This window comes from Molothrus aeneus, chromosome 5 (genome assembly GCF_037042795.1).
Source record: "Molothrus aeneus isolate 106 chromosome 5, BPBGC_Maene_1.0, whole genome shotgun sequence".
NCBI classification, from domain to species: Eukaryota; Metazoa; Chordata; class Aves; order Passeriformes; family Icteridae; genus Molothrus; species Molothrus aeneus.
Genome location: NC_089650.1, coordinates 20278205 through 20531703, shown reverse-complemented (window position 1 = coordinate 20531703; position 253499 = coordinate 20278205). Strand labels below are relative to the sequence as shown.

At 40.3% G+C, this 253499-nt stretch overlaps 3 protein-coding genes across 4 annotated transcripts; all 3 read right to left on the bottom strand.

Annotated features, from left to right (window-relative positions):
* Positions 1-12685: 12685 nt before the first annotated feature.
* TNRC6B (trinucleotide repeat containing adaptor 6B) lies at positions 12686-132154 on the bottom strand. 2 transcript variants are annotated; one of them, XM_066550235.1, is made up of 25 exons: positions 132053-132154; positions 114864-114962; positions 97134-97201; positions 53081-53168; positions 49158-49179; positions 47336-47680; positions 41708-44035; positions 40252-40410; positions 37755-37933; positions 36484-36558; positions 35105-35150; positions 31535-31683; positions 30193-30363; positions 27842-27967; positions 26654-26785; positions 26012-26107; positions 25605-25785; positions 25091-25225; positions 24738-24914; positions 20110-20256; positions 19771-19866; positions 16524-16748; positions 15971-16041; positions 13980-14119; positions 12686-13493 (listed from the first exon to the last, which is right to left on the bottom strand). In XM_066550235.1, exons 2-25 carry the CDS (start codon positions 114915-114917, stop codon positions 13103-13105), a joined length of 5601 nt encoding a protein of 1866 aa, XP_066406332.1. In that variant the 5' UTR covers positions 114918-114962; positions 132053-132154; the 3' UTR covers positions 12686-13102. The 2 variants fall into 2 exon arrangements, with proteins under 2 accessions (XP_066406332.1, XP_066406333.1); XM_066550236.1 differs by lacking the exons at positions 97134-97201; positions 114864-114962; positions 132053-132154 and adding an exon at positions 81262-81514.
* Positions 132155-147507: 15353 nt separating this feature from the next.
* FAM83F (family with sequence similarity 83 member F) lies at positions 147508-164255 on the bottom strand. Its single transcript, XM_066550793.1, has 5 exons — positions 163800-164255; positions 159954-160121; positions 153582-153703; positions 152311-153023; positions 147508-147572 (listed from the first exon to the last, which is right to left on the bottom strand). The coding sequence occupies exons 1-5, from the start codon at positions 164253-164255 to the stop codon at positions 147508-147510; spliced, it is 1524 nt and encodes a 507-aa protein (XP_066406890.1).
* Positions 164256-185010: 20755 nt separating this feature from the next.
* On the bottom strand, positions 185011-198149 carry GRAP2 (GRB2 related adaptor protein 2). Its single transcript, XM_066550298.1, has 7 exons — positions 198054-198149; positions 194884-194975; positions 192542-192661; positions 190659-190827; positions 188895-189026; positions 187427-187546; positions 185011-185190 (listed from the first exon to the last, which is right to left on the bottom strand). The coding sequence occupies exons 1-7, from the start codon at positions 198129-198131 to the stop codon at positions 185011-185013; spliced, it is 891 nt and encodes a 296-aa protein (XP_066406395.1). The 5' UTR covers positions 198132-198149.
* Between the last annotated feature and the right edge of the window lie 55350 nt (positions 198150-253499).

The window sequence follows — 253499 nt, the reverse complement described above, 5'->3', positions numbered from 1 at the left end:
TAGTTTGTAGTTATAATGTAAGCAACTGAGTTGCACATAATACAATCATATCTTTCAAAAAAACAAACAAACAAAAAAAAAAACAAACAAAAAAAAAAACCAAAACGAAGAAAACAAAAAACCAAAAAAGCTGTTTAAAAGCCCAAAAAAAAAACCTTCAGAAAACTTATATATAAGTATTACACCATCTCTCAGTTTCAATGAAATGACGACGACTTAATTCTTTATTACTCTTAACTTGTCACACTCCAATAAAACGTCACCCTTTTGTTTGTTTTTTTTCTTTTTTTTTCCTTTTTTTTTTTCTAAATCCAGCATGAGAAATACAGTACCTGCTATGGCAAAAATACACATAAAATGCAACATTTCAGCTTATTTGTACATTAGTAGAGTTTAAACATTTTATTGGTTTTTTTTTTCTTTTTAAGTGAACCAGTGATCTTAAGTACCACTATACTAAAAGTAAAATAAAAATATAGAAAAGGAGGAAAAGGGGGCAGCCAGCCTTACAAGAGCACCTTCTAAAGTGCTGAGTTTCTGTGTCCATGGAAAACCCTTAGGAAGTTCAAACATTTCTGAGAACATGGGATGGAAATTAAGATGAAACCTGGATATGCAAGACATTGCGTCATCTCCTCTACATTCTCCCCATTTGTCCTGTAATTTTCCTTACTGCACACTATAGAAAGGGGGGAGAAACCAGAACTAGGTAAGAGTTTAGTAAAGGAAGCCATTTCAAGTATAAGAAAAAAAATAAACACTTACAGGTAACTTGCAAATAGCATCAATATACACACAGCCACTATTTTTATTATTACAATGTCTGCTTCTGGGGGACAGTGTTTCAGGCAAGAGGACTTTAGCTGTACCTTCCTGTTACCTATTTATGTGCAAAGTAGAAAAGCTGCCTTTTCTAATCCAGCCATATTGGACATCAATGATTTTCTATTCAGCCACCTCATCCCTCCATTCCATAAGGAGGGAAAAAGGGGGCATTGTTTTACCAAGACTAGATGAAATGAATCTGTTTCTCCATTCCTCTTCCAGACACACCCTTCTCCTATTACTTGTTTGCAATGAAGAGAAACTTGCCCAACTCCCGATGCCCACCAGTAGCCAGTTTCCTGAACAGGTAGAAGGCATTTACCTTTGTAAACATAATCCCTTATGTTTGTGGAACTCAAAGCAGCATTTCACACCTCCAGCCGAGCAGTGGAGATGAAAATAGATCAGAACGCTTCCCTGTCACTGCTTTTCCTCCTCCCCTTTCCTCTTCCGCACCCAGGAAGATTACATTTGGTTATTTTTGTTAGAAGGTGGGTGTTTTTTGGTTGAGGACAATAACTAGCATTTAGTTCAAAGTAAACATTACAGAATTACCATAATCAGATTTATACTGCTGTTTGTTCTGCTTTCTAGATGAGAAAGAAAAAGCACTATGCATCAGACGTTCTGCAGGCTTTAGAGCAGATGTGGCAGAAAACCAAGATACCTCTGCGTGTAAATGCCACAGGTGCACTTGCATCACTTCAGCTTCTTTCTCTGCAGAATCACTGTACACACTTCACCTTGATTACTGGCAGAGATGGAGAGGGTGGCGTAGGGCAACAGTGGAGAGATGTTCCTAAGGCCACGGGGAGCAAGGCAGGACAGAGAGGACCAGGGAGTGTCAGACAGAAGGGTTTCAGGTACAGAAACCATGTTCTTGATATTTCAAACGCCAAATTCCAAGAGGCATGGGCTCATATGCACATCCCTGAGACGCACATCCAGAAAGAAGAAACAGGGACCAAGTGATTGAGAGAGGAGAAAGTAGCAGAGGTTCCCTGACAGCTGTGGGATTTACCCAATGAAGACCTTATCCCCCACCACCCTCCCAGAGACATTTTGGGAGAGTTGTAAGGCATATACACAAGCAGCATCTACTATCATTCTCTCTGTTCCTACGTTCTATTGGCAGGTGATGGCTTCTGTATGTTGTGGACAAGAAGAGACACTGCATTTGAAGTGTGACTGGTAACACACTGAAATTAACTCAGGGAAGGACATAGGAAGCTACTCTGCCCTTCATCCCTGGAGCAGCAGCATAAGTGGCCAGGTTCTTCATCTTACAGTCCCCTCTCTGGAACTACACACCACCACCTCCCATTCCTGATGGCAGGAAAAGATGTGTCGACTTCAAAGATGACACTACCAAAACTGCCATTTAATGGCAGGGAGAAGTACACAAACTTTTTCTGATTTGGTGGTCTGGTGAAAGAAGCAGCAAGCTCAAAGTACTTCAATGTTGAAGCTTATCTAAAAGTACTGGAGACATGTGACCTGTAGCAACACTGGCATAACTATATAAAGAAGAGAAGATGGAAACAGGTATAAAGACTGAAGAGTATGAGTAACTGAATCTCTATCAACTTCTATCATTTAGGATCTGAGTGTCTAATGGATTGAAATATTAAAAAAATCAAAAAGGTTATCTCCCTCCACACAAGCAAACAACGTAAAAAGAACTAGTGATCTTGCTGTGAAAACCTCATAATACTTCTATCAAGCTTTTTTCTTTAAAGCACTTGACAAACATTACTAGTTGATCCTCACAAAACCCCTGTGAGGTAGGTAAGTATTATTAACAACCCCGCTTTACAGATGAAAAAACAAAGGCAAAGTAGTTAAATGACTTGCCCAAGGCAAGGGAAGAGTAATGGCCAATGTTAAAATTCAGGAGTTTCAGGCTTCCCAAACCTGTGCTCAAAACCACTAGTTCAAATATCTTTTTACAAAGGAGATAACAGATGGAAATAAAAGCCCATCAAGTTTAGAAGAAAAACTGAGATTTAAAAGGTTACATCAGAAGGGAAAATGTACCACGAGGTATTTTTGTGAATGAGTTTAAGCTTCTGATTTTTTTTTGTTTTCTTTTTTTTTAAAGGCATTCTGACAGAGTGGAACCCTGATAAGATCACATCTGCAAGGCAGGTACAGATGCGAGAGTGATCATCAAGTCTATTACTTATTACAGTACTGTGAATGTCAACAAAAATAAAATTGCTGCATGAAAACACTGAATACAGGCAGGATAATATCTCAGTTTATGATATTACACCTAAGATAATGCCAGTACCATGGTTCACCATGGACAAAGGAAAAAGTCAAGTCAAAAGGTCCCTATTATAATGATGGAGAGAGCAGTGAGATCTGTATTTTTTTCTGAGGAGACTCTTCCTGGAAGCTCAGCAAGCTTCAAGGAATGCACATAATTCACAATGATTACATTTTGGAGATGTGAGGAAGTAAATCCTTTTTAATGACCATTATGATACCACCTTATAATAAAAACAGGATAGTTCCTTTCAAATAGAGGGAATATATCAGTCTACTTTCCCTAAAATTTCACATACTGTCACCATTAGCGCTAAGTCACTGGCAGCAACGCCAGACAACAAAACACCAGTAGCTGCTGACATTGAAAAACAGTCCTCATAGCTGGGCTTTGATCAGCACTAGAAAGAAAGTACTGTCTCCACCATCCTGCCCACAGCTGCTCTGTCACTGTATGAAGAGTACCAGAAACAGCAGCAAAGAAAATGTTAGGGATAAGGAAGTGTGGATATCAAGGACTAGCCATATTCCAATTCTCCTGGAAGAGCACAAGGACTGCTGAAATGGAAAACGAGTAGTAAATCAAAAAAAAACCCAATGCCTGTGGCAGTGGGTTTCCTGAGCTTAACAAGGGCCAGAGCACAGGAGGTGGTAGATATTCCCCAGGTAGACCTGGTGTCCCATTCACCCTTTAGGCCCTGGGTTAACACTGTGTGGCTGAATTCACCCTGTGCAAGGCTGAGAGCTGATTTTGTTTTGCAGCCAACATTGGTTATTCAAATCTCTGCCCAGTTAGCAATTGGCCAGCTTCTGACAAAAGAAAGGTTCTTATAAATTCCTTCTTAATTCAAAGGTATCACTTCCCCACTTCCCCAAACTATAATGGATATGCCATGGACACAGAAACTCCTGAACAGTTTAGCAAAGTATCTTTGTCCCTTGCACCCCCTTTGCAGAATGCATAGTTTACAATTCACTTACAAAATAAAGAAGCAATGCTGACCACATATGGGACCTTTTTTTTTTGAAAAAAGAACAAACAACCTCTTCTTAAGTTCAGTATCAAAATTCACATTTGCATAATAATACATTTCAAGGCCATTAGAGAGGAATGAGAGCGAAGCAAAGAAAACTGCAGAGTCTCTCCTCTCTTTGTCTTCCTGAATAGAGCTGAGGGATCCCACTGGAGTTTCTTTTCAGGGTGGGAATTACAAAGCGCTACAACAACAGCTCTTGATCTTGTACACCTCATGTTTTGGGTGGGACGAAGAGGTGAATTATTAGGAAAAAAAAAAAAAACAAATGGAAGGAGACACTGCAGATTCCCATGTTTAGCTACAAACAGCTTTGAAGAAACAAAAAATTACTTCAGAATTTTTTCCTTTTAAGCACTTCTACCTTACCATTTCAAAAACTTTTTTTTTTCTTCTTGTGTAATACCCTGTTCATTTAAATGGCAACGTTAAGTGTGCTGGAAGTTGAAGGGTTGAAATAAAATTCCTGTTTCACTTATCAGGACACGGGCAGAGAGGGTAAAAGTGTGCCTGCACCCACTATTTAACAGAAGCTACAAAACATCATCTTCTCTACATGTATAAATTTGTCTCAAACATCACTGTGTTCAAATTCTCCAGTGCTTACAAAAAAACAAAGCCACACACATTCACACTCATGCACACAAACATAAAGAGAAGCCACATAATACATATACAAACTCAACCTGCAACGCAGACTAGCCTAAAACTATCAACAGCTTCTGTGTGCATTACATGACATCCCTTCACACTCCCCCAATCTCTACCACATATGAATACGTATTGTGCAGTGTAGAGACCAGCCAATGATGCTGCTTGTCAAAAGGGACCAGTGGGCTGCAATCTCAATGTCTGACCTCTTGAAAGAAAAAATTGACCCTTGTCTCCCCTCCAGCCCAAGTGGTCTCCTCAATTAGACAGTCACTATACTCACAAAGGCACATTCATAAATACCACATTTAACTTACTGCTTGTAAAAACATAGGAGGAAACGTTAAGCGCTTATACCCCGACCCATTCCTACTGACCCAGCAAGAAGTATCACAATAACATATCACTTGGTGAGACCTTACTCCACCTTTAGAAGGTACATATTAAAGAAGTCTTCGAACACCTCTTTTAAATTTTTTTTGCATAAATGAATGCTTTTTTTGTTTGTTTTTGGCTTACATATTTTGGAATACAGCACACTCACTATAAAGCTCTGTTGTAAGGCTACCCCCTAAAGTAAGGCTGTTCTACCTTGGCTTGCATTTTCACTTCATTTTGCTTCTTTTCCACATGTCCCCAAAACAAAACAAAAAAACCCACACAGCGCCTTATATAGAAAGGGTAAGCCAGATCTGGCAGGGAGAGGGAGGGGAAAGAAAGCACATAATATCATAACCATGTCACTAAAATAGCTATCCTAACAAGCTGTGCAACCTCAACAAAAATTGATGAAGAAAATGATCACTTATGGTTGGTTGTGTTTCATCTGAAACAGGAGGAGCTTCCACCTTGTCTCAATTAGTAAAAAAAACATTAAAAAATGAGGAAGTTAGTTCTGTGAAGGTAACAACACACACTAACAGCCAAGAAGAGGCATTTAGCGCTCAAGGAAACATTGCTCGCCAAACACGGCCTCTTTGTATTGCGCACTCCAGTCTCTTCCCTCAGCCCACCACAGTCAAGAATGTTTGCTGCTAAAATACTTCAATACTTAACGTTGGCTGGCACAATGCATTCTTCCCTTTTTTTTGTTCTTCTTTTTCCCTGGAGTGCTCTGTATTACTTTACAGAAAGGCTGTCTGAATCAAGTCAAAAAACTCCCTTTCTCATTACAAAGTTTACAGGAACCCTAACACTGCTGAATGTCACCAGTCCCAACTAACACACAAACAGGCTCTTTTGCAGAGGGCACTTGATTTGCTAGAAGCTTGCTAGGACTCTGGGAGACTTCTAGAGAAAAGCTTTCCTGCATAGCTCGATGAAAAGCAACGCGCGGGCAAACTTGATGCAAACAGACGTTGTCTGCTGCGTGCTACAGATGAAACTGCATCTATTGTGGCCTGACAAGTTTTAAAAGTAGGCTCCAACCCACCAGGAGCTGTGGCGCTTTTTGTAGCACAGATGAAACCTTAAATCACTTTTCATACAAGGATCAGAAGCTACAGTTACTACACCACAAAGTTTAAGGTCACGTAACACCACAAAATAGAGCACTATAATTTTAAATAGGACCCTGACTCCATTTTGACAGCAATGTAGACAGACCCTTAAAGTCTACTGTAGGCAAAGCTCTGCTTGGTGAGTCACTACAAAATGGACCTGTTTCCTATTATCTACTGCAAGGGAACTTTGGTAAAATTCAGCAACACTGGTATTTACAGTGATGGGACAATTATGCAGAACGTTGTGAAGGACATGGACTAGGCACGGCTGCTAAAAATCTCCAATTTGGCTCCTGTCACTTAGTCCAACCAACAGGTCTACTACAGCCTAACAGTTGCTTTGTGGTTTAGGTCTGGATGTGAATTCAGGACAACAGGGAGCACCAACTCTGTCTACATTGGGAAACTTCACATATTTCTCCCCATTACTATTACCATCCTTCTGCCACAGGTGGAAGCCTAGTACTGGAGATAAAGGGGAAGAAAGTTTGGGTTTTAGATATCTGTATTTTGATCACAGTGGGAATGACCATATGATCTAACAGTATCAGTTCCTAAAACTGCAAAGCAGTGGCAAATAAACAGAACTGAAATGACATTGTGTGCAAAATCAATTTAGACAAACCAACGGATTCTGTGTATGTTGCTTCAGCTTCAAGACCAAAGTTGCACACCAACTGCATTTGTTTATTTGGGGTTTCTTTAATTAATTTCAATGTAGTTGTCTTGGTATTACTTTCCTGCCCATAAAGCATGCATGCATATTTACAATTAAGAAAGCTGCTTCTGTTAAGGGAACTTTACATCTTTAGGAAAAAAACCCTACGTTCTACTCAATCAGGACTATTACCCTGAGATGTTAACCAGCCTCCACAAAACCTGCATTTCAATCTATTTGAGAACCTAGATACTAAGGTCACATGATTTACAGTGAAGGCATTATATGCAACACACACTGGAAACAAAACAGGTCCTCATCTGCTATGTTAACCCTGATCCAGCTCATTTCATTGACCAGGCTTTTCAAATTTGGGTACCTCAGATATACAAACAGTGCTCCTCTTAAAAGTCAATAGGAAAACAATATGCACAAAGTAAGAAACTTAAGAGCTACATCTTAATAATGAAGCAAAAAACCCAAACTAACCAAAATTTCCTCCCAAAAAACTACAGTACTATTTGGATGCACTATTAGGACACAGTGGAAGATGTGGCAGCATTTTTAAGAAGAAAAAAATAGGGCAAAAGTTCTAAGGAATAAATGCTTAGAAATTTCATGGTAAAAAAGAAAAAGAGGCCAACTTAATATAAAATTTTAATTGTTATTTAATCTTTGAGGTGGTTATCCCACCCAGTTTTTTGAAAACAACCTGTTTATATTGCAGAGGTAAAAACATACTTGGCTTAACATTCTTACTCATTACAAAAGCCACTTAATGTGAAGCACAATTAAAAAAAAAATATAAGAAAAACCTGACACCTTGTGATTGTAAAAAAAACCCCAAACCAACAAAAACCCCACTCTCAAGACTGCTAGGCAAATGTCCAGGTAGAAACATAAAAACACTGGGAAAAGATGGCAAGTATTCCAAAGCAAATGTCAGAAGTCTAAACAAAGGTTTCTGAGCTCTACCACACTTTGTTTTGCTTACTAGACTCTGTTGTCACTGCTAAGACAAAATCCTCAATTAGAGCAAAGAATTTCCAAACCGATTAAAAGCTCTCGGCTTGATAGACACTGCAAGGCAGGGTAAGCAAAGTGGCTGGATTTTTATCTTAATCTATTCCAAGCTGTGCTTTCCCCAGCCTCTTCTCCCTACCTTGCCAACATGTTTAAACAAGATGCTGCCAATGACTCCCTCCTGGGAACAGTTTTGTAAAAGCCCAGAAATACCCTAACATCAATTCCTGCTGACTTTTCACTATTAGGAGCTCAAATGGTAGCAGAATTTTTACATTAAGCAACACGTGTCCCCACCAGTTGAGTCTGGTTAGCACAATTCTCAGACACCACCTGCAATGGCTGGGAGCACCGTGACTAAGCCACACAGATCTGTCAACTGTAGCTGGAATACACATTAATGTTACTTTGACAATGTAGGGAAACTGTGACTGAGGAGACAGTCACTAACACTTACAGGATGCACATTCAGGAAATGAGGAGCAGACTGTTGTACTACAATAGGTTTGGACCCAGCAGACTGCTGAAACTTATTGACTGTCAACCCTTCAGCAGTCAGTCACAACACACTTCCAAGTGAATCTCAAGTCTATCAGCTTTTTTGACTAAATGCTATGGTTTCCTCTCTTTTAGGACACTGCTGATTTGATAAAACACAGCTTCTGGCAAAGCACTCAAATTCTCTCATTAAAAAAACCAATAAAATAAAATAAAATAAAATAGAATCCTAAACTTTCTAAGTAAACCCTCCTTCTACTGGCCCACGACAGGATTTTTGAAGCACATTATTATTACTACTGATGCATTATTTTCAATAGACTCACATGCACACGCAGCACAACATGAAAACACTGGGCAGCTGCTATGAGAAAGACAGAATTTGGCATCTGATTTTTTTTATTAACAATAATAACAACAACTTAACTACTATTAAGTAACTCATTGCACGACTTGCTCACACGGGCATGCTCTTCTTCCCTTAAGAATGGGCACATCTATTTCCATGAAGTGGCTACACTGCCTCACCTTGCCTCGTCTTCCCTCCCCTCCCCTACTGTAGGGCATGTGGGTGCATGTAACAAGGCACTAGCGCGGTTTTTGTGGTTTGAGCCGAGCCATTTCAGGCCGAGTAAGCCCCTGACCCCTAGAGCTGGGAGGCAGAAGTTGGCCATCCCAACACCAAACTTTTAAGTTCAAGACTGTAAGCCCTGACAGCCAGCAGCAACAGGGTGAACAGAGGAGTTTAACAGCTATTTCCCTCGTATAAAATGAAACAGAAAGACTGGGAGGTGGGTGGATGAAGAAAAGCAAGCAGCAAATCTCCAAGTGGGGAATTAAACTGACTGAGTAGCTGAAAACAGGGAAGTTGATTTCCAATGTACATTTTTGTGGAGTTTTTCCATATTCTTTTTTTCTGTACTGAAAAAGGCAGGTTAATAGAACTACTTCATTACTGAGTATTCCATCAGCACTGGTTTACTTTAGCACTGCTCAGAAGTGGTTCAAAGAAGCACCATCGTGTATTTCCTGCTAGTCGTCCTAACTGAGGATTCTTTCAGTTAAACTCTACTGCATTTTAATAAGGTTTATACTTTCACTCTGCTTCAAAAAGGTGCTTGGAAGAATATTTTTATTTAGTTTCAATCGAGAGGGAATAGTAGGTTTCCATTCACACACTTCTCTTCTCCATGCAACTGCACACGTCTGCATGAGTAACAAAGCACAATAAATGATAACCCTTCTCCCACAAATTGTTTAAGATTGCAATGAATTCCTGTTGCTGATATTGAGAAGTTTTCTTAATGTATCTTAATTTAGAAAGTCTTTAAAATTGTTGATCCCTCGCTTGACAGTAACATTTGGAGATTTTTTCTTTTTTTCTTTTTCTTTTTATTTTTTTTTTAGCATTTTTATTTTAAAGTAAAAACTTTTAAACATTTTGAAGATTCAGGAACTTGTAAAAGTTTATCAACAAGAAACAGCCATCTATCTAGGATAAGGTTAAATAAACCATCTTCAAAAAACTGGCTTCCTACCCTAGAATTCCTGAGAATGCTTGCAAATTTAAAGCAGGAAAATAAAATGTTAAAATAAAAACAAAAACACTGTTAAATGCTCCCAGAGTTAGTCTTCATCTAAAATATATATATGCACTTTTTGGTCTTTTTTTTTTTTTGTACGTTTTAATTTTTTTTCCCTTTAAGCTTACAATGGAAGAACAATTTAGCTTTTCTTTTTAAATATTTCAAATCCCTCATTATGTCTTGTAAACAAGAGGGGCTCTAGCACCCGGCTTTCACCGTAGTATCGCAATGAAGTCAACTAGCCCAAAGTGCAGGAAAAGGGACCTTAGGGCAGGTTGGGAGAGAGAAGTGAGGGTGGAACACAGCAATGAACCAGCATGTATAGCAGATCATGTGAGAACAGATACTGGCTTGCTAAGGCCAAAGGTGCTTCACTAGGAAGTACTGCTGGCATGGGACTTTTAAGAACCTGCTCTGCGTGTCCGAGCGTGCTTGGTCTTTGAGCGGAAACAAAGCTGTACAGATGCCTGAACACAAGGGTTACTAGCCAGCTAGCAGGAGCTGAAAGAGAGCATTTTGTTTCTTTGTGCATGGTGAAGATGGAGGAGACATGATAGGAAAGTATTTTCCAAAGGGGCCAGAGTATGCTGCATACTCCAGTTTACTAAACAAATACAAACCTACTCATACTTTTTTATCACATAACGCTTTGCATACAAATCTACAGGCATGTGTATATGCAGCATTTCCCTCAGTCAGTCTTCCTTGTGACATTGGGGCTTACATAGAAAGGGCAAATTAAATTATACAGCCATGTAGTTCCCTAGCCCTTCCCTCCCACCCCCAGCACACAGGCATACACACACACACACACACACACACACGCACCAACCTCCCCCCCATGAGTTGCATCTGTTTTTGCTTCTGCCCACCAAACCCATGAGTTAAATGCATTAGACATGGTCACATCCTTCAATGAAAAGGCTGAAGAAACAGACTCCCCTATCTGCCCCCCTCAGCCAGGTGATAAAGCACTGCTCCCTCTGAGGGCTGGAATGGACAGGTATGTGCTGGTACAGAAGGTCGGCACTTTGTCAGACAGTGTAACAGCTGGACAATGCTGCATGGAAGTCCTAGCACTTATGGAAAAGGTACCGGCATCCCTCTTCCCTCTTCCCCCGGCCCCACCCCCACAAAAAGCTTCCTGCTTTGTGTCAAGGGATGTTCCTTCAAGTCTGCTACAACTCTTTTCACAACAACAGGTCTTAAAAGTTTTGTTCCCAGCGCACACATGCACGCACACACTGGCTATCACTGTGGATTATAGGTCACCCCTATCCTGCCCAGAGTATTACTACACTGATGCTAAAAAAACCCCAAACCTTTCCTTAAATACAGAAATTAAAAAGCAACAGTACAGAAAAAAGTAAAAACAAAAAACAAAAAGGTGCAATACTTCTTTTAAAAAAAAGTCTTTGCTAGTTATATACCTCCCTAAGCAAAACCACGTACACAGGAAAAAACACAACACAGAGAAACAAAAGGAAACCTTTGAAGTACACACTGGTTTAAGAACATTCGTAAGTAAACGTTTCTGTCAGTGATGGTCTGGCGCTGTAATGACACCAAGGCCTGGCACAGGTAACGCTCACCATGAAGGACGCAGGAAGGAGTTGGCTGCATGTGCTTTCAGGAGATGAGGCAGGCTGGCCGGCACTTTGCTGACACCATTTAGCTTTTTGTCAGTTTTAATAGAAGCAGTAAATCAACTAAAAGGCTAATTTGGTTGGGCTGGATTTTCAAGCTTTGGATGGATTCCTCCAGAATGAGTACAGGTGCTTATTTAAGTTTGGGGGAGAAAAGAAACACTCTTTTTTAAAAGGTACTGAAGCTTGCAAGAGACTGAAAAAGAACATTTGTCTATATGCACAAAAAATGGCAATGTCTTTTTTCCTCCTCTTTTCCCCTTGCTGGAAGAAATTAATGGCTTGCATTATATAACAAACACTCTAGGGTTCATTCAGTACAAAAACCCCACATGCAGACATAAATAAAGATACTGTTACTCAAAAGACAACATTGTTTCCCCCTCTCACCAAATCCTCTGGATATGGCAGTGTTCTGCTCTACCACAGGGTTAGAACAAGGGCTAGGAAGCAACTATCCACTCTGTATGATCGGCAGATTTGAGATAGCACCCTGCTAAAACGAATTTAAAAAAACCTACTGACAAATTTTAATCCAGCCCAACTGGATTCCGCTTCAGCCACAGGGACTCCACCATGCCTGTCTTGCTTTCACAATCAAGACATGCAGATGGCCAGCCAGCCCGTAGACCATCAGCAATGCAGCGTTTCAAGATTATATATATAGAGAAAAAAATGCACACACACAAACATGTGCACACGCACTCACACAGAAACAAGCACACGTGGGCAGTTACATGTGCCAGAACACACTGGTACTTATCAACCAGCCAATCACAAAGTGTTGGTTTTTTTGTTTTGTTTGTTTTTTCTGTTTTGTATTTTTTTGTGGGTTTTTAATTTTTAAATTTTTTTTCTAGTTTTTTTTTTTGTTTTTATTTTTGTTTTTAAAGTGAGGCTCCGTCAAGTCTTTCCCTCCCCCCCTTATTCTTTTGAACCCCTCCCCAACCCCAACCCAACATGGTAGACCTAAGGACGGAAACACACCCAGTGCAAACAAAGTTAAAAAGCTATTTTTTCAGTATATATGTTTCTTAGCAACAACTTCCGTATAACATGAAAAAGTGAAAAACTAGAAACTAATTTTTTTAATTTTTTCTGTTTAAATTTAAATGGTATGTGTACTTGCTTCACATTGTCTTTCTAAGTTGGCGTTCACGATTCAAGTATTTCAAGAGTGATATGTTCTCTTTTTGGATTCATATTCCAAACGAAAAAACTGAAGTTATATAAGGGAGGCAACTATGTGCTCAGACAGTCTGTCAATGACCCACCTTTTTTTCTTTCTCCGTTTTCTTTTTTCCTTTTATAAATGTATTTATTGCAAGTTGAAAAAAACGAAAAAGGTCAAGTTAGTGCTGCTGCTGTTCCAAAAAAGGTCACGAGGTCAGAGTTGAAAGTTCTAAGTTCAGATTGAATCCGACCCTCCTCCCAGAAGGTCTCCAGGTAGTAAGGGAGCAGGGCTGCCCATTCGGTGTGGATCCTCTACGCTGGGGACCCCCCACAAGCTTGAAGAATAGTTTGGGGGCCCCCACAATGAAGCGCCAGTGAGATCACCCCCACTGCTGCCGCCGCCGCCACCACTGCTCCACTGCCCAAGCCCTGTTGACCCACCAAAGAGATTCAAAGCAGGTCCAACTGGATCTGTCTGGTTCTGTCCTGTCTCCAGGGATTGCCAGCCCGCTGCGGGTGCACTCGGGGTTGCTGCAGGTGTAGGGGGCTGAGCTTGTGCCAAAAAGCGACTAACCTCTTCATCTGTGGCAAACTCAGCCAGGATGGTAGTGTTTCCCAACACACACCTACAGGGCAAGGGACACATAAGAAAAAAAATAGTTAGAGCCAAAGGGCAAGGGATTCAGACAGCACAGGGACAACACTAATAGGTGTCCAAACCAAAGGAGGTATCAGCTATATTGCTACAATGGAGCGGAGATAGAAAACTTTAGCTGTTTTTGACTGTGAAATTCACTCAAAACAAAAGAACTTCCATTTTATATGGGGAAAAAACAAAAACCAAAAACATCCCAACCCCCTTGCCCCCACATTCAGTTGCCCCTGAACAAAATCTTAATAAATTTAAACTAAGGTTCTGAATGTTAACACCAAGAGCAATAAAAGTGCCTATACCATGAAGGTAAATGCACATATGCCACCTTTTAAACAAAACTGATGAAGAACAGGTTAAAAGCCTTTGGAATTCAGGAGGTTAGTAAAATTCAAAAATTTTCACTGAGTTTAGGGGCTTACACCACCCTCAAAGATTTTTGTCTCAAAACCTTGCTTACATGTGCAGTGCAGTCTGGGCCTTGGCCGCCTCCTGTTTGGTGTTATATCGGATGAGGGCAGTGCCCTGGGTCAGGTTCAGATGGAATGTCAGCAGTGGGCCATGCTGCATGCAGATCGTCCTCAAGGTTGACCCATCAATCTGAGGAAGAACAGCCAGGATGAAACAGATGTTTGTAATTATTTCTCCAAACATACTTTAATCCTGACTTTGTCACAGTAATTGAAAAAAATGCTGCTCTCAGAAAGAAAAACAGATGAAAGCAGTGGGAAGAAAGCAAAGGTGACAGAAGTTGATTTTCAAACAGGAACTGGTATGTCTTGACTTCTCACAGTTACATGGTGTTTGCTTTAGTACGGAATAATCTAAATTATCTTTCCTGTTCATTTACAGCTTGAGTCCAGTCTTCCCTTTTTCACTGAGTTTCTTACACTGTCACTATCCTTACGTTGACAGCCTTTCCAGTAATTATACACAACTTGTACTTCTCACCATCTTCAGTCATCAGAATTTCTACTAAAGGAACCAGAATGCCTTAGTCTTCAGCCCTCTGATTTCAATAGAATGTATATAAACTACTTGTTAAAACATTTTTGCAAAACTGGAAATATCTCTACAATTAAATTTTTTAAAATTTAGTTTGGTTCTTCTTTGTCTCTGTGGTTTATGAAACAGAGACAGAAAAGGTCAGTGATTTTGCTGCCAAACCCACCAATGTTCATTCCATCTGAACTAATGTTTTCATGGCAGTTGCTGCCTACATTCCTTCTGCAGCAGTAACAGCTTGTTACTTACCTCCAGTAACAGCTGTTCTCCCAGGTGTTCTGTACAGACGGATTCCATTCCTGGTGTCCCACAGGGACACGGGCATACGAATGGGATCCGTATGTGCAACTACTTAAGGAAGTGCTACTTTCTTCCTTCTTTCCCTCCTATTTTATAATACAGCTTCAAATGAGGGAAAAGGAAGTTGTGTGGTGGTATGGTCAAGGTTAAAACAGAGAATCTTGAAATGAACATCTTGTTCTTTCCAAGCCTAACCATTCTATGAGTCTATGAATCCATCTAAACCTTTACACTTCTCTCTCTACTGTACTGATCCACAATAAAGAGAGAATGCATAATGAGACAGTTATGATCTATTTCTCTTTCCTACTAACTTAAAACGCCTCCAAAATATATTCTTCCACTAAATAATTCCTAAAGTGTCATTGAAGTATTTTACACAAGCCACACTTAGAACTGTGCTTTTTCTTCACACCACTTCTTCTTTCACATCAAGGTAAACAGTCTTTTTTACAGAAGGAGCATGGCTCGCCATTTTGGGTGATCTGCTGGAGACGTCAGCTTTTCCTTTCACATCAACCTTTTTTTTGCAGACTGTAGAAACAAGGTAAATTATCTGGCTGAAGAAGGGACTCTCTGTCTAGACCTCAGGATACTGCTGATAATCATATAAGCTGTTTCTAGGCCTTGAATACTAATTGTGAATGCTGAAACCAAGATGTCCACAGAATTCATTCAGAATGGCAGCAAGCTCTGAGAATACTTGCAGAAATAACCTAACTAGACTGGTTTTGGCAGGAGCGCTGGAAAAATTCTGTGGTTTCACTATGGAAACACTAAAGTGAAAACTGGCAGTTACATTAAATTCCTTATTGACAACATCCCAAAGAACAGCTATACACCATTTCACATTATAGTAATGAAATTCACCCTCACTTCTTAGAAAAATCTTTCTGTTCAATTATTCTTTCTAACTCTTAAGTAAAGAAATGTTTTAACAGTCACATAGCAAAACCTGAACATCATAAAATTAGCTGAAGAGATTACAATAGAAAAACCAGTCAGACTGCAGCTAGGTTTAGTAGAAATATGTTACATATGTTGACAAATCTGATTTTGTCAGATTTTATTCAAAAAGAAACGACTGAATAATTCACAAATCCTTGCTAAAGCAAACAAGTCCCCAGAAACAACCACAGAAAATACCTGTGGAGTGAGATTGTGAAGAACCAGCCAGTAGCTAGGACGAACTGAGCCACCATCACTCCAAGTAGATGCTGCAAATTATAAGACAGAGCAATCAAGACAGATTTGATACAAAGAAAAACCATCTTTCTTTACAGTTAGGTCTTTCAGAAAAAATCAGCATTATCAGCCTTGTTAAAACATGAAAGTCTAATCTTTAGTCCTGAAAACAAAATCACATCTTTGCTTGCAGTTCACATCAAGATTAATTTTACCAGAGTTTATCTTTGAGGAGTTTCTCACACACAGCAAGGATCTAGTCTTGAAAGGCCCTAATTAGCAGGTATTCTCTACTGGCAGCTCTCAGCCCATCCTCACTCATTCCCTGCAGCAGGACCTGGGATTCCACCCCCCACCACCCCAATTACTGACTGCAAATTTCCATTTCAAGAAGAAACCCTCTTTTTTCCTATTACCAGACAACTGCAACTTTCTTTCCTCCACACCACCGGTGCTCATGTGAAACATACACTGCTCAGGTCTGATCAATGGTGCTACGTTGATTTGTTCTCACCAGAGCCAAGCCTTGAGTCCTGTGCCCCCCAGCCCCTGACCGATCGGGGTGCTGTGCTGTTCCATGGAGATGATGGTTTGGGGTTGGTCAGGCCAGGAGGTGGGCGGGGCAGCCCTGTAGTGTTCCTTGAGGAAATATGGTTTTTCCACATCTTGTTGGAGAGATGAGTGGGATTGTGTCCTATGGGATCTGGGGACCACGTTGATTTGTAATCACTGAATTTTGCTAGAAGATTGAAGAAATTGTATATATTAGAGAAACTTGTGAGATTAAGTACCTGTCCTATCACATTAAGTCTTTTGACTGCATTTTTATTGGAGACAAGCGTGAAACACAGGATCATACAACAGTTAACTTATCATATCAAAAAACCCCCATGCTAGGTGTAAGTAAATATTTGCTTATTTTACATATGCTGATTAAAAAAAAGTAATATACCAGGATCATTTATGATAATGTAGCTGACTGCAGAATTTTACATCATTAATTAGATGAACTGCATTTTTTTATGTCCACACTACATTTAATCTGAGAATTTCTTAAAATTTTGGCACTACCGACCTTTAATGAAATTGAACCTTCTCCATGTAAAAAAAAAAACCTGCAGAGCACTGAAAGGTGTATTCACCATTCTTGGTCTACTAAGCTAATGTTGCCTCCTAAAGATGTCCTCCCTACAAGATCAAAGCTTTCTTGAGAGTCACAAAGCTCCCACAATGTTGACACAGCAGTAATGCATAAAGAAGGCTGCTTAGCTGTGCAACGGCTGGACTTCTCAACAATCTTGATAGTGTTTTTTTTTTTACTAGAACGCAGATGCCTGGTAGAAGACTTATAGTGGATATCCTGAACACATTTCAAGAACTCTTTATAAAGAAACACAATAAAAGAGAAAAATAAAAGCACTCCCCAAAACACCACTATTGGTCATGAATATTTCTGAGCTCTGCCTAAACCAGTTTTTAAAATACGGCAGACTGCAAATTCTCCCACAACTTCTGACACCAAGGGACATTTCAAAAGTCATAATTCCTTGAAAATTCCTCATTGTTCTACACTGAGAACCAGCCTACACAGACATGGGGGGGGAAGGCTGTGTCAAACATTATCTTAATCATAACTCCCATGTACACATGTGCAAATTACGTGCATTTTACTTCAGTCACCAGCAGACAGTGGTGAATGCAATTTGAAATTAAGTGAAAAAACACAATTTATGATATGCCAGGGCAGCATGAAATAACACATCTGGAAACCAAGATCATAAAGCTTTCAGCATGTATAAGCATGCTTCAATTTACAGCTAGATCTCTGTATTTCCATGACACAGTGATGGTCAGTACCAAGCAGGTTTCAAGCACTAACCTTTGAAAGTGCTTAAAAACCTGCTTTCATTGGACTCTGCTTTACAGATAGGTGAATTCTAAATTCTCAGTTCAGATGATTGGCTCTCTGACTGTAAAACACTTGTGTCCAGCAGACAGAAAGAAATTGGTATGTGGCAGTGGTCTCATTTCCTCAATTTGACTATGACTTCAATATTTTTACCTCTTCAGTCTTTCTTATGTGCTAGACAAAAATTAAGCAAAGGCAAGAAGTTGCTACATGCCACTCCTTTCCACAAGCTATAACAGAGGAACCTTCTGTGTCACTAGAATGCTGCATAGAGTGCTTCAAACCAAAGTCAGCTCACAAATCGGTGGCAGGAACTCAGTTTTTCTTAAGGACTAAAGAGCACTTTCAACACATTTGGTGAAAATGCTGAGGTAATGCCTGAACACAGCTTTCATTCAGTATGATGAAAAAAACCTGAAGTTTGAGCCAGATGTAGCTCTCAGCTCTGTTCATCACCCCTGTTATTTATACACAATTCTTCATTTTTGAGTAATTGTCACGACAATGATGTCTTCAAGAAAAAACTGACATTTGCAAGAAGCTTAAAATTCAAATGGTTCATCTGGAGCAAGTATTTCCAGCACTTTACTGCGAAGTGTGTGCAGAAACAGTTTTCTACCAGAAAGCTGTAGAGACCTTCTTATGAAGCATCTGAGACATATATTAAAGTTTATATATACAGGCCAACCATTAAAAGCAAGAGGACCAAATGTCTTCTCTGTCCAGATTTCAGGGAATGATGAGTGCTATAAAAGACAAGGCAAAAACATTCCCTTCACAGCACTCTCATGTCCTAAACTTAAAGTAAATAAAATCACTCACCTTTACTAATACATACATAAGCAGGTAATATTTTAAAAGTTTGACTTGTCAAGAGATTGTACATGTACTGTTTTTATCTTTCCTTTTGCATCTGCTGTTTCCTACTACTCATCCTTTAACTTGCATAATATGCTGGTTTTGACTAGGGTAGAGTCAATTATCTTCATAGTACTTAGTATGGGCTGTGTTTTGGATTTGTGCTGGGAATGATGCCTTAGGTTTTAGCTTTTAAATTTTTCAGATTCTGTACTGCTTTAATGTGTAGTTCTGAGCTTCATATTAAGGGATGGTAAGCTCTCTTCACAGAGTAACTAGAAAAAAACAATTCCTTTCCTAGCTTGAGACCAAAGACAATTGACCCAAATTTCAGGCCAAGAGCATAAACAATGTGGACTGAAGAGAGAAAAACAAGAAGGATGGGACTTCACAACCTAAAGCTATAATTGGACAATTAACTCCAACATGCAAATGGACCAAAACTCATAAAAGTGTGAGACCTCGTGACCAGTCATCCATTTTTGTGACCATTTTTTGGGTTCATCTTGGGTGTAACCCTGCCTGGGCTCTTGTACTGCCCAAGGTGTATCCACTGAGGCCTTTTAATAAATACCTACTTTATTCTTTAACTCTGCCTAGCCTCTGTTTTAGGTCAGCCTTCACAAGGTATCATGAACAGCATGGATAAATACAGATGATTTAATTATGTTGCTGAGGAGTGCTTACACAGCATCAAGGCTTTTTCTGTTTCTCACATCCTCCCACCAGCAGGAGGGATGAAGATGCACAAGAAGTTGCGAGGAAACGCAGCCAGGACAGCTGACGCCAGCTGTGCAAAGGGATATTCCATACTATATGGAGTAATGCTCAGCATATAAAGGGTGGGGGGAAGAGGAAGGAGAGGGTTATATTCAGTGTTTGTCTTCCCAAGTCACTGTTACACATGATGGACTAAATACTCCCAGTGGGAACAACAATGAACTAGTGCTAAATGAAAAATGCTTTGTCTGGTTAAGTTTCAAAGCCTGCATACCTGAAGTGCTATGAACGTTGGTGAAGGAATTGTCAGAGGCACTGTAGGGCCAGGCACCAGGTGAAGGCAGCGAGGTGTTGAGGGAAGAATTAGACCCTATCAAAGAGAAAAGGAGAGAGAAAGAGGAGACGAAGTTCAGAGAGTTTCTGTAACACCATTAAACCTCCAGAGAGCCATGACTGTAGCAATGCCAAGCTTTCAGGTGCTCCCAGCCACAGTGCAAAGGCAGGCAGCTTCCTTCTCAGACAAATGCAACAGACTGTTTGCCTGCAATGACCACACCATCCTGAGTTATCAGAGTGACTTTGATCATCACAGACCAGATGTGGACTGTTTTACCTGTGGTGTTGTCCCGCAGAAGTTGGTGGTCAGTATCTACAATGGGAGATGTGGCTGTCCCCCCCAGCACACTTCCAGGGGTCACATAGGGGTCAGATTCAGGGTCAATGTTTTGTATACCTTTCCATGGCACTCCTGGTTGGAATTCTGAGACAGGAGAGAAAAATGAATTAGATGCAATCAGGGAAATGTTATTTACTAGAAGTAATTGCTGACAGTATTTCAGGATGGTAAACAACTGTCTTCTACACCATTCCTTAGGAGCAAAAAAAAAAAAAGACTGCATGTTAGAATCGTAATCTATTTCACAGTTCCTCCTACAGCACTAGCTCTGGTTTCATATGAATACAAGTCTACACTACAAAAAAAGTGGTACAAGGGCATCCAGTATCCCTTTAAGTGCTTCTGCTTTGCTACATTCAGATGAGGTTTCAACAGTTTTAATAAATTCCATATGAGATGCATAAGATTAGATTCTGTACACATACTTGGTGTGTGTGCAGCAGCCTTTCTCCAGGAAAGGCTACCTACCTTAGGAGTTTGGAAATACATTTGACACATCCCACTGTATGTACAGACACACTTTATACATTACCTATCAATACTGAGATGAGATGTCTTGTGGTAAAAGTAATGTATATACTCATTGTCATTCTTCATGCTTCACAATGAGATGGGATATACTTATCATGCTTTAGTTGGAACTATAGCTCCAGGCATGCCAGAATTTTAAGACAAGAGGATGAATTATATTAAATATGAACACACAAATACTCCAATTACTCTAAGATAGATCAGTAACTTGGCTCCTTCAATGAATAAAGTGCTGTGGTCAGTTTTGGAAGCAGTGGTGCAAAAGTAAAACTGACAAACACAAGAACAATTTAAGAATCTTCATATACTATGTGACAATTTGTGTAAGTGTGAGAAGAGTGCAAAGGTGGCAGATTCATCCCTTGCAGATACAAGTTCAGGCTACAGAATTCCCGAATTTCGGAAATAATTAATAATAGAATATTTGAGTGTAATTAAAGATTCATTATTAAAAGTGGGATCCAAGATGCACTCTCTAGAATGAAGCAACGTAGGATGAATCTGACATGGAAGGGTTCATTTCAGTCACCTTTGTAATGAAGAATTATAGTCAAGACTATGACTTTCACAGACAAATGCAGAAGAAAATATGATACTACTGGTTCAGATTATTGCCACAGCAAGGGCAGTATTAGACTGTGATAATGTAAAGGAGAATCTGAAAGAAGACAAAAGAAATACCCCACTGGGTCAGAACTATGGTCCATCTAGTCCAGTGTTTTTTAACAGCAGTAGGAGAAATACCATTAAGGGACAGAACACAAACCTGGCCACTCTCTGTGGACTATTGGCCTCACACTCTCCCAATATCCACAGCTGTCCTAACTTAGATGGCAGAAATACCCTCTCTCTGCTAGCACCAGCTTGTGAAACTATTTTTCAATCATTTTATCCAATCACTGTTTCAACTGGCCAGTATCATCTGTCTCAAGAAGCTGTGAAAGCAACATAACCTGCAAGTTCACCACTCCTGATGGAAAAAAAGCTCCCATCTCTTTAAAATTTATATCCTGTTAATTCCAGCATTTGCACTCATTGCAGGAGTCATGAATTACAATTCTGCATTTATCTTGTTCACTGCCTTCATGATTTTATAAACATCAGTTACATCTCCCAGTCTACTAACTCAACAAAATAATCCAGGTATCAACACTTTATCAGCAATCAGCACTGCATCATGGAAGGACTCTGCTCAGCTACTACCAAAATACTGCCATACCCTGACAAGCAGGATCTCCCTTTTGTTAAGGAAGAAGCAATACAGCTCTTGGGTCTACTCAAAATATCTTCTCTGTTCTGAGACAAAGAATCCATGACCATAGGTTAGAACCTGGAAATGAGAACTTGCTTAGGAAAAAAAAAAAAAAAAAAAAGGTCTTCTATTTGCAAAGATTCTGAGAATTTTTGAGACTGAAAATTAAGTGCACAGAAAGCTCTAATCAAAAGGTTAATGACTACACAAACAAGGCTCCAAGGATCGGGGTATTATTCTTTATGAACACATGCACTCATCAATGTAACCCTGGTCTGGAAAAGCATTTCCTTGAACTACAGCATACTGACAAATTTCCAAACTCTCCTTTGGGGCTGATAGTTGTTATCATGCACATTCACCAACTCTTGTCTACAAACATGCTCTTTTATTTCTAGGCAGTAAAGACAACATAAAATGCATTTCTCCACTGATATTGGAAAGGTCTTTTCAAAAAGTTCAAACGTAAGATTACTGTGGAAACCATGACAGACACATCCAGGCCAGTTTGCTTGAAGTATGACTGATCTTGAATGGGAAATTTACAGTCTAAGTAGGATCCAAGTATGCAAGTCTGTGCAGCATAACCAAACGACATAGCTCTCACCAATGCAGCAAAACTTGCTCTCACCTCCAGCTGTGATATCAGTTTGACTGGGCATCACTTCATTTATCTTTGTGCTGAACAATACTGCTCTCTTGAATGGCAGAATTTCTGCAGCAGATGGCATTTAGGAGGAAAATGTGAAAGGTGTAGTCAGGGTGAATGCTGAGCTCCCACTGTTTTCATTCAAAGGAAAAATGCATCTATTTCAAGAGGTTTTCTCTTCTAAACTCATTTTTGTTAACAACTTTTTTTCCAGCACTGGGAGGAAGAATTCTATCTCCATGCCAGGAACTGACAGTGGACCTCATCTACAAGCTTGTAGAGAAGAACCTAGAGTAAAAGCCATTTTAGGTCTTCATTCTTCATCAGGGTGTTGTATTGACAAGGTAGATCTTGATTTCAGTTTTCCTTGACAATGAAGTCCAGAAGTTAGACTATGAGACAGCTCAAGCGGCTGATGGTCATGGAACAGTAACTTGTCCCAGCAGCCAATGGATCTCGTAAGAGTGGAACAGCAATAACTGAGTAAATGCCACCTGCCAAAACTGGGGATCTGTGACATGAGGGCTGCAATCATAGTCTTGGGCTACTCTCACAAGAAACGAGGGATGGTACTGAGGATCTCAGTGAAATTTTATGTTCAGAATTTGTGAACTTCACTTATCCTCTCACCGTGGTGAGGCAGTGAGCAACAAAAAAATTTACTTATGACTGACAATGGGACTACAGATATCACTAGGGAAGTCTACGATATCAACAAGGGGCAAAGAGTAGCTATCAAGCTTTTAAACTTTTTTTAGCTTTTTATTGTAACAGTTTTGGCCTTGAACCAAGAACCTTGCCAAAGCCACTGGCTGCTCCAAACTTGGAAACATGGCAGAGCTGACCCTCGTGTGTCTCTTGCAACACTCCGAGCAGTACTGTCTTAGTATAATACAGGGGAATGGTGGCTGAGTTCAGTAACAATGAGTCTGTGAGTGAAGCCTGATAAAAGATTAAATTTTGGGAGTTTCTGGCATTATGAACAGCAACTTCAGTCCAAAAAGCTCCATACCTAACAACCAGGCTGACAGAGGTGTAACACAAACATACCTGTACAGAATGCAGTGTGCAGTATGAAAGTTTGTGGATGTGCAGATTTTTTTGAGAGAACTAATTCTTTAGCTCTGTTAGCTCATCAGAAGATGTTTCCTTGCTGGCGTTAGACACTGAGGGCTTCCCTCAAAAATTTTCAACTACATTTTCTAGATTTCTTGCAGTTGTGTCTGTCACATAGATTCCTAGGCTTTCTGATGCAAGGTCTGTGCTACTGCTTTACTTAAGAGATGTACCTGGATTTTTACTTTTTTGTACTTGAGTTAGTAATGTTCTCCTGGAATGCAACTGTCTTCCAGACAAGAGAAAAATCACAGCAACCACTATTTGCTGAACAGCATCAGTGATTAATCTGTGCAACTTCAAGGACACCACTCTATTTAAATGAATGTTTTATATAGAAAATGATATGTATTTTCAAATATACACGTACTTTTCCTAGAGAGTTTTCTAGCACAAACATAAAATTTTGCCAGTGAAACTACAAAACTTAAAAAATGTGCACCAGCATGCCATCCCAAAAGCAAGAGACTTCTACCTAAGCCACAAGATTCCTGAGCATAACTGAAGTGTTGCAAGTCTTTATGTGACATGAACAAAGGTGAACCACAAGAGTGTGGTGTTCCCACCACCACAAAAAAAGCCCTACAAAAAGCCCTACTTCACATATTTTTCTTTGATTCCATCCTATCAATAATTTTTACACTGTGTCAGTCTACCACAGCACAAATAAGGAATCAGTACAAAAGAAGGGAGATATTGGTGTGTATTCTATGAACATATGTTTTCATTAAATTTTCTGTAAATGTAAAGTCACACAATCACAGAAGACAGGAGTTCACTGAACAAAAACCAAACACTACTCAGGCAATTCAGCAGTTAGTTCATATTTAGCCCAACATTTTTTACTGGAAATTCAACACTTATGTTCTACTTTAATGTGGAAGAAATTCCAAAAGTAAGATAAGGCCAAGCCACCCAAGTATTTTCGTTGCAATGGTTACTTAAGTAAGTATGCTGAGGAAAGGTCCAGCACATCTATCCCAAAGCAAGGACACAACCCCTTCCCTTATGTAATACCTGGAGGCCAACTGGCATTGCTGGATTTACTTCCGATCTTGTTTGTTGGTGGAGATTTGGCAGGTAACCAACTATCACCAGCAGGGCCTGCGTGGCTGCTGAGCGGGTCGCCCTGGATTATGTCAAACTGGTTGTAGGGCGATCCTCCACGAGCCTTTCCAGGGGGCACTATTGCACCTGCAGCATTAAAAAAATACATTTACACCTGGGAAAGGCTGGGATCTTCAGGAGCATGATGTATTAATACAAAAATATTTAAGATGCATGCTGGCGAGGCAAAACAGTTTCATCTAAACTATTTCACCTCTGGAGAGATGATACTACAAGGACATTCCCAAAATTCCCCCTCTCACCATTTTTGTGCATATTGGCATCTTGTGAAGCCACAGAGGGCAGCCCTTCCATCATAGTCCACTGCTTAAAGCGGGATTCTGTTCCAGCCTCTTTCCCTCCCACCATGCCATAATCCATGCCACTTGAGCCAAAGCCTGTGAAACAAACAAAACTCAATTGTCATCTTCTGTTTTGTTTTTAAGCATCTTTAAATGGGGAGTAATTGCAATCATAACAAAAAGGTGGGAAAAAGAAATCAACAACAGCAAAAGGTATGTTCAAGGGGCAACTTCCAAATAAGTGTGTTATGTCAATATGCCACGATATGCTTTCTTCTTCTTCTTTGTCTTCTTCCCACGCAATGAAAAATAATGCAATTTGATTCAAAGGTGACACTTGTCATAACCTTTGCTCTAATGCTTATACATAAATTACTCATTTCTGGACCCAGACATAAGTGACTAATACAATTACCATATTAATAATAGGGAAGCTACAGGCAACGCACCAAACCTACTTCCACAGAGCACTTACCACCTGAACCGTATCCAGGTATCTGCCCTTTGGTCTGTAAATCTGAGAGACCCACATTCAAAGGATTGGGTACCATGCTGTCTAAATGTGGCTTAGGCCCAACAGGGTGGGATGGCGAATGCTTCATGCCAGGCTGCCTCTGCTGCTGCTGCTGCTGGAGGGCACTCACCATACGAGCAATCTGCAAATGGGAGAAAAACTGCTTCATCTATGCTATACTGCAATGCAAATTCCAGTAAACATAAAGAAACAGTGAATTAGAGGAGATACAAAAGACCTTGCTCTCCAAAAAGTGCACTGTGAAGAGGGCAGGTGATGTTACTGAAGCCAGCACCATCTCTACTGCAGACTGCATTTCCCCAGCAAACCTCATACTTCATATGACTGACAAAACCAGTGCCACACACCTGCTGCTCCTGCTGTTGTCGCACAGCTTGAGATAACTTTCTCTGGCTCTGTAACAGCTGTTGCTGCTGCTGCTGCTGAAGGAGGAGCTGACAAGCCTATAAGATAAGGGGGGGGTGGGAAGAATGAAAATACAGAGCTCATCAAGCGAAATGTAATTGCCAGGAGCTATTCACTAGCAAATGCTTGGCTCAGAAGTTAGGTAAACTGTTTCTCATTCCACTCACTCAAATAAAATGACAATGAATGGATTAGAAGAATACCACATCCTTCACTTAAATGTTAAATGTTTCTCATTTAACACTGTGCAGCAGAATTACTTGTACCTGCTTTATTACCATCACTATGACTGGAAGTCTGAAGTTTTTTCTGAAGAAAACTTGATGAAAAATCAACAAACAACTGCTTTCTGTACAAAAACATGGCTTAGCCATTACTAACCCACTGTAATCCACAATAATTACACGGGCCTATTTGGTTTATCTGCTGCCTTCTAGCAGGACTTTACTACCCCAAATAGCAAAGAGGGAATACTTGCACAAAATAACATCAGTAGAACAAAACAGAATTAGAATAAGCATAAAAAGAAAACTCAGCAGACAATTTGCAAACTGTCTTGTCTCACAAGATTACTAGCTACTTACTAATTGAAACTGGGGAATCTGTGGAAGCTGGCTCAGCATGGCAATCTGTTGTGGAGAAAGCTGGGGGCCCATATTGAAAAGACCAGGATTCAAGCCACTGTTGGGAAACTGTTTGAGCATGGAGGCCGAAACCTGCATGGAAAGCAGTTACATATCCTGAACACACTGCTACGAGGAGATGATGATGAAGTACAAGTATTTCTATACAGGAACAAGCATGACACCAATCTTCAATGGTGTTCTGGGAAAGACATTACAGATTTATTAACACATCACATTTAAACATGCACAATCTATAACTTGGGCAGAGTAAATACCTCACTTGATTGACAGTATACGGTATTACATGTACAGATGCAGACACACACACAAAGGTTATTCCCCCAACCAATCAGGTGCCAGAGACTGTACTAAATTTAAATGCTGATATATATGCAGCTAACCAGTAATCACAGTACTGCATTTTCACATTAAAAACGTACTGCTTGACAAGGGAAAAGAAAGGCAGTCAGGCAGTCACTGGAGCAAAGAAACAGCGCCTCGCAGAAAGAGTTAATCTCTTTGTACATTTAATAGGATACAGTAAAAGACAGGAGTAGGTGGAGAAGAATCCCCCCATTTCTCCCTGCATTACTGCAGAGTTACACAAGTACAATTCAAGAGAATCTCAAGAACTGTTCACCAAGTCCAAAGCAAAAGGTAAACTTGTACATTTGGAGACCCTGAGGTCTTAAGATTAAGCTCTTCAATGTAAATGTAACATGTAGCCCCTTCATCAAACCTCTCTTCCAGGGGGGGCGGGACAGGAAGCACAGGACAAGACTACTTAAAAAAATTAAGCAACCTGCCACACTTCAGAAGCTTTAAGCTTTCACGTTTATTTGTTCTTTTTACAATACTTTGCAAAAGCCTATATAAGACACAGGATTCCCAAATTCACTTTTGAGGTTTAAAAATACTGGTAGCGAGCATTTATGATCAACTGCCTTGGAATAATATAGAATGCTAATGCTTCTGCATTGCGTTTTAAGTACTTTTACTACGAATTTTAATGTTTTTATCTTATCCAATTTTTCAATTTTTTAACATCAAATTGAGACCAAGACAGATGTATAAGTAACCTCAATGATGTGCTCTGAAGGCTGTAGCTCTACTTTTACAAGTAATCAGTTGCTATAAATTCCTTACCTGGGGAGAAAGGAATTGGGGAGGCACTTGCGCCCGGATATTGGGGGAAGGATTTAGTGGCTGCACTGGTGTGTGCATGCCCCTCGATTGTGCTGTGCTGTTTCCAAACAAACCATGATTGCCACCCTACAAAATTAAAGCAGTAGTGAGAAGATGAATCTTGCAGGCTATGCTAATAACTACATCTCAGTAACAATGAGCCAAGCTACTGACTTAAACAGAGTTCCCTTAGAATTACAGACATTTGGCTAAAATCAGTAACAGTCTACCTGGGTTAAAGCCACTGTACTACATTTTTGAGATGCAGGTTGTTTCTCCTTGAACACTGAAGGGTCATGCTTATCTACTAACTTCAAGACATGACAAATCTAATGTTTTAATATTTTGCACTTTATGCATTGGGAAATGGAAACTTGGAGTACAAACAACAAACTAAAAACTTCATTCCAACTGGCTTAAAAGCATGGCAAGACTCTACCAACAAGAATTCTAGTCCCCCATTTCAGAGAAGACAGGTATTTTTCCTGAGCAGGTTGCTGAGATATCACTCACAAGGCTATTTTTTTTTCCCTCTGTAGGCCTTTCATTAACTAATACTATTTTAGAATTCAAATTTCAGAAATTTCCTTTCTGCCATGAAAACTTCAACATTCTGGATTTGGATATTTTCCTTCCCCTTTTCTCCCACTAAATTTGAAGAAAATCTTCAAGTGAGAAAAATAGTCATGGGGTTTTCTTTAGTGGTTTATTTTCTAATACAAGAATACTTGCTGTTTGAGTTTTTAATGAGAAGCATTTACTGATTTATAAGCCACTTCTGTAATAAACCCTAATGCATGAATGAGACCCAGGAAAACTTATGATTATGTTTCATGATTTCAGACTCTTCAGCAAACTTTTTTTGTACCATTTTAAAAAAAAAGAAATGTTATCAACAGTCTCATATGCTAACTAAGCTACACTCTCTTGCTTCTAAAAGCTGAAGCTCATACTCCAAAGCATCCTTATGGGCCATGAATTTGTCTTTTCAGTTTCAAGACCCTCAGAATTTCCCATCTCCTGCTATCAGGGTGTCTGTGACCCTCAGATACCTGGGGTTCTGAAGAGTGTATTTTCCACTCTTCAGCCATCATTCCCTATTCTGCCTGTCCATGCCAGCATTGTTGCACTCAACATAAATCCATAATTCCAAACTGTGATTGTGCAAGCCTTCACTAAAAGCTTTCCTTCCCTTATATACCACGATTTCATAAATCCTGTCATAACACTGTGCATAATACTCCTACCATTAATATTGTGTATCCTCTGCTATCCTTTTGCTCAAACACAAGTCTCTCCTCCTGCTTCTACACTGGCAGCACTATGGATTGCTTCATTCACCTGCATCCCCCTCCACCTAAAGTATCTTCTCATTCAGAAGCAACTCCTAAGCATGTAGGAAGACAAACAAAAACCCCCAAAAGACAAGAGGTTTTACCCTGGAAAGAGCTAGATGGAGTCAACTACACTAAAATTTTTGAGAGGCCTTGAAGCTGCAGTTACACTTTCAGCTCTCTCTATAACTCCTCTCTATAACAAGAGTTCTGCACACTGAGATCAACAACATGTCTGCAAATTTTGGACTCAATCTGATGTTCAACACTGTGTCACATAGAAACAGAAAGACAACACAAAGAAACACCATCATGTTAGGCATGTGACTACATAAGCTAGACCAGCTGCAATAATTAGGTACTATTCTTTCATTTCCTAGTATTCCTAAAGTATTTTCTTCTAGAATAAGGCAGAACATAAAAGCCAGAAATTCTTCCCAACTGCTGTTAATCACTTAACTAGTTCCCCACCATTTCCCTGTACATAAAAATAACGCTACTTCAAGAATTTTTAAAGGCTACTAAATCAATCCTTACTTTGAGAACTGTGAGGAAGGGGGAAGGGAACAGGCACAATGCTAAATCACTGCAACTTTTTACAGGCTCATTTCTACATACAAAGCCTTTGAGTGGAGTTTGAAAAACTTCAGTGTTGGGTTTGATGAGGCAAATCAACAGTCTCTAACCAGGTTTTAAGCCAGCAATTAAAGTAAAGGATACCACTAACTCCACAACTTCTGAAAAGCACATCCACCTGCTGCTGCACTGCGACTTAGGAAGAGGCCAACAAAACCAGACCAAGTATGTTCTGATGCTAGGAACCAAAGTGGACTGATTCTCAATGGCCTGAGACAGCTGAAATTTCCATTAACAATTTTAACCTATTCAGCAGAAAAACAAATGCAAGCAACCAACTAACCAGGATTAAGCCCAGGTTGCAGCCTTATAACAATGCATCTGATAAGGTGGCCTGCTTACTTGTCTAGCAGCGAAGTTTTGGGGACTGAGCCCTGAGCCGATTGCCCCAAGGCCGACGTTGGATAGTGTGGAACCAGAGGGAGACAGCTTGTAGCTGGGAGAAGGGGAGAAGGGAGAGCAGGGAGCCTCATCCCCAAGGCACCCATCTTGATTGGAGAAAGGCAAAGTCAGCTGAAGCAGCAGTTAGCCAACAGCAGGAGTTGGTTAGTGAAGCAACAGAACGCAAGAGGAGAGAAAGAGGGACGGTGAGTGACTAGGAAGAAGCAAAGTTAATTGGTAACAGCAGTTACAAGGACAAAACTTCTGATTCAAACGACCACTCGACAATTAAGATTTTGGTCCAAGGAGATACTCTTAGGTTTTCTTTTTAAAAATACATTTTGAACTCTCATGAAATTAGTTTCTGATAGTGGCTATTACCACTACAGAAGCAAACAAATATTGAATGAATTCCTAATGTTAGCACACACCTACCAGCATAATTTGTTAGGAAACGCATTAGCTTTGCTCATAGTATTTATTAATTATGCCACCAGAGGGAGTTGACAAAACTGCTTTTTGGCTCGTTATACCAAAATGGAGGAGTTAAAAAATTCCTAGACAGTTAACACGCCTTCAGAATTTTTAAACCAAATTTGTTTTCCATTTTACATGTGATAAACTGTATCCAAAAAAACCCAAAACAGCCCTAGAGCATTCTGCATCTATTGGACACTCTCCAATTCATAATGGGAAGCAATTAATATTTGATAATAACAGTGAAAGCTTCTGTTTAAAATAGGCAAGAATATGAAAGAAACACTATCATAACATACAGCAGATGTCACAGAGAAACAGATGTCGTACAGAAGCCTACAGTACATGGACATACAGCATAAGGGGTTGTGGAATTTAGAAAGGGTGTTTCCAATAAATGCCAGACATGAAAGAAGAAAAATATTTGGAAGACTGTGATTACTTATATTTACTTAGATCTCAACCAATTTTCTTTAAAGCAGATGACAGTAGTTAGTAGCCGAAAGAATCATCATGATGAAACCTATAACAAATTTTATTGCTACCAGTAGTTTACCCTTCCAAGAAGAAAGAAAGGCATCTGTCTACATCAAAACCAGTCTATTCTGGAATAAAAAGCCTCACTTTCTCCAATTTCATTTCTCTATGCACACCCTGACACCTGTTTTATACACACATTCATTCTACCAATAAAACTACTCCACACCTTTTACTACTGAGCTCAATCAGGGTTATTCAATATCTAGCACCTGCTGAGAACTAGGGTAAAAACTGGGATCTTGAACAAAGAGGTTGCTATTAATTTATCTAAAGATATTTCTCTCACCTTCTCAAAATAAGGCCCACTATCTGTGGTTCCCATGTCTTTGGAATTAGGTGGACGGAACCCAGATCGATCCTTTCTCATCATGTCATTAAAATCCCCGAGATTCACAGCTCGTTTATCTACCTCAAACTTCTTATCTGGGAGACCACCTGTAACAAAAAAATGAAATTAGTGCAAATAATCTCATGACAGCAGGTTCACAGCCAAAGAAATACTCTTTAAGATCTGTCTTATAATTTAGCACATCTACAGTTGGTATTAAAAGTGTTGAAAAATAAATGTAGGAAGTTTCATTTAACACCGAACATGTCAATTTACTTTATAGAGTTTAAGGTGAAGTATTTATCAAAATTTATGTAGAGATATAAACACAAACATTTCAAGTAATTATATTAATTAATACCTAGTTCTCTGTGTCTCCCAAAACCTGCACAGTAATTTTTTGGGATTCAGTATGTAAAAAGACTACTATTTAAGTTCTCCATGTATTCTGCTTAGCTTCTGCTGGGTTTGATATTGAGAAATTATTTGAGATCATTTTGAAAAATTTGGTCACATGCACATTATTTGGTCAAGGTTGTCCTACAGTCACATGAGCTTAATTCTTAAACACAAGACATCAACAGGTATACTGCAACTTCAGACAGACAACCAAGCTCTTTCAGCCTGCACACAATAACACAACCAGTAACACAGACACTTCTCAAACACCCTCTAAAGTCTCCTGCCATTGTTTAGTCAGTAACCTGGTGAAGTATGAGATGTCAGTAACAGATGACCAAACTGAAACATAGACGGTGAACAAGACATCGATTTTCTCTAAAAGCTTTATCAACAGCCGAAGAGCTGACCAGAAGAAGTTTGCCACCTTACACGCTGAACTGTTGCCAAAGAACAACCTTTTTGGTCAGATGTGGCACCTGTAAGCTATTAGATGCATATTGCTACGTTGGAGTAGATGGAAAACATCTTCGTTTTAAAATACGGATGTGATAGAAATGAGCTTTACTGGTATTTTTAGTTTTAAAGAATACTGTTTAGTTAGTAGCACAGATGGTCTTTCCAAGAATCATTTTAAAAGCATGTCAGCACAATTAACAAGAAAATCTGTGACTTTTCCAAAGGAAGTTGGTGATGGATAACCTACCCTACCACTGACAAAACACTGACCCTCTATCAGAGCAGAGAGCTAATCGCTTTAACACCTTCAAGACAACTTTTTTTGAGAAAGCTTCTCAAATCCAGCATCTCTTCTTAATGTCCAATCCCAATCTATTAACATTCACAGCGATGCCACTGCCAAGAAGCTATGAAACTGACCACTAATTGCATGGGTTTTTCTTACCCACACAGCTTTCAAAGCTGATCCAGCTTCATCCTCTCAGATGCCTTCAACATCATTTATCACAAGACAGTTGACAAATCACCTACATATCTTAGCTTGTAACTGGAGTCATACTGACCTGGATGAGCTTGTGTTTCTCTGATCCCTTTCTAACACATCCTGAAAGCTACAACTGGCTCTGCAAGAGCACTCACAAAGTGTCACAAACAGCTCAGTGCTGTCAATACCTACATCAAACCACTGCACACAATGCCAGCAACGTGCACTAAAAGGCTCATGTGCTTTAATTCTACACAGGAAGCCCTGGCCATTAGCTGCTTGAAAAGAAACTGAAAGCGAGGCACAGTTGCATCAGTGTCTGAAATGAAACTGGGTCAATGCCAACACAAGATGACTAAGCCACAGAAACACCCTTCCGTCCCTCTGGTTATCCTCATGATCCAATCAGCTCCTCAAACATTACTGAATGATGCCTTGTAAAATACACAAAACATTAAAAGAGTACCTCTGAAGGCTTGAAGCACAGATTTGAATGTCACTTAGTGCTGAGGCAGCTGCTTAAACTCCAGTATAAACAAAGCCTCACTGAGAGAAATGATTGCATTCCTTTATCCCATTCACAAAAAATTCTAATGCAACTTTGAAATGCATCATGTGAGTCTTGTCCTTTGAACCCATCAACTAAAGCTATAAATAATGGAGGGGGATAAAGAATAGCTTTACCTTATGTAGTACATGACAACTGACAAAATGCAAAAAGTTTGAATTACCCACTACAGTAGGCAAAACCACTTGTGTATGAATAAATATGAAGCGCCAAATTCTCTACACGCAGAAACATAGAACAGGTTAAATGTTACACCATCTTCATAAAAAAGGACCCTCCAAGCCTACTCATAAATAAGTCCATCTTTTAAAATTTAGAAGTAGACCTGGGCTGAGCAACACAGCTTATGGCTTTCCACAAACAAATGCCATCAGCAACAAGAGCAAAACTGCTAAATGCAAAAGTAACCAAAAAACCTACGAAGATCTGTTACATTCTCTGCCTTTGAAACAGAATGCAAGCCATAAGTAATGGATCTACCTAAGATCAAAGGATGCCACCATTAATGGGCACACTAAACTTAAAGAGCAACATATCAAGGTAAAAGATGCAGCCTTTCTTCACCCTTTCACAGGATATTCTGAGCAGCAGTCACCTCCTCAGAAGCTCTGATAGCCTGAGGGTCCTTGAAAGCTCCAAAGGATCCTTAATTTGGAGATAAGAAACTAAGAGAGCTATAATCAACATAATCCAGGCTACCATCCTCTTCATTTGTACATGCTTAGATCTGTTTTTTACCAGCAGCATCTGAAGTCAGGTGAGAACTGAACACCCATGATGGTGACTGACCTCCACCTAGACATGCTTTAGAGAAGCACGATACAATCAGAGCCTGAGTTCTAGGGAGGATGCATGAGGCCAAACTGGAGATCAAAAAATTGTTACCTTTAACAAAACTGTATCATACCATATAAATAAGGATCCTTATAATCTCTGACTGAGATCCTTCACTACTTCAGAAAAGATAGCAATTTTAGGAAACATGAACAACTGAATCCCCTATGAAGTGTGACAGAAATTTAAGAATGTAATGGATTCTAAGCTGAAAGACACTGCATCTGTCTGGATTCTATTACAATACCAAATCTAGACCAGGTATTAGATGCAAGTAAGTCTTGACTACCACAGCTCTACCTTCGCTACCACACAGCCCACGATGCTTAAGCTGTGTAGCAATGGTGGTGTAGCTATCCAGAACATAAAATCTACTTCTACTGAAAAGTAATCTGTAATAGCCTGAGGCACGCAACTGAAGAAGTCAATGAGAAAAGATAATTTTTTTCCCCTCACATCACCTCCACGAAGCTGTAGTAAAAGGGATGTCCTACTGGCAGGAGGGAAAACAGTAACAATGAATATAAACTTAGAAAGATTAAAACAGTCTTAAAGATGTCTCTGCCCCAAGTTACAGCTCTGCTCTGTACAGGTATGCATCCTGATCTTGCACACCAGAGTCAAAGCTTACAGACAAAACAGAAGATGCTTTTTACTCTACCCTTACATTATGAGGAGTGCTAAAACTAAGAATCAAACCCTTCCAGAGTACAGCAGATCATCCTCATAAAAACAGTACAGGTGATCTCACATTTCAAATGTATTGCAATTAAAATATACTCACCTACAGACAAGTCCATCTTACTGCCTGGAATGTCGTCAGTTTGACTCTGGGGGGAAAAAAAACCCAAAACAATTCAGTTCTGACTTCTATTCAATGCTGAGAAATATTTCAGAAAAGTAGAACGCAGGAAGAACACGCTTGTGCTAATGAAAGTTTCACTTTAAACTGAAACGGAACACGAGGGTTTCTGGTATCACCCTGGACACACCTTGCCTCAAACGCCTAAGGCTGTGCATGGCAAGATCACCCATGTAAAAGCAGACTCACAGACACAGCAACAGAGGAAGATGCACAGACAGCTGCTCCATAAATGAACCTCTGGCCTTGTGTTCCAGAGGTTGAATGACAAAACACTGAAAATAGCGGCCAAAACGATAGCTCATCCTCATGGCCCATCATGCCATCAAATCTTGAAGTGTACTGCCATGGGATTCTTCAGTTGGTAGTGTGGGACAGGGTGCTCCCATAGCTTTCAGAAGCATCTACTGTCTAGCAAATGGAACTAGAGCTTGAGAGCCAAAAGACATTGCAAACTAATCCTAAGCATGTCAGTGTCAGCTTGTGCAGCCCTAGACTTCTCACACAAACTCTGTATAGTCATCTTCTGCTAGCGAGTATTACAGAGTATTCCTGCTTCACAGGATGACAACTAGCACAATATTCTGCAAAATATTTTGCAAATTAGCTTGTCAGAAGTTCCTTTATATAAAAAATTATATAGAATTATTTTTTAAATACTTCCCTAAGGCTCTGTCCTTTTCCGAGTGATGTGATATTTATTCACTTTACCATACAATCTTTACTTACGGATTTAGAATGAGCCCTTTTTTTGCTAAAAAGACCCTGCTGTACCTCAAATATAAATTCAGCCAAGACAGACACAGAGCTGTAAATCTCCTTTTCTGATAGATGGCTGAGATCCAGAACGAATACTTTGGACTTATCACAGATGTCTGACACTACAGGCAGGAGCCTCTATCTTAAGTGCTCTAAACAGCATGTTATGAAAATAAAATCAAAAAACCAAACCCAGAAACAAAGCAACAAAAAAAACCACCCCACACTAAAAAGCAACAATCCTCCCACCCCAAAACCAAACAAACAAAATGAGAAAACACACATCTCCCCTCCCAAATCTATTACTTGCAAGGAAACTGCAACCTCAGAGAAGGAACTATCATAAAGTAACTTTAGGAATCACAGTAGATTTAGGGTTTTTCTGAGAAGCCATTCTGAGCCAGCTACTACAGGTATTACAATCAACACCCCAGCATAGCAGATGCAGATAAATAACTCTGAAACAGTTGATATTTTGACTTATTTAAAGCTTACAGCTCTTTAACAAAGTTGCACTTTCTTTTAAAAAAAAATTTACTTACTAGCAAGCCCATATTTGAAAACTGTTTGGATAAAGGGTTCATCCACGAATCACTATTTCCTCCTTTTAATGCACACTGAAAAAAAAGGAGAAAAATATTTTTAAGAAACTTCTTGATTCCTTAAATTCTTCTTTATCCTTGAGATGCACATGTTTAAAATGAAAATTCTAGTACCAGAGAAATTAATCTCCTGAAAAAAATAACTTTAAGTATTTACATGTTTGAAAACATTTACCAAATACTGTGTCTTGTACAATTGCCCACTGTTAAATATTCCAAACTGACTGAACATTGTCATGTAGAATGTTTATCACACCTTCAGTTTCATTCTGCAATCTGGAAAGCTTTGTGAACATTGTTTATTTTTTCTTCTGTTACAGTTTAATCCTTTCTTTAATCTAGTGCAATTCAGAGGCAGATTTCTTCCCTTTAGCATGGTGTCTCTTGCACAGGCACTGAGCTGACCAGCATCTCTCTTTGGTCTTAGTGTAATTTAGAGATCACCAAAACCAATACTAACACAGTTCAACAGTGAAAAATTTCAGTTGTTTTGGTGATTGAAATAAAGCTTTAAGTGAGGAAAAAAGTCCCTGAGAATAATTTCTGTGAAACATGAATTGTGAAACTCCCCACCATATCACAGTAGTACTTCCATGTCTCAGGAAACTGCTGTGCCTTGCCTTTGGAGTCTGCCCTACCTACTTCATGAGAAGCAGACACAGCACAGTCCTTCTAACATGAATATAGTAACAAGTGTTACTGTACTAAAGAACATCAATGCAAACAAACCTTAAAAAGAAATTTACTCAGGACTACAGCCAAGCTCCTGCTCCTGTCTGAGGCCAAATGTCAACAACAACAAACATAAGTCAGACATAAATCCAACAGTTGTTAGAAATCGGAAGTTCATGTGCCAAAGGGACTGTGGAATGCAAACTTCAGCAAGCTATGCAAGAACAACAGCAGCAGCCTAACAAAGATGTGTCAGCAAGAGAAGAGAAATAGCCTTGGGATACCTATTTTCATTTAGTAATGGTTGTACAGCTTACAAACCAAAAGAATTTAACACCTACTGGAAGATTTATTAGTCATAACAGGTGTAACATATTAAAGTAAATCCAAAAACCTCCCTTTTTTTACACTAGTTTAAGAGGCACCTTGCTGTAACTCTGCAAAACCTTCCTAAAAAATAACTGCATAGTGCTCTAACATATCAGTCAGACTGTTTTCAGACAACACAGTAGTAATAATGAGTCATTCAAGCATTTTACCTTCATTTGTGTTTTCTTTCCTCCTTGTCCCCAGCTTGTTGAGTTGTGGGAGGAACTGCTTCCCTGAGAGCCTGCTGTGTTCCAGACTCCTCCCTCCTCCTCCTCTTCCCAGCTGGAATGACGTGTTCCTGTCACTGGCCCATCACTCTCTCCCCAGCCATCTTGCATAGATTTAGAACCTTTAGAAACACAAGCAAAAAGCTCAAAAGCAGTCTACAATACCATGCAGCTGGTGATATGACACTGCAACATTGGCTGAGATCATCAGAATCGCAAAGGAATTAAAAAAAAAATTCAAAAATGTGTCTTCACTCTAACAGCTGCAAAAACTTGTGCACGAATTCCAAAACCCGAGAGATTTGGTGGCACGTTCACATGTCATGTTGTGCAACTATTTTAAAGAAATGTCAAACTTTTAAAGATATAACAGCAATAGGGACCTCTTATACAGATCCAGCTGATTTAAAAGGCAACCTACTATTTTTGAGTGCAAATGAAAGCCTTCAAAGCACACACATAAACCAGGGGTGCTGAAGGTTCTGGTTCAAGTGGTTTATTAATTAATTCCTCTTTCACTTCAAAACCTTAATACGCCCCTCGCCCTACACTCTTCCATAAAATTACAAAAACAACTTTTAGGAATAACAACTAATTACAATCTGAAGGCAAACACATGACATGTTTGAATATAAAAAAAGTCAGGAATTGCAATTAGTCTACCATGGGGATATCTATCCTGACCATAATGAAAATAAGTACAGCAGCATTTTATGGTGGTTTAAGAGATACCTTAAAATGCATCATAAATAAACACTCAGATACTTCAGAGGAAACAGCTTTTTAAAGTCTGTTCAATTGGGTACTAAAACTGAAGGCTGCTTATGAAACATACTGGTCCAAGTGCAAAAAAAAAAAAAAAAAAAAATCTATCTCTTGGCCCTTTAACTGCTACTTACACAGAAAAGGCTACAATAAAGTATTATGTCTGCAGAGTCAAGAACACAATCTGGAAATGTTATACTGGGAAGTCCCTGCAGCTTGAATTGATTTCAGGTGACAGTGCTTAAATATATACTATGCTACTACATGATCAGAGATTATTTTTCTGCACTGATAGCTCTCTAGGACTCTTGAACGTGAAACTTCCACCAGAATATTCTTATGCAACGCTGGCAGAACTACGTAAATGTACTTTTTTAAACAGGCTTCCTTCTTTTGGCTCCAAACTGATTTTTTCCCTTTTCTGATCCCAGCTGGCCTGTATCCTCTCCCTAGATTTTGCTCTAGAGCTGGGGACAGCTCACATACAAAACAGCATGTGTAGGTTGCAGTTCTTTGGTTATGGCACACATACAGACCACTCATGGTAAGCAAGTGACCAGGTATAGTCTTAAAGGACTGTGTTAAACATTAATCAATCAACAGAATTTTCAATGGATCAGTTTCAGAAGTTCTTATTTTGGTCATATTTAGGTATCTTTTTATAGAAAAAGGAAGACAGCCATCTAAAATCAACTTAGCATCCTCAAAATGCCAAGTCTGTGGGGCAGGCATGGGAAGCCGGTGATCCACGAAAGCCTGCTGTAACAGTAACACTAAGGAAGCAAAGCTTTTTTGTTTCAGAAATGGCCAAATTATTTAATTGGTATGGGAGGAAGGGAGAACAATCCAACAGCAAGCTATCTACACAGCACTTCATTTCAAACAATTACATGTTGCAAAAGCAACTTCTGGGCTGGAAACAGTTTTACAGTGGGTATCATCACGGCAAGTTCAGTAACACCTGTGCATCATCAATAGTCCCTACAGGAAACCTCACATCCAAATGTTACTGACTTTGGCAATAACATTGCTTTTGTTTGTTGTTTTTTCCTTAAAAAGAAGGAAATAAAAATTATACAAACAACTTACATCATCAAGAATAATACCCACAAAAACTCTTAATATAGTAAAATTTTAACTTTGAAGTAAATTTTCAAAATATTTCAACATCTCATTCACAGAACGTGGTAGGCATTTAGGTTCTACTACAAGTGCACTTCTTAAGAGTTACAATTTTTTTCACTTATACAATTAAAAAAAATCCATTCAAAGACAAGTTGCATTATCAAAGCATGGATAAAGATGTAACGGCCTCCACAGTGAAATTTGTCAGTACTGCGCATGCCTTTTCCTGATATGGTCAGAAAAGGTGACTTATCATGTAACAAATAGGCAGCCAGAGAAAAAAAGAAAAATACACATTTCCTTACTGTGTTTCAGCACTTCCAGAATCAGAGTTGCTCATTTAACTCTTAAGTTAGGAAAATTTTACTGCCTTAAAAGACAAAGTTTCAGTCATTTACAAACACTTAATACTCATCCATCAAAATCCTATAAAAACATTCAACGCTGCTTTTAGGCCTCAGACAACAGTTCCTCTACAGGTGACCTATGTCAAAAACCACAAACATCTCCAAGGCAATTGCAAAGAAACTGGTGTCTGGCCCATACTCACTAGATTTCATGGCATTCGGGGCGGTGGAAGGTGCATTCCCCCAGCCTGTAGTCGATGCTCCTGGATCATCTACTTCACCCCACCCGGGACTGGTTTCATTTGGCTCACCCCAGGCGGACGTACCATTATCTGGAGCAGGTGGAGTGCTTTTGCTCCAGACTGCACAAGGAGAAAGAGGTTTCATTACAGACCATTCAGATAATGAACTGTTTACTGCAGTGCAGCACCACATCTTTAATTTACTGCTTCATTCTTCTTGCTGAGAACTTTGGGTTCTCAGAAGCATGTGTGCAACAGAATTGACAATCATTCACAACTAATTTAGAGTGGGCACTGACCTCCAGGGATGAAAAGGAAGAGAATGCTATGATGAGTAATACTCTTCTCCCAGATTAAACACGAACCCCACATGTAATACTATCCTCCTATCTGTGAACTTTTGTGACTAATTACAAGCATCTAACTTAGGGTTTTATATACTGACTATAGGACATATTTGCAGTACATATTAAATCAAGACAGAATTCTTTTAAAGCGTCTTTGAGTCAGAGGAAAAGATTACATAACAATAATTTCTTAATACATTTCCAGGCTATGTAACTTTTTCTTGTCCTTATTCCAAAGAATAAAATATTTCTCCAAGTATTCTTTATCACACAGCAAAGCCGAACTTGACTAAAAAAACCTGTCACAGACATACTACATTTCAAGTGTTATCTGAGTGTTTCAGAGCAAAATGTTTGACTAAAAATAAGTAAAGATTTTCTCCTCATTTCTCTAATAATTAAATGTAAAAATGCTACTTAGTCCAGAAAAAGGGAAGCTCAGGGGAGACCTTACTGCTCCCTACAAATATGTGAAAGCAGGCTGTAGCCACGTTGAGGGCAGTCTCTTTTCCCAAGTAGCAAGAAATAGGACAAGAGGAAATGGCCTCAAGTTGCACCAGGGCAGGCTTCAAATGGATATTAGGAAAAACTTTTCACCAAAAGGATTGTCCAGCACTGGAACAGGCTGCCCAGGGAAGTGGTTGAGTCACCATCCCTGAAGATATTCCTAAGACCAGCAGATTTTTGCACTGATGGACACTGTTTAGTCATGGACTGAGCAGTGCTGGGCTTATTAAGTTTATGGCTGGACTCAGTCCTTAAAGGTTTTTGATTCTGTAATTTAACCTGTTCTTCAGAGGTCAAATTGAATATGCAGATTTGCCAGCTAACAAACATTTCCTGGCAAGGTGACCAGTATTCAGATCACAGCTACTGAAGCATAACAAGCAGAGGACTGATGGATTCAAATTTTAAAGACACTTTAAATACAGAACCAAATATTCAAATCAGAATTTGGTTTTCTTTATAGAATAAAACTATCAAGAACTGGTGGCTACAAGCACCTCTCTTATGCATTAAGGCCACAATCAAATACAGGAGCTTGCTGAAGAAAGGAACAAGACTAGTACCTGATGCTTGTGATTTGCTAGTCATCGGAGTAGGCAGGCTCTGCTCCCGTGGGGCCTGTCCTCCTTGTGAGTTCTTGTCCCACAGATTCACATTCTTGTAGTTGTAACTGCTGGGATCTCCCCACGCTGAAGTGCCATCATCAATATCCATTTTTCGACTGATTGACTGTGGAGAAGGTTCTTCCCAGCCACTAGGCTCCTCCTCTTTGGGGGCAGCTGGCTGTGGTCCATTGTTCCAGTTTGGGTTTGGAGGCCGCCCGTTACTGGGAGTTTGGGGCGGTGGACCCCAGGAACCAGAAGACTCCTGCTGTTGCTGCTGGTGCTGTTGCTGCTGCTTGTTCCAGGAGTTGGGCTGTCGACCCGTCTCGTTCCATGTTGAAGTTCTTTTACAATCGTCCCATCCACCCTTTGAAGCAGAGCTTGTATTTGCACCATTACCCCAAGTTCCAATCTCATTTTGCCCACCTTCACCCCAGCCAGACACTGGCTTGTTTCCTGCACTTTCCCAGTTACTGTTTTTTGTTTGGTCAACTTCCTCTCCCCAACCGTTCTTTCCAGAAGACCATCCTTGATTACTTTGCCGTCCACCCCACCCCTGATCCTTACTAGAGCTGTCATTCCAAGAGGAAGATGATTTTTCTTCTTGCCTTCCTCCTCCCCAATTAGAAGAATTGGAGTTCTTATAGTCATTCCATCCTCCAGTATTTTTGGGGTCCTTCCACTCCGTTGGGGTTGAGAGCTCACCCCATCCAGACTTGTTTTGATTGCTTTGGCTGGGTACATCGCCCCAGCCCCCTGAGTTCTTTGTCTGTGTGGCAGAGCTCTCCCACCCCTCAGTTCCTTTATCAGACTTCCCCTCGGGTCGTGGCATCTCTTCAATATCCCACACGGTATCTTGCTTAATTTGAGTCTGGCCCCAGCCGGTGTTGGAAAGCACTCGGGGGTCCAAGTCAGTCCTGCTCAGCAATGTCTGCAGGACTGCCTGGCAATCAGGATGCGTGGGCCTGTATGATCGGCGTCCAGAATTGTGACTGTCACTACTTCCTGCTTTGTGGTTGCTTCCAGTGCTTTGACCTCCAACCTCACTTCCTGCAGAGCTGGAAGATCTTCCCCAACAGGGAGCCTGGGAATTGCCTTGGTTTTCAGGAAGAGGGTGGCCTTTTTGATTGTCCCATGCTCCAGTGCTAGAATTTGGTTGGTTTGGACCACTCCACTCTCCAATCTTCAGTTCATCAGACCCAGACAGCTGTTTCCATTCTCCCTGAGAGACCCCAGATGTTAATTTGTTCCCTTCACCCCATTTGCTTTCGTTTGCATGCTGAGGGCCAAAGTTCCAAGACCCACCACCCGTAGACCGGTTATTGTTATCCCAAGAATCACTTCTTGACCCATTAGGTTTTTGAACAGAAGCTCCTTTCCAGGAGTCCTCTCTATCCTTTCCATTGTTCCCATGGTTTCCAGAATTGCTCTGCCCAGAGACTGTTTCAGTTCCAGAAGACCCCCTAGCTGTACCCCAAGATCCAACACTCCCAGTCTTTCTTTCTCCAGTGCTTTGAGAAGGGGTGTCAGTGCTCCTGGAAGGGTTCCCCAAGCCCATTTCAAAGGGCATTCCCTTATTCTCCATAGGGTTTGGTGAACTTAAGTTCAAGGAGTTAGTGTTTCCATTTTTTGGTCCATCAGTGTTATGAATTTGAGCCTGTTCTCTGCCAGAGACAAAGTTAACACCCGCATTTTCCATCTTTGACTGCTGTTCCCTAGAGGTCTGACCTACTGTGCTAATCTGTGCATTGGAGCTACCACTATCAGATTCCAGAGTTCCTTTCCTAGAATTGCCCTCTTGAACCAGTGCTGGCCAAGCAGATGGGTTGCTATTTGGGTTAAAGTTGCTGAAACCAGAACCGGGACTGATTCTGTCTTGTCCACTCAAGTTCCTCCAATTACCTAGTCCATTGTTACTCTCGGCAGCAGGGTTGGAAGATTGAACAGATTTAGCCTTGGGATCAGATTTCCAGGCCCCAAGATTACATTCGTTTCCAGCGCTTCCAGACTGGCACTGGCTTCCTTTTCCTTTGTTACTAGTGGTGCTTCCTGGCAGAGCGTTCTTCTCCAAGCCAGGGTTCGAGGCACTGTTGTTTTCGGTGGTGTTTTCGGAAGAAGACTCAGCATCTTTGCTGGCAATACAAGGCCACTCTTCCATGTCAGACCCGTCTACAATCACCTTGTCCCAGATGTGAGTTGGGTTGGCGTTGGTGCCGCTGTTGGAGGAGGCTCCAGGACCCCAAGTGGAATTTGCATAATTTGAAGCAGCAGCACCTCCAATTGCTGAATCTAAAAGAAAATAAACCAAGAAAACACCGAAAAAAGGTGTAATTAGTAATCTGAATTATTTACAAGCATAGAACATCAGATTTTTTACATCAGTTATCCCACTTGTTTTGCAGAGCATAAACTCCATAGTAACAGCTGCAGCAGTCTTCATAAGTGAATATATACTAATACTACCAGTACTGGCTCATATGACAGCTTCCATGAAAATAAGGCAAACAGCTTAAAAAACTCCCCTCCCAGACTCAATTCCTATGTTATATATTCCAAAGTAAAGATCACAATTTCTGGTTGCTAATACTTTCAATAGAAGATAAGATCAGCTTTCAGTGCCTGTCTGAGGATTCCAGTTCTTAGCTTAAACAATGAACATCCAATGAATGCCTTCCAGATCCCCCTTCACCGAGGGCCACCAATGAGGATCCAGACTTTACAGCAAAAGTTGAAACTCCCTTGTAAGCTTTGAATATTGAACAGTAGTTTGTCTTCAACCACTAAGTCCCACCCACCAAGATCCAAAAGATCAAGCAGTTTCCAAGTACATTCTGTTCCTTCTGTTGCTTTAACCTCAATGCAAAGTGAACAATAGCAAGGAAGTATGACTCTACTGATATTTTTATCTGTCTATCTTTTTAGCACAGAGTAACCTTTTTTTTCCTTCCAATTAAAAAACTTTCTGATTACACAGATCACAGGAAGAACTTAAAGAGGACAGACAAAGACAACCTCAAAAGACTGCAAGGTTGCAAGGTTTTGAACTTAGAAATGGTTCAGACAATGAATGATGCATAGGCAGCTCTGAACTTAGCAAGATCTTCAAATCAGTGGCTTTAACAGAACATTTAATTTCTGTGAAGATGTTCTAAAAGTACTAAGACTGGGGTGCTTGCTCACATATAGCATGCTAAGACACAATTTAACGGATTGTTTTATGAAACCAGCCTTCCTTTGCTGCTTTTGACAGTGGCAATAATCATAACTATGAAAGACTTTTCACCAATAAAATTTAAACCTTTTTGTCCAAAACTGTCTTGTATGCCCTGAATTACCATTGGTATTGGAAGAATTACATAGAATACCCATCATCTCAGTCTCCTGCATTGGTATGAGACAATAGTATACTTGGTGACATCTTTCAGGACACTAGTTTTGCCAGAAGGATGTCAATCCTGGTAGAAAAAAGTCGATATGAAGAAGGATTATGTGTTTACTTCTGATATTATCCTCAGCAACGCCACCCATGACCATCTAGTGAATATAAAAATGTGAGCAAGTAAGTAAGCTGCATGGTCTTCCCCATTGGGAACCTGCTTTTGTTTTCTTTCATGTGGCATGAATTTAACCACAGTATTAGTGCATACATGCTCGACCAAATTGGGCCAAAACTGAAGTTCAATTTGTCAACAGCCAGATGTGAGGTGGGATCAGTGATGTATGAGGCAGATAACACTGCATTTCCATAAGCATTTTGATGAAGCACCTAAGGCTGTGTCTAATAAGAGAGACACAGCCCCAGTGTCTCTCTTGTTCACCTGCTCATTCCCACTCCTCTGGCACACCTACACTCTCATATGCTACCATCTATGCTCTCACTGATATTCAGTTGGGTGAATAGGTAAAAGTCATCCAGACTGAAATCAGTTTTAAAAACAAACCTGATGTAATTTTAATATAAGTCAGATCCCTAGCCCAGTTAATTCGTTATGGAGCAGAAAAATGGATGGGGTGAGGCAGGTCTCAAGGCCTCATATCTTTCCTGGCACTCCTGACTTCCATCAGGATAATGCAACTAACCACTGGCTAATACAGCCATGTACCCTCTTAGTTGTTAATGCACCATTAAATGAAGTGTAAAAATGTGAAAATGTGTAATACCAAATAAATGCATACAACTTAAGGAGCCGCTCAAAATACTTCAAAATGGTCCACATATAGTACACCCAACAGCAAAAAGTGTTGCTCATGAGAAGTTTTGAAAACTTTTAGAATGCTTCACTAACACAAATTTTTCTTAGTCAGTCTACTATAATAACTGTGAAGGCATACAGTACCAGGATTAGATATAAGAATCATAGACTTCAGTGCATGTTTTGTTTCAGGTGTTTTAACAAAAAAAGTTATCTCCAACACATCTGTTTTTAAGCTGATAAGTAAAAATTCTGCCATTGTAGTTTGACATTCACCTTCTCCTTTATTAAACAGCAATTATCAAATACAAGATAAATACTCTGTCATACAGGGATTCACTACAAATGAATTGAAGTAGTGAAGCCACAAAACAAATGGAATTATTATTTTTCCTAGAATCCTATTTAATAAGGACAGCCATTGCACCTAGCTGACTTCATTCTGTACAAGTCACCTGTTTTTAATTCCAAACCACAGAGAACTAAAAAAAGTTTGATTTCCACGATGGTAAAAAAATCATGATCCCATTGATCTGGCATGATATCCAAAGAAAACTCAGACATACTGGTATTGTTATTTTCTTCTTCTTGACTTGCAAGTATTTAATATTTCTTTTTATAAAATTCTTATTGTTAGAATTGAAGCTGTCCTTGACTTCACAGGTGACCTAAGTCTTTCTTTAAAAGGCAGATATTTTGAGAGGAATTCTGTTTGTTCTGCTATTATGATTAAAGAAGAAATATTACAGCTACTGCAATTCACCAAGGGTCTAAAAAATTCAAGAGCAGCTTTAACTTCCCCATGCTCACCAAACAACCCTAAAATCAATTTATCTTCTGGAATACAAAATGAATGGAAAAGTAAAAACAGAACAGTCACCACTTGTACAAAAAGGCTTATCTGAGTACAAAAAATTACTACCAAAAAACAGAAGTGAGGAGCAATAGGTCGCCTTTGTGATTCCTCCAGACAAGATGTGACAGACACCTGCCCTTTGCAGACCTGGCATCTACATGCCTGTTTTACGAGATGATACAAAAATGTGACAAGACAGGAAATTCATGTCAAAGAAACCTGAAGAGCCATTAGGAACTACTCAGTGACAACCATAAAATGCTGTTTATTTATGCCTCGCATTTACCTTGCTGCAGAACATTTCAGCAACCAATTAAAACCACTCAAAACATACTTGAAAAAATTAAACCTCTTGTTCCATCTAGTAGTAAAAATTATATCCATTGCTGCCAACAGAAGCCTGTACACTGAAACAGCAGAAGCTCCCCAAAAGCAACCTGATTTCTGTTATATAATGACAAGCTTATGTACAATTTCAGCCATCCCTTTCCTGCCGCGCACCAACGCCTTCTTTTACTATCACTTATTATCATCACTTGCCTGTTGCAGTCCCACTGTCGCTCTGCAGCAGTGCTCCTGTCACTGGTTGTGCGTTGTTTGGGTTTGCTCCTGGTGCTGCTGGGGAGGGAGGCCCTGCTCCACCCCCAAGGAGCATGCAGGATGGCGGAGGGGGCTGCCCACGTTTCAGTAACACTTTGTGGTCCTGCTGGCAACGGAATCGCGGCGGCACCTCCCGAGGCATGTAGCGGGCGGCGCTTGGCGGTTGTCCGTTCGGCACTGCCACCCTCTTGGCATTGTTGCCACCATTGACTGGTGGCGATGGAGAGTTGCCAATTGGGCTGGCAGCCACTGGTTGGCTTAAACTTGGTTTCGTCACTTCGGGCACTGAAAAACAGGAAGGATGAAAATCAGAAGTTTTTCCACTTAAACCTGTGCTAGCTGCAAGAACTCACTGTGACTCTTCATTTTCATTATTTAATCTCTGAAATACTGTGCAGCTTCCACCTTCTCAACAACCAAAAACAATTTAAAGAAGCAGGAATAAGCAGTAGCAGCAGACATTTTGCTCCCATGTGCAACTCTGTAGTCTAGGATGAAACTCTACGTTCATCAATTTTGCTCTAAGCCGAAAATTTCTTGCAAATGTAAAGTTGGCAACAAATATACCCTAGACAGCGACTAATTTTAAAATATGAGCAGTCAAATGTAACTGGCTCCACCATCCTGATCTTCAATTGGCTTTTGGATTGTTATGCATCACCATCTTAATGGGAAATCTGAAATAAGAACCCAAGTTTTCACCTGTTTACTAGGCTGCACAGCCGCTGCCTAAACAAACAGAAGATGGGAAATAATCTGCCTCCTTTTGGATTCAGAGGTAACAAATCTGAGTTGCTGCTGTTTGTGCTGCTCTTCAGAAAGGCAGTAATACCTGACTCTCACCCAAAAGACAGTCCTACACAGAGCAACTGTATTTGGCTCACTAAAGGTTGCCCTGCTGGTCACCATGTGCCCCTATAACCAAAGACAAGCTGCTCCTGAGGACTATTATGTACTGGAGAAGAAAATCATAAATCCTTGAGACACTAACACCACCACAAAATTTGCTCAAGAGCCTCTAGACAAACTAAGCACAATTAGTAAAACTTTTACTCTTACAAATGTGAGATCAACACAAGTGGGTCTCTCTTTGGCAACATGAATGCACTATTCACCACATTTTATTTCTTAAGGGTTTTCCGATTTCTCTAGATAGGTTTCATTGCCCAAACCCCAAAAAGCTCTTGTTAGCCATAAAATCAAGTTACTATTTTAGTGCTTTTCTTTCACTAAGGCAATTTCCCCACAAAATTTATCAAAAACTGATATACAAAGCAAGATTAAATATATTTTTACAACATCTAAATTATTTCGTTCAAATTTCAAGATCCTCATTCATCAGTCCTGTCTTCTCTATTGGACTTTTATGTGCCTGAATTTAAGTTTCCAAACCCAAGAAATTTCCATTCATTTTGGTACCTCTCTATAAGCAGTACTTTTGCCGTCTTTCATTCCCTTTATAAAGGTGGTTTCAGTCTTGGTTATTTGTCTAAAACCATTGTGAAACAGAGAACTGAGTATTTCAGCTAACCTATCTCATCCACAATCCTCATTTTTTCTTCAAGTATTTAGATGCTGACAACACATCTGCAGAATAGTTGTAGCTTCTCCATTTTAATCACCTCAACTTATTTCTTCTGAATACTCATATTCAGTGTTTCATCTTTGCTCATATGTCCCCTTCCTTTTCTAACAGTTTTGGTAAAGATCTGAATCTTGGCTCAAGTCAATAAAAGTACTCCTTAGGATCAAAGATTCTTACCTTTGGTTTTTTGATCTGTGACCTGCAAATTAAGAGCAAGAATGTAAATAGAGTTTTAAGCAGTGCAAAACAAACATTGAACATGTTGTCCTAAATCACAGTCTTAATAAATTAGCAAAATAACAGAGTTTGTTGTTGAATGAAAACAACCAACTGATCAACTACAAAAGTTTAAACGGTACTCCTAGTTTTATATATATATATATATATATATATATACACACACATATATATCAGAGGTTTTCAGAAGTGTTACAACTGCTATAATAACTCTACCTGATGCAGAAGTCCCTGGCAGAAACAATCATACTTCACTCATTATTTTAAGTACTCAATCCTCCTCCTCATCCCAAACATGGCTTCCAAATCACAAATAAACACATCCCATAGCATTACAGTTCTCTCAGATTTTGGAGATGAAGTATTTCAGGTAAAGTGTAACAAAACTGTCCTTCTGTTGAGAGTATCCTTACAGTAGACTGTTGGGGCCTGAAGTAACCACAGCAGTCTGCCTCTCTGCCATCTTCCCATTTCACCTTTCCTAGAACATCTCTTCCAAGGAGAAATAACTCTAAACCTTGCTGGATTCATTTCCACACTTACAAAGAGTACCAGCAACACCTATAAAGTAAATGTACTGAAAGCAACAAGAATTTAATGACTGAAATGAGTATTCATGCTGGTCAACAAACTCAATATGGGTTTGTATTTGTACCTGTACCCTACATTGTTTCAGCATAGCAGATTTCAAGCTACTGCAGTGACAAACACATCGCTGGTATATTCTCCGGAATTGTGTGTATTGTAGCATTTTTTGAACCTGTCCATCATGAGTTCCACTACACAATAATGAAAAAACCCTAAAGATCATCATGTGTCAGGTTCTATGACACCTATTCTTAAAAGAAATTGCTGAACTAGTCCATATTTCTGGAAAGCACACAGCAACAGTATAGAATAATGAAAGCACAAGTAAAAAGCAGTTTATTGTTGAAACTAACCAAGCCAGAACTCCTTTGTATGGTAAAGAATAAAAAGACGAACTGCACTAAATTGCTATGGCATCGTTTACTTTGGAAAGATGAAAACTGCAATATGCAAAGTGGAACATTCACAAAAATACAAAATCTTAAGCATTGTAACCTCACAGACATACACTATCCCAAAGCCTCAAGGACAATAAAAATGTATATGGGCCAAAACCATGTCTGTGCCAAGCCACACATCAATTTTCAACTTCACTTATGAAAAATCCTGTATGCATCAAATTCCATCATCTTCTGTGACAGTTAAAGATTCTGTTACACGCTTAATTGACCCTGATGCTTGGCTACTAAAGGAAAAGAGGAAAAAATATTAATTAGCACAATCTGGTAATGCAGATATGTTTACTATAGTCAACAGTAGACACATTTAGTAAATTAGTAACTTGTCTACTTGGATAAAAAACATTTTACTGAATCCTTGAAAAACTCTACACGATAAACACAAATGACTTTAGACATAAAAAAAAAAAAAACACCAAAAAAACCCAAAAAACCCTTCTGCCTATATTGTCTCTCTCTCCTAGTCAAAATGATCTGGTTTTGTGATTGCTTTCATCTAAAATTCAAAAGCTGAAAAAAATATGACAGTGTCTCATATTTACAGCTGTCATCTCTCTGTGGGCAACCTTTGAGCATCAGCAGGGCGGGAGCAGCCACAGTAAATGGGAAGCTGGAATAAATCTCAGCCGACTGAGGAGCTACCAAATAGCTCCCTGGACACCAACCACAGGTATATTTAAGCTGTGAACTTGTTTGTGTAACTTCCCTTAATTTGATTTTTTTTTTAATTTTACTTTTTAAGTTTTAGATGATCCAGACAGAACAACTGTTTCATGTTAAACAAACTTAGTTTGAAAATGGCACCCTGAAATCATTGCTGCTTATTTGGTGAACACCTCCACAGCCAGTAAGAACGAACACGCACATTTATATTTTGTCCATCTGGCTGCCCACTTTGCTATTCTTACCTATCTCCAGCTATTACTGTCAAGTTTGGCTTCTAGGAGATTAAATTACTTATCTTTACCCTTCCTGAGAGAGTGGCAGAATATGTACTGAACAACTTACTAGGTGAGAGACCACACAGGAAAGCTGGCAAATCTCTTTTGTATTCAAAGCACCAATTCCTCAATAAACACAGCATTGTTATCAAGATGATCAGTACAGCCTTTTCAAGTTTCCCTTTTATCACTGAATATCAGCACATAATCTTCAAGTCTTTACTCTTTATTCATAAGGGTCTGCTCTTTCTTGGTTGCACATACCTTTTTTGTACTTGAACATTAAACAGCACCAACACTGAGGCAAAAAGACACTGGAGAGACCTTTTCGGTAGCAACTGCTCTTTTGCACTGTTATTTGGAGATGAATCAACTGGATGAAGACAACTGACACACCTTTATCCACACCCAGTTTAAACTGATAGACTCAAATTGGTGAAAAAGCCCTGGATAAGCCAAGATTTAACTGAGGTTGGTGCTGTCTGCTCTCAGCAGAAACCCACAGAATGTAAGAGTGAACATTGTGATCTTTCATCACCTGATCTGTTACTGAAGCAACTGAAAAACAGAGTACTGAAAGAAAGTAAAGTCTTTTGCTCTCAGTTTCACATCATTGACGATGGAAGGAACAGCCTCTGGAAATCTAATCCATAGTTCCCTGTCCTCTAATCCACACCTGTCCTCCAGCTGGCCCCAAGAGGCTTCTCAATTAGAAAAAAAATCATCAAAACTGGATTGCACAGGACCATGTGAAACTCAGCTTTGAGCATCTAAAGACAGGGGCACCATAACCTCTCTGGGAAACCTGTTTGAATGGTTGCCCAGCCACATACACACTCAAAAAAGGAGTCCTTTTATGATTAGGCAGACTTTGAATATGTACATAACACATTATGCTTTGCCACTGGGCACGGTGGAGAAGAGTCTGCCTCCATCTTTTTACTCCCTTCCACAAAATATTAACGTACGCTGATGAGATCTCCTGAGCCTCCTCTCCTCCAGGAGGAAGAGTCATAACACTCCCAGCCTCACCTCATTTGTCAGATCCTCCAGTCCCTTAATCATCTTAAAGGCATTTTGCTGGACTTGCTCCAGGGTGGTTGCACCTATCCTATGCTGGGAAGCCCAAAAAAGATTTTACTGGTAAAAAGTCTGGATAATACCCTAAGAGACTCAAGCTCCTGTGTCAAGTTAATTCCTAGGACAACCTGCCAGACATTTTGTGCAAAATACAGACCTTCTACTACACCAAGTTTCAAACTTGTTTTCTTAGCAGAACCAATTTTTTGGTGACTTACAAATTCTCCACAACTCAGACTTGAACTGGCAGACTTCAGCAGAAGTGCTATTTGCTACAGAAAATGTAAAATGCAAGTAATACTTAGCACAAAACATAAACAGAATCTTCAGTAGTAAATATTTCATATAAACTTGTTAATGATATTTTTAAAAAAGGATCTTCCTGCTGTAATATATGTTTACTCAGTTTTACTGCAAGAATTGCAAAAGCCCATCAGTATTTCATCAGTCCATCAGTCCACAAACACCTCAAACAAGTAGCAGTTGTGTAGAGAGAGATCCAAAGAAGCCATATTAAGTAACTTAAACACTTTATATCAAAAAAATTCTTTCATTTTACATAGCACTCCAAGGAGAAGAAATATCCAAGTCAAACATTTCAGTTCCAGGAAAATGATGCAAAAAAGATTCTTTAAAGAAGCATCACTCTAAGAGTGGTGTCTTTAAAGTGTTTTTAAAGAGCACCACTCTTCAACAATCCGTTTTTAAGTTCAAATACAAAAAAATTTAACATCTTATTACCACCAACACTATTTATGTTTCAGCTGGATAAAAGAATTCAAATATCAAAACCCACCTTCTGAGCAGAGTCCTTCTTTTTCTTATCCTCCTTCTTCCTTTTCTTGTCTTCCATTAACTGTTCTTCCCTTTCTTGCTCCTTCTCTCTGCCAAAACATGAGAAACAACGGTCTGAGTACAATCAAGTTGTGTAAGAGCCACACAGACCATAAACCTCTTCACTGCAAGAGAGACAGTCAAGTTATCACACTCCTGTTATCATACTTCATTTCTATCTGAGGGTTTCTGTCCAATTGTGATAAGAAAAGCACCTTTCTAGCTCAGTATGGCCACAATCATGCCACATGCTGCATAAAGGAAAATTCCTTTTTTCAGATCAGGTCTGTTACGGCAGTTTCCCACATAAATTAATCACATAGCTGATAATAGAAAATATCTTCAAGGCATTTTGGCCAAAGTACTCTTATAATTGGGTCATGCTATTATTTAACGAAGAGTCTCGTGAATCTTTTCATATGGTAAAAAAATAAAAAGGGAAGTTGTAATTTAATATAAGATAGTTTGGTCTGATACAACATTTATCTTCACAAGGGGAAGAGATTATTCTATTGCCTGTAGTTATGTCACTTGTAAGAGACTAGAAGTGTCACATCAAATCAAACCTATCATTTATTATACAAATCTCTAATTTAATTTCTAGGCTATTGTATCCACCCACAGAATTTTTGTGATGAAACTTGTAATATAAATTACTTTCCAGGGAATCTATTTTTTTCTCACAAGAACATTCTTTCAAAAAAATGAAAAAAAAAACAAAAAAACCCCCAAAAAAACCAACCATGCAGCTGCTATTGTTGTCAAGCCATCATCTTGTTGCTATGTTCTGTATTAAATATGAAAGTACCATGGAATAGTTAATTTACTGCATACATACTATTGGCTGAGCTGTTTCTATGGTGAATCACATTTTTGTTAACCAGTTCTCTTCACCTCCTTATAAAGAAATTTAAGGCCAAATTACCAGCTTACTTGGAGTAATTTCTTTTTATAGGGAAAGATTAAGACAAAGATCATTAATGTAAAAAGATGATTCGACAGATGAGGAGTAGGATCAGAGACTCTACAAATGGGAACCAACTAACAACTATATCCCACAATCTTTAAGAAGAAAATTTTATAAAAATCAGAACAGTATTAAAAACAAAACCCGAGTTTATAATAGTACTGAACAATTTTTTGTTTTTACATCTAAATCAAAGGACTTTTTTGACCACAGTTTAAAAAAAGAGTTGAGTTAGCTTTCCTGTCATGTTGTACAGACTTTTCCTTGAATTGCATCTATACAGTAAAGGTAAAAGAAATGTCCTTCTTTTCATTTTCACTCATTACTCCAAAGCCAGAGTGCAAAGACATTTACACAACTGATTCCTACAAAAGTATTTTGAGATGCTATGTATTAACAGGTTCCTGATTGAGGACTTCCAAGAACTCTCTAAATGACCAAGGTCCTATAAAGAGTAATAAATTACTTAGTGCTTTCCTAAAGCTGGGCTCCCTTTCTTCATGGATGGATAAAATTGATAAGGGCAAGATGAGTCCTTAGTAACAACATCCTGAAGTTACCACCAAATGCAATTACTACACTTTTTCAGTGAAACACTGGGGAGCTTAGTGTACTTTGCACTGTCTGTCATAGCATTGAGACAGACATATATAAAAATAAGTTTTTATTTCCTTGCACTGTCTGTCATAGCATTGAGACAGACATAAATAAAAATAAGTTTTTATTTTCTTTGAGCCATAGATTGTGAGCAAGATGAAAAAGTTCTCCTGTGACACCCTCATCATTCTAAGTTGCTACTTTTATTATGTTTACATAGCTTGACAAGATAAAAGTTGTATGTCTTTTGGGCTGCAGTGCATGTTACAACTATACACTATTTCCAAAACACTTTCTTGCAGGAGGCAAATGTTTAAAAAGAAGTTTTAAAGGAGATGTCTCAAAAGAGCTGCTGAAAAATGGTAGGATCAAAATACAAAATGACTTCCATTAAACTGCTTGGCACACAGGCGGCTTTCTACTTAAAAGCACTTTCCTTACTTTTGTGAGCAGATGAGAAGGGAATAGAAAAGAAAGAGAAAAGAACCACATTCACAATCACAGCTGAAACTATGGCTTACAGTGACACGCAGCCTTAAAAGGATTCCAGGACAAAAGATCCATAGCCTGAAAGTAATCACCTAGTTATGGTCTGCCTTTGTGATAAATTTAGGACATGGAGATTGCAATTGCTGCTGCCTTGTTTTTTGATCTATGTGGACTAAGGCTGCAGAGAAACCCTTTTGCTTTGCAGGACAACCTCCCCTTCTGCTTTTTAGTAGAGATTTAATATTCCATTGGGTGCATCCTCAACAGCGACAACACAGCAGCAACCAACACTTGGTTTACTTCATTTACCAAAACTTTATTTAGGCTTCAATTCACGTAAGCTCTACTAAGGTGGAAGGGACCTATGTGAACACCACATGTAGGAGACCCCAAAGCTCCTGACAAAGTGCTGAGCGAAACCCCACAAACACGTCAGAGGTACAAAGTTACACTTTCCAAATGACAGAGCAAGAATAGATGCTACAGACACACTAACGACGTACAACCACGGTGAAAGTTCACTGAACTAGAAGGATAAGCATCTTATTGTTATTCTGGGGAACACGAGTGCTACTCTTCGATGCATTTCACTAACATTTGTTTTATAATCGATGATTTTCCTCTTCAGCTGATTGCAAGATGCTTGTTGAATACAAGTTTAACTTGCAGTGTTAAATGTTCTGAGAAATTCAACATCAACAAAGCTTTCAATCACCTCCTCGATTTATTCCAGAGATAATGCTGCCCATTAGCATCTCATTAGCCAAAAGACAGTTCTTCCTGGCCTGCTGAAAACTCAGGGTCCATCAGGTGCTTTCCAGTAAACAGCTGCTCACACTGAGGAGATCAATAGGGGGATAAAACCCATCAACTCCAAGCAGAGTGAATTTAGAGTAATACAATGGGGTGTGGTTCCGGGTTTTGTTATGAGCACACTGTAATGGGAACACGGACACACCACAACCCTGAAGAGGAAGTCTGCTAAATAGCAATCAGCAGCCAGCTTTTTAATCTGCTTTTTTTTTTTCAAGAAAACATGTGTTGATCTAAAAATATGACCTAATTGCACTTTAAGATCTCCCACAAAATCTTAAAATCAACATAACTAAGAAGTATTTTAAAAGCATATTACAGATTTTAATTCCAAGTATTTAAAGTAAGGCATATTAACAGTTTACAGATTATGAGAAACTGTAAATTGTAATCCAAAATGTTATCTTCAGTCTAGAAAAAAGCAAAGGCAAATAAACCCAGTATCTATGATGCATTATACCTTATCTATGTTCTTAAAACAACCTCTTCTGGCTAAGTCAAAAGAAATTATTTTAGAGAAAAGAGTTTTTTTTCCACTAGTTAACTAGAGACCTAATAGAAACCAGCTGTGAAGCCCATGTTATCAAAACATCCATTTTAGGGGGGAAAAAAAAAAAAGCAAAACCAGACATTCAAGAAACATGTTCTCCCTCAAAACAATTTACCTGTTTTGGAAATTGTTTATTTCCTGTAAAATTCTAATACTAATTTTTCCAGAAAATTCTATTTTAGAGAGTTGTTCTGACAACATGATGGGCTTAAGGCACAGGTAGAGGACAGAAGTTGCCTTCAAAGGCAGCTCTTGGTGTCACAAACTGAACTGTGAGACAAGATGACATAAACATATTGCACACTATCTGCTGCCAACACACTTTGATAGGCACAGATAAAGCGTCACACAGTATTAGTCTACACAAACCCCATAATCCTCTAAGGTCACCCTCAAACTAAAACTGCACAAAAAAGGTAAAAGTGAAATATAAGAAATGAAAACTCCTAGAATGGCACTTTAGTGCATGGCAGCTCCCAGTTCCTTTCGCAACACCACAGGCCAATGGTGTGAGAGTTTCGAAGTTCCTCACATGTGAAGATGCGCACTACCAGTACTGTGAGTGCTCCTCCCTCCTCCTGACCTCACACTTTACCTCATTTCAGTACAGTCAACTTGAGTTAGCTACACTATGACACAGGAGTGGCAATAAACTTCTACAGGTGCACGCTGTTCTTTGTGTTGTGATAAGCATAGGGCAATTTACAAACCTGCTTCCAAATTGTGAGCCAACTTGTGCATCCTCTTTCAGAACACTGGGATTCTGAAACCACACTTGCAGGACCAGAAGCACTTTTATATCTATATAGCTACCACGTCACCTGAACTGCTAAGTCTTCCCTCAAGCCATCAGCCACAACTAGCCAGAACTAAAGGCCTTCACCATAAGCAGAAAATGATTTGCATGCACAGACCACTGTCACTTAGAAGCAAAACCTGAGCTATTAATAACTCTTCCTTACAGATAAGCCTCTAGTGATCCAAAATATCAGACCACAAATATATTTCAAGTCTTTTGGAAACAGATGGAAAGACTCAAAACTCGATTAAACCAGAAATTTATCCAACAATAGGGTATCCAATATTGGTCAAGATTTGAAGCAAAAGGATTTCAAGTGAACTACAAGCACCTAACTTCTCAACATTGCTGAAAGTTTTCTCAGTATTAAGTTATACAGCCTGGATATCAGCAGAATTAGGCATCACACACTGGTGTCTCAGATGTGCTGCAAAACACCTTTTAACAAGCTCAAGTCCAGGTGCAACTTCCACAACAGAAGCTCCCTTCACTCCATACAGGGACAAAACCTCTTACAGCAAAGTGAAATGTCTTCAACTGTGCTATCTCATGAACATCTTGCTGCTGGCCACTGGCAAGTGGTTTTCATTTACTTCCATTTTATTTCTCTTCATCAAGCTCTGTCCTTGACCTTCACTTGTTTGGACTTTCTCTGGAACTTAGATGAGTATATGGGAAGCAAATTCAACTCACATTAATGCATTAAAAAGCATAAAATTATTACAACTAAGGGTCATAAGCAATGAAGAAAAGGCATACTACCAACTCCCAAGTGAGTTCCTTGAGGTGCAAGCCCTTCTTGCTGCAGCAATGAACACTGGCGGTCTACAGCTTGAAAAAGGGATGAAAGCTTTTAAATCATATCAGGAAGCTGGATGTCAGAGACCAAAAATGAAGCAAAATTAAATGCAACACAACTTGAGCATAGAAATCCTTACAATTTTACTTCACTTTCATTTAATATATCCCACTCAACAGGCATGCTTCATTATTTCAGCAGCATGAGAAGAGTGTGGCATGTACAAACATGCAAGTGTGCTCCAGTGCATTTAAAGAGAACATCAAACAGAAGCAAGATGTAACACAGCATGGAATAAATTCCAGGGCTGACAGACCCTACATTCCTAAAAGGTAAAATTACTTCCACTAGACTAAGCCATGTAAATAAAGAGTTATGATCTTGCTGATCAAAAGAGTCAAAATGGGATTAATACATTTTATTTTAACAGAAGTTAAAATACTCAACATCACAGTCTTCTTTCTTATTAGGCAATGCTTGCATGCATAGATTAGACAGCCATACAAAATATGCTTACATGGGAGATAGCCATTTTAAAAGTCAGTCTTTAGGCTGAACTGACAAAAATGGAATATGAAATTACTTTAGGCCAAGTGATTTCTGATGTTTATAAGGAAAAACAACTGATACTTCAGAATAGCATTCCTGAAGACCTAGAGTATAAAATCTTTAAAGAGGGGAAAAAAATTATTTGTTTGCTTGAAGTGAGACAGAAATTCAAAGCATCACTGAAAAACTGCAATACCGATGCAAGGGATAAACTGTGCAGTTCAAAACTGGCCATCTAGGAAAAGGATTATTGTCCCACACTTTCTGAATCTAAGTGAAATCTCGATAGCAGAACTCAGTCCTTCAGAGTATGAAATTTAGACTTTCATATTTGCAACATGTGTAAATAGTATATACACCTTATGTAAGATAAAAAGCCTGTCCTCTCTCTCTCCCAGGGAAAGCTGTGGATTTTATACAAACACAACACATACTCACCATGTATTAAATAAAAGACAGAAAGGGTGTTTTTAGAAGTGCTCTAAAGCAGCGTTTTCAAAAGATTATTCCTTTTCAAGAGTAAGCTGCTTTTTCTTCTCTTTGGCTGAAAGCCAGAACAGCGTCAGAGCAAGAACGCTGTGCACTTTACCAGCGTGGCTGGCCCAAGCGATAGGCCTTTATCGCAGCACAGCATCAGCAGCTGGCCACTGCTGCGGATAACAACCAACTCCACACATCAGCAAACTCACTCAGCTCAAAGGACATGTTCTAAGGAATGCTCCTTACCAACTGTTATTACACTTGTTAACAGAGGAAAATTAATTATTTGTCGTGTAGTCTATATATAGAATTTTGTGATGTATCTATATACACCGTTATCTACCTGTATCTTTGTGGTGTGTTTTAGATATATTCTATACACGAGCATAAAGGGCTCTTTAGAGAGCTGGATGATATAAGCCCTACAGTACAACAACAAATGCTCACAGAAATTGAGGTTTTTTTCTCAGCTCTTCAGCAACTAAAGGGGGCAATTTCAGTTTTAAGAGTCACCGCTTCATGAGAAAACCTTGAAATATGTTAAAAAGATAAAGATTTTTAAAAATTCTGTATTTCTTGCTTGCACTCCTTTAAGCAGAATTACTCTTTCCAGCTGTACAATTTCTATCTATTGATATATTAAAAAACTGGCTTCCAGATAAAATTTGAAGTTCCTACATGTTAGCCAACTGATAAAAAAGAAAGCATTAAGAAAATGGAGAGCTACAGCCAAAATTCTAAAACGTAAGAACTGAGCAAGTTTTCTCCTCTACTTCAGGCTTTAAACACTTTGGAGCTCTTGCAGAACTATAATTATTATTTCATAGCATGCACAACCATGCACACCAAAGACACAGGTAAAGTATGTTTAGACAACTGTGAAAAGTGGTAAAATTAGCCCAAGAGTGGCAAAACATGAGGTCAGAAATTTGCCTGTAATTAAGATGTCCTGTAATGTATCCTATCAGGACATCCCTTTGGCAAGACATAGTTCCTTTCAGGATTTTAAGATTTTATGTGATCATCAAAAAGCTTTCTTTTCCTCTACAAACTACTCACACATGTAGAAAGCTGCTTTATCTGTAAGTGTTTGCCAATAAAAATACCTGTGTCATTCTGACAGCCCCAAGACACAGCACAGACCAGTAAAAGGGTAACAGCTACCAGAATAAAATCAAGGAAGAACCTGTGCCTGCTACAGGGACACAAGTCAGTTATTTCACTGGGAAGAGAGAGCTGGCAATCCTCAAGATCAGTGTCTTCCCTCTATGAGAACCAAACCTGGACACAGTATGTTAAAGATGGACTTCAAAGCATTGAATGCCTTCTCTTGACCCACTGGCTATATCCTTGCTAATACAGCACAGCACATGGCTGGTTTCTTAACAGCAAGGACATCCTGCTGATTCACATTCTACTTTTTCTTTCACAGGACCTTCAGGTGTTGTTTCTGCAGAGCTACAGTCTAATCAGTGGATGTCTAGCCTAGGCTATAGCAGGGGGTTCTTTTGACACAGATGTAGTACTTTCCATCTACAATTGTTAAATTTCAAGAGGCTTGTCAGGCCCTTTTCTCCAGCCTACTGTGTTTCCCCTGAATGGCAACCTTAATCTCCAGAGGAGTCAACCATTCAGCCTCATTTGATATCACCTGCAAAGGTGCTGAGGGTTTGTTCCATCCCAACAGAGCACGTCATTAATACAGATGTTGAACGTGAGCAGCACCAGACTGTCCTGCTGCCAGTGCACTTGGCACTGCACAGTACCAGCTCTGTGTCACCAGCTGGAAATGCAGCTCTGGAATACTTCCTCTAAAAAATGTATTAGCATAGAACAAAAACATAGCTCTGTACTTAGTGGTCCAGTGAGCAGGAAACTAATTACTGACACATCCTCTGCAGAAGGACTGCAGCAGGTAGCTAAATGAGCTACCCTCCATTCCAGGTCTGTACCAGGACACCACTGCATTCAGCAGCCCAGATCATTTCCACAAGTGAGGCTCAAGCCTCTCCTGGCAGCTTTGCCAATGTCTTACTGGGGCTTTGAACGTGTTACAAACTGGGACACCAGTATTACTGCCACCTTAATAGTGCATTCTTGTAGATATGTATGAGAAGTGCTATTAAAATAATACTATTAATACAACTGCAGTTAAAAATGAAATGCTAACTCCTGCCTACAGCATAAATTTGATTTTAACAAAAGAGCTCTGTACTTTCTTAGAGTACAAAGTTCTATTCTTAAATGCCAAGAAAAGAATTATTTTTCAACACTAAAAGAGTCACAGGAAATTTATTTATTTCCCATAGTAAGGTAACTATGCCACAGTGCACACAACAATTATGACACTTGTTTTAATGTCAGAATGTGACATTTCAGAAAAGAATACTGAATAAGTATAATACAGTTTAATCAAATGAAACGCTTTCTGCCAGAACATCATTTGTGGCACCAGCAGCGGCTGCACAGACAGTAAAAAACTGGATTATACAGAATCTTTAACAAGTAGTTACATTTATTTCAAACTTTGACATTTATATATATTTGTGCTTCTCAGTCAATAAAACCCTAGGACCTAAAAGCCATCCTGGTAAAGATCCAGACTATCTACAGATAAAGAACAGACTTGTAGGGGAAGGGGAAAATAAAGAAAACATCAGACAACATTATTACAGTGTTACTTGCTGCACTTTTTAACACACTTGAAAATACTGGAGGCTTTCTTAACATTCATGACATGGCACTTCAGATCAAGAAAAAAATTAAAATATAAGTATCAGTGAAGTAGTTTCTATTTAGTGACTATTGAATTACTGGGAAAAAATCCCTCACCAAACCAAGCCAAGACACAGTCATACTGCTTACAGGCAGCTTCTACTGAACGGCAAGATGCTTGAATTCTACCTGCATGGGGATATTATAAGGATACCCTCGCAGTTGCATAGTGGTGTAATTTACATTTCATTTTGGAAGGGATCTGACTGCTTACTTTTATTCAGTTTCCAAAGAAACACTCTAAATTTCTATGCTACAAAAACCAAAACACTTTATGCAAGTTAATAGTCTGACAAGCACATTACATACCTCCAGATCTGTGTAATATTATAAAATTTTCCACATGCAGTGCTTCAGGGCACTGTAGTAATGAAAATAACATTTATCAAACCGTAAGTCATTATTTTAATTATACTAAATCAGAATACTAAAGGTAGAATGTATTTAGTTTTATCAGTGTGAAGTTAAGAACAAGGCTTTCCACACTAAGTTATTATTCTTTGGTTGTAGGTCAAAGTGGAAGAACCAGCAAGTTAAGGTTGTTTTTTAAATGTATTAGAAGTTCAAACAACTCTGTACAGCTTGCTCAGATTTTCTTGGCAAAGGTATTAAGGTTTGTATTTTCCACTCCATTTATTACCTGAGGCAATATTTATTTTTAACAGGTAAGAAAATTCATTCAGTTACTTGCTGCAAATATTCAGTTACAAACTTCCAGGCCTGTCATGATCCATATCAGGAAGTCTAAGTTAAAGGCAGAAGCAAGTAACACATTTTCCAGCTCTGGAAAATGCTGTAGAAATCTCAACAAATTACTCTATCATGGAACAAATCTACCTAAATATATGTTCAGCATATTCAGCTGAAGCCAGGCAGGTAAATTCTTGATATTCCATTACTACAAGGCACGCTCCATAAATGAAGACTTATAACTAGGGTCATGTAAAGCATGGGGGTTTAAATAACTGCTGTTCTTCAAGACTACAAACCATTGTTTATTCTCAGTAGGGACAAACACTGTTCCTCTTCATCCTTAGGCCAGCTGAGCTGAGAGCTGAAGCAGGACTAAAGACAAGTAAAAAGCCCCCAGGAACAAGCTGTCCAGCCAAACTGCAATAAAGCAGGACAAAGATCCAGGTGCTTTCAATTTGAATTCACTGTACTGCACTGGCATAAACTGGCACTTACATTCAGCTATGCCTCACACTTCACTGGGTAAGCTGCTCACCTTGCTCAAGTACTTCAAATAAAAGTTGTGATGCCCCTTGTTGTAAACCACACCTACGTGTTTTGTGCAATGAATAAAATGCAGATATAGCACTGTGTAGGAAATAAAAAAATAAAGGAAATAAAAAACCCTGTATTTGCATGCGTGAAGCATGGCAAATAACTATTTAATGTTATTGTGCCTTATATAATTAGGTAAATGTCTAGCTGGCTCAGTCTTGAAACAGATGTATACTTTTCAAAAGTTCCTCACTATCTTGTAATTTTAATGACAGCATGTAATCATAACCTTCCTCTGTCAGTTGAGGAAAAAACCTCACAAGTGACTGAGATTTATATTATTATGCAATAGTCAAATACAAGATGCTATAAGAGCTGACTATCAATCTTGACAATCACAAAGCTCAAAATACAGACAATATTCAGTCAGAAGAAAGAACTTGTTTACCAGCTGAGTATCATGGATTAGTGAGCTCTTAGAATGCAATAAAGATTATATACAGTGAAGTTGCAGTTAAGCACGGTGCATACTCAACTCAAATGAGAGAGATCTGTAACAGGCAAAATCCAGTCTGGTCTGTGACCAGATAACACACGCTCAAGTTCTCATGTTGACTCTGAAATGCAACTGTCACATCCACTCCCTTCTCCACCCTCTGTCCCCGTTAATGATCTGTTTCCTTAAGAAATACCTGCTATGTTTAGCAGCTAAGTAAAGTTGTGTGTGTTTGTTCACTTTTTACCTTTTTTTCCTCAGAATGGACTTGGGGGAGGAAAGGATGGCATTTAATAACACATGCTGCAAAACAGAGCTTTCCCAGGATATGTAACAAAACAAGAGACTGCACGACCTGCTCAAGGTTACAGAATGACTCCATTGCTCACTCTGAATTCAAAACTGGTATCCTTCTGACTCCTCCTGCATTTTCACTAATAAAATAATACCACTACTGAACACTTGCAGAGTTCCTTTCATCACAGGATGTCAAAGGCCTCTATAAATATTAATTAAGCATTGCAACAACACTAAGACGTATGTAAAACTTAATTCTGCCCATGAGTAAACCCAAGCAAAGAATAAATAACTATGTTCAAAGCCACAGGACAAGTCAGCAGTATGGAGAGAAACGGCTCTTGCCATTAAGGAACACTCCATTAGAAACAAGGACATAATTAATACCTCAAATGTGATGTGAAGAGCCCTTGATCACCAATACATTACTATAAAACCTGGTCATGTGCAATCCTGCAAAGACCACACTAAATTTCTGGCAGCATTCTTAGACACTAACTCTCTCTTCCTCCAAACACAGCAAACAGTTCTTATGAGACTTTTTAAAAAATCTGTGTTTTTTGTTTGGCAACTTTCCTTAGTGAAGATAAGTACGAGTATGATATTCTTTGGCAAATTAAAATTACTCAGTGATATTGAGCTCAGATACAATTCAAATATGAATTCAGAGGTCACAACTGCAAGTAAGCTACTTCTTAACATTCAATCATGAACTCCAGTAATTAAAGAAGCAAAATACCAGGGTTTTTTTTTGAGAACTCAATGTCCATTCTCTAAAGAAATAACCATAAGTCCAATAAAGTATACTGCTTTTACAAACTATAATGGAGTCATCACTTGAGTGAGTACTCAGTGATCTTATAACTTGAGATAACATGTCCACATCTGACCTGCGACAAACATGACTCTTTTGCAATTGTTTTCTCGTTGCAATAACTGAACTACAAGAAATCAATCCAAAACACTGATAGTTTTACTGTGAAAGCCGACCATAATAAAACATATGCGAGTTAATTGCTTCTATGTACTGCCACATTTGCAGACTTTAATGACAGAAGTGAAATTAATTTTTGTATTTCTTAAAATTGTTGTTAACCTACTGAAAAACCCCAAGATGACCAGCTCTAAACTCCTGTTAAAAACTCACTTTAAATTCAGTTTAATTTTCATTACTCATTTTTTCCCCTGAAAGAAAAGAGAATCTGACATTAATGTCAGCAAAAAATACTTCTGCTTTGGAGAAAGACAAAACAAGTAGTGCTAAAAATATTTGCAGATTCACTTTGCAGTGAACTCTGTATGAGAAAAGGAGACTGTTGTTGCAATGTTAACAAAGAAGTTAAATGAAAAATTATGTAATTCAGATGTCACCCCAACAGACCTTCAGGTTTTTCATGGGTTATTATTTTTTAAAATAGTCTTAATAGTTCAACAACCAAGTTTCCTTTGCATCAAAATAACAAGATTCAGTGAAGGCTGACAAAGAATTAGTTGGCCGAATGGAAAAGAGGTTTGTGTTTTGTGTTTTACTTAACAAAGTATGTTTTTTATTTGGCTACCGAATGAATGCCTGGACATGGTGTTTTGGATTTTTTCACCCTTTCAAAAGGACAATCTGGCAGCAGAAACTCAAGTCTCTGGGCAATAAAGGTGTGTATCACACTTAAAACTTTATCTCAAGTTCTCCTATAGCACAAAACCAGAGAGCAATTCAGCATTATATCTGGTACACAGCTTTCATCACACAAAGCATTTTTTCCTACTCATTACATGGGACAACAGCTCCTTAACATGGTTTATGTTATCATTCAAGCATTATGCCTTCAACAGAGGACTGATGAAATTTAACAGCTTGGCTTCAATAAATGGCCTTCCACCCCCACTAATTCTTGAAAAACCAACAGCCCAAAGTGCTGAGTTTTCCTGAGTTAAACTAATCACCCAATCCTCAACAAAAAAGTCTTGAAGAGTCTAATCAACTCACTGCCACTTAGAAGTAAGACCAAGTTCAAGATCAAATACTGCTGAGATGTATCCCAACATATCTGGAAACCAAGAGGGAGCAGCCTCTCAGTCTGCAGCTACAGAAGCTTACTGACAGTGATGGTATCATGTGCCCTCCAAACAAACAGACCTACTACAGACAACCATTACACATGTAGCTCTCCATGTCTGGAAAAGCACAGATATGTGATTTTAGTCAGTACTCAGTGGAGTTTCATTACCTTCACAAAGCTGCTGATCCCCAGCTTTTATCTAGTAAGGGATGTCCTGTGCAAAATGTCTAATTATGTTGCAGCATTTTCTCACACTTTTTTGAGTCAGTCTAAGTCATGGAGGACTGCACGTATACAAAGAAAGGACTTACAACTATACTGTTACAGACCATGGTTGTAGTAGGGTCATCGAGATTCCACTGCAGACTAAATAAGGTCAGGATTCCCTGTGCCAGTAGTAAAGAGATACAGTATTTACTGTATCAATAAATCACTCTATTTTATAAAGCTACTATTCAATATTTGTTGTCTATAGATAACCACAGGTGATAAAAACCTAAAATCTGGTGAAACAGCAATGTAAACTGCAAGCCAGGTGTTTCAGAGTGAAAACCAAAAAGCTTAAATACATTTAACACTCTAGGTGTATAATTAAAATACCGTTCTGTCATACATCAACTCTGGCATGCATTTCAAGGTTTCTTTACAATATGAAAACAGATATAAACTTCCTCCTTCCCCACTTCTGTATGAAGATTTCAACACTGATAAAAATTACCTTGATAAATTCAATCCCATAAACCATGTCCTTCAAATGGCTTTTAGAATCAGATGCACTGCACCATTCACAGGATGGAGCAATATTTGTAAGAGGCACACGACACTGATGAAGTGAGTCATTTTGCTAATACACCATGCCCTCTGCTTGTTTGGGAGCTTGCACCTGCTGTTAAAAGGCTGCCAGGCAGGGATCAGATCTCATTAGATCCTCAATGAGGATGACAGACTGCACACCCTGCTCAAGAAACTAGGTAAATCACAAGGGAATTAAAGTCTTCTCTTTGCTGCACTGCTACAGACTTTCTAAAGGCCAAAGCATGAGACTTACTCCTGAAATGTAAGTGAATAAATGGAAGGTGTGGCTCTTACTAAGAAATTTGATACACTCTCAAACACTGAAGAAAAGTGAACTTCATTCTGCTGAGTTAGCTCAAAATAAAGAGATATGCTAGACTTGACATCTACTTCTAAAGCACCAAGATCTCGGGGGCACTGAAAAATGACTGTGTTTGATGCTTAGGTTATATGGTAAGCACAGAGATTCTTTGCAGAGCCTGATGTGGAAGCATTTAATCCCCAGAGGCTGCTTCTCACCCTTCTTACTGCAACCAGCTGGCCCATCCTCTTCACTAGTCATTTTTCATTCAAAAATGAGATCAATAAATTATTCAAAACATCACAACTCCATACTCCATGCCATGACTCGTGCCTTATTAAGATGTAATCTGAAATTATTCATTGGCATGCTGAATGAAAACGAGAGAATTATAAAGACTCTGTGCAGGAAATGGGAAAAATGAAAACAACACAGAAGTGCAAGATGTGACTTGTTTTGAACTGTAAGAAACAAAAAATCCTTCCTTGTGAAACTACTTAGCAGCCAAAAAATTCAAAGCCTTTCCAAACTCATTATATGTCCTCATATAATCACTTGAGTTTTGAGGACAAAGATTTGATTCTGGCATTCTAAGAAAATGATTACCTGAGATCTCAGAATAGCATAAAGAACCAAATACTCTCACCAAGGCATGCAGCATCTACAAGCACCACTTGCACTCTCAATATCTATAACCTTATTTTTGTCTCTCCTCAACTACAAATTCAGCACTCATATGCAATGCTGATCACTCTTCCCAGTTAACAGCATCACATCAAAACTCTGTAATCTACTGGTCTGCTGTTTGCACAGGATACTGTAAAAACAGTGGAAAAGATACAGACCACCAAAAATAATGGTAAGTATAAGTGGCATTACTATACATATCCTTAAATTTCAAAGACTCAAAATTGCTGCAGTGCTTTTGAAGAACACCAGATTTGACATTAGCTATGCACCCTTCTCCCCCTGTGATGAACAAATTTTCTAACAATAATTCTAAAGGCCAACATTAAATTCCTAAGCATATTGTATCGTACATCTACATGTTAAGATATGACTGAGTATGCAGCAAGGAAAATTCCTTCTGTTTTAGCAACCTCCTAGGAAAACTTTCACAGTGGAATTCAGAAAGCAAATAAATATCAGTAAAGAAAAAAATCCCACCTCTTTCTCACATGCATACAAGTACACCTTATGTGTACATAATGTACAGCAATGTAGAAATGCCTCACTCTTTGAAGGTTTTTAAGCTATAATTTCTCCTCATGTTCTTGGCAAGCTATGTTTGGAAAGGTAAGACAGCTGTCAGTATGCCACAGAAAGCATTATCAGGAAGGATATTACACATTCACTCAAGAGCTTTGTAAGGCCACAGAAAACTGTGACTACCTGATGATAAACACATTTCTAAAGAGACCACTCCAAGGATAAATCAAGTTAACACCACAGTTACCACTAGAAATACCACTGCTTAGTCAAATGTTTTTTCTGAAAGAATTAAAGCAGGAAGTTACTAGAATCCAAGGAACAAAACCATCACAAGTAGCAGGCAGTGCATTACATTAAAGTTCTGCCACCCTAAATCACACATCTTCCTGACTGAGATAGGAAAACACAGGCCTGTGCTTAACACTGTAGTGCCCACCTTCCCCATTACCTGTGCAGACAGCCTGAGACACCTATACAGGGTACCTTAGAGAACTGTAGAAATGTCTCTTCTTCACTTCAAAAAGACTGTAAGAGGGAGGAGAACAGCATTCTGCAGGCCACATAATCCTACCTGTTTAACAGTTTATTTTAAATTAAGTAGCCACAACAGTTATGAGGCAGAAGCAAAATAAGTTCTAGAAAATAGTCCATTAATAAGCAGAGATGATTGCCACCTCTCACAGTCACTAATCTGGTAGGCTATTTTTGATTCATCTATTTTTATAGTCCTGATACTGTGCACCAATCTCTAGCTGCATTTTTTTTTGTTTAAAAAGTTAACTTTATTTCATGCCTTCTAGAAATAAAGCACAGATTAAACCACCTAGTCTAGACATGCAACTCTTATTAATTGCTAAATAAACAATCATTTCCTTATTTCTTAAGCAATGACATTAGGAAGTTTAAGTGAAAAGTGTTCACTGTATCCTCAGGCATTTGTCTAAACTAAGGGTAGTCTCCCACCAGGAAAGAGTTTCTTTTAACTATGGCTGCAATTTTTATGGAATTGGTGCCTGCCCAATCTCAGCAGTCAGTCATCTGAGAGCTTTTCCTATTTGCATTGAGTGCAGTAGACAAGATTTCTGAAATCTTGATTGAGGGTTCTCATTCCTTGTCTCTTTCCAGGAATTATAATTTACAGCTTAAGTGATGAATTTTACTTGCTGCTTAAGCCATTCACAGATAGAGTACCAGATCCATTTCTAACTTCAAGCCCATGTAAGTATCTCCTGCTTTTGAATACAGTAGTTTAAGATAACTTACAAAATTTTTCAAAATATTAAATAATCAATGAGGACTGAATACACATCTTGCTTACAAAAATCAGTGTCCATTCACACTCAAAAAGATGGAAACATTTTATAACTAACTACACATTACTATTAAAGAAGAAATTTCTCTTGTAAACCAAGCCAGCTCTAGAATATCTCTATTCCAGAAAGGTTGCATTCCTTCACAAGATGGAAATTCTCGTCAAAAAATTGTTTCAACATACAAAAATTCTAAGATGACAGGAACTTGCAGACCACGTACAACATGGCTATGGATAATCATCCAGGCATGGCCACTCTCTTTGTCTGTTACAGAAGAGGGAAATTCTAAAGTAAGATGTAATCCAGAAAAGAATCCAGAATGAGGAAACTACTGAACTGACACCTCAGAGATTACAGAAGAACATGACCATAACGGTACACAGAAAATAAAAATGTTAAGTTACAAGAGAAAAAGTGAGGTAAAAATTATAGTAATATAAATGAAATTCTAGTATTTAGCATATTTTTGAAGTACCAAGATTAAGCTGATTTGTCTTGTTAAACTCTCCATCCAAGTAGTGTTTGCTACTTTTAGGTTACTTTTTGCCTTGTTGCACTAGACAAGATTATTTTTAATCAAAACCAGACATTTCTCATGTTCAGTGATGTCAAAGAAATAAATGCATAAAACTCACAGACTATAATCTTCAAAGAGTAACAGAAATTCTTTACTTCTGAGTGGTTAGAAGTGTACACCCTTTTTCAGCATCAGTCCTAACAGAAACAGCTAAACCAGAAAAGCATTCAGCACACAGATCCACCTAAGTTCGGCATCTTTCCAGTAATGAATATAATTCTGACTCTGCTGACAGAAGATCTGAAGACTCCTATCTTTAATTAACAACTACCCCTTCCTATCTAAATGTCACAAGTGTGCAACACAGCAGTTTCCTTTTTTTAGGCACTAGACAAAAGCAGTATATGATCATGACACAGATGTCAGATATTCACTGTTCCACAAAACACTGCACTTCTAATCTAGTCACTTAAACCCTCTCTCGATCCTCTTTAAGAAAGGTAACTCTGCATAAAGATAGGTCAATTCTTTGCTGCTATATAAAGTTGAAGGTCAAAATACGTAAGCTGATGTGGGAGACTACTTCCTGCTGAAAGAAAAGCCCTTTAAACACTAGAACCTCAAATCTAATTTGTCAGCCTATTGATGCTTCCATGCGTACCACTAGTGCAAAGCATGTGTCTTTCTGTGAAACCACTGTTTTGGATAAATGGTTAATGCTACCTAGCAGAAAATTAGCATGACCTTATAGTAGAAGTAATACAGAATTCAGTCACTTATGTAAGCATTTAAAATTCCAAATTTTAGGTGAAAGACCAGACCTTCAGCTTTAATCAAATCTATCTGCTAAGCTGGAGGTGCCAACTGGACTTATGGTTATCAGTAAATGTGACCTACACTTGACTGACCTAAATGGGGAAGTGCACCAAGTAAGAGTCACCCAACTTTTTCTTATGCCCTTTCTAAAGAGTATAAAAGAGAAAAAAATACATTTGGCTTCACTGGAAACATTTTTAGTTAAACCAGCCCTTTATATGCTTACACTTAACTAACATCTTTTAACGAGAGAGTGGGGTAAACTTTATTCAGCCACTGAAGCTATGCTACTTAAATTAAGGGGCAACACAACTCATAATGAAACAAGCTCATCTGGGTGTCCCACTCACCACTGCAGAATCTAGCCCATAACACTGTTACTGGTGATGACTGGGTAGCAACCCCGAACTCAGCAACTCATCACTAGATGGCTACAGTATTTCTGGAAGACCGGCTGGGAAGAACTATGCAGTTAACTTACAGTATATTACCAGCTGTAATAGGTGAATAAAGCAAGACCTGCCACAACAAAATCTACCTCTGAAGTGGTCCAGGCTTATGCAACAAACCTGACAAACCCAGTTTAAATGTCTTCTGAAGCCACAGCCGAAGGCAAGTGGGACTTGTAAATATTGAAACAGCTGAAACCAAAAGGGAAACTCAAAGGATTTTCCACAGGGCTTGTTTTGGAGCAAGTGGTTGTGTGGCACTTGGCTGCTCATTGGGTTTAAACCACGACAGTGCATAAAAAAGAGGGTGAGAAAAAAGCAGACCACTGTAATACTCAAATTAATTATTCTGATTTTCATTAATTATCAATGAAATTTTTAGATGCATCCTCAAATTGCACACCACTCAGAGTTAATTCTTTCCAAAGAATGAGGCATAGTCACATTGCATACACCCGGAGACATCAGTGCTTCAACTCCTCAGGAGTGAGGTATTTCCCTGTTAAGCTTTTGATAGACTGTTTTGATGGACTTTTACTGCTAAGCTTTTGACTTGGACTTCTTTTTAAAACTATTTAGTGTTTTTGTTACTTTCAACAAACAAAATTAAACTTACTTCCGGGTAAGCAAACAAAAAACACCCCCGTGTTTTGTTTGGTTCTGGGTTTTTTTTTTTTTTTATTGCTTGTATTCTCTGGCTGAGTTCCACATTCCTAATTTAGGAAAATAACCTTACTATAGATATGCATAAATCCTCAGTTAGCAAAACACAGCACACAGATTAATAAAAGTACCCCACATAAAAAGAAAAAAGAAAAATTCTACTTTGCTACGAGAGCTTGCCATTAATGACATTTTGCCTGGAAAAGAAGTCCCTTTTACTGTGAAATGGACTTTAAAATCGCTGTCAAGACTTTTAATAGCAAAGAAAAAGAATTCATAATGGTGATGTTCATTCTATAATAATATTTTAGATCAAAGCCTTCTTCCTAAAGGGAGCTCCTGAAATAACCAGAGCTGCCCATACATTCAATAGAAGCTACTCCAAGCTTTTACTTCAGGAAGGAAGAAAATACCAGGCGGCAAACCTTCAGCAGGTTCTCACTTCTTTCATACTGCACTGAAAGATAACAATGTTTAAAGCCTCATTAAAAACTCCACAGTGTTAAATACAGAATGTGAATTTCAGTTTAATAAACAGTCAACTTCAGGCAGACCGTCTCTGAACTAGGTTTTCACTTCTATTTTAAAACATCAAAGAAAATCAAATTTCAGGGTATTTTCTTTATGTCATTAGTATTTCTCAAGGTAGCATGCAGAGTAGTAGCTTTTAAGCCTGAATTCCTCTACACTCAGAAAAACCCCTTAGTCTGACCTCAAGGCACTGCACTAGGGCTTGTCACAATTTGTGACCCAGCTATGTTAATCATGCTCCTTGGCAAGTGGAAACCCACAAGTGCTGAACCAACTTTTAACACCAAAGTTTCAGCTCTTGAATTTTGAGAAAGGCGAATTACACAATTCCATCTCTTTACCCACATTATGATTTCGGTTAAATCAGCTTTGTTCCCTTAAATCCACGAAGGAAAAAAAAAAGCATCATTCTATTCACAATTCAATACAGCTGTGTATGACTGGCTTCAGCCCCAGGCCACAAGCCAGGAACTTCTGAGTTCAAGTCTGGCTCTGCCTCTGACTTTCTGTGTGGCCTCTGGATTTCTCTGCGGCTCCTCTAACGTCTGTACACTTACCTTACAGAAAGGCACTTGCTTCGTTTGTGCAGGCTTTTCCCAAACACAAAACTCGAACTGACTTTGAGAGCCATTTTTATTGTGTACTGAACACAAATGCCCTGCCAAGAAGTCTCTGCCTGTCAGTTGATACCTGGTGGTTTTTAACTGTAGTAACTGCCAACATGCTCTTATTACATAGACACATACACACACCCGTATCAGACACACGCAAATAGAAAAATATGCAGTAAGCGGGAAAATAGACAATTATTTCAAAGTTTCTTAACAAACAAGATGAAAAAATGAAATTGAGTTACATGCTATAGAGCTATCTGCAACCTTGATCTTTTTAATACATTGATCCAGTGATGAAGCCTGTTTTTAACAGCTTAGTATGAAACAAATAGAGTAAGCAATGCTCAAGCTAAAATGATCACAGCAACTAATATTTAGAATATTACCTAAACAATAGAAGAATAGCCTAAGAATGCAAAGGAGAAGAAGCATTTAAGCTTAACCAATTTATCTAACACTAGCTGAAGCATCATTTAAAAGGTAAGTTTTTTCAAGAAAAAGATCAAGAGAAGTTACATAAATTTAAGCTGACCCTATACTTGGCAAGTCCATGGTAGGAGAGTTTCACTTCACATCACCTGGACTGAAGCAAAACGTTACAGCCTTTTCTGAGTGTGAAACACGCAAATATAGCTCATCATCTTTAAAACAGACACCTTTAAATCCACATCTGAGAAACAATCTTGTCCCCAAAACTTTATCAAGACAGGCTGAATTTCCAAAAATTAACCTGTTTGGTTTTCAATGGCCCAACTAGAGTAAGCTAGCTTAAAGAACTCTGCATCCGAGGCTTTAGGGTACATAAGCTGCAAAAGTAAATTTTAGACTCTCAACGTTGAGCTTTTGTCTGCTTTTGCCTTTTTCATCTTGTTATACCTAAAATCTGGTAAAACCACACTTCCTACAGTTTTGTATGTCAGGATATCTATTTTATTTATAGTAACCGGCAAATGTAGAGCAAAACTATCTCCTAATACATAACATAGCAGAGTTAATTGGATGCAGAATAATGTGTTATTTTGTGATAAAAACAGTCACTCAAGGACTTAACAAGAAGTCACCATTCCAGAACAGCTGCCATGTAAGATGAGGTGGTTAAATGCAAATTCAGATAGCTTTTGCACAAGAAGACTAAACTGGTTCCAGCAGCTAAAAAATTATCTGCATGTAAGGCTTAGGATTCTGCCATATCTATCTTCCTCTCTCTCAACATTGCTTGGTCTGGTTGATATATATCAAGCAGATAATGTGAACATTACCTGCAAAAGAACAGAAATCTGGACTCTGTAACACAAGGCTATTTAATTTTAAATTCCCATTAATATTGTACAACTGACTTCTGTAGCACCAGCTGGAACCTCTTTTATACTAGGCTGAAAAAAGCTTTTGGGGTTTTACTTCAGGTTAACCAAGCATTTTAGAGGCAATTTGAACGTAGCCCACATTTAGATTCCCACCAGTGCACATGAACTTGTAATGACACCCACAAAGAAAAACAGACTAGATATAAAATGACATATATATATAAAACCTCAACAGGACATCCTCTATTTCCATGTGCCATATTTTTAACCATTTTTATGTGCATTATTTTGTATTTTTCTAATATTTATCATAGAAGACCCCTTGACAAAAACAGTGAAGTAATAACACTAATAATACCCAAGTAAAATCTAACAAAATAGGAAAGGTTTATTTATATAGTCTTAACTAGGATATAGAAGAAGTAATTTTTAAAAATTCAGATGGGAATGAAACAATCTACTATTTTCTACTTCACAGGACAACTGGTGTTCAGTGTACATAGGAATAAGCTAGGAAAAAAACACATGCTAAGTTTTGGTACCCTCTGACCTCTCTTCCCCTGCATATAGAAGGTAGTCATTTTCACTTTTATTGTCCTCAAATTCTCTCCAAGTAAGAAGCAGAACAGCCTGAAAAAAATCCAGCAAGAGCTACCTGATTAGGATTTCCAAGCATTATAATACCAAAATTCACTTGTATGTTGTGATCAAATCATCCTCCCTATGAACTGCTCAGCAAAAGGCTGAGCACAAACATGCTGTATATTTCGCGGGCTAAGTGATGTATCAGAATATTTCAGTTTCACTTTAGTTGATGAAGTTCCAGGGGTAGCCAACCTCTTGCCAAAGAAAGCTGTTTTGTAGTCAAGTATATCTAGAGTACCAATACAGAATTAGAGTAATATGTTTTAAATCAGACCCTGAATCTGGCATGATTGCTTAAGCAAAATTATATACAATTAAAAATATAAATACTAATACAGAAGCTGCAACAAGAGCGTGAACGCTACATTAGCACCCTAATATTAAGTTGCAATGTCTTCTACTAACAATACTAAAATTCAAACCAGGGGAGGAAAAGTGGAAGAAAACACTGAAGACTTATTTTAAGGAAGGTTTAAGTGACCCAGGACACTGTGTCCTGGAAAACTGGATAGCTCAGGCTCGACCAAGTTCACAAACATACAATGAACCAGAATGACAACACAACACATTTGCCACAGAGCACATGTAAAATGGGACAATTAAGCTCTACTCTAATTAATGGTTAAATGGCATTAACAGATTATACATTTAACCTTTTTTATTTTCATATAGGTCAACTAGCTCAAAAAACTCAGAATCTACAAAAGCTTTTTTAAAAACCCCAATTCCAGCAGTTTCACTGCAGCTTAAGTTTTGCCATTTTCCTATGTACACAGGCTGTGCCCAACAGCCACTGAGATTACAAGTGGACAGCAGATTTATTACTATGTTATTCAGCAAATGCTGTGCTTAATAAGGGGAAAAGAACCCCACTGAGAATACCAGAAGTAATTTTCCTGCTGTTTTATTTTTTAAAGAAGTACTTCTTCTCCGATTCAGAAATTAAGGCAATATTCTGCTTTCGTTCAAATCAATTCAGCTGCTATACTCAGACCTGCATTTCAGGAGAGCCTTAACTCTCCATCTGTAAGCACACTGGGAAAGTTGAGCATGCTTCCCTTATAATTTTAACATGCACAGTGCGGTTTAATGTAGTTTTAAGGAACTAAAAAAGAATGGTCACCTTGATTTAAAAAATTCATGTCTTTCTGCTTTTTAGTTGCTGAAGCAACTATGCTGTTCAAAGCACACCGAACTACAATGGAGCTCTACATCAAAATGATGCTCTTCTGACACAAATTAGACAACTACTTCTTTGTTTGCAGAGAATGTATCTATAAAAATAAGCATTAAAAAGCTGAGGCGTTTTTTCGCTGGACTACCTCCCTGTATTATTTCTTGCTGCTCTTATTGAAGCTACCTCAAAATCTGTTGATCTCCCCCACTGCTAAAATGTGGCCCCACACATCCCATCCTAACAGAAGAACTCCCCTGATGGCATGAAATCAAACACAATTGTATCTTGATGCCTTGTTTCAGTTCTGCTGTAGTAAATTCCAGTGTCACATTTCATTTCTAAAAGTCTCAATTTAACACATGTCTTTATTAATATAAATATGTTTTATGCTTTTAAGCATTTTTCCACCTATCAGTGTCAAGGTATTTTTAGATTATTTTCTCTGCCTAAAATATACAAACATCCATTTGATTGAGTTCAGACACAAATGGTAGCACTGTAAGGAGAAGTAGTCAACTTTCACTCTTACTAACTATGGTTTTTTAAAAGAACTGCCCTCACTATCTCCAGATGTATTAGCACACATTTTTCCATGATGTTTAACCTGTTTGGGTTTGTTCTGCCTTTAAAGTACATCTTGTGTTTTATTAATCTATCTTCTCTTAGGTATCTGAAAAAACTCCAAGGGTTGTATCTTGTGTTATGTTTTCCCACGTGACTAAGCAGGCTAATTAAAAGTAGTCTTTAAAGTACAATATTTTGAATGAGAAGTCCTTAAATTTACTCAGGCTATAACACCCAAATATCACATGAACCAGTTCTTCAGATACAACTTCCAAGAAATTATTAGAAAATATACAATTGTAGTAACAGCAGAGCATTTCATCCCTAAACTATAATGACAGCATACTGTACACAGACAGGAAAACAGCCTTTAAAATTACAATATCCATTAATATTAGGAATTCCCTTCAGAAGTCTGTTGATGGCACAAAAAAAACCCCCAAAAAACAGGGTTTCCATATATTCATGCTGCTCCCAGAATATACGTTCTGTCTCAGCAAGAAAAAAACCCCAAACCCACCAAAACAAAACAAAAGCCCAACCAAACAAAAACAAAACACAAACCCTCCTGTTGTGTTCTTCAGTAGGAAGTCTATGTGAAAAGGAGAACTTAAGCAGTGACAAGTGCTGAATGTACAGCTCTGGAGTTGGAATTCACCACCAATACAGAAAAGCACCACCAATAGAAAAAGGCACCATTCCTCCTGTCTTCTAAAGAGCAATTATGGCACCATCACAACAACAAAACAGAAATATTCTCAATACATAGTATTTACCTCCATGATAGCTCCATATTTGCCTTCAATGCTGGAATGGCCAAAACCTGTTACCTTGGCACCCAACTTCAAGCAACTTGTTTGTCCAATATTTGAAAAATGGCACAGGAAATCATACCATGTAAGACTGCTCATGCTAGCATTACATTAGCAACTAAAGATTTCAGAAGAAATACATCTTTGTATTAATCTGACCTGAATTTTACATCATTAATTCTGGAGCAATAATGTTAGCCCAATATTTAAAGTTTAGCTACTTGAAATCTAAGGTAACAAAACTCGAACCCTGATACTCACATCTGCTTCCCTTGACAGGACATGAAATACAGGTCCTTGGAGCTAAACATCCTATGTATCTTATTTTCTTGCCTCAAATCTCGAGCTGTTTAAAGAGGAAACCAATACTTAACAAAGTGAAACAGCTCTTAGGAAGGCAATAGACGGTTTCCTTGTCAATTAAAGCAAAAAACCACTGAAACTTTTCAGTGATGAACTACTACCACCAGCTGAAGAGAGTACCAAGGGTGCAGCTTCCAAGAAATATTGTTCAAAACAAACTGCAAGTTAAACTTCTCACCTTCCACCCTGGTCCAAAAGGAATGTAGATCCATAATGACCAGAATTAAAGAACTCTGTTTCAAGATGCAAGACAAGTTTCTAAAGGGGTACTAAGAAACGTGTGGACAAAAATTCTCTTCCAGAAATACTGTATTTCTATGGATTTTTTTCCTCATATATTTGACACTTTCTCCTCTACTAAGCCACCTATTAATAAGTAAGAAACAAAAATCTTAAAAAGGTTAAGTTCAGCTGAAATCAGCTGGCAATGACTGCATGATCTAACAAAGTTTCTTTTTCTTCCTTCTCAGCAGGAGAGAGAGAGGCTAAAAGAAAAGCAACTGAAACTAAGCATACTGATCTTTCAGTCACTTGTTTTCCCTGAATTTTTTCCCATTAGAACTGCAGACTCCTGTATATTGAAACTCAATGGTAATAAGGCTTTTCTTGTCAATTATTTCTCAAGAATCTCTTAGATGTAGTGCAAAAATCTCCAGGGGTTCTGCTGACTACAGACTTCACTGCAGCTTTCAACCTACTAAAACAGTCTGCTTTGGAAAGGGAGTGATTCCTGTAGATACCAACAACAATTGACGTGCAAATGCAAACAGAAAAATTTAATAAAGCTTCTGAACTCAGCATCGTCACTGCAAACTGAACGAAGCAAAAAAACTTCCCCCGCCCCCATGCCTCTGTAAGCTTCAAACTGATCTAGAAATTGCAACTCAAGCCAGGTCTCTCAAATTTAAGTGTTTTGTTCCCGCTGTACTGCAGGAATGCACCGAATACAAACAGCGTTTTGAATTGCCCAGATTCACACTTAAAATCCTACAGTTGCACAGACTGCACAGCACTCAACACAGCCCACAGTGAGATCTGATGGGTCAAAAGCATATTTGTAACAGGAATTATTTTAATTGATCTTTCCTATTCACAATTACAGTCTCACAAAGCTGCTCAAATGTTTGACAGACTCCTTATTGGAATGATTTCTATTATTCTCGATAGCTGCCTTTTGTCGGACCCACAACAGCTTCTGTAGCTAGAAGCAGTAGCAGTTATTGGGAACCACCCTGTATTCCACCACCTTAACCATCAAGCTATATGTGCAAATACCTACACATTCTGCAAGCATGCAATGTAGGCAGTAAGGCATGAAGGCAAAAAATACACAGAAAAGGCAAGTACTGTTCTGAAGTGCAGATTCTGAGAAGACTACATCCTACAATACTGCCACCTCAGGACACAACTTGGGTTTTCTTTACTTCCTCAGTTCAGCCATCCCATTCTACAGCAATTATCAAATAAATTGCAGTAATTGATATTTCTTTCCAGTAAGCACCAAATCTGAGAATACTTCTACTTTAGACTGCATTTGAACACGGTTCTAATGTCTAATTATTGTTTGTCCATCAACAGGTAGATTCAACATATTTTAGCTACATCCAGATCTCCACAGAGCCCAAGAAGGTCTTGAATAACAAAAGCCATCAGGGTACATCATGTCAAAGACACTGAACGTTTTTAGAGCATTTCCTCAGATACCTGCCAGTAACATAAGGGTGGAATCTAGTAAGTTCATTAACCCTAAGCAAAGGGCATGTGTTACTTCATGTATTAACTGAAGTAACACATGTATTAACTATTAAGTGCTTAATGACCGAAATTACCAGCAAGAAACACTACGTAAAATTTGAGCAGAGTTCTCTTTTATTAGCTTCCTCTAATTTAAAATTAAAAAAAGAAAACTCCAAAGATACCATCTCCTAATTTCCATGAGAAACAACACACTGCAGAATAATTTTGAATATTTGCTAGCCAGTGCAGAAAACAAAAGTCCCAAGATATACAAGTCTATAATGACAACAACCAGATACATTTTCAATAAGCTTATTGAAACCTGTCTCCTCCATTTGTGTTTAACTGTATGCATGTAAGGCCACAAAGAAATATAAAATACGAGCCATCTTGTTGGTTTACAAAGTTGATCTGCTAACCACAATCATTACACTAATACGCTGCAATGTGGAGTACATTCACACGATTATTTGCAGAATTATCTGCTGCTTACATGTTCAGCTACAAAAAAATATCACAATGCAATGCCTGTGAGGAAGGGGTGAAATATAATGTACACCACCACAGAAATTTTTTCATTTAACCCCACAGAAAGGAGCATTACATCACACTCTTACAATGCAGGAGGAGGGGCCTGTTCTCAAAAAGCAAGCTCCAGCTATTTCCCTTTAATTTTCTGCTTGGTTCTGGAGGGAGTTGCAAAAATAACTCGGATTTAAATTTTTAGCAACACAGAAGGCTGGGGGGGGGGGAAGCGAGAAAGTAAGTGTAGGCAAAGGGCTGCGCTAAGGTGGAGATGAACGCTTGCTTCCCGTAGAACACAGAAGCCCGGCAGTGGCAGCATCCCGCACATTCCTGAGTACCTGGCGCACGGCGGACGGGCCGCCAGCCCGGCCGAGCCCGCGCGGAGCCCCGCGGCGGCAGTGCCGGGCCCGGCCGAGCCCCGGCCCCGCCGGGAGCCTCCGTCCCTGCGCCCGCGGAAGGCACGGCCCCGGCCGGCCCCGCTCCGACCCAGCAGCAGAAAGAATGCGAGCTCGGTTTTATACATGCAAATTTTTGCAGCAGATTTAAGAGCTCCGGGTGCTGTGGGGAAGAAATGTCTCTTTAAAAAGCCTCTATTTAAATAAAACAAGATTTTCAGCACTATCTTGTACTTCGCCAGCTCGAAAAATACAAACGATCTTCTGTAATTTGCCTAGGTGTTTTAAATTACAAATATCTTCCAAATCCACACCGCACTTGTACGGAGAGCTCCTTCTAAAAAACCCAAAAAATCCACTAAAAGTGCCGTACACGTACAAGCAGACAAGATCTGAAGCAAGTCTTTGTGCTAGAAAAGACACCTCTGCCAAGCCACGGATGGAAACGGTCAGCTCAGGCTCTTAAAGAAATCAACTGATAGGTAAAAACAATAAAACATAAACGTACCACTAACCTCATAAAGTGCAGCAGTGCTTAAATCCAGCGAGTTGAGGCATACAAGGTAGAAATGGAAATGAAAAAAAAAATCCAAAAATGGTTTTGCGTTTTTGCTTTTTTTGTTTAGGTTTTTTTTTTCCTTTTTTTGTTAATTTTCTTTCTCTCTCTCTTTTTTTTTTTTTTTTTAATTTCAAACGTTCAGAACCCAGCAGACGCTCCGTCGGCCATTTTGGCTGCGCTCCCTCGCTCTCTCCTCTCGCTCCCTCCCTCTCGCTCCCTCTTGCTCTCTCTAAAGGAAGCAGCTTTTTTGTGACCTTCAAATACGGGCGGCTCACGTGACGCCGCGCGCGCTGTCACTCACCGCCCGGGCCCGCCCCGCCCTCCGCCTTAAAGGGACAGCGCCCTGCCCGCACCGGGCCGGCCTCCCCCGCCGAGCCCCGCACCAGGGGGGTATAGTGAGGAGCCCCGAGAGTACGGAGGGCGGCCCAGATGGAGCTGCGCTCTTTAAAACCGGCTAAAAAAACAGCAGCCGGCTAAAAAAACCCAGGAATTATGCTAATTCCACATTAGGGCTGCGGAGCCGACAAGCGGCGGATGGTGAATGTTAAGTCCCTCCAGCCACACGCGCTGCTCTGCGGTGCACCGGGAACACCGACCCCAGCGCTCGCCTGCAGGAACCCCCATTTTAAGCACAACGCCCTCCTGACACAAGGACCGGAGGTTCATGCTCAGACCAAAGTTAATCCAGGCTGTAAGCGGACTGCCCACACCACACGCACGAATAAACCCAAGATCAAGGTCCAGACACAGGAACACCCGCAGGACAGCAGAGCAAACTCGGTCTCTGCCGGCTTGAAGTCTCAGGCTGCAACTCAGCCATTAGGCAGACACTCCACAGCCTCTTCCCAAAAATTTCCATAGATAACTGCTCTAACAGCGGCTGAAACAGAGAAGCCCAGCATCTTGTAACATAAAAAAAATATCTGCGGGATGTTTCCAGATGTTACCCTGAATGTGCAGAAACAGTAAAGAATACCGCTCAGCAAAAGGATATGGTGACATTGGTACGATCCTACTGTGAGGAGACCTGCTCCTGAGTCAGCCCAACACAGGTAGGAGATGCTGGAGCTGACTTTGTAATGGAACCATGCCTGGGGAGGGAGCTGACAGCTCGCTCGGGAAGCTCTTAGGAGCACCCTCAGCATCAAACCCTTAAAATATACAAGTTTTTAATTCTGTAGTTATGCACCGCAACGATGTAGAACGTAAAAAAGCCAAAACACACCTGAACACCAGGAGAACCTGTAACATGTACACCTTGGTACAGACTTTGTGTCTGGGTGTGTGCAAATTGCTTTAAATACGCTACAGCAAGTAAAGTATGAATGCTGCCATCTCAGACCTACAGTTACACTGCTGCTGTGCTTACACTACCTTCTACTTAATCGTTCTGTTCTATATAGCCAAAGATTAAGTGCTGCTAAATCCTTTAGACATAAAACTACTGATAAGTGTGAGGCTAAGTCAGGCAAGCGGGTCCACCCTGAACCTCGTGATTTAATGGGTCTCCCTTACCCTTTGCACTCTTACTTTTTTTTGTTTGTGTTCCCAGTCCCTGCAGGAATTTCTTCAAATTGATTGTGATCTGATTTTCTTTGCTATGCTTCATCCAGGTAGGAAGCAATATTCTGAGCTGGAGGGAAAAAAATCCAATTCCTGACCCTGCACAAGCCACCCTAAGAATCACACCATGTGCCTGACAGCTTTATCCAAACACATCTTGAACTCTGTCACAGACATGGTGCTTTTGCCAATACCTTTGACAGGAATTCTTTAAGCATCTAAATCACCCATTCATGACAATACCATGGAATGAAACTAACTTGTAGATCCATGTGAGGGCACTCCAAAGGAATTAATTTGAGGGGGGGGCAGAAGCTGCACATCTTATGAATGAGAACAAAAATTATTAGTATGTATTATTATTGAACATAAGTCACTGGCCTCTGCAGGAGGCCATGGAAAGCTACTGTGGCTCTGGTTCTGACGTGTTTTGCTCCAACCCTCATAATAAGAAATACAGAAACTCAGACGGGGATTCTGCCACTGACAGGATTCCTTCAACAGGACTACAGGCTGCACTGTGACCATCTGTCTCTGCAGGCTCAACAAACTCTGGCAGTACCTAATGTCAGTTGCATTCTGGGGTACTTAATGAAACAGAAGCAGCTGGATATAACTGCTCAGGTTGCTCTGCCTAAACCAGAGCAGAGAATTGCCCTGCTGGATGTAGCAAACTGGAGTGTTTTGTGGCTGCTCTAATCCAAACATAGCAATTTAGGAAATGTGGTGAAAACTCAGGGAACATCTTATTTGTGGCAAAACCCAAAGAGAACACCACAGTCACTCTAAATTCCTAATGACAAAATTCAAACCAACTGCTAGGCATCCCATTCACACAGTTTCATAAAAGCAAATGTAAATTCACATCTATGAAACAGCTATCCCCTCCTGAAAAAATACATCAAGTACTGCAGCTACATGTTCTATGCATGTTCACACTGAGTAAGACAGTATGCATTAAGCTACAGACAATTTTATTTCTTCTCAAAAGCCAAATTGTTTTACTGAGACCTATAAATCCTCTTAACTTCACTAGGGTTTGCCAACTCTCCATTCTGAAGTCCTGGAAGCCTTTACTTTAAGGAGATGATAATACTGTGGTGACTTTCAGAAGCAAGAACTCACTTGAGTTGCTATGTATCCAAGTTGAAGTAATTGCCATAAAATTTCACCTTGCCAATGTTCTATTGACAAAGCTTTTTTAATCAGAAAGTAAGCAAATTATTAGTGAACCAAAAATATTTAGAGAAGCTAGCATGGGTAAATCTTGAATAACTGTATCTTTAAGTAAAATTTTTTCCACTAAACTACCATTTCAAAGGCATCAATTCTTTACCTATTCTTGTTGGCATATTGATTAAGATGGCTAACAAAAAGGTTTTAGGTTTTTGTTTGATTTGGGAAGCTTGTTGAGTTTTATTTGTTTGTTATGCATCAGAGTAGTTCAGAAAACAGTGGAGTAGAGCATAAATGTACACACAGCATATCCAAAACCTGCACCTTCCTTTTCAGAGGGCAATTGCATTTCAAAAACCTAACCATTAATTATTCTGATGCCAACAGGCTGTTAATGGCCAATGTTAATAGGTTATAGCCTTGTTATGTGCTACTAACTTATCTGATTACAAATAGTTCATTTCTAAGCTCCTTCCACCTGAGGATCATAAAGCACTTTAAAATCTTTAATGAAGCCTCACAGTGCTCCTTTGAGGACAGTATCCAGTATGAGCAGACATATACATGCACGTTAAGAGAGATGCTTACAATCATGGATTCCCTGCACTAGTATCTCAACTGAGACAGGAGAGGAATAGGTTTTTCAATTCATATTAAGCTGTATTGTGGTTCTAGTAAGAACTCATTCTTTTTGATGACCTATCAATAAGAATCAAGCAATTAGGCTTCAATATTATGTACACAGACATGCTCCAGTGTCCACTGGAACTGAGGCATCCACACCCTCCAGCTGTCGAAAAGGAGACCTAGTCTGTCTGACCTGTAGCTCTTTACTCAGATTTAAAAGGATCTGAGTTCATCCCAGTCCATATGCAAAGCTCCCTCTTTCATGAGCTGGCATTTTGTTTGGGCTCAAAGTCCTACTTTGAAGGCTGCACCCTCATCCTCCCAACACTGGACCTCACCCACTCAGCTTTTTATACTGCCTATACACCCATGGCAATAAATATGAGACTTATTTTTTTCCGCAGAAAGTTCTTCATAGCTGATACTATGACAGTGGAAAAGTCAATTAATCTCCTCCTAACACAGCTCCTCTGCAGAAACCTCAAATATTAACAAGTTTCTCATAGCATGAATGCCTTGTCACCAGCTGTCCGTTCTACTGCTGTTGAAGTTTGACTCCTCAAATATTAGGGAAAAAAGGCAGATTTTCTTGCCAAAGTGAACTGAAGCCTATGTGCCCTCTACCCTACTGCAGCTCATCAGTTTGATTTCTCCAGATCTCCCTCTCCCAACCCCAGAAGCGGGGTGCAGCAAGAGATGCAAGATAATTGGAGGCAGATTACAGATTACTCACCAGCTCCCCAGCCAGTCCCCAGCAGTCCAGCTGCTTGGGATTACAATCCCACCAAGCATAACTCTTCAAGCTAAAAGGGATCAGAAAAGTGCCTGCCTTTCCTGAGATCAGGCTAAAAGCATAACTCAGGGTAGGGACATGTATGCAAGGACTATGTGTCATAGCTAATAATAAAAAGCAAGGAGAGAACCCTATAAATTAAGAAATAGAATTAAAAGTCTTAACTTTTCATTGTGTGCTCTTAAAACTACCATATGGTTTATTTCAAGGGAAACAATATTTTTTCTATTAAAAACAGTCTCAGTCCTGGATATTGGATGGTTCAGATCACTTTTAAATTAATTTCTCTAATTAGAGATGCTGAGGCCCAACACTTCTGAAAATTGAAGATGATAGCTAATTCTAGCTGTACCAAGATACTTTTTTTCAGTCTTCACAGCAATTTCACCTAAGCCATTGTGCAAGAGTGATGACCTTGCCTTCAGGAGTGCAAAACTTTCAAGTGTTCAAACAATTTTCAAGGACAAAACACTCACCGTAAGGAAAACTAGGGGTGTTTTTGGGGTCCTACCTTTCCACACTTAGTAAATAGTGAGATATTTTATGCTGCAAATTTGTAAAAACCAAACTGGCAATGGTTTTTAATGATAGTAATCAAAAGTATAACGTAAATAGTTTCTTCAGAGAAAAATACCATTACTAAAAGCATCCAACAAAGGAAAAGCTTGTTTGGTTTCTGAAAAGGTTACAGAAGCTTTTGCATCCCTTACACAAAGGCACTTATCAACACATTTTAGGGATTATTATTACTATTATTATTCAAAACTTGTATTGCAACACTGCTTTGGAGTCATACTAAGCTCAGACCTCATTCATATTTTGCCAGGAACAAAAGAAAGAATACAAGGTCTGAAAACTTCAGTTTAAGAATGACACATGACTTTAAGCCCAAGCCAAGTTCTGATCCTATACATTAATGAAGTACTCAGGAAAAGATAATGAGTCAGAAGGAAAACTTTATTCACCAAATTTTGCAAACACTCGTTTTTCCACCTAATTTTTCCTCAATCTGCTGCAATACTTTCTCTCACTGTTCAGCCTATAAATAATCTACCACTAAGCCTCCACTTCTTCAATTCCCCAAATGCCCTTTCCAGACTGCAGAAAGAGAAAGCTTTCAATCTGCCTTTTAACAAAGTTGTTGGGTGAACAACAGAACTGAAAGCTCATTTCCTACGAATCTCTGTCACACATCACTGCACCTCTACTTTCCACACTAATCCCAGCTTCCTGCACAGCCAGTTCTCCTTTGATGCCAAGGTTCTAACAGCATATTGAGCTCTATGCAGAGCTCTTCCCATAAATTGTTTTCGCCTCTTTCAGTGTCTGGGCAAAAACTAGCATATACTGCAGCTAATCCCAAAACACACACATGATTAGCTGTTAGAAGACATAAGCAGAACAGATAATTATTTGTCTTGTCCTGAAACCCTTCTGTTAGTGGAGAAATCAATTTTGGTCTCTTCTCTAGGAAGCTACAGAAGTTTAATATATGGATAATTGTATTATAGTTTCTTGCTTCTGTGCCTCACTTGACCAGAACTGGACAACAGACTCCAAACTTATTTGGAAAAGATAAAAACATGAAAAGCCATTGCATGAGACTTAACTACTCTAGGAACTGAAAGAATTGACCCCCAAGATCATCTCCTGCCCATGATTATCTACAGCTAAATGCTGATCAAGTCTTTATATCCATATCCTCGGACATAAAATAAGTACTTTCCAGTAACATTACATGCAACAAAATTTGTGTAGATTAATATTCTTAGAATTTCTTTAACCTGCTAATTATCAACCCAGAAGCATTGTGATTTTGAAGGCTACAGTCCTATCCTAACAGGTTCCTAAAATCTTATAAACTGCCAAAATATCAATGAAATGGGAGACAGTTATCTGTTTAATGCAATTATATGAATGAGAGTGAAAAGAGAATCACAGAATGTTCATATTGGTTCATATCCCAAATATGGTTTTGCTCAGAAGGGTCCTTTAAAGATCATCTGGCTCCAACCCCTCTGCTGTGGGCAGGGACACCTTCCACCAGAGCAGACTGCTCAAAGCCCTATCCAGCCTGGCCTCAAACACTTCCACGCATCTTTCAAATAAACAGATGTTCACAGAAATGGTATAATATGCCATCCTAGCCACAGACACAGCAAATGTTGCTTTCTAATTGTTATTTACAGCATGCAAATTGCCATGCCAGTTACATGACTGATCCAACTGACGTTCCATCAACCATTGCTGTTACTACAAATTTCAAAAGGAATAGTAATTTCATTCATTAAAGCCTTCCTTCACCCTGTTTAAGCCTTGGAGCTTTACAAATTTTAAAAAAAACAGCAAGTTTTTCATCTGACCAGGATAGAATATTTAAGAAAAAACTTCTTTCATGTCTACAAGAACTTTACCACAACAGGACCCCTTCTTTATACGGTGCCTTTAGACACCTAAACTCCACTAAACTCCACTAAAACCAGATTTCTTACAAATACTTTTAGGATATATCAGAGAAGACAAGGAAGATTTTTGGACTGGAAGTCTTATTCTAGTTCAGTCTTTTTTTTTTCCTAGCTAAAAAGAGGCTGTGCTGTGCTTAGTGGTTTTTATTGTTTTGAGTTTTTTTAAAATTTATTTTTGGTGAGATAGCCCACTATCTTGCTACACATTTTTCTAACTTGTCTTTAGTTTTAGCATGGGGAGTTCAATCACTGGGCCGGAAACCTTGTGAGCAAAGGAATTTCTGGCATCTTGGTTGAAGCTGGCACCGACCCATTTTCCTTTGTTCTCATTAAAGGAACCATAATATGCTAAGTTAAATAATAATAATAAAAGCAAGCCAGACCAAAACAAAACACCAAAAGTAAAAGCAGAATATGAAAAGAATGTATTTTGAGTGGATTACTGTAAGAGAGGATTTCCCTAATTTGACTTTTTTTTTAATAAAGCACTATTTAGTGCTGCAAAAATCTGTAAATGGATCTTTCCAAGAGACTTGAACATCTTCCCTGAGTAATTTGCCTTCATGTATAGTCCTCCAGTTTGAAATGTCAGGAAAGGAACAGCTGGCTATCCAGGCAGAAAATTCTACAAGCTGTAACTGTCACAAATATTCAAATGCATGCAGTAACCCAAAAACCAGTATGACTCCCAAATATTAACAACTTTGACTTAGGGCAAAGAGTCCAGCAAATTCAATCTATTTAGGTAGGAGAAAAAGAAATCATAGCAGCTCTCCAGATCACAGCATGCCAGAGGAGCAATGCAGCTTAAGACCTGCAAAATATCTCTGTAAACAAGTTTTTAATTCATACCATGTTTACCACACAATACAATATTTTTAGTCATACAAAGTAAGTAATATCTTTTCCATGGAAATAAAGAGCTTGTTTTTTTTCCTTACCTCCTTTTCTTTAACCAATAATGGTCACTTCATCAAGGCATCTGCATCTTAGAACTGTGACCATTTACCTGTCTCTACTTTAACCTCTGGTATACCTAAGTCACAGTACATAGTCATCAAAATTCCTATTTTTTCCACACAAACAAAAAGACATCACAAACTCATTTACATAACATAAAAGCAGTAGTGCTTTTTTCCCCTTTCCTTCCTTCATCTCCTTGAAAGGAAGAGTCAACCATTTAACCATTGTGGGTATACACACAAAAAATACCAAAAATTGATGATTTTTTTTTTGAGAGAATGAAGCAGAGAAAAAAGCAGTGAGCATCTTAAATTTGATGCAAAAAGGGGAAAAAATTTTAGGACTGTAATTCATACACATTTATGATGCCACTGACTTGTGCTAGCAGTCCAAAAACTAAATCCTTAGCAAATCAAAATTAGTGGCACTAACTTGGCGTAGGTACTACAGAAATTCATCTAAACTGTATTTTTACATTAAGAATATAGACAAAATGCTAATTTAGACAGGACTCAAAATTATTAAAAGCCCATTTTAGAATCGTATTTAGGTTGGAAAAGACCTTCAAGACCATCAAGTCCAACCATCAACCAGCATTGCCAAGTCTACCACTACACCTTAGATGATTTTGCTTGCTATTCTTTAAGTCTGTCAACTGACTCCCATGGTAGGTGTCATCCAAGAGCTGCCATCTAAATAGCAACAAAATGCTGAAAAGAGAGCAATGTTCAGCCACCCATATAAATGATATATTGGAGGGCAGTTATCCCAGCACCTCCTGAGGAAGTTGGCAACTTTGGGAGAGCGAACAAAGGAACAGCCACTAATCAAACAGACCTAAAAGCCCCCAACTCCTTGGACAAGGAACTCCGGATGTCAATAGAGTGTCCAGCAGATAGTTTTTCCTGGAATTCCTAGAAAGGGACTAGAGGACAGGAGTAGGTGGAGAAGTGGGTGGTGGTGTCTGGAATACAGAGGCTTTGGGATTTTAGGAATTTGATCAGTATGCAAATACTCTCCCCTTTAAAGTACAGTAAGCTCTGTAAGACAGTAGCAAAATCAGGATATCCTCCATTCCACTAGCAATCACAATTACTACTAACTGGAATAACTAGAGATAACAATCAAAGTATCAAGGATACATGACCCTATGGGTATTTTGCAGTATATCATACTCACAAAATCAGGCAATCTAGAAGGGAAATATATTTTCACTAAGGCAAGTGTGAAGCAGTCTCTTGATCAGATCAGACTGCAAATTCAGAAGCAGGCTCTGTGCACTTCCTAACAGGACAAATGCAGATCTTGGGGTGTGGGGAGAGCCCAAACAAACTAGCCTGTTTCTCACCACAAGACATCTGGAAGAGAGCATCATAAAATCCTCAGCAAAGAAGTGCCAAAGCATTCACGCTTAGAATGTACACTGCCCAAAATATTTTCCTCTCTCAATATTCCAGCAGCGGTGTAGACTAAACACATTGTGATAACAAGTGGGAACTTCACTTCCAAAGTTGACATTTTCTGTGTGACTTCCTTTTTTTTCCTTAACGGTTGCTCATCTGGCTTCCGTTTCTTTCCACATATTAAGAAAATACTTGCAAAACAGCAGTACATGAAGCTGTAGGCTAGCTGAGGTGTATGAAAGGACTGTATTTGTTCATGATTTTAAAGGAAAAAAAGAAAAGATAAAATCACTGAGGACATGAAATGTGGAGTCTTAAAAATCATGAAATGACAACTGAAAGCCTTTTCAAGTCTAACTTTCAGAAGCAAATGCCTAATTTTAAAATAGCTTTGCTTAGAATACTCAGACAAGTGTCTTCCTGTGGGTAATACTTATAATTTTAAGTACAAAAACTTCAAAACATTTAATTATAATACTGAACTAGTAAAATCTGGAAGACAATGAGGCTTTTGCCATTTTAAAGTGCTTGTGTATAAATTCCGCATTTTGTTCAGAAGTACTACATTGTAAGGGTGCAAGTCAGCTTTTGTAACTTTTTTGACTTACAAGTCAAGCTAAAACACAGCTGCTTCTACAGATACAGATTTCGCTCCTGTCTTGTTCATTTCTACCTACTCAATTGCAAAACAAAGGACAATTCTTTTCTCTATGCCTCAGGGCCCATTAAACACACAGGTAAACTTGCCTTCAAATGCAAACTGTCCTGTCACTCACTCCACTGTATGGACTAAAAACATCTGTATAGTAGGAAGGTGATGAAAATACTCCTTAATCCTTAGCTGGACCAGTTTTCATTTGGTTTTAGTTTAATGATCTCACACCCTTAAATACCCTATCAAATCTCTAAGGGTATAAAAGAAAGAAGTTAGAACTCTCCTACTGACATGCCAGTATCAGAGCAAGCCTGAGTTACCACTGGCTCTGAAGCCCAGTCTGACACACAAACAGAACTGCAGCAGCCTGTGGCAGAGAGGTCTGCCATGGCCAACACAGACATCCCACATCTCACTGTGGGGACTTGTTAGGATCCCAGTCAGAGGACTTAAATGTTTGGGGACATTTCTTTGATGGGCTAGTTATTCTACACACAGAGAACAATCAGCAATATAAAGACAGCTATGCCTTTACATAATTCTTGAATGTAATTCAAGAAATAATGAATTGCCATTCATTTCACAGAATTTGGGTTGATATGCAAATTTAGGTACCTCAAAACTAAGTAGATAATCTGAATTAGGATCTGGATACTACTTTGAAAATCAGAGCATGAATCTTCTGACAAAAACCAGCCTCTGCTGAGGTCAGTACTGCCAGTAAATTTAAAAAGTGTAATGGCACTCAAGGCAAGCCTCAATATCTTCTGTAATATTGAATGTCCTTAAAACATCAAACAAATCCCCTGTTACACAAGCTTTTAGCTAACTGCTTACATTTGGTAAGAACAATGTTTTATCCCAAAGGAACAGAAGCTATGCTAGGGACCACGTGGAATTTCAACCGTTCAAAAGAACTCTGCAGCAGTTCATAACAATGTCTATCATTGTCACCAGCCAAACCAGACAACTTCAGGATATACCACTGCGGCCATTTTATAGTTTTCAGCAACACCATAGAAGAGTAAGATTGGTTCTTTTGTGCCATTGAAGCGGTGATGTTTACATGTGCCCCGGACATAGCAGGCTGCTGAAAACAAAGACTGGCCTGTAAACTGGCTTCTTGATTTCACTTAGTTTGCCCACAGCAAAACTAAGCCAGGGGGAGGGGGGAGCTAGTCTGCTGTAAAGGTGAACACAGGGGTAAGTTTTAATGAAGACTGGGCCACGTTCAGATACACACATTCAAAGATGAAAGGCAATGATCATAAATTCTTACTGAATATTAGGAAATTTTCTTCACTGTGAGGGTGATTATTATTGCAACAGACTGTCCAGAAAAGCTCTCGAATAAACCTGAGAAGCTTGATACAACTCAGAAGTTAAATCTAACCTTCAAACTGGCCCCTCCATCCCATCCCCCCTCTTTGGACACAGTACTGGACAAGATGGCTTTTGGAGTCTGTAATTCCTGTTTCCAGGTTAGGCCAATTTAGCTACTATTTTTTTTTAACTGTAGTGTCACACAAATCTGTGAAGACATTGAACCTTCCTGCTGAAATGTCAAAGAAAAATAAGATACTATTACCAAATGTTAAACAATTTTGTGATGCTCAGTGGTTCCAATCTCATCCTGGTATTACTGCAATTTTGGAGGGCTTCATTAAAAACCCTTGCCTCAGAATCAGTATATTAAACTATCAAGCCAGAGAAAAGCCCATTCAGTAGGTCTAACCAATGACACTTTCTAAATTACAGAAATTATCTTATTTTGATACCTTTCTTAAAATGTGAATCACTTCCAGATGTACAAATTGCCAAGACAGTTGAAGAATTTTCTCTCCCATTACTACAAAACAGCAGGTAAGGAATAGCCAGCTGAGGCACTTCAAACAGCAGTAGCAGCTTGGCTTACCGTCCTACTAAATGTGAGTATGAACTTGGCTCACTTTTTGTCTGAACAGCTACTGTCAAACAGACCTCTCCATGTGCCAGTTAGGAAGAGTAAAACACTTACATTTATCTTATAAAGAGGAGTAGTTTTTCATTACCCAGTCCCTTTCACTCATTAGGGTGCATACATTTCTGGTTGTGACAGCAGGTGGTAATTTATTAGCACAAGCAGAGTTGCTAATTAATGCTGCTAGAGCTAGGAGCAGAACCTCAATTTAAGGACTTCAGCAGAATTCTTCTTCCTGCCCCATGCTCATCAACAGAAGTTTGACTGTTTTGGAAAGATGTTTCTGGATCCCATTTGCCTCTTAATCTTTGCTCCAGCAGTAGCAAAGTAAAAGCCCTATTACAACTGATAAGGGCACTACAGGCTTCTGCCATCTAAAATGTAAGTATTTTGTGGGGTTAGATAATATTTACTACCTAAGCATGCCAGCTCAGGTCAACCTCTTTGTAATGGATGAAAATATGAGAGAATACCTCTAACAAAATGTTCACCTGTAATTAAACATAATGACATCTTTCTTCATTGGGAAGGAAGGAAGGAAAAGGGTTTCTTACCAAACATATTAGCCACATAAGAAAATTATATGACTAAGCATAACATACAGTTATATCCCATGCCAGACAGCTAAGAAGGGAGAAGGTTACAGAGTACATAAAAACTGGGAAGTAACAATTTATCAAGGAGTCACTGGCCCTCAGCCAGAGCAGGAGCACGGTGTGAGATGGCCAGGATCCGCTCCAGCAGCCCCAGCAGGCTCACTTCTTCTGAAGTTCAGCTTTTAGCATAAATCACTTGGCTGTTGCACAACCATGACACATGCACTGCACATAAACTGCAAATCTTTCACAGGACTGAGATGACTGTGGCCATTCTATTTCTCACTTGTACTAAGGATGTTAAATAGGTAACTTCCTCATAATTAGTTTAAATTGAAATAAATTTTATCCATATTGTAAAAGATCAGTTGAAGATTTCTGAAGCCCTTGTATACAGTTTAACCAGCTAATTCCTTCCCATAAAGGTGACTGGTATCAGAAGACAGCACTTCTCAGGTATCACCTACAGCTCAATTAAAAATCTTAAAATGCTGTAACTTCAGTATCTGTCCAAAAGAACTGTCCAGTACAGCAGAAAAAAGGCTCACAACATTGCAGCAGGGTTGTTTGTTGTTGCTGGGTTTGTTTGCATTTTTTGTGTGTGTGTTTGTTTAATACTAGAAGGCAAAAATGCCAAGTTTTTATCCCTGAGTCAAACTGGGGAAATAATCTGTTTCATAAAGTGCCAGAAATCATCCATGGATGCTGGTTCCTTATATTCAGTTTTGAAGCTATACTTTAGCAAAGGAAATTTCACATGAAATTAGGTAGGAACTATTGCATCCACTGAAAGTGCATGCTAGGTAAGAACTATTGCATCCACTGAAAGTCTCTCAGAAGCATCTTTTTATTTCTGTTCTTTCATTGTCCAGTAAAGCTTTGAGCACATAGAAATGCAGATAAATAGTAAGAAATTTGCAGGGCTTTCCTAGGAGGTCACAGTGGCAGACTACTCTGGAACTCTGGTGCAAGTTCACTCCCATGCTAAAACCATACCTTCTGAACACTTCCTCAGTAATGTCAGTGCAGAGCTACCCAGATCAGGCTGCCTAATGAAAGGCAATTAAATTACAATGGCCAACTTGCCTGAAAAGTAAATTAGAAGCAGTCAAAGGAAAACCATTCCATCTGCATAGCTGTAGAGGCAGTAAGTTCTACTAAGTCTAAGGACAGCTGGAAAGGGAAGGAAGCATCTTCAGTGGATCAGCTATTTCTGTAGAGAACATTTGAATTAGAGACTCTACATTCAAACTTAGAATGTACCTTTCACTAACAAACTCCAATTTTATTTCAAGCCAACTAGGAGGACAACAGTAGACATGGGTACACCAAATCACAGAATCACTGCAGATGGATGGGATCTCTGGGATAATCAGAGATAACCATGCCTTTGCTCAAAGCATGGTTAACTACAGCAGGCTGAAGTAGAATTAGGGTTGTGCTTGGCTGAGTTTTCAGTCACTTAAAGGGCTATGAAGGCACAACTTTTCTGGGTAACCTCTTCTAAAGGTCTGATCATGTTTAACATTAAAAAAAGAAAATTTTTTTCCCTTGTGTTTGAGTGGAGTTTCCTGTATTTCAGTTCCTGCCAATGGCTTCTGGCCTCTCCACATGGCCCCACTGTGAAGAATTTGGTTCCATCTTCCTTAGTCTCCTCATCAGATACCTATACACATGATAATAATATCCTCCCCAAGTTTTCTTATCTCAAGGCTAAACAGACACAGCTTTCTCTGCTTCTCCTCTGTCAGATGCTCCAGAGTTCCTCTCTGTCCTCTTTCAAAAACCCAGTCCAGTATGTTGATGTCCAGCTAATCCCCACTGCAAGTAAGTAATAATACAAAGAAGTAACTTCAGATTTTTTTCTTCCTTCTCTTACGACAAGAGGTAAACTCTGTCAAGGCAGACAATTTTGTTAGTTAGCTGAAAATTTGATACTGTGGGTTGAGAAATATTCGAGTGATTGATTTAAATTTAAGAGCAATACCCACAATTGAATTTTGCTGGCATTATGCTACTATTAGTTGCATAAAACAACTACCTTCAACTCTTTGTTGCATTACTAAAATTGCACCTTTAGACTTGAATCAAAATATTATTAAGAATGATACTCCTACAGCAGAATCTGTATGACAAGGTTCCAGATGCCACCTGAGCACAATTTTACTAGTTAAAAATTAAAAATACCGCCTATCACTAATCTCACATTCTTTAATAACCAGAGATTTCAAGAAGAGAGATAATGTTTCAAGCCACTTGAAAAGCTCCAGTTAAAAATCAGATCAACTCCAAAGTAATTCTAGTTTCCACTTGCACTTAAAATAAGACACCTAACAAACACAAGGCTATATCAAATCCAACACAACATCCCTCATATTATTCACTATGATAATGTATTTCATTAAACTACTAGATAGATAAAGAAACAATTCAGAAGAGCAGAAATCTAACTCCTACTTTTTATTTCTGCTCAAATTTTTCTTCTGGAACTTTCTGAAGTTTCTACTTCAACAACTTTGGTATCTCTTGGTACCACAGTAAGTTGCTCAATCTGAACAGATAGAAATAATAACAATTACTTTGAGAAGTTTGGCTCATGTCCATGATGGAAAGAATGTGCACATTCAGCATTAGAACTCTGCTGACCTCAACTTGCCTACCTCAGAAATGGTTTCTCACTGTCACAGATGCAGTGCACTTACAGTTGCCAGCTTATCTAGGAGGCAAAGTAGACCTTCACCCCAAGCCACATCCCAGCCTTTCTGCAACAAGTGTAGTGAAGATCAACAAGAAATTCTCATGAGGAGATATCCAATTAGGCTTAGGAAAAAAAGAGTTCTGTGATCTAGATTTTCCAAAGACCACCTTCCTGTTTGCTCCAAATGACAGGAAAAGAAAAAAAAATTAATTATGGTATCAAAACTGAATTACCATTGCATTAACTAGTGAAAAGAATATGGAATACAGCCATCATTGAAGTACTTCTAGGATAAGGCTCTGTTCTTCCTATCTGAACAAAAACCCAGGGAAAAAGTCAAACCAGTTGGATTTCAGTTTGAAATCATATGAAAAAGCCTTTTCCTAACAGAAATCAGTGATTTTCTTCTCTGATCAAGCTGCTTTCCCTAAAGCTCTGTGTACCAGCATCTTATATTGTTCATCCTCAAAGGAGCATTTTGTTTGTAATTTTTGATCTTTTATTAAAATGCATTCTAAAGAAATAAGGCTCAAAGAGGACCAATCTGCCACATGCACACCAAAAGGAAGGCCCTGGTTCTTTAATATTTCACATTATTTCAGTGAAGAGCAGCTGTATAAAAACTTCATGTACACACTTACTACGTCAGTGCCAAGCTTCCAGAATGATTATCCCTTTTACAACTATTTCTGATTCATGTGTTGAAATTGCAATGCATATTTCTATGCTTTAAATTTAAGGCAAATCAACATCCTGCCTCTTTTTTTTTTTCCCAGCCACCATCTACTATTATATTTATATATGTGGATATTTGAGGAACCGAAAGGGTGAGCACTAAGCAACCAACCAATGCTCCCAGCACGCTTAAACGAGAGTGCTTCACACCATTTACTACGGTAAGGCCCTTTTTAAATAAACGTGTGACTCACTGTTTGTTTTCTTCACCAGGAGGTGGAGTCTTGCCATGCCCCTCCATTACAAAATCCTCATGTTCCATCTGCAAAGGCAAGCATTGCAGGTCAGAAATCGGTGGAGCAAAACGCACATCACCTAAAGTGGCCCTTTTCATATGCAACAACTCCAAACAGCCACTTTACCACAGTGGCTGGTCCAGAACAGATCATGTAGTTTCTTAGCAACATATGTACATCTCCAACCTCATTGCTATGGTATCATTTCATAGCACAAATTTCAGAGAAATCTTGCAAGGGAAAAAGAATGGTTTAATGGCTATAGCAGAATACTATCAGTCAAGGTACATACACTTTATGTTCTGGCCTGTTAAGGGCTTCCCTTGTCATTCTAAGTATTATTTCTACCACTTCTTCCCTATGTATAAAGCAGGAATTTAAAAAAAAAGGTTTATCAACAAGTATAGAAAAGAATTAAAATTTTAGAAGAAACTTAAGCACAGAAAGAAATTGCTGCAAAAGCAGAGTACTTCTTGTGAAAAATAACTTTTCTTTGAAAAAAGACTAACTGCACACGAAGCTTAGTTAGCAGGGTAAAAAAGAGGCCTAAGGAAACCTCAAATAAATGCTGTTCCAATGACAACATAAGGTAGGCATTTCCTTTGGCTCTCTTGTTCGAAGATTCCAAGGGCAGTAAGGAAGTCTTATGTTTAATTGTTTGCTTTTAAAATATCAATTTTAGCATAGATTTTTCTTTTGGAGAGAAAGAAGAATTACATTATATTTGCTCATTCATTAATTATGCACTCTTCTTTTAATCACTTAATTCAGCCAGAAGTTCTTGCACAAGTAGCAAAAATATTCTTCTCTTTATATAAAAATTCAACACATGCAATTAGTATTTTATATAAATATCCAGATACAATTAGCAATGTTCTACTTCATGTGAAGCCAGCAAACAGGTCCCACTGCAATAGTCAGTAAGGCACACAACAAAGAACTGAATCATAATCACACAAATCCATGCCACTACATTGAACTGGAAAGAGGAGAGAAGCACTATTCAGTCAGTTAAGATAACACAGCTTAGTCAGTCTTTGAAAGGGCAAAAACCCCCCAAACCAACTCAAAATCCATCAGCCACTTCCCCTTGTGCCCCTGCCCTCCCCCAAAAGAGTCAAGTTTACTCATTTGTACATTAATACTTTTGTCAGGTCAAAAATACTTTCAAAACCCCAAAATCTGCATATGGACATCTAACAAGGATACAAGAAATTATGTTATTTGACTGCCCAGGCAGAGCCCTAAGCAAAACCATGAACAAAATGACAAAGTGTGGAACTGTAAGGTGCCAATGACATCCATAAGACAGACAGTCAATCAAATATGTATAAATTCACATTTGTAAACATGTACCCCCATGTGTCCCAGTCCAAATAGTATTTTAATGTAAAAACAATGTTTGAAAACAAGAAAATTTTTATTTACAGTTATTTAATAACTTGGACTTTTATCCATGTATTCCCACCATATTAGATGCACAAATCTACTTGTACTTCAGTCCATACCTGATTCACAAGAGCTCTAACAGCTGGACTCACACCTGTCTAGCTAAAGACATCCATTCCACTTAATTCTGTTGTTCAAAATGCTGAAACACCAAGTGGGTCAATGGGTAAACTAGTTACAGATTTGTGGCCACATTGCAAAACAGCATGGTTCTGTAAGTGAGAGTAAATGTTTAAGAATTACTCTTACACAGGAGGTGTTTTAGCCTGTTGCTGGTATGAGACAAGTACAATTCACAGGAATGGTAAGCAAGGGAACAGTTTGTGGCCAGTACTGGGAAGATGAAATGCAGCCTTTGGGAGTAAAGAGGCACTACAAACAGCATATTTAGTGCTAAACTAACAAGATTCCCATATAAAACATAAATTCAATATAATGAAGCTGTAGAAAAGGAGGTATCATAAAAAAACCACACACACACATACACAAAAATAATGACAAATAATAAAGGACCTGAGCTAAGAACAAGGTTGTTGGTCCAGGCACAATCTCTTTTAAAACAACTAGAGAACCCTATCTACTTTAAGAAATGTTAAATCAGTTTGCTGTACTTCAGATAGTAGACAGAAGTACCTGAAATTACTAAAATATGCATCATTAAAAACTGTAGAAGATATGGTACAATGGCAGAGACACTCACAAGAAGTTCACAAAAAAAATTAATAACTGAATGAGGAAGTACTCAGGAAGACAGAAACTATACAATATACAAAATAAAGATTAATTGGTAGTGTTTCATTGATAAATAAAGCCAATGATAAAATTCATCAACACACTAAAAAAAGTCATGGGAAGGTCAAGGAATTGACTATTAGTCAAGTAGAAAATATCTCTTTGAGAATGGATAAACAGCTAGACTTGTAGGAAACATTTGGCTGGTGAGGCTCAGAGGACAAAGTGCTGTATGCTGCCTGAGGATGGTATCAAGTGAAGTGCTGCAGGAGTCTAGGATAAGTCCATTAAATATTTTTGCCAATGCCTTGCAGGGCCAGTAAGGCATAATCTAGCCAGAATTTTAAAATAAAGTTTAACAGGGGTGAAGAGGATCAATCAACAAGTCTAAAGACAGGGCTGCCATTCAGATGGACCTAGACAGCCTGGAGGAGTGGTCCCTTCAGGATTTGTATGAATTCAGACAGGACAAACACAAAACACTTGCACCTGAGAGGCCCTGGCAACAATCCAGGCCGATGAGCGGCTGGGGAGCAGTTCCATGGAAAAGGTCTTGGCACAAAGCAAGCTGATCGTGTGCCAGCAGTGAGCCTTGTCAGGAAAGGTCACCAGCATCCCAGGCTTTATTAAGAAGTACTTTGCCAGTAGATGAGGGAACTGATTGCCACCTCTACTCAGAGCTTATTATTCCAGACATGGTCTAATGCCCTTCCTTTTGGGCCCCCACAACACAAGAAGTACACCCAGAACGTGGACACAGGAGCCACCAAGATGCTCAAGGAGCCAGAGCACTTGTCCTGTGAGTAAAGGCAGAGGGAGCTGGGCTGATTCAGCCCGGAGAAGAGATGGCTTTGTGCAGACCTTCAAGTGTCTGTACCTACAAGGAGGTCAGCAAGCAGTCAGGCTCACCACAGGGGTACCTGTGACAGGACAAGAAGCAGTGAGACCATGCTCAAACTAGGGAAGTCCAGAATGGACACACGGTAACTTATTTTCACCATGAGGACAGTCAAGGACTGGAACAGATAGCCTAGAGTAGTTTTGCAGTCTCCTTGCTTCGGGTTTTTCATGGACTGACTAGGTAAAATCCCTCACAACAGGGTCTGACCTCACAGGTGACCCTGCTTTGAGCAGGAGTCAGACTGAAGACCTTGAAATGTCTCTTCGAACCTGAATTTCCCAGCAATCCTATGAACCCAAGAACAGATTCAGTTTAATATTGAGAGATAACACCCATGAGAAAAACCTTACTGAATTCCCAACCCAGCAAGAACTTGTACTTCATCTGGAAAAGTCTAAGAAAAATATCTTAAAAAGTTGCATAATCAAAAAAATGCCAACAGAATAGAACAACCACCAAGAAAAAATAAGTTATGCTGAAGGAAGAAACACTGAAAAGTCTGCAGCAGATCTATAGTATGCCCTCTTTTAGAATAGTGTCTATGAGTAGAGACAATGAAGACTCAAACCCCTTCCATAACACTCCAAAAACATGAGAGCTCAGAGTAGAGAACAGTGCAGGCAATGGGGAGACTTCATATAAATAAAATCCAAAATTTGGCTGGCAAATCTCCCTCAATGCAAGATAACAGCACTGAGGCATACACAAAAAAAAAAAAAAGCAGCATGACAGTATTGTAAGAAACATCACCCCTTTGCTATTACAATGTAAATAAAACCCTACTCACTCTCAAAAGAGCACCTGTAAGAGGATACACAGAGAAAATGTATTACTAAGCAGATAAAAAATTAGTTCTTGAACAAATTGCAACACTGAATTTCACAAGTCTTTGCAGGTTTTATGGTTTATGTACCTATATGTGCAAAGATTTATCTGTGTATTAGAGGATTAGAAACAATAGCAGTATAAGCTTTTCTGTTTCTAGCAATGTCATTGCTTTTGCAAAGTGAAAGGAGAAGTTATTTATAAAGATCATTCAACAGGCCTGATCCAGTGCAGCAATTTCTGCCTTCCTCTATTTGCAGAACCTTGATTCTAACTTTCTTTTGTTTGCCTGCATATGTTAAACAATTTGATGATCAGTGATCTCTGTTTTGCACTTGGAATTCTGCAAGTTTTAAAATTTTTGCTAGAAAGTGATACACAGCTTATTTAATGGCCTAAAATATCTAGAATAAGCTCATAAAGTCATACCCATTTACATTCTTCCTGCAACATTTAAAAGTCACTTTATTGGGTAGTTAATCTTAATTCAAAGATATATATCTGACAAAGAGCCTTCTGAAAACAATTTATGAGCAAGTAAAATTCCAATAAAATTCAAAAAGCATTGCTTACATATTCATAAAGTTTGTTCTTAGGCCCAGCTATCTATTAATTAAAGATTAAAAAAATACTTCAAAATTAAAATGCTTAGGCCTTATTTTCCCGCTGACAGTAATGACATCATACAGCAGAAAGAACGAGAACGAGAATGTGGTACTTCAAGTTTTTGACTAAGTGGCTATCTGAGGATGAACTGAAGAGAGGAACAGCACATAAGAGCCACAGTTAGCTGAGAATACTCTTCTTTTTCTCCTCCACCCACAGTTCTTATACAATTCCTATGCACATTTCTTCCCCACAAGTCTCTCAGTTTCCCTTTATTCTGTCACCACCCCATCCTCTTCAGCACACTTTGAGTCTTTTTTTAAAGAAAACTGGAGCCCAGAACTCTTGTTAAGTTCCAGCCATCCACAGCATCCAGCAGCCTCACCAGCTCTGGCTCATTGCAATATTTGGAAAAGGTGCTGCTCTCTAAGCCTTGAGTCTCTCTTGACTCACTTCCATTATTGAGGAAACGCAGTTGTCCTCAATATGTAGAAAAAGAATGGAAGGTGGAGCTAAGACAGAGCTCCTGGATCTCTTGTATTGCTCCCAAGGAAAGGAGAAAAGGTGGAATGGCAGAGGATCTGAAACGCTTTAGCTTCTCTTAAGAGGACTGCAGAGGGAGCCATTGATTCCAAGAGGAGGGATCAAAGGAAGCACACTCCACACCTGTTTCTCCTGGCAAGCAATGGAGAAAGATTCAAGATTCTGGCAGCTGGAAGCAGGAACCAGAAATAGACCCTGAAACAGCAGGGGAGGAATTCAATAGCAAACTTTTTTTTTAAAGGATCTGCCAGTTGTTGAACTCTGTATTTTATTATTCCTAAGCCTTTTTCTCTAAACATCCAGGTACTTGTGAATATCCAAATTTCAACACAAATTAATACATTGAGTGTTCTAAATAATGAAAGACAACCTATTTTATTTAAGAAAATCTATTCAGTATTAGATACTCAATACCTAACTTTTAGAAAATGAAATTTATCATGAGCTTCAATGTAATAAACTATTATATTTTCCTGTCCAGAAGTGCAACACCTGTTACTACAGTTTCATACTACTCTTTCTAAAAATATCTTCAATGAGACCCTAATGGATTTGATTAATGAGTAAACCTTATCTCCTAGATAAAGTCAGCAACACTCTGAAGGGTCAGAAAGTTTCAAGGGCAAAAGCCTCATCTTTCCTGAATCCCCATTCCTAAGATTTTCCTAACAAGATTCAACTCTTGCATTAGCTATCCTAGTCCACCAAAGATGAACTGAGCTTAAGAGAAACCAAGCATTTTCTCAGGGAAAAAAAAATAGGTATTTGTGAGAAATCCTTTACTTACTATGAAAAGCTATTCATTTTAAACAGTCTTCTTGTCTTCATCAGTACAAAGAAATGTACTAATGCAACTTCAGAGAGCTGCTATCACCACCTTTTCCTACTCATTCCATAGTTCCTTTTCAAAGCTGGTTTATTTCCTATTTAAAAACCAAAACAAGCACCCCCACCCCCAACAAACATAAAACCCCCAACCAACCAACTAACCAAACCAACAATTAAAAAACCCCAAACAAACAATCAAAACCCCAAAAGGACTTGAGCCAGCCAGGAGATGAAGACTCCGAACTTTTCACTGACTAGCATCCCAAGCAGACACAACACCAAAGATTTATCTGGCACATGACCAGACTCTGGTGGGCACCAGCCAAGGTCAAATGCTGCTTTCTGCAGGTTGTGGCCATCTCCTTCCCGTGCTTTAAGTGAAAGTGATTTTCACACAGTCTACCCCAGGCCCAGCTTAAGAGTGACAAATCTGATGTTTTGTCACAACTTCTGCTTTAACACCAACGTCCCTCCCAATCATCAGCAGCACCCGCACTACTGTAAACAGGCTATCAGCACTTATTTTGTCTCACTAATAGTTGTTTTAAGGAGAGTTGCACAACCCAGTCCTCGAAATCCAAGCAATTAGTCACTAGTCACTACTGCTAACAGCGGTGGAAGCTGTGATATAAAAAAAGAAATCTCAGGGACCATTTGAGGTCTGACAGAAATGTAATCACTACTAGAAATGAAAGGAAAGCTGAGTCACCTCTCTGCCTGGTTTCATTATAAGCACTTTGGACAAACTGCATTGGGGAAAATTTTACTCACTAGGAACAGATTAATTAAATTTTTAATTTAACTTCTTTTAATAAAAATGCAATTTAGCTGCTAACACTTTAATAATTTTTAGGAATAAATTAGTGTTGAGCTAGCATTTCAAAATACACATAGAATAGTGCAAATTGTTTAGCAAAATTAGCCTCAAAATGTACTTCTTAGATTAAATTTTAAATTCAGTACACAAATGAAAGCATTAAATTTGTGATTTAAACTTAAAAAAAAACAAACCCAGCTCCTAAAATGAGAAAGCACCAAGTATTTTTCTAAATCACACAGAGGAAAGTCTTAAAGACAAGATATGCGTGAAATAGTGGCTGAATTTTTGGTCTCGTTCAGAACTTTGTTGTATTGTGCACCATTGAGTAACTAAATTTTCACTTGAGCCTACTTCTACCTTTTTTTTCCCCTCCATTTTGCCAAAGCATAGTCTTGATATATAAAAATCACCACCAAAATTTGTGAACCTAGCCTAATCAGTATTTCTTTGAAGCTTTTCAGCAGCACCTAGATGGAGCATTTCAGTGTTAATACCACCACACAGTCCTGACTGGTTTTCTGTTAGTTACAGCAGAAGTAAAACTTACTAACATAATCCCTCTACTAAATCACACTTCACATTCAGAACTCCCTGCTAATCATTTTGAATGCTAACACGCTTAGACTGCAGTAATTCAAAAGTTAATAATCTGCTACCGGTGTTTGTTATATGCAGCTTAATGGTACTTTAACACCTGGCTCACTGAAACATGACATTAACTAGAAGAAATGCCAACATGTTAACAGACACAATCATTAAAACATGCATCATCCACACAGAACAGCAGGACAGGTTGTCAGAGGGAACTCAGTTCATCATTAATCTATGGAGCTCAGAATATGTAATTTATGCTGCAGCTAAACAAGCACAAAAGCTGCAGCAGTGGTTAAAGACCAGAAGTTTTGCTTTTAGTTTCAACTGTCACCAAATAGTCACAAAGTAATTGCAGAAATAACCTATGGCTCACTTTCTATGTAATATTTAAGATGTTTGTTAACTAATATTCTGTGAAATACCCAGCAGCTTAGCATAAGTTCCCTGCTAAGCTTAAGCAGTTTTATAAATACCATGAAAACAAGAGTCACACTTTGGAAATGCTAAACAGGTTGGGATCCCAGCTACATTTCACATTGTACAAATACAAAAGTTTACTTAATAAAAAATGTATTATTTTTTAATGTATCACTAAGCTGTTTAGTATTTAAAATACAATAGCTAAGTATTTAAAATACAATGTTAAAATACAATGTGTGTGTGCATTTATATATATATATATATATATAATAAATATATATCTTGCTCTGAAAGCAATTTAAACCACCTAGCTGATTGCAGCAAGATACAGTTCTACCTTATGTCAACCACGGAAGATGTTAAAGTCACTCAAGTCATGGTATGACCGGATATCCAGTGAAAACTCCAACTCTGAAGCTGCCAAGGCAGCTTTGAATAATAATTCGACCATCTCAGACACAAAAAATGAATAAAGCGTTCTGAATTTAAGCAAAAGTGCTTTTCTTTTCCTGCTCCACTCTTGATGATCCATATTTTAGTGTGTTCCATCCATACACTCCATCCATTTTGTAGTGTATTCTATATATACATAGCATGGATGGAGCCCAGGAAAATATGACTTTAGTAAGACAAAATAATTCTCCGACTTTATTTAATTAACCTTTTATATTATTCTTCAGCTAAAGAGCAAAAGCATTTCACAAACCATGAATTCTTGCTAACTTCAGCTACCTTTTATGCTTTCATAACGAAATTTTTACACTTTCCATTTAGGGGACACATCTGACCCAAAAGCCCTTGAACAGTTCACCCCCACCAGAACTTTCAGAAGCCACTCTCACCCAGCGCAACCCAGTGACTCCATTTAGCCAACTCATTTTACAGTCAATTTCCTATTTATGGTGCAGACACAGATGAACAAGTTATAGTAGTTTAAGCTGACATCTGTAAGTGGCTGATATTCTAATACACACATTGTTAACCACCCTGACACAGAAGAGAGAAAAAATTAACTTTCTCCCACTTGGAGTAGGAAATCTAAATGATGCATTGCCACAAAAGGACAACAGGCATGAACTGCCAAAAGAATTTTCAAAGGCTTAAGAAAGCAGGTGATAATCAGAATCACAGAAAATTAAATTACACTTTCGCACTGCACATTTAATCACCTTCACTGATACAAATACTGTTTGCAGCTGTTTGTTAGGAATGACTGAAAGTGACATAAGCCAGGCACACACAAATTGGTGATGAAGTTATTCTGCCTTAAGACCAGACAGGGAAGCAATAGAAAGAAGAACTTTCTTTTCTGTGTTCACAGAAATCTGTTGCGTGGATTCTAAACACATAGAAACTAACAGTGCCCAAAAAGTTCCTCAACAGCTGGAGGCTGAGAACAATTCTGTTATATGTATATATTAACCCTGCCTTAGGTCTGTATTAGGCATCCACTTTTGATCACTGTCAAAAAGGAGAAGGAATACAGGCTATCCACACCCACAGCTGCTTTCCAGTTTCTCCAGTTACCAGAATGCAAATCAAAACTCATTTTAGTCACAGGGGAGCCACTGACACTGCTGCTTGCTTTTACAATTTTTCTAAATTTATCAAGATTATTAAAAAGATTAGCTATCTGACAGACCACCAAGCCATTAATATAGCCACTCATCTCTGGAAGCAGAGCCTGGGCTTTTCAACAACTTCCCCTCGAAAAATCCCCAACAAACCTTTAGATGCCATGGGAATATGTTATTTCTCTGGGAATTACATGTGTTAATTCTATCTGTTGAAACCAACCAATATGATTTCAAAGTACCTCTAAATATTTCTTAACTTTATTCCACACTACTGTGTCTACACTCTCCCCTCATGATACACCCTCTTGCCTACTGCTCAAATGCTTCAGTGACTTCAAACAAGTGCAGGAAATGCTGACGTGTTTTCAATGTTGCTTTTACCCTTCAGGGGAACTGATATCACACAATATGTTTTTGCAGAATTCCAGTGTCCTTAGTTGTCTGATCATCCTCTTATGTACTCAAATGCTGAAAACCATCACTACTATTTTTTACTACTACCATCACAAGAATAACAACCTACACTCTTCCCATCAAACTCACATGCACTGCTTCCACACCTAATGAATGAAAAAAAATTTTGAGGAAGTGAAAAAAATTCATACCCATCTAGTTCACAAAATGAAAAGGAAATAGTCCCTTTAGGGTCATGCAAATGTACAGTCTTGCAAATGCACAAAGACCAATGAATTTTACACCTTTCAATGATCCAGCCAAACTAACATTCTACAAATTATTTCTAAAGTAAATTTAGGGTTTTTAAAGTAGGGTAGAGTAAGCTTTAATGTCCCTGGCTCAAATTTCTCCCCAAATACCTCTCCCCCCTCAAGTCTGCCATAAGACAGAAAAATTGAAAACACTCATCAATTCTTCCACATCTGTAAGACTTCATATAAAGTTACCAATTATAAAGAACTCTGTCACAATTCACATGGACTACACCCACTGCCAACAATTCTCTAAAGCCAATACCAAATGGAAAGAGATCAAAAGGCAATATTCTGAAAAGCCAGAAAGCCCTCCAATTGTGTGCCAATGGCACACCTGCATGAGAAGAGATGCTTTGTAAGCAAAGCCACAAATCAATGTCCATGACTGTCATTCACATCATAGCGGGACTGTGGGACTGTACCACATAAGCTCTCAAATGCAGAACCATGTTTTCAATCTTTAAGCAAATATCTGCTTTTTTGTCTGCTTTGCAAAGTATTATAAGCTGCTGTAATCAACTGAAGAAGAGATGCTATTGGTTGAGAAAAAACTAATGAGAAAATATTTATGAAAAAGAAAGAACCTTTAAAAGAATGGAAAAGATGAGTTTTTAAAACGGAATGTTTTCTTAAGACTGAAGGGTTTTTTCCTTCAGAAATGAGACACACACCTGCTCGCTGCAGTGACATGCCATGCCAGTACACTTCCTCCACATGAACTGTACGTGTGAAAAGACTGGATCAAAGAACACATGGTGACAGTTCTTACAGATCTCCAAGTCATCTTGGCACATGATGGCATTTTCCAAGAGAAAGAAAATACATCATTGTGTTAACCTTCTCTTTTGTGATTCAAAAGCACTTCAGGGTATTTTGAGATTAGAAAACAGAGAGTCATCTTTCAGTTCAGCATCTATATTTTAGCAGTCTTCACTATGGATAAGTAGGTTTCAAATGAGCAATCCATCTTGCCTCTGTAGAAAACATTACACCCAACTGGAAGAATCCTGAACTTGATCCTGAATTTCTTTTAAAATGTCCAAGCACCTAGGCTATCAATAGCATTCCTTCACAAGAGTTCAAGTAGTACTGTCTTATTCCATGTTCTTTTTTGCAGTCCTCAACAATTTTACCTTATTTATAACTGCTTTTTTTTATAGTGAACCCTGATAACATACTGTACACTGGTTTTGGCTGGGATTGAGCTACATTTCTAGATAGTAGCTGGTAGAGGACTGTGTTTTGGATTCATGCTGGAAGCAGTGCTGATAACACAGGAATGTTTTCTGTTACTGTGGAGCAGGGCTCACACAGCATCAAGGTCTCTTCTGTTTCTCACAGTACCCCACCAGTGAGCAGGCCAGGGGTGCACAAGAAGCCAGAGGGGACACAGCCAGGACAACTTACCACAACTGTCCCAAGGGATACTCCACACTACATAGCACCATGCTCAGCATGAGAACTGAGTGAGTGAGGGCATGTGTGGATGTTGGCTGGGGCTAACATTGCTCAGAGACTGGCTGAGCATCCACTGTTTGGCAGCAAGCAATTCTTTTCCTTTTGCATCATTTGTTCTTTCACAGGCTTTATTTTCCTCTCCTCTTAGTTACTGGTTTGGGTTTTTTCCTCCCCAAATTATTACACCACTGTTATCTCAATCCACATATTTTCTGACTTTTACCCTTGCAATTCTACCCCTCCATCTCACTGCAGGGACAGGAGTGGATGAGCAGCAGTGTGGTGCTTAGTTGCCAGGTAGGGTTAGACCCCATACCATAATTATAGCTCTTTGTTACAATGCCTTGAAATTTTGAAATTTGAAGTTATAAACTCACAAGCAGGTTTGCTTGGGCTTTCTTCCCCATGTAGAGAGGTCCAAGCATGCAGTGTTTTGTAGGAAAGTATTTTAGGTTCTTTTTCTGGCCACATTGTTGAAGTTCCAGAGAGAAACTAACCCAAGATTTCCACTTCCCTTAATGGACTATGCTAATTTATACTTAAAACAAGAGGACTATGCCATAACACTTCTACAAGCTTTTATAACATGTAACTAAAAGGAATTTTAAGTAAATTAATTCTTTACTGAGAGGTTAATGGACTGTTATTTCAATACATGATATGCAAATATTTTGGGTTTGAGATATTCTCCTCAATAGCTGTAGCTTTTTCAGGTTAACTAAATGAAGCTAGCAGAGCATGGAGATGACATCAGTTTCTGTTGTGAAAAATTCTTTGTCCTCCTGGTTCTTAAGCTGCTACATTTTGGGAGAAGCATAAATTATCTTGTTATATAGAATACCTCTCTGCTTTTCAAAGACTATACAAGATACTTTACGCAAAGACTCCAGGAAATTAGTATAGTTGTAAGCCAGCTTTACAAAGACTAGCTGCTCCTACAACTCTTGTTCCAGAAAAATAACGGAAATATACCCTGTGTATCTGGGCAGAAAAATGCTGGAAGCTCCACAGGTAACTCACCAGCAGATATGAAAAATGAAATAACTAAATAAAAAACCCCAAAGCCTACTGTCATGAATCCAATGGAGAAGCAACAGCCACATGAGTAAACTATAAACTACTCAGAACTGTCAGGTACTCACAAGAAAGTACACTGAGGTTGAAAGCTCACCTCTCATAACAAGCCAAAATTTTCCAAGAGCACAGGGATTCATTCTGCAGGGAACCATCATCTGAAAGCACCCTGTACCAGGCCAGTACTAGACTGGAAAACATATTTTTTATAATTACACTCACAAAGTGTAATTGTAATGTTTATTTCATTACTGTATGGGCCTGAATGTTTTAAATCATTTAGTGTTATCTGAATTGAAACCCAGTTCTGTATCATTGAGTAGGATTGTAAGCCCCAGAGACACAGGCATCAAGGTTTTGGATGCTTTAAGTTTAATTACTTAACTAAGGGGTTTTTTCATTATATTAATTCTAAATCCCACAAAATGAAAGCATCAGCCTAACTTTTGTATTATTGTCATCATTATGCAACATCCACATCAGGAACTCAGCATACCTTACCCATAAATGCATTTAGTGGAACATTCCTGCTTTTAGGAAAGAGAACTCCAAACAACACTGCCTTGTGAATTTTAAGATTCTGTTTATAAATTTAAAAACACCTAACTTAACATAGGCTTGTGTTCCTTTATTCTCAACATGTATGAAGTGAAGGCAGGTGTTTAGATACTTGAGTCACATACTTTTTAAACTTCTTATCATCTCTGTGTGAATGCTTCAGGATAGAAAAATAAAAAAAACCAAAAAACCAAACACCACAACAAAACACAGCCAGTGCCAACGGAGTTCTGAAGAGTGATTTAAAGAGAAGGCAAGTGCTAGCTCACAATTAGACACCAAGAGGCAAGAAAAGCAAGAATTAACCAGGTTGAGAGCAGGCAGTTTTCAATAATGTAAGGGGAAGAGTCACACTGACAGATATGAACAGTGTAGCAACTTGAAATAAAATAAGGATTAACAGGTGGCCTCAAGACATCTTGTAAGTGGCATCGGACAGCGAGACTGAAAAACAGGACAAGCCTCAGTGTCTGTGCCACTGGTTTTGAAAGAGCCAAAGTATGAAAAAGTAGTCTAATTCCTGGCCTATCAATTCAGTTCAATAATTATTTCTATAAATATGATGAAAACTTTGAATAAAATTACATTTACATAACACCGTACAATACAGAATCTTTCCCCTTTTCCTGTTCTTATTAGGAATTAAGTGTTATTAAACATCCTGTGCAGGCACATTTCTAATCAAAATTTTGTATACCTAGATTTTTAGTATACAAAACATTAAAATGGGGGACCTATATATTTTTCCTCTTTTCCCTTCTACAACACTGAAGCAAAACCATGATTCATCAATACCTTTCTATAAATTACTTTAGTCAAAGTCCCTCACTCCCTTCTGAATTCATAGGCTTGAAGGAACAGCTATGAGGAGAGCGAGAAAATCTCCATTTAACATGAGCATTTTAATTGCATTTTTTGATAAAGAAGTTCTCTGCATAAGCTCAAAACTCCTGCCAACATTGAAAGAAATCTAAAAGTACTTCAAATCAGGCATAAAATTTTAGCTTCCTCCTGCAATATTTTACAGCAAAGGAACAACTAAGAAACCAAGTTTAAGTATTGCCTGTGCAGTAATCCTTAACTGATGGATCAACCAGTTGAAATCAGTCACAAACAAGAAGTTCAGCACTTGTTGATATTGTCAGGGTCCAAGGTTGTTAATGGAAAAAGCCTAGCAACTGTAAGTAGCTAATTAGCTACCACAAAATATAATTAAAAATAAAAATCATGATCCAAATAATATTAAAGGGTATAGAGTTCCAAGGAGAAACACTGGTTTTCTTTTCCTCTTGTTGCAATGGAGAGGTAGCAGAAGATTTCACTTTGGTATCAGAAGTTTGGAACCAGAATGACCCAGTGCTTCCTGCCTCCCACTAGGCAGCTCCAGCAACCATGACTGGGGAGAACACCATGAGGCTCTTGCTTGGATTCCCAGTTCTGAAGAGATCAGTCCTGCAAAATTCCCTTGATTGTACCCCCCTGATGAGCCTTTGCCACCTCATGGTGGTACTCAAAGATTGGACTCAATGATCTTGGAGGTCTCTTCCAACTTAAACAATTCTATGATTCTTTTCTTTTCTTATTTTTTAAAAGGAAGAAAAGTGACCCTGAAGAGCCAGAAACCAGACAGCCCACCCCAAATTATTCTAAAAAGTGAAAGGATACTTCACTGTATGATACTCACTAGCAGGTCATTGGGATAAAATAGACTGGATATTATTATCAATGAAGACTTCCACATCTGCCGAAACTAAATTAATTTTTAAACCCATATGCTCATTTGAAATAACTGACTTCTGCACAAGTTGCTTCCTCTCTGTATAGCACTAACATTAGGCAATTATTGGAATCAAGAGCATGCTATTGACAGGTGCCAGCTGTCAATATAAAAAATAGCATCTTTACCATGTTGATGCCATTTTAAAGAAAGTGTATGCAAAATTGAGAACATGAGCACAACTCAACAACCATAATATTAAAAAATTAAATTACTAATTAAATAAAAATGTATACATGAACAACAGTGGTAGAAATAAACACTAAAGTGGGAACTGAGTCCATTGATAACTGTCCTTAAACTTAATTTCCAATGAGTTGCCACTGAGTTTGCCCCTCATTTCAAGAGCTGACTTTACAACTGTCTCACCAGGTTGTTAGGAATCAAGCAAGAAGATCATTATTCATGATGTCTCACTGCAGGGCTTAAATTTTCTGATCATACCTTACACAGTGTTAATTAGTTTGAAGGCCATAAATATTTAGGCTTTAAAGTGACTTGCTCAGCTCTACATAAGGCATAATATAATTTTTTCTTCAAAACCAGAGGAAATCTCCTTTTATCTTCAAGTCTTGACCAGGATGTCTCAAAATGTCTAGGATGCCAGAAAATCTGAGACAGTTATAGACCCAAACCAGTTTACAAGCATACAGCATGATATATCATTTGTTTTCCCCTCTATGATAGAATCTTCATGTAAAATTTAGGTTATTTTCAGGCTGGTAGGACAAAAAAAAAAAAAATTCCTGCAGTATCCAAATCTTTATATCCTGATATTCATGGTACCTCCACAGAAGATTATTTTGCTCTCATTTCTTTCAGAATACTTCATTTAAGTATACCTCAGGTCTCCTGCCTGAAAATGTTGGGAGTGGGTGAGGAGGGATGGGCAAACAACCTCACAAAAGGAAAAAACTGAACTACATTACTGAATATCTAAAATGGTATTTCATAGGAAAATGTATCTTTATGAAAAAAGGTTACTAGATCATTTAAACATTTGTAAATTAAGGGAATAATTTCAATGATACTAGACAATATAGTGAAATATAATTTGCCTAAAATTTTCTAGGGCAAACTTTCAACTGTTATAGATACAAAACTCTCCTGAGACAAGGAAAGAGAATAATCATTTACAGACTGAAGAAACACTGAAAAACAGACTTCAGTGAGTAGTCCTGTACATCACAGAATGCAGAGAAGAACTAGATGCAGTCATGACTTTTTTGCTTAATATTCACTGATCCTATATAGTCATTTATTAATAACACTAAATACCAGATGCACAGTTCCTGATCTCCCACAATGACAATTGTTTCAAAGCAATACTTCATACACATTTAGGTATATGAAGTCAGTATAAAGAATCTGATTTTAAATTTAAGCTCATTCAATTTTTGGAGCAGATATACAATATTCACCATTATATTCAGAATTAAGTATGCCAAAGAAAAGCACACCCCTCATTGGAGGAAAAGACAGTCACTTCCATCTACTTCCTGCCACACAGGCAAAAAAAAAAAAAGAAAGCTGTGTATCCATAAATATACACACAGGCACCTGTTTGTATACACATAAATGCCTGTTCACACACACAGCAAAGATCCTCTCTGTGTGGTGAAAAGAAGGCACCAATAGCTGTGCTATAATCAGTAATTAATTGCACCATGATGTCTCCTCTCTCATGTCTATTCCCCACTGAAACCTGTAATCACATCCTTGTCAAAAGATGTGTTCAATAGCCTGGATTGCTGCAAGTACATCCACTGATATGTTCTCATTTTTCAGCCCCTAATCTAGAGCCAACCTTCCTTCAAAGCTATTTAAAATGAACACAACTCCTAAAGTACATGCAGCACAATTGCCAAGTCCTTTCTCTAGTAATTACTTACTAACTTACTTCCTAACTTGGTGCTTACAGCTAAAAAAAAGTTTTTTTCTTATACCCTAAAACAGTGAAAGCATCTCTCCAAAGGTCTACCTAGAAAACAGATTTTAACTTTAGTCTTTTAGTTTTTAATTTCTCAGTCTCACTCTTACACAAAGCTACAAGCAAACTAGCAATGATTCAGATTTTTGTGAAATGTAGGGAGCACGTTTTAAACACAGATCAGTTGCAATGTTGACACTAACTCATTGAGCAGTCAGGACTATAAACTGTATTTATAAACCTTCAGAAGAGTATGCCAATGACCATGTTATTATGAAAACCAAAGTAATTCACACCTTAACATCTGCATCTTCAGGAAGAAGGCAAAAAGCTGGACACAGCATTGTGTTCAACAGAACACTTCACACTCTCCTGTCCCAACAAGGTATGCTGAGAACCAGAGGTGCCTTCAAAAGCAACACAATCCAGTCTCACAGCACATGCTGGCAAGAACAAGGAAACAAGCAGCAGCACACCTTCAATATAGGTCAGTCAGTAATCCACAGACACCAGCGCCTGCACCTAAGGGCCACCATGTCTAATTCCTTAAGTTAGTTCAGAGAGTAGGTGGGTAGGAAAGAAAGTCCTTCCAGTTATCACAAATTAAATACTATCAGGGTTAGTATCTTTTCACAAGTTTTCTTTTTCCTTCCTGGAAGTGCTTGAAAACACATGTTCCAATCCTTAGTGGGTAGCAAAACACCTGTCTTTCTAAAGATTTTTCAAAGTTTAATTTTTTAAGCATCTCCATGACAATAAATAATAAACATCTACATGAAGTTTCTTATTAAAAATACCAGCACCAGTCAAGGTTCACTCCATGTACGCCACCCCACCCCTTTCAGCCAAACAAGCTTTTCTTCTTCCAAAACACAGTGGCATTTACCTCACTGACCTTGGGACTGCCTTCCTCCAGTATTTCTCCCTCATCAGTTTGCATGGGAACAGGATCTGTGCAAAGCTCTGCAGAAATGCAAAATACTGCCTAAAAGATAAACAAAAAAGATATATTTTAAAAACAATTCTTTTTCTGCCTTTAACAAAGTTTTGTGAGATTGCAGCATACATAAACTACTAAATTCTAGGCTATGACCTTTAATGCTGCCATTCTGCATAAATTTGCTGAAATTACATTTTACACAAATGAACTGCTATTCAGAATAAGACAAAACTACTTAATTAAAAGAAAAAACCCACTTAATAGTAATATCCTCCTTTCTTTTTAACTTTAAAGTGTCATTGCTGAGTACTTAATGTAGTCACTGATTTTACTCATTAAAGCCACAGTCAGCAAGGAATGATCACAGAGACCAGAGCTGAGCAATTCTTTCTTAATAGGAAATAGCTTTTGTGCAAATACAAGCTTTAAAGACACAGCTTAAAGACAATCTAAAGGTTATTGGTTTGAAAAATTGTTAAGACTTCCAGTGATCTCACAGCACCTCTAAAGTCTTACTTTCAGGATTTTTTCCTTGACTGAATCTAAATGGTTCAGGGAACAGATAAAGTCATTCACCTTCAGGTTGGCATTTACAATTAACCCAGGTCAACAGATCCCAGTGTTTCAAACATTCAACACTACTAGGTAACCTATTTTCAAATTTGTTTGACAGTGTCAGTGCGGCTCCAACTGAACAAAATCTGCACCCCAAACTCCATTTTTCAAATTGTAAAGTAACTTATGGAAGGATGCAATACAACTAGAGAGACTTTGGTGTTTAAGATTAGAACAGCTTCTACTCCAGAGGATGAGGCATCTTTCTGGGATAATGGATCAAATTAATCAATTTAAGAGATCAAATGCACCAGCATAAATTCAGCAGGAATCTCTAACACTTAAAATGCAAGACATAAGCCATGACCAGATCTCTAATATTCCAGGTATAAGGAAAGTAAGGGCTCACATTGAATACACCGAGTTAAGAATTCTCTTAAAACCAAGAGTTGTTAGCTTTTAAGAGTTGTCCCTCACAAGATTATGTAACTCTTCAACTGCACCAGCATTAACATCCATTTCAAGTCTCTCTACTTCTGCACCTCAGCTACAGAACTGCTGTCACCTTCACAGCAGCAATTCCAAGCCATTATTTAGAAAGCTTCTAAATGATGCACCTCCTTCACTTCATTGTTAATGTCTGTTCAGAGTGTAAGGCTGTCTGCACTCCAACCTCCTCTGTTATGTTGCACATAGGTAAAACAACATCTGCCATGGTTGACTCAAGGAGTGAAGAACAAGTTCTATAAACATTAAGGGCCTGGAGCTACAAAATGTTACATACAATTTAATAAATCTTACAATCAACAAGCTGTTACATTCAGTAATATCATACACTCTAGTGCAAGGCACAAGAGTTGTAAAGACTTAGAGCATAGTAATTTCCTTTCCTGGAAAAGAAGGAATGAGGAGAAAATCAAACTCTTACCCAAATCCTCACTTAAACATTCTGCCTTCAGCACATTATCAAAAATCAGAGGTATCAAATGCTAAGCATTTGACATCTATGCCAAGATCCTCCTGCCTAGAACAAATGTTTCTAGCTTTTTGTTCTGCACCAAGAGCAGAGGAGGCCAGGCTGGGCAGTCCCTGTCCATGGTACTTCTTTGCCATGCTCAGTTTCTGAAACCCACTCCAGAACTTTCAGCGCTGGGAGTTTTGGAGCATGATTTTGCAGTATCAGAGTCAAGTAATTGGGAAGCTCCTCAGATTTTTGTTAGACAGACAGTCTGCTGCCTAACACCCAAAACAGCTTTGGCCAGAACAATTCCTGTGGCTGTTACCTGGCCTCGAAGTCAGAGAAACAAGCAAGAATGAACTTGAGCTACAGAAGCATTAAAAAACCCCTTACATAGAAAACAAGACCAGAAAGGTCAGACCAAGAGCACTGCAAGGGGAAGTCACTTTTCATTCAGAGTGCTGGAAGAACTCAAACATAAGCCTTTGAAAAACTGACATGTTTTATCTTCTGAGATCCCTCACTACCAGAGGAATTGGCAGTATTTGACTCCAGTTTTTATATACTACTCCTGGAAGAAGACAAAAAAACTACCAACCAGTGCATCTCAAAGGAAGAAAGAAAAGGTCAGTAGAACTAGGAAATTTTAAAAAATGGAAAGGCTACACGAACAAAGAAAAGCAAGCTCTTCCACAGACAACAGATTAAATACACTGGAACTATCCAGAACTCAGAGATTAGAGTAGGAAATCAAATGAATAAACTCTTTTCCTTCTCCATTGTATTTTCTTTTTTATAATTTCTATTTTCTCTCTTAATTTATCCCATAATTAATGTTTTATTTGCTTTAACATTTAAAAAAACCATACAATATTATGTCATACAGTACTTACTTAGAGTAAACTCACTCACATGGGATGGTAAAAAGCTAGAAGTTCTAAAAGGCTCAGTAATTTACCAGAAAACTTCACAAGGTAAAAAGAAAATCCACCAACAAAAATTTTTAGCTGGTGCAGGAAGAGCCTAAGCTACAGACTATGAAAGGTGTTGCAAGAGGAAGTTTTGCTGAACACTGTCCTTTTGTTGTTTAGTTTGGGTTTTTTTAATGCTTCATTGCATTTGCTTCTGGGTTCTTTCAGGAGACCAAACATCCTCCAACAAACCATGAGCCCAATTCAATAATTTTTATGTTCTTTTGCATACATGAATCATTGATTCCTTTAGCCACTGGCACAAGAATGCTGTATTGCAAGTTTATTTATTGTTAAAAGGAGGCATTTCAAGATTTCTGAATCCATGGGACACTACCTCTGTGGCAGACTTTTGCAGCAGTCATTTACACCTGAGGGTGACTTCTTAGCCCACAGAGACAGCTTTTTGCCAGCACATGAAGAAATAACATAATTATTCCATGTTACAGACATCCCCTCTGCAGCTCACCAGCTTCTGAGCAGAGTCCTGAAGGTGACACACAGGGTCATTTATTTTGTACATGGAGGAAGGATGGGAAGAAAGAATTTGTACTAGCATCCTGTAGGATCAGGAAAATGCCAAAAGCCTAAAGGCATTTGTTTACTTATATTCAATACTTAATGTGATATGTCAAGTTGCCAGGTGATAAAAAGAAAGTTTAGAGACAGCCCATTTAGATTTTCAGATCCAACACCTATCAAGAAAGTCACTCCTGGAAAAGGTCAAAAGTAAGATAATCCTTTTCTACCCTTGCATATATCCACCCAAACTACTTGAAATGGGACTGAAATCCCTCAATTTTTTATTCACTTGATATCCTTCAGAAAAATTAACTAACTTCAACTGGAATAAGGTAACACCAAGGAAGGCCTGACAAATAGCAATGCACTGGTATGCCTACATATGATGTAGCAAATGCACAACCAAACTTAGGAACAACTTTTATTTAACTCTTTAAATGTAATACAGTGATGAGAATCTATTCTCAAAGGTTAAAACATTCATTAATATGAACCAGCAGGATTTCTTACCTACTTTAATGTCTACTGCAATACTGTCCTGCCATTAAACAGTATGGTTTTGGGATAATCCAATTAGATTTTAGTCCTATTTTTGCTCCATGACTTTCTTCAGCAAAGATGTACTCATTTTGTTCACTGGGATCAGCATGAGAGATGCAGTTATCAGCCACTCAGTGTAAGCAGAACAGAGCAGTGTCCTTATGGATACCACTGCTGCACTACTGCATTCTAACACACTCTGGCAAGCAAAACCTGAACAAAATTTCCATATACTTATAAATCCTTGAAAACCAATACCAGTGAATAAGGTACTTCCTCTAGGCCTAATTTTCTCTCCATGTAGAAAGGTCCAGCATAGAAAAAGACAAAGTTCTCAATAGTAAGAGAGAGCTGGAATTCCAATGATTTCAAATTTGGTTTCATCAAACAGGCATCACTGAGACTAAGTACCTTGTGTAATTCAAGGGTCTTTCATGCAGCAACACTTTTTTTTTAATAGATTGGCAGCAGGAATCAAATATGGATTAAAGAGAAAAATCCATTCTTCATCAGATAATGAAGAAAAAACGTACTTCAAGTTTCTAAAGAGTGCAGCTGTGAGAGAAGCACTTATTAATGTACAGCCAATCGTGATTCCTGTGAATTCCCAAGTCTAAATTGGATATGGCCCACTAGAAACCCCCTGAAGGACAGTAAGGCTGCACCAAATGTCACCACTAAAGACATTTAGCAGAAATTGAAGGCAGGTCCCAAACTCTGTCACAAAGCAAAGCAGGCACACCAGTGCTCTTCCAAGGCAGTGATCTCGTGTACATGGCACACTTGAAACAAGAGCAGCTAGAACAAGGCACTACTTGACTGAACAGTGTCTTAAAATGAGACTGTGCTTGTCTGACACAATTGTATTGACACACCAGCCTCTAGGTACAGACAAAATGTTCATTTTTAACACATGATCTAACCATATTGGATTTAATTGCTAAAGCAGTGTATTACATTGAGTCTGTTAAGAATGTACAAAAGCAACATAAAATTTAACATACAGAAGAAGAAGAGAGTACTTTTTGTCACTTTAAATGCAAGTTGTTCTGCAAGCAAGAGCATTCAGAAGATAGAAAACCTTTGAATATAACTTTATTGCTTATAGGAAATAATCACTTACCAATTCCAGTGAGTTAAAAAAATCTCAACATAAATTAACTAATTTTTAAAGAAAGTGATACATCACACATATCAACTTCAGTTTACAAAAACAAATCACATCAGGCAGTAACAAACTTCACACACAAACCCAGAGGAAATAACGCACTAGAAAGCACATGAATACAGATCTACATCCTACAGTATCTTAAGAACTAGCATAGGCTATTGCTCTTCTCACCTCCAACTTTCAAGATCACAATACTGAGCTTTGGTTGATTTTTACCTTTGACAGTTTCCAAGGGCTGCCAAAGCCCACAAGGATCCGTCCTGGCTACATTCAGTGCAAAAACAAAACCCTAAAAGGAGACAAAAAAAAAAAAAAAAAATTGAAACGTCAATCAACTGTGGTCATTAGTAAATTTAAAACAAATATAAAAACAAAAGTCAGCTGTCTCCAAAGCTCAGCAAACCTACGTGCACAGAAATGAAAGGAATAGGCTGCCATCAGGAAAATATTTTCTTAAAATTCTCCCCACAACCTCACATCCAAATCTGGAAAAACAGTAAACACTGGTAGCATGTGTAAGAGAATCTCCTACTGACGTTGTGATACAACAGAACAGTAGGAGGCTCTAGAAACATAATTTCTATTCACAACTGGGAAAAACATGCAGTGAAACTGGTTTCTTGTACAGGAACTGAGAGAACACACATAAGCGTGTTTCCTTGCAGGCAAGGGAAGAGATTACATAATCCTACATCAACTCCTGAATATTAAATATTATGTGTAAAAATGAGTCCCATACCTCCCAACTGTCAGGTATTTAATCCTATTTTGAAAGAGTAACATAGCAGCACTACACTGGCTTACAATCATGCCCATTTCAAATCATACACAGCTAGTATTAAATACTTCAGTTTTGGTTTTGCAAAACATAACCAAGCTCCAGGAATTAAAAGAAGTCCAGAACCATCAGTTTACCATTATACATCCAAGTTAATATCACTAAAATCTAAATTATTCCAGTTGCTTTGTTGTAGGAGATATAAACAAATGTCACTTTTCTAAATTCACTGCATCATACTACTCCTTAATGTGCAACATTATTTAGGAACAAAGCATTCCTGTCATTGGACTAACTGCCATAAACTGAGTTAATTTTTTTTTCCTGATCTTCTAGCATTAACTAAGAGCTTTCTGGGAATGATTTCCATTCCAACAATTTCTGACTAGAAAATACATTTGGTGATAAAAGAGAGTCTTACCTGCCACAGTGGTTTACCTGTCCCTTTGCTAGTGAGTAAAGGTTTTACAGATACAAACTTTAATTTTGAACTTGATTCTGATTTATGCTGTGGGGTGATTCTGATAAAGCAACCAAGAGCACACTCTGCTCAAAAGGCCTCAAGATGTCTTAAAACATCATCTCACAAAAATCAGCTACTGATGTAAATAAACAAAAACACCCCATACTCAATGAGGATATGGGAAGTTGGCTTCAAGTCATTCACAACTTCAAAACAACACATATATATTTCATGGTTTTTCATCCACAGCACAGCAGCAGTGCAAGTCATGATTTACTATAAAAACTACCCAGGACAACCCAGGTCTCACTGTGATGGTAATTCTCCATTTCACTTTTCAAGGCTGAAGATGGAAACACAACTTGTAACCAAGTAATTTGGTAGAAGGAAAGATATTACTGCTGTTTGAGAAGAGGATTTGCAACCTCTTTATTTCACATGGTTCAGAACAATCTCTTTGCATTACTTAGGTGGAAGGAAATCCAGGAAGGATTAGTACTTCAAGGAAAAATGAACTAAAGATATCACTCTAAACAAAGCAGCTGGGAGGAATGGGAAAAGGCAGAAATCCTCAATCTCTCATGGAAAAAAAAAATCCAGAGGAATATTCAGGAAGGGCAGTCACATATCCCACAAAATCACTATGGTGTTCTACAGCAAAACATGACATGAAAAAGGGTGTCCATTATGTTTAATTTAGCATTGGCTGCACAACATCATTTTTTGTTCTGTATTTAATTCTTTGCACAGATGATTTTGGTAACATATGGAAAATGTTTCAGCTGTTCATGTAGATATGACACAAGTACTTTTAACAAGATAAATAGCTGTAACTTGGAATAGATACATTACTCTGTACTGCTCTTCTAAAGTAACATGAGAACAGAAGGACCAAAAAGAAGTTAAAAACCTATACAAACAAAACACAAGTCTCGTTTCACAGCACTTAAGTCCTTTTACATGAACAATTCAAATACAAACCCTTTCATAAAACAGAGTCCTCCTGAAGATGTCACGGGGTTTAAAAAGGACAACTACAGAACATGATCTACTCAAGAAAATCCAATCATTAATGAATTTGTGTTTTTTTCTCATTAAGCAATATCACCCTTTTTGATTCATCATTAAGGGAGACATGTGAAACATGCAAAGGGATACTTCTCAAATGGTCCTAAATCAGACTTTCAGTTTAGAAAATCCTGGCTCTAACCTTTGAGTCTAAAGACAGTCTTGAAACATAAGGACAGAATACTTCATCATCACCTTCCCAGTGTTCCAAATCTTTTACATAAACAACATTTAAGGTGCTAAATGTTTCTCCTCCCACTTAAGGAAAAGCAAACTGAAAAACTTATTTAGAAAAATGTTTTGCTTACACATTTTGCCACTTTCTACTGTACAAAGCAGCACAAACCTCACTTCTTTTCTGCTCATACTGGTTAGGCTAAAGAATCCATTAAAGATTACAGTGAACATAAAAGGTATTTGTCCTCACTTTGCTACAGCAACCTATTGTACACTACATACGCTACACATCACTTCTAAACTGTAATCAAGATTACATCCCAACTATAATCAGCCAAAGGCTGCCAAGTGGTTAAGTTTTCCAAAGTCCTTTGTGCTTTGTTCCACCCTGTATTTTCACTGTGACTGAAGCATATACACACACATTTATGTACATATACGTGTGTAGATACAATATACGTATGTAACAAAACATCCTCAAAATTATTTCTACTTTTTCTCTTCAAGACTGTCAATACTCTACACCACATCATTTATGGAAACTACCAAACTGAGGTTGTTGGGAGTACTGTGTTTTGACTGACTGATGGCATCTTCTGGACAGCCAGCATCACAGTAAGAGTTATGGTGATACCTGGAGCAGCAAGGAATTAAAACATAGTGAGTTGAGAATACCAGCTGCTTTTTACACTCCACATCAAAGTTTAACCACTCAAGAGATTAGTTTTGCAAAGTTGGAAATAAATTACGACTTAAAAAAAACCACAAACAAACAAGCATTTATTTCAGGGCATTTGCAAAGTGACAAAGTCTTCAGAATACAGAGGACCAGAGTTTTCTAAGGACAGGTGAAGAGTGGATGTTATATTAGACCAAAGACATGAAGCATTTTTCTCCATCTTAAGCAAAACGTTGTGATGAGTGAGAAGCCTGCTTCTCAACAGCTCAACTTTAAACCTGAAAGCTATAAATAACTCCTTTACTGCTGATAATCCCAAGAGAATCCTCCTGTCAGATTATTCATACCACTAAAGTCAACTCAAGATCGAAGGTTTCCTTTTGAACCCCCAGTAACACTCCTCAAGTTCCATACTGCAGTATGTTTATCAAACCCAGCAGCAGTAACTAAATTAAAACTGATAAGGTGGTAAGCAGCCTTGTGCAGAGGAAAGGGGGAACGGTGCTTATTCACTGACAGCAGCAATTACAAGAGCTAAAGACAACATTACTGAAAATCATTCACATGCAGGACAGGATTGGAAGATACTGTACCTTTTAAACTACCTAGTTCTCAATCTTCCTGGATTTAATTAGAAGAGTATGGAAGTTGCCTAGGTTAAAACTATCCTTTTGCTTTGTTTGCTTTTCCAAGAAGAGCTGTGTTGTTAAGGAATTCACACCAGAATGGCAATACCAGTGCTAAGTCCTCTAGCAGCCATGGAGGCAGACAGGCATCTCCAGCTGCAGAGAGAGGCTCTGGGTCCCGGCACTGCATCCTGTAACACAGCCTCGGGCAGAAGATTATGGCCAGGCTGAGCCAGGACACGGCCAGGAGGAAGGCCAGAGGATTGTGATGGAGAATGAAGCTTAAGTCACAATCTGCTTTTTCTGCTTTTTAAACTTCACTCTTTTATAGCTTACACCCTGAAATTTTCCAAAATAATGTTCCATATTTATCTCACTTCTAATGATTAATAACAGAGAGGTTCTCTTATACAAGGACATTTTGACTTCTCACTAACATGATTATACATGCAGAGAAGTCCAAGATCTCAGCACTATTATTGTCAAAGAAAACAAATGCTGAGCTGTTAAGCAAATAATTCTAAACTATAATTGCAAACACCAACTTTGAACATAACCAGCTGCCAAATAGAACTTCATCAATATTTATAGCGTGACATCAGTCTGAATTGTACTGTTCAGCTATTTCGGCACCTAAGAAAGGAACAGGAAGCTAATTTTCAAAAATCTGTTTTATATTCAACAAAGCTTTTTCTTCAAAGAAATGAGGCAACACACTCATTCTTATGGCTAATTTATAAATTTAAAAACACAATACAAATTAATACCTATACAATGCTAGTCCTCAACACTGCAATCTTTGCTGAACGTGTTTAGTTAGTACTACTGAATTTGGAACTACTAGCAAGAAGAGCTTCAGACTCGCTCAACTATGTGTGAGGTCAGGGCCCTAAATGTTCAGTCTTTTGGCACAAAAAGAGTTCTTCAACTTTCGCATCTTATTTCCTCTGAAACTGCCATTTAAAAAAAAAAAGTAACCCAGTTTACTCTTGCAACCAAAACCATAAAAGTCTGCCTTTAGGCTACCTACTTGAACTACATGACAACTGATTTTCACTGTCAAGCTCTCACACCACATTTAAAAACCCATCTCTTGAAAGTTGCTCCTAGTTTGGAATGTTCTTCACTTACATGTTACTTTTTGTTCATCCTTTATTAAATTTGAAATGCAGTAACACAAAACCTCAATTATTTTTTGTCCAAACTTCCAAAGACTAAAGTTACTTTCAGTTTATTTACATACCCAGCTGTGGCAGGGGTGAGATAAGCTGATATGCAGTATCCATACACAAGGCAGCACCAGTTTATCTAGTTACCTTCAAATGGTGAAAGCAACATGATCCAGCATTGGTTAAGTACAGGGTTAGGGCTGGAGAGGGAAGGGACTAGTTATGTCACTGTATTTTTGCCCTCAGGCCACCACAATGTAACACTGTCGGGAGCATTTTCCTTTGCTTATTAGACAATGTTAAAAAGTATTTGATACAATGGGACTTCTGTTTTCTCCACAGTCTAATTCAGTTTACAATCAACAGGAAGCTTCTCTCAATATGAAGCTCTTTTCCACAATACATAAATTGCCAGGGACAGGGAAGAGAAAGCTGGACTTTGAATATGAAAGAACGAGAGCAGTTAACTTCCAACAAATGAAAGTATTATCAGCCAGTTTTGGTTGTGCGTCTGAGTACTCTAAAAATTAAAAGGGCCAAGCAAAGAAAATTATGGGCAGCTAATCTACAACAACTATGGAGTTTAAAAAATGTGAGAAAAAGCCTAGCTTTGCAATAAAATACATCTTCCCCCTTTCAAGTACCATTTATCAAAGTGAGTGCCATCAGAAACATAGGCAACTTCCCCTAAGCATTTATTAAATATAACAGAAACACCGAACACCAACTAAAATCTACGCCTGTTCTTCAGGCTGCCACCACACCAGCTGCAGAAAGTAGACGAGCAGATCCTGAAGCACCCAAACATTTATCTAAGCAAAACGCACAGCTATAATAATAAAATCTCCATTTTGGCTTTACTATTGCACCTTGCCTTGAAGGGATAAGAACAACATGAGCTGAGCCTGTAGGAAATCATTAAAAAAAAGACACTTATTATGAGGGGCAGGGAAATACTATAGTATTATAGGGAATAGTAAAGACAAGATCCATTTTAAATGTGAGAATCCATTTCAAATGTGAGAAAATGTTAAGTATTGATTTGTTTTTGCAGTGTCAATGAAAAATGGTATGAATCTTAATGAACAGTCACAAATAAGCACTGTGGCTTGACTCTCATTTTTGTTCTCTTCAAAAGAAGACTCATCTGCATTTTAATTTGTCAGAATAGGCATCTGATACAACACAACTCAAACCTGATAATGCAGAATCTTGGCCATTTGACAAACAAAAAATACCAAAAATTTAATTTTAAATAAATTTTTCTCAGAATCCAAATACATATGGAAGGATAAGAATTTAAATTACAATGGTTGTAACAGTAAAATATCCTGCATAGACACACACTGGTGCCAAAGCACTCTTTTTTTAGCTCCTTACTTGAAGCAGTTAAGTGGAACTTAAAAAAACAAACAAAACCTCCAAAATAAAACCCCCAAACATCCTTATCAGAATAAACACATTCCCAACACAGAGTGAAACTGCTATATTTACAGCAATATAAGAATGCTATTATAATAACACTATTACATCTAGGAAAAATCTCAATACATAAAAATCCCAGAGAGGGTCACAAGGAAAGATACTAAACCCCATAAAAGTAGATGAAAATGCTTAAAAGCAACTATTTAGAGCAATATGTATTATGGCCTTTTCTCTTAAAGGAATTTTGGGCTGCTTTAGATCAAGGATGGATCATAATTCGTTCTGAAGTATATTTTGATCTTTGTAAGAAGCTGGTGTGAGGGGACACATTCTCTTCCTCTATCTCAGAGGCAAATTTTTAAATCAAAATATTATCCTAACAGTTTTCCCCAAGTTCCTCATCATTCCTCATGCTAGCTGCACCCTCTAATACTATTAACTTACTGTTTCTCAAGTCCCAGTGTGCAAGCAACAGAAACCTCAGAGGTTTGAAATAATGTTTCACTATAACAGTCAAGTAAGTGAGTGTATAGGCGATTTAATCTTCTACAAAATCTAACTTCTGGAAAAGCTTTTAAATCACAAAGTTACTGTACTGTTGTAGAAAAAGCAGAATATACTGTCAGCTGTAATAAGAAAATGTACTCTGTGTACATCTTCTCCAGAAAGAGACATCAGATTATTTCTAAGGATCCCCAAATGTGCCAGGAGAGAGCTAAAAGGTCCTCAAATGTCCAGGAAAGAACCTTTAAACATGGGTTAAAACCCAGCTCTCTTCAGCTCCTAAAACACAGAAGTTCCTAACTCAAAGTCACCAGGGCTGAGTAATTTGTATCTCTTGGCTGTAAGAAGCAGTGAGATGAGAGGACCTACTCCCATTATCATTGGTGGATCACCCTAAGGCCAAAATAGATTTATCCATAGTAGACTGGCAAGTCCTTGAAGAGTTCCTTCTCTTTCCCAGAGGTGGGTTTCCTATCTTTCCTACCACTCATGTGGTACTGTTGTGAGACTTGTGCAGAGAAGTCACAGGGCCAGGGAATTTGGTAATGAGATTGCCACAGAGCAGCCCAGCAGTTCCTTAGCTCTGACCATGTGGAGACCTATCAGACCAGTCCTAAAACAAGAAGGGTAGCAAAAACCTTTCCAAACATTCAGCTTCTGGATTTAAAATCATACATTTAATTTAATTAGTGAAATTCTCTCACAAAGTCTGCTTTTGCCACATGAAGAACACATAAGAGAACTGCAGGTACAACCAGTGCTTGTGGTAAGAAAACAGGAGGGACTCAAGTAGGAAAAAAACCCCTGCAACCCTAGGATACAAGAGGATCAGAGGAACAGGAAGAAGCATTTCCAACAAGCAAAACAGAGGCTAGAATCTGAAAAATCTTCAAACTTACCAGAAGAAAGCCAACGCTATTTGTAAAAACTACCTTCTTTGTAGACTACCACCAAATCAAAGGGCATAAATTTCTCCTGTTACGGAACAGACTTTACTAACGAAAAACCCAACACACTACTGAAAAATTCTGCCAGGTTGTTTTTCTTTATAGCACTTTTTATGACACTGTCAAGAGTCATGATAAAAGTATAGAAATTAAATGCAAGTAAAAACATCAATGACTTTTACTTCATTACTCATTTAGATGGATTAGAGGACTTCCCCTCATACAAGCAACATGATATCGTTGTATCGTCTTTTGACTAATCCTCTGTCAGGCTATCTAAAATTATCAACTCTTTGTTTTGCAACTTTGCTTCTTATCCTTTCATCTGCTAATTAGCTTTCCAGCCTCCCAAATTCTCTCTAACATGGTCAAAATATACCAACTTCCAGGTTATTTTTTACACATTTATTATGACCTGTATCCTGTAGTACGCAGCACAAGTGCTGCCTTATGATACCTCCCATTTCTCCTGACGAGGAGGATGTTACTCCACAGACTTAAAAGCTAAACTGGCTAAGAGCTGCTTTCAGGTCCATTTTACTTTTTTAAGTAGATATTTTAAAAAATTTAAACAGTGTTAAGTCTCAGACAGAACATTAACTTGCTTCCCAGATTTTCTCACAGAGGAACTATTGAGTTTTTTCTGATCCACAGACATTAAATCAGGAAATACATGCACCATATCCAATTTCAGAACTACTAAAGCTGGCAGGGCCCAGAAACGCAATCCGTACTGACTAGCTGAAACTGGAAAAGGTCATCTCCATAGCTCACTACATGGTAAACATGGAGAACATCCAAACTCCAACCACAACCCTCACGCTGATGAAAACTTAAAAACCTCAGAACATTCCCCTACAACATGATGCAAACCATAATAAGTGTAAAAACACCCTCTCCCTCTAACCGCTATAAGAAGGCAAAGGGAAAAAACAAATTTAACATACTCACTGCCTACTGCTCTAAAGGAGAAAAAATAAGTGACACCAACGCCTTCCAGCAAAGCATATTTACTTCCCTGAAGAAATAAAAAATAATGAGTAGAAGTGCAACACAAAGAAGGCATGAGCAGAAGAGAAATGTAAGGAAGCATAAGAGTTTTATTATCCGCTGAAAGGGCCAGGGAACAGCAGTCAGAATATCCTGATTACTCTCACCCCGGTCACCTCGGTCACCTCGCAAGCTGAAATACCAGCAGGCAACTACTTGTCTGACAGTGACAGCTGGCCCAAGTACCAAAAAGTGCCCCTATTTTTATTAGCAGAGAGTAGCCAAAAGTTTTGTTTGGATTCACAAGAAATTAACATGAATTCTTCAGTCCATATTCCACACTCTGTTTGCTATCAAGAACAAGCAACCTTACTATATATGTTTTATCTGAAAATGGAGGAAGACAGTAAATGCTAAGCTGAGGAAGATTGTTAGCAAGAATACATGTATTTTTCTACCACAACTGGTCAAACCATTAGAAATGCATGTTACTGTCTGCTCAACATCTCTGTGCTAGGTTCTTGCAATTAGAACTGACGACTGACATTCCCTTGCTATTCTTTCCCTAAGACAGTGAAACATTTCATTATTAAACTTTCTGAAAATGGAAGAAACAGACCATTAAAAGCAAATCCATTTTATAAGCAGAGGTGACAGAAAACTCTTCGTTTTAAAGAAAACCAGTGGTACATATGCGCTAGTATCAGGTACTTCCCTCCTTTATCTATGTGTTAAACACGCTTAATTTATCGTGTGAAAATAAACAACACCAGTTCTTCACAAAAACTCATCTACTGACCCAAACTACACACAGGTTAAAGCTTGAGTGAAGAAGAACAACTAAAGATAAAGAACTGAATAACTGTAAAATGCTAGGTATGCTGTAAGTAGAAGTATTGCAGAATTTGTGAATCTGACAGCAGCACTATGAGCAATGACTGAGGAAAGCCATTGCAAAGAAACTGGAAAATGACTGTTAGTTTTTATTACTGCACAAGGCAGACAATATTTATGTATAAAGATTTCCAAGAAAATAAACACAATAATGGCAGTAAGTGACTAGAACAGACTGCATCCAAGCATTTTGCAGAAAATGGAAATAGAGTAACCAAACCATTAAGGAGACTATTAATAAACTCATTCAAGTCAATAACTAAGCTTCTTAGACTTATTCTATGATCTCCAGTCCTACTGCTTAATTGTAAATCCAATCTCTTCTGTGAGCAGAAGTACACCAGCTTCACTTGAGGGGAAAAAAAAAACCTCAAAAACCCCAGAGAACAAACCCCATTTGAACATATTTTCAAATTACTATTTTAATAGCAGTTCTTCAATTCTTTCCAGCATTCTGGCTGCAGCTATTCTGTTCTAGATGCAGCTATCTCTACATATGATTTTTATTATGCATTATTCTGCAAAAAATTAATTTCTAATCTCTTAGTTACTATGATAGGAGGCAGATCTAAGGTAAAATACACTACCTCAGAGCTACACAAAATTCTCTCCTCCTCTGAAGTCATCCTCCAACATCAAGTTTTAATGATGAAATAAGCATCACCAAGCAAAGCTACGACATACACTCAAACTAAATGCTTTATTGGACTATTCTATCATGCAAACACTGGCAGATTAAGCTTTGTCAAGACTTCTATGTCCAAATGTTTGAACTTATTATTGAAATGAAAGTGTAGATCTCTAGCTAAATTTGCAGACATACAGAAACTGGAATAATGCATTAATTCAAAAGTCTGCCTAATCAAGAGACACTGACTGGATTATCATTGCATTTTTACCAGGACTTCCATATTACAGGATTCAGGTGATTCCCTGTAAGCATCCCAATAACATTTTGCCCATCAGCACACACGCAGTATAGCAAAACAAGATAAATGTCTAGTGATGACCTCACCTACCCTCTACTAAGACACACGTGCCTGTACCTTACTGCCCCAAAACCTCACAGCAGAAAATCTAATACACAGCTAACACCTCTCTGGGCTTCCTTCCCCCATGTCCAGCCTCAACTTTTTGCAGGGTGATTTCTTCACTGGGGAATTGTCTAGTTACATCTGCAACTCAGTAAAACTCAGGTGAAAAGTCACCCCTGCAAAGCACTCCCCCGAGATACATCTACCCAGCAGACCCTGCATGATCCAGAGCTCATGTAGAAAAACTGGAGCTTATCTTTTAGCTCGGGGCCTTGGGTAATGCAGCAGATGAGAGCATTCACTCACATCTCAACAGAGCTCAAATGCTCAGCGCATTCCAAGGAATCTGCACCCTTAGAGAGTCACCGCAGGAAAGGAGGGCATTGCTGAGCAACTTTACTGTGGACAAGCTAACTACAAAGCTGCTTGAACTTGTGCACATATTTAATAACCCTATGAATCAAAGTTATCACCTCTGCAACACTTGTAGCAGGAACTCATTTCCAAAATCCATTCATATGGATGGCGATATTACTGGAAAACACTAGGTAAAACAGACCTTTCAAATACAACCCCCAAAGACCTACCTACCTACCTATCTTGCAGAAAAAGTCACAGTTTTGGTAGAGGTTGTAAACTTGACAACGTTTGTAGATGTCAACGACAACATCATACCTTTTGTAGAGGTTGTAAACTGAACGCCAGCAAGTCATGATTTAAAAATAGTAATTAATGGATTGTAAAAACGTTAACTTTACAAAGAGGTATTTTAACAAATGTTCATAAGGTTAGTGAAACGTTACCATGGAAAAACAAGCACTGTTTACATCAGTAAGCATCTCTACTTTAGCTAGGAAAACACTTTGTTGAGTCTTCGGTTTATTCAACAAGCCTCAGCTGTATGCTGTAGTAGATCCTCCTACATGCACTTTCACGAAGCAGATCTGAGCTTGCAAGATACCACGCTGCAAGCAGCGCTTATCCACAGCCAGCGAAGCGTCTCCAGAAACAAACATTCCCTCATCTTGCTACAAACAGCTGGGGAAACTTTTTTCCCCCCCTAGGACACACCTGTGAACACGGTCACTCTTCCCACCCACCCATCGTATATACACACACATTTTCACCAGCATCACGTACCGCGGTTTGCAGCGGTACCAACGCAACCTCGGCTCTGTCCCCACACTACAGCACTTTTTTTCCCCATCCACACAAGGACTCCTCGGAGTGTTTCCGCCGCCGTACCTCCTGCCCGGCCTGGGTGATCCGGCGGGCGGGCGGCCGGCTCTCCCCCGGGGCCCTGTGTGGAGCGGGAGGGGGCGGTGGGGGGCACCGGGGCGCAGCCGCGGCGCACGGCGACCGCACGTGAGGCGAGGAGGGGGCAGCGCTCGCTCGGCTGTGCCCCGGGACAGGCGCTCGGCGGGATCGGGGCGGGCGCAGCGGCCGCTCCGCCGCCGCCGGGGCAGCGCCCTTGAGCCGCCGCCGCTCGGGGCCCCTCCCGCCGGCCCGGCCCCCCCGTCCCTCCCCCGCCCCGCGGCACCGCGGCCCGGCGCCAGAGGCCCCTCAGAGGCGGCGCGAGGGTCCGCAGGGCGGGAAGGGCTGCCAGGGAGTCCCGCGGCGGGAGCCGGGATGGGGAATAAGTGGGGGGCCCGTCCCGCACTCACCGCCGAGGCGCCGCCGCGGTGCGCTGAGCCCCCGTTCTTCTCAGTGCCGGGGGCGGCTCCGCCCGCCCGGGAAACACGAACCCCAGGAAGCAAAAGGCGAAGAAGCTGCGAAAAGCGTACCCCCCCCCCGCTCCGCCGGCGCCGCCAAAAAAACACCACCGGGGGGGGGAAAAAAAAAAACCAAAACCAAACTTTCCTCGCCGCCGTCTCTCCCTCCCCCGAGGAGCACGAACCCAAACACACCGGGACACGCCCCCGCACCGCCCCTCGCACCGCCCATTGGACGGCGCCCCGCCGACCCCCACGCTGATTGGTCATCCTGCCTGCTCGTCTTCTCCTTCCGCTCCCCTTTCCGCCCCTTCACGCTGCCCATTGGGAAGAGTCTCGGGGATCTCTCCGTCCATTAGCCAGAACGCACGTCAATCACGGAGGAGCACCGCCTCTTGGCGCTTTTGATTGGGTTCTCCCGTCACTACACGCCCGCCGATTGGCTGCATTTGCTGGCTGTCACCGGTTAGCGTTGCCCCCCCTTCACATCCCTCACTGGCTCCCGCCCCTTCTTCCTCTGCCAGTTAGGTGCGAGATTTGCCCCTTAAATGGGGTACTCTCGCGCCCGCTTCTACTTGTCCCGCCCTTCCGCCCTACGGATTGGGCTGTGGGTCGCACCCTCCGACTCCATTAGAGAACGAATGTGCCTGTTACACCGTAACAACGCGGAGACCCGCCCACCGAGCCGCGCTCCTCGGCGCCCCCTGGGACCCTCTTCAGCCGAGGCGAGGTTACGTCGGTTTGTGCACTCATGTGCCGGCCGCATGGGCGGGGCGCCGTGACGGGCACAGGCGATAGGGATTATGGCCGCGGCTGTAGCCGCTCAGCGGCGCCGCGACACGGCACCAACGCCACACTGCCCGCCGCCCCCAGCGACATCTCCGCTTCGCCCCTCCCCTCCGCGTGCACGCACGACAGCTATTGGGCAGGAGAGGTGTCAGTCATGCAGCTCGCGAAGCTCATTGGTCGTTGTCTGACGCCTGCGCAGCCAACCGGCGACCGCCCCCTGATGTCACCCTCCGGATGACACAGCAACCGTGGGCTGGGGGGGTGGGGAAAGGCAGGGCCGTGCCTTTGATTGGTTGGTTCACTGTCAATCTCCCTGGAGGGAGGACGGTGGGCGGGGTGATGGCCCGTGCCCGCCGCTCCCCACGTGGCTCGGGCAGCTGCGCATGTGACAGGGGCCCGCGACCGGGAAAACTTGTGGAAAAGGAATTTGCCGTGACCGCGGCGTCATTGCTCAATGCAATCGTTACAAATACACGCTAATCTTCATTATTCTTGCAGTGGGCCCAGCCAGAAACTGCGGGGTGGGGGTGGTGGGTGCGAGGCTGAGGCAGGAGCGGGCGCGGAGACGCTTCCCTGGGAGGTGGCGTGAAGGCCGCGATGAGCAGCCATGTTAGCCCCGGGCTGCAGAGCGGGCGGGCGGCAGCGCTGCGGGAGCGCAGGACGGCAAAGACAAAACGGGAGGTGCATCAGCAGGAAGTAGCGGGTGCATGGCGCCAGGGATTAGCAGGGCGCAAGAGCAGGGCCAGAGGAGCATTGAGACAGCACTCAGGGGAGTGCATGGATAACAGAAGCCTGTGGAGGATAAACTGGGGCCAGAGGTTCTCCTTGTACCGAATTTCTGTGCTCGATCTCATTCTCCAGCATATTTGAGGACTGCTGTTCCATTGATTAGTGTCGCTTCCTGACCTCGCCCAGAGCTGCCAGCCAGTGCAATGTTTCCATTTGATCTCCTCGGGAGAATCCTGTTACAGCCTGACCAGCAGAGCCCTGGAGCAGCTGAACACAGAACTCGAGGGATGCGATGTGCCTGTCACGTTAGTAAACGGGTCTGGGGGGGTTTGGTGAAAACGTGCTCTTCTTCTGCCCTTCACAGGTTAGTCACCAGCAGGAGGGACAGCTGCCAGCACAGCAAAGCCACCTGTGCTAGTGGCACAGACAGCAGACAAGATCCCTGCAAACTCAGGCTACACAAGTCAGTAAAGAGCATTGAATCCTTTGATGGCTTCTCCATTCAGTAATGGTAATTGATTTTTACATTGATTGGTGGGGAAAGAGCCCCATTAATATAAATAAGATTTCATACTGGATATGCACATACTTGTTACTGTGGTGCTGTAAGGAATACAAAAGGCTCTGTATAAATCAATATGAATTAGTAATATAACTTTTGGATGCACTTTGCCTCTCCTCCTCATTGTTTATTCAATGTGTGGGAACGGTCTGTATCCTGTCTATCCACATGAAATTTGCATGTTGTAAGCAGAAATCACTAATACACCAAGAGTACAGGTTGCACACTTTGGGAGAGAAAGATCTGTCCAAGATGCTGACCTTATCTTTGCCATAAGTGAAAAACCAATAAAATAATTTCCCTCTTTAAATTCTCTTTCCCCTTATTGGTCTTCTTTTGTGAGTGTTTCTTCCCACATTTTGCTCAAGGTTTTGGTGTGCATATAGGAGCAAAAGATACCACTCTCCATTGTCCCTGTTTCACACTGCAAAACAAATTTGAGCTGTAGAAACCAAGCAGATTTTGTTGGTTTGTCTGAAGTTATAATGGATGACTCAGGAGTTCCCACCCAGGTTCACCTGTGGATTTGGAAGGAATCACAGCTCCCAGACAGGTTCTGGCTGTCATAAAGCCCAAATGCTTAGGAACAAAATAGTTCTTCCTGTTTTTTCATACCTCCCCACTACCAATCCTATCCAAAAACGGGACCAAGTTGGACAGTGACAGTGCATTTTTTCATCCACTGGGTGTCAGTATTACACTACCACTGTGCTGCCTTCCCAGGTGCTGGGAAAGGTTGGATATCTTTGGGGTGAAATTCTTTCCTTTTTGGTAGAGAAGCGATGAGAAAAACCATTATAGCTTCGGGGAGTGGTCTCACTGCAATATGAGTGTCCACTTTTGCTACTGCAGAAACAGGCTGGGACCCTGCCTGTAGACATCCCAAATATCAAACTTCACACAGACTGCAGCCAGACAGACTTCAGAGTTGGGGTCAATCCACAGCCTTTTCACTCTTAGGTTATGAAAATACATAATCTCTTCTTTTTTAAAATTAAGTTTATTTATTATAAATACTGCATCTGACAGGGAGACAATCTAGAAAAAGCCTGCATGAAGGTACTTCTCTAAACAAACAAAGAGTGCTGCCAGCTTAGGACAGTTCTAGATGCAGGAATGAGAGAGGACAAGAATTTAGAAACAGCTTTGATATTTGGAATTTGTAATCAGGGTTTTTGACACTGGTTTATTATTTCCAAAAGTTCCATGACATGATTTTTTATAGGCTTGCTAGGTTTTTAAATCAATGTACCCAAATGAACTCTGGATAGTCAGTCACCAAAAACTACTGATATTATTAGAAAACACCTTTGCTAACCCTGCCCTTTTTTCTGCTTTGGATGCCCTAAGCAGCAGCTGTCTTGTGGGAAAGGACCCAACTACTTACCTGCATGGTGATTAAGAGAAAGGTTACTTTTTGGAAAGCCATAGTCAGCTATGTGCTGATGCTCTTTATGGTGTTCTATGTTTAAATGTTTTCATGTGAAATGTAACATTTAACATGTGATGTAATGCTGTACTTTATCTGTGTCTAAAATGCAGGCAGCACTGAAAAAGAAGATTGCCATTGTTTAAAAGATGATTCATAGAAAAAGTAATAAAAGAATTGATGTTCTTTTGTTTTATATAAACACAGGCTGATTAGATTATTTTCTTACTTACATCTTTCCCCTGGAAGCTGCTTTTTAATCCATCCTTTTCTTAGAAGACTTCAGGGAAGTTTCAGCAGGCATATGGCATCAATCTACGAGGGGAATAAAACATAAATATTTACAAATATTTTGATCCTGTTTAAATACCTATTATCCTTATTTAAAAATATTTATCCTAATAATTGCTTTCAGCAGAGATACCTGCTAAAGATTCAGCATTTCCTATTTCCTTCAATTGAGTGGTGAGAAGTTTTCTCAGCCATTCTTGTGCATTCTTCATGGAACTTTTCAGGGAACAAGCAAGAGAGAGGAAGTAATACTTCATATGCCTGGGAGCTGTAAAGATCAGGATAGAAAAAAGGAATTTGTGTTTAAAATAGAGAAGAGCAGATTTCTACGCGATTATTTTTTCCTTTCTAAGCCACCCATAACAGCAAAGAAGAAACAGAAAAGAGCAATTTAAGTAAAAAGAAAGTAATGAATACTAGAATTAAGTTAAACAGCAAGAGGAAATTAGGGAGATGTCAGATGTAATTTTCAAATTTGTATGTTAGTCACGTGATTAGTGCTAACGTTCCTGCTTTACAAAAAAACTGTAAAAATATCTTTAATGACTGTAAGTGCTCAGGACCTGAGCTTTAAGTCCCAGTCAGACACCTCCACATCTCCAACTGTTCTTAATATAGTAGGCTTATTTTGACATTACCTATTTTTATGTGTCATACCCAGGAAAGACATGCAGCTGCAGTAGAAACAAGAGCAGTTTATGCATGATGTGGGCAAAGTGCTTAGCAGAAGTTTCAATTTGTTTTGCTGTCATGCTTGCATTATATTGTCGGAAGGAAAAGGGAGAAAGAATTTTGTCAGCCCACAGCTAAAGGGGAAAAATTGTTAATATGATGGCAGTGGTTTTAAATAGAGAATAATTCATGATACAACTTAGTTTTGTTTTTCCTGGAGGCAAAATTAAAACAATGCTTCATTAACATTATTTGAAGCTATTTTAAATACAGCTATTTTCAGCAAAACAATGCTAACATGTGGAGGTTTTTTAATGAAAAAAACAGACAATTAGGAAAATGTTTTGAAAAATATTGTAATCTTTTATGCAGTCTCTTTTTGCCTTTTGTTTCCCCCACTATTTTCAGTCCTGACAGTGAACCAGCATGTGTATAGGAGTTATCAGCTAGTAGTTATGCTGAGGCTAGAAGTAGTGCAGCTCTTCAGACAAGATTTTAATTAACTTTTAACATTCCCATTCCACCAACTTGGTTTGAGCTATGATACTCAACATCAGTAGCAGCCTGTGCAAAACTGTTTTGAGCAGGCTTTAAATTCGGCCCCCTTTAGCTGAATTTAAAAGGAAAATGAAGTATTGATAGGTAAAAGCAATTATAACATCAGCTGTGTACCCATTTATGTCACCCAGCTCCATCCCAACAGAAAAATCAGGTTTTGAAGAAAAAAGAGGGCTGGGGGGCACATTCCTGCTAGTTTCTTCCCTATGCTACAGGACATATATATATGCCCTTGCTCTTGCAAAAGGAAAATACCACACAGGTATGATCAATACTGATGCTGGGGAAAGCTCCCGCCTGTCCTTCTATACCAAACTCTTATTAGCACAGCAAGACCACAGGATTATTTTTTGTTTCTTAGATTATTATAATTATTATTTTCTGGGAGTTGTATCTGTGTAATGATTTAAGATGGCAGCTTTCCAAGGCTTTGCTGTGGTTCTAAATTAATTGAGTATGCTGTTTAATTTTTTAACTCGAGCTTTTTCCTCATATTCAAAAGGGCTCCCGTTGTCCTTTATTATTAATGAGATCAAAGCAAGCAGAATGGCTGCCATTTCTCCTTAGTCTGGGAGTGAAACCATCCCTAGCAGAAAAGCACAGTGCTGTCTGCACTTGTCAGCAGCACTGAAAGCAACACCAACAGCAAAGCGTCTGCCTTCCTTTGGTCTGCTGAGCTGGACACAGACAGTGAGCCGCAATAATGCTCTACCAGAAAAGCAGATGAGGAAACAAGGATGGCACCTGCAGAGCAGGGGACAGACTGAAAAGTTACTGTGGGGTGGGGCAATGGACTGTGCAGAATGCAGGGTAGAAAACCTGAGGAGGAAAAGTAAAGTTTCCTTTTCTAATATGTGGAAAATTGTGCCTCCTCCAGGCAGCCCAGGCAAAAACCAAACAACAACAACAAACCCCCCCCCCAAAAAAAACAAACAAACAATCCCCCACCAAAAAACCCCCTTCCAAACCACAAAAGTTACTATCAGTTTCAATTAGGAATTCAAAGATACAGTATAACTATTTGTACTGTCACACACTTTGGAACGTGGTTATATTATTCCCGCTTCATGGCTTCCTTCCCAAAGTTTCCAAAACTGGTGTTTCATGGGGAAGCATCCAGTTAGATTTTTATAAAAACCAAAACAGCAAAAAACTCACCAGAAATTCCATGCATGTCTGAGTTTTAACTGGACAGCTCACTGACTCTTGCAAAGGAGCCAGAGTCCAGGGCGGCAGGACCTGAGGACAGAAAGCGAGAAAAATTCTGGAAGGGAGCATCATCAGTAAGACAGAGGAAAAAATCTGCTGAAAGACATCATAAAATTGAGATTGCTAGAAAAATGTGGTTACAGAATGAAGGTGATGGTGGAAAAAAATGTGGGGATCTTATGTGGCAGGGAGTGGGAAGCTCTTTGGGAGGTTTCTTGGATCGTGGACCAGCATTGCGTGCAGAAGGGCGTGTTCTGTCCTCTCCAGAGCTGCGCTCTCTCCTCGCCCCATCAGCTGCAGGGTGACCCTGGCCAAGACCCTGCAGAGAGAGGTGTGTGGGGAGGCAGAAGGGAGATGATGACAGCAGCAGGCTGTGAGTGCCAGGAGGAAGAGCTGTGAAGCCAAATGGCCCAGGGTCACCCTGTGTGAGGTGGTGTGAACCCTAAGGAAGGCGGCAGGAGCTGTTCCCATGATTTTGCCTCCAGCAGCTTGGGAACAAAGAGCAGCCACGCTGGGTGAGCCAAGCTCTTTTTTCTTTACTACTCAAAGCTGATTACCTGCAAACCCCATGACTCACTCACCATCCCAGCTCTGCTTCTGCAACAGTTAGCAGCAAAGTCAACTCAGGTTTGTGAGTATGGCTTTCTGTGTCACCTCCTTAAGGGAAATCTGCCAGCAGCTTCCTTGTGGCTGTTATGGGATCAGTTCCTGGGAGTTCAAGGTGGGGCTGTGTGGGCAAAGCCCTCAGGACCACGCCTGGGAACAATTACTGGACCTCCTGGTACTGGGAGATGATATTTTTGGACACACTGATAAATTGTGTGCAGGCACCACTGGACAAAAAAGACGCGTTTGCTCAGGAGCTACAACACTATTTGGTCTGCAGTCCTATTTTCTTTTTGCATGAGGAAGGAAAGGTGATCAAAATTGCAGTGGATTTCATCAAGCACAAATGGCCCTTCTAAAAACACCAGGTTCTCTCTTCCTCACTTCAGATAAACCCAGGGCTTTTCTCCTAGTCTTGCCCTAAAGAGACTTTTGGATTGGTAGAAGAAAGTCAACATTATATTGAGGCTAGTTTTCTTTTTTTTCCTGAAAGAGAGTAAAATGTTCTTTTATGACTGCAGTTCTGGATTCAAAGACCTTGCTAAAAAGAAAGTGTGTTCCCTCTCAAGGGCCCTCAGCAGCTCAGTTCTAGTCTGTTTTCTTCCTCTGCTTAGACCACACCTAATTTCTGCTGTTGGATTGCTTATTGTCACTGAGGATCTCACAGAGCCTAATCCAGGCCTGGTATCTGTGGTAACCTGTGGTCCCTCTTCCACGGGGTAGTGCTAATGCTCAAAGAGCAAGGTAAATATGCATTTAAGCTTCTTTTCCAAGATATTCCAGACCAGAGAGGTGTTCAAGAAGACAGGGAGACTATGTTTATTGAGGGAGCCCAACTCCTCCAGAAGACTTTCTGTTGCAGCAATTGCTTTTGCAGTAATATTCAATGCAAACACCCTACAGCATTTCCAAGAGTGTCCTCATGTTAACAACATTGCTGTGCATGGGTGAATTCCCAATTACTTATACCAAGCACTACTTATGTGGAAGATTTTGAAACAAGATGGAACCTGCCTGGAACAACACCCTCATTTTGGCTCCAGGGTGCAGCATCTGTAGCTGGCGCCTGTGCTTGTCTGTCTCCCTCTTTGTTCTTGTGAGTCTGTCTCCTTGGATGCAAAGAGGAAGCTGGGTTGTCAGTAACTCCAGTTTAAATCCAGAGTAACCCCACTGGGTGCAGGGAAATTAATTTGCAGAAGCATAACTTTAGCTCTGTGGCTGAATCAACATCTTTAAAAGTGGTGTAGAAATTGGTGAGAAACCAGTAGAGGTAGTCCCAACTTTTCCTTCCAGAAAACTTTGATTTGTTGAAATGCTGCAGTCATAAATACAGAACAAAGGAAGTGAATATATTACAGTGTCCTCATTGTAAAAGGGCAATGGCAGGTGCTTTGACAAACTAGGAGACAGGTCATTATTTCAGTGCAATGTCCGTCAGAACACCCGACTACTGTAGCTCTCCAAAAAGTTATTTTTTAACTTCCTTCCTATGAGATTTGTTAGACTTTGAAGGAGAACATAAAATGAGTGGTAGCACAATTTACCAAGTCCTAGAAAAGTTATATTGGTGAATTGCCTTGCATTGTACTGAGGCAATGGACTAGATGACCTAGTGACCTTTCCCATTTCTAATGTCTATGATTATTGCTGTTATACCTCAGGACACTAAACAGAGACATTTTCTTCCTTTCAGTGGCAAAATGTCACTAATGGCCGTGCTAAATCAGAGCAATTGATCCTTCTGCAGATGTGTTGTGCACTTAGCAAGGCAGCTATAGATGATCACTCTTTGTTTAGATTTGCTGTTTTCTGTTTCTGTAGTGCAAGTGCTCAGTACAAGGGGACTGTCAGCCAAGGGAAAGATTTTCTGGTAGGAGATTAAGGATAACGAAGGAAATGGTTGCATGACCTATAAAGAGAGGATCATAAATATTGCAACAATAAAACCAATAGCTCCTTCAAAGTTTAAATAGCTTTTCTTTTCAAACACTTGAAATAAGTGCCCTTTTCCTAAGGTTGTCTAGCACCTACATGTTAAGGTTTCACACAGTTTCACCAAATATATTGTAACTTCTCAGGGAACTAGCTTTTTCTTTTAAATAATCTTTCTTTGTGGAAGCACCCCTTCAAAAAAAGTTTCATCCCAGGTACCTTTCCACTATTAGTGAAATTTCAGAAAAGCCAGAGCATAAAATAATAAAATAGCCCCTGCTGTGTTTCTTAACCACAACACCCACCAAGCAATGCAAGCAGGGACAAATAGGGTTCTGCCCTTTATAACCTAGCAGCAGCACTTACCTTTTTATGCATTCTTGGGGGAACCTCAGACACAAGGGTCTGCCTCTATAAACCCTCAGCTAGAACATTTATACTCCTCACAATCCCAAATGTGTAAAAACCCCAGACCTGTGCTGCTGCAACCCTGCTGTCATAGACAACTGACATTCCTATTCCACACATGCTGGTGGTGTGAAAGACATAGCCTTTGTTTCTAATGCTTGGTGTAGGATCCAGCTCTGGAGTAAGCAGACTGCTCTCCTGTGTGCTCAGTCTTTTTTCCCCCCATTCTCCATGCTGCCATGGGTCTGTTGCCAGCTCAGGAGAAACAGAACCCAAAGCGTTCCAGCAGCTAGATCTCACAGACATGTTCCTGTTCCTTTGTTACCCCATGTTCTCACGTACCTTTAGCTCATATATCTTACCCCTTGGGCACTTTTAAACGTAAGTATCACAGTAGCATCTTGATATTAGTGCTGCATCCTGCAATCAATTGGCTGTTGGTCTCATTGCAGAGAGCTAGAAAAAGCTCCATTGCATCCTTGCTGGAAAAGCCACTCCAGTCTGGGAAATCAAATAGCTGAAGAAACATGGGTGTTCATTCAACACACAGCAGGCATGGGCCAAATCCATCCCCAAGCCCATGCAAAATGCTCATCAGTCCACAGCCCACTGGTGTAACATACTTTTCTTTCTTACACATTGGAAATTTGCAACTCGGAAGCTCTTTTGCTTTAAATAAAGCAAAAAGACAAAGGCCCCCCCTGAATAGAGTCAATACTCACAAATAGAAATATCCTTAACCTGACCTCCCTGATTCTTCCCTGTGCTACTGGATGTAAATGCACTGAAATCAGCTCTCATTTTTTATGTTCTAGGTTTCAAGCTCTCTGTAATAGCCACAATCATCATTACGCAAATGTTGTATTTTGCCTCTGTGCTTTCTGCACAAATTCTTTTGGTTGTGTTTTCCTGGTTATGTGCAATTTCACATGTCCAGTGAAATTTCAGCCTCTATAAAAAAATTGTCCAGTGTTTATAAAATGATTCCTTTCAGCACTCTCTGTCATCTAGAAGTTGTTGCTTTCTACCCAAGGCAGGCAGGAGGGCTGTTTTATGCCTACAGTTCTCCTACCAGTGACATTTCTAATGTTTTAGAAAAAGAAAATAAAACCTGACAAGTCAGATGAAAGGCTAAAGTTGATATTACAGACAGATAGGCTGGAAAGGTAGAAAGGAGTAGAATTAGAAACATCTCTAAAACTCAAGACATGAACACATTATGTGATGAGTTTAGGATAGAGCAGCTATTGTGCCCCTAAGTTCTTGTGCAGACACTTCCACCTACTCTCTTACTTCCTTATCTTGCTGAAATTTGCCCACATTTGGATGCTGAGTGCTGTATGTCATGCTGTGGTTTTCTGTAACCAAAACTCCCCAAGCACACGTGCCCAGACTTGCAAGAAGGATGAGAAATACGTGTTGTGCAAAGAATTAGGAAAACCTGTCCCAGCCTTGCTAGCGGCATAAAGGCTTTACCATTTCATCTACATCCATAGGTTTCTCTTCCATGTTGGTCCTACAGTCACTGACTCTACTTTTCCTAAGCCTTGCTCATTAATGAGGATTACCAAATTTACATTTCTTCAGCAGGCTAAGGACAGGGGACATAAGTTCTAGAGACACAAAGGGGTCATTCAATCCTGGAGTGCTCCCTGGTTTTGCCAGAGAACAGACAAAAGTGTCAAGAAACAAGAGTGTAAAAGTAGCAGAGAAATGAGGGGAAGGCCAGTCTTATCTTTCTTCCTTGGAGAACCTCCCTAAAACAGAAAAAGAAAAGGCAGAAAGTCATGGTGGTTCTATTGCTATAAAGAAAGAAGCCAGGATCTGCACAGCTCTGAGATACCCTGGTAAACAAGCTTGGATTTGACAGACTCCTCTTAAACAGTACAAATTCAATTGCTACATGGATTTAAAACACTGAAAGATGAAGATTTTGTTTACTGCAAATACTTTTTTATGTACCCTAATGCCCAAAAGTAAAATAGAGGCTGGATTTATTCTGAGACATGGTCAGGAATTTTAAAATGGGTGTTTGTACACACAAACAAAAGGAGCATGGGAAACAAGAGATTGTGAGTTACTTAAATGTCAAGGATTACATTGTACCAGGTAAAACTGAAATGTAGCACAGGGACTCAGTTTCATAAATTAAATGTCATTGCTGATGGGTACAAATTATATAAAAAAGATGGAAAGGAAAACCGAGGTGGCACTTTGTCAGATGCATTTACAGCTGCAGCAAGACACATTTCAGCTGCAAAGTAATTTAAAACAAAACAAAACAAAACCTAACAAAACAATAACAACAAAAAACCTCAAACAACTAAAGTGGACATCTGCTGCAGCCTACTCCAGCAGCAAGAAAGCAGGAATGAATTAGTCTCTCTTAAGGTACTCAAAGCCACAAAACACTGAACTCATGAGGAATTTAGCTGCCCACATTTCTTTTAACAAATACCACCAAACACTCACCAAAGAAGTTCACGAGTTACACAGAAACCTACTCTAATCCAGACAGTACAGGTTCTTGACAAATAAACAACGAAAATGCCCCCAATCCAGGAACTGTAGCAGAGAAATTAAAAGGACACCATGAACACAGTATCTAAATGTAACACAGTATAGAGTTTATTTGTTTGACTTAGAAAAGGTCTCCCACATAATTAACTGGACACATATACATTAAATATACAAACTTATACCAAAAGAAACACAGAAGGCACACATTCAGCCAAGTGGCTCTTTCTGAACCACTCACCATTGCAGGCCAGAATGACAGAGCCATGAGCCCCAGCTTCGTTACTTTCTGTCCAAAACCAGGACCACAGCTGTAGGCCCCATGGTGCTCCACACAGACCAGCCAAAGAGGGAAAGAGATCCAGAGGACAGGCGTCCTCTTGGGATTGTGCATGGTCAGGGTAGAGATGCCAAAGAGAGCTAATCTGGCTCTTTTGAGTAGCAACAGAACCATTCCCATCTTTCCCACCCCCTTGGGAGGTTGGTGACTTGATTACAAGAGGGGACATCTTGGGCAAGCACCAAATGACAGCTTATCTGAATACTGCTGTACCTTCAACCTCTGCTGGCAGACTTCCAACACAATTCCTAAGCACTGCTCTTTGCCCCTGTGACCCCCAGCACCACCAACCACATTTTATCTGGAGAGCAAGAGAGGTTCATTTTACAGGTCACAGCCCCAGGTTTCCAGCACTCATCAAGAACCACGATCAGCAAAAACTAGTCAAAATAAATGTGGTCACCTCACACAGACTCACTTCTGTTGCCATAGGAGCAGGTAAATAGCTCAACTTCAGCAGATTTTATCTTCAGGGAAAAACTAGTTCCACCAGAGCCTGAAACCTCCACTCTGGATCAACAAGGCTGTGTGCATCCTCAGTCATGCTGAGTTTAAGGAGCAGATTTATATAATGCAAAAAAGCAAGTCTGTTCTCTCAAATTAAGTAATTAAGCAGTGTGTGATAAGCCTAAGGAATTCTACTAGACCCTGGAGTCAACGCATGAGACTGATTTCCATGGAAAGAATCTGAAAACAAGTGAACTTTACCTTTCAGGAACTGGTGTGGCAACCAAGAAGACAAGCAGATGAGAGACTTTCTTTGGAAAGGATATCCTGTTAGTTGACAGGTTAAAAAAAAGAGCTCTGACATCCACCATAGGGAAGAGAAAGTAAAGCACACTAATGCGTAAGCGCAGAAGGAAAGGAAGGACAAGTGAAATCAGCCTCCTGGACTATTTGTGAAGTCACCCAGGATGAAGCAACAAGGAGATAAAGGACTTCCTGGAAAACCTGACCATATATATCAACATGGTGCTAATTAGTTAATTAACCTATTGCACAATTAAAAAAATAAATATTTTAAAAGCCTGGGAGGAAAAGGAAGCACCAGATGACACTGCTCTTTTCAGAACAAAAAGCCTAATAAACATCAGCCTAATAAATTTATGTCTGATCTTTGCTAACAAGTGAAATAAATACAAGGAGAGAAAAAAAGTCTCCCAAACATCTTCAGAGTGGTAACCAAAGTATGGCAAAATCATGCCACTTTCAAGAATCCTGCAAACACAGTGAGTAGCTTTAGGCACATGAGCTACACACATGAAGCCAACAGGATAACTCAGCTATCACATCACTTCTACATGCAAGTGGTGGTGTCATTTCTAACACCTCTTTTTTTTCCCATTACCAGGAACAATTTTATGAAACACTGCTCATAATATGAGCTGACAGACCTAGCTGTAAAGCTACAGCTCATTCCCAGAAGGCTATATAGAATATATTATATAGACTAGCAAGCATTTAACCCATGGAGGATGAGTGTGTTTAACAGAGGGCACAATACCTTTGGTACTTTACCATCTCAAGACATTCTGCAGGGTAAATAGAGTAAAATGGCCCTGTTCGCCATTCAAATTAAATATACTTCAAGGAAAGGTAATTAATCAATCAGTGAATCAATCAATTGCATTTTACCATCAGCTACAGACAGCTGTTGGAGTGTAACAACCTCTACTGCATCCCAGCACCTGAAAGAGTCTTTCAATCAGCTGCTTCTGGGCTGGGAGTGCATCAATTGCCTTTGCTGTGAATTTGTTGTGCAGCTAAAAACCCAGATGGTTTCTCTAAACAAAAAGCAAGAAAACTAAACCTGTGTTTTTCTGATGTTTAAATATTTTTTGGCAAGTAGGCATGTTAGTTTTCGGGTCTCTTCTAATAGCTAGGATGTAATTTTTTTAGGTATCACAAGAGGATTTACTTATGACAGCAGGATATGTAATTTAAATAGCAAGAAAGCAGAGTGAAATGTCAATCTGCCCACTGTAGAGACAAAAACAATCTGTTTATCCACTCTGTTAGTGAGCAGAAGTGGAAAAATGATAGTGAACAAGAGGACAGAAATGCCAGTCAGATCCCATAGTAGCTAGGAGGTAGTCATCAAGGAAACCATTAAAACAGCCTGACAACAGTTCTTTTTTTGTACATGCATTGAATCTAGGGCTTGGTACCACAGAACACTTTAGAGGCCAAAAGTAAAAAAGGACTTTTAGAAAAGGACAAGTACATTCATTAAGACCAGGTCCACAAGGAACTGCCAGAAAGCTGAGGAAGTCCACAGACTGCTAGAATGGTGTCAGATATATATAAGCCTTGTATTTTATGCTTCTGTGATCACCTGTTACAGGCTATTCTCAAAGGCAGAACAGCAGATCAGATGGCCTTTGGTCTGATTGCACACAATACTTCTTATGGATCAAAGCTCTCAATTTTAGAATGATTTAAATTCTGGAAAGGTCAACTTAAAAAAAAAAGGGTATTTGAAAAGCTTGAAAAGCTTGCATGCCTCCTCTGCTTCCTCTTTCAACCCTCAAAGATGTGCTCCTTAATCATTCAGTTTCCATGAAAGGTAGAAGTATTGCTGCATTAGCAATAACGAGGATTTGACCACAGCCCCTAAAGTCTGTGTTATTGCTTCCTGCCCAGGCCCCTTATCAGGCATTTCTCCTGACCCAGTCCCAAGTGTATGTTAAACATTGCCCTATATTCCATTTTTCCTCTTTGCCACATTCTTGCTAAATCACTTTGTTCAACTGCTACATCTATGAGGTGAAACAGTTCTGATACTGCTCTGTAGGCTACTGTTGGCTAAACCCTTCTCCTGCCTGGGCCAGTGACAACAGGAATCTACAGGAAGACTCCTTATGGACAAAGGATTGCTCCACTGTCTGTAAACATCCTTATTTCACCCAGAATTTGCCACTTTAATTGGATTCAGCCTTACAGCTAGTCAGATCAATACATTTTTGCAGTGTAGTAGAGTAAACAATGGAACACAGTGATTCCAAGTCTGCAGCCAGACAGACTGAAGTAGCAGCACAAGTAAGTCAGAAAATCTCCTGCATTTCTCTGAGCACAGAGCAAGCTCTGAGACCAGTCATCACAGTTGTTTTTATATACAAAGTATGTGTGCACATAGACATATGGACTAATACATTCATCACTAACCCTCATTTAAGGGACCAACTATCCAAAGTCTGCTCATCACCCAGTAAATGTGCTTTAGTCAGGGGTGCCAGATGCATCCAGGACCTGCAGTGGCTTTACAGATCACTGCATGAGGATATGGCTGTAGGTTCAAAATCAATCACGAAGTTACTGTTGCAGCTTGTGATTCAGTCTTTAGTTCTCCAGACAATCCTTCCCAATCAAGATAATACACAGGTAGATTGTTTGTTTTTATCGCTCATAGTGGAGTTTGGATTCAGGTTACCTGGAAGGAAAAGAAGTTAAAGTAGTGTTAATGTCAAGTAAATAAGCCCTGGATAAAGTTTGGACTCATGCTTCACTCTCACTTTTTACTATGCACTTTGTGTTAGACCTACATTATTCTGCACTCTCTCATGGCTTTTTTTCTGCTACAGTGAAATGAAGAAACATTAAAATAAGATCAAATGCAGAGTATATTGTAGAGAAAACCACTGGAGAAGTATTTCTAGGCTTTGGCTTGTACCCAGTCCAGCTTCATTAGGTCCCAGCTGGCACTGATAAATAGTCTGGTCATGCCTTGGGTGAGAAGTTTTCCAAAGAGTGAGGTATGGAAAAAAACCCTGAAAACCCAAGGTCATCTCATTCATTTGATACCCACATACATTCTCAGTAGAGGTTTTTTTTCACATTTTGTTTCAAACATCTCTAGTGCCAGTGTTTCCACCACTGCCTTTGCAAGACAAATCCCAAGGCCTCAAGGTCTTTCACTGAAGTGGCAGAGTATGCTGCCTCCAGTTTTTTATAATCCTAGGTTTTTTCACTGCTTACTCTATGAATTTCTTCTGCTCCCAGTATCTGTACCTTTCAACGCTTGCACTTCTGTCTGGTGTCCATCATTACAGCCAGATGTTGATCTGGATGCCCCAGCATATCTGTTTCAAGCACTGTACAGAAGTGTGTTCAGAGGCTTTTGCAAGTAAGGGAGCTCATCTGAGCTAAGTAAAGCTTGCATGACTCTGGCCCAGGACAGCAGGGACTGACAGGGGCTGCCACGTGGCTTGGAATCACTCTGAACACAGGCAGGCCCCACTCATGTATTTGTACAGAAGGAAGGTACATGTGCATCTCCCAAGCACTTGGAGCCAGATGCCAGTTCAGAGTGAAAACAGAGAGTGAAAACTGCCACAGGTCATGGTGACATGCTACTGAGAAGTCTCAGTCTTGCTAAGTTTAGGGAGCATTAAACTCAAGCACTGCCTCTGCACTGGGCTTCAAGTGAATAATTTTTAATGTCACTCTCTTGCCGGAAGGGTATCTGATCAATGCTGCCCTTACCTGTAGGTGATGGGGAAGAGAAGAGCTCTCTTTTCTCCCCCTCCTTCTCTCCACTTTTTTCCACACTGCATCTTCTTGATGTTCACCTGGGAGGTTGCACTGCACCCTGCCCTCACTTCCGTGGCTGCTCTGTGTGCTACTGCCTCCTCCCCACAGCTCCCTGTAGCATTTCATTCTACCTGTCCCCCTCTGACATATCCTGCATGTTAGTGTTATCATTACTCCTATCTCCTCCCCACCCCTCTTTCCTTCCCTGTCTGTATCACATTCAAGACCCTCATGCTTTTTTGAAATATCTGTGCTTCTCTGCTTAATTTCAACTCCCAGCCCTTTTCTTCTTGTCACTTTCTACTCTTGTCTTCTGACCTTTTTCTACATATCCCACTACAGTTAGAGCAAACATGCTCCTTTTATGTACCAAACAATGTTTCCCTCTTTCTCTCTTTAGAAAAGAAGCTGAAAATTCCAGTTACCACCCTTCCATGGTCTCACTTTGGCTGAAAAACGCTGGTGATAACCAAGCAGCTATTTTAATGCTTTTGCAATGCCCAGCATAAATTGCATTTCTTGTTGCAAGAAGCACACAAAACTGAAACACAAAATCCTTCTACTAAGGATTTTGTGCTCATGAGGAATGAAGTGGATGCATGGAGCACCTCAGGGCAGCAGACCCTTCTGAACAAGCCCACTTTGCTTCTTCCAAAGGAGAACACTAACTAAAAAGTCTGCACCTTCTGAAGGCACACAGCTTTCAGACTTTTGCAGTGTTTCCCAGAAACTGTACACAAAAGTCACTGTCTCTGCTGACCACAGTCTGCCCAGCACCAGCTTAAAATTAACAATATTCTGGTCAGGTTCAGAGCTGCTCTTATGTTCCTCAGCAGGCAACAGTGAAATCCAGTGAAATTCTGATAATTTCATGATGTGGTTTGAGAAAACCTTTTAAGACAATGTACAACTTGCCATGTGCTAGGACAACACCTCAGGGTGTTAATTCAGATACTTAGTTTGGGACATTACTTTCTATCTGGAGCCCTTGTATTTTCCAGACTCCCAATTCTGACTCATAGGAATCCTTTTCTAGCCTGTAAAAGCTGCATCAGATTTTCAGACTCCAGCACACACTTCCATCATTTCCCTTCCCAGCTCAGATTCTCTTCATCACCATTTGCTCCTACAAGACTGAATCTGACTTTTAGCCTGCTTGAATAGTGTCAACTACTCCATGAGCTACTTGGGTGTGGATCTGGTCTCTCCATGCATTTGCAAGGTGGGATGTGTCTCTGTGGTGCTAAAGAATTAATAATGACTTTGGAGGATGTGTGCACAGGCAGGCCCATGGGGCTTAAGTGTGCTGTTTCATCTTTACAAAAGCTAAGGGCAGCTATTTCAAACCGTGAAGCTCTGAATAATTGCATCCTAACCTGCCCGCATACCAAGTACCCTCTCTTTCATTTCCACTTCTTACCTCCCTTCTGTCACCCAGAATATCACAGCACCAGTTTTTACTAGTTTTGCTCAAAGTTTTGCTTAAACTTTTAAACCTAAGTCAGCCCTAAAGTTACCCAAGAACAAAGTGTCTTCTATCTTTATACTGAGGCTGGGACTCTATTCCATGGCTGTGTTTAAGAATTTTTTATTAAATCCTTTTCTGCTCCTCATGAGTCTCCATCTATCTAATGTGCCCTCTACCATCTCTGTTCACATGCCACTTTGGGACTATTAGACTAGAGAAGTGTTCTCTCACAAGAAGGTAATTTATTTAAAAAGCAACTCACAATCCATGATCTTCCTTCAGCCTTTGATGACACCAGATGGACAAAGTCTACTTACACCCTACTTCAAAAGCTATGGAGTCTCCCAGTGTCACCATGAACAGGCATTCTCAATTTGCATAAACCAAAAATACTAGCAAGGACTCGCTGGAAAGATTTATCAGGTCAGAAAAAGTACAGGGGGAAGGCTGGTGTGCTGGACCTCAGCATCTTCCCTGGACCTGTTCTCAATTCTTCCTTTCCCCTTACTGAAAGAGTTGGCAGTCTGCAGGAAGTAACAGTGGCAATAAATAAAACCTGAACATAATAGCATGGTAATGTATTTGTGGAAATGGTCTAGACCAAGCATCAGACTGTCTGGCACAGATCCACTGTTTTAGGAGGAACAGGGACATCCCTGCTGCCTGGATGGTGCAATGGCCCAGCAGGGTGCAGTGCCCCACTGTCCAGCCAAAGACATCAACCTCTCGTGCCTTAAGCTGGGCCTGATTTCATCAGGACATTGTGGGAAGGCCAGGCTGGCTGCTTTGAAACAGGTGACAGTGACTATCTCTGATATGCAAAGTGCTGATGAATCAGACATTCTCTCCCTCTGTCACTAGAGGGTAGTGCAAGCACTCAGCTCCATTCCTGGAAGTGGAAATGCCCATACATCTCCCCACAGGTCTTCACCGATTTTGCTTTTCCTGGCTCTGAGGAATGGGGCCCACCAGCACATAATGTCTGGGCTCAAGACTTACTTGGAGAGAGGATCTCTTTAGACCAGGGTTTACTTCTACCTCCCCAAATGCAGATTCTAAAATGGATCTACTACAGTCTTAAATATATTAACCATTCCTTCTTATAATTCCTCTTGTGTTCATTTGGTATTTTTGAGTCTGTCCTTCATTTAGCCAGAAATATTTCCAGGAACCTAATTATTCATTGTTGTTGACCATCTCAATTCCTTGCTTTTCTTCTTGGTCCCAAAAGAACATCTTTCCATTTCACATCATGGTAACTGCAAAGCAATTCAGTCTCTCTACATCTGCATTTTGCATTCATCAGAGCACTGGCCAGACAAGTGGAGGATAAATTTTCTCCTTGCAATTAGTTTATTTTCCTAATGGCGCAGGAGGTATTGACACCCAAAACAGCTCACTGAGAGGAAGACAACCAGGATGACAACCAAAGATTTACTTCAATCTCACAAAACATGTAAAATGTTGGGGAATTAGCTATGAACCCATAACCCATTAGAAATCTTTATCATTTGTGTCCTCAACTGACTGAAGCCTTTGAAGGACCTAATGAAAATATCAATCATGCATTAGCAAAGAAAGAAAAGTTGAGATCTAGTGACCTACTTCTTTGTAGCTTCTATTTTCATGACTTTCTCCTCCATTTCAGAAGGTGGCAAAGGAGCAAATTAAAAAGACTTGCACCCTTTCCTTCAATCCTTGTGCCCTCACCTCAACATAAACACATTTTCCTCTTTTCTCCACCAGGAATTTGTCACAGGAAATATACCTGCCTAAACTCTAATGAGGAAAGGAATTACACTGAAAATCTGTCTGTGGCCTGCTAGTCACTACCATAGAGAACACAGTGCTGCTGTTTATTAGGCAAATGCACTTCATGGACTGAGCACTGTTTTACACAAGGCAATGTTCACCTTTCTCTCCCTTTGCTGCTCAAAAGTATGAGAAACATCCACATGAGAAGTACCAACCTTACAGTAAGACTGCCATTAAATTGCTTCCAATTTATATTGCCTGTATCTTTTGATACAACTTCTACCCTTTGTTTTTGCTCATTTTGATTCAGAATGACAGGATCTACTCACAGGTGCCTATAGTGGGTATGCTTGTATCAATCAGCCAAGCTCAGAGCAAGGGACACAGAAAGCAGAGTATGCTGTAAAAGTTTTACCTGAGTTGCCTCCAGTGCTCCGAACACTAGCATGGCCAATGCTGAGCCTCTCATATTCCAGTTTCATGTTCCCAAGGTCTTCTCCTGAATGTCCTTCACTGGCAAAAGAATTGGCCTCGATGCTTGAGCCTGGAGAGCGCTTAGCCTTGCGACTGAAAAGCCCACTGGCAAACCGCTTCCCTTGCTTTGCATTGCTCTGTGCATCTTCCTTCTTTATGTCACGAATGGACTCTCTGGATTTGGATTTATTTTTCAGGTCCATGTGGAGCCGGGACAACAGTTTCTGGGGGCTCCGATTCAGCTTGTTCAAGTTCTCCAGAGGTGGATCTATTTCTGGGAACACTTGCTCCAATGTGACTAAGTCATTCAGGAACTGATTTAACCGTTTCTTTGACTCACTTGTTTCCTCCTTTTCCATGTTTCCCTGATGGTCTTGCCTGTGCCGTGAAGCCCAGAGCATCATATCACCACGGGTTGCCCCTGCTACTAAACCATACTTTGGGTTAATGAACTTCCGAGCCACGGTGGAGGAATGAAAGCCTGGCTTCCCAATTCCATGGAGGAATGGGTTAGAAATGCCCAGTTCCTTGTATAAATTAACTTCCTCTGAGATGGCATAGAGCTCACGAAACTCAATGTCAAACATCTCCACGTGCTGTCCTGTCAAGACTAGCAGGATGTTTCTGTCAATGTGAGATGAAGTCCATGTGAAGCTAAGAGGAGGGAACAGAACCGACATTAAATTTTGGGGTGCATACTTGACCCAGCCCACCTAAAAAAACCTAAGACACTACAGGGGAATATGTAGCATTATGCCATTTGCCCTTATATCCTTGGCCAGATTGGCCCCAATAGGTACATGACACAACATTATTGTTCTTCTTTAGACATGTAGACCAGATTTGGGAGAAAAGGTCCTGAAACTCTAAAGGACCCTTTTAAAAAGCAGCACTGAATCAACAGGAAGAGTCTCCAGACTGAAAACCTCACTGAAGAGAACTGAGTACAGGGACTGGTGGGGAGTTCTTGTAGACCCCTTCCTGGTGCAGGGTGGAACTGTCTCTAGCCCTCTGAAAAGATCTGCCAGCATGGGTATGTTCCATTCTCTGAAGAAGGGCTCTATGCCACCTTCTCTGTTGTCCCACTCCAGTTTCTACAGATGCCACACAGATTACAGAAGCTGGGATAGAAGGGGGGTGACAAGTGAAGAAGACTCTCAAGCAAAGTAATGACCATTCTTTAGATTAATACCTTAAACAAGAGTAACCCACCTGTACGATCCAGTGGCCACCTTTTCACCATCCACCATCAGGAATCGGGATGCCAGTGTGCCTTTGATCTTCCCTGATGGCATGTAGAACCCAACTCCTGTCACAGAGCGTATGCGGACATTCTAACAGGGAGGTGAAAAGACAAAATGTCACAATAAATAGGGCAGAAAATTACATAATTTCCAGCTCCAAGTGTTAAGATGTCACTCACATTGTCTCACTACTTCTGAGACTACAGCTCATTTTGTATCAGCCACCAGAAGGGCTGCAAAGGAAAGCATAGTGCTGTAAGCCCCGTTGTCATCTCCTGTCTACACAGGTCACTCCTCTCCATCTTGGACAGTTTATAGCTGTCCAAGGGGTCAGCATCATCAGAACCCTGCCTGCTGTCTTCAGCTATTCACTTGAGCCACTGGCAAGACAATGCTTTCAGATAAGGGTCTCTACTAATGTCCTGAATAGATCAGCAAAGAAAAATTTCTGAAGATGAGGAAGGAGAATCTTTTCATAAAATGAATGGAAGTAATTAGAAAGAGAATACTTCTCCCCAAACCTCACATCTCACACCCTTTTGTCAGCAAACCTACAAGTAATGAAACAAAGCACTACCAGACACAGAAAAAACACAAAGTTAGGGTTACATGATTTTCAACAATAGATGAGTGCCTGTGCATACTATAAGGATATATTTGCACACTGGACTGAGTGTTACTCTGCTCATGGGTCCTGGCTGCACAAGGCTGAACTCCCAAAGTGTCTAACATGAAACATTCCCCCTCTCCTCCCCCCAAATCCAAAAACATTGAATGTCAGTATAAGTTTGGAGCAAATTATCTTGTCACTCTGACACACAAATCTAGACAATTTTCCTTATTCCACCATATTTTTATGTAAGGATTCCTTAAGAATGAAAAGCTAAAAGCACTGTGAACTGGAGTCATAAATCCAGGGTTGGGAGTCAGATAGTCCCAGGCATAATTGCAGTTCTGATACTGCTCCCTGTGATGTTCTGGGAAAGTCAATTCACCTTTGTTTCATTCTTCCCCCTCTGCAGAGCAGAAAAATCAGGAGGATTTGGCTAATGCTAGCACAGCCTCAGATCCCACAAAGAGCTAAGTCCTATTACTATAAACCTCACCGACAGCTTAAATACTGATAGGCTACAGAAATCAGCATGCAGGAATGAGCGATTATAAGAATGCAGATTTCTTTCAAAAGCTGTTTTTTCTGAATACAACTCCTGCCTTTTGAAACTGCTGCTATTTCCCCAACTAGAATACAGCAGTGGAAATACAAATTCTGACTAACAGTAACTGATGATAGCTCTGTTTTGCATTCAGCTGTTGCTTGATCTGTCTGGAGTCCTGTGTGGGCATTAGCTAATTAATGCTCCCAACACTGCTGAAAGTGTTATTACCCCATTTTAAAGATGAGTAGCCTAAGACAGAAAAAGATGAAGTGGCTTGCCCAATGCCTAGCAATGAGTCATATGTATGGGATGCTGAAGACAGGTTGGGTAGAGCACAGGAGAAATGGTGCCCTTTCTAGTAATTAAAATAACATTTGAATTTGGCTGAATTATTTTTTTCCTTGCTGATTAATGTTGGATGTGGGATTTGCCAAATCATGCTTTGCTGACTGCACAAGACAAGAAGTCAGTCAACAGCTCTGACGTGATATGTACTCCTTTGAATCAAGAAGTATCAGCCTGTGTGAGCAGAAAGTTTCCCAGCATATAACAGTGTGGATCTTATTGTGCTTGTATGTTCTATCACCTTCTTTGGGTGGAAAAAAAGCACACTTGAATTTCTGCAGTAAGTGAGCTGTATGTAACACTTAGAAAGGCACAGAAGGGATAGAACTGAACAGCTGAGCACATAAACCTCCTTGAATAAAATAGGTACAGGAGTGCATTAATACATCTTGAAATGCAGAAAACAAGCAGAAAGTCATATAAACATCAAGTCACTTAACAGGTTATTTGTATACAATTTTCTGCCTTGAAGGATCTTGGAACATTTGTAGGCTTCTAAGTCAAGCTACAGAGGAAGAACAAGACTGGGTTCATGTACCAAAGACTGCACAATAACAAAAGAGGAGAGACAAATATAAATGAAGTGAGATTGCAGGCATTTTCAGACGGCACTAGAGTTACAGTAGTAACAAATATTTTGACTAGAGGACCAGTTAGCTCACCAGAGAGAAGTGACACCTCCAGATCTGTATTGTTGCAGAAGCCTGCTTAAGGTTTGTTCTGTAATATCCTGGCTTATGGGAGATGCAGTCTGCATTAAATTTCTATATTTCCTTTCCACAGACTTGCACCACTCCTCACCACAAGCAATGACTAACATCTCCCTGGCTACAACTCAATATGACTGGTAACAGTCAAGCCTGACAGAGCATCCTAATACAAATAGTAAGGAACTGGTCTTCCTTGCTTTATTGTGACACTTTTAAACCTCACTCTGAATCCACAGAAAGCTAAATAAGACCCAATTTAGAAAGTCAGTAATGCTGTGACTGACTTGACAGACCTAGGCCGTAGTGCTTACAAACTGGGGCTGAGAAGGGGAATACACAAGACAGACCCTAAAGGGAGGTGTTGTAACTGCTTCCACCAGAGAATCCTATGTGCACCTTCCCTCTTAGAACTGGGAAATCCTCTCTTTGCCCTGGACAGTTTTGGAAAGGGCATGGTTACTGACAAAATAGTGTAACTTGCAAGTATTCAGGTAGAACAGGATGGAATGCAGCTAGCTGGGACATGGTCTGCCAAGATAGTTACTGAGTATTATCTGTATCTTTACAAAAAGAGAGCCTTGCAAGCTCCCATCTCAGAAGGTCACAAGTAGTCTAGGAGAATACTCCAGCAGACCATTAAAAAACCAACAGCACTGCTTCACATCACATTCCGCCCCTCCCTCATCTCAGGTAGGAGTCAATGACAAAACCCATAAATTATTGAAATGAAATTACATAAGTTTCTTAGGCAGAAGCTTTTTAGACTTTCTGAAGTGAAAGGAAAAACTTCTTCCATGTTAGGAAAATTAATGTAAAAATTAATGTGAAGGTGAACTTCCTGCAGATAAATCATTCCCTGGGCTTGCTTGGAACTCTAGGAGAATTCTCTGTCTTTGGGCAGGAGTGTCTGTTACTGTGGTTGGAGTTAACAGAAACATGAAGACAAAAACCACCTATCTAAAATCAGGTGAGAACATTCACCCTCAGGTCCTGCAAAAAGAGGAATTTCTGAGGGGCTATGAATTTAGTATCTATGAGAACTCTGATTCACTGTGATCTCTGTAGAACACTTTTGTGTCAACATAACAGAAGTCTGACAAACCATGTCCTGTAGGCTCAGGAAGCCATATGACTCACACACACAAGACATGCTCTTATGAACAACCCATGAATGTTCTGATGATTGAATTTAAATACATTTCTGGTGAACTCTGGCCTTCAGACAAAAATAGAGGTTTTCTCATTTCATGCTTGGAGTTGGTTAAGAACTTTTACTCTTTGTAGGGTGAGGTATGGTCTTCCTACAGCAGTTTCCCTCCCATGAGACTGTCAGCAGATCATGATACCTTGCCATCTCTACAAAAAGAATACAATAGCCAGGAATTTTGTGAAAATGTCTATCGCTGTACATAGACAAAGGGCAAAACCCAGTGTTAACTGTAAACCTCCCTGTATTAGGACTGTTGAAGTATTCACTTTGCATTGGATGAACAGGGCAACGGGACCAAAAGGGCGGAAAACACAGAACAAAATGAGTATCTGGTGGTGACAGAAAACAGAATAAACATTGTGACACTGCAGTTCACAGTAGTGCATCATCTCTCTCCCCCTGGGATCAGAACTTGTCTCTAAACCTTAGAGTTATATCTCATGTGGCTGCAACTTCCTGAGAAAAGAAGCCATCCTCTGTCCTTGCACATGCATTCCCAAGGGAAGGTGGGCAGAAGGGCAGGAAAGAAGAGTATGCAACTCCTTTGCTGGCAAACTATGTCTGGTGAAAACTGGTAAAAATCTTCTAGAATAAAGCAAAATGGTAATTCAAAAAGGAGAAAACATTTTCCCTGTTGCTAAAAATCAGTAGAAGAAATTCAGACATCAAAGCAGATATCAGGAGAAAGACAGTAGATAAGAAATGGGTGAAAGAAAGTTTCCTCAGCAATTTCAGTATCTTCTGCAATCAAACAACATGGGACAAAATGATTCTGCTGAACAAGACTGGAGGCCCAGCTTGCTTTCTTGCTTTAAATCTGGATCTTCAACCCTTGGCACATTACAGAAGAAGGGATGGAAGGAGTCCTCAAGGGGAAACCTTAACCTTCTGGAGCTTCCTGGGGTATCCAAAGCCTGTTGCCAGGGAAATCCCTACATGATGGTTTCTGCTACACTGACCCAGCAGCAGCATAGGCATGTCCAAGGTAGCTCTGGGTGAGATACTAAGAGAACATCTTCCTTGAGAGGCAAATGACTTGTTTCCCCATTCCATGAAGAATCTCCCTGGTCATTCCATAGAACCATATACAGGAATAAACTGTGTTGGCTTTAGCAAGACTAAAAAAATACCTAAGCCATACTGGAAAAAAAAGATAATAACCTTCAGGGGAATTTAAGATCCAGTATGAGATATCTGGGAAAATTTGAAGGATATCAATCTGTGGGCTGAAGCTTTGCAGAATAGTGATCAACTAGGTCAAAAGTTGTTAAAAATTTCTTCTCAGTGGACTTGCTTCTACTCAGCTTGTACTATTTTTAGCTGAAGATGTCTAAAGAAAAACATAGCACAGGCTGCCATGAAAGAATGGAGTCATAGAAGGGACACAGAAACATTTTCTCCTTCTTTTGATTGCATCAGTTCAAACTGCACCTCCTTAGAGAGAGCCATACAACTAGACTGCTGCAGGACCTAGGCATTGCTGTAGCACATCACTGGGATCACTGGTTTAGGAGTGTCAAGCCTGTGTAGAAGGATAAGAGGATGAGCAAGAGGGGACTGCTTTAGAGACAGAAAAAACAGACTGAAAGGAACTCACCTCTCCAATAGCAACACAGCTCTTTCTAAAATGCCAGGACATCTTTTCATTCCCTCTGTCCAGGAGATAAAATATTGTAGTACTGAAGACATCATTGCTGTACATGATGACAGAGTAAGAAAAGTACTGGGAAACTGGTACCAGAGCAGATGGAACTACTGCTGTGATTTCACAGTTATGTACCAAAGAGACACAAGCCTAGGAGACACAATACCACTGGCACTTGAAACATGTCTGTTATAATGAGGTCTGTGTCTTGCTTTCAAAGACACCAGAGGGAAGGAACTTCCACGACTGTTTTGGAAAAAAAGGGAAAACTTCTCAGCTGGATGTCTTTTTTGATGAAACTCAGAGCAGAGTGGTAGTTCACAGGAGAACTCTTCAGATATATGCAGGTAATTTTCATCCAGATTTAAGATGGTTCCCCTAAAAGGATTAAGATGAGACTCTATAATCTTCAGAGCTTTTTGAGTTTTGGGGCTTTTTTAACTATAAATTGAGTGTTTAAGGAAAATCCACCCCTCCTCCAGGCAAAAAGCACTTTTTCCACCGCCGCTGTACAGAACAGTTGGATCACAAATAGGTGAGTCTGGCATCCCATAGGTTGTTTCCAACCCAGCAACTTTTTTCAGGATTTAGAACAAGTCTGTAGTAGCAACAGTGGCTAAAAAGATGGGGGGAAAAGGAAAGAATACAATAGTAACAGGAAATACACAAAGGATTTCAGTCTGTATGTAATGGAGTGAGATCCCTCTGAGGCTGCTTCTGCCAGCCAAGCTAGACTGACTACTCTGCTATGCTGCATGCACTATATGAAGGCACACTGTGGCCCTCAATCCCTTAAATTCTCCTTTAAGTCGTCCTAGAGGAAGACTACAAGCTCGTTCACTCCCGGATGATCACTGTTGGGAAGGAAAGTCTTGATTTTCACAGAATGTATGTGTCCTGTAAGAGGGATCCATGCAGACAACTCCAAGACGTACCTGGAACTCTAGTTTGAATTCTAGTTTGAATCCTCACATAGAAGACCTATAGCAATTTTCTCTGATAATTTTCTCCCCAAACAGGAATTTTTAGGTTGTAAGTGCCAAAAACTACACAGATCCCTGTCTTGGGTGAAAGGCAAAAACCCCAAATCTTTCCTTTTTCTTTCCTTCTGTATTATAAAGCCACTGTATTATCCCTCTGTGTTCCATCACTTTCAGTGTTGTGGTACGGAGGAAGAGATGTGTTTGCCGGTCGAAGCAAGTTCCAAGATTCACTCCAACTGCAAAAGGCCAATGACCTGCAGGAGATAATGGTTTAGTACTGAATACCTTACCCGGATCTGCAAGTCACTGAGGTCAAGGCATCTGCACATTTCCAGGAAGAGCTTGACACCCTCCTCATCCAGGATGATATAGACGGGGATCCAGCGCTTGTACGCTGCATCGACGATATCGCGGAAGATGTCCCGGTCCGTAAACACATCCATGACCACTGCAATAATCTGGAAACAAGAAGGTAGTAGACAGACAACTGAATAACTATTAGGAACTGAAAGGAAGGCCTTCCCCACTGGTGCAAAATAAAGGAGAGCACTGATACCAAATAATGGAGGAGAAGCCTTCATAGGGAGAACAAAGTACAGGGAGGTACATGCCCAAGTACTACCAGTAATTGTAATTTTCTGAGTTAATTGCTGCACTTTGGAAGGAACTTAGTAAATGTCTATGAGAGTTCTCCTTCTTCCAGATGAAACTGACTTATTTTAGCAGCCTGAGGAATGCCAAAGCCAAATACCTAGTTTTTCCTCTGTATTAAGAAACTTCCATTGTCTCTGTAAGGACTCACCTAAATGAAGAACACTGAAAACATATTGGAAAAAAAACACTGAAAACACAACTTTAACTCTTAACCTGAAGGCATCTAATGGAAGAGTGAATGTGCAGAGGAATCAGGGCTTGCATCCTCAACCATGACGCATAGTGTAGAAAATAAGAATTCTATTTTCCTTTTTTTCCCACCAAATCCCTGTGAAAAGTCTGCTCTCAGGGCTGGCTTCTCAAGCAATGATTTATTGGGCTCAAACATAAACACCTCATATTTCTCAGAAAGGGACTGGAGTGTATTCAAGATTTGGAGGCAAAATTATCATTCCCTCTCTTCGCATGTATTGTTTTTCTGGTATAAAACTAATCCTTCTTTCCAGGCATAGATTTTACATAAAACAAAAGCTTTCACTGACGTGAGAGACAAGCCTGAACATTTATAGGATGAGTAACAACAAAACCAAGAAGGTTATGGGTAACTTTAATGCTGATCTTATAGAAAGGGAGAGAAAGACAAAACATGTATCTTTTACACCATTAGAAATACCAATTAATTTTTCTGCCTGAGTTAGTCTTCTCAACATTTTAAAGTTTATCAATGGACGAAACTACTGTTTTTCTAGTCCCTCTGCATAACATCAGCTTGCCAGGTCAGAGCTGCCATGCTGACAGTATCCTGGGACTAGAGCTGTCTAAATTTTAATTTCCCAGGTGCTGGGAATCACAGCAATAAGCCCATCTGGGCTGGGGATGGCATATACAGGTGTGAATGGAGCTAAATAGGCATCTACAGGTGTGAATGGAGCTAAATACTGAATCACACTGTAGGACTTTCTTCACTTGATGCTTGGAAAAGGTGCAGCTCTCTTGCAGGAGCCCCCTAAGGAAGAGGGAATAATTCTCCTGAGACCTCTTTCCTGTGAAAAATGACCTTGAACAAATGGCTTTTGGGAAAGTGGTGCCACAGTAAACATCCCCCACTGCATCTGCTGAATCTCTGCTGAGTCCCTGCTTGTACGGCCAACAACAACCAGCACATCTGCTCTGTCAGGCTCCTTCTGTCAACAGTGCTTACACCAGCATCCCTTTGTTAGAGAAAGAAAAAAGAGCTGACATTGTATTTATGCTCGTCATTAACATGTAAGTTCCTGATGGAGGTGAACTGTGCTGGAGCTACATCATACTAAGTCCCACAGTAACTTCTACTAGGCAGGATTTCAGGTCCTGCCTTGGTTCTCCCTTCCCAGCAGGAATGTAACAGGAATGTTACCAGAATCTCTAAAAATTAAAATACAGCGAACTTGTACCACTTTGTTTCTGAACAACCCCATATACAGGCAATTAATAAATAAAGTCATGAACAGTTCATGCATTAACTCAGGCCTGTTATGCTCCCTCTCCCCCCACACACAGTGGTATGGACGAGCTATTTAGGAGAAAGGATGCCAAATAACATTCATTTGAAGTAAGGGAATGAACAGCAGAAGCAGGAATTTCTTTTCTCTCCATCCCCACCATTTGCAATGAGTGTAACAACTGCAGAAATTACACCCTATCCTGGACAAACCATTAATTGTCTGTACCAGCTTGGCAAGGGATGTGAAGGGATCCCTTTGTGAAGGGATGGCTCCCTCCAGGCTGCGGGGCCTTGGGTCAGTCCAGGCTTCTTTCCAAGACTGGGGACGATTGAGAACAGCAGTCAAAACTTGCCATGGGCAATGCCTGTTGTTGTGTTTGCCGTCTCAAACCCTTGTCACAGCTAGGAGTGTTCCCAAGCACAGCAAGTCAGAGCATGAGTGTCTACCCCTGCAAGAGGTTTTCCCCATTTCTCTTCCAATCCTATGGATAATAAACTTATCTGTAGGGCCCATAGGTGTGCCTAGCTCTTCACAGGAATTTTAAGATTGGCAAGTTAATGCTTGCTAATCTCATTGCACCTAGGTAGCTTAATTAACATATGTTTGTAAAATACTCATGATAAGCCACCCACAGACTTGTGCCACATATTACCAGTATCTGTTTAGACCCCCTCTCAGAAAAAAACAAACTCAACAGTCCCCCACTTTCATTTGCTGACTAAAAAAGCTGCTACCTGGAGTGTTTTTTGCCAGGGTGAGCTCAGCTGAACACAATAGGCATAGTTATCTATGAAAAGGACCATTAAACACTCAAATGGCTGTTAAACATGAAACCAGCTTCGGGCTGGGAGGGGCACAGTTTGTCCAGTCAGTGAAAAAATAAAAATCTACAAAGGATTTAATTATTTCTAGGTGCCAGGCACAGCTATTGAAAGAAACAAACTTTCCCAGTTCTTGAACAGTCTCTAGAAACCTTTGTAGCAGTGCAAGGAGGAGGTGAAGTTGCACTACATCAGAGTGTAAGGAGTTTACAGCTTCTAAGTGACTGATCACACCAGTCACTGAACAGAATTACAGGGTGTGCACAATTTCTCAGAGCAGGGAGCTAAGAAGATCACCCACTAGATTAATACCTCTCTGGAAAGTTTTCTGTGTTTCCCGGGAGATTCGGTTTGAACAAGTCTGTAAAAGTGGTGCATATAGTGTGTGCTGGCTGAGGGGAACAGGTGGAGGAAGAAATGACTGCTGAATTATAAAGCAGAAAAACCAGAAAGCTGCAAAACTAAGCACAGGAATGAAGTTTCTTACGCTGCTCTCCCCTTTACCTAAGGGGTGTGTCAGCTCTGACGGAGATCTTCTCCTGGGTGGTCTTCCCCTGGGAACTTCACCCACATCTGGGGTGGGTGACGAAAAACCTCGTGATTGCCCCACCTGTTCAAAGCAAGCTCTTGAAGCATCATGGCTGGTTTGCTTCCTTGCCAGAGATGCCCTGTCACCACCAGCAGTCATTTCCAGGAAAAGATAAACGGGAGGAGCAGCCTCATATTGTCTGCACTTTGTCTACTTGCAGCTCGGGCTGGACGGTGTTGAGACCACAAAAAATAAACCCAAAAAACACCATCCCATAACGAACACGCTGCCCTGTCTTTAACTAGGGACACCTGCACACTCCAGGCAGGGGTGGCTGTAACAGCAGTTCACGACCTGTGAACCCGGGAATGAGGCCGGGACAGGACAAGGCGAACCACAGGTATAGAACCCCACCTGAGGGGAGGTGGAGAGGGTGTGAAGATGTTTCACCCCATCACAGGCATCAGCTTCGGCAAAGCGTAACACGACTGGCAAAGAGGCGCAGGGAAAGCCCTGCCTGATGGACGCCGACCATTACATGGCCAGAGCGAGGGCTCTCGCCCGCCTTGCACCCCACGCCCCGAGCTAGACCCTCGGCCCGGCTGAGGGCGGCAGGGCTGGCCCGGCCCGTCGAGGGCCGCTCCGTACCTTCTGCGCCTGCTGGATCATGTCCCGCACCACCTCCTTCAGGTGCGGCGCGCTCTCCTCCTTGCGCGGGTGCGTGAAGAGGGACACCCGGCTGATGCCCCGGTAGAACGTCTTGTCGGTCCAGCCCAAGTCCAGCGGGGGCACCTCGGTGTCCGAGCACTCGGGCCAGTAGGCCAGCGAGAGGGTCTCGCCGCCGGGCCCCCGCGCCACCTTGCCGCCCTCCCGGGGGTCGTCGTAGCCCCGCCAGCCGCCCCTCAGCTCCTGTAGCTCCCGGCCGGAGAGGAAATCGCGGAGCTGCTCCTTCCTCAGCGCCTCCCGGTACGCGGCCTCGCCGCGGGTCACCAGCGCCTCCAGGGCTCGGCGCTGCTCCTCGCTGTAGTAGAAGCGGGCCTGGGCCTCCGTCACCTTCTCGTTGACGTGCAGCTCGTCCAGCAGCAGCACCTGGGACTCCGCCATGCTGCCGGCAGCCCCAGCGCAGCGCCGGCCGGGAGCGAGGGCAGGAGGCTGCGGCAGGAGCTCGGAGAGGCAGGGCCGGGACCGCCTCACCTGGCTTGCTCGAGCCCGCCCCGACGGGTGGGGCGGCCGCTCCCCCGGGCCCCGGGGACACGGCTGTCCCTGCCGCCCGGCCCCTCTGCCAGGCTCCTGCGTGGCCCCCGGGGACGGGGCACGAGTTGCGGGGAGGACAATTTCTGTGAAAAGGAGAACAACCTGACCTAAGAGATGCGGGATGCGATGTAAGATAAAGAGCCAGGTTATGTGGCGGCCTAAACCAGCTTCGGGGGATGCAGGATAGAAATCTTTAACTAACTTGTGAAATTGTATGCTAAGAGAGAACTTGGTGCATTGAAATGGGAAAACCGCACCTCCGAGGGAAGACCCTCACCCATTGAACACATGAATTTGTAATACCCTGTGCCTTTAAACCGAGGTGGGGAAAGAGAAGGCAATAGTAGCTGAGCCAGGTAGTGATGTAGATTCATTATGCAAATATTGCCTGAATAGGATTGTATAAATATGCTTGCATATGTATGCATTGTGTATGTACGTATAAATACGCTTCCTTGCTTTGTGGATTTACCACTTTGCACCCATCTCTGCGCAGACATGAAAGAAAATAGAGTATCTCAACCCTGTGTGTGGATCAGCTTCCCCGCTGGGTGAAAGAAGCCAGATTTAGGACAACATCCTGGCATGGCTGGCATCAGTGTCCTGACGGCAGTCCTTGGAGGAAAACCAGGCCTGGCCCCCAGGTGTATTTTGGGGTGCAAATGCAAAAGTCTATTTAAGACTTTTTGCCCCCCTTTTTCAAACTTGGCAGCCACCTGAGGGATGCTCATGAGGAAGAGGGGGACACAACTGGGCCAGGGAGGTGGGCAGTGCACCATGGTGGCCACAGGCAGTGGCCTGTTGGCTCCAGAGAGCTGGTAGCCAGCCCTCTCTGAATCCTCTGGCAGCTCAGCGACTCCAGAAAAGCAAGGGGTGTGGGGTAGCCAGCTTACAGAGGGGAAGATGACAGAGTGATGTGCCAGAGGCTGCCCAGCAGGCTGGTGTCAGAGCTGGGAGTAAAAGAGTCTATGAATAAATAGCCACACCCATCCCACCGGAGACTGGGGGCTGTAATGTTAAAGTACGATTTTTTCGAGGTATGTGATCGTTTCTAGGGGCCCTAATCAAGATTCCAGCCCCACTGCGGATTGCACACAAAGGATAAAGAGCAGAGCTTCCCCACTGCAGTCCAGGGACAGAGCTGGCAAGGCATGAGCAAGGAAACAAGGACAAAGTCAAAGGCAGTGGTGAAATACAAACAAAGTCAAAGGCAGTGGTGAAATACAAACATTCAGAGGCATTTACAGCGCTTTACATCTGTGATTATCCCCTAAGTGCTCACATGCAGAAAAACTATAGGGGACAGAGCTTCTGAAGCTGCTCTTTGTTTCCTCTCTCTAAGTAATCACCTGCCCTCAGTGTGAGTTAGTTTAAAAAAACAAGGATCAGGTGGGCCACCACAGCTCATCCTGTGCTGTTCCTCTCCTTTAGGTAAAAGAGATACTTTTAGTATTCCAGACTGTCTTCCATAGCTTTTCCTAGCATGAAATTCACTTAAAATTTGAAATTACACTTTGCAAAGGTCTACTCCTCTGCCTATCAAGTCTCCTTTAAAAATTAATTTCCATGTAAGTTCTTTTAGCCTTATTTCTGATGGAAATGAGACTTACGTGGTCATGGTGTCTGCGCCAGTCTGCCTGTCTGTCCATGTCTCTAATAAACTTTTGAGCCCACTGTCTGATTTCAAACAAGTTTGGCAGAAGTGTAATTACATCCCTACAGATTTATGAAAAATAACAGGCCTGATAGCAAAAAGAGACTCTATCACAGTCCCCAACAGTGCAAGTTACAATGTGGGTTCATGCCTTATTAGATTTCAGATATTCCATAAAATTGAGAATACTAATAAGTGCTTGATCTGGAGGAAGAGCTTCAAATTAATTTTTTTCCATCTTAGACACCATGGTCAATCAGCCACAATATACAAATATACAGGAGATGTGACTTTCTTAGTTCCAATCCTCACTAAATTACTTGTTGGTTGTATTTTTATTTTCTGTACCAGAGGCTGCCATCAGCTCTGCTATTTCATGTGGGGCGAAATAAAATCTCTTTAATCCTGGATGCTCTGTTCATTTGTAGCTGCACAATGTAGTCTTTTGTGTTCACCTAAGGCTCCCACATGAAAGCAACAGTAGGTTCACAAATATATGTATAGTTTTGTATTTAAAAGCAAGCGAGTATTTCCCACATCCAAGTAAAGGCAGCAGAGATTATTTTCACTTTGTTGTGATGAAATGTTTAGTCCCCACCTCTCACTCTAGAAGACAAAATGTTGTTTGTGTGTTGATAGAATAAACAGGGGCAAGGAGCTTTGCAGAAGGTGAGAGAGACCCCTTCCCAAAGCAAGTACATGTCCCATGGCATCCCCACTCCCCATTCTCACATCAGTACATTCCAACCAAGTCTTTTCCTGATCTGGAGTTTTTATAAGGCCAGATGATTCAGTTCTTTTTGATTTCCCTGATCCTCCTGCTGACAGCCTCACCTCAGAGGAGTGGAAAGAGCTGTGCAAACAAACTGCCCTCTCTGCCACAGAGTCAATCCAACCCTTCAGGACTGGAGAAGAAGAAACTTGTGAGGCAGAGTGGGGAAAAGACTTGCACCTGGCCCTGCCCCTCTGGGATCAAGGAGTGAATTCCAGTTTCCATTCCAAAAGAGAGTCATTATTGTTTGGGCATAGGTTTTCCTCTCTGCCCTTAGCATTGGCTCAAGAAAAACAGGAAAAGGGAAGGCTGATTCTGAATTGTGCTGAGGCAGCTGCAAACCCACAGAGAACTATGCTGTCTGTCGCTGGGTTTGTTTTGTTCCTGGGATTACCTGCTGGAGGGGCTGCGTGTGCACGGCAGGGTTGGCTCTCTTTACTTTTCGCCTCTCTGTGGGTGTTGTCCCAGGCCAAGGCCTGCTTAAGGCCTTGCTTACTCTCTGGTCCGGTTCCAGAATGTTTTCCAAAGGATGTAAACTAACCTATCAGGAAATATTACCTCTTGTTGTAACCCTCCCCCAACCCTATTACAGTGTTTTAAATCTGTCTTCAAACACCTCCCACGGATAATCTGGTTATTTGGGCCTAATTGCTTAACTTTCCTTTGCGAGGCAGTGCAGGCTGTGAATTAGATAAAGATATGACACCTTATATTTAGCATTAATTGTGACTGCACACATCTCTCTTGCCAGTCCTTCCTATGTAATTTCAGTCCCTAAATAGCCCACCTCATGATACATTCTTTGATAAATTTCCCAGCAGTGTTTCTCATGTGGCATAAACTGCTACAAGCTCTCATAATAAACCTTTGAGTGCTCGGCTCTTTAGGAACAAAATCCTGATGCTTTCCCTCTCACCTACATCTTATTTTGCTGAAAAACAGTTACCACCTACATGCAAAAGAGGAGTAAAAACAGGGGCAGATATTAAAATACATATCATTTTGTGATACAGTGCTCAAAAACTGTATAGTAGAAGTCTTTTTGTGAAGAGTGGTATCCTCCAAAAAATACCAATACAATTTACCAAAATGTCTCTGATTCAACCATACTACCTTTTAGGTTGTTTTTTGTTTTGATTTGATTTGTTCTTTGGTTTTGGTTTTTTTTTTCCCATAAAAAGCAGCATCTGCTTAAAAATTAGTTGTGCAAAGACAACTAATTGTTTACGTGATGGCGATTACAAGAGAGTGTTTTCCATTTCTCACTGTGTTAGCTGCAGGTTAGTCTGAGGTGACAGGTCTTTGCTGTCCTGAAACAGAAGAGTAAATAAATAGGTGCCCGTGCCATGGTTAATATTAAACACTATACTCCTTCCTTGTGCTGGCTGGCACCACAGCAAGACTCACAAAGGCTTGGTGGAGATTGTACCTTCTTGACTCTCTTCTCTGGATCAGCATCCAGGAGTTTGTGGGGAGACTGCTACGTGCACAGCGAGCTGTGCTCCACTTGTCCCGAGTCTGAAATCCCATTTGCAAGGGCTGCCAAGCCAGCACAGGAATGGCTGCATTAGTCATGTCCAAGTACTGGCAGAGCAAAAAAAGCCCGAAACAAGGGGATTTCAGGGTGGAGAGGAAGAAGCTCCTGCCTTCCCCGTTCGCCCTCCAGCAACCCAAAGAGCTGCAGGCGGTGGCAGGCAGGTGTGTCACTTCTGCAGCAGCAGTGACAGCCTGCAATCCCGAGGATGAAGAAATGCTTTCAGAAGCTTCCTTTCTGTCACATTACACCGCCTCAGGGAGAAAACCTAGCTGCTGAACTGGAGAATTGCCGCAAATGAGTCGAGTCGAGAGCTTCTGGCCTCCCACTCACATGTTTCCATGTGAGAGTAAATAGGTAAGAGAGTCCTCTGAAGAGAGCAGAAAGGAACAACTGCGTTCACAGGCTCATGTCTTGCAGCGAGGTATTTGCTGACTGAGCACGCACAGAAAGACCTTTAGCTGTTTTCCCTGTCTGCTTCTCTTCATGGGACAGCACTTTTTAAGCAGTTTCCTGTAAGAAATAGTGCTGACCCTGGTCTCTTGCTCTTTCAACACCCATACAGGCAGGGATTCAAACTGAGTGCAATTCAGCTGAGCTACCCTGAGGGGCCTTGGCCAAGTCATCTGCTGTCCCTCAGCTCCCATTCTCTAAAATTAGGAAAATACTACTCTACTTCACAGGGCTGGTATAGAGAAGAGCTAAAAAATGAGACCTCAAACCAATGTCACCTGCATTTTCTTTGGTTTCCCCTGCAGGAGGTGGGGGGAAGAAATTAAGAAATACAGCTGTAGAGTCCCTTTGCAGATGAGCCAAATCCTGAATGGAAGCTCTGGCTAAAGAAAACAGTGAGGAACCAGCAATGCAGCCTCTGAATAAGATGCTTAATTGCAGCTATAATTAAGTAGCACTCAAATCACGGTGTGCTTTATAGACAAAGGAACACCAGGAATGGGGACACTGAAAAATTAAGACAACAACAAGTCTGCAGCATTGTGCACTTATTTGTGTACTGGCCACCTGTGAGTGTGCATTGCTATCAGCTCTCTGAGAAAGAAAATGCTCAGGTGAGAGGGAACAGGAGGAGGAATGGAGCAGAGCAGGAAGTCTGGGGTGGGTGTCCCAGGCAGAGACTGGAGGGAGGAGCAGCAGACTGGCAGGAAGTGATTAATGGGACTATCCAGGTACTGTGGTGCAGACCTCCAGCCAGTGCAGCAACAACAAGTGGGAGATGGAGTTATGTGCTGATGATGAGACATGGCAAAGTTATAACCCAAGTGGTGGGGAAGAGGGAGTCAGTAGAGGGGATGCAAGAGAGACATGAAGTGTTCAAGAATGAACAAACTTATTTGAAAAGCTGCATATTCAGTGGAGGAAAGGAAAGTAGTTGGAAGCAGAGAAGAGGCTCTGGTATCTACAAAGTTTTAGATATCCCAGAGGATGGCTAAGAACAGCCATGGCAAAATAGGAAACTGTTTCTCATAAGGAGGGGGAAAGAATATAACTGTGAGGCTTGACTAGGGGGGAGAGAAGTTACAAGCTGGCCCTAAAAATACAAAAATGAATAGTTGGGAAGCAGTTTGGCCCCCACAAAAAATGCAAAACTGTGTGAAGGGAGTGGCATAGGAAGGAAAAAGGGAACCCTCTGAGCAGAGATGCAGGAGGCTGAAGCGTAGGCTTAGACCTGGAGATGAAACAAGTTGATCTGTGATTCATGAACATAAAGAAAGATACGGGAGATTTTAAGATGTGGTAGAAGTGTGTTAATTTGGTTTTGAAGATGTCCTTTACTGATCAGCATATATGGGACTCGGATGTGTATTTAGCTTAAAAACATCCAAAGAAGCAGTGCAAAGGAGAAATCAGCTGCTCATGACCTTATCAGAAGCACTACTAGCTCCAGAAGATCCCTGCCTTTCACTTGCCGGTGCTTTTGTCCAGCAGTGCCACAGTGCAGGCAGGATTGAGTGGGTGCAAGTGACTCTCGTGAGTCAGAGAAGGCAAATAAAAGGAGCCAACCAAACCTCCCTCTGGAAAGGCCGTTTCCAGACAGACATGTTGGAGGTGTGAAAGTAAAACTTCACAGGAATTCATGTTCAAAAGTAATTTGCCTTTCCTTTTTCTTTATAAATGCTGAAGTAAGGTCATAGAAAAAGAACCAGGTGACATTCCCTGCCCCGTTCCAGCTGCTCTTTGTGGCCAAAGCAGCATGTGGCTTGGCTGAGACGCTGCATAGCAGAATTTGTCCCAGGCCATAGCATCCCTCCAAGCAGGGGCACACCCTGGGCACCCCAAAGCCACACACGGGGAAACCAACAGAGCACCTTTGTTTTGATACTGGAGACATTTCTGCTTGGACTTCAGTAGGGAAGAACTTCTCAGCCAACTGACCAGAGGCATGGTGATGGTCCTGATCCTGAGAAAATGTCACAGGAATAGTGACCTGGACAATCCCTCCCTGGGTCTATGGACACCTGAATTCAGGCTTAGAATATCATATTTTCAGATCAGCATTGGCAACATGATGTGGTTCTGAATTCTTCCAAAAGCAAAACCCAAATGCATAATGCACTCATGTTCCTCCAGTGCCTGGTTTTAGATCCATTTCTTTTGCAACTCAATTAATCAAGATTTTGCTGCTCATTTTAAAATAAATGGCATTTCTCTCAGGAAGGTTTATAGCTTTCAGTCTTAGAGGTTTAAAAATACTCAGATGGATTCTGAGCTAATCCAGATTCATAAACCATTCTCATCTGTTAATACCTGAACACTTTGATCATCATATTTAAGAGACTTTTTTTTTTTGGCAGAGGGGTATTTTTCAGACAGATTGTCCCCCAGTACTCTTTATTTCAAGCTTGTGACAGGTTACTGTGCTGCACCCTCATGCAAAACACATAGGAGAAGGGGAGAAGGAGGAGAAGCTGCAGCAGAAATAAGCCACAGCTCTAAGTTTATCCATATTCCTGTCCCCCCTTCTCCTGATGATGAAGAATCCTTATCTCTCCCCTTGTCTTTAGCTTATCTACTCACCTGTTTCCTATTTGCCCTGTCATACTTCAGTGGGATCTTTAAAAATTCTTCCCTTGAGAGTGACTCTGGGCATTTTTCCTTTTACTCTTCCAGCATGGCTGGCTCAGGAACAGGTTTCTGCTTGCCAGACCCCCACACCTTCTTCCCACCCTCCTGTACTTATATTCTTCTACTGGAGAAGCAGCTGCATCCCCTGGGGAAGAGTGCAACCTGTGGAAGATCCCCTACCAGAGCATCTCTGCTCTGACAATCAGAATGAGAGAGTCCAGTCTTCATGGCTCTAATTCCACTTAGTTGAGGCTGCCAATTAGTGCAGGAAGCAATGACTGGATTTATTTTTCCCCTCATGCTGACAATTGACCTAAGTCACGGTAAATGCTGTGACTAGACAAAATATGTTCTTGGGAAGGACTGCCAATAATGGTTTAGAATTTTGCATATCTCACAAGCATTTAATTTATCCCCAGTCCTCCTGGAAATCACATATAGGATGTAGTGGGGTCACTTCATGAGCTCAGGTAAGGAAATTACTTGTGATCCTCTTTCAACACTTCAGAGCAATGTGAAAATCAAATCACAGCTCAGCAATCACTCATGCCAGTGCTCGGGGTAACACTGACAAGCCATGTGTGGGATGTACTGGTGGCCTTGGTCACCAGGTAGCACAGTGGCTCTCCAGCTTCTGAAGGCCATTAACTGCAGCAAGGCTCTTGTGAGCTTGGGGATAAATCTACCACAGCTGCCTCTACAACATTCCAGCCTCTGTGTACCACCTCCAGGAAGCTACAGCTGGCACCCAACACTGCGGAACGAGAAGCTCCATGTGTAAATCCCAGCATGGAGACTCGGTAGCCTGACACTTAGGATGAGAAACATCCTGCTCTGGGAGTCCATGCTGCTCTCCACTGCTATGGAGCTACACAGCAGTGCTGGGAAATTAATTCACTCATCTGGAAGACAGAGAAGTTGGATTGGGTTGTTTGTCTGCAGCACTAGGTAACTTTTGTGAGCACTGCCTTGGCAAATTAGTTAGATCAGGGTGAGTCCCTGCCTTCATCTCCTCATGAGCCTGCCATTCCCTTTTGTTCTGAGCTCATCTGTGTTTGGAAGGTGAATACATGATGACCTTTAGAACTAGGAGCTTTTACAGTTTGCATAACACTGCAGATACATATGCCATGATAATATATAAGTTAGAGCAATTATGGAATAAATCCTTGCCCCAAAGAGATACCCTGATGGATAGGGTGGAGCATGTTGCCAGACATAAAGTACAGTTCAACCAGAGAAGCCATATTTTATTTTTGGCTGCAAACACCCAGATTTCTCAAGAGGACTGAAGAAAGCCTAGCCAACATGAGCATGCTCCAAGGGAAAGCTGAAGGAAGTCAGAAAGCCAGAGGGAATGAGAAAGCAAGCAAAGGAGGTGTTTTACCACTGTGTCAGGGTGAGGCCCAAAGATAGGAGTTGAAAGAGGTGATGAGAAATGCCATGCTGGCTTAAAGGAAGTCATGGAGAAGGAAGAGAGGCTTTGAGTGTGATACCCACAACTCTGCCATTGTCCTGCTAGGCCTCCTTTGGCAAATAACTTGACCCCCATCTAACTTCCCTCCTCCTGTTTGTACATCATGGCACTCTGACTTGCAAATTTTTTGGAGTAAGACTATAATTTCTACAGGTACAGGAAGTGCCTAGTGCAAATAGGCTCTGAACTCAGATGGTGCATCTCTGTGGTAAAGGACAGGAAAATCCAATAGAAGATGCAAAACTGTTGCATGGGCTTGGACACAGGCAGGGCACCAACAGCCTGTGCTGTGGGATGAAGGAGAACAGGATGCTGGAGCAGAGAGGGCAGCACCAACCACTGAGAACACAGCTTGCTTGTGGCAGTGGGATAAGTGAAAGAGCAATGAGGAGAAAGAAATGTTAATATCATGGTATGTGGGTGGAGGTGGGGAAGAAGCAGGCATTGGTTCGGTAGAAAAGGCAGGTGCTATTTTAGTCAGACTGTGTTAATTTCAGCTCTGATGTAACTGAATTTACGTCAATTTCAGTCAGTTGAATTACACAAAAGATTAATTTAGGCCAGTGAGTTGAGGTAAGAGTGATTCAGCCCAAAAAAGGTTTTGGGCTGCAAGGAAGAGATGTGAAGCAAGGTGAAGAACTGGAGCCATCCTGGATTTGGAGATGTTGAAGTAAGGAGAGTGGGGGTGAGAGAGGGCAAACCAGAGGGTGCTAAAACAAACAGGCCACAGGACTCTGCAAGGATGTTTGCCAATGATTTTCATCGCAGCCTAGGACAATTTGCAAAAAAATCCAGTCTGCTCCCTGAACTCTGTGTATGTTGGTTATTCCCACCTGACTCTTCTCATGGTCCACCTCCTCTTGCTACTCCTCTGGGCAGCCTGCACATCAACGTACCATACTCAGAGTGTTCATAACAATTAAGCTTTTGTCTTATTATTTTGGTTTAATCACAAAACTTTCCAGGTTTAACCTGAAGAACACTTTGGACCAGAGGTTCATAGGGCAACAGCTGCATTTAGCAGTCAGAGTGGCTCTGATTCACTTGCAGTGCAGCTTCACTGGAGTTGATGGAAATGAACTTGTTCCATTAATTCTCCAGAGACAGCATGAAAGCCAGATGAAACCAGACAGGGCCATTCTCACGCTGACAGATGCATCCACACCTTAACTCTTAACAGCCTGCCCATGGAACACATGCAAAAAGCATCTGAAATACTTGGCACCGTCTTCTAGATTTGCAAAGAAGTGCCTCTCAACAACCCATAGGAAATAAAAGAATTATGTCATTACACTAAACAAAATGAAAACAAAAAATAATTAAGCACATCTTTTGCTTCTTTCCCATTTCACTAAGTCTCTTTCCCTGCATATGCTTTTCATCTATTGTTTCTGATGCCTCTTAAATTGGTCTTTACTTTCTCATAATTCCATCTACTGAGAAAATGTAACACCCATGAATCCCTGAGGTTTCTTTCCTTTCCTCTGTCCTAATTTCCCCTAGCTTTTATTTTCCCTTTCATTTTTTTACATTTTTGTTCTTTGAAATCATGATCTTCAATTGCATTTCATTTTCATTCTCTTCCTCTCTAGCTTGCTCACATTTTCATTCCTCTGTTCCCTTGTCCCTTGTTCAGCATTAGATTTAGTTGAGAGAAGAAAGCCAGTCAGTTCTCAGGTTAAAGAGGAACTTCAACCATTTCTTTGACACATACCCCAAACTTGGTTCCACCAGTTTTCCACCTTCCACAAATACTCAGTACTGCACAAGAAATAAACACCTACAAAGTGCTTTCAACTCATATTCAATCACCATAGTAAATACAAACTCTCTTCTGTAATATTCAATCATTATATTTAGTCCTAATATCATGCTTTTCATCTGCAAACACCCACACAAGCATTGGTTAATTTGTCCTCACAGCAGCCCTGACAGGTTGGTAATTACCTGTTATTATCTCCGTTTTACACATAAGGAAACTCTGGGTGAAATGATGAAATTCCTAACAAGAACATATACCCACAAATCTAAGCAGGCACTAACTGAATCTTCTACAGACACACACATACACATAGCTGTCCACACACATTTTAGTGTACACTGAAAATTAGGGACCAACAAGCTCAGTGTAGGACAGGAGAGAGATGCTTGCTCGGCATATTATACACAAGAAAAGGAAATTCTCAGACCCTGAGATTGCCCTGGACAGCAGAGGAGAGGTGCTGGAAGCAAACTGCCAGGTCTCCACAGCATACTTTGTATTTTCTGGGCAGCATTTCATGACCTCCCATTCCTCACCTCACATTTGCAGGTGAGCAAATGCGCAAGGTGAGCTCCTCCTTGCCTCCAGGCACCACCAAGGTTTGATTTCATGTTTCCAGTTTCACCACTGGTGACTGCCCTCGTGTTTATCAACACTTGTTTCTGACAAGAAGTTGGGAAAACACTGTCATCCAAAACCCCCAAGTGAGCTCCTGACCTGTTTGAATGCTAATGATCTCTTAGTGCTGTATCCCACTCATTCTACTGCCTATCAAGCTGGCAGGATGGGAAGATAAGAAATCTTCTGGACCACAGGCAGCATTCTGCACACACAGGCCCATAGAAATAGGGAAGAAACATTAGTGGGGGAGTCAGAGAAGGAAAATGAAGATGTGAGTAATTACCTTTGGTCCAGGATGTCAGCCGCCCACAGCAGAGTATCCTGTGTGCAGCACCTCCCCTCCACCACAGGGACAGGAGGCTCTGTTCCCATCCCACGTGCTGCTCTCCCCACAGCAGCCCTTGCACTGCAGAGGCTCCAGGGACACTGCAGGGCCAGCAGAGCCCATTTCAGAGGGTCAGATGCTCAGGTGCAGTCAGACATTGAAGTCCCACTTATGCAAGGCAGTTCCACTGCAAATATTAAGCATTAGATGCCATTAATGGGCATGAGATGCCATTAATATAAATATATTTGATGTGGAAAATAAAGACCTGTGTAAGGATTTGGACTTTGTGACTTCTTGTTTCATTGCCCTCCATTCAGTGTGACACTGAGGCTCTCATGGATTTGAAGTCATTGTTCAATAAAAAATACCCTCTTCCCTTCCCCTTTTAGTTTCTGTCTCATTTTCTGAACCTGTCACAGCCTCTCTCAGCACAGAGATGTCCAGGGAATTGATTCCATGTTGTCTTCCTTTCACCCCTGATGTTTTGGGTATGACTAGGGACAAAGCCATAGGACAGAGTTTGCCAAGATTAACATACATTGCTTATTCCATAAAAACTTACTCAAGGCCCCTGTATTCCCTATATCAATTTAAATGTTCTTTCTCAAGTCTGTATCATTGCTAGTGTTACTCCTATTCCAAATCTTCTTAAAATCCTTTACTGTTTTAAGGTTTCCAGTCAGGGTTATGTCTTTGATGTATTTGGTTTTCTCTGTCAGTTTTCTGCATTTTCTAATTAGGATCCTTTATTTTTTTTTTTCGCCCCGGTTGACATATTTTAAATTTTAATTTCAAATTGCTGCCTGAGCTCTGCCACTAAGCCAGCACAGGCTGCTGCTTCCTAAAACTTAGACAATGACACCAAGGCTGAAACCTCACAAAGTTCTGCCAAAGCTGCTGACTCTGGATTCCTGCATCTCATGGGTTCTCTCTGCTTCATCCCTTATTAATTGGGATCAAGCATTCATACCTCAGGAGTGACCTGAGTGACTTCCAGGCTAGTTTAAGACCTAAGCATCTGTGCAGATGTTGAGGGGAGGCCAGCCCTGTATTGCCAACTACAAGCTGACAAGGTGGGACAAAATGATTGTTCCTGGTAAGAATTGTGGTCCTACAGTTGTGCTATTCCTGTTGACTTGCCTGTACACCTCTTATCACCAGCTGGAAGCTGCAAGAGCTCTGAGGCACAGGCACAGTGCCAGCACTACAGGGCCTTGGCCTGGACTTAGCATTCCCAAGTGCTTACAGCAACTTGGAAACAGTAAGAAAAAATAGTAAAATAATGCTTGCAAAACTCAAAAAATAAAACAAAACCCCCACACACACAAAAGAGAGAGAACACTCATGTCCATGGTAGGTGTAAGAAAATGGAAAGCAAATCTACAAATTTACCTACTTTTGAGAAAGGAAGTGATGGGGATGGTGGACTTCAGGAACATTGTACAACGAATTTAAGAACCAAATGAAGGATTTAAGCTGTGGATGCAGGATGAAGATATCAGAAGCTACAGTGATGAAGACAAGAGGTCCCAGCTGATGTGGCAGTGAGAAGGGACACAGAGGCTGAGGTGATTGAGCTGAGCCAGTCTGGCCTTGTCCACACAAGGAACAAACATCCTACGAGAAAGAGGACAGCCACTCATTAACCTGAGTTTTAAACCATGCTCAAAGTAACAGGGTGGTCAACACAAAGGTGAATTTCTCATACACAAAAGACAGCTGCATTAAATGAAATGTAACGAAATTAAATTAAAGGAGATCTCAAGATTTCATTTTCTTTCATGAAATGAAAATTCAATGAAATGAACTGAAAATGAAAAATGAAATGAAATCAAACATCAAAGATGAAATGAAATGAAACATCAAAAAATGAAGCGAACTGAAATGAAACTTCATGGGATAAAAGGAAAAGAAATTAAATGACAAAACGAAAGGAAATGTAACAAAATTAAATCAAATGAAATTTGTCATTTTATTTCCTTTTAGAAAATAAAATCTCAAGATTTTATTTAATTTTGTTACATTTCCTTTTTAAATTTTTTCATTTCATTTTTTTGCCTTTTCATTTATTTTCATGATATACATTAAATTTCATTTCATTCCTCGATTTGTAATTGCCTTTATTTTTTCTTTTTTGTATTTTAAAATTCTATTTAATTTCCTTTTATTAAATAAAGTTTCATTTTATTTCATTCCTTGCTTTGTCATTTCACAAAAGAAAATTAAATCTTGAGACTTCATTTAATTGCATTTCCTTATTTTTAATTTTCTTTCAATCAATTTGAATTAATTTCCTTCCTTTAAGTTATATTTTGTCTTCATTCCTTGATATCCTTTTCATTCCTTGAATGACGATTCATCTCATGAAAGGAAATGTCTAGATTCTTACCATTCACTTCATTTCATTCCTTGAAGTTTTATTTCACTTAATTCCTTGATTTTTGATTTAATTTCATTCAGTGACATTGCATTTATTTTAATTTCATTTCACTGCTTGATTTTTCATTTCGTTTCTCAGAAATGCAAACCGCCCATTTTTTGTGTCTTGGAGCCCTACCTCTTATTTTTGGAGCCCTAAATTCCAGGTGTTCATGTCTGGTGTTCCAGCGTTTGTGAAACGCCTGTGCTCTACAAGGGGTGCACATTTTAAATGAGAATTTGCAGCTATTATTGTGGTCAGCTGACGCTGAGGATTTAAACTGGTGAGCCCTGGCGCGCTTTGCAGCCTGATAAACGTGACCGAGAGCTGCACCCCATCCAGAGAGAGAAGCAGCAGCACAGCGAGTGGCTCTGATAATTCAGCGATTTCACAGGGCAGCGAGGTGCCTCGCTTTTATTCCTCTACTCCTGAAAACTCTTGAGTATGTTCCATTCTCCTCGGAGTGAATGTTGAGCATAGCTTGAATGACTGAGAGTTTGACTACAGTCAAATTATTTCGTAAAAATAAAAAACCCAAACCAACCCAAAATTCCTACAACTGCTAAGTGGAGCTTCTGTAAGCTTCCATGGAGGAGAGGCGCTGCCTGCAGCAGGTCTGAGCTCTCTCCCGCTTTCCTGCCTGCACTCCGATCCCCCAGACGACCTTTAAAGAAAGGATCCCCATCTCATGTGAAAGCTGTCTGGCCACCTCACTGCCAGGGAAGCTTTCCTTTTGCTGAGTCCGCAGCCGAGGAGGAGGTGATCTAAGAGCTCCTGCTGCCAGGACGGGGAGGCTGCGCCTTCCCCTTTCCCCTCCGGGCTGTGCATTCCCACTGCTCGCCCTGCGCTGGCTCCGGGCCTCCTTGTGCAGCCTTCGGTGAGCTGACTCAACTCCTGATCCCGGCAAATCCCAGCGGATGCCTCTGTGCAGGGCGGCAGCGAGCTGCAGCACTGACTCACCCGCTCTGATGAAATCACGGCCATTGTTATTAGCAGCCCATCTCGGTCCGATAAAGCGCAAGCAGCTGCCCTCGCAACAGCGAGCTCAGATCGACTCACTCTCTACAGAGAGCTGAGTGTCTGCTGCCGCACACTGCTCTTGTTCGCACCTCTGCCAGGTGAGCGCGGAGAGCTGCTAATGCAGAACGAGCTACACGCCCACTCTGCTCCGATCAAAGTCACTCTCGAAGGGGCAGAGCAAAGGGCAGTTTCCCAAACCCTTAGTTCTGGTAGTAAACTTGCAGTTGATTTTTTTCCTACATAAATTTTGATGAGAAAAACAAAAACCAAACCAAACAGAAAACCCCAACAACAACCAAATTTAAAAAAAACCCATGTTGGTGCAGTCTGCTTCTAATTCAGCATTTCACAACCAAACCTTTGGTATGCTGCAAAAAACATCAACATCATCCCCCCGACACCAACAAAAACAACAACACCAGCAACAAAACTCTGGCAGAAAACATTCAGTCACAAGAAAGGGCACCAGGCACTGATTCCTGCTGTATGTTATTACCAGTTGGTACTGCAGTAGTACTCATCTTGGAATTTGACCAGGAAAAGGGACTGGTTAGTAGCACAAGGAAATTATGACACGTTCAGTACAGCACAGTCATAGAAGATACCTTCTCTCCTGATCTAGAGGTCATTTGCAATGTATCTCATATTTTTCCTGGATTTTCCTTTTTTTTTTTTCCTTTTCTGTGGCTGGATATAGAACCACAGAATTCATAGATGTGCATGAATCACAGACAGCACTGAAAGGTTTCAGAAGCACCACTTAAACAGAAACTCAAACTTCAGTCATTGTCTCAGGACAATGTCATCATTTTATAGCTTCAAATGCACAGTAGTAGATGCACATCCTAAACTGCTTTTTCTTCCCCATTTTTACTGTTGTTTTTGTTTGTGACAAACTCACCATCTGTATCTTTCACAAATCCTGGTGGAAATGAGCCTACTTGGACTAGCGGGAGAAGCCACAAGAGGCCTACAGATCTTCTAATTTGTTTCTTCTTCCTCCCTTTGTTGCCTGGGCTAATTTTATTTCTGCATGTCTACAAGGATTCCTGCACGCCTGCCATTTGTGAAATTTTGCATTTTCATGATGGCAGGCTGGACATGGGCCAAGCACCTCTCACTTGCACAATAGCAGCGGACAATGTGCTTTGAATTTTCTCTGCACGCAAAGGTCAGTGACCCTTCCTCATTCACTTGCCTGTTTCCCTGCTACCCTGGAGCTCACAGATAAGTCATTGGCTGTTTTCTGCTGGCAGTTCTGCTTATATAAGAAACTTCTTTTGCATTTGATGCCAATTAAGGCTCATGAGTTCTGTCACATGAAAGTTGCCTCTAAAAAATTGGAGAAATTGGCAATGCTCTGCCCTCTTCTTCAGGGCTGTTAAAGGCTTTATCATGCACTCAGTTCATGGTTCCCCACTGAAATGCAAAGTTTTCAGCAGCAACGACAGGCTGGGTGTCAGAAGCTCTTTAGCTCATGCCTGTGTTTTAGCCAGTAAATGTAACTGCCTGGATCACCTAGGGAACACTAATGGTTTTGACTGACCTCCATGGGGTTTCATCTAAAAGCACCTGAGCCAATTGCTTTGAACAAATATTTGAAATGAGATGTCTGCAGAGCACTTTCTCTCAGCACAGAGGCACAAGCTGGGCCCAGGAAGGGCAGCAAGGTGATGGGCTGCAGCTGCAAGGAGGTGCATGAAGACTTCTGGGGCTGCACTGGGCAGGGATGGGCAACATTGCCAAACACTTCTCACACCAGTGTGGTGTAACCAGGCTCCTGGGCAAAGATCTGCAGAACAAGAGTCTGAGCAGAGCCCTAGTCCAGATGGCCACAGTTCTGTCCCACCAGACATCCTTGTTGTCCCTGTGATGTGACACCAGCATTGACTAAAGACCTGCTGCTTCCCAGCTGGGGTAGGGGTCACCCTTCCCCTGGCTGCTGGACTACACCTGCTGTGCCATTGCTCCTGCAGTGCAAAATGTCCCAGCTGATGGCACACTGCTGTTCAAGGCTGCTCAAGCCATGTAGTCCTGGCTGCTGGATCTTTTGCTTGTGACATCCTTGGTTACTCTCCACGAGGGCTGAAGGTAAAAGGGCCTTTCTAGAGCCTGCAGCATTGGGATCCTGTTGCAGAGGAAGGATGAGAGGTGCTGCTAAATAGGAAAATATCAGTAACAGGTGGCTGTTGTGAGAAGCTTCAAATTTCCTGCACAGCCCACTGAAACCTCCATTTAAAAAACAACAACCACCGCCCACGGACTTGTTTTCCTGGCACAAGAGGCTGGAACAGCAGCCTGAGCAGGTGCTGACTTGGTAGGTCATCTCCCTGGTGGCTCCTACCTGTAAGCAGTCCAATGGGAACCAGCCCTGACCCCGTGGTTTCTCCAGTGAGCACGGCTGCTACAGCAAACATGTACACCAAGGCAGAGAGACCTCTCTTTTGTGGCTCAGAAAACTGCCTGCACATCTTTCACATCAAAAGAAATTTCCATTTACTCTTTTTATCTCAGCCTTATTAATCACATAGACGTTTCCAACAAAATATTTGCAGCAGAACATAGGCAGAAAGTTCATTCAGACAGGAGCACAGCTCAGCTGTGCTCATCAAACTTATTTTACCATGTACAAGTCCAGCTTCCTCTGTTTCATTTGCTATGTTTGCCTTCCCACATACTTTTCCTACTTTTATCTCAGTTTACATTTTCTTCTCTCATGAACTGTCTTTCTTGCTTAAGAAAAATAACAAACAAAATACTCTTCTGGTTTTCCTCTTTATCCCTTCCCATTTTGGTTTCACAGTGGACTCTCTTGGGATATGTTCCAGACAGAGGTTTGGTTCTTTCCAAAACACTGGCAAATGTCAGGTAAGGTCAGAGCAGCACTGTCACCTTAAGGCTCCAGTCCCAGGTTGCTAATATGTGCCTCTTGCATGAGCAATAGACTCGGAGGTGTGAATGAATCACCACAGTATTAATAAGGATTGTGCTACAATTAAAACCTGTTGGAAGAAAGCGCAGGAAGGTTGGCAGGGTATGTGGCTAGAAGAGAGGAGTGTCTCTCCTTATGAAGTGGCCTGATCTGTGAGAGAGAGAATTTCATGGGAAGAAAATAGCGTGGGACATAGAAAATGTCTCCATCCTAGAGCCCCTTCTATCATTCCAAAATTCCCCACTTTGCCCTTGTATCTGGAGTCTTCACTGATTTGGGAATAGCCACAATCCTTAGCATTGCTCTTTTTCTGGGAGAAAAATGACTTTTACTGTGGGAGGGTACAAAAATGCAGGCTGACCCCTGTGCCTCCCAGCTCCTGACATGTGCAGTACCTGCAGGCAGCACTGCAAGGCCAAAAGCAGAGGCAAGAGAGACTGGGCAAGGCAGCCCTGAGCTTGGCCCCTGCACAGGGCAGCAGAGCAAGGCCCTGGTGGAGTTATCACAGATGCCACGAGGCTGTCACCTCCTGGTAATTTTGCTGTCATTAGGTGCTGCTCATAATGAGAAATCCTGATTTTACTGTGGTTCTGGTATGCTGTCCATAATTAGTGTGCAGTCCTTTAATACTAATTACCTTAGGTATTAGTTCCTTAAACATCAATTCAAAAAATCACATGAAAATTTACCTCTTCCTCAAATGAGTCATGAGTTAACACAGGGGTACTTGCAAGGCACTACTTAGACTTGCTTAATTAGTTAATCTCTGTAAAGGGGTTTCAAATGCATGAAGAGCTATCAAACTGCTAAGTGCATTATCTTCAATTAATTTTATGCAACTACATCTTCACTACCAAGAGGGTCTTTAGAGTGCTGAGGAAAGGAAAAAGAGACATTGCTTCTAATTTTAAAAGTAACTAATACAGAAAATTGAAAGATGATTTGACATGATGGGAATAATTGTGAATACACCATTTCTTTTGTTTCAGCCAGATCTGAATATGAAAGATTCATCATTTTTATCCCTCCTTTGCCTTTGTTAGTCTCTGGTTTCTTGGTTCCATCTCCTCTTGGCCTTAATGCTCTCCCTCTCCCTCACTGAGTGTTAACCCTCTCTCTTCCAAATTTATTACTACCTTACTTCCAAATTTATTACTGCCTGGAGTCCTGAGCTTACACCCTCATACAAATGGTAAGGGATCTTGTTTCAAAAGAAGCCTCATGGACTTCCCTTCAGAAGAAGACACTAAAGGGCCAGAGCAGAGCTCCTGCAAGAGAACAGGGCCACATCCAGCCCAGGCAGCCATATTCCCTGGACCACTGTGGTAGCCAGTAAGTTCTAACTGAGTCTTTCAAAGTTTTCTATTCTCTATAGAGTTTATATGCCTTGTTAAATATTCTCATTTTACTTCACCCATTAACAATCTGCTTTTGGTGGAGTTCTCTCAAAATGGGTTCTTTGTGCTAACACTCTGTCTAGCTGGCAGCTTTATTCAGGCCAGCTACATTGAATTGGCCTTCCCCAAGAACCTATTTCATGGGTTCTTTTTCTTCCACTGAGACTAACAAAAGGTAAGAACTTTTTTTTGTTGTTGTTGCTGAGTCTGATTTGTGCTTAGAGGTTTTCACTTGCCTATTCTTTCTTTTTCAATAATGATTAATCATCACTTCTCCTTGCTGACTGCTGAGGTCCCACGTGTGAAAAATTCAGGCAGCTTGTTTCATATCAACACGCCTGAGCAGTGGTTATGCAGTAGAGTCCCCATCACAGGGTTTGTGAAGGGGACACGTAATGTGCATTTGCAATAAATTTCTATCACATCTGGGCATTCACTTAGCAGTTATTTGAAAACTTAATTTAATTAATTAATTTACCTTATTTTATCCAAAAGAAACTGGAATAGAGAATAGACTATTAGATGGCTACAGCTTTATTCTCTGCATACTGTAAAATAACAGCTTAACCTGTTGGATGGGACATTTCTCTAGTGAGCCAGAGCTGTGTACATGGTGATCCTCAGCACAGCAAGTTGTCAGGGAAAGAATTTCTGCCACCAAACCAGAGAAAACTCTCCAATTCCTCCCCAGTTCAGTTCTACAAAAGGAACCAGTGAGGAATATTAACTGTTATCCAATCCAGTGGATACTAATTTAGCTGAAGGGTCTGATCTTCTCTAATCAGACTATCTAGCTGAAGTGTAGGTACCTAAGAGATCAGCTGGAAAATGGGAAGTTGCTAGGGGGTACAGAAAGAAGACCAGGCCTACAAGAAGAAGCAAAGAAAGCTTCTTGCCCTCCCATACCTTCACCACTTGCATGTTTGTACAAAAGCTTACAGGGTTCCTCCCCTTCATCTGGTATATCCATACAGTCCACACACACAGTGTGAGATGGGTAAGCCAGAAACTATTAAGAAAATAGTTAAACTAGAAGAAAGCCAGAAACTATTAGGGAAAGCCTAGATTATCTCAACCTCCACCTCCTTCACTTTCCTTCCCTAACAGAAGGTTTAATGTGGCGGCCAAGGATCATTTAATTTACGTGGGTGTCCCTCCTGCCTCTGACAGAAAGGTGGAATGGAGCCTGAAGAGACTATGACTGCTACCAGATCCAAAATGAAGGGATAGGGCTACCTGAATACTGAACCTGAAGTTAATCTGAAGCCTGACTTTCCTGAGGGACATTTCTACAGAATAAACCTAATTGCAGGAGTTTATCAATAGTTAGCTAAAGAGGTGACAGGGCAGGGAGCACCCAGCAAAGTCTTAATGAACAGTCCAAGATTTTTGCTCCCTCCCCTTCATGACTGTGAAAAAAAGGGGTAAAAAATTTCTTCCTCAAAGGGTTCTCTTTCATACCATCATTTCAAAAGACCAATTGCCAATAAATTAAGACAAAACAAAAAACAATGTATGTCCTGGTGGCAAGGGAAGATGCACTCCTTCTCTGTCCCTGTCACGTCGGAAGAGCAGCTCGAGCAGAGCCCTCTGGGCCACACTGTGCCCTCACAGCACCACCGGTGTGACGTAGTTGGCAGGGAAGAGCCCCAGTTCCCCACGCAGGCGTCCCTTCCACCAGGAGGGGTTGGAGCTGTCCAGAACCTCCAAGATGTCCCCAGTGCGGAAGCCCAGCTCATCGTGCTCCAGAGCATCGAAGTCGTACAAGGCACGGACCCACAGCGTTCGCTGGAACGGAGAGGAGAGACAGGCAGGGAACAAGGAGCCAGGACTGTGAAAGATCATCTTTGCCACCCCTCCTAAGACCCAGTGAATACATTCACTAAGCAAGGACAAGCAGTGCTGAATTTTAGACCAACTTGCAATTAAACCAGGAAGTGGCCAAGATGGCAGGAAGGAGGGACCAATTAACTGGGACACCCAAGGGATGGTGTTTGGTTTCTCAGCAGCCTCAGTGTATTTGTGGGAATTTGCACCATAAGGTGAAAAGTCAGACTGAGAGCAGGTCCTTAGGAAATTGTGTTCTCCTGGCTCTGCTGCCTCTGCCCTATAAGGGCAGCCAGGACAGCCACATCTGAAGCCAGTTTTGGGAGCACAGAAGCACTCCTGCCTGAGACCTGCTGGGCTGTAACTATCAGGGAATGGCTCTAGGGAGCTGGCCTGTGCTGGTACAGATACGGAAATGTGTCCTCAGCCAGTTGATGACTGCACACAGGCAAGCACACAGGCAAGAGTAGAGAACATTGTAAAGAAGGATGAAGAAGGATATTTGTTCTTTCAGGCAATTTAGGGGCATAGGGAAGGGTCTTAAACCTTCTTCAGACTCTCCCCAAGGTCAGGTCCCTGAGATCCAAAGGATTTAGTGTCTGTTTGGGTATACCAGTTTATTTGGAGTGTGCACTGTCATGTGCACTATGGTTAGATTTTTTTCTCTAGGACTTTGCAGTCAATCTCCCAGATTTCTTTGGCCAGAAATCATATTTTAAAGGACATAGCTTGGGCTTCTTTCTGGGAAATTGTTGGCATCCACACCACAGGGCATGGATAATTTAGGAGGTATATCTGGCAGGGACAGAGGGAGAGATCTGTTTGAAGGCAGACAAATTTTGATAAATCTTCCATTTGGGGCCCTGCTTAGACCTCGCCCCTAGTTAATTGGTTGGACATATAGAACTTCCTATAATTGAATTTGTGGCTTCTACATCACTGATGGAATGTGGCAGGCAAAAGCATGTTGTTATTCATTGCCACAGCCTCTGAGAGATAAAAACCACTGTACTTTAAGCTGGATTACAATAAAGATTCCGGGCTTTTGCCAAGAGAAGAGGCATGCCCCTATTTTTTAACATGTTCCAAATAATCTAATCCAATCTGATCTTTTTCACTCATTCTTGAGAAAGGTCTGCTGTCTTTCCCTTCTCTCCTTGGATCTAGGTTCTCTGGTTATGGAGAGAGACATAACCAGACATTGAAGCTGGACTTTTCTTCAAGGAAGAGGAGCATCCTTAGGTCACACTGAGCTGATGGGGAAATATTTGTAGCTGCCAGTGGAGTCACAGGCTGAGGCAGAGACAGACACCACATTCTGTGTGGGCATTCACACAGTGGGACTTGGCAGAGCAGGTAGTGACTGAAGGTCAAGTGCCAGGTTTGGATCCCACAGGGGAGTGGTCTGGGATGTCTGCAGAGACACAACTGCATCACACCCACATCCACTGTGCTAAGAGGCTCTGACAGCCAAGGGTGTCAGGTAGGTGAGCCCCGCTTTGACGGCAAAGGAGGTCTGAGAGATGTGCCAGGCACAGACAGTAGAGCTGGGTGATCTCAGGCCTTTTCAGGACGGCCGCAAAAATTAATGGAAGAGACGGTGTGACTACAAGTGCATTGCAAGACAGGAGGAACATTGTAGTATGGTATAGTATCATGAGGCTGCTCTCCATAGAACTTAAAAAATGTACTGTACATTTAGCTGCTGACATCAGTCACTGCCTGGCTGTGGTGGCAAAGATAATTGAAAGCCCTGTGCATTAATGGACATGAAGTTCTTCTAGAAGAGATCATTAGGCTTTCAGAAATTCTTCTGCTGGACTAGTCTCATGCTTGATCAAAATCCATGGGTGAGCTTGTGCTCATTCCAGTGTCCCAGACAGGGATTGTTCCTGTTTTGCTGAGCTCATGCTAAGTTCCCTCTTCCATAAGGCTGCATAAGACTGACCTGGAGAGCAGTTACCAGAACTGTGCTCACATTACACTGTAGTCCTACCCTCAGGGTGTCCCAGGAGCAGGTTCAAGTGGCTGGCATAAAGTCATGAGACTCAGAAATGTCTTGTAAGACATGGCCTGGCAGGCAAAATACACTACTTCTCATGCAACCTCCATGTAGGTGACATGGTGCAGACTGCTTGGCCATTGCTAAGGGACCCAGTGACGTGGGCAGAGGAGGCCTCCCAGGTGCATCACCTACCGGTGTCTGCTGGTGCAGAGGGTCCGTGTGTCTCCTCTGCATAGCTCCTGCACTGCCTTGGCCATGATCCCTTAGCCTGTGCATCATGTCATTCCTGTCCAGACTCCCACCATATCTTTCCTAGAAAGAAAATAGCAGTAAAAAAGTCGTGTTGATATGGTTTTGGCTGGAATAGAGTTAATTTTCTTTGTAGTAGCTGGTATAATGCTGTGGTTTGGATTCAGTATGTGAATACTGCTGATAATACACTAATGTTTCAGTTGTTGCTAAGCAGAGGCTCACTCTAAATCAAGGACTTCTCAGTATCTGGCCAAAGGGATATTCCATACTCTAGAACATCATACCCAGTATATAAATTGGGGGGAGTTGGCCAGAAGAGGCCAATAACTGGTTAGGGACTGGCATCAGCCAGTGGGTGATGAGCAATTGTATTGTGCATCACTTCTTTTTCTTGAGTTTTATTCCTCTCTCTCTTTTTGTTATTTCCTTTTAAATAAACAGAAAATGATAATAACAACTATTATTATTACTACTAGTACTACTGCTACTATTTACTCTATTTCAATTATTAATTTGTTCTTATTTCAACTCATAAGTTTTACCTTTTTCTTGATTCTTTCCCTACTCCCACCTGCAGGAGGAGAAGTGAGTGAGTGGCTGCATGGTTCCTAGTTGCCTACTGAGATTAAACCACGACACATATATATTCTGAGATGTATAAATGAGGGGATTTAAGAGTCATTAGTGGGCCAAGAATCAGGACCAAGCCCACACATCAATAATTTTAGATGTCTGCTTCCAATAAAGTCCCTGTGCTCCAGCTCTGCAAGTAATGACCCTCATGGAAGAGGTCAGCTTAGACTGCTCTATTTTGGATTTTACTTTTTAGGAATTGAAAGCTGACTCTCAGCTGTGTTTCACAGCTGCTGGGACAAATAGTCAGAGAGGGGCTTTTTTGGTCTCTGAGACTTGTGGAGAAAAAACTAAGGTTGTTCTAACTTACAGATAAAAACCATGCTTGCCAAGGTGACTTCAGCCAATCTGGAGTCATTATGACCCAGTCCTGCCCACTCCTTGCTCTTCCTCTGTCCCATGTGCTGGGGGAACATCAATTGTGCTGGTGCAGCTGACTGTATCTGAGGACTCACTACTTTACTTTTTCTTGGGCTGCTCCATAGTGTAAAGGACAGCAAGCAGGCCTATAAATCTAGTAGCCAAATTAGCCAAAGAAGAATGAGACAAAATCAAATTCAAAGAAAAGTAGCCATATGACCACACATCTAAGTCATACCAACACAAATTGGCTGAGGCAGATGAAGAGAAGAAGTAGGAAACATCTAGGAAACAAGTTCTCTTTTGTGTGCACAGCTGAAAGACGCAGATTTTTGACAAAATGACTGCTCACTCACTACCAAGCAATAAAAATATGCCTGGGCTTGATGTCCCAGCCCCTTGTTCCTGGCAGTACCTGTTGCTGCTGCAGTATGGGAACAGGATGCTCTACATATCTCTTGGATACAGAAGAATGATCTTCTCCAGCTGCTCCTCCCACGTGGAATCCTTCCCGACCTATCCATTCCAGGCTCCCACCACACCTCTCCTGATGGAAGAAAGATCACAAAACTGAGGTCACCTCCTACCACATCCTTGACTAAAGCTGTGCAATCACTGCACACTGAGCACTACCACTACTACCCACTACTCTGGAGGCTCTTTCAAATAAAAGACCCCGCCTCTCTGAACAGAAGAACAAATCAGGAATCCTGTATTTTAGATCTTTGTAGCCACTCTCCATCTGAAATCAGTGTAGTACTGGGAGGTGCTGGGCTGAAAATATGGCTACTGATGTGAGGATGAGCACAGGAGCCAAGCTCTTTCTTGAAATACTGCCCTTAGAATCCGTTTGTCTCTGAACTGAAATTTATATATTACAATCATTTCATCATATGGCTGTAGCATCTAAAAATTTGAATTGTGAACAGAAACCCCACTGTGATGGGTGCTAAACATACTCTGCTGTGCCCATTACCATAATAAATGTACAGAGAGTTTGCCAAAGCAAACTTGAGTTCTGTTCTTTCATTTGCCTGTCTGCATCTTGGAGCAAATGCATCTCTTTCCCTTCCTGCTCACAGTCAGCCCAAACAGGTTGTTATACTGATATACATGCGTACAGTCTTTCTTTCCTTCCCCAGACACAGAGATTCATTGCTGTGATCTCTCTCTTACAGATCCCAGAGCCTCTATTTTAATAGCTTACTGGTGCATTTTTAAAGCTCTGTATAAGTGGTCTAGAAAGAGACAACAACCCAGGCCCATTCTTCAGACTGAGAATGTATCATCTCTCATTTTGAGCCAGCAAGAATGACCCACACACAGCCTATAAAGCTATACTGCTGTAGTCAGCAGGTCACATACTTTCTGCCTTGCCTCTACTTACTTGTGCATCCTGGTAATTTAATACCAGAATCCGCTTCCCAGTAAAGCAGGACTTGGGTTGCTGCAGTGACCAGGCATGTTCACTCCCAGTACAGGGAGTGCAAGGTGTAGCAGTCTCTGCTATGTCATTTGCTTGTTCCCCTGGCACAAAACCAGGCATTCATTGGACTGGGATTTGTCTGAGTTCTCAAACATTGACTATACCTTCCCTGAAGGCACATCTTGTTCCCAGATCTCCTATGTTCTTCTCTGTAGTACTTTCCAGTTCCTAACAGCCAGGTTAACTGCTCCAGGTTCTGCCCTCTGTTCCCCCACATTCCTTTTACTGTGTTTGCTCAGTAGCAGGAGATGGACAATTCTTCTGAGCAGACAAACTTGCAGGTGTAGTTGCACTCTGGGTGTGTGAAAGGACCCTAAGAAACCAGACTCAAATTCTTCTCAGTCACAATCCACCAGCCAGTTCTGTACCTGCCCTTAGGCAATCTAGGCATTTCAGTAAGGTAAATCCTGCTTCCCTTGGCATCTCAGAATTTCAGTTCTGAGCTCTTAGCAAAGCTTTAGCAAAGCACCTTTATTCAGATTTGAAGAATCAAAAAATTCTGCTCAATTTTACAACTCTACATACCACTGAATCCACTAAGAATCTGTGTCTCAGGCCCCACCAGTGTAGTTATGTGGCTGGGTTTCCAGGGACACACAGTCCTCCTCCTCACCATGAGACATTCTCATGGGATGAACTCCTTCCACAGAAAGGTTTCTGACTGAGAAATTCCTAAGGACAGTTTGTGTTTACCTTTTCTTCTTGGCTGTTGTCCCTTAGGAAGATCTGCTTCTGCCTGGAGATGGAAGTTGTCTTGTAGTAGTCCACCAGCTTGTTTAGTGAGTGGAATTTCTCTGTCCACAAGTAATAGCTACCCTTGGAATCCCTCATCACTTTGAAGTGTTGCACATCATCTTCATGCCTGGATCCCAATGGAAAAGAGATCATCAACAGATTGCACTTTTACCTTTTTTTAAAAAGTCTTTTCCAGAAGGGTACCAGGACTTCTTGCTTGGCCAAATCTAGACTTCTGGAAAGTCATGCAATGGCAGTCCTTGTGCCTACTGGACCCAGATGTGGCTCTGTTTCAAAAGACTTGTCAATCTGCAAACACACAGTGCCCCAGGGCTGCCCAGTCACAAAGCACTATCAAAACAAAGCACAGGGTTTTAAACCTTCTCTTTTGAAATAAAGGTCACAGGAGCTTCGAGGGTGAAAAAGTGCAGTTGTAGTCTACCCAACAGCCTCTGCAGGTCCTGTTAACATCCAGTCTGCATTGACTATAAGACCTGTATTACACCTTTACACACCATGGGGATCACCACTATATGCAGACAAAGTCATGTGAAGCCATACACTAAACTTTTAAGATGGTATAAAATCTCATGTAACATCATTACTACAGGTCATTCTCCCTATCCAAAAAGAAAAAAAAGAAATTTTCTGATGCTGTTACAAGCCAAATTAACAATCTTAACCTTCTGCCCCTTATTCCCCCTGCACCTCCCCACCTCTCACCTCTTGTCTGATGTGTACAATTCCTCTTTGCACCAGATGTCATCTAGCTTTGGTACCCACCTCCTTGCTCTGTGCAACTCCAGGCACACAAAACACTCTTCTCAGAGGCTACATCTGCACAAATAAACTAGATGGGGACAGCCAGGGACTGAATGCTATCCTTGACTGCTACAGCCCCCAAGCAGTTGAAGTGTTAGCATGGTTGTGGTTTAAATGGAAAAGCTCTCCCTTAGATAGTGCTGGGCCATGGTTAGAAAGAACAGGCCAGGAACTGTTCACAGGGAGCTGCTTGAATATAGCTCTTCTGTTTGGTGGGGTGAAGAGGGTTTAGCCATACAGATCTGACCTCTGCCTCACTGCTTGACTTCAGGGCCAGAGAAAGAGCCTGACTGTACTTGATTTGCTGGTGTTAATTAGTGCAAATGTAACCAGAATGTTTTCCTGCATTCCTCCTGGATACTTTTTGAGCTGCCTGAATCAGCAAGTACATACTACTTGGAAAAGACTAATCATGACTTGTTAATCATGACTCTAATTTAAAACTGGTTATCAACTATTTGACTGAAAATTGGGAAGCCAAACATCATTGAAAGGCTCTGTTTAGAAGAAAATGCACTGAGAAGTGCTGGGCTACAGCAAGCTGCTGAAATGCAGCTGGGCTGCAAGCAATGAAAAACCAGTCCTTGTCCAATGGCTGTTTAGTGACCTGTGGGAAAAAAGTTAACAATGTAATAGTAATCTCTTCATAGGTAGTAGCTGAATTCTTGGATTTGGTAACCAGAGCTGTCAGGGAATTAAAACAAATGGAAGACACATGTTAAGCACAGTGGGAGACTTTCCCTGTACCATTCTGCTCTGCTGTAGCTCTTTCAGAGAAGGAGGTCACCAGGGGATGCAGCTTTGGAATGGGGCATTCACTGTGTCACTTGAAAAGAGGCAGAAACATTTGGGAATCAGATGCCTAATTTGTTCTCATTCACAACACAGCAGCACTACCAGTGACTGGCAGCCTGCAAACTTCTCAAGAGCCTACATCACATTAGGAATTCTTATGAGAGGAGGCTAGGGACACCATTAAACAGGAAAAGAAGCAGGAATATGCTGCTAGAAGCAGATACCTGACAGAGATGGAGAAGTCACCATGAGAGTTCTGACTGGCTCGGACGATGAAGCAGCCAACTCCTTTGCTCATGAGGAGGTTCTCTGCTTCATGGCGGGATATCTTCTCATCAAACCAGCTGTCAAGTGGGAAAATTCATGGAGATGTGAATAAGGATGGGAATTAAGGTGAGGAATAAAAAAGTTGAGGATAGGGAGAACGTGAATAAGCAGGGTGGAGGCAAGAAAACAAAAGGATCAGAGGAGCACACATGGCTACTCCCAGTGGCCACGTATATGCTGAGGTACAGGGGTTTGATGGATGCAGATAATTTTCTTTGAGTAGTAAAAGCATGTACATGCAAAGAGAACAATGTAAGCTTTGGTCTGCTAAGAAGCAACACTCAGCTGAAACTGTAATTACAGACACAGTACAATAAGGTGTTAGTCAAAGAAATTTTAAATGAAAAATGTGTATGTATACATATATACACACATAACTCTCAGACATATACATCAAATTGTTTTTTGGCAAACTGATTGAAAATTACTGGGCTGTGATGGATATATTGCATGGAACGCACATAAATTTTTAGTAGAAGCAAGCCATGAAAGTTTTACTACTAATAAATTGGTTCCTGCAAGAGTTGCAATATCACAAAATCACAGAAGCGCAGAATACACAAGCACACTTACACAAATCTAGCCAGGCATACCAAACAACAGCATAAGGCACTGGACTAATAATGAGAAAGTCACCATAAATAGTAAAAGAATATGATGTCAGTAGGAATTTTTCTGTAGAGAAACACAAAATCATATACATTTGCATATGTCCACTCCATAGCTAATAAGATCTACAATCTGCAGTCTTTGACTTCACCTAATACATAATTGCCTGTATTGCATTAAAATGAAGGACTGTTAAGTTCCTAACATCTCTCATTTCTGCTTTGGAGTTCCTTATTATCATCACAGTTTACCTATGTATCATTAGCAAAGAAAAATCAGATGAGCCTTGATAAACAATCTCAATGGTTACTTAATCAGAAAAAAGATGGGCAAAAACCATCCATCAAAAATAGGAGGCAACTTTCTTCCCTACGTCTAGTTCTGTCATCTGGGCTGAACTGCTTCAAACTGCAGACCTGGCACTTAGAAAAGTGTCAAAGTGGAAATATTTCTTCACAGCTCTTGCACAGAGAAAGCAACACAAGAAAAATGTGTGTGAAAGAAGAAGCTGCCAGTGCTTCTGAGTGATGGCACAGCCCTGTGAAAGAGTGAACAAGAACAACTGACTGGAAGATCTCATCCCCCTGAGGCCCAAAAGTACAAGCCCTTATTTGCACAGCAAACGAATAATGTCCTTCAGCTCAGCCAAGCAGGTTGGCTTATGTCCAAAAAGGCCACTAAGTGCCACCTCCAAAGGGAACAGAGGCACTTATTTGTAACCTCAAAATCCCTGTGTGCTCCCAGTCTGACTGCTCAGGGCAGCAGTGCGTTACAGCCACAAGCATTGGGCTTGGTGCATGCTCTGCTTGTTCACCTCTGAAATGCTGCAGCACTTGTGAAAAAAGAGGACAATGAGAGGTGCTTCTGGGAGCTTTTCTGCTAACTGAAAGGTTGTAAAAACCCCATGCACTGTCATATTTATGGCATAGGGCTGGAGAGCACATTTAACATGCATTCCAACACGCATCAGTCCTCTCTGAAGGTGCAGCTCCATCTCCTCAGCGGGAAGAGAGAAATGCAGGTACGCCTGTCCCCTGACAGATCTGCTTGTGTGTGAGAGAGAGAGCAGGGCGGCATGGCTGGTCTGTCAGCTCTGCCGATCCAGAGTACCACCAGCTGTCACAGCATTGCACTGACCTCTAGTGCGCCGACAGAAACTCACAGGCACTTCGGGGGCAGGGAATGCGGCGGCAGGGTGGGAAAAGGGAGTCAGTGTCCTTTAGAGCCGAAGGGGAGGAAATTTTTTTATGATTCGTTTTCAGAAAGATCTCTTGCTCTTACTTTTGTGCATAGCCTCTGTCTCTGCTCCCAAGACTTCACATCATGACTATTCTCCTTCTCTCTGAGGACCTCTAAATGCAATTCCTGCCACATCCCAGTGTCCCTGTGCGCAGCAGCAACAAAGGAGTCACTTGGGACTGACAGCGATCATCAGATCCATTTAGCTCCGAAAGAGCAGAGGATGCTTTGGGGTAGAAATACTCTGTGCTGGCAGAACCGTGTGTAGCATTACGGCAACCCCTGCCAGCCCCAAAGTGCAGGATGTTATGCCCAGCATTTCCCCTGTCCTTTCCTCTCTGCTCTCAGTGGAAATGTGCCATGGTGGTGATACCATTTCTGTCACACTTACGGAGGAACATGGAAATCAATGAAGTTCTTAGGAACGTAGCCCTCATGACTTCTGAGCTCAGCCTTGTACCACTCTTCCTGGGAGCTCAAAATCTGCAACGGAGAAATGGACGGAATAAATGCATCTCCTGAGACAGGCAAAAGTAACCAAGATTCAGGAAGAAACCTAGAATGTCTTGTAAGAATAAAATAAAATTGTACATGTTCTCTGCTCCCCACCCATGGTGCAACAAGGTTAGTGGCTGATGACCATTTCAAAGCAAGCAAGCAATAAAAAAGCCCAAGTAGAATTAGAGAGATGGCTTGTTAACTTTACCCCTTTGTCTGACTGCCTGTCTCTGTATCTCTGATGCTTGTGAAATGGAGAAAATTCAGCTTTGAAAGACTTAGTAGGGGTTTAATTTATTCTCTGTGCTGCCTTTTGTAGCTGGTACTGTAGCATCTCGGATTCACAAGGGAAGAAGAAAATATCTTTGAAAACTCCTCTGACATATGGGTATGGAGAGATATGCAGCTGTGTCTATGTGTGTTATGGCTGCACAGATGTTACCATGTGCTCTCACCTGTCATTTCACAAGAGATTCTTTAGTGGGTTAAGCCTTCAGCTGCTCTGAGCTTTGCCAAGGTAAATATAAGAAGGAGGCAAAAAGTGTTTTCAAGACACTATTATACTTAGGAGATTGTAAGATAGCTAGGATAGCTGGAAGTGAGTCCACATCACACACTGGAGCAGCTTCAAGTGTGCTCATATTAATGTTAACTGTAATGGTCCTTAGAAGCATCACTGCTGACCAGGGAGGGCCCAAATTCATGACACCCGGGCTGATGGCCCAAGATACAGCCCTAAGCTAGAGGAGAGAGGACAGGAATACAACCACAGTGGGATTTTACTGCAGATGTTGTGGTCTTTGGTGTTTGACATTCCAGCTCCTGGGACAGGATTCTGCTGTATGAGATAGACCATGTTCCTGCTCTTTCTGGTTTTGGAGAGGAGCCTAAAAGCATGAGCCATGATAGTTTTAAAAGGAAAAAGCCAGTGGAAATTATTTAATTTAAAATCTATTGTTAACAGTAATAATACTTACGTTGTGAGCCAGTCTCATGGTTTTGGGAGCCTAAGGCACATTTTAACTGCTTTGTATTGGCAACAGGATGTTACTGTCTCTGGAGCCAATTCTTCATTGCCTTCCCTGCCACATAGGCCTTTTCAAACATTTGGATTCAGAAAAGTTGAGGATTAGAAAGCTGTGGAATTCCCTACTTGTACAGTCACTGCTGTCCTCATGCCTGGGTGCTGGGTTGAGGACCTTTTTTCACTACTGTGGCCAAACGTAGGGGATGATGGCTACCTCCTGCTCATGCCTGAGCCCTGCTCTGTTGGAAGTGAGGTTTCCAGAACGACCCACCAGCTGTTTGCCACTGCAGAGCTGGCAGGTTTCTCTCAGTGTGTCATCCTCTCAGAGAAGGATGTGGGGGGGGGGGGAGGTAAGAGGGTGGATTTCCTCCTGTCGCTACTGGTTGAGGGCCTCATGCTTCCTGTTTTGTAATCTCTACATCAATATTTCACCTTATCTCCTTCATATATCAGCAGGTTGTTGCAGGCAGCACAAGGGGGCTCATGATGGGGTAGGAATGTGTGTGTGCCTATGCCAGAACAGAGTTGCTACTCAGGCTGATTTACTGCTACTACAGCTTGGGTGGCTAAGGTGTTGTTTTGTTTACCTCAAGGACATTGAAGCAAGAAGGAGTTTGATTTTTCTGGTGGTGAATTCTCTATGGCAACCAATAATAATAAAACTGGTGTGTAGTGTGACACTTTTTATCAGAGGATTCCAGCATACTTTGAAAAGAAGCTCTAGCTTATAATGATTTTACAGGAAAGGGAACTGGGGAACAGAAGAAAAAGTGACCTGGCCAACACCATCACCCCAGCCAGGGACTTGATGGAAGTTTCCTGAGAAAAAAGGCATCAGTAAAGGTCATGTGATAGAAGGGACTGACCGGGGAAGAATAAGAGTGGATATCTGTGCTGAAGAGAGGCGGTGATTTCTCCAGAACCTTCCTGTAGCTCTTTGGAAAGATTTGGTACTAATGAGCTCTGGATGCTATCAACTTTGTCTAAGTGCCAAGTATTAAAAGGCCAATGAAATAAAAAAGGCTGGTAATGGAAAAGGCAAGGCTGAGACTCAATATCTGATTATTAGCTGGAATATCTGACTGCACAGAGGGGTAGCAAAGGCTCCTCACCAAACAGGGCTGTATATCCTGTGGCTGTACATCATCCCTTTGGACAGTAAAGGAGCTAAGGCCATAGGGAGGAGTAATACTCAGGCATTTTCAATGGAAACAGAACATCTAGGGCTGAGAAGTGGATAAATAATTAGGGTGAAACTTAAAGTGACTTCATCTGTGGGACTTTGGTAACGTTAACAAGAACTGTTCTATCATAACACATACAAATCAACTTTAAAGAGACTTCCAGAAGCTCTGTATTGTAGATGACCAACTCTATTCTGCCATTACCCCATTGTGAAATTCCTGCAAGGGTGTATATAATGTTATTAGACCAGGACCTCTTAAACTATTCCACTGTGTGTGTAACAGTCTGTCTCATGGAATTTTCCTCTTCTATTTGCAATTGCCTAAGATCCCTGCAGCATCTAACAATAATTAGTAACAGTGAAAAGTTAGATATAAATTCTAGAATTGATGAGAGTTATCTTTTAAACAGTTCAACAGCTGGAAATAACGAAGACAGCAATTCCTCTGGACAGAACTGATCCTGCCTGTGTTTAGACATAGTCAGCATAATGTAGTCACTGTGGATGGTTTACCTGGTTAATGAAAACAGACAGGATCCTCAAAATCTGCCACCAAAGATCTTGGTCTGTGCCCCAGCAAAGGTACATACCCTTCCCTGCTGACTACCAGAGGACTGCAGGGCAACTAAATCCATAGTTCATGGACATAAAATCAAGAAAAGTGGACACAGACTCAAGTAACCTGGGAATTGTTGTCCTATTGCAAACCCTATGGGAGAGGAGTATCCTGCATTTGTATCCTAGTTTATAGATGTGTCTACATCTCTTTGGTCAAGGCAAAGGGAAGCACAAGAAAGATCTGGAAGCAGTCTCAGAAAAGCTGTTTAGTCAAGCTGGAGACTGTACTTACCTTCAACATATCCCCAGCATGGAAGCTCAACTCGTCTTCTCCAGAAGCAGTGAAATCAAACTTGGCAATGGCTTCCATACTGTGTCTTGGGGGCAGAGCAAAGCTGGAAGAGGTAATGTCAGATACTTGTCAGCACCTATGAGCTACTGGGATTGTGGAGTCCAGCCTCTGGAAAGCTGACAGGCAGTGCTGGGATTCGAATGTGGAGAAGCACTCACCACCTATGGGCAGCCATTAGTTACTAGACATGGAAAGACATTAGCAGGTAGAAGAGAGGGCGTGGGTGAGCTGTAATTAGCTGAAGTCAGAAGTACAAATAACCAATAGTGGATGCTTACTCCAACAGATCTCTTTCTCTAGAGCAATCTCATGGGAAAAACATGTATAGACCAACTCTGTCATAGTTCCCAATAAAGCAAGCGACTCTGTCCAGCAATAGAAAAATGCATTTGTCCCCTGCAGTGACTCACTCTTTGCCTCAAGAGTGAGTCAAATTGCTGACAAAACAAACGAGGCTGCAATAAATATATATTTTTTCTTGGACACGGGCCACAATATGGAAGGTTGAAAGAGTCTCTTTTTTGTGATGGTTTAACAGGGGTGACCACAACTTTCAGGTAGGAAAACACTGTTTGCAGAAAGGCTGCATTCCCTATTTTGAAGCTGGCAGAGAGTTAGCCTATCTCAGTGTTGGTAACCCAAGAGCCCAAAATATATCAGACAGCCTGCAAACCACAGCCTGCTTTTCAGCACCAGAGCAATGTGGCAGGGGAAGTGACAAGATGGGCTTTGCTCCTTCACCACTTCCTGCTCACGTAACTTGGATGTACCCCAGCAGGACCATTTTTATAATCAAGAGTTACCAATTTCCCATGGCTGGGTCATGTACCCCACAGCCCAGTGGCGAGGCTGCCAGTGACAAGCCAAGAAATAGCCAGGCAGTGCCACCTTAAGCAAGTGCACTGCTGGCAGATGCACTTGCAGCACAGCTTCTGAAGACCATCAGACAGCTGCAATATAGAAATAGTTTTTACAATTTTTAAGCTAGGTTTGTCTGGGAACAAAGATCCTGAAGCCACAGGTTCCACTACCTAATCTCAATTCTCACAAAAACACCCAGTCTTCATGTCTTGAGATGAAGTGCCAGCTTGCCTGATCCAAAACATTCTTAACCAGAAAGCTCTAGAAAGACACTGTACAAACAAATGAACAACCCTTATTAGGGTAAGATATTTCTTATTGATTAGAACTGACACAAGATCCCCAAAATATAAAGTGTTGATATTGAGCAAGCTCCAGAATTTTGCCACTTCAAAATCAAAAGGCTGCTGTAGCCCCCCTTCTCGGCAATACATGCTGTAATGCTCCTCCTCTGACACACAGCCCAGGGATTTAACTATCTGTGTAACCAGGATCCAGGGCCCAGCTCTGATACAGCTCAACTTAAACTGCTGAGAATGAGCTGGAGAAAGCCTGCAGGGCAAAAGCTCTAGGACTGCACCAGCATTAGCCCAGGGATTCCAGAGGAAAACCACCAACATGGGAAGATATAAAATCTCAGAGGAAAAGCAAAACCATAGTTTAGTTGTGATAGTCAGTCTAGCTGAGTACCTGTCATGAATCATTTGGGTCACTGAGTTGAGTTGACAGTGCCATCAGTCCTGACCTAGCTGGTGGCAGATGGCAACCATGGAGGGTGACTCTTCATTTCTGATTGATACCTGCAAAGAATCTTTGGGTGCCTTTACACAGGTGAGGAGTATGCTAATGTGTAGCCTAATATTTAATTAAATCCTAACTAGGTTCTGTGTGTGTTAACTGTATACAGCAGTTATTTATTGACTAAATTGTCTATTTCCTGCTTGCAGAGTCCCTTTGCATTTGCTAAAGATTCCTGAAAGAAGTGATTCACAAGAGGGGCCATAACATCACTGTATATTAGTTCTGATGTTTGTTACAATCACTTCTAACTAAAAAAACCCCCCTATTTATATGCTTCCTAGTGGACTCTGTTAGCACTCTCTTTTTTGCTGCTTATAGGTGAATTTATATCCATGTGACTGATGAGAGCTATGAAGCACTAAGGCAAATTTTTTGGCAGTCCACAGAGAGCTCTGCTTATTCAGCATGGATCTGTTCTAGAGCAATTGGGGCTGCTTCAGTGCCAGGGCCTCCCAGGTAGGTCTGGGTACACAGCTCAGCTGAGATCTGCCCTGTGCCTGCTACTCTAACCTGCTGCCTTGGGCTTCCAACACACAGCAGTGCTGAGCCCTGACACCCTAAGGCACATTGGTGCTTTATTCTCAGGCTTCAGCTTTCCCCCTGTTCCAAACATTTTCATCTCCTATTCTCCCTGTTGACCTACTAATGGTCTTTAATTCTTACTTCTGATACCTTCTGCAGATTAGGGTCCCCCTCTGTCTTACTCTTATTCCAAGACATTGGTGTTACCCTGCAGGTGCAGCTGAGGCCTGATCTGAGAACTGTCCTCTATTCTTGCATAGATATTTTTGGAGCTTCAGTCTGTCACCCTCCACAGGCAGTGTCAGTCCCATTGTGTGCTAACAGAGCACAGGAGGGGAATTAAAACTTGGAGGGGAATTAACCCTTGGAGGGGAACTAACCCTTAAGGGAACTGGTTAAACAATTATACTCTTTCATGGAAGACAATTGAAGAAAAATACTAAAAGAGAATTACTTTAGTAAGGGTTGTTTTTTGGTGTTTTATCTTGCAGTGGTGGCCTGCTGCAGACAGATCAGAGCCAACAGTGCAGGTGGATCCTGGAACTCCTAAATGCAGACCATTAATCCCAGCTTGAGGAAAAGAACACACTTAAAAACAATTTAAATGCAAACTATTTGAATACAAATCCTGTCTTTGATTATATCTCTTAGATACAGAAGAAGAAGTGGGGGTTCCCTCTACAGGGGCAAGAGAGTAGGAAAACTTTAATTTTTTCAATAACCCAAATGTTAAAGGTGCTATTGGAATGTGGCCCCCTCTGAAGGAGAAGAGTTTATGAAACAGTTAAAATCCTCCCTCTCACTTCCTTTCTAATTTCAGCAATCCCAGCCTCAGGGAGAGACCAGGAGAGAGATACCTCTTCAAACAATCTAACACATGGATTAAATATGCCTTTCATTGCCAGCGGCTGGATTTAGAAGTGGCTCAAACAGCATCCACAGTGTTGGCTGTGTAGATAAATCAGCAATGCAGTAATGCTCTGGCCTTAAGCTCTTCCCCCACCAGCTACTAAAGCAACACTAGCCAATAATCGTGTCTTTGAACTCCAGCCTACCACTTTTCAGCACCTGAACTTCAAACCAGTTCTGTTTTTCTGATCCTGTTCCTCCCTCCATGTGTAACTTGAGAATCCCCACTCCACATGGGTCAGTGCTGGGCCCTCATGAGAATACCCCTGCCTGGAGCCCATTCTTTCCCTCTCTGCATGCCTGTGACTCCCAGCACCACCCCACAACACAGACAGAAAATTTTTCACTGTTATCATAACTTCCATTTCTCACGCACCTTTTATCCCAAATTCCGCTTTTAACCGCGTGGTGCAACTCCTTTACCCTTTTGATCGCCAAGGACAATTTTAGACTGTGCATAATGTTCTCTGTGAAAATCACCTTTGTAGAGAGTTTAGCATGAAAGATATGCAATGTTCAAAGAGGGATTTTTCAGTTCCAACCGTGAATTGACCAGCGCCCTTCATTTTGTGCTGGCTTTCTGCACGCAGGTGAATTTTCTCTGTGGTTCACCTTTGTAATAGGGTGGATTCAAGAGGCATAAGGCTACAGCAGTTCTGTGGGGCTGGTGCAACAGAAAGTTCACAAAATGAAAAGTGAAAAGCAGCATGGCTTTCAGAGCACAAGGTAGGCATTTTTGTTGGGCGGAATGCCATTCCCTGAGCAAGAACATCAGTGTCTCTGTTGATGGAAAGTGCCAAGGCCTAAAACATGTCAGTAAGCAATACAGCCTGACAGCAGAGTCCCAGAGAGTTTAACACCGTTACCCTACACCATGTTGGTTCCAAATTCAGCAGTGAAAGTGCCAGGGAAGGTCACCACCTATGAAGAGTTCGTCACTCAGGGACTGCCCAGCCTCAGCCTTTCCTAATTTCACCTACTTATATCAGAAGGAGAGCAAAATTACAACAATGCACTCACTTAATGAAACCATATACAAAAAGTTCCTATTTGTATGCCTGTAGCATAAAAAATTGCACACATCTCCATTCTGAAGCTTCATCCAGTGAGGTTTTGCACCAAGATATAGGCATGAGCTGCCGTGTCTTTGTTCGGCTCTGCAAGAACAACCTGCTGGACTGATGAGCAACCGGGAACAGGATTCAACCCTGAGCATCTGCACAGGAACTCCAGATGACATTTCAGCAGAAACAATGGAGAAGGGACCTGTAATCTAAGAGAGCTGTTGCAGATAACAGCTTTGTTTTCACCAGCTAAGCCACATACAAGTGGCATGGGAATATTTAGCTCCAAAGCACAAACCCTTTGCTACTGAGCTAACGTTGCAGCTTCGCTGACTGTCAGTGATAAGAGGGTAAAATTTATAAGGGAGAACAAGTCACTAAAACACTCAGAAATGATGCATTTAAGTCTTGGCTATTCTGCCACGCAGAGCAATGCATAGCATTTTGGCTGAGCCTATGTGCAAACAAAATAAGCCTCCTAGGAACCGGATTCACAGAACAAACAAACTTTCAGGACTCTATAACCAACAGCAGCTGGTAAGAAATGCCCCAAAATAGGATGGGGCTTAATTTCCCTAGGGAACCCAGGTCTTCTGTGCTCCTTCCCATCACGTCAGAGTAGAGTTGTGCAGCAACATGGGAAGCAACTGCAACAACAGGCTCAAAGAGAGGAGCACCTGATACAGTACCAGGCATGATATCACAGCATGAAACTGCGACAGTATAAAATCCCAAATCTTTGCTGTGCTGGAAGGATTGGTGTGGGGGGACTGGGGTGGTGGGGAAACACCTCCTTCTGTTCGCCTACCTCCTCCCTCACATCCCAGCTGGTCAGATGTGGCAGGAGCAGAGGGATTTGTCCTGCAAAGAAAGCTGATAAACAAGATGGCCTTGGGATCCCCCGCTCTGCCCCTACTGCGCAGTCCTTCACCTTTCCTTCCCAAGCCACCCTTGCTCCCTTTACCTGGTCCCAGGTGCTCCCCTCGGTCCCGGAGCCGTGGCCAGCCCGTCCCTCGCAGCGCTCCCTTCCCTGGCTCCGAGCAGCGGCTGCGGGGCCACCGAGGCCCGGCCCAGAGCCAGAGCCCCGGCCCCTCCCTCAGCGCCCGTGTCACACACCGGCAACGGGCCACGCACCAGGGGACAGCGACAGCCCGGGGTGGGCACGGGGACACAGGACACAGCCGTGCCTGGCACGGGACAGAGCGGGCATGGGCAGTTTCCAGTCCCTCATGGCAGAAATGTTTGGTACCCCGCATATTTCAAATGGTGGTGCCGGTTCAAAAGGAGCTGCCCCTGGCTGCTGCTTCAGGCCAGGGTGGTTTAACAGATGAAGAAAGGAGGGTCCCTCAAAAAGTGCAAGTTCTACCCAAATAAGGAAACAGAAATGAGCACAGATCTGCTAAGTTAACTGAGAAACCATAAGTCTGTTGAAAAGCATATCTTGAGGAACAAGTAGCTAAAGACATAAAAACATGCAATAAAATAATTTTCAAAGACAACAGAAACAGGAAGCCTGCCAGAGTGTGTCTGTAGGGCTGACAGATGATTGAAATGTAAAAAGAATGCTCAAAGAAGATAAGGATGAAGCACAAAAGCAAAATGAATTCTCTGCATCCATGCATCTCCCATAGGGATAATAAGGAGGTTCCCACACTGGAGTTTTCTTTGCAGAGGAAAGCCAGGAGAACTATTTCAAGATGAAGAACTGGAATAGAAGGTTTCAGGAAAAAACAGTAAATGATCAAGGGTAAATTCATGGATTTGATATTTTATCAAGCTTGACTGAAATCCAAACTGAACATGAAATAGTGAAAGATGAGCAATTAAACGGTGGCTTACAATGCTAGACTTAACTAAGCCTCGGTACTAGGAAAAGGCAGCAAACGCAATGCCAGTGTTTGAGATGTGTTTTGAGGGGATGCAAGGTGCTGGTGTGACTTCTGTGTGCCTGAAACCGATTAAAAGATTAATGATGAAATGAATTACTGGTCCTACGAGAGAAATAACATACCAATTCCTCCTCACACAGATTTTGTAGAAGGAAGTCATATGGCACAAATCTGAGTTCTCTGAAAGAGCTGATGAAAATGTGGATATAGGTGATCACTTGATATAAAAGTTGCATTTCTACATCATTTTTGATGAAGTCTCTCATCAAAGAGTCTTTAAAAAGCCTCCTAAGTTCTCAAAGAATAGGAGGGAAGGTCCTATAGATGATTAACAACTGATTAAAAGTTATGAAACAATTTGAATGTGCTGTTCAAAATATTAATAAATGATCTGGAAAACATGAAGTGACAAAACTTACTGATGAGAAAATATCCAGGGTAATACAAATTAAATCTGATCACAAAGCCTTGCAGATGGTTTTAAAAATACTGTTGAAGTGCAAGATGAATCTCAGTGCTGATGGCTGCAAAAGCAATGGACATGGGACAAAACAAACATAACTACATGAACACAGGAATGAGCTTAAGTTAGCAATTACCACTGGGAAAAGACAACTTTAAGATGCTCTTTGAGTTCTACCAAAGGGTCAGCTGAGTAGAAGTCAAAAAGGCAGGTTAGGAAGCATCTGGAAAGTGACCAAAACAAACCAGAAGACAACATGATGTCACTGTACAAATCCCTGGGGCACCTGCTTGAATATTTGTCACTTGCATACAGCAGCAGCTTCTCATCCCTCCATCTCAAACAGAGACAGTAGCATTAGAAATAGCAGATAGAAATCAACTAAAGATGACCGAGGGAATGGGAAGTTTCTGGACAAGGAAGGGCCAAATCAAAGACTGGGATCTTTCACCCTTAAAAGAAGTTGTCATAGAGATAAATGCAAAACAACTTTGGAAATAATGACAGTCACGAAAAAGGTAAACAGGAAGTTTTATCCATCATTTCTCATATGCTAAGCACTAGGACTTCATTTCAAAAGTGTCAGAATCTGGGAGGCCATAGGGGAAGAAGCTGTGACATGTACTTGTCCAGTTCTCACTCTCCTTCCCCAAGCAGCGGTTGCTGGGTGCAGCAGCATCGTGGATTGTGACTTTAACCTGACCCAATTAATCCTTAGAAGCTGTGGCCCTTCACCAAAAACCACCACAATGTGCTAGTCCAAGAGGAATGGTCCAGCAGCTGGCTGGCAGGTGGTAGTCCCTGCCCCACACCACCTTCTGGGGAGGTAGTAATCTCACTGGAATATCTGTGAGTTAAAACAGGGGTAGTGTGAACATTATGAAGCACTCTGACAAGTCAGGGGTAGACACAATGAAAACTCCCTCTGTATGGGATAATCTTGAATATATTTGCTGAAAAAACATACAGGTTCATCAGGCAGGGGGCTAAAGGAAGAGTACAGGAATGAACTCTTGCCATGTTGTGAAAAGTTTTCTGTGTGGCTATCAGTATGTGAGAAATATAAATTTCTGTACAGGAAGGTGGGACACCAGTCCTTATGGTCTTCTTAGGTTTAAGCTCTGTGCTTTTTCATGGTCTGTGAATGGCATGACAGATTGCATTACGTTACACACTGGAACGACCTAATTTCTCTATTTTCTACCATGATGTGATCTAATGGGCCCCCCAGCAAGAACGCTGCTGGTGACTTGTCACTCATGCTTGCTGCCTGACAATGTCACAAAACACTGGATTACTGTTATGTATCCAGAACTATTGCATTATAATATTAAATCTATTAAATGTCAAGGCATAAGAGATGTGGCTTTCTATACTATAAACAAAACACTCAATACTGGCAAGCTTCCAACACTGAGAAAGGATAGAAAATAGGATAGAATGGGAAATAACTCTCTTTTCTTTCTTCTCCATTTCTATATATTCCTCCTCTGTCACAGTTACGGTAACACATTAACCTCTTCACCTTGCAGAATACATCCATCACAGCTATGCTGAGAAATATGAAGAAATATCCAGATACTTCAGCCATAAGTAATGGAAACAAACCTAATGGGAAGGACATCAGACTCCATACAGCTGTGTTTTAGCCAATCTTTATTAGAAAACTGGGTTAAACCCAGCCCAGGCAGACAGGTTATTCCACAGCTACTTACTGCAGACTTCTTTGTCATTATCTGCTACTGACACAATCCGGACAGGACGGTCAAACCATAGCTATTATACACTCTGAGAAGACCTGGATTTAAAAAGCTTAATGCAGAAAAACTTACACCTGCTTTTGCACTTAGGTGAGTGACCCAAAACAGATGTGTCTGCAAACACATCTGAAAACTGCCTAAGAACACACTGTCTCACAAAAATCTTAGTGATTTCTTGCTGGCCTGAAATTTTCAAGAGAAGAATCTTTTTCCAAGACATTTTATTCACTTTAGTTTCTAAAGTGAAGCTTTAGTATCACTTTAGTTTCATCTGGGAAACATGTGGGCAGCCAGAAAGAAAACCAAAGGGAAAAGAAAAAGCAAAGAGAAAGGAAAAATGGTAATTTCCAACCAAACATATACATCAAATATTTTGTCTACTCTGAATTGAGTTGATAATACTCGAAGAATTAAGTGGCCAGGTTTTGTTACCCTCAAGATAAACTGCTTCCCCCCTTCTTAGTTTGCCTCCAGAAAGTAACACCGTCAACAAGGGAAACAGAAGTCAAACTGTGGAAACAAGGGAGATTTCAATTGTTGTAAGTAATTGTAAGTGATGACCCAGCATCTGTGGAATTGGGAGCATCAGGACTGTAAATCCACATAAAGCTGAACGTTATGAATGGAAGCTGTCTAGTCTTTCCCAGCCTCCCATCTATTCCTGTTCTCACATTCAGATATGCTGCACTCAGAGCAATTCATCCTCTCCCAGCTCTGCTCTCTGCAAACAGCTGCTCAGGCTGTCCACAGTGACAGGTCATTAGCAGGCAGTTATTTTTTTCTGGACTGAGTGCACAGAAGTGGCAGTGCTATAAAAGCTTCCCTGCAGAGCTCCATGAACTGATCTGGGAAGAGCTCTTTCCCAATTTGCTGTGCTTCCTGTTAGCAAAAATTGTCTTGAAAGCTCTGTGTCTTGTTGCTCACCTGCAACAGTCCTCTTTGATCACATCCCAGGATTTTCAAAAAACTCAGTCATCAGCATCATTTGCAAAGCTATTGCTATTCTAGTGCTGATCTTGTCACCATCACCCTCACATACAATATTCAGTTTAGCTGATGTGACTGCAGCCTACTGTGCCTTCACAAGTGGTACAATTATTTCAATTAAAGGTGTGAAGCCAATTCTCTTACAGAAATAAGCTTTACCTGTAAGAGTACTGCTCTAATTCTGTGGTTGTGTATCCACCAGGAGAGGATACAATTTCACTGCCTGGTCCCATCCATTTATTGCAAGGAGATGTGGTTTTAATCCTGAACATCAGTGTTAATTTGCTACTTAATTCATACAATGCTTCCCGTCATTCTGCGAACTGATCTCCAAAGATATCCCCTTCCATTTCAGCTGAGGAGCATCTCTGCACTTCTGAGAGATTTTTCTTTGGAAGTTTATGACTAAGATCCTCTACTTTCCTATTCTAAAGAAGTACTGGCAAACTTGATATTTAATATTTTCATCAAATCCTTTCAAACCTGCCAACTTTTTCTTCTACGTCCCCTACTCCATAATTCCTGCTACTGAATTATTAGTGTCTCTCTAGCAGCTTCTTTATTCTAAGCAGTCAGGTTCTCTACCTCCTGCATTTGTACAGTGATTACACTGAGCCAGTCTTGTGACATACCAAGATTTTAATTTTGACAGCAATTACAAGACCACAAGACCTGAACTGTCACAGAGCCGACTGGAGTACCAGAGTAGGAAGGAGTAGATTACAACAGAGAAAGGGAAGTTTGACTTATTTTTTTCCACTACCAAATAATTTTTCTGGATTTCCACAGATTTTCTTTAACTTCTGCACTGCTGCCCAAGACCCCAGACAGGAAGAGCTGCCTTACAGCTCCTGTGTTGCCAGCTGCTCTGAGCACACACAGCCAAAACAAGCCTGCTGTGTTCTATAGCGTTCCATGTCAGAGTTTCCAGTTTAGGCCCATGAACTGGGTTTCAAGGACGGCTGTTGGGACCAAAGAAGATCCATCTCACTGTCAAGGAGGTCTCTGTTCACCACACAGCAATTTGTACTTTTCACTTGGAAACCTGGAAGAATCTGCAGGCCCAAAGAAGGCTGGAGGCCACAGAACAAGACGAACAGAATACATTCCTCATAACAGCACATTTTCCAAGCCTGTCCTACATTTATCTCATCTAAGAGCAAAAAAGGGCCCAGTTACTCAGGGCAAAAGACCACAGATCCTGTAGTCTGACCTCTGCTCTGTAGCCTTCTACCAGCAGGACTAGTTTCTGATCTTCCTCACCATGGAGGGAGGTCTAAGAAAACTTTATTCTCCTTGCTGGTCTCTTGGGAGCCAAAACTTTCTTCTCTTTGCTGGTCTCTTTCAGAGACTCTTAAGTGTTAATCAGTTGATCTCCATCATCATCTGTGAACTATACTAAGTTACAACAGCTGCAAATTTGGCACATCTCACTATATAATACTAATTATATATTAGTGTTCTAACAGTGTTCTAATCTTAAACGGCAGATGCACTGCTACTGATCAAAAAAAGAACTTCTTCCCAGCCTTTACAATTTATTACCATCCCTTCTGGACACTAACAAGTACCAAAGTAAGTCCTAGAATTGGGACTTAGTTTCAATGGTACCCTGTGCATCCCCAAAAGATAAACATGACAAGAACACAGGACTCGGAAGTCTCGGCTATTATGATGATGGCTAATTTTGAAATAACAGTTAAAATTTGATCTACAAATAAGCTGAGCAGGGGATACCAAGCCAAATCAATGTGGGTTGCATGAGCTGCTGATTTTCTTCTTTGCTGCATGTAAAGACAGCAGATGGAGAAAAGAAGGGAGAGAAAGAAAAAGAGACTCTTCTTCAGTGATTTGAATCCAGTGCTGGAGTGTTCAACAAAACACTCCTTTCCAGGATTTAAATTTTCCTCTGATGAGCACCTTTTGACTCAGTGGGATTTGCAAAGCTTCCATTTGAAGCTAGAGAAGAGTAATCTCACTCTTTCTTTCTTCCCCCTCCCGGCACTACACCCCTCTAATCATGATTAATATATCTAAACATGCCTGATTAAGGCAGACAGATGATGGGCCACTAATCTGGACTGATCAGGGCTCTGGAGCTGCCAAAGTGAACCTGCTGTCTCTCTATCAGACAGAGCAATAAGGGGTCGGTAATGCAGCCCCATTAACTGCTTCCTACAGAATGAATTTTCCCTGACTGCTCCTTGAGAGCAGACACTTGAGGAATGCTGCCTGATGGGAAGTTGCTTTGAATCTTTTCTTTTAGCACAACTGTTGAGCAGCTCCTTCTCAAGCCCTCCAGACAAACAACTAAAGCATGAAAAATGTAGCCACTTCCTTCTATGCTACTTTCTTTTAAATCTCCTCATACCTTATCTTGCTAACTGCCTCTCAATTTTTCTCATCTTTTCTTGGTAAACTTCAGCACTGACTGATATATGGTGCACTGCAAGTGTGTGGTTATCAGAAAACCAACCCTCTTCAGAAAAACCAACCCTGTTCCCACCAACCCTGCTCCCACTGTGCCTGTGTGTAAGCAAGGGATCCACTTTTGTGTACAGGTGGAGCTTGCACTTCATGAATTCATAAAATTCAGGGCTGCAACAGACCACTGTGATCAACACACCATATCAATATACCAGTGAACTGCCTGTGTGCAACCTATTTGCACTAATGTTGCGGGTTCATTGCAGGATAAATGGATATAGGGCAGAAAAAGAGCAAAATGCAGACCTCTGAATTTGTTCAGGTATCTATGCACATGTACATACACCTGCTTTTATGTGGGTGCGGCCCTTTAAAATCTTCATCCTCTGAGATCTACTTCCAGTAAAAGACTGCAGTCAAGAGGGATCAAGTGGGCATCAGGCCATGCCTGGGCTCTGGGAAATCCTGTGACTACTTATCCTAAAACTGGTCTTTGGTATAATTTCAAGTGCCTTCAGAGCTTCTCTGAATCACACAAGCTGTGACCAGCCCTGGGGAATTCTGCTGGCTGCAAGTCAGACAGAGAATTATATTTCTCAAATCGATCATAGAAGAGACTGGGATGAAGAGTGATGATGTATTTCACACATTTATGCTATCAGGGAGGACTTTTCAAAAGTCACTTCCAAAGCAAAAGAGTAAAAACAGAAACAAGAATCTGACACTATGAGATCTGATTAAAAACAACCAACCAACAGGCAATAAAACCCACCTACAATTAGATACAGATATTCCAAGGTGCTTTCCTTGTATTTGGGTTTCAAAATATGGGAAAGAATACTCAAGATTTAAATATTTCTAACTGTGACTGTCAGAGAGAGAATTCCAGAAAACATAGTTTCCAGCATGCTGATCTGTAAATCTGAGCTCTTGCCCTGTAACTAAGAGCTGAGGAATTCTGGTCTTCATGCAGGTCTGCATATGAATACACACTGGATGTGCACATGAATGTTAAATTCCCTTTGTCCAGGAGCAATCAAGCGCTTTGCAATGTGAAATAGAAATCTAGGGAAAAACCTGTAAATATTTGTGCTAAAATAGGAGCAAGTTCACCTTATGTCATTGGCTCATTTCCACAGCATTTATGAAACTCCTTTTTCTATGTGAAAGATGGAAGATGCAAAAGATATAATGTCTTTATTTCTGGGCATAGCACAGCCTAGAGAATTCATTACATTAAGGCATTAATCCAATCTAGTAAAAATAGTTTTTAATCTTATATTGGACTCTGTATTGGAGCAATATATTTGAGTGGGATATGGGAACAAAATGCTATGAAAATCTGCTAGTATATACAGATGGGTACAAAATACGTGTTTCCAATCACCTATTGCATGTTTCTTTGATAAGACCAGCTGATAAAAAATTGTGTAAAATGGGAAGAAGAGCAAGATCAGAGATTAAACTGTGGGTTTTTGGGGGAGTTTTTTTTGGTTGGGTTTTTTTTTTTTCCCCCTCGTGTGTGTGTGTAAGATTAGTCCTGCCACCACAGATAACTGTGCAAAATCTGGAACTCTCGTACTAAAATTAAATAGTGTGATTCTAGTGCAACAGATATGATTTGCACAAAGGTAAAGCTACAGTTAGGTCAGTAAGAAAAAGTAAAGGTTCTTTGTCCTTTTAAACATAAACCCATTTTTGAATAAAATACAAAATTTCATCTGACTGCAAAATTTGTGGGGTGAAGTTTGCTTTGCCTCTTTTCCTTTGTATATTTTTCCTCTCCTCTTGTGCTTTTATGAAAGAATGAAATACGAAAGTTTAGTTCAACATACATTTAGCTATGACATTGTAAATACAAACACGGGGAATCTAACTGCTTGGTTTTCATGGTCCTCTTATCCTGGACATGTTGCACATAATTGCAGCTCAGCCACCTTTGTTCTGAGAAGAATTGACAAACTGATACACATAAAAAGCCTCCCATTTAGGTAAGGGCAGGGAAACTGAAATGCTGCTGGTGGAATCTGTGTTGTGGTATAATGAGCTCAGTTGTGATATCTTCACTGCATAATGGCCCCACTTGCAAATTTACCTTTGGAGCTTCTTTGTTGTCTTAACTATATTTTTTCTGCTTAATAGGTCTTCACAGCTCAACTTCCATTTAAACACAGAACCTCTTTTACAAGGTGTGAGTGCTACAAAACCTTTCTATAAATTAAAGTCAGGCCATTTGCATCTGCATTAGGGAATGATTCTGAAAGAGTTTTAAAAGAAATAAATTACAATAATTCGTACATATAAAGATGCAACTGCAACAGCCAATCCAACTTTTCTTCTCATTATAAGATGTGCGAATGCCAGCTTGTTACTATTCCTGGGGTTTCTCTGCACAGTGATTGTACCATTTTAAGTAGAAGTGTGGAACATATTTCATGTTTGTCAATGCATTTTGTAGTTCACTTGGATTATTATACCTTTGAAATTAAAGTGCAGTGGCAGTTTCTGAATGATTTAACATGTAGACATTTTTTACTCTGAATTAGGTACAACTAATTGTTGTTTATCTCAATCAAAAACTAAATGATATCAGATTGGAAGGGGTTCTTATTATCTGGAATAAAAATGGGTCATACCATAATGTAAGAATATTGGTTACTGAACTAACATTTAGACTGAAACTTAATTAAGCACAGAAAGTTCTTTGTAGGAAGATCAAGTGTGACATCCTACATTTCCCCTTCCCACAGCACACTGTCATGGCAAGGAGGTTCATTGGAACCTCTCTGCATAACCCTTGTACATCCTGCAAAAATAATCATGGTCCCAGTCCTTCAGTGAGCAAGTAATCAATTGCTGCTCTGCAGCAGGGAGCCACACAGCCTTCAGACTACTCAATAGACTGCATGTGGCAAAGAGGGAACACTGTGCAAAGGGTGTGAATGAGTCATTCGACATTTCAGGTTGACTGAAGTCATTCTGCTACATTTATTTCCAATCTTGATGTGCTATCCACATTTGCATATTAAGCAGGATGGGAAGAAAGATTTAAATTTTTTGCTACAACACATGCATGGAACACAGCAGACTGCACGTGTGTGAGAATGAGAGATTACATGCATGCTTGGGTGAACACAGCACCGTATGAAGTGCCTCTTCTACCTTCATACAGGAGCAGGCATTCTACTTGCAAGCCTGAACACATCTCAGCAAACATTATGCTTGAGCCTGTGTTATCTCTAGGGAGCTGAATATAAAGGAAAGATGTTCATTGGCAGTATGCCTGAAGAGAGGAAGGGAGGTCCCATGAGCTTACTTCAGGTGATGTGTGTTTTGTTTTCTTTGGCAAATACAAATCGGAACGAGCTGGTCTGTGTACACTTGAAGGGTAGGTGTGTGAGCTGTGTGCATGTGGGTGACAAGGAGCACCCAAGAGCACGAGCAGGTGTCAGCAGAAGCTGGAATTTATACATTTGCCAAACATCATTAGCAGTAAACCACCTACTTAAAGATTTCCATGGAAAGAATACGTGGCAGCCTCTCAAAGTATTCCAGTGTAGATGCCCCCCCACTATTCTGCAAGTTATTGATAGCACACTCAATTAACCTTGGGGACAGAACACAGAATGGACATTGTCTCTCTCAGTTTCAGTCATTTTTGCTCAGTGACACAGTTTGCATACAAACCACTGAGGAGCAGTAGTTAAATCTCCAAGTAAAAATGCTTTAATGAAAACAAAAGTGCACATTCCTGATGGTTGGATTCGTATTAAGCCTTGTAAGCTTCATTATCTGAAAGCCTAAACATTGGGCCAAGTCATTGCAGATTATGTCCCATTAAGTAGCGAGTGCAATTCTAGTTCAAAAAGTTTAGAGAAAATTTACTCTTAGATTTGTTTGGCTGGCAATTGCAGGCATATTATAGCAATTCCAATTTACCCACTGTGCTTGTATTGGCTTTCTACAGAAGATAAAATGGAATGAGATGAAAATCCAATTTTTATTAGTAAGTCCACTTCAAGGCACACTTCTTGAGGAAAAGGTCTAGTAACTACTGGAACTTGTGATGCAGTTAGGGGAGACTCCACACCAAAGGCCTTTGTAAAACCCATGAGGGTCTTGAGCAGCAGTGGGACCTCCAGATGTGCTGAGGATATCATAGCTTAGGTAATCTGGACGGAGGCACAACATGATCTACAACAGCTACAAGGCAGTTCACAGATCCCCCGAGAACTGGCTTTGGTCCTACCAGCTCCCTTAAGCATAAGAATATGTTTATTTTACCTTGATTTTTTTCTAAGACTGAGAAACAAATGTGTACGTATTTAAAGAAGCCAGGTGTTACATTCAACATCACATTATGGTCTATGAGGGGAGGAAAATAAGTTATTCTTCCACAACACAATAAAACATCATGCACAGTTGTTCCTACAAGACATGCTCCAGAACACACTCTGCTGATATCATTGCTGTCATCTAAGGATCATCTCATGAGGAAGAGTTGGAAAAAAAAATCAAAAAAAAAAATCAGGGAATTGATATCTTATTTGTTGAACTCTCTTGGACTACTGTGGGACTACTTATTGTGTTACATCTTTTCTCCTTAGCCTTTCACTGTCTTTCCTACCCATATGGCAAATCACTTGGAGCAAATGGCATTTTTCCATACAGTACTCCATAACAAAAACCAGTGAGTCAGAGCTGTCTATAGAATCCTACAATAAGTAGATTAAAAGGAATTTGTGGCAATCCTGCAGTTCAAGCCCCTGCCCACAGCAGGGTTAATTTTGAAATCACACAAAATGAGAACGTAACTTCATCTTTCTACAGTGACTACTCTAATGAAACACAAGTCTCATTCAGGCAATGATATAAATCATACACTTGCCTAGATTAAAGACATATGGAAATCATTTAGGTAGAAGACCTGCATTAAATTATTTGAGATTTCCTTTCAATATGCACTCATAAGATGATACTGACTGCAGTGTTAGACTCCAATTATAAAGGGCATATTATCTAAACACACACTAAAATGAGGCTATCATTACAATCACTATTTCCTGAACTCTGTGTGCTGAAGACCCTCATTACATAGTTTCAAAAATCTGATTATTTCCTGAGATGGAACTCAGGAAATAACGCAGAAGAGGAAAGAAGGGGAAAATTCCAAACTGGAAAAAACAGTTATTTAACTCGGCACAGTGGAAAACACTACATGTCATGTAGCTCACACAGCCTTCAAGAAGGTGTTCCTCTTCTAAATACTTAGAAAGTCTGCAGAAGAAGGTTTTGAGAGCCAGAAACTGTAGGAACTGTGCAGCTCTTGTCCTTCAAGATGCATTTTGATCATGGCAAGGCTTTTCTCACAGGCTGTGCAGTGAGAAAACTGCCAGTGGCAGGAATTACTCGTCATGAGACTTAAACAAGGCCTGTGCACTGCTACATGGAGATTTAACCAAGGAAAACAGGGATTAATGTGATTACTTCCACAATGAATGAGATGAATTTTTTCCAAATTGAAAACATCTAAAATCTTTATCAACACTGCAATTCTGCTTCCATACAAAAAAAATCAAAACCCTGTTATGCTCACCGCACTTCCATTTTCTGCTCTGCTTTCTATCAGTTGCTTGTATCTACTTCACTTGCATTCAGATTTAAGGACTACAATGTTCAGATTCATTACTACTGCATATCTTGCTATATTTGATTAGAGTAGGCTGTCTCTTTTGCCTTGACAGATAAGCCTTGTCTTTTAGTTTAGCTGTACAAAAACGATTATACTTTATAAAGTGATCATCTTTGTAAAAGAAGCTAATCCACAATCATCCACACAGCATTTACTGAATTTTGGACTACTGTTTTCTTGTTTGCTCTGTCTGATGGTGGTTGGACTTTGCTCATCTCTGCAGCTTAGAAAGGAAAGCGGTGGATGTTCAGCCCTTCTGAAGCTTGAGTCAGTGAAGCATCCAAGATTGCAGAGCAGAAGATGATGCATTCAAAACCACTTCCTAAAAATATCATGCCAGTATTTACATTGAAAAGGAGAATAACATTTCAAAAGAACATTCTGCTCGAAAGTTAAAAACCATTTCAAGCAAAAAAGTTAAACATACAAACAAAACTGTTCAAAACAGCAGTAATTCATTAGGAAAATAACCACTGCTCATTCCAAGAGATTCCCAATGCATTTCACAAATCATGAGTTATATTCAGACTCGCTTTGTGTATCTGGTATTCTGATAGACTGCATTGGGGTGGGGATGCAGCAGTACTAGACACAGACCACTGCTGTAGAGCTTCTCCTTGGTGTGTTTTAAAGAATTACAGCTGTTCCATTGCCTTTGCTTGCTAAAACTACTCAGCACTTTAATGAAGAAGCCCTATTATGAGCTCTGGTGTTTTTTCCTGCAGCCTTACTGAAAATAACACTTCTCTGGACATGCCTGGTATGTGTTAGCTGAACTGGTAAGTCTGAATGTCAAAATATGAAGACTGTGTCCTTTGACCCCAGCTTTACCCTGGAGGACACCTCTAGTTTGGTGGCTGCTTTCCCTGACTCTGTTTATCCCTTCACCTAACAATAAAATCCATCCTCCAGTGCTTTTCAGCAGTGCACAGCAGGTGAAGAGCAGAAGCAACAACTGCCCAATTAAAATTGAAATGTCAGATATGCAGAAGGCAAACTGTAATCAAACTGACCTGCCTGGGTTATCAGGGCAAGATGCCTTTAGGCTTATGCAATTAACTGAAGGATAATTGATGACCACAGGCAATCAACCTACAGATGCAGGTCTCGTGTGCAAGAAATGTGCTTAGGCACATCATTCAGTATTGACTCAGAGAAAAGAGCTTGACTCTGTTTGAGTCAAGTACCTCCTAAAGCACTGAGGTTTTCCTTAGAAATCTCCCCAAAATTACCAGCTGAAATCATAAAGTGTTTAGAAGACTCAAAGCAGTGGCTACAAGTGTGGTACCATTCCCAGTGTCTCTGTATGGTGTGCAAGGAATGGTAAAATCTGTTTAGCTGGTGGTGGAGGCGAAAGGATCCTTCAGTTGATGACTTATTACAGTGAGACAAAACAAAAGCAGATGTAGGGAGCTTTAAGACACTACCAAAGAAAAAGAAATCAAACCAGAAAAAGGATTTTTTTTTTCTGAAGTATTGAAACAACTATCCTGGGATAACACTGGGAGAGCTCCCCATCCAAACAAGCCCTTCATCTTTCCTCCCTTCTATTTTCACTCTTCCCTTACCCCTCTCTTTAGAAAGGGCTTGCTGAGACTGGGTTTTCTTCTGCTATGACTTTGCCTGCATCTCAAGAACTGATGTGTTTAGTTGGTTTTCTGTTTTCTTTTTTACATCAAGACAACCACTGATTATTAAATTGCCAATGAAATTATTACTGAGCTGGTACAGGTACACCTGCAAGGAAGCATTTCTCATTTGCCACAGCTAGCTACAATGCCATGAAATCACCTGTGCCTTTTCTTCCCTGAGAGTCCATATGGGGCAATAAACCTGGAGTAAACCACTTGACTATTAAACACTGCTTATTTTTTGCAATGAAGGTATAATTTCTAGGAGTACCGAGTCTCCAACATCCACAGTGTCTGAAAGTCAGTTGAAGCTTTTCTGTAAGAGAACTAATTAATAATAAAACTCAGGATGCTTAAACAACTGACCCTCAAAAGCCCTGGATATTTAAGAAAGTATTTTTAAACCCATTTCACAGTTGCAGTTATTAATGAATGATTAATTTCTACAGACATCATCTTGTGCTTGCTTCGACCTTGTTTGCTCCAGTGACTTCAACAGTCAAGGGAAACAGTCAGAATAATGTTGAAAACTAGTTAGAAAACAAAAATAAATTAATTAGTGTGTTCTATGGCGGTACTAGTCATGTCTGTGTACCTTCAGCTGACCTGAGCTTTGAACTTAAAATTCAGATTCAGTGGTTTTGCTATGTATGAGAAACACAGCATACATTAAGAATTACAGCATTAATTGTATGGGCACATAATGAATTTCCTGATATGTTACATGTGAATCTATTAATTAATTTACTAAGTAAAATTATTCTTAAATATGGGTTCTTTAAGAAACTTGACACTCTGGGTTTGATCTTTAATTTTTTTTTTATGGCCACAATAATGGAATAATTAATCCAATTTTTTATTCTGCTTAAAGATCACAAAAATCTTGTATAGACAATATGTGAAGATTTTTTTCCAAGTTTTTTTACCTTTACAATACTTTTAATTAAAAAATTTCCCTTCATAGAAGACTTGGAATTTGATTTACTCCGTCTGATGATGCTACAAATAGAGCTTTCGAGACACCTGCCCACAGTTAGAATGGTCCTTTCAAAATGTTCATCACTTCACACCAGGCTTCTTAGTAGACAGTAGAACTTGCACCAGTTCTCAGCAGGAGCAGTTGGCTTCACTTCTGCTGGAAACAGAGTGAAGCAGCTGCTGCTTGCAATGAGGAAACTCCGTGAGCAGCAGCGTCAGCCCCACTGAGAGCTGCCTTGCTGTGATGTTGTGGGAAGGGAAAAATATTTTTGTGAAGATCATTTAAAGCTAATCCGACAACACAATCAGAGATTTTCATTACTGAATGGGCTTGTTACAGCCAATGGAGAAGAGAGCATTAAACCTTTTAGGCTCATGGTACAGGTGTCATTACTTGGGGTACAGGACACAGCAGGATATGCTATGTCAAACCAGTAGGTAAAAGATGCAAGTGCTGCACATGGCCTCTGCTGAAGGTAATAACATGATTATGACACCACTGATGTAATTTATTGGAATGTAATATTGCCTGTCAATCATTCCCTTCTACTGAGAATGTAGCAGTACTTGATGGCTTCAATGAATTAAGATTCATCTTCTGTCTAAGATGGGAAAGTATTTACAGATGAGACTCAGTTATCTTTGAGAGTTGAGGAAATTGGGATGTTTTTATGTTTTGATAGATTTAATCTCAGAGATCTGTTACACTATTAGAATTATCAAGAAAGCGCAGTCCAAGCAGTGTAATGACAATACAGCTCGAAACTTGATAATACCACTTGAAACTGTAAACTAAACTCCCTGACAGAATTAGAAAGCATTTCTTCCATCCCCGTCTGGAGCTGTGCGTGCTTGGTTCATAGAGGGTTCGGTCACCTTTCTCAGAATCAATATTTTTGACCACTACTAGAGAAGTGTAGTGGATGTGACAGACCAACAGTCTGATGTGGTACAGCAAGTGCCATGTACAAACAGTGAGAGAGAAGCCTCCAGTGTCCTGGCTTTAGACACTCTACACTTAGCATGAAAAACAATTACCAGAGCCTGATTATGCACAGGGACAATTTCAGAACTTGGTCCATATCCTAAGATAATCCCTGTTTGGATTGCAAGTGCTTCTGACCTAGAAGCATGATGTTATTTATGTAACTAGATTTTTAAAATAAAAAAGGAATGTCAGAGTTCCAAGGGTTTAAGTTTGTGCTCTGTGAGTTACCGGCGGATTTTTCATGATGAGATAATAAGATAAAACAACTGGGGAACTGGAAAGACTAGAGAATGTAAGGTATACAATGCCTCGGAGGGGAAAAGTGGCATGTTATTAGTACTGTACACTGCTCCAAAAAGATAAAGCCATTTATAAAAAAAGACTGAGTTGGGGAGAGAGAGGAAGGATGGATCTTAGAATTCAGACAGGTAAAAAAGAATTTCATCATGTGTTAGCACATGATGTTCATTTAGGCATTCAACTAATTTTCTTTTACCTCATAATATTTTACAGTACTGACCTCTGATTTTAGTGCCAGGATAATGTGTCCATTCTTAGCAAGCTTATTCCTCAAAGAGTAGTCCCTTCTGCTTAGATATTATTTAAAAGGTACTTTAGCATGGTTCTCCAATTAGCAGAACAACTTAAAAAAAAAAAAGGCTACAGGAAAAATTCAGACCATTCCAAAACATCTTTTTTAAAATTCTCATCTATCTGAAATCCTTCTAGAAATAATAGACAGCAACTATGCTTCAGAGAGAGCATTCTGGACAAAAGTCAAAAGAAAAGAAAGACACCCTTCCTTTCCACCAGAATACCCAGTGGGGTAAGTTCAACATCCCTAGGACAATAGCAATCAAGCATCAGAAGCATTTGAGTACAGTATCAGCCCCCTAGAAGGGCTGTACCATGGGAATTAGTTTGTATCTTGAACCGTGAAATTTACAGTACACACATTTGTTAGCTTAGATGATGTCTCTACCAATTCTACTCTTGTTTGTGTCTCTTTCCCTTCCCTCCCTTTAAAAAAGCAGTCATTTGAAATCATATTTAAAATCAAACGATCACTATAAAATGCAGAAACAAGTCACCCTTGTTTAGTGGTGAAAAAAGAAGAGTAGGAATCAATTTTCCAAGTCCAGGTCAGTTAAAGATTTTCTGTGCATTCCTGGGCAAGTCACTTCACCTCTCTGAACTGTAGGACACATTTAAAAATTTCAGTGAAGCTGTACATAGAGATATTTCAATGGAATGGGGTACTGCCTTCTCAGAGCAGCAGGGTTTTTTGCAGATTGTCAAATTAGGCTGGTACAGCTTTAGTGCTTCTGTCATCTCAATGTCATCACACTCATGTACATGGGCCAGATTATAAAGTGAAAGAATTCACACTCACCTGTCTTAATGGCTGGGTAAAACACCCATTAATAGGCAAAAATGTGTGCAGACATTAAGATGAAAGGCTTGTGCAGGAAAGACAAAGTTACTGATGGTAATATACTTCCATTCCTGCTGGCTATTACTGATGGTAATATACAAAGAATGGTGGAAAGCTAAGCTAAGAAGATGCCGAGGACTCCTTCAAGGGAGCTACAAAATAAAGATTTTTGAAAGATATTGAGGGACTTTCGCATAACATTTGTGCTGACTGGGATATGGCTGGCAGTCAACCCTGAGCTTTAAATCAAGTGTGTTGCCATCATAATACTGAGCATACATGTGGCACTTTGGGACATGGCTTAGCAGTGAACATGGCAGTGCTGGGTTAACAGCCAGACTCGATTTCAGGAGGCTTCTCCGATCTTGATGACTCTATGATTCTATATAGCTCTTTGAGGAACTAATAAAAGACAGAATTGCTACATTCTTCTTAGACCAAAACCAGACTCTGGAGATGAGGAAGAAAGGTAGAAGAAATCAGGGCCTAATTTAGATTTATAAAACTCCACGCAATCTAAAATGAGCCCCAAAGGCCCAGGCATATCAACTGTTGGTAGCAATACTTCCTTACTTGTCAAACATGTGATGTTTTGTCAGCCACAGTGGGTAGGTTCTTCTAACTGATACCAGCGACTGAACTTGCCAGTGAGTGTATTTTATGGTGTGTGTGTATACGTATATACACATATATATACACATGTATAAATAAATACATGTAAAAATATGTATATATCTATACACACACACACATCCACATATACATTACAGCTCCACTAAGAGCAGAATTTCAAGTGAAAACAATGTTAAGGGAAGAAACATAGGGAAGAGAATGAAGATAATTTTCATTGTATCAGACAATAAAAATAAACCAAAAGAGACTGCCTACAGCGGTAGTTCCAGAACTGTGGCTTAATAGCAACCTCTTGCCTGCCAAACTTTCAGATATTGCTTGTGGCTAAGGAGAGCTGCTGTCAAGCTGCAATTTGATTGGGAAGGCAAAGTGTAACATGGTGCAGGGGACATCACAACTGCACTACAGGCCCTTGAATCAGCAAAAACGGAGGGCATTGCTCTATGGTTGCAAGAGTCAGTGCAATCATCAGGGGAAAAAAAAGAATTTCCACGTAACCAGGTAAAGGAAGATGAAGTTTGAAGAGGAAAGTGATGTCTCTTGCTAGAATAATGGCTATAACTTACAGAAACCAGAAAAGCTTACAGCCTCGCTCTACCTTATGCAAACTAAAGTGAGAAGGCGTAGGAGATCAGGACAAACAGCCTGCTCGAGCAGCAGAGCCCCTTTTTTCTGAAAGTTGCCTGTTTTGCCCAGGCAGATCCGTCAGTCTTAACAATTTTAGGAGATGTGTGCAGAAGGGTGTGGTAGACATGAAAGTAATTCCAAAATCTAGACAGCAAAACTAAGCTAAATTTAGCTGTGTGCATTTCACAGTGCATATCCATCCATCTCCAGGTTATTCTGCTTTCCTGATAAGAAAGGGAATGACAGTGCTTGTTTGTGCCTAATCTCTTCTTTGTGGGATTGCCAAGTTCAAATGCAAGAATGAAATGGAAATAAATGTCACCAAATAGGAAAGCAAAGGGAATTGCTTCACTGCAAGAGCAATGCATTTGTTCACTGCTAAGGAAACAGGTTTCCTTCCTATCTGTTCCACAATTCATTTTGCCATCACATGATAGCCAGAAGTTTTGTCCTCTTCAGAAACCTAGCGGCAGAGGCTAAAGCATGAGTTTGTCTCTTTTCCACTTTCAAGTGGATGACTGGCACTGCTGGCTGCATCATCTGGGGTCTTCCATGCCAAAACTGGTAGGTAACTCTTTACTGGTAGGTAACTCTTTTTCATCCCAAGGCCCAGTTCCTCCTGCCATGCCCATTTACTAAAAGCTCAATTATCATTAAATCTTTCTTCACTGGACAATTATAAATGTGACAGGCTCTCCTGCTGCTGCTGAAGAGAGCTTAGATTATTGTTTTTTCCAAGAAAATATTGTACTGATAGGATGCTACTAAATCATGTCTTGGAGACTGATGTCCTTTTGCTCCTACAAGCAAAGGACATGTACTATGGTCTTTCATGTGTTTCATGTATATTTGTGTGCATAAAGTATTATGAACTTTATGCACACAAATATACATGAAACACGTGAAAGACCTTGCCACACAGCTCTATAGCACTCCAGTCTAAAGATGTGTCTCATAACAATATTGCCTGTTATGCTTACAATGCATCAAAAAAGCTTTACAACAACATTTAAAAACAAGTGAGGAAAAATTATGCCCATCTGACCCCTTCAGAAACCACCACATTTCACAGAAGACATAACAGGTCAGGAAAAACAGCTTACTTGAGCAGCAAAGCCCTGGTTTTGAGCAAAAGGAGGGTCAACAATGCCAAATCTCCAGGTGCCTAAAGCATTTTTCTTTCTAGGCATCTTGCCCCTTTCAGTATGATCACAATGGGTGTCTCGGAGACACAATAGCCTGATCTCTGCTAGAGCAACCTTAAATTTTTCCCAACCAGGGAAAACTGATTATTTCTTTGCCTTGTGCTTGTGACTAGTAAAAAAAAATAAAAAAATCCTATTCATTATTTTCTTTGCTCTGTTCCAATAAATATGCTCCTCCTGAGCACAGTCCCGATACCCTACTGACAAGGAGAAAAACCTGATGCACCTGCAGTGGAAAAGAAAACACATTGAATCCCAAGCCTTGCAGATAAGCCCTTACTTGTTTAACTCTGTAGAAAATGCAATGCTAATTTAGCCAATGCATGTACCCGTAAAACCTCACAGCAAAAGAAGCAAGCCTCCAAGCAGATCTGTACCTTTGTGGCAGGTAGTTACACTCTGGTCTTTCAGGATCTGTGGTGGGAAAAATCAGTGTGGGAATGGCACGAGTCTCATAACAACCTGTCTTCAGCACAAATGCTTAGCAAGGACCAAAGTCTGTGGAGCCATTCGGGACACACAAATCTTCAGCCCAGCATCTCAGCCTCTCCCTCATGAAGTGCAGCCAATCAAGCTGGTAGAGTGCAAACCACAAACCACACAGGAACTCACAGTCACAGCAGCTTATTGAGCTGGGTATGGGACTCAGCTTAGTGTGGTTTTACTGTCTTACTGTGTGGGAAACTGCATTGAGAGCAGTTCCTCTGAATGCTACAGCTGTGCTGGGGCACCTCACAACTTGCTCAGTGTTCAGTTATTTAATATATCTGTCTGGAAAGCACTGGCCCCTTCAGATATTAGTAGTGATCCATCCCCAAGAGCAAGCCATCGCAAGTATCCAAAAATGCGTCCTCCTCTCTGGGGGGACAGCAGTGGCCATAGGCCATCAGCACATGAATTCATGGAGCACCTCTGGTGCCACACACCCCTGTGACGTGACAGGCTCCATGGGTGTGTGTGCACAGTGCTCCTGTGAGCTTGGAGTCCATAAGCAAATGCAGGCGAACGCAAAGATCATCTGTGCCTGTGTAGGCACAGCCCAAGAGGGAGTAGATGTGAGAGAGAAACCAGGATGCCACCAGATTCTGCAATAAGTGTGAACCAGGGGGCTGTCTTCAAGCTGTGAGAAAAAGAGCTATAAAAATGTGATTCTTACAAGAACACAGAAAAAGCACATTTGCTGATTTAGTTGTTGCATCAGTTTGGTTGCTACCAAGAGTGTATTGGGGTGGCCTCTGAATGGCAGTTTCCCTCCCATCTTTTCTTCTCTCCTCTCTGAGCTCCAGTCCCTCCTCCTGAAGGCAGCCTAAGGGCTGCCAGGGGTCAGCGGGGCCCCAGGGGAGAAGGACCATTGGTGGCTGGAAAAATGATTGCTACTGGAGAGCAGAAATCCGCCTTTGGAAGCACCAGCCCCTGCCCTGGCCTCCCTGGTGCGCTGTCTGCAGTCATTAACATGAGGCATTTCAGAGGAAATAAAAAGGAGTTGACATCAAGTGAAATTTCCCCCTGCAGCCACCAGTCGAGGACCTCTTAAAATCACAGCCTAAAAACATCATCTAAATTCTGCTGGGTAGCTGTAAGCCATGAAAGGGCCATTTGCTGCAGCTGAAATAGATTCATAAATTACTGAGTTCCTGAGCCAGTGAGATCCACATGGCTCTGAGTTCCTGAAGCCACTTTTCCTTCTACCATTTCCTTGGATATGGTTCAGAGCCTGGCCAAATGGTCTGTGCTTTTCCCAGCCTGTTGCTCAAAAGCAGCACCAAAAAAAAATACTTTAACACTTAATTACTATTGACTTTGTAGAACAAGTTGCTGAGGTTCCATCTGTGTTCTTCAAAAGAGCACAGGTGTCGCAAACTGAAACGGGCAAAAATTTATTGATAGTATTGAAATATCTAGTATTGAAAAAAGTATTCTTAATTATATCTTCAAAATGTTCAAAAAGTTACAGAGACCAATTAAGGTGTTTTGTAATTGCTATTAAATTACTCTTTTGCCATTTTTAATAGCTTAAGTACTTTCAATATGAAATGTTCTGATTTTCCAGCTAAAACCAGCTCTCTAGCTCACAATTTACTTTGATTTGAATAAAAAGGTAAAAACACATTAAATAATAAAAAATGCTTTTGGGCAAAGCACAACTTTCCATTTGGCTTAAGATAAAATATTCTTAGCTATTCAGCCAAAAATATTATTTGTTTTTCATTAGAGCTGTCAATCTTAGCAGCAAACTAAAACTCAGTTACATATGCACCATTGTAGCATTAGTCACGTGGAGCTGGCTCAAGAACAGAGGCACCGAATGCAACAATCCAATGCTGATGTCTTTTCTGCTAGCACTAAGACTTATACAGTGTTCAGCTTCATTGATATGGCATGATGTGTCTGACATTAACTGACAAAAGCAAAAGGCTGGGAGTTAATGCATGGCTCTATCCAGGCTTCACGCTTTCATAGTCTCAGTAGCTTAATTTGAATATTACTTAAATGCAGATATCTACCAAATTTTATATTTCAGGGTGGGGTTGTTTGTTTGTTTGTTGGCTTGTTTTGTTTTTTTTTTAATTTTCAGAGGAAGATCTTTTAGGCTAATAACTTCTTTTAATTATGATTCAACTATTTTTATATATTGCCACCAAAACACTGATATTGTAATGCTATATCAGTTAGTATGTTCTTTTACATTTCTGAAATATTCCTGAGATCCTGAAGTGAGGAGGAGGAGGAGTATGCTGGCATTGTTCATGTTGTTCCTTTTGTATGTGTATAGACCCTGAAGCTGTCACTCTTGAAGTTTTCACCATTTACTAAAAGCAAAGAAACAGGAGAAAGTGTGGCATACACATCAAAGTCCTAGACCTACAAAAGTCAAATCACCTGTGGACCCAGCTAAGGAAAACACAGGAACCAAGGTTTTTGAAAAAAAAAAAGATTCCATTGCAGGAGGATTAGCTAATCAACTTAGAAAGCAAATAAAAATCAATGTATCCTGCCATATAACCAATGTCACAGTGCAACTCTAACAGAGAGAGAGGGGGGGAGAGAAACATACACAGGGAAAGAAGAATTTCATGATTGAAGTTTTTTAATAGCTTCCTTGAAACACATGATAAAATCAGATTCTCTCAGCAGGAGATAGACAGATAAAAATGGACTCCATTTGAAGTGCAAACAAGAAAAAGACAGGGAGTTATAAAGCATACAGCACCTTCCTCATAAACATCCCACTTTCTCTCTGTTCCAAGTGTTTGCAACTGTCTCTCCCTGCGGAATCTTAACTAAACCAGTATATTTCCCATTTAAGTAATTTGAAAAAGTGTAGTTTGATAAAAAGGTTAATTAGCTCTATTCTTTAGAAATGTAGAAAAGGTACCGTTTTAATCTTTTGCTTGAAATTTATGCCAATCCTTGCATTAAAATATCCCTTAATCTGGACTGTGGTAGGTAGCACACAAGAGAAACATGTTCATAAGGGGGAACTGTGGGAAGGGGGCTCACATGGAAAACAAAATTTATTAGGAGTTGTAATGTTTTTACTTTTTGTTTTCACAAAGTATATCACCATTGTCTCCCTTCCTGAGGCTGGGTGTTTGTCAGGGCTTGAAATCAAATTGATGCATGATGAAAATGGACCTTCTCTGGTGACTCACCTGGGAATTGCACAGAAATCTACCCAGCCTTACGCTAACCAATAAAAGGAAGAGATGGGAACAGGAACATCTCTTAAAGCTGTGAAATAACAATTCACAAGCACCATTTAAATCATTTGGAGGCTGCATTCCCTTTTTATGCTACTGCTGCATTGACCAAAATGCATCTCCTATTGAGTATTGAGCTGGGAAAAGCTGATGGATCCAAGCCTATTGGTCTGGAAAAACTGCTGTTACCATTTAGCAGAGCAATTTTATGACAAATGGAAGCTCTTGCTGTAATTCCTTCACCTCTCTGCTCTTTTTTAGAGCCCTTCAACAATTCTGTAAATAGAAGGTTGCACTAGACTGACAAGAGACATTTCCTTTCCTCTCCTTAGTTGCAGATATTGTTCTTTTGCTGTAATGTAACTTTCACTGACTCTGACATTTGCATTTGGATCTTGTTATAGGTGTGATCAAAATGCTAACTACATTAGCACCATAAGTCTACTGAAGCAGTGGTTAAACAGTTGAAGGTGGTAGGATGTGTTTAAACAAACTTACTGGGCACTAAAATTATCCATTTATTCTTTTACTTGCTGGTGGTGCTCTCCATACTTTTAATTGACTTTTCATAGTGGAACGCCTGAATATTGTGCTTTTAATCTGTAAATATCAAAGTACTAAATTATTATGGCATACCAAGAACCAAGTCACTTTCCTTCTAGCTTGGTATCAAACTGTAGTCTTGCCAAAAGGAGAAGAAGCTAGATATATTCTCTCTGCTTTCTCCTTGGGTCTGTTATGGTTGCTGTATTTTTGGTTAAGGACAGTTGAATGGGACCAAAAGGTTATTGCAGAAAGCAATATCCACTTCTCCTGTTCATTAATTTTGCTACCATGGAATCCTGATTTTGGCTTCCTTACACAGATGAGAAATGGAGAATGAAATTATTTCTGCCTCTGCTTCTTTCTCCAGAATTTTAAGTAAATGATATCACAGAATTATAGACATCATGAGCATTCCTGCCAGCTCCCTTAGTATCCTTGGGTGGGTCCCATTCAACACCACAGACTTGTGTGTGTCTAAGTGGTGTAGCAGGTCACTGACCATTTCCCCTTGGGTTTTGGGAACTTAATTCAGCTCTCTGTCCCTGTCTTCCAGCTCAGGGGTATGGATAATCCCTGAACAGCTGGTCATGTTATTAAAGGACGAGAGAAAGAAGGCATCCAGAGTCTCACCCTTTTCCTCATCCCTTGTCACTATGTTTCCCTCTACATCCAAAAAAGAATGGAGATTCTCCATGCCCCTCTTTTGTTGCTGATGTATTTATAAACATTTTGATTGTTTTTCATGGCAGCAGCCTGATTAAGTTCTAGTTGATCTTTGGCCCTTCTAATTTTCTTTCTGCATAACCTCACAACATTCTTGTAATCCTCCTGAGTTTACTGCCCCTTCTTCTGTGGATCATAAACTCTCCCTTTTTTTCTTGAGTTCCAGTCAAAGCTCTCTGTTCAGCCTGACCAATCTTTCCTCCTTTTTGGCTTGTCTTTCAGCAGATGGGGACAGCCTACACCTGCAACTTCAAGGTTTTCTTCCTGAAGAATGTCTCCCAAGGGACTCCAAAAACTCATATTATTTCATGATTGCTGTGCCCAAGACGGCTTCCAACCATTGTATCACCCACCAGTCCTTCTCTGTTCACAAACACCAGACCCAGTGGATGCCTTCCCTAGTTGTCACCCTCACCAGCTGTGTCAGGAGTTATCTTCCACACACTCCAGGAACCTCCTGGACTGTTTCTTCTCTGCTGTGCTGCACTTACAGCAGACACCTGGTAAGTTAAAGTTCCCCACAGGAAAAAGGGCCAGCAATGATGAGACTTATCCCATTTGCCTACAGAATATTTTGTCTGCTCTTCACCCTGGTTGGGTGGCCTGTAACAGATTCTCACCTTATTGGCCTTCCCCCAGTTCCTACCCATAACCACTCAAGCCTATCTTCATCATCGTTAAATTCTAGATGGTGAAAACACTCCCTAACACACAGGGGTCCCCCACTGCCTCTCCTTCCTCACCTGTCCCTCCTGAAGAGTTTACAGACATCCACGGCAAGCACTCCAGTTGTGCGAGTCATCCCACCATGTTTCTATGATGGCAGCTGTGTCACAGCCTTGCCCTTACTCAATGGCTTTCAGCTCCTGCTAAAAGTTTATTCCCCATGTTGCATGCATTGGTGTAGATGCACTTCAGCTGGGCTATTCGTCCTGCCACTTTTTTCAGGACAGAGTCCCTAATTCCTAATTAGAGTTGTTACATTTGCAGATGTGCATTAAGTTTTGTCATTTGGAGAATAAAATAAGCACCATGAGATGTGTCTGGCACCATTTACTGACTAAAACTAGATATAGCCGGAAAATAACTAGAAAAAGTGCAAAAAACCTTTATAAAAAATATCTAAAAAAAGTTGAAGTGAGAAAAGCAGCCACTAACAATTCTTGGGGCCTCCCAAGTTCATTAACGTGGGAGATCACTGAACTAACAGACAGCGCAGTTTCTCCTTCTGGATAATGGACACAGCTATGCCACTGGATGAATGGCTGCAGAAAGACCTGGAGGTTTGTATTCCAGTGCCTCACATGGTTGGACTATTTTATAAATAATGCATCAGAGAAAGTCAGACACCAATATAAACAGGGCTTCTTCAACACTGAGACACTGCAAAAATTTCAATATATGGATAACACTGAAAAGAATCAAGGATTACTTGAGAAGGCCTGTCAATTAAAATTAGTAAACTTGGAGTTGATGATTTAAATAAATTGCTCAAGGAAAATATAGCAAGTTAGGAAAAGCATAAGAATAAACAACTTTTCCATATTATTCTCAGAAAAAACTATTTAAGAATACTAACATCTTTACAAGTAAGAAAGTAGGAAAAATGGCATCACTCTTGGTTTTAGGCTTACATATAAATGGAAGTAATTTTGAATATAAAGACAGATGAGCTAGAATGCTGAAAATTGAAAAGTAATTAGCATCCATTTGGCATTTCTAAAAATTAGTGGCTTGAAAGTAAGCAAGACAAACTAATATTTTCTGACTCTAGAGCACATATTAAAATAGATTGGTCTTTATGTTATGTTCCTATAGCTGTGTTTTCCTAGATTAATGAGGGGAGTTGGACCAAAGGCAGTTAGAAGGAGTTTTTGTATACAAATTCCTAGTTACATGAGTACTGATATGAGAATAGGATAATTCTCATATCTCTCAGTGCAGCGAGAGCCCAGTTAACTCAAGTTACACCAAGCAGCACCCCCAGTGTCTGTCACCTGGGAAGCAAGTGCTGAAGCAGCTTCAGCCTGCAAGTTTGCTCAGTCTGCAGTTGTGACAGATGTCACAGGTAGAAACAAGTCTGTTCTGAAGCACGTGTGACTTTGCCAAGGAATCATACTGAAGATGCCATAATGCACAAAAGGGCACTGCAGTGGTGTACAGAGTCAGGCAAAAGGCCCACTTGGCCCAGTGTCCTCTAGCTGGGAGTGCCAATATCATCTGTTTACAGAAAATGAGCAGGAGAAAAGGAAACAAAGCAAGCCTTCTTGACATTCCTTCCAGGAATTCTTCACTGCAACAAGTCTGACTTCACTGGTTGAGCCAGAGATTGTATCTGAACAATTATTTAAAAGAGCCCTTTATTTTCTGTGAGTTTGTCTATGTTTTTGTCCTTTGTTACATTCAGTGGCAACAAATGCAACAACTTACTGCATGGCATGTAAGAACACTTCCTCCTTTTAGTTTAAAAACTATGTCTGGTAATTTTGATAAGTTTGTTTCTCCTGGAGGAGTTAGGTTATGATAACTTAATGGACTTCAATTTGGAAGTCCAGTGAAGTTTGCAGGTAAAGACAATATTTAGTGTTTATCATTCAAATATCTTTACCATTGGCATTTCAGTAACTTCTACTTTATAATTAAAAATTTGGTTGAGAAACCTGGTAGTTTAGGAAATTGTAAGAACATAGAAAAGGTGTTGCCTTTATTTTCAATATAATATCTAGACATTGATTTTTTACTCTGAACCTGAAGGAAGTTCTTTATAATTACAAATATATTTATAGAGAAAAGAAATGGAAATACCAATCAATTAATAGTAGAAAAGTATCCACACTACAAAACCAAGTATCCAGTTCATATAAATTATTCCAGCTGCTGGAAAACCCCACAGAGAATCTGAGCCTAAAGGGCCATGGAAAGCAAACTCCCTATTGTTTATCCTAGTGTTAAAGAGTGTTTCTTCTTACCCATTACTGACACACTGCTGAAAGAACAAGAGTCATGTTCTATTCTCACTCCTATGATAATTGGTATCTACTAGCTAGAGGAATTGTGCATTTTAGATATTGTCATCTGGCATATTGTATCAGAAACAGATTTTGAAAACTTTTTCTAAGAAAAAGGGAGAACAAAGCATCAGTAGACCACTGGAGCTTTTGTTAAAAAGAAATCAAGGCAGCTGTTGCCTATATTTTCTATATGATAGATTTAAAAAAATGTAAACAAAATATCCTGCAACAACTATCAGAAAGTCAAAGCCAGAGACAGTCTTCTTTTCCCTTCCCCATCTGCACTGAAAATGCAGCACTCTCAATTAGAAGTAGGGTTATTTACATAGCACATGGAATTGCTTATCAAGTCAATTTGCATCCTGGGGAACAAATAGGTGGATTACAGTATTATGTATACAACTTATTCCTGCTGTAGTGATCCATGAAATTGCAGTTAATTAATATGAAATAGAACATTATATTTTTAAGTAAAAGTGGAAGAAAATGAGAAGGAGGAGGTAAGCCATAGGAGCTGAACTTTGAATACAAGATTAAATGATTAGTAAGAACATAGCACTGCTGGGAACAGCATGAGCTGCTACATGAAGCCCCTGACCTGTTGACTCTCAGACACAATCAAGTATCCTCCTTGCCATAGAAAATTAGATGAATGATGGGTAGTGATGGGCCTGTCATGTTGCACATTCCTGTCCTCAAGTGATGTATGTGAAAGTGAATTCCTGCTGATACAAACTCCATCCAGCTCCTATAGGCTCTGACATGCCAGCAGCATGCATCTGCTCTGTGCAATGAAATAATTGCATTGTGATGCTTCTACAGTACAGCTGCACATCATTATTTTCTTGGTTTTCAAGACTATTTAGTGACTGTATAAAAATCTGGAGGCTAAGAGATTAAACTAAGGAAAACTCTAACTATACCATAAAAAATTTGCATTTCAATTCCTTTTTTTCCCCCCTCTCTCAGCAAAGAAAGGCACGTGCTTCCATCTTCACTGCTTAACTTGAAAGTAGTATGTGGTTTAATGTGATTTCAGAACAAGTCAGAAAAAAACCTAACATTTGGTCACTCAGTTCTAAGATGCTGTCACTGTCTGAAATTGCTATTGCCCTTCACCTGAGTTTTGTTAACAGACAATACATGTAGTCTTACTCCATCCTATTTCTGAACTAAAATATCCCAACTTCAAAATCCCTCTGAAGAGGAATTTGAAAGCCCTGTACTCATCAGTGACAGAAGTAACCACCTGAACTACCATCTACAAATTCATTATATTTGTCCATGGTGTCACTGTATTTAGCTCACTCCAGACTTAATTAGTCTGATATTGTCAGATTCAGGGCTTGTAAAACTTAACAACAGAAACCAGGAATGAAAGAGGAAAAGTAAAGTTACACACAGAGAAGGACATCTTAGTACTGAATTTTCAGGTTTACAATTCCAAGAAAGGAGGGAGCCAGAGGTCTTTCTGTGTCTGTAACCTGTCTCTTGAGGCATTTTATAGCGTATGTTAATGTCATTGCTCAGCATCCTAAACCCAGGAAAAATCTGCCTTATCTTCCATTTCTAGTGGTTTCTGATAGTATTAGAAGTAGTAATATGAAAACAGGCATCAAGACAACTAAACCATAATCAGATGTTGTATCTCTTATATTAAGCTCTCCCCTAGGAGATCTACTATCAAAGGCTGCTCACCAATATTTAATTTCTTTTTACTCCTACCAGACTTTCTTTCTACAAACTTCAGCCTAAAGAACTCAATCTCATATTTTAAAATGATCTTTGCTAAATTTTCTAGTTGTTTTAAAATGAAAAAGCTTTCCATGCTAAGAAAAGGGGCATTTGTTAAAATAAAGGTTAAAAATCCACATAATGCAAAAAGTAAAATGGGTAGGTCCATGGCTTTAGAAAAAGGGAAAAATTTAAGTCTTTAGTAATTACATAATGGGTTTGTTATGGTACTCTTTTGCCACAAATACAGTTGTGGGTGTTTAAATCTAGCAAAGATTTCTCTGTCTCAACCTGTTTTTCTGTTGTATTAGTCCCTATTTGATAAAGCTTGGTTTGACCAAAAGATTTAATTAAAAAACTGGCATAGCAGGGCCTATTGATGATTAATCTTAAAATAGCTGACAGCAAGTCCTCTGGGATCCCACAGCTAGGAAGACAAAGTCTTGCTTTGGGTCAAGACTGAGTGCCTGTGCAGAACTAGGAATAGAGCATCAGTAGGGAATAACAAGTAATCAGTGAAATGGACTCTTGTTCTAACTGTGCAATAGCACTGGGACTGAAAAGTACTAGAAGAACAGACATGCTGTAGAAACCATATTAAATGCTCTGAAGAGGTGGGTAGAGATCAATAGAGTGGTTACAGGAGATTTGTAACAGCTTTCTTTATACTTTATTCCAGCTACAGATGTCTTACATAATTTAGACTACTGGTGTTCACACAAACTATACAGGATATATAGATAAAAGGAGAAATTAATTCTTTGGGTTCTAGGCAGGATTCAGAAAAATTCATCCACTTTCCAGGTAGGTCACTACTTTCAGAATAAAATGTTAGATAATATTCACTGTGGAATAACATGGGAATAGGATGTCTATGTTAATAGGATGCTAGTGTTAGCTAAATCACTATGCTCTGTGCCACAAAACAAAGAGAAATTGCCTCCTTGTAGCATATTTTCAGTTATTTTTGTGCAGCTTTTGAATATATTGGATACAACAGAAGTCTAAAAAACATCAAGACTATTTACTAATGAGTAAATAGCTCTACACAAGATTTAAACTGTAAAATGGAAGAAGAACTTTGTTAATACTTAGTATTAGCAGGAGTTAGTTTTGTTAGGATAATCTTCTAAGATGCTGTAAATTTTACTTGAGCTGGTGTTGCAGTAGGAAACAAAACAAACCAGTCTTTAATATGTGAAAAAAATTACTCAGAATTTTTGCCTTGATTTTCTAAGACTGAAATGCCAGATATTGAATACAAAGCTACAGGACATGACTCTTCAAGTTGACATACCGTCCAAACCAACCAAAGTCACTGGGTAAAGCATTTAGTCTGTTGCTGCACTTTTGAGCCTTACCCATCAGTCCTAAATATTTTTCTATTTTAGATGCAGTCAGTATAACATAAAGGTTGCAATGTTGTCTAGTTTCATCAAGAGAAAAACAGAAGTGCTGCAATTTTTGGACAGTGTGAAAACAAATCTTTTGTGATGTGACAAACTCATTTCAAACAGAAGATTATATCTGCTTTTATTGGTGGGGGATGTATGGTGTACTTGCTGCATCTATTGCTAACAGCAGTAAATGAAGTCCTTGCTGAGCCCTGCTCTGCGGTAACCTGTAGGAATCATCAGTGCAGCAAATCCAGGTGCAGGAAAGCAGCAGGCAGCTCCATGTTGGTGTCAGCTGCAGCGTATGGTCACCAGTTGGCCGGCATGCGGTGTTTAGGCGTTGTGAGGTCTCCAAACACCCCTTGATGTTTCCATACCATATGTACTGTAATAGCTAATCACCATGGGAGTAGAATCTAATGTTTCTGTACAATTTATTTTTGTTGGCTGATGAAAAACTAGCTAACACTCAAAATGCTATTAGTTATTAGTCTTTTTTCTTCTTTTTCTTTTTTTAACCAAGGCAGAGAAAACCACTATAATCTGCAGCTTTTCTGCATTCTGCCTCCCTAAGTTGCTTTCTTATTCTCACCAGACATGAGCTACAACCTTCTCCCTCTATCAATGCAGGCACACCCCCAATGCAGGGAATTGAGAGCCTTGACTCCATGATTCAGGAGGCTGAACAATTGCTTTATTAAGCTATATTACATTAGATTATATTGCTACTATACTATACTAAACTATACTACTAAAGAAAAACCTGTGACTCTTTCCAGACAGTCATGACACAGCTTTGACCCAATTGGTCAGTCAGTCCAAACAACCATCAGCAGAGTCCAATTAACAAATCCCTTTTTCCATAACAATCTCCTTAACACATTCCACATGTGCCAAACAACAGGAGCAGCAAGTAGAGATAAGAATTGTTTTCCTTCTTCTTTCTCTGAGCTTTCTCACTGCCTTCCCCAGGAAAAATCCTGGGAGAGAGAATTATGGCTCTCTGTTCCAAGAGTATGTGAATACCACATTCCTCTTCTAGAAAAGAAACATTTTCACACAAGTAGTTTCACCTGATCTGTTTCTCAAATATTTGGGACACTGTGTAGCTCCTAACAGAAGAAACTTCAGAAATGTATTTTCTTTGGGAGATTAAATCATCCTGATATAAAAGAAATTCCTAACATCTTATGTCCTTTTTTTTGTTGCTCTTGTTTCATGTCAATAGTTCCATATTGTAATATTAACTTCAAACTGGGAATCACCATAATCTTAGAAATCATTAGATTTTTTTTTTTTGCCCAGACTGAATTCTGTTTGCAGTTATCTGTGGAAAAACCAAAACTATGAAACTGAAGAATCAGACAGCCTCCAGTGTGTGCTCCATAATGCCTTAAAGAATATGCTGGATAATAAGACTTGTATTTTAGGACTCAGAAGTCCCAGAGGTGGTGAATTTAAACTTTTTTGATCAGTGGAGTCCTAACAATTTGCACAGTTAATTTGCAGTCTTTTGCTCAGAAAAGGTATAATATCACCACAATGGTGGTAGTCTTATTTTTTCTGAGCTCTCAGATCCCTCAGAAGTAGATGATGCAATTGGTAATGTACCTTGAAAATATGGATGAAAGGCAGAGAACCCCTTATTAGAGTGAGTTAATAGGGCTAATAAAAGTTGCATCAATCTTCTCCAATGTACTACAGCATTTTCAATATGGATGTGCAAGTCCTTCATAAAAATCTCACTTAACTATATTGAATGTGGTTACAAGGTGATTCTCACTGGAGGTAACATAAATAATGACATATGCTCAGATCACAGTGCATGACAACTATCTCTTTCAGAGCTATGCACAAAATGTGGTCAGCTCACCCAGCAATCCCAATGACTGAAAGTTTTAACAGAGATTATGCTTCTATACAACCTTAGCAATGTATGGTTAAAAGCTGAAGGAAAACACAAAATGGGAAATTTTTATTTAAACGACATGATTTTTGTCCTATTTTCAAGTATTAGTGATTCTGCTTTAAACTCTAACTGGAACAAGAAACAGGACATTTTTTTCCTTTTTGTGTGTTAGCTGTATCTGTCATTTATCAATCTAAAGGGCTTTAACTTGCTGTAACATGGGTGTTATCATCTTCACTGCATACAAGTTTTCTAACTTTTCATAAAATGACCACATGAAGACAAAGCTCAAAACAGTCTCAGATTTCATTATAAGGGTCTTGGCTTTTTAAGAGTGGCTACCATCAGAGATGCCCAGAAAGGGTTAGCTGAACGTCCATTTATGGCACTGCCTTTAATCAAAACACAAGATAAAAGGTAGATCTTCCCCAACAAGCAGAATTATATAACCCTCTTCATCTATACTTGGGGGCAGTCTCTCATCACCTTCTCTCCTTTGGCTGCAAGAGCCCTCCCTTAGCGCCTCGTAACCCTGAAAGAAGATTGGCTGGTTTTATGGTTGAGTCACTGCACTGAATTAAGGCCTGCTTTATTATTTGTATCACAGATTTCCTGTGTAGTTTTAGATAAATAATCTCTTTATTCCTCCAATGGTAAAACAAGGCTTAAATCTCTCAAATTCATAAGGATATTCTGAAGATCAGTTGATCAGTCTTTATGAGATATTCTGATATCAGTGAAGAGATACTTCAAAAAAGCTGGTAAATATACAGTGATCTTTGATTTCTGGTCTTCCACAGCTTTTGTTAAAAAAAAAACCCAAAGCTTTCCACATAATAAATCCCAGCTGGGTGACTGTTCTTTTTTCACTCAGCATCTCTCACATTGCTTTCCTAAGTTGGAGCCCATTTTCTTCCCTTCTCCTTTTGGAAGCTCCTAACCCTTTGCTGATTTAGTACAACATATGCTTTCCAAACATATTTATTTGCTGCTTTTTCTCCTCACATTCCCAAGTGTCTTATAAATGCATGTATATAAAAAAGACTTCAAACAAAGAAATGAGACTGCTGCAGGGATACCACACAGCAAACAGATAAACAAGCTATTAAATAATTAGCTATCTGGTCCCTTCATTAACATATCTGAGCAGATGTCGTCTATTGGAGAAGAAATAGCATAAATTCTATAGAAACAAGAGGGAGGAACTTTTAATTGTGTAAATGTAATATTATCAGGGTCCTAAAGTTAATCACTTACTCTTTCAAGTTTAATTTAGGATTATTAGCCACTCAAAGTTTTAAGTGTTTTGGGGTTTATGTCTCATCCATAGTTGATTCCAAGGTCAGCATGTTCTATGAATGCTGGTGTAGTAGAAACTCAGAGAAGTAGTCTGCATACTAAATTGTCATAACCCATTGCAGCAAAGACTCCTAGCTTAGAGCAAACAAGGAAGGCATGGTCCTAACAGTCTGAGTGAAATATGGAGATAAGAATCCAGAATAGGGGCACAGACAGCCCATATCCCCACTGCTATACACCTCTGTGCTGAACTCAGTTCTGCAATGCAGAAGTTAACAAGGACTGCCTGCCTGCCTTCCCTAGGAAAGACACTATGATTCAGAACACTGTCTGTATTCTGTATGAAAAAAACCTATTAAAAGCTTTAATGTAGCCAACAAAAGAACATGCATACACAAAATAACACCGACATCTTTTCCTTTTCCTTTGGTATTTTTTTTCACATTTGTCTTATGAATAAAGATTTCTGTCTGGAAATTTCATCCTTAAAATTAGTTTTTCAGCTGTTCCCTATTCTCCTGTTTTGCTCCATGTGTTACAAAGCACATGTGTCTGACATAATGCTGCAACAGCATTAATTTTAAAGTACTACCTGGAAGTGGAGGAGGAGGGCCTGATCCTGGTTTGCTGAGTGTATAATTTTTACACAAATGAGCAAACCAACAGCTTCTTATATCCATGTCTACCTATTCAAAAAGGAAGCACACTGCAGACACTGGGGATATAAACACAGAAGGCAGCAGGTAAGAACAGGAGGGCCAGGCTGAGCTGTGAATCTGTCTGGCTTTGTCCATTACTGTAAAGAGCTATAAAGTCTGTTAGTATTCAACTCCAGCCACTGGCTGTTGGCATTGCAGTTAATGGACCGAATGATGCCTCAAAGGCATTTTTCTACCCGATTAATTCGAGGAAATTTAACATCTGTGTAAAAAAATATCACCTCTCCCCCCCAATAATTAAAAAAATATTTCTTAGCAGAACGTTTTCCAGGGCAGCATCCCTGTCATATCAAAATCAGCTTTCTCCAGCACCCAGGCAAAAACTGCAGTAGCCCAAGCCAGACAAGTTCTCTGAAAATGTGAAATCATCAGAGGCCTATTTTATAAGTAACACTGATGTACTTAGAAGGGAAGAGCTGATGGATATCTAGCAGATTTATTTAATCATCGTTCTATTCCCCCACCTTCCAAGTAATTAACTAACAAATATCAAACTGATGGTGTTAGCAGTCAGATACTTCACATAAGGATGTTTCTCAGGGGCAGAGTTGTGGGAACCAAACAATTGAAATGAAGATAGTGATTTCATTTGTCATCTGTTCCCTCTGGTATAAATGCAGTAAGAACAAGAATTTAAACATGTCTTCATGGGTGACTACAATAATACTGAATATGAGGGGACCAAGGTAGTTTCCTACCTGACTTCCTCTGTCAGCATCAAATATGCATTGCAAAAATTGTACAAAATTACCATTTAAAAATTATGTTTGAGACAAAACTCTGTAATATGAGCATTAACACTCTCTCCAAGTCCTCTGTTGCTCTGTTGGAACTGCAAAGAATGATGTGCAGCTCAGAATACTTCAGTATAGGTTTTACTGAGACATTGTGGTATCTTGGGCGAGAGTTCATTTTCCTTCACATTGTTAAATTGTACTCTGAGATCCCAGTGAGACACCCATTTTGAATTGTGCCCTGTACTCACTCATGTTTAGTCCTGTCTTACAGCATGGGTAATCCTGTTTAAATTGACCAGGTGCTACCTAAGATGAATAAAATATCACAATTTGACTCAGCAACATAAACAAGGGATTAGATTAGTTGACTAATCTGGCATCTGGTTACCAGTCAGCAGAGCTGAAGCCCTCTAGAAAGTAAAACCCTCTCTAATTTTCAGAATTACATTTAATAATAGTGAATGAATGCATAATAATATATAGCTATAAAATTGCATTGGTATTCTAGGGAAAAACTCTTTACCTGCTTCATGCTCCATTGGATTCCAGGATTCTAGTTTCTGCAGAAGACTATTTTTAAACTAGTTAATTAGTATCTAGTTATCAGTGTCTTACATCTGTCATGTGTGAGAAATATTTCACCTAGTTAAAATGTTCAATTTAGAAGATGTTTTATACATAAATCTGTCATCCATGTAACTCAAGGTAATAATAACAGAGTGCTGAAAGACTTCAAAGCACTGAAGAACCAACAGTCATCACGTAAGGTAAACATGCTTGTGCTCCTCCCTTGATGCCAAAACTAGGGAAAGGCACTGGAATGACCTATATTGAAACTAGCAAACTGGAAAAAAAAAAATCTATGAAATTGTCAACCAGCTATTCATTCCTTAGAGTTTTTACAGTAGAGAATACAGACCATGGCTGGATCTGAATTCAGACTTTGAGTAAATGAGATTTTCAGACATTGAATTTCAGAGCAGCAGGAGAAAAGAGGAATAAAAAAGGGGAAGAAACAAGCCTGAAAGATTTTTATCTGTCCTGAGAGAAGCACTTTTTAAACAAATTGTAACTGTTTATAGCTCTACTCTCTATGACTCTGAGGACACATTCTCCAGCCAAGGCAGGTAATTTTTTGTGCACTCAGGAGGGTAGGAATATGCCTCCAAATATTTTACAACATCTTATGAGGAAATGGAGGGCAAACTCATCTGTCTATTATTCCTACCTGCCTGTGATGATCATTTCAATGGGCTTTGTGAAAACCTGCTGTAACTGATTTGCCACTTTCTTGAATACAAATAATTTCCTATAAATTGTGCCTCCTGCATTTCAAAGAGGTTTGCTAATGATTTTTTTTGTTTGTTTAAAAAAATTATTGTATTAGAGCAATATTCCACCATATTCTTGCCAAGTTTCTTATTAGTATCAGCAGCATTCAACACAATCTAACTCTTCCCTCTGCTCAGCAAGCTGCCTTCTCAGTGGATGATGAAAGCTGGCATGGATAAAGAGTAAATCTTATTAGCCATGTCCACACGTGCTGTGCAAGGACTCGTATGTGAGCTCTAGTGCTGGAGGAAGATGTGCACACTGGTCACAAAAGGGGAATTTGGAAAGGTTTCATCTCTATGGTTGCTCAGTCAGCACAGGCAAAGCCTGCACATCTCTCTTTTTAAGTGGCTTGTGATAAAATCTGCTTCAGTCCATCTTGATTTCCATGCATAGGCTGCAGGAATTTAGGAAAGCAGGGCTTTACTTTTCTGGTCTTTCATGCTTTGGAGTACTCATATTTAGCATTTAGAAAGTACTTTACTGTTTCAACTCACTGTTGAATTAAATAACTAAATATCGCTGTGCGATATACTAAGTCCCCTAAAATGTAGCAGTTGTTCAGGCACAGTACTGCAGAACGTTACGTGATGTCTTGCATTTCTCTTCTAAAAACAGGAAATTGCTGTGATTTCTCACAATATGATAGCAGCAGACAAACACTGCCTTTTTTGACAATAATGACATTAAGTGGTACTCTCCCTGAGGTTAGGGGCCTAGTTCTTATTGATGGGAGCACTACTGCAAGGCAACATAAAGAGGTTCTTATGTGTTTGAATGCTATCAGGTTGTTTCATTCCCAGTTTTGCATTCTGCACCAAGTTCCCCAGCTGCCCAGGCTCCTGAGCTCTAGCTGGAATCAAATGCAGAAGTTCTCCCTGTAAGGAGAGTCTCATCCCATTTCAGATATGACTGTGGGCAATGCCTAGGACCACCTCTTCTATTGTGTCCTGACAGTCTCTCCTGGTGTGGCTCAGAGCACATGTGAAATGCTGTCAGCAGCAAACTGGTTGGTTTGTTTACTTGCTGGTAAATATCAGCCTTCACTTTATATGGGGCTCTGCCACAGAATCACAAAATGGCTGAGTTTGGAAGTGACCTCTGGAGGACCATCTGGTTCAAACCTGTGCTCCAGCAGGGCCACCTAGAGCTGACTGCCCAGGATCATGTCCAGATGGCTTTTGCCTATCTCCAAGGGGGAAGACTCTACAACCTTCCTGGGCAATGTGTGTCCCCTTAGTCCCATTCACAGTAAAAGAGTGTTTCCTGAAACTCAGATGGGGCCTCCTGTATTTCAGTTTGTGCTCATTGCCTTTGGTCCTGTCAGTTAAAGGGGATGGAGTAGCCTGAAGGGAGTCAGCTAGGTGGAAGCCAATCCGTGTATTTCATTCCAGTTTCCAATTGCAGTGTGTGGCACGGGACCATCCCTCACAAGTTCTTGGGTTCATTTCAGGGAAAGAAAGATGCAAATGCTGCAGCTGAAGCATCTTTAGCTGATGATATAAAATGTGTCAGTCACCTCTGGATGTGGGGTTTGGCATCTGTCATGTCTCTTATAAAAAAGGCGTAAAGTATTACCTTCAGTCAACTTGACAACATGTTTTCTGCCAAAATTTAGCCTTCAAACTCATAAGTCTCAGCAACAACTGTCACATGATCACAGGACTAAGACTGCAGCAGAGCCAGTGCTGCTGTGCATTTACTGCCACCAAGGCTGTGGTATCAAAACTTGTGCAACCAGTGACTTGTAGCCACAAATGCAGCTTGCCATGTGAGCATGGATAAACTTCCAGAAAAGAAATGGGATAAGCAGTGCAATTGTAGGGTTGCTGGGCCATAAAGAGAGGAGGAGACAGAAGCAAAACCTCACCCAGGCGTGGTGCTGATAATCGCATCCACTTAAGGAGAAAGTCTTGCCCATTTGGGTCCAGATTTTTACCCCCATCAAAGAAAGTAACTCTGTTGAGATTAACACAGTCCTGCTTCATTCTGTATGAGGATCCCCCTATTGGCAAAAATCAGCCTTCAGAAATACAGGCTCTTATTTATTTTGCTGATTCCTGCCCCAAATACAACTGTTATTTTAGCAGAGCCCTGCCTATCCCTATGGGAAGCTGCATGGTCCTATGACCACTAAAGAGCACATGAGCAATTACTGCTGCAGTGGGAAAAGAAAGATGTCAAAGAAAATTTGAAAGTTTCTGCAAAACAAAAATGCATATCCTAAACCTGCTGATTAAAGACAAACCATAACCACTATTTAAACCACCTTGCTTATAGTTAAATTACAGCACACCAATGCTTTATCCCTGGCAAGCATGAGTGAGAGTTCTATACTGTGGAATTTTATAAGACATGACGAGAATGACGAAAATAGCTCTGCTCTTTATAAATGTATGAAATAACCACAGCAGAAAACTACCATTAATAAAGTTCAGTTAGAAACACATCTCCCAGATTACTCAGAGTTACTTCTCTTTCCATTTTCTTGTTAGTTTTTGGAAATATAATAATCTTTTTTCAAAACTTCACACAAACAAAACTTTTCCTTGGACTAGTGATCCTTACATTGCTCAAGACCAATATGTCTGCTCTGGTGAGATCAACTGATGTCAAGGAAGATGAAACCCAAATCTCCAGGAGATAAATCACTCACTACACTTCAATATAGGAAAAGGTTTCTGAGCATACTGTCAAAATGACATCATTCAGAGATTGTAACAATAATGGCACAAAATTAGACCAAAGGTTCCCCTAGTTCAGTATCCTCTGTTCAGCAGTAGGAGAACATAAGTACTATTTTAGGAAGGACTACAAAAAGCAGGATAAATTCTGGGTGATCTTTTCCTAAAATAATCTTGTAACTTCAAGCCAGGTAATAGCTTTAAAGAACTGACCTAAGGGGTGAATGTAGAGCAGCATGTTCAGTAGCCACAAATGTATTTCTCCTCTGAATTTGTTCAGGCTGGTTTTGACACCCATTCTGATCTTCGCCTCCTCAAACCCTGTGGTGCTGAGTTTCAATTATGTATTATGTGCTGTGGCAAAAGCTGCTGTTTTGAGTTTGTATTAAAGCAAATTTATCAGAGCTTATAAATTCTCTGCATATCTTTTACTTCCTGTGTTGCAAGAAATAATGAGTAGTCATTTCCTATTCACTTTCTGTGCTCCACATGTCTTCTATAGATCCGGAAAACATCTCCTGCCTTTTTTTTTTTTTGGCCAAGCTAACGAAACTATTGAGTACTTCCTCCTGTATAAACCACTCTATACCTTAAATCACACTTGCACTCCTTCTCTGTAGTCTTTCCAGTTCTTTGCAATAGTCGAGGTTGAAAATGCACCAGGAATTTGTACAGTAGTACAATGATGCTTTCTGTCCTATTCTTTTACTTTCTTAGTAACTCCTAACATTCCCTTTGACTTTTTCATCTCTCTGCAACACTGAGCTAATGTTTTGTAATGTGGACAACTGGAGACTAACACTATTTATTATTAGACTAAGTATTATGAACAAAAGAAAAGGTGGAAGATTAGGGAGGAAAAAGAAACCAGAGTAGGAAAAGTGTCAAGAGAAGAGATTGGTACAACAGGAAGTTATGGGAAGAACATTTTGGACAAGCTGTTAACACAACAATATATCTTTAAGTACCTGGTAGGGTGACTAATTAGCTGTTGTTACTTCTGTAATGAGGTTTAAATCTTTTCTTGATTCTTAATGAATGAAAAGAACTCCCAAGCATATTTTACTGGGAAAGTGATATACAAGCAATGCAGAGCATGAGTAGGCAAAACTATAAAGTTTTTTAAACTACTAACACCAAGCTCTGAAATACATATTTTAAATATTTCAGAGATGTTAATTAATTTAGTATAAAATCTCCCACTTCCCCCACTTCACCAGTGCAGGTCTCAGAAGACAAGTTGAGAAAGAAAGGCAAAGAAAAAAAAAACACATACAAAAAAATTCAGCTTAGACATTAAGCTTTGAAGGAATACATTTCAACCACAGAGTGCTGGACCTACACAACATCACCCGTGCAGATGCTGCATTTTGAAGCAGATTAGCCCTTTTCCTTACTGTTTGGAACATGCCTTTGCTTTCTTGCTGCAACCTTCAAAAGTAAATGGCTTGAGGATCTCTCTGTTGATCATGACCAGTGCTCAAATTTTTCTCATATGAATCTAACACTCTCATTTCTCCTTACTGTTTTGTGTAAATTCAAAAATACATCCTTAGGAATTCTGAAAATGGCCTCTACATTGAACTGGAATACTAGAGTAGAAGAGAAGGCTATTTTGCCACAGATGTGGGATTATCATTTACAGGTTCATAGCTATTTTATTGATAGCAGACACCTCAAAACATACATGATGTGCCACCTGGATTTATAGGGAACACAGATATGTACAGAAAACTGATTTTGGACTTTTTGTTCTCAAGCCTGTTCTGGATGAGACAATATGCAGTGGACAAATAGGAAGGCTTCAGGCAGAAGAACAGAATTAATGCTAGGAAAGCGTTGGAATGAGAAAGAAATGCAAACAGTGACCAGGCAACTCCAAAAAGAGATTTTCCACAGACACATAGAAGATTAAGCAAAAACCACAGTGCTGAACTCAAGCAGCTCAGTTGCTGCCGAGTGCATCAGTCTCAATGCAGGCAATGCTAAGTGATGAATGACAGTGAACTCCACAGCTCCTGACAGCTTTGGAGAGGACAACTGAAATTGCAGCAAGATGTCCTTCTGAGCATGGGAGTTATCACTGATATTGATCTTCCTTGTTTACTTTTGTAGCTGGCTTTGCAGCTTCTGCATACTTAAAAACCTCTAAGAATTCTTTTGCTGACTTCTAAGAATTCATCAGCTCAGAGGGAAAAGCCAGAAGTCTGGACTTAAAGTCTAGAATTAAGCAGCTACAAATGTGCAGAAAATGAAAAATTTAGACATTGGGCATAATATTAACTAAAAATATCAACTGCCTATCATTTTGTAATTATATCAATTCTTCAGATTGTTTTAACTACAATTACTCTGCACTAAGACAGACCTTAAAATACAAAGTGATTTCAATCCCAAACATTGTTAATGTATCTTTTTTAGCATTTCATAAAAGTTGCAGCCTCCTTTGTTTTTTTTTCCTTCCAGCAGATCCTGACAGGATAGAGCGTGGCCATTGGAATAATATGCCTGTCAAGGGTAGCCTGATTCTCATTTAGAAACAAAACAAAATAGCACCCATTGAGTTAATTTGGAATGAAACCTAAACAAATAATTTCAGAGACTCAAGAATGATTTGTCAGGTTTTCCACTCATTTTTTATTTCCAAGTTCTTAGTTTTCTTTTCAGTGTGAAACAAAACACAGAAATGCTGGAACGAACTCCCCTCTTCCCCCAGCAATTCTGGGCTACTTTTTCAAGACTAAGAGGAAAGGGCAAAACAGAGATCAGCCAAACTTTTAGATGCTTACATGAATTAAACTACCAAGACTTTAAAGTTGTGCCAGTGTGAGAACAGTGTGAAAGAATTTGGACTTCTCTGATATGCGCTTTCTATGTTGTGACAAAAAGAGGCAGACAAGGATGTGGGCTACTCTTTTTTGGGCTTTTGTCAGCTTTTCTTCTTGTTGTTATATTGTCTTGAAGAAAGATAAACAAAGACAAGTATGAATTTCAGGGCACTTCCTGAAGAGCTTTGTGTTCAAACTTGCATCCTGTGCAGCATCAAGAAACTGCTTTTCACTTCTATATCTCTGTGTCTGTTAATCCACCCACATTGCAGTCCTATAAGATCATACACATTTATGTCACTCAAAATTCTACTGCTTCCAGTTATATGTCAATCACAGTTACTCCCTGTCTGCACCGGGTGGCTGTCAATTTGTTACCAGGGCAGAATGACTTTCACCTACTCTAAGAATTTATGCCTTTCATCATGACTGCAGAACAGAAATATCCTTTGCTAATAACAGGTGTTACCAGTGTAGAGTCATGCAATGGTCTAGGTTGGAAGGGTCCTTGTCCTGACATACTCAAGGGTTATTTACCACTGCTTCAATTCTATTTGCTTTCTCATCATCCTCCTTTAGCAAGTTACTTTTATGGTAGCATTGAAAAAAACCAGCCTTGTTTGCCTGTTCAACTGCTGTCAGCGGTGCACTGATAAACCCAATCTATTTAAACAACTGGTGGCTTGCTGTAGATTTTAAGCCTTTTCTGTAAACAGAGATAAACATCTCAAATACTACATGCTTGGATACTAGTTGTGTGTGTTATCAGCCTGTACACAAGCAGAGAAACCTGTTACCAATTTCTGTTTCTGTTTTTAAAAATCAAACCAACTACAGGGGCCAGTTAACTAGAATTTCACTATATGAAAACAGACACAAATTGACTGACTTCACTGAGTCAATACCCTCTCATTTCACATGAAGACTTGGCCTACCATTTTGACAGAGTTAAGAGATATCAGACCTGTCTGTGCGTGACTCCAGATAGAATCCACTGACAGGTGATGAAGCTTCCTTATCAGGTATGAATTTCCTGATAAAGACTATATCCTCTTCCTTACCTACTGGAGATGCTCTGGGTGTGATTACAGTGTCTTCTCCCACTCCAGATATGTCTAGCCCTTTCATAGCCTATTACACAATAGTGCAATGCAGCTCATTTAATTTAATTTAATACTTAAGGGCATTAACATAAAGGATGTGATAAAACACAAGGTATTAATTAGAAGCACTACCAACAACAGTAAAACTGTCAAGTGGATTAAAGACAGCTATGTCAAAACTTAGCTTTTCAAAAACAACTATGAAAAAGCATTACAAATATTCTTTATTTTTTAGATTTTTTTTTTAAAGCATGCAAGATGCCCTTTAGTTGATCAGGACCTACTAAATAGGTCCTATTTTTGTTTTAAAGGTGATCAGAGAAGCTTGTGAGTGGTCACTGAACGGTGCTGCCTTCTTGCTTTAACAACACAAAGGAGGAGCAGCTATAGTTGCAGTAGAAGCACTGGTGATATTACTACATGCTGCAGGGGAAAGATCCTACTCCTCCTGAGCCCTTGTTGCAGAGGAGAGAAGAAAACAGTCAATATTTTTGTCTGTGTTAAATATCGGCGTCTCTCTCATCACCTGAATTTCTTGTGGCTATGCAGGCAATCATCTCCTATCTTAAGCATTTTACAAACTTTGCCACTTGGGCCAACAGGCTCATTACACAGCAATACCAGTCAAATGCATTGGAATTGGCAACTACTTTGCCCTTCTTCCTCCTCTCACAACTTAAAATGGATGAAATGATATCCCCAGAACAGAGTGACTTGTGTATGAACATTCACTGTGTCATTTATAATTTCTGTATTTATTTCTCATCACAGTGTTCAGTGAAGGTGAGCAGAACACATCTACTCCCACAATATCATCAAACTATTTTGCCAGAAGCTCTGCAGATGAGAGGTGGTTAACAATGCTGTCATGGTGCCTGGAGCAAACAGACATCTTTGCTTGCCCATAGGCATCTTTAACCTTTACACTTTCCAGCTTCTCATGTTCAAAAGCTTATCACTACATTACATGTTACAAAGTAGGGATCAATACACTGAAGTATTGTTCATGAAACTCAGCCTCTAGAGACATCCTGTACACCACAGGGGGCATTCTCCAAAGATAATGAAGACTAGTTTGGGAAGGATGTGTAGCAGGGAACTTTTTTGGAAGCAGACAGTCATAGGGAAAGAGGAACACAGGACAGAAAAATAGAATCAAGGATCAGAGCCAACTAACATGAAAGGGGATTTAAGGCCAGGATGCCTGAAAGGAAAATTCTTATGTTTACCGAGAATAAATTATTGTTAATATTTTTAAGATCAGTTTTGCATAGTGTTAGCATGATGGAAGCAGTCCCTGAAACTGAGTTTTCTGTATATGGATTTCTAACAGCTGACATGAGCTTAAAATATCTTTTTATGTAGGAGCAGTTTAACTTCTCCCCAATATGTTCTGTGCTTTCCTTCCTTCTACTTCACCGGGAAATCACTCATCTTCTTTGAGGACATTCCACCTCTGCCTCCTGCTGCCTCTTCTCCTGCACCTCCAATCAAAATCCTCTGGAACATCACCATTGATGTCACCAGCAGATGGCATAGACAATAAATTAAGGCAAGGGGTGAAAAAAGTATTTGTAGTGGGAACTAGTCAACTATCAAGAAACCAAGAGCCTATTTTCATGGCAAATGAATGCTTGTTTCCTTAGAGATGAAAAATGAGGAGGAGTCAGATGAAGGAAATCTCAGTGATTAGAAAGTGAATTGCATTTAGAATTTTTTTATGTCTTCAGAGAGATTTCAGTAACTGTTTACATTCATAATGAAGACATGAAATTGAAGATATGGAACTGAAGGCTTAGCTATAAAATTGGTTTTAGGTATGTGTACAGGAAATGTATACAGAAGAAAAAAATCCTATTGAATTTTATTCCTTTCCTCTGACTACAAAAACATAGGAGAATGTGTTACTATTAATTGTGCATATAAAGCAGGCTGTAAATTTCTTTCCAAAAAGTCTGTGAAAAAACTGTGGGTGGAGGTGGTGATGCTGCAATGACAAAAAGGTTCATTTTTACTCCTGTTAATGCAATAAGTCATCAGAAAAGCTGCTGCAGTAAAAACCAGTTAAAGAACCAAAAGAATGGAAAAAGCTTAACTATACACTATAGCACTGCAGTCCCCTTGCATTATCCTGAAGAGAGAAATAATCTTTCTATCATATTAGAAAGCCTTCAATAAATTGAATGGAATGCAGGAAATTGTCACTCTGTTCTATATATTGTTGCTTATCTGTCTTATTGCCAGTTTGACTGCATCACATACAGATTCCTGCCCTCACCACACAAGAAAAGCACAGAGCAGAATCTAGCCAGAGGAAGGAATGCAACATAAATAACCTAACAAATTAATAAAAAAATCAGAGCTCCAACAGGTCATCTGCATTAATTATACTTCTCCTCATATATCTCCCATACCCCAAATTTTATATGTTGCCATCACTTGGTACTAATTGCAAACTGGATCATCAGTCTCATATACTACCAGTTATTTTATCAGCATCTAGAAAGCAAACAAGCTCTGCATCTAACTGCTGGATACACATTCACTTGGCAATGAGCTCAATTAAATCAAAACTTTGTCTTCTCCAAACTGTTTGTTACTGTCTTTTTGGTGGAGATTACGACCTGTACACCTGAACCTTGCAAAACAAAATATATGGATACTTTTCCCATGCTTCAGTGTGAAGCCAGCTCATTAGCTTAAAGAGGTGAGGCTTTGAAGCAATTTAGCTGACTTATGAATATCCACACTTGAAATGTGAAAAGGGGGTTTTGTGTTTCTAGAAGTAGGGAAATTTTAAAATATTTTAAAATTATTACCATTTTTTTTAATGTTAGAACTTGTATTTTGGCAGGTAATTGTAAATTAGGCTATTGTTCTTGATTTTCTATCCTGATCTTCACTTAACCTCTCTTCTGTACATTTTGTCCCTGATTACCACTATGGTAGGAAAGCAAGAATTCTAGGAAAAAAAGCCAGAGATGAGGAAAGTAATTTACTTAAAGAATGACTTGTACTGTGGTAGCACTTAGAGACTCCTATGAGGTCTTCATTCTGCTATGAGCCATGATTTAAAAATCAGTCTTTGAAAAGCATAATATTTTTTTTGTGAGAAGGCAATAAGCAAATCGTGAGGAGAGGAAGGGAGCAAGTGACACGATTTTGATTAGATTCACGAACAGCAGAATTGTCTGTGGCTGCCTTAACAGTTTTTGCCTGAGTTGCAGCTTACTGGTGAGTACCTAATTTCATTGGTAGAAACAACAACAGTACAAACAAGAAATACTTCTATTTCAGTCAGGTTCTCTGTGCTGACAAAATGGTGGAAAGCCAGCAATGCTCTCATTTAAAGTCCTTCTAGCTTTGCAAACGCAGTCCCCAATGCCACTCTTCCTTGTGCAGTCTGGTAACTGCTGTATTTCCTCACAAACGTGATCTCAGAACCTCAGCTACATCCCTTAAGAAAAGACAAGAGGTATAGTTCACTTTTTAATAAGCAGCAGCCACCTGAAATTGATGCAGGCTGCTTAGCTCCAGATAAAGCTACAGCAGTTAAACCACAGTTAAAACCTCAAAGAGAGAATGGCTGAGAATCAGGAGTGCATCCAAAAAACCTGCAGATTTAATTGCCTCTCCTGATGCACTGTAAGCAAGGTATGACTGCAGTCATAGGAAACTTCAGTAACCTTTATTTTGTTTTCTAGATCTTTCTGTTCTTTGAAAACGAAATTAATTTTGTTGTTCACATTTCCCATGCTGGAGGTTTGCTACCTGTGGTGCATTGCAGTAAAATTCAAGGCTGGCCTCTTTAACAAAACAAAAAATGGGTTATAAATGAAACCCTTGTATTTCCCAGGGGTAACTTTTAAAACCGATCTAACAACTTATTTTTGCCTTTCTGTGACCAGAAAGTCTCCAGAACACAAGCTGCTCTGCCTTAAATTACCCACAGCCCAGCACTTGAATTTTACCTCCTCCTGAACTGCCTTGCCCATAAAGAAAACCCACCACAAGCACTGGAGATGGCCCCCACCCATGACACAGAAATGGGGTTTTTCTATCACTAAAGGGGAGACTTCTCTGCCTCTATTTTTCCCCAGCATCTTCAGTGGTTGCTGTGTGAAAACAGCCCCAAGTTTGCCAGTAGGCATCTCTTTGAAGGGAGGAATAGCCCTAAAGCAGGGGCCTTGGAATAGAGCTGCACTGAGAAGTCATTCTTTCAGCTGCATTTAGAGATGCAATTTTTTTCATGTAGCAGTACACTAAAGAAGGAATTCTGTGTTTGAATATCAGATTTCTACTCACTGCAAGCCGGGACAAGTCAGACCTGCAGCCTTTCCTGTAATATTCTGCTCAGACTCAGCACAGATGAATTATGGTAGTCAGACCACTGGCCTGGTCTTCCAAGCTTTCTCCTAGAACAGACAAGTTTGATGCTACAAGCAGTGCTTTCTTCAAGGTGGGCAATGACAGTAAAAGTTTTTTTCATTTTCAAAATGTCGAGAGCGACTTGACTTCTCCGTGACTTAAAACAGATTCAGCTACTGAAACTTTTAGTCTAAATAAACCCATCCTCCTTGACCTAGTTATACACTGTGGTTCTTTTCTTCTTTTAAAAGTTGCTATGGATTTGTTGAAAATTTTGGCTTTACTGGGACATCAGTGAGACTTGAATATGCAATTTTTCTTAATTAATTTTCCCAGTCTATGAGACATGAAGGATGCTTGAAGATGACAAACATCAAATTCATTGACCCTTGTCTGAGATGCACCAAAGCTTCTCACAGCCTTAGGAGCAAGAAAAAACAACTTTGAGACACTCAGGCCCTAACTAGAACACTCTACTGCAGTAGTGCAGCAAAAAGAGAACTGCATAAAGCAAAATTATACTGCTTTTAGCTTTCTTATGCCTCCTTGCAGGCACCCAGCCCATTTCTAAGCTCAGTCACAATAATTTCTGAGTTAGTTTCCCTTGATGTCAGAGTAGCAGCTGAACAATTAATTCTTCTTTATTTCATTTTGAAAATGAAAAAAGATGAGTAGCAAACTCTTCAACATTAGGCAACTACATTATAGGCAACTTTTGCAAGCAAACTAGTCAGATCTATTTCTGTTTAGATAAAACAGAGGTAAAGAAAACAAAAAATAAGTGTTTTTTAAACATTAACTCCCTGACAGTGTAAGTGCAGTGAGATGCTCTACATCTTGTACTATGAAGCATTTAAAATAATTTCCAGGTACCTTTGAGAGACAGAACTGAAAACAACTGTCTAAACAGTCAAATACTTCCATCATCAGTGCTGGGACTAAAGCTGCATTTTCAGATCCCATCCCCAGCACCGTGCCTCTCTGAGAAAGACTCTCCTCAGTTACACCTTTTTGTTCATGACATAAAAAAAGGTCTAAATGACTGCCGAGCAATACTTAACAGCTAAAGATAGAGCCAAGCCTTCCTTTAATTTTAAAAAGGTCTGTTAAATGCAGAGATCTGGTCTGCAGAGAGCATTATTTCAGGCTGCTGACTTCCTGTGGGTGTTTGGGGATCTGCAGCAGGCTGCAGTGCAGGGTGCCCTCAGCTGCTGCCAGGGCAGGCAGGTTCACCAAGCCCAACTCACGCTGCAATGAGCTTGTGAGGATGCAGAAGCAGCAGTGCCACATCCACAGATGGCTGACTCAGGACCAAAGAGCCCTGCTCTTCCCATGCCACCTCCCATGCACAGCTCTGTCTACTCTGGCTGCCAGCCAGGCACGAGGAAGCAATTAGAGCAGTGCAGAAAACCCAAATGGGAGATTTGTCTCTGTAATCCCTGCCCTTGCTTGCTGAATTCTTGCTCTGCAAATGGATGGCCACCAGAACAGACCTGACTCCTAAAATATATTTGACATCATGGATTATGGCAAGTCACCACTAGCTAAGGATCTTGCAGAAAGATCATTGAGCACAGATAAATCCTGTTCTCTTTTTTTTTCACCCCCAGTGAAAAGGGGGTAGTATTAGGCTTGCATGAACAATTTCCCCCATCTGTTTCCACATGCAGAACAAAAATACTTTCCTTTGTCTGATCCAAACCAAGTTTCTTTAAAAAAAAATAAAAATTAAAAGTTCAATTCAAACAAAAATATTTTTTCCTTGTTCTGGGCATCTTTAACCAAAATTAAAGCAAAGGAAGGGAACGACTATGAACCTTAACAAATGTGTTCACTAAAGTGTTCAGAACTAAAACACAGTTCATGACATAACTACAATTATCCCACTTCCCAGATTAGTGCCAGGCAATTCACCCCCAGTTTTTGGCTCAGTGAATGTTTCAATTGTCCCATGCAAAGTAGAAAAGTCAAACCGGGAAATTTCTGAAATGTATTTGTGTGCTAGTCTCATAGAGCCTCACCCTCACATCTAGGATTTCCTTGTAGGTTTGGTAGGTCTCTTTGGATAAGAAAAAGAATTTTATTTTCTTGGATGATCCTGGGGAAAACACTAATTCCTTCAAATTCCCAGAAAATTCAATGTTAATTCTTGAGTTGTTTTGAAAAGATAAAATGAATTACCAAACAAGTCACCAAACCTTTATCTCTTTACTCACTAGACAACAAGATGGCACCAAAGAGGAGAAGTACCCAGGAACTGACATTTGTAGTGCATACTGTCACTCAGATTAATATCATGACCTGTGGGAAAAACAGTAATTTATGTCAGCAGGCATCCAGCTTTGTGTTCAAACAGTAAGACTATTGTAAGGAGTAATTTTTACTCCAAGTAAGTTGTGGCAGGCTTCTTCTGTCCATCACAATAA

Bases quoted from the DNA above. Each gene is read 5' to 3' on its own strand.
- GRAP2 (XM_066550298.1), bottom strand. From the start codon at position 198,131: ATGGAAGCCATTGCCAAGTTTGATTTCACTGCTTCTGGAGAAGACGAG. The intron at 189,027-190,658 runs GTAAACACAAAC...TTCTTCCATCAG, and splicing joins ACAACAGCCAAGAAGAAAAG to GAGAGGTGTGGTGGGAGCCT. The intron at 185,191-187,426 runs GTAGGTGATGCA...TCTCCGTTCCAG, and splicing joins CTCTGCACCAGCAGACACCG to CGAACGCTGTGGGTCCGTGC.
- FAM83F (XM_066550793.1), bottom strand. From the start codon at position 164,255: ATGGCGGAGTCCCAGGTGCTGCTGCTGGACGAGCTGCACGTCAACGAG. The intron at 153,704-159,953 runs GTAAGGTATTCA...CCTCCCTGTTAG, and splicing joins TCAGTGACTTGCAGATCCGG to AATGTCCGCATACGCTCTGT. The intron at 153,024-153,581 runs GTGGGTTACTCT...CCCTCCTCTTAG, and splicing joins GTGGCCACTGGATCGTACAG to CTTCACATGGACTTCATCTC.
- TNRC6B (XM_066550235.1), bottom strand. From the start codon at position 114,917: ATGCAAACTGATGAGGGAGAAATACTGGAGGAAGGCAGTCCCAAGGTC. The intron at 40,411-41,707 runs GTACTAGTCTTG...CTCCTTGTGCAG, and splicing joins TAGCAAATCACAAGCATCAG to TCTGGAGCAAAAGCACTCCA. The intron at 25,226-25,604 runs GTAAGTGCTCTG...TTTGTTTCACAG, and splicing joins ACCTGGATACGGTTCAGGTG to GCTTTGGCTCAAGTGGCATG.